A 288358-nucleotide genomic window follows, 5' to 3' on the forward strand; every position below is an offset into this window, starting at 1 on the left:
CTGGTAGACTCTGTACAGGCACATCCAAGGTTCATTTCTGCTGTATCTTTGGTGCTAAAGACTCCCACCTTCTGTCCCATTGGTGCCAACATGGTGGAGGAAAAGAAATTAACTCACAGGTACAGGAGCATGAGGCTCTCCAGGAGCGCTAAGAACAGAGTTGGATTCCTGCAGAGCACAACAGGGCCATGCCCAGCGGCCCATGTGATAAACCACAGGCTGCAATTTTTCATGACAGGAAAGAAGGAGGAAACAAAGCCTGTACATTCCTTTAACTGCACTGGCTGATAAGGGATTTTAAAAGGAGTTTCAAATCTGGGTTTCACAATTCGTCCTTGCTGTTACCGCCTGGTTCAGACTCTGCTTGTTTCTTATCTTGACTGTAGCAATAGCTTCCATATCAGTGTCTCATCTTTCAGGATCCTTATTTTCCTCTAGTCCTTCTTTTCTCTGACATGGAAACATGTCAGTCTCCACTCCACCCTCCCTTAAGTCATAAATGTCATGTTTGCTTATAGAATAGAAGTGGAAAGTAAATACTAAAAGCATGCCTCCAGCTACCCACAAAGGGCCTGCATCTATCCTCACTTGCATTTAGGGGCCAGGTCAAGTAACAACTGGGGGAACTGAAGGGTGTAAGACTAGAGAGTAAAGAGGACTTTATGAGAGCCCTTTCCCACAGGCATTCACATTCAAATTTAAAACAAAACAAAATAAAAAACAATAAATAAATCTCCCTGTAGACCAAATTTGTACCTAAGCTGCCACTTTGCCAAATCTGGATCTTTCCAGGGATTTCTAATACGTATATAAATATATTGATATTGTAAATTTAAAAATATTTAGTTATATTGTACACATGTGTTTTTATGCAAGTAGGATTATAATACATGCACTGTTTTGAACCTTGAACCTTGCTTTTTCATGCAAACTGAAAAACTTTACGTTTTTCAGCCTCATAGTCAGCACCTTATAGATGGCTACTTAGATTGTTTTCAGTTAAAAAGATTATTTTTCCAAATAATGCAGCATTGTTCATCCTTGGACACATGTCAGGGAGTATACACATAGAATAAATTTGGCAAAGTGGAATTGCCGGATCGATTTTAATAGCTATTGCCAAAATGCCCTCCAAAAAAGTTGTATCTATTCAATTCTACCAACAGTGTTCCTCTGTTTCATGTTTAACTTCTTTTTTCCTGTATGTATCTCATTAGTTATTCCCATCAGAATAGCTGCTCTCATTTCACTGGTCCAGAGTGAACTACCCACAGAAAGTTTCTTTACTCTGTTTATTGAAGAACGGGAGGAACATAAATATGTTTTGCCTACATATAAAGTTAATGGTCTGTGGTAAAGAATGTAGACTTTTAAGCAGCCTTCCATGTCATTTGGCTTGGGAAACACTGAGTTAGTGTACTAAACACTTGGCATGGGTTTGGCGGAAAAAGGTGGGCCTTCTTGGGCAGGGCCTGCCAAGCTGGATGATGGCCTCAGTCCTTCCTTCCTGCTCACTGCACACAGCACTAAGTCTGTGCCCATCTGTTTCTCCTCTGGTAGGGAAGGGCTGGAGCCTGGGGATGGGAATGTGCTTGCCTTTCCTGGGAAGTGTGTTTTCCTCTTCCCAGGACCTCCTGGAGTTCTGATTATCCCAACTGGATTTGTGGGTGGGGCTGGGGCTTCTCTGGAGTACTGGGTCACCCCATCGCATGCTTCAGTCTCATCTTCTCCCCTCCGCCATACTCTCATGTCATCTGGGTGAAAGTCTTGCTCTTTTGCCAGGTGGCCAAGACCCCAGAGTAAGGAAACGTTAAACTTTAGAGGTTCTAAGAAACAGAGGTTTCAGTAGTAAAAGATCTATCAACAGATAAAATGATTCTGCAGAAGTTAGGTGGTGTTGCTCTGGTTCTAGCAACTAGCTCCCTGCTGGGTGCCATCTTGTTCCCTGCCCCCACTTCCTAATTCCTGGCTGATCCTCAGGCCCCTCCTCCTCTGGGAACTCCCACAGAGCTTTGTTCACAGCTATATTAGTCACTCATCAGCTTATGTATTTGTCTTTACCACTGAATTGGGAACTATTGAAGTTCTTAACAATAGCATGTCCTCTGTGCTAGAAACTCTTCTCTTCAAACATATTAACTTATTAAGACATCATACATCCCTCACGGTATGTTGGTATCCCCATTGCTGGTAAGTTTTTGAACATTGTATGATGACTTGTTCAATTTAGCTTTCTCTCTCTACTCTTATCCAGAAGGAGTTTTGAAAAAAAAAAGTCTACTTATTAATGGTTTACAATCAACAGCCCCTTAGCCAAAAAAAAAAAAACACACACACAACATTCATATAATAAGAATAAATTATACAGAACAATAGCAGAATTGTTTCCTTATTTAGTCTGTTGGTGCTGCTAAGTCGCTTCAGTCGTGTCCGACTCTGTGTGACCCCATAGAAGGCAGCCAACCAGGCTCCTCCGTTCCTGGGATTCTCCAGGCAAGAATACTGGAGTGGGTTGCCATTTCCTTCTCCAATGCATGCATGCTTGCTAAGTCACTTCAGTTGTATCCGTACTCTCTGCGACCCCATGGACAGCAGCCCACCAGACTCCTCTGTCCACAGGATTCTCCGGGCAAGAATACTAGAGTGGGTTGCCACTTCCTTCTCCAACAGCTGCTAAGTTGCTTCAGTCGTGTCCGACTCTGTGCGACCCCACAGACGGCAACCCACCAGGCTCCCCCGTCCCTGGGATTCTCAAGGCAAGAACACTGGAGTGGGTTGCCATTTCCTTCTCCAGACATCAAGGCTATTTATTTGGCCTTCTATAGCATCAGTTTAAATTAGAACACTCTTATTTCCATCTACTAGACTAGGACAGCTGTGTGTTTTTCCTTTAAAAAATTCTGTAAGCATTAATACTTTTAAAAGGTGATCTGTGATTTTTCAAATATCATTTTAATTCTACAAAACTTTTTGATGAATAGATAAACAGGAGCAGACATATCTGGGTTCAAATCCTGGCTCCACAACTTACTAGCTTTGCAACCTTGGGCAAGCACCTTCTTCTTTCAAAGCCTCAATTTTCTCATTCATAAAATTAGGATAATAATAGTCCCTTGACAGCATTATCATCAGAATTAAATAATATAATGTACATAAAGAGTTTAGCATAAGAGTTTGGCACATAGTGATCAACAAATGTTTGTACAAGGGGCAGAGATAGCACTGAGGGAGTAATATATCTATAGGAAGCTTGTGGGGAAGGCTTGTAAGAGGTTGTGACACCAAAGTTGAATTTTAAGGAATGAACTTTTTAGATAGACAAAGTGGGGAATAAAGTATTTGGGGACAGAACATGTGTAAAGGCATGGAGAATAGAAACCACACTGTTTTGTGTGGTTCCCACACAGGGAAGAACTACAATTAGCAACATTTGGTCAGATTATGAAATTTGGGGAGGTAGGTGAGGTAGGGGTGTAAGAGAGAAGATACTAGAGTAAAGGAAAGACCAGATTTTTGAAGTGTTTTCCATGACCAGTGACAGAGCTTGAATTTAGCATTGGAAATAGGAGTTAGTAAAGAGTTTCCAGATGAAGGGAGATGTGATCTGATTTGCATTTTAGAAAGGCCACTTTTGGCAGGTGTGTGAATACTGGATTAGAAAGGTGTGATTGTGGAGACCTGGAAAACCAATTAGGAGGCAGTAGTCCAGGTGAGAGATAATGAAGCCTGAACAAGGGAACTGTTTGTTGCAAATAGAGGGAAGCAAGATGAATTCAAGATACTTTGGAGGTAAGTTGAAGAGAAGGGGGAAGGAAGAAGGAGGAAGCAGGGAACTTGCTCGGATTTGTACCCAAGGCTGCTTGCCTTTTAGTCCCATTCCATCAGGCGACAGGTATTGGAGGAGATTGGAGTGGCTAATGATGCCATTAACAGTGATAGAGAATACAGAAGGTAACACAGGTTCTGGGGAAGGGGGAGGAATCAGTTTGTAGTGTGGGAAGGAGAAGATACATAAAGGGTAAGGAATTTCACTTAGCCCTTGTGGATTATAAGACGTAAGTGGGCCTCTTCATTTATGTGAAGAGGAACAGAAGGCAGTCAAATATATGGATCTAGAGTTTGGGATAGAGGGAAGGGCCGGAGACGTAGATTTGGGAGTCTAATGGCACCCCACTCCAGTACTCTTGCCTGGAAAATCCCATGGACGGAGGAGCCTGGTAGGCTGCAGTCCATGGGGTCGCTAAGAGTCAGACACGACTGAGCGACTTCACTTTCATTTTTCACTTTCCTGCATTGGAGAAGGAAATGGCAATCCACTCCAGTGTTCTTGCCTGGAGAATCCCAGGGACGGGGGAGCCTGGTGGGCTGCCGTCTATGGGGTCGCACAGAGTCGGACACGACTGAAGCGAGTTAGCAGCAGCAGCAGCAGGATAACTATGAAGATAGGGAAATAGTTGAGATATGGAAGGCTCACCAAAGATCTCGGTTAATAACTAATCAAAGTATCACTTCTTGGCCTTCAGTTTTATCACATAAAAGTACGCAAATTGGGCCCTGTAAAAGTTTATTCGTTTATTCAGCCTCTTCTTGTTCGAGGCACAGCCTGCCATTTCATACCCTTCTCAACAGGTGGCGCTGACGCCCGACAGGTAGCAGCACAGGTTGGCTCGGGGGCGATGGGCATGAGCTCGGAGGTGGCGACGCTCTAGCCCTGAGCCGGGTATTCGGTGGCTTGGCTGGGTCTTCCTTGGGACCGGGGTCAGACTGAGGAGTGCTCACCACGGGAGGCGCATGCGCAATCTGGTCCCCCAACCATGGAGTCTTGTAGCCCAAGTCTTAACTAAATCAGCTAGGAGACGGGCAGGGAAGAAATGTCCCGCCACCTTTACCCTCCCAGCCCACCCGATGAGTGGGAATGAGCACACTCGGGGTAAGTGACTAGTGTGCGTGGACCACACCAACCCTGGGGCCAAGCTGTGAGTGATAGTGGCCCGGGAGGCCGTGAGGCCGGCTGAGGCGTGCCGGACTACGCTGGGGTTGGTGGGTGGCCGCACGAGGTGTGAGCACCACTCGAGGGCCACGTGGGCGAGGTCCTCCTCAGTCATCGTATCGTAGAACCTCAGGGTCGGACGAGAACACAAAAGTCCACTAACCCTCGTCCGAATCTCAGCCTGCTTAACCACCCCTTCAGGAAATCGGGTCTCGAGTTGCCGGGAAGCTGCGTCTTCCCGCTGTGGGACATCCTGGGTGGTTGGGAAGGTCCAGCCACACGGGTCTGGACGAATGTCGGGGCTGGGGGGATACGGGGGGCGCACCCGCGCGGCGCTGGGTGGGTGGCTCTCTCTGGGAGTTGGAGCAGCCGAGAGCGGGGTGCGCAGGTTCATGACAAAGCGCTGCGGTAGTAGCGGGGGTGGGGGCACTGGAGGGACTGGTGGAGGAGGACAGCTGAAGGTGTGAGGTGTTGATAGCAATCGAGGAAAAGCAAAACACCTGCTTCTGGTTTGACTCATCCAGGCTGGAGGAATAATCTAATGTGGAATGTAGTTTTAAAAAAAAAAAGCGAGTTCTGTGCTGTAGCCCTTTCTTCCCCAGGCAGCTAGAAAATCGCTTGTCTGACTGGGAAAAAAAAAAACACAAAAAACAAAAAAAAAACACAACTGTTTTCCTTAGAGGACTGTGATGAGCATCAGATGAGATAATATACATGAAAGTGTAAAGAACTATAAAAATGCAAGATAGGATTCATATCGAATTCTTAAACTCATTTATCTCTGTGTGCAAGATGTATTCCAGGTGTGGAACAGCAAAACAGGACCGAATGTGGGATTATGGGATGTGTCCAGTAATGCACAGGGTGTGTAAAGATACTTTAGGGGTGCTCAGTATTACTGTAATCTGTCTCTTAGGTTTATCTTATCTGGTTAATGGGTTATTCAGCTCCCTTGCTTCTCCCCAAAAATGAGCCTGAAGAGGAAAGGAAGACACCAGTGGCTTTTTGGATATATGGGTTAAATTGAATTGAGAGGGAGGTTGACATGACTGTATGGATAATTTCTTCAATTTGTCTTGCCCCCAGCTTGAAGCATCATGTTGTACAAAGTGCTCTGGGCTGAGGAACACCCAGGAAAGATCTTGTTGTGGATCTGACCCATCAGGGAGGGGGTCACCCTGGCCAAGTTCCAGCACCTCTCTGAGCCTTAGTTTCTATCAGATGGGACAAGACCTTAAAGGTCATTCATGCATTCATCCAGAACTTGCATACCTGCCACAGGACTGCCCAGCCCCTAGAGATGGCAAACTTGTCACGTCTCCACATGGCTGAGATACCCAGTCTCTCTAGACAACCCTGACTATTGGAAAATTCTTTATGTTGAATCGACATCTGTTTCTCTACAATTTGCACTCATTGGAGCCATACAGAATAAAACGTCTAAACATCTAATGCTGCTTCCACAAATATTTGAGCACTGCTAACACATTTCCTTCTTCCACTCATTCCACAAGGCTTCTTTTCTTCCAACTAAATATGCCCGGTTATTTTAAACAGGGAGGCAGTGTGGGGTAGTGGAAAGAACGCCAGCTTTGGAGCCAGAACGCATCTGTGTTCAGTTCACAGTCCTTTACATACTAACAGTGCTCTGAGCTGCTGTATCTTTCTCTGAAAAATGTAGATGAAAATACTTATCTAGCGATTTATTATGAGAATTAGGGATAAACTGAGTAAGGATTCATGCTATAGTAGGAGTTTAAAATATGACAGCTTTTATACCTTCAGTGACATAATTTGCAATGCATTTTAGTCTTCTCTGAACAAATTCCTGTTTATGTGTCTCTTAATAATATCTGGTCTGTAGAACAAAATAAAACACTTTCCTTGAGGTCTAACTAGCAAATAAAGCAGGATTAGCTTATTCTGGGTGCTTCTCTAATTACAGTCTACAGTCTGCTATGGGTTTTTTGGAGACATATCACAGACTCACTGTCAACTAAAATCATGAGTCTCTTTATGTGCTGCTGTTCAACCCGGTTTCCCCCATCTTGAACTTCTTTATTTGAATCGATAATTTTGGCTCTTGAAAGTGGCAGTCTCAGTTCTGTCCTGTTGTCTCCATAAATATCTTAGTGTTTGTCATTGTAATGACAAACTAGGGTCTCAAACTGGGGTTCAAAAGATATTCAAATCAGCCCTGCTGATCTTGCACTGCTGTTGCACATCAGCAGGCTAATAAATGTCAAACTTTCTACCCTCATCCTTGCACAAATCTGAGGTCTTACTATGTGAGACTGTCTGAGAATTGGAATGTGACAAGAATGTATGATAAGCTGTGGGTTGAGGGAATGCTGCTATCTGTGATCTCGGTCAAGTGTGGTATTTGTGTCTAAGAGCTGAAAGAGTGCACTGAGAGCCAGCCAGAGGCAGGCTTTGGATTTATGTACGGTTACATGTTTTCTCAGGCACTTAAAATGTTTTATACTTTGGGCCAGATTCTCCCCTGGTGGAGGAAGCTTCTCTCTGTAAGTCGAGCACAGTTAGAAAACTCATTAACTGTTTGGCTCCTGGGGCATTCTCTAGCATTTTCTCCTGGCTTTAGCCAAGCTGATCTCTCCTGGTATCCTCTTCATTTTTCAGACTCCTTGCCTGTGTGCTGGGAGGTTCTTCCAAACAGGAATGCTTCCTTCAGCTAAACGAGTTAGAGATTTGAAGTCCTTTGCAACTTACTTCTAGGAACGTTTTCCTAGCCCTGTGTCCGGGAGGGTTTGTGGAGAGCATTAGAATTTCACTTGTCTTTAAGCACTTCCCTTGTCCCCACCCCTCCCCCACCCCAGCGGTCTCCCCTCCTGTCTGCCCACTTGTTCCATGTGGGTGGACATGTTCCTTGGCTTTCAGAATAAGATCCTTTGTGAGCACACAGTCCATTAAATACAAAATTTCCTTCATCTTGGATGCTGGTGCTTCTGGTGTGGTGAGAATAAAAGTAGGGAATTGCTTGTAGGACTCATAGGTTCCATTGACAATGACTATGAGAAACTATAATGCCGTTTGTTTTATATTGTTCTCTTAGTTAAAATAGGAAAGTCTTTATTTTGTTGAAAGGACTGATTTAAATTTTGCTCAGTAATTAATTCCGTCCTTAAAAGGTGGCGGTTCGTTAAAACAGGTAATCCTCTGCTTGTTAAGGGGAGTAATTGAAATTTCATTAAGTAACCAATTAAGGCCGTAAAGGGTTTAAATCCAGCGGTGGCTCCTCATATTCTTTAAGACAAATTGTAAACTCCTTAAGATGAAATACTCCTTCTAGCCTAATTTTTTGCCTCTCATCTCCGTAGCCCAAAGGGTTTGCAATTTTCCCCAAAGGTCATGCGGTCCTGCACCTCCGGTGCTTCTCGAATGCCGTCCCCTCTGGTTAGAATGCCCTTTGTCTCTGGTAAATGTCTATTCATCATTCGAAACAACCCTTTCCCCCTTCTCCTTAATTACTTCCTCCCCTGTGCGCCCTCAAATTCTTGCACTTATTCATGCAGTATTTATTAGGGGCCTGCTTTGTGGCCAGTGCCTTGGCGGGCTCTTGGGGATACAAAAGGTGAATAATACTTGGGCTCGGCCTTTGAGGGGCTTGTGTGTTGAGGGGAGGGGACCAACCTGTCACAAAACGTTGCCAGGAAATTAAAGGGAAATTTTAAGCCGTTGTCAGTTCTTGGGTGTCATCCCTACCAGATGGTCAGCATCTCGCTTTGGCGGGGGTGGGAGTGGGGTGGGGGGGAGCGGTTCCCGGGGCCATTTCTCCTTGGCCTTTGCACCGTTAGCTCTTAGCGTTCTGGAGGTGCTCCGTTAGCACTGTTTCAGGAACCTCTGAGGCGACATCAGTAGAGGTGAACCCTAGACCGCGCCGCACGTTTTTGGTGACAACGTTCACAGACAGCGGTTTCACCTGTGTCCAACTGGCACCCCTCAGCTCCCTGGCACCCTGTGAGGCGCCCGGTGGCCTCAGCTGGCCGAGCCTTTCAAGCCCGGGATGTCGGGACTCTGGCTCGCCCGCGCTCTGGGCAGCGGAGCGGCCGCGGTGGGCGCGAGTGGAAGGGAGGCCTGCAGCGCCCCCTCTGGAGGGAGCCGGCAGCGCAGCCCGCACGTTTGTCAGGATTTCCATTTACAGCCAAAAAACGGAACACACACTCTGATTCTCTACACTTTTCTCTTCAAAGGTACTTGATAAATGCCTTTTAAAGGATTGTGGATGAAGGGGGAAAAAACCCTTCCCTCTTTTCGGTACCATTGGGGCCCTCACATTGTGATTCAGTCTTACACAAATAAAGGGCGCTTTAGTCTCATGTCCTGTGCCTATCACCCCTCCTGGCTCGGGTCGGGTCGGTGCTGGGAGTGGGTACCGCGGGAGGGCTGCGGCAGGGCTCGGGCGTGCGGACCACGTAGCGCTGCCGCAGAGGACAAGCCCGCGGCCATGGCCGCGCGCGAAAAAGAGCCTTGCTTTTCCGCAAGTTTTGCCATCCCACCCACCCCTTTTTCTTTTGCTTCTGAGCGGCCGTCCCATGAATCCGCCGAATAGCTCAGAGGTAGGCCCAGCTCAGCTTAAATCCCTGCAGTTAGGGACCTAGGAGGTGCTGGGAGTTTACGGACCGCTGCTTTGCCGCGGGCGCTTGTGCCGTGCCCCCCTGCCTCCGCGAGGATCGCCAGGCAAAAGCAGCAGCCCACAACCCTGGGTCTTACTGCATTTGAGGTGGAGCGGCCACCTTTGGGGCTTTGGGGGGGGCTTATGGGTGGTCTGGGGGTGGTGTTGGGGGGGTCTCAGGAATTTGTGGTCTCTACCTCCATTGTTAATTCGCCGGAGGAGGGTTTTTGTTTGTAGAACCTGTGGTTCAGGGTAGGGGGCCGTGAAGGAGCAGTGGGGTGCTGGTGGGGTCAACACCCCTGAAAGTGCCCCCCCCCCGCCCCCCGGAGCTGCACTAGGAGGGGCGCCAGCAGCAGGGCTGCGAGGAGGGGAGGTGGCTTCAGCGGGAGGGGCACTGCGGCGCGGTGGGCGGGCCAGGGGCGGGGCGCGGGTGGGCTCTAAAAGTCGGTGCCCACTCGCTCGGCGCTGCCGCGGCCACGAGCACCTCCTGGTGCATCCCGGCGGGTGGCGCCTCCTCTGCGGCAACCGCGCCTTCGCGCATTGCCGCAGCGCCCACCCCGGTGGCCGCCTGCCGCGGCCGCGCCGCCCTCCTGGGCCGTGGGCTGCGCCCTGCTGCCGGCCAGCCCTGCACGGCTGCGGGCGCTGCAGCGCGCCCTTTGCTCTGGGCCGGCGTGCAGGCGGCATGGGCTAAGACACCACCATGGTGCGCCGAGATCGTCTCCGCAGGTGGGTGCGTGGCGGGCGCCAGGGGTGGGGTGGCGGTGGCAATGTGTGCCTGGCTTGGAGCCTCTGTCCCCAAATAGGGTGCGGGCTAGCAGGTAAGACGTTGCCGGTCGGAGCTGGGGCTACCGGACCGGCACTCGTGCACTGGAGGGGAAAATCTCGGGAGGTCGGGGGTGGGGGGGGGGCATGTGTTCTTGTCCCCTGAGCCCGCTCTACCTGCTTGGGAGGAGATGTCTCGCCCGAATGCTGTAGAATGTTCAAAAGAATGCTGGAGTGTCCTAAATTAGGATTTCTAGACCCCGGTATCGCTCTGATGCAATTTAGAATTTCTGGACCCTGGGCGTCGCCCTGTGCGATTTAGGGTTTCTAGACCCTGGTATGCCCTAGGGTTAAGATTTTTAGACCCTGGTACTACTCTGATGTAATTTAGAATGTTTAGACCTCAGTATCACCCTGACATGATTGAGAATTTTTAGACCCCGGCATCGCCATGGTGCGATAGAAGATTTTTAGATCCTCTCGTCACCCCTGCACAAACGACGATTTTTAGACCCCAATACCGTCTTGGTATAATTGAGTGTTTCTAGACCTGGGTTTCACTTGACGCGACTTAAGATGTTTAGACTCTGGCATCACCTTGGCGCGATGTAGGGTTTCTAGACCTGGGTTTTGCTTTGGCGTGATTTAGGGTTTGAAGACCCTGCGGTCGTTGTGGCATGAGTTACCGCATAGGTGTGACTAGAACTGGCAGTGTGTTATCACCAAGGCGTAAGTATTTTTTAGATTTAAGTAACAGGAAGCCAAGTGAGAGTGATGTGACCAAACTGTCATAATATTACACATGAATTATTTGCACTGGTTTACAAAGTATTGGGCTTCCCAAATGGCGCAGTGGTAAAGAATCCTCCATTTGATGCAGGAGACGCAAGAGACGCAGGTTCCATCCTTGGGTTGGGAAGATCCCCTGGAGAAGGAAAGATCCCCACTCCAGTGTTCTTGCTTGAAAAATCCCATGAACAGAGGAGACTGGTGGGCTACAGTCTATGGGGTTACAAAGAGTCGGACACGATTGAGCGTCTTAGCACACACACACACACGCACAAAGTAGCTCATAGTCTCACCTCGATGCTCTAAAGTGGGCAGGTTTGGTGGTATTAAATGTGTGCATTTTTCCTATTTACAAGATAAAGGCTCGTAAATGTTCATTAATTTCTGGAAGGTTTGTTACTGGCATTTGCTGAATTTATATTCTTAATTCTTGGCTCATCAAATAATGGAGATTTTAGTCAAAAAATGTTTAATCCATTTTACCTACTGACTGCCTGACTGCTTTCATACTAACAATCCTAAAATATTGTTAGGGGCATTTTTACTGAAGTAATTAAATTTATGGCTTCGTGAGGGGTTGCCTCTTTGCATTCTTAGAGTAAAAGAGAAGGAAGAGGTGGCGGATGGTGGTGTCCAGAAACAGCGTCTGTTCATTCCTGGGGCTACCACTGCCCCCCCGCCACCACCACTTCAACCCCAGGAATGGAGGGGGGAGCTGCCTCCTGCTCCCCTCCTCTAGTATCCCCTCCCTGACTCTCTGCTGAGTCACTGCAGATACACAGCTGCTGGAACCTGTAAATGAATGAGAAGTATTGGGAGATCAGGAAGGATGAAATGCGCAGGTGAAAATGTATGTCCAGGACAGGTAGCACGGAGAAATGATAACCTAAACCTAATAATACCTTTTGTCACCTCACCTTTTAAGGAGATAATGGGATGCAGCCTATTACTGTTACGGGGTGAATACTGTGATATAATGATCATGTTCAGGGTACTTTTTCTAATCATTTCTTAATCTTTCTACCTTAAAAGAACCAAGTCACTGACTATTTTATGGACATATACTTCGGGGAGGCGGGGGGTGGGGAGACTGCCTTGGTATGCCTTAAAATAGGCAAAGGAGCTGAGGTTCTCTGTGGACATAAAACCACAAGTTATTAAAAAAAAAAAAAAAGCTCTAAAATAAATATTAGTTTGTTAGGGATTGTGACCAGATTATAGGTAATATGATGGAAGGGTGTGTGTCCAGACAAAGCCATTTCCACCAGGGCTTTCACAATGAATTCCGCTTATTTATAGTTCTGTGTTCTTTGTAATTCTTAGTTTTAGGAGGTATTTCCTTCCATTCTGGCTACTTTTAAGAGAACATCCATTCAACTGATAATTCTTTCTTTGGTGACCCTCAGGAGTTATAAACTAGAAACTGAGGGGACTGTTTCTAATTCCTGTTTAGCACTTGTTATTGTGGATAAACTGACCTGGACCTTCAAAGTCATGGGCATGAAAAAGTTGGGTGTGTAAATCACTGCCCTCCTCCCCAAAACAAAATCAGTTCTCAGATTCTCTGCCTCCTTTTGGGTGTGGGGGGAGATGGGGAGTAAGGAGCATGCTAATAAATAAATAGGGGTGCTTCCTTAAGAGTGCTAAAAAAAGCAGAAATAAAATCTGCTGCTCCACTGCCTTAAGAGATTAGATATTCAGGGTCATGACAAAGCTGCTTATGTTGGAATGTACAAAGCACCTATCTTCTTACTTTCACACTCTTTACCCCTACCAGTTTCTCGGCCCAAATCTATATAGTAGTATCAAACTGGGCTTCACTGGAGTCAGAGGGTTGATAAACACTAGAAAATCAAGAGCAGCTCTCTGCTTAAGGACATGTGATGTTATTACGTATTTTTTTAAATGAGTTAAAAAAATATATATTTAAAACATTTTACTGGGGCGGGGGCCAGTGGGTAGGTTGTAGAGCTTTTAAAGTAAATATGAGGGAAATACCCCCATCCCCCCAGGAATGCCTTGATAAAAGCCAATGTAGTTACTTAAGTAACTTGTCTTCCTTTTACTTTATATAAAAACCTCTACAGCACAAGGGGAGGGGCTGCAGAGTTAAAGTGGGGAGAAGTTGAGGGGGAAAGTTACATATGAAAATAATCTATTTTCCCTTAAAATTAGAACGACGACCAAATACGGCAATGGCCGTAGGAGGCAGAGTACATTTTCTGCCATGGTTGACATGGAGGACAAGGCAGTCACCACACAGCGCAGAAATCCACCCCCTACTTGACCGGTTTGGGGCTTGCAGATCGTGCGCATTGTCACCTGACCGCTCACAACAGGTTTCTGATTTTCCTACAGGATGCGGGAGTGGTGGGTACAGGTGGGGCTGTTGGCGGTGCCCCTGCTTGCGGCCTATCTGCACATCCCGCCCCCGCAGCTTTCCCCCGCTCTTCACTCATGGAAGTCGTCAGGCAAATTTTTCACCTACAAGGGACTGCGCATCTTCTACCAAGGTAAGAACAGGGCTCTTCGGAACACTGCATGTAAAAGGTCCCATGGGTCCCACCGAGGTAGTTATTTTGCATCCATTGGTCTCTGTCGCCCCTCCGCGATGAAGGCAAAAACCCTTTTTTTTCCTGTGCAGTGTTCATTTGGAGGAATGGACTAATTTCTCTCATTACCTTGACAGCAGGGAAGCTCACAGAAAACTGCTGGGAGGGAGAGAGAGTGGTGGAATTGAGATTCCTGTCTGCAGACTGACTTGTTCATTTACTTTGCGGTCTGGTTTGTGTTGATAGACAGTACTGGCTTTTCTCTTGTGAGCGCCCCTAGTGTCAGGTAATATAAACAGCATTCATAGACACAGCTACCAGTGGTTCTGTTCCTCCCCTACCCTGGAGTTTTATTTTTCTATAAAGATTATTTCTTACATGCATAACTGAATGTGATTTAAATATTATACCTTTGTATAAATTAACTTGCTAATAATTATTGTCATTACTGCTACTTATCGACTGCTTATTACCTTATGGTAGACATTGAATTATGTTTTCAACCGTCATTATTTCATTTAATCTTTACAACAGTACTTGGAGGTAGGTGCTGTTCTTCTCATTTTATAGGTAGAGAAAATGAGAAATGAGATCGGAAAAGATTACTTTTGGGCGGGGGTCAAGAGCAATAACGAAAAATGTTTGTCATAAACCGTTTTTCATTATTGCTCCTGACCTCCTCTCATTTGCTGTACTCAATAAAAAGTAAGTATATAATTTTCTTTATGTTGGTCACTTAGATTGTTTCCAGTTTTTCAGTGCTTTAAATAGTTAATGTTGAGGGGAAATCTTCATGTATGTGTTAATTTTTTCCTTATTTTTTTTCAAACAGTACTACTTGTAAATGAAATGATTTATTTGTGTGGATTCTCAAGACTAAGATGTCTAGGCTAAAGTATATAAAATTTTTAATTGCTTTTAACAAATTATTTTTATAAACCTCATTATCAAATTCTCATGCCAATGGTGGTATATGAATCTATCAGTTTTAATCTAATACTATTAGCAAGGCTCCTTACTCTTTAAATGCTTGGCTAATATAAAAGATGTTTATAAATTTAAAAATGTTCATGATTATGTTGATTAACCTTTTTTATAGTTGTTAGAATTTTGCAGTAGTCGAGCATTACGCTTTTAATATTTGACTGAGTCTCCAATGCGGGAAATGATAGTGTTGGGCAAACAGCATAAACTGAGCTCAGTGAGTGGAAAAGAGTTACTATATTTTAGGGAATTTTTGTGAGGCTGTTCATTGGTGCACAGAACTTGTAGTTTGTAAATTGTGAGTGTACTTTTAATAACTGTGAAACTTTACTGTGGAAAAGCAATTTATATAACAATAATACAGAATAAAGGGAGAAATAGGGAAATATTTTAAAAACCTAGGTGAAAGTAAGCAGTCTGCCATCAAGTATTTTCATATAAAGTGAGCTATTTACATTAAAATGAAGTATAGTTGATTTACAATTAGTTTCTGTGTAGAACATTAGTGATTCAGTATTTTTATAGACTATGCTCCACTTAAAGTTTGTATAAAGTATTAGCTGTATTTACAATTTTTAAGTATACTGGATAAAAGGAAATAGTTATCAAATGCCTGTTCTTACCTAAAGCAATAAGCTTGCATTTTAAAAAGAAATGTATTAATGTCATTAATTTGGTGAGTGTTTCTTGACCTTTATACCAGATTACTTAGATTTTTTTTACATCTTCAAAGTTATTTTCTTAGAGTTGGCCTAACTGTTCTCTCTCCTTCCCAGACTCTGTGGGTGTGGTTGGAAGTCCGGAGATTGTCGTGCTTTTACACGGCTTTCCAACATCCAGCTATGATTGGTACAAGGTAATAAAATCAGACTTCTGGGTCCTACTATGCCTTTAAAATCCAAAATCAAGGATTTTCTTGCAACAGCAGAAGGCTTTTACGTATCTGAGTTGCTTAATAAAATAGGATTAAATGTAGAACAGTTTCTCATTTACTGTAAGGGAGTTAAAAAAAAAAAGTCTTTGGCAATCTGGGAGGGATCATTGCCAAGTTAAAAAGTGCTCGAGTTCCTCCATCAATGGAGATTAATTATTAGGAATAAAGCACTTTCCGAGAGGATCATTTGTGGGCCTGTGGTGGTTTCATGAGACTTTCCCTTTATCAAAGGCTGTCTGTTAAGCTGAGATAGGGATGAAACTCCTTTATTCCTGTAGGTTGGAGACGAGGAGAAGGATTAGGACCAAACTATCCCTTTCTCTTTTGTAGATTTGGGAAGGTCTGACCCTCAGGTTTCATCGAGTGATTGCCCTTGATTTCCTAGGCTTTGGCTTCAGTGACAAACCGGTAAGCGGCATCTAGATGGTACAGCGTTGAGGGGTGGGGGTAGGTGAGGATGAAGGGATCGGCCTGGCAGACAGACCTGCAGCCTCAACTTCATCCTGTGTGTCTGGGCTCTCCTTTCTCTAGAGGCCACATCACTATTCCATATTTGAGCAGGCCAGCATCGTGGAGGCACTGCTGCGACATTTGGGGCTCCAGAGCCGCAGGATCAACCTGTTGTCTCACGACTACGGGGACACCGTGGCTCAGGAGCTGCTCTACAGGTCAGTGAGGCGCTGACGTTCCTACAGGTCGCACTCGTCTAAGATGGTAGAAGTACATTCTTTCTGGGCCTTTTCCCTCTTGGGAGTTCATCTTCACTGGCTCAGTTAGCTGTGTTTCCCTCCCATCTCTAGATTCAAGCAGAATCGATCTGGTCGGCTTACAATCAAGAGTCTGTGTCTGTCAAATGGAGGTAATTGCATGGAGGAGGGTGGGAAGCGAGGTGTAGCCTAGAAGGGCCACGTTTAGAAACGGCAGTGACGTCTAAATGGTCGTCTGATGGTACTGCAAACAGACCCACAGAAAGGAGTGGATCTTTACCTCTCCTGTGCCATGACCACTTTTGTAGTCTGAAGAGATTTACTGACCCTTTCTCAGAACAATGTTTTTTAATATAGAAAATAAGATTACAAAGGAAACTGATTATCTTGATATAAGTTAATAAAAAGATGTGTTACCGTAAGATAGGGTATAGTAAGATTTTTAAATGTGTTTAATGCATATTCCAGCAAGATCTCACGGTGGGTCTGGTAACAGCTGTAATTAGAAGCAGTGGGGAGTGCAGATGATGCTTCACCATCTCTGCGACAACTGCAGTGGGTTCTGCAGACTGAAGATGAAGCCACACGTGCTTCCAACACTGTCGTGGTTTGTGTCGGAAACTCTCAATTCACAGCAGTGCCAAGTTTCAGTTGCAAGTTAGAGAACCCTTAATTAGACCTTTTGGAGATGTTTCCTGTTCTTTGCCTGCCATTGAGCCTGGCTTGTAAATCCATGAATATATCCAGGTGTCCCTCAAATACCTTAGACTACCTTAAGGGCAGATGGGGAGAGGAATCTTTTTATCAGTCATGCTCATAGCTTTCTCCCACAGACTCTGGGGGGAAAAAAAAAAGGAAATGGAAAAACTAGGTTTAAGGACCTACACTTCCTAAAAAATCTCTGGTTTCCTTTGCAGCCCCAAACAGTAACAACACTATGCATTCCAAGGAATGGGTGGAATCACTAAGGGGAGCAAGTCTAGTCATTGCCAGTGTGGATGACTGAGACATATTTTTCCCTTTTCTCTGCAGTGGGGAAAGTAATTCCAGTGGGATAGAATCTGACCTGGTAAACACAATGCCCTGGAGAATTAATAAATGACAGTACTAAGTTTTTATTTGTAATTCTGTTTTTGGCAGTAATAGCCACTAAGGTGATTAATAGGGTGACTAGCCTTTGATGATGAGTCTCTGTTTGGCCTAAAATTGTTGGTAAATGACTAACTTAAGTCTCTTCTCCTACAGGTATATTTCCTGAGACTCACCGTCCTCTCCTTCTACAAAAGGTTGGTTACTCCATCGACCAGCTCTTTAATAGTTTTTCAAATTTATACTGATCTCTGTAATGCTGGAACCTTTACAAGGGCCCATACCTGCTGCCACAGGCTGTAGTTAAAAAATCTATTTCTTCCTGAACTTACATGTTAATAAAGTTAATTTTTTCCTTAATAAAGGAAAAGCAAAGCAGTAGAAGTAACCCTATATAAACAAAGCTTTATTTCTGAAATTGAGATCAATAACTATTTTTGGAGAAATACAGCTATCTAAAGACTTAGGATATTAGCATGATGTTTCAACAAAATGGGATCCTAAAATCAAATATATCAGTGTAGAATGTAATCTTAAAGGAAATTAGAAGTAGCTTTGTCATCTATGAGAAAAGAATGTGGGTAAGCAAATCAAGAAACTGAAATCCAGTGGATTTAGTTAAAGTCCTTTTTTAGTTCCTAGTATAAAACTTTATATCCTGGCTAGTTGTCTTCTTTCCTTGGAATCCTGATTTTTACTTTTATACCTATAGCTTCTCAAAGATGGAGGCATGCTGTCACCCATCCTCACACGGTTGATGAACTTCTTCGTATTCTCTCGAGGGTAAGTTATTGTTAAAGATGGACTTACTTCAGCCCAGGAACAGCGTAGTGAAAAGTTGCTGCATTAAAGCTCTGGGCCAGATCTTAGGGCTTGATACTTTAAAGGTGTTGACCACTTGCCAGGCAAGTAGTAGGAGGAATTCATAAAAACCAGTCAAGGGCTGGACATAGGTGACCTGAAGTGCCAATCATACTTGATGTACTGAGCTCTTCTCACACTTAGCCTTTCTGCTTTTTTGGACTTATTCAGTCTCACCCCCGTCTTTGGGCCATACACCCGACCTTCTGAGAGTGAGCTGTGGGACATGTGGGCAGGGATACGCAACAATGATGGGAACTTGGTTATTGACAGGTAAGAAATAACCTTTGTTTTGGTTTCCAGAGACACTTATTTGGGGAAGTAGGGAAAAGATGTGGGATTGTGTTCTGTTCTTTGCTTTCATAACTTCCAAGAAGAGTGCTTATGACGTATGAGGCAAACCAAGAAGTCCTGCTCTGTACTTTCTAAGAAAGAAAGAAATTGAGAATAGTAGCCACTGAGCCTAAGCCATTTGGTACAAAAAGTTTGGGTAAACAACTGCAAATTCCAGTGCTAATTCAGTTTGTAACTGGCTGATTGACTGGTAAATTGTCTTTGGACTTTTTGGCAATAGTAAGTACTTCAAAATGTATAATTCTGAAAGGTGCCTAATTCCTCTCTCAAAGTACAGGTTTCTTACTTTTTTGCATCCTTTCTATAGCAACAGGGACTGAGAAGGGAGGATTCTCTGTCTTGTACAAAGAATTCCCATCCTTTGGTTCAAATGAGAATGTAGCTGCTTTCACAGAGGGACCTTGAGATAGGATATCCGGAACTGCTTGGGATACGGCCTCTTTGCCAGCTGGGTCAGTGTAGCTTCCAGTGTTTTAACTGGTGGCTCTGCTGGAAATTGTGAGGTCAAAGGAGTCATTCCTCCTCCTCACCTCAAACTCACCTGGGATCCTTGAAGATTCATTTTAATATAAAAAAAATTGGAAAACAAAGCCCTCTTTTAAAATTCCCTTGTATTTTCAAGAAAGTTCTACAAGGTGATGTTTTAAGTTCACAAAAACAGTTGCCAGGCACAGTTATTAGAGCACACGAGTTTGAGTTCTGACATCTTACACTGTGGGGAAAGGGCTCCTCCTCCATTTTATCTGTGGATAATGCAGGAGATGAAGCTTTGTGCTCATGAACTTCTTCTACCCTGAGAATTTTAGAAGCAGATGTCAATTTACAGATCTTGTAGTTGAGTCCTCTTAAAGATGAGAAAACTGAGGTGAAAGGTTACTAACAACTTTTGAGTCACAGAGCTAGTTAGTGGTGGAGCCAAAATCAGAACTTTAGACTCAGACTTTAGTCACTTTTAATCCAAAGTAATTTCCAGCCTTCCTAGATCTCAGTCCCTGCTTCATAAACACAGAGAACCATTAATTCTGACATTGATAGTAGGCATGATCACTGCCATAGCTACGTAGTAGTGAACTCCAGAGGTTAAGAGAAATGAGTAAGTTAAGCGGGCCATTCCCAGGAATAGCAAGGTGCTTCTGGATTAAGAAAACATAGATGGTGTTCCTTGTGGTTCCTGTCAGGCCTTTGCATCCACAGAACAATAGAAGTTTCCTGTTTTACTCTTGCTGACTTGTCTGTCCTACAGTCTCTTGCAGTACATCAATCAGAGGAAGAAGTTTAGAAGACGCTGGGTGGGAGCCCTTGCCTCTGTATCTATTCCCAGTGAGTATTTCTGTGTTACTTCCTGGCAGGAAAACTGAGGGACCATGGGCTTAAATAATTGCCAGACCTAGCAAATCAAGATACAAGATACCCAGCTAAATTTGAAAATAAATTTCAGATAAACAACAGATATGTATTTAGGATAAGTATATGCTGTGCAGTATTTGAGACATACTAAAAAAAATTCATTATTTGAAGTTCAGATATAACTGGCCCCCCGTATTTAATCTGGAAACCAGGGACATGTGTTGTAGAGAAGTATATAAAATATTGCGTTCCTATCACAGAAGGCGCTGGTGTCTGTCAGTGCGATTAGACCACTTTCTGTGCTGTGCACTGTCGGTAGTCGCCACGTTCAGTGCTGAACTGCTGGGACGACAGACTGTTTAGATTACTAATCAAGAGGCTTATAGGTGGTTTCTGCTCATTTGTCTTTTCATTCCTATGGACTGAAAAACAGTGCATGGTCTCACATAGAATAATTAGTGTTCAGGATATCATTGGTTGATTTCAAATGTCAAGGGTCAATTACAAGTGAAGAGAGACTTAAAAGAATGACAGTCTCCTGGATTTATAAAATGGAAATGTTGGAAGTGGGGCTTATACCTTTTGGTCCAGGGCAAAGAAGAGAGGAAGAGAATGAATGGGTGTTTATAGGTGAAAAGGTCTCAAATGGACTAATTTTTAGGCTTATTCTCATATGTTCCTTGTAAACTACTTATTGAAAGAAGCTACGTTTTCTATTATTAAAAAATTATTTAAAGAAAAAAATTTTGAGGGGTAATTTTATGGTGTGAGAGCTGTTAATAATTCATTCCTCTCCCTTCTCCTAGTTCATTTTATCTATGGGCCATTGGATCCGGTGAACCCCTATCCTGAGTTTTTGGAGCTGTACAGGTGAGTCTCCCTCAGGGGTCTTTGTTTTCCTGACAGTGGTGAACAGGACTGCCCGTTGAGGGCTGTTGCGCTAGCCTGTCTCTGACTTCACTGGATGAACTGAGGAAATCTTAATTCTCACATAGTGTAAAGATCAAGAAATTCAGTTATACATTCTCTTGGTTTATACAGCCTGTTTTCACTATCATGGTTATCAGTCTACATGTGTCACTCTACATGTTCCACGGTGTACAGGTAAGAAAAAGCTATTGTGTGAACCAAGGAATGGAAGTGGATATATTTTAACTGTTTGCTTTAAGTTTGATTGTAAAGCCACTCATTGGCCTCAGCTGCGGAGACTGTGCGGGAAGAGAGAGCTGTGCAAAAGTGCCTTCTCAGGTTGTTCTGCTCTCTAGGTACTTAGTGGGAAGGTGTCGGAATATGAGTGCTTGATTGACAATGTCACATAAAAATGTTCCATACCTTCACATGGCCTAGTAGAAAGAACCCAGTAGTAAATAGCTTGCATTTAATTTTAAACAGACTGCCCTCTCATCTCCTCAGGGTAAGCAAGGTCTTTTGTCTTCACTCACAGTGAGTTGCTGAGTGGCCACTTACCTAAGGAGCTGGGAGTCATCCTGCTCTGACCCATGTTGCACGTGTGTTGCATTTTCACATTGTGGTCTGTTGGAATATTTAAAAACTAGTCTGTATACATTATAAATGGAATTGGCGTGTTTATCTGCCTAAAGATACAATTCCAAAGTAGAAGGTGAATGAGCTCTTTGTTGGTTCTTTCCAGTGTGGTATGTCCACAGGGGCATTTACTAGGGCTGCCCACTGGCTTACACCCCTCTCCCTCCCTCCAGCCTCAAGTTCACCTCCATGCTGTTCTCTTCCACTAGGAAAACGCTGCCGCGGTCCACAGTGTCGATTCTGGATGACCACATTAGCCACTATCCACAGCTAGAGGATCCCATGGGCTTCTTGAATGCATATATGGGCTTCATCAACTCCTTCTGAGCTGGAAAGAGTAGCTCCCCTGTATTCCCTCCCCTGTTCCCTTATCTGTCGTGTAATCCACTTAGGAAGAAATGCCCAAAAGAGGTCCTGGCCACCAGACACTATTCTCTCACTAAAGTCCACCTGACTCACACTGGTGAACAGCACATAGTAAAAAGCCAGCAGAAGCTGTAAGGTGACCGGATGGTCCACCTCCCATTCCTTTGACATCTGATCAAGTGTATGGACTTGCCTTTGTCTTTGTGTTACACAGGAAATTATGATGGGCACTACCACTCACTGATGCAGAAAGATAGATATTCTTTTGCATAAAAGTCTTTGAAACACTTCTGTGGACTTTTCTGAAGTATTTGGAAATGCTGATTTCTGGCCTGGTTTGGAATTATCTAAAGGTGCTGCCTTCACCTTGCCTCGAATGGCTTTGAGTTCTCTAAGTGGTACAGCTTCAAGTGAGAGTGAGTTTCCCTTGTCATAACTTTGGATTTAGTTTCATTAGCTGCTTCTAGTTGTAGATATTTTGTTAGACTTTGGTTTAAATAATGCAGTATTCTAAGTATACTTCAAGACTATGATTTCCCTACACTTATTATATATATAAAGATACTAAACCAGCAGATACTCTAGCAGACCTTAAACATTTCATTTGAGTAAACTGAACTAAATCCAAGCTATTTACAGAATTTCCTAAAATCACAGGACATTAAAGACAGTAGCCTTTGTGCCAGAGATTTACTGTTATTTTGCTGTTAGAACTCATCCTTCCAGCTTATAACAGTCAGACTCTTCATACCTCAGTGCATAGAAGCATTGTCCCTCCTGAGCTAGTGGAGAGGAGGGGAACGTTGTACAGTCCAAGTCACCGGGCTGAATGTATACTGACTGCTTAACTTCTCGTTGGTTGTCCCAGAGAGGGTTCCTCATGTAGCTCAGCAGTTCCTGTACTTTACAGACAGGAAAGTTCCAGAAACTTAAAGAACACAGTCTGAAAGGCCTATGAGCAAATGGTGCTGAATATTTTTTTTTAAGCCGCAGTTTCATTGTCTTAGTAGTTAAAGCAGGATCATTAAGTGGTGATTTATATTTTTTTTATTAGCAACTTCAAGTATAACAACTGGAATAAGTGTTTCTTTTCTATTAATAAAAATGAATTTTGACAAAAGTGGACTCTGGCTCCCCTCCCCAACCACCCCTCTGGGATAAAAGCTTTCCAACACTGCCAGGAGCCTTCAGACACACATTAAAGAGTTCAATGAAGCTAAGCAGCTGGGGTAGAGGATAGTATTTGATTTTCAAGCTCACCAAAAGCTGTACTATCATACCAAAGCTGACCAAGTGTATTAAAAAGGAACAACAACAGAAAGACATGCACAAAGACAGATGTTTGCTTGATCTGCTGGCTCAGGGCCAAATATTTAATTTGCTTTTTTTTGAAATCATTAATTTTTAAAAGTATGATTCTGGGAAATTCATGCCAATAGCCTGAAAGCCCACCGACAGTGAAGGGTACATCAATTTCAACTCGCCCAGTAAAACCTTATCCAACAGAAGCCAAGATAACATCTACAGGTGTTCCCTCTTTGCTTCTGACAGTCACCTGCATGGTCACCCCATCTGCTAAGGCCAGCCTGGACCTCACCAATAAATCATAGCCACCTCTGTATACACCTGAGAGGAAAAGAAGTGAGGAAACCATGTTAAGAACTCAAAACAAGCTCTGAATAATGAAACTTCTCATGCTCTGCCTGCATTTCCTTTCTATTACTTTAGCTTTTCTAGAGATTTATGCCTATGGTGGGAATTGAATCCTACATACAGATTCTAAATACTCTTTTATATTCCAATAATACCAGGCACATAGAAGGTATTCAGTAATACTGATATGGAGTACTTAAGGTGGGGGCATTGGTAGCTATAGGAGAGATTTAAGTGCTTTGGGCCAAATATGCATCTTAAGAGAACAACTTAAGGACAGCACGCAAATTAAACAGCTACAACATTATTCAGTTTGATGGGGCTTCAAGCTGTAACTCTGCTAACAGTGGGACAGTAGCAGGGCATGAGATGCCCATGCACATCCCTTCCTATCAAATTCTGCAACAAAATAAAGAAGAAATCTGATAAAGGTTCTTACCTGCCAGATAGAGGGAATGGGAATTCTTGTTCTCAGGTACTTTGTCTGACCTCTCACATGGCTGCATGCCCAGAAATGTGATGATGTTGTTGACAGCTTCTGTGTTGAGAAGATGGATGCAGCAGTATCAGAAAAGGTCAGCATAGGGGTTTGGCTCTGTACTAGTTTGGGGCGGGGGGGTGGGCGATAGAGGTGGGGACTGGTGGTGGTTTGTGCAGGGAGATGACTGGACTGGAAGTGGGCTGACTCAGATGATGAAGACAGGGTTCTGGCCTCTTAAGTGAAACAGTTGGTGAAGTATTTAAGAAAAGGGAGTCCTTCTAGAATAACAAATGTGCCTATTAGGTGTTAGACTGTTATCAGGCAATACACTATTAAAGAAAATTGTTCTTACCTTCAAGAGTTTTGGTAGAACTGAGGGCAAAGGTCTCCTCTTTCTCAAAGGTGTTGCCAACCTCCTCCCAGGCAGCAGCAAAGTTAGGCTTCATTACCTTCTGAATGTGGTCAGACACAGTCACTTCAAGATCTTCTAGCTAGTAGGTTAACAAGCAGGGGTCAGAAAATGAACACCCTCTCAATTCAGAACAAACACAGTAGAAACTAGTTCATTTGGTTTTATCATCCTGCATTATATCCTTTGCACGAACCTAGGAAAAACTACTAAACTCAACTAAAACTTCAGACTAGTTTGAAGTTCTGTAGTCTGGATAAGTCAAACAGCATAGGGGATAAGTCAAACAGCATAGGCCCTGACAAAGGAAAGCAAAAAACCAGGTTGTTTGGCAAGACCTGTATTCAGATCAGCATCTGTAGCACTGGGGTAGGTACAGAGCAGTCACGTTCCCACATATCACCACAGAGTTCAAGCTGTATGCCTTCTGAACTCTGCATTCTCTAACAGGTAGATTTTTCCATAATAAAACTTTCCCTGAATTCTTTGAAGCCTTTGCCATCCATGATGTGGCTACAAGTAAATTAAAAGTTGCCGAACAAAACAAAAAAATCGCAATTCTCAATACTTTAAATAAAACTGATCTCAATGAAGATCATGTAATTATTTTCATCTCTGAATTATCCCTATTAACAAAGACATTAGAAACGGTGAGTTTTGCATTAACCAGTCATGGGGTAAATCCCATGACAGATTAACCCAGGTCCTCCTCAGCTGTAGCGTGTATGAGAAGAATATAGTCCCATAAGTTCATGTCAGATGTTCCTATAAAAATGTTCTCTCTGGACAGAAGTCACTCAGTGGAGCAAGGGGTCAGAGTGAGTCCCTCTGTGCAGGGGAGACTCACCACGTACTCGTCGTCATACCCCTCCTCGGTGGGAACCCCCGTGTCAGGGTCGCAGTCCCGGACAGTGAACTTCATGGTGCAGCTAAAGGTGCCTGCAGCTGAGGAGACAGAGCAGGCAAGCCTGTGTCAGGGCCGCACAGGCACATGGTCTCCAGCAGTCACCTGGGAGGCACGGTCTGCCCTTGGCTCTGTGTTCTGAATTATCAAGTGAAACATATGTAGGCTGTTCTCTAGGGTCATAGTTCTCACAAGGCGCCTGTAGGCTGGACTTTGAAATCTGGTTCCTGCTGCAAGTCAGAATAGTACAGAAAACAAGACCTGAGCAAAATTCTGTTTTTATATTCAGATAAGGAAAGCAGGGGGTCGAGCTCAGTGGTAAAGCATCTGACTATGGATCAGGAAAGCAGCAGGGGAGACACTTTCCAAGGAACTTTCCACCACACCGGGCAAAACATTAAAAGCCACTGGTTTACGAGCTGACAAAGCATAAAATATGGATAGTTACAAGCACACAGATCATTAATCCTGACAAAGTATATCAGAGTCTCAGTATCTTTTACAAATAATCATATCTAGAGATTGTGGACCAACAGTGGATTTACAGATCACCAGAATGAACTTGCAGTATGTCAACTTTCAACCTGTAGTGAGTAGGTCAGCAATGAAGTTCTAATATTGGCAAAGTCAGTGTCGTACAATGGAAGAGCAAGTGGGCAATGATATGTTTTGAGATAATCAGCAGAAACAGTAAGAAAAGAAGGACAGTGAAGTCTTCATGAAGAAGAGAGGATTTTCTAAATTGTTTGAAGGAGGGTATTTATTAATCATGGATGAAGAAAAGGCACAAAGGGTCTAGTCCATGGACTGGAAAAGGATTAACAGTTTAAACAGTTTCGTGTGTGTGTATGAAACTGGAGTTAGAAAGCTGGGGGACAGTGTGTGTGTGTGTGTGAGAGAGAGAGAGAGAGAGAGAGAGAAACTATGGAGTTAGAAGGCTGGGGGACAGTGTGTGTGTGTGAAACTGTGGAGTTAGAAAGCTGGGGGACAGGCTAGGAAAGGAAAGAACAGGCTCAGATGTAAAGACCATGTGTGACAGGTTGGAGAGTGGGACTTTCATTTGCTCAATCTTAACTTTAGTAAACTCCCTCCATTCAAAAATATAGAAAATGTCAATATATTTATAATGTAAAGGTGCAAATAAATGTGCCAGGCCCTTAGGTAAAAAGATGACTAAGACATGACCTCTCTCCCCACAGCTGATTGTCTAGGAGTTGAATAAGCATGTGTGAGAGGTCTACCTCTACACACCTGTTGGCATTACAATTCAATGCTATAGACTCTTTAATGTAAGCTTTAACAGAGTGCTATGTGGGAGTTCAGGATTAACAGCCTGGGGAAATTACAACAAATTTGAAAGGATGTACAGTTTAATCGGATTCTCAAAAGATGCAAAAGAGCTTCAGCAAGCAGAGGAAGGTACACAAGCCAAAGGAAAGAGGCCAGAAAGGCATGGTATAAATGGAAGCAGTAAGGAGATGCTAGTACATAGGTGCTGAGAAGAGAATCTGTTTAGGAACAAATCTGAAATACTTTATACTTCCAAGGAAGGAGGAGGAGAATAGATATTTTGCAGTAGGCTCTAGTGAGCTTAAGCAGTCAAGAGATTAAAATGTTAGAGATAATTGAAGCCACTGCTAGGAATCCTATGAATAACAGGCCTGAATTCAGAAAGCAAGTGAATTTACTCAAGTATACTGAAAACAGATGGTGGAAGTGGATTGCCCCACATAGGAAAGGGTGTACCTATCAATTACAGAATCTGTTTCAGTGCAGTAGGGGGTTCATTGATGAATGATCTTGGTTAAACTGAGGTAGGGTTTTCTGCAGGAGGAAGGTGGAAGAAGAAAGTAGAAATTAACAGAAATTTAGAATGGGTCAGTTGAGTTATTTTAAAAAAAAAGGAGAAGATGGGACTATGGTATGGACAAAGGTCAAATAAAAATGGAGAGGCAGAGCAGATGGTGAGTCATAGAAGATTATGGGGTATGGCGAATCCCATGCTGGTTCACCGAGGCCACTGGAAAATGAGGAAGAGCAGTAAAGAGAGATGGGAACAATGGTAGATCGGAGACTGGGCTACCTGGTTAAATTTTATTATGAGTAAAGACACAAGACACTATGTATAAGCAAGGATAAGGAAAAATGGATTAAAAAAGTAAACGGGAGTGGTATTAATACAGATAGTGTTCCTGAAACTTTTGTGGCAAATTTTCAATTAAATGGTTTGGTTGATACAGTGAAGAGTTACATGGACTCTAAGGTGAACTCCAGTAAAACCCACTGGTAGCAATCGCTTATTGTTGTGAGAAAGGATGACTACTAACATGAGCGATGAGGAGAGTGGGTGAGAGAGCCTTTCCATGGCAGGAGGACAAGACTGAGCATATTGCCATAAAAAAGATAAGTGCTTCATGAGCCACACAAGGCAGATAACAAGGGCACAGGGGAGGAATGCCCTGAAGATCTGCATTAAAACTGTTCCCAGAAAGGAGGCTTGTCTTGTGAGGACTGACTGAAAATGGGAGATAACTATTGAGCAAACCTGTACGGAAAAAACCCCAAAACACAGAATTAAAGAAAAGCTGGATGCTGGAAGACAAGAAAGGCAAGAGCTGTGTGACTCAGGCTGGGGAGCAGGACATGCGCTATGACAAATGGCAGGTTGGGAGCGGCCAGGCCTCAGCCACTGGAGGGAAGGAAGACTGCGACTAGGTAAGGGGGATTATGCGGCGATTCCAGAAAGCTTCGCTGGAATGATAGATATTGAGAAGGATGTGGTCAGTGGGGCAGAAGGTAAGAGGATAGGAGGGATGGGCCAGAAACACAAGCTACCTGCAGCATTCCCCACAGGTCTGGACCGAACTGAGAAGAAAGCAGTGCATAGAGAGTGAGGGGAGTCAAGGCAAATGAAAGAAAGCGAGTGGGGCAGTGAGTGCCAAAAATGAGGATATGTGCTCTCCAGGGAAACGCTACACACGTGGCAGGAGGGGTGCTGAAGATAAGGCTGTTCTAGGACAAATATGGGGGGCAAGGAAGAAAGGTACAGAACCGAAAGATTAGACTGCTCCCAGGCAGAGAGGAGCCACTGAGGAATGACAGGGGTCAACAGGAAGGGTAAGACAGCACTCCTGGGCCACAAGTCAGGATGGAATAGGAAAGGAGAGAGAGACTGGAGGCAAAGAAATGGAAATACTGTACAGTGGAAAGCAGAGAAGGCAGAGAGGTGTGGAACAAAGATTTTGAATCAAAAACCCTGCCAGAGCTCAGCAGGGTCTAACGGGACACGTTTTGAACGTAAAGACCGTGTGGGGATGAGAAGTACACAAAGTGTGAGGCCAAAGACTGGAGTGGGAGGGAGGAGCAGATCAGCTCTTGAAGCACCAATTTGGAGGGAAATTGTCAAAGGACTTGGGTGACAGGAAAGTATATAAGGAAGCCGGTTACAATGAATGCAGATAAAAACCCACTGCTGGCATCTTTAGAGATCAAGTTTGACTTATTAGAGGACGTGAATAGGTAGTTTGGCCAGAGGATAGGTTATTGTAGTAGATGGGGAGATGAGTGAAGATTCTGAAGGAAATATACCTGAAGAGAAGTATTTGCATCCATTTCATCTGTAGACAGATGGTAAATGAAAGGGTGATAGACAGCTGAGATATGGTAGATTACTGCAGGGTACCATTAAAATTGGTTACTCTTAGAAGTTACCCTATTATGGCTAAAAGTGACAGACATTTCCTAGGGAGATTTGTGTGGAAAAAATTCTGGAGGAAGAGACAGGTGAGAAGATGGAGGCTAGAAGCATAAAACAGAAGTTAGAGGGTTTAAGTTGGGGTGCTGAATGTAAGGTGTGTGAGAGTAGGGAAGGGCAGTAAAGAGGGCCAGAAGGAGGAACACTGGAAAAGGGCAGAGATGCGTATTAAGTAGAGAGATGGGAGCTAAGCTAGATTACAACCAAAGAGGAGAGAGGATGTGAAGAGGAAGTGGCATATGAGAGCTGGTGTTAATGAGTGAGTGCCTAACAGAATCTGGGAATCTTTGCTCCAGTGATGTTTGAAGCAACAAATATGACCAACTGAGTGATAAAACAAGAGTCTAAAGGTGATGGATCTGAGCCATGGCCAGTGGCAGAAGGTCTGTACTGAACTGAAGAGTGCAAATGTACTCATAATAGTGTGCAGGAAACAAGGAAGATGAAAGAAAAACACTCACTACTCAATCCATGGGGAGTGCTACAAAGGTAGTTGCTGAAAAAACGAGTGATGTAGGTAACATAGTGTTTCTCTAGGGTTAATCAAAGGAAAGAGCAGAGGAGCCTGCAGAAGAGATGGGGTCATGTGAAGACTGGCAGGTACTGCAGGAGGGAGCTGGCACTGTACTTGTACCAGAGATCATGATTAAACAAGAAAGAAGAGAGATGGGAAACTACCCAAGGGAAGAACTACGTGAAGAGTAATTGAGAACAGGTGGAGTGGCATGGGCAGATAAGATGAGGAACAGTTTCCCAGAATGGGAACTCCTGTAAGATCTTATAATAGGTCTAATTGGTCAAATGATGGTTCTTAATGCCAGAGTCTGAAAAGCAGTATATACAATGGGAGAAGAACAGGGCCTAAAAGTAATGGGATGTTTTAGTTAGGAGGATTAAAAACAGGCTAGCAACCTCAACGACACCAAGATAAATCTCTGAGCACTTGGTTCTGTAGCATGGATCATGAGGTAAGCGGCCAGGGATAGTTGTAAACCCAACTGAAAAGTAAAACTTCATTTGTTATTTTCATGTACAGATGGTAAAGGAAATTATGCTATATGTAATTAAGATGTGGGAGGGCAAAAACCAAAGGGAGATACAAACAAATATCATGCAGATACCATGTTAAAGTTATCCTTAGAATTTACTCTGCCATGTGAAGGTTTTCAGAAAGTGAAGAGACAGCTACAGAGGAGAGAACCTGGCTAGGGAGTGCTGTTTCCAAGGAGACTGGATCCACTTGAGTGAAATAGAATGGTAGCTAAAACAAGAAGAGAAGCTAAAGATAAGGTACCACAGTTCTTCAGGGCAAGACAGGTAACAAGAAAACGAATTGGAGAGTGACGTTACAGATGCCCCCAGATTAAAAGAATACCATTTAAAGAATGACAGCTATTGACTGGAGAGAGAAGGTCCCATATGTGGGCCAAAAGACACAGAAGAGGGCACGGGGCGGGGGGAGTTAAAGCCAAGAGGAGTGCTGCACAGACAAGAGGGCGACTCTGAATGGAGGGCAACAAGCAAACCACAGGACCCTCAGGATTCCCAGAGTGGGCAAGCCTGCAGGTGTGAGGACGGGCCAAAGTGCTCAGTGTGCTGGGTGTCAGCCAGACTGCAATGACTAGTCTGTACAATGGGAGAGAAACAGGCTTGAAAAGGAGTGACAGTCAGGAGTAGACTCGCTCCTGATGCCTTCGTTGGAAATTTTAAATTAAAGGGGTTGGTTTTTGTTAGAAAATTCTTCGGCCCCACTAGACCCACTGAATCAGCAATTTCGAGTGGGACTCAGTCGTTTGTATTTTAACAAACTGAAGTTTGAGAGCCACTGCTTTAGATAAAGGCAGATAAGGAGTAATTCTGATTAAAAAATCTTTGCTAGCAAGCAGTCATACTAGGATTAGTTGAAAATAAGCAACTGAGGAGACTTGTAAGAAAAGACAGTAGATAAAGGGAGAATGGTGGCTATAAAAAGGGAAGGGGCTGTGTGACTTAAGACTTGGGTGGGAAGCTTGCAGGAAGTAACATGGCCAACGAGTAGGGGCATTGAAAGAGTGCTAGAGTGAGAAATCCTGGGACGTGGGAGAGGAGGAACCTGAAGACAGTGATTTTTGTTAATCTAGATGACAACCACTCAAAGAGAGGAAGGAGGGAATGTGGCTACATAAGAACTGAGGTGATGGGTGGGGGGAACTGTTCAGGAGACTTTGTAGAAGACAGGCTACAGGGGCTGGAACTATATAATCCAGTCCAGGGTCTGAACCGTGACTGCTGAATGTGACATGTTCCTTTATCTAGATATGGGAATATGTACGTACCCAGTCTCTGAATCAAAGAGGGGTGCTGAATATAAGGTACCATTTTTAATAAGCCAAAAAGGAGTACAATAGTAAAGTTAACATTGCTGCCAGATGAGACGGTATCACTTAATATTGACGAAGAAACTGTCACTGATACCACGTGGAGGCATATGGCACCACACCTGAGCCAGAGACCATGATGAAAAGGAAGAAGACAGCTTAGCAGCTGTCTAGGGGAAAGGCTTGTCTAAAGAGTAGAAAATTGGTTTTGAGTGAGGGATAGAGTGGGAGTGAGGAGAGGAGGAAACCTCAAAAAGAATATGCATTCATTGCTATGAAAGTTGAAGATATATGGGGGAATTCTCCAAAGGAAAATTGACTATATGAGATATACTCAGAAGTTAAAGAAATATATTAGAATTTACAGAAGGTAAGAGAAGCACCTGGGGAGACTTGAATGAAAATATAGCAAAGAAGGAAAGAGCAAAAGAGGTTAGAAGCTAAATAAGGAGAAAGTGTGTGTGAATTAGGGTGAAGAACATGCAGGGCTGAGGAATAAACATGGAAGGGCATGAAGAGCGCTAAATGGGAACATTAGCGAATGGGAACTGGAGATGTGTCAGAGGTGTGTATGAATAAGGAGAGAAAGTGAGGTTAAAAGGTAGCCAAACAAGAGCTGGAGTATGAAGTTCTGCGGTCCAGGATGCTTTTTGGAAAAATACTGGCAGTAATGGGTGTGGTCAATAAGAGTGAAAGGTCAGAAACAAGGCAAGTGGGATGGACACAAAAGGTAGGCCAGTGACAGGAACCCTCTGGAAGTTTCTGTTGAATCAATGGTACAAACAAATGCTGTGGGAAAGAGTGTGGGACACTTAGGGAAGATGGCAGGGGCTGAGCAGTGAGTGCCCAACATGAGGGGATATCTGTCCCGAAGCAACAACTGTATCTGTAAGCATGCGTAAATGTAGGTGGAAGCTGAAAAGAGGGACACAGAAGACCAGGAAGCTTGCTTCTCTAGGGCAACACAGGAACAGAGGGAAAGGAATGAAAGAGCAGTGAAGCTTCCTGCAGATGTGGAGGGTTGATTTAAGAATGGTGTTTATTGACTGGTGGGTCATGATACAGAATTTGGACTAAGTTTATAATGGACTAAGAAGGAAAAGAGAGTTTGTGAAGTGAATAAAGGACTATTGTATGAACTAGAGAAGACTTAAGAATAATGGAGTGGCACCAATACAGATCAGGGATGTAATAATGAGATGCAGAATGGAGATCTTGATATAAGTTTAAATGTTCACATTGGATGGGAAGGCCCAATGGTAATGAGTGGTGTATCTGTTAGGAGAGTTTCAAGGATCTAGATAAAAATGGGAATTAGAGAGTAGACTAGAATGCTTTGAGTAAATTACTCACAGTAAATTAGAATGCTGTGAGTAAAATTTTTTAATTAAAAGCTTGTTTAATAGAGTTTAAAGGGGTTTTATTAAGATGAATTCTCATAAAAAGACACTGTTAGTAACCTTAAAACACATCAGGATTGACCAAATAGGGAGCATGGGCCAGTGGTTCTTCTGTAGAGAAGATGATTTGTATTTCTTGAGGAATGGTTGGGAATCACTAGGGAGGTAAACCTCAGCAGAAAAATACTGTGCCCTTTGCTGTGATATAGGACAGTAGCTGAAACAGTTAAGATATGGTAGAGCATAAAAGAATAGGAAAGAAGAGGGGGTTTTAATCTTAAGTAATGGGAGCATCGCATGAATTAGAATGGGGTTCTCAGTAGAGTAGCAAAAAGGCAAATGAGATATGGAACTGAAGAGACCTGGAATGGAGAAGTCTTTCACATCTCAGAAGGGGTCTGATTGGTTAAAAATGTTTGCTGTTAAAGAGGACAGGGAGTGGTGTGTATAATGAGAGAGAAGTAAAGGCCTGCATATGAATGAGTAGGAGTTAGAAAGTAGACTAGCACTTACAGTCTTCATGGAAAAAAAAATGGGACAATTTATATAAAAAACCCCCAAAGATAGCATTACATATTATTTATGGGTATATAAATATTTATGAAAAGTATAACAAAGTTTATCAAATTATTTAGTGATTCTTCTCTTAGGAAAGAGGTTAGGTGGTACATAAGTCTCAATTATATGTGCACTGTTCTGTTCCTTTAAAAAATATCAATCAAATATAGTATAAAATCAAGATATAAAGAAGTGAGGCAGTAGGTGTATGAATTTGGGGGGAATAAAACATTTTAAAGGGCTGGGTTGATAAGAATGTTTAGAAGGCAAAGTTAGGATGATAAGTCATTGATAGCAACCTGAAAGATACTGGTTTGACTAGAAAGTGCAGGTGAGTGGTTTATCTGGTGAAAGGATGAACTGTATTTGCTAACAAGTAAATGTAAGTATGCCTCAAGGGTACACCTCAAGAGAAGACTTGAGGTGTCCCTCACTATGATTAGAGATGGCAGCCAAAAATATTATAGATGTTCATATATGACAGAGCAAATAATCAATGGAACTCAGGAAGAACTTGTTGAAGTATGATGTTAAACTGCTCAGAAATTAGTCTGTTAGGACTGGCTGAGAGAAACTGCTGAGATACGTATTTTTAAAGAGAGAGAAAGAAAAAGTAGGGAAAAACAGAGGCTGAGGTTTAAGTAAGGAGAAGGGAGTAGATATAGGCTGTGGTGCAGAGCATGCAGTTTCGCAAAATGTTAAACAAACAAGGGCACTAAAGAGGGCCAGAATGAGGAGCATAGGGCCGTCAGAACTGGACGTTCAGTGAAGAACTGTATGGTAAGCCAGACATCAACCAGCTGAGCAAAGAAGTGAGAATATTGCTAAATAAGAGCAAGAGTATGATGTGTTGCTGCCCAGAAAGTTTTGTTGGAAAAAGATTTTTAGTAATCAGCGTAGTCAATAGAATGAGAAGTTAGAGAGTGATTAAATGCAGCTGGACTTAAAATGGGCCAAAGCAGGAATCCTGATTAGATTTCAGTACGGAATGCAGGAAATAAGGAAGATGGATGAAGGTGGAATTGTGGGTGCTGAATATTAGAAGTATACATATCCAGAAAAGATGATTAGATTCATTGGAATGATATAGCTGGAAGAAGAAGGCATGTTGGAGGAAACACAGGGAGTTTTCAGCAAAAGGAGGAGGCAGAAAAGGAACAGAAGAGCAATGTTCAAGTTACTTGCAGATGGAAAGACATTATTTGAATAGTCATAGTGATGAATGAAATGGCTATTACTCCATACTAAGGCCGGAGGTTATGACAGAATAAGAAAAAAATAAGAGGATGGCAAGTAAGTAAAGGGGCACAGTATGAATTATATAGGAGTTCTGAGTAAACAGAATGGCAACAACATAGATCACGTGTGAATGAAAGAAACAGAACCATCAGGTCCCTCAACTGTGTTTAGAATGAAAGAGGATCTGGGGCCTAAAGAAGAACAGGACTTGGGTAGGCTGGCTCTTGAAGTGTTCGTGGGAAATTTATGACTGAAGTGACTACTTGTGAAGAAATGTTAGAAAGACATAGATTAAGATACAACTTGACAAGAAGGCATTGGTGGAAACTTAAAGATATCACCACTGATTGACCTTTTAGGAGGCGTGGATTGGATACTTTTTTCTGATAGAACAAATGAGTGCTATTGACTAAGGAGTGGTCAGAGATCATGAGGAAGCAAACCTCATAGTGCTAAACTCATCCATATATTACAGAATCTGCAGGGAAAGATAAGGAGAATGTTTAAGATGTGGTAGGGCAGATGTTCAAAAGGAGTTATGGAAGACTTGCCTGTAAGTATGAGGTTAGTTTGCCAAGAAGTTAAGGTGTCACATGAGAGCTGGTTGACAGTGAAAGAAGCAACTGCAAACGCTTGTATTAAAAAAGAGGAAAGGGGAAGGGAGAGAAGATGCTGGTTAGAGAGGGATGCATGAAGTAGGTTGGGTATGTAGCATGCAAGGTGCAAAATGGCAAATATTCCTGGGACCAGAATGAAGAATGTGGGTATCTCCAGCTGTTTACTACATTATCAGAATACTTGTTAACATGAAAAGTTTTTAACCTGCATATCATCATGTGCTCCAGCAACCTGGTACAGTCAGTCAGCACTCTTAAGCTGGCAAAAACTGAGTCTGTACTGTTTGGGATAGTGTATGTTTGCTGCAGATATAGTTCCTCCATCTATAAGCTCACTTCCTATGCTCAAGGGTTTTAAATGTGTTGTGCATTATTCCTGTCGTCTTCCCTACAATATGTGTGGATCAACTCCAGCAATTCACCAGTTGGTAAGTAAATGTTTCCCAAAAGTTTCTTACACATTGCATTTAAAAAATGTATCTGCATTTGGTATTTCTCTTGAGAACCTTTCATTATCCATGCAGTGTAAAATGGAGAATGCAATTACAGTCTTATAGTATGGGGTCATTTTGCACTACAAACAAACATGTACACTAGTGAATGAATTTTATGCTAAATAATTATGTAGTTGTTCTTGAAAGTGGTTTATAAGAAATACTTAAGAGTTTTTTATAATAGCATTTTTGTGATGGTTGAGAAGATACATTGGATTTTTTTTTTAATGAAGATGGTTACAGGCCTTTTGAATTTAAGATATTGCAATATAAGCATTTACTAAGAAAAACTGTTATTCAGCATATTTTAAAGAAAAGATAATGAAAATTGCTTGTCCTTATAAAGCAGCTGAGCCAGGAAGAGAACTAGGTGGTGAGGCATTTATTAAAAAAGAAAGGTGGGGAGATAAAGTGATAACTGAAAATGAGACATAAGGACAGGATCTGCGAAAGCATGTCTGCATAAGACAGTGTAGTTGGCAGAAAGGTCAAAGAGAAACTCAGTGAAGTGGCCCTATAACAAGACAAATTGCAGGGCTCCAACCAAGGAATAAATAGAAAACTAAAGCAATTCAGCAAAATATGTAAGAAAGGACAAACATGGAACTGGATTGAGCAATGAATGTAGAACAAAAAGAACCAAAGAGGGAGGTATTAGTGAGTGTGTGAGAATGGAACATACTCAGTATAAAACGGTTAATAAAAGGTAGAATAGGGAAAGAAGAAACAGAAGAGAATGGGTGGAAAAGCAAAATCTAACCTTAGATGGGAAAGATCGCGTGAGCAATGATATGCTGAAAAACAAGGTTTGGTATAATTGTATCTAATGGAGCAAGGAAGAATGTAGGTGATAGAAATCAAGGAAAGAGCACTGTATGGATAAAAACATTTGTGAGAACAAAATTAAACACAGGGGAAAACAGTTTCACAACAAGGAGATCCTTGCTGAGGGCAGAAATGGACACAGGATTAAAGACAGGTCAAAAGTATTAAATAAGTGAAGGCAGATGGAAACAAGTCAGAAGGCAACTGCATACATTAGAGTGGAATATTACAAAAAGGCAAAGTGAAAAAAGAAGACAGAAACAAAGAGGGGTTCAGCTGACATGGGGGAAAGGATGCCATGGAATGAATTAAAAACTGCACATCCGCATGTAGAAAGGATTTATAACTTGGTAAGATGGTACTGGGCAAATTATGAAATGGGGTTGGGTTGAGGTATGCAGGCTTGGAATATGGCAGAGAAGAGAAAGGGGAACAAAACAGATAAGCAAAACTAGAGTTACACCTAGAAATTAAGGAGTCCATGAGAAGAAACAAGAATGAGACGAAAATGTCCTTATTCAGTAATAATGGAAATAGAGGAAGAACAAAGGAAAGGAAAACTGCATGGATTACATAGCGACAATGACAAAACTAGAGTCTAGTAACACCCGATGCGTGAGGAGGAGAATAGCAAAGACTGGGTAAAGTAAGGAGGGAGAACACAGAATCCTGCCCAGCTCGTTACAGCATATAAACTTAAAACATGTGAAGTGTTAATGAAAGAAGAAAATATTAAATGAGAATGTGAGTGAAATCAGGTTAAGAACAGGGGTTAAACTCACATACACCTTTTAATACCTGGGTTCAGGAAGATTCAAGTTTTCAACGAGATCTAGAAAGGAGAGAAATTAAGAGTCTGGCAATGAGACTATAGTAGAGGAACAAAGGATGAGAGGAAAGGTTAGAGCGTTTCCTGCAAAATATTAAATACACAAAAGAATGAGAGCTGCAATGAGTAGATTTCCAGGGTCTATAACACAGGGAACAAGAAACACTTTGAAAACTGTAATACTGGAATGAATGAGGGATGGTTTAGGAAGTTTATGAAGAAAGAATTAAAATCCCATTCAACAGTTATTCCTGACCAAGAGGGAAGGCAGACTTAAGAAAATGAAAAGTTTAACTGGGAAAAAAAGGCTGGAGTTTGGGGCATGTAAGATGGACAGGAATGAGGTGGTTCCAGGAGGACCAGGACAGTGCCTGGCCAGTGTCAGGGCAGCAGAGCTGGGATCTTTGAGGAGCTTGCAAGGGGAGAGTGCAGCCCAGGGAGGCAGGCTGGCCCTCCACAGCAGTGATTCTTCCCCGGGGTGGGGGGGGTGGTTTTCACCCGCGGGGGGGCTGGGGCATGGACCCCAAGGGAGGCCTATCAGAACATCGGAGGGCGAGCAGCGCTCTGCTCCAAACAAAAACAAACCCAAAAACATGCAAAAAGAAAACACAAAAACATTCCTCAGAGATGCTGCTGATAGGCCAGCCTTGGGGGTCATGCATCCTCGGGTGAGAATCACTGGGGGGGAGGGCAGGTGGAGAGCTGGGCAGAGAGGTGAAGGGTGAGCAGATGAGCCCATGGGTGGGGCAGAGGGAGGCATCAGAGTCCAGACTGTCAGACTTGGAGAAAGGACCCAGGACCAGGCAGACAGCTAGCAAATGGATGTAGCCGACAAGGCACCTGGAACGGTGGGGGCTGGGGGTGGGACTGGGGAGGTGGTTACTATCAGTTGGTTGGGAGTGGATTGCAAGCATGGTGTCCCTGGGCTTAAGACTTCTGAGTAGGGCTAAGGGAGATGGAAATGGTGACTGAAAGGAAGGAGAGTTGAGTGTATTTGCGTAGAGCACGTGAAGGGACGTCCACACGATGGAAGGGGCAGAGCGGGTGGGAGAGCTCAGAGCATCTGGCCAGAGAGGTGACTGCTAGGAGCGGGGAGGAGGAGGAGGGGGAGACAGCAGGCCCAGGCTCTGTGCAGGTCTGGACAGAGGGTGGAGGTGTCGGGGGCGGGGGCTGGCCAGCAGGTGTGGGGGCAAGAAGGTGAGAAGAAGTGAGAGCGCTGTGGTGAAAGGAAGGGGGAGCAGAATCAGAGGCTGAGGATCCCTGAGAGCTGTGTCAGAGTGTGAGACGAGGGTCTGCATGGAAACATGAAGGGTTACAGGGGCTGTGGGACCTGGGAGGTGAGCTCAGCCGGGCTCTGTAGCATGTGCTGAAGGGTGGAGCCTGTGGGTTCAGCAGAGTGTGTCTGAGGCAGAGACGACTGAACTGGGTTGAGCAGCGGTTGGGGGACTGAGAAGGCAGCACACAGCAGAGGAGACAACTGAGGCCAGCTGGAGGGGTCATAGAGAGTAGCTGAAGTGTTGCTGTGTGCGCCCTGGAGAAACCAGGAGAGACCTAGAAACCGGGCCCAGGATGTGGGAGGTCAGCTGAGCTACCTCGGACAACTGAGAGAGGGTCGTGGAGGAGAGGTCCACCTCTGTCTGACAGGCTGGAGAGTGAGGAACCGCAGGAGACGGCGCCCGGCAGCCAGGACAGGAGAGGCTTGTTGAGAGGATCCGGGAACACACTGTGCCCAGAGGGACGGCAGGGAGCTAGGAGACAGTGGGTGTGGAGAACCTGCCCCCTAAAGTGGGCCAAGGGCATGAGGAAGCCCCTGCAGGAGGAAGAGCACAGCACAGGTCAGGCGAGTGTGGAAGTGGGAGAGGTGGGAAGAGGCCAGCACAGGATGGGCTGCTCGAGGCAGTGGCCCAGTGGAGAAGGGTGAGCAGATGAGCCCCCGGGTCTGAGGGAGCATCAGAGTCCAGACTGTCACACATGGAGGAAAAGGACCCAGGACCAGGCAGACAGCGAGCAAATGGATGTAGGCGACAAGGCACCTGAATGATGGTGTTGTGTTGGAATTGCTGTTAATGGTTCAAGAGTGAATTGCCAACTTGGTGGCCCCAGAGCTGAGGATGCTTGAGATACGAAGCCCAGACATGCAAGTGCAGGCTGAAAGGAAGAGGGGTTGTATGTACGCGGGCAGAGAGCACCAGAGCGGACATCCACACTGATGGAAAGGCCGAAGTGGGTGGGAGAGGTCAGTGCAGGAGAGCGTCTGGGGACAGGTGGCTGCTAGGAGGGAGGGGAGGAGGAGGGCGGCAGCAGGCCCAGGGCTCTGTGCAGAGGGAGGCTGGGGTAGGGAGGGGTGGCAGCCCAGGGCGAGGCTAAAGGTATCAGTACTGTGGTGAAGGGATGAAGGCAGAGAGTCAGGAACGGTTCCCCACGAATGTGTCAGAGGAGTGTGAAACGATCTGAATGGAACAGGAAAGGTTACCCTACAGGGAACGGGAGGATAGGAGCTTTGGAGGCTGGACATGTGGACAGACAGTGTGTTTCAATGTGTGTGAGGCAGAGACGGCTGAACTGGGTTGAGCAGCGGATAGGAGACTGAGAAGGGCACACAGGTAGAGGAGAAAACTGAGGCCAGCTAGAGGGGTCACAGAGAGTAGCTGAAGTGTTGCTGTGTGCGTGCTGGAGAAACCAGGAGAGACGAAGAAACCGGGCCCAGGATGTGGGAGGTCAGGTGAGCTACCTCGGACAACTGAGAGAGGGTCGTGGAGGAGAGGACCACCTCTGTGCGACAGGCCAGAGAGTGAGGAACCGCAGGAGACGGCGCCCGGCAGCCAGGACAGGAGGGGAGGCTTGTTCAGAGGATCCGGGAACCCATTATGCCCAGAGGGACGGCAGGGAGCTAGGAGAGAGTGGGTATGGAGAACCTGCCCCCCAAAGTGGGCCAAGGGCATGAGGAAGCCCCTGCAGGAGGAAGAGCACAGCACAGGTCAGGCGAGTGAGGAAGTGGGAGAGGTGGGAAGAGGCCAGCGCAGGATGGGCTGGTAGAGGCAATGGTGCGGTGGAGATGCTGGAGATGGCGAAAGATGAGTAGAAAGGGCACAAAGAAGCAATGACCTTCCCCAGTGCAGTGGGCACAGAAAGGCATGGGGCCTAGGGTGGAATCCACACAGTAGATGGATTTAGTACAGTGTACTGGGGACAAAGAAATTGACCATCCTGGGAGCATGAGCGTTGGTCAAGGAGAAGAACACTGCATGCTTCTCATGACTGAGTGGTAGGGAGTTGCTCAGAGGATGGAAGGGAAGAGAAACGGGGATGGACATCACAAGAGAAGGGGGAGGGAGAAAGCCTTAGGGATGCGTGAGGGGCTCAGCAGGGAAAGGGGAAGGCAGCCTACAGAGTGCTCAATCTGGAGACTTCAGCAGATTTCAGGGTTCAAGGGGCAGGACGTAGGTGCAGCACAGCGATGAGACCTAACTGTCCAGGCATTTGAAAACCTCAGGTCCTCAGGAGCAGATGGGGTCCTGGAGCTGCAGTGACCGGGCATCACTGCACATTAAGAAGGATCCTACGGAGAACCACCAGTGCATAACCTCAGAGATTTTGGATGGACTTAGATGGTTGGAGTTCAGAGTGTGGGTGGCAAAACTGGCGGGCAGTGAGGGAGAAGCAGGGCTGCGCTGACATTTCCCAGCCATCACCAATTTTGAGCTTTTGCTCTTCGGGGGGGCAGGCACTGGAAAGCGGGGTGCAAGTGCAGCTTGTGGTGGAGAGACTATACACATGGAAGGAGGGGGACCTTCAAAAGCAGTGCGGTGTCAGAGGTCTAGTCTGAGAAGATCATGTGGGCAGCAAAGGAGCAGAGGGAGTGGGCAGTGGGTGGGATACGGAGGGGCTTGGCAGTGAAGGACTCTTGCTTGAGATCCTTAATCCAGGAAACAACAGAGGGGGCAATGCAGAATGGGATGGAAAGAGGAAGATCTTAAAATCTGCACAGGAGGGGATCATGGCCCAGAGGGAAAGAGGGCAAGGAGTAGATCCAGACCATGTCACTGGGGAGTGGGGGGCAAGGCGTGGAGCCCAGGGCCGATGGGAGAGAGAGAAGCAGTGGAGAGGGAAGGAGGAGAGGGGGAGTGGGGGCCTGGTGGAAAGAACTGTGGTCAGTGGTTGATTAAAAGGGAACAGAGAAGAGTAAGGAAGGTGAGATGAGGTGGGTATAAGGATTAGGAAGCCTAAAAAGACAGGCACACTAGACCCAGTGGAAGGACCTGACAAGAGACAGATGGTTTCGGAGCGAACATAGCAGGGTAGGGGAAGAAGAGAGTATGACACAAAAGCAGGTCACAGGGGGAGCACCCCTACAGAGAAGGGATGCCCTGAAGCTACTCAGTAACAGACATGACCGAGCTTGGAGATCGTGGGCCCCTAGAGACAGACTCTTCCTAGAGAAGGAAGGGGCAGAGCAAACGGGAGAGGACAGTGTGGGAGAGCGTCTGGGGCAGATGAGTGCTCTGAGGGAGGAGGAGAAGCTCAGGAGGCTGGACAGCAGCACCCGAGCTCTGAGCAGGGTGAGACTGCGGTTGCTGGGTGTGGGAGCAAGAGGGAAGCCAGAAGGCAACAGTGCTGTGCTGAAGGCATGAAGGGAGGAGAGTATGGAGGAGTTCCCTATGAGCTGAGTCCCTAGAGCAGGGTCAGGAAGGGAGAGGGACGAAATGGGTCACATGAGGAAAGGTCTCAGGAAGCAGTGTTCACATGGGGCCTCAACTGCAGCCCCAAGGGAGAGTCATCTACCAGCAACACACCAGAAGATAGGAGGCACCCGGGGAGCAAGGGCAGGGGAAGGGACACAGACTGGACACCAGCAGGGGGAAGAAGGAGAAGAGGGAGGTGGCAGAGAGGCATTCTGGCAGGCGGAACGACTTAAGAGTTACAAGGCCAGCCAGCTGGGTCAGAGGTCTGTGGAGGGAGGTGTGAAAAGACAGGGGTGGCTAGCGGTGGGGGGGAGCAGTGGCTGCTGCTGCAGCATGGAGTGTTATGGCTAGGGTAGAACTTTTTGGCCAGGCTCTTTACTACTACGGATCCGATCTGCGGGGGATGGGGTGGGAGGGTCTGGGTAGGGGTAGGGTTGGGTTTGACTGGGTTTAGGGGAGGGCAGGGTTGGAACTAATGGGGTAGGGGATTGGGGCGGGAGGACTTGAGCCAATCGTTAGGCACTGGAAACATCTACTTTTAACTGAGTTTCTGGACTGATGGCACATCCAGTGTTGGGCTGATGACTACAGGTTGAGGACCGGGAAGATCAGTGAGTCCACCCAGGGAGGACAAAGGGGAGTTGCTGCAAGAAGGGAGGAAGGAGAAGTAGAAACACTGAGGGACAGGAAGACTGGGGGGCAGTGTCTCCACAGGGACGGTGTCAAAGGTCTGAAATGAAGACGTGTAACTTAGGGTAATGCACAGTGGCAAGTGCCAAGAAGGACAGGTTTGACCAAAGACGTTGTCCCAAACCCTGAAAGTCATAAAGAGTGAAGGGTAGAAGGGGTACATAGGTGTGTGCGAAAGGAAGAGTGTTTAATGCAGACTGGGGTCTGGGGCACGTCAGGTGTCAGGGAGCTAACGTGGAAGGGAATGAGGGAGTTCCAGGGGGATAGTGCTGGGCCAGTGTCAGGGCAGCAGAGCTGGGATCTTTGAGGAGCTGGCAAGGGGAGAGTGCAGCCCAGGGAGGCAGGCTGGCCCTCCACAGCAGTGATTCTTCCCCGGGGTGGGGGGGGTGGTTTTCACCCGCGGGGGGGCTGGGGCATGGACCCCAAGGGAGGCCTATCAGAACATCGGAGGGCGAGCAGCGCTCTGCTCCAAACAAAAACAAACCCAAAAACATGCAAAAAGAAAACACAAAAACATTCCTCAGAGATGCTGCTGATAGGCCAGCCTTGGGGGTCATGCATCCTCGGGTGAGAATCACTGGGGGGGGAGGGCAGGTGGAGAGCTGGGCAGAGAGGTGAAGGGTGAGCAGATGAGCCCCTGGGTGGGGCAGAGGGAGGCATCAGAGTCCAGACTGTCAGACTTGGAGGAAAAGGACCCAGGACCAGGCAGACAGCGAGCAAATGGATGTAGCCGACAAGGCACCTGGAACGGTGGGCGCTGGGGGTGGGACTGGGGAGGTGGTTACTATCAATTGGTTGGGAGTGGATTGCAAGCATGGTGTCCCTGAGCTTAAGACTTCTGAGTAGGGCTAAGGGAGATGGAAACGGTGACTGAAAGGAAGGAGCATTGAGTGTATTTGCGCATAGAGCACGGGAAGGGACGTCCACACGATGGAAGGGGCAGAGCGGGTGGGAGAGGTCAGAGCATCTGGCCAGAGAGGTGACTGCTAGGAGGGGGGAGGAAGAGGTGGTGTGACAGTGGGCCGAGGGCTCTGTGCAGGTCTGGACAGAGGATGGAGGTGTCGGGGGCAGAAGGTGAGAAGTGAGAGCGCTGTGGCGAAAGGAAGGGGGAGAAGAATCAGAGACCGAGGATCCCTGAAAGATGTGTCAGAGTGTGAGACGAGGGTATGCATGGAAACATGAAAGGTTACAGGGGCTGTGGGACCTGGGAGGTGAGCTCAGCCGGGCTCTGTAGCATGTGCTGGAGGGTGGGGCCTGTGAGTTCAGCAGAGTGTGTCCGAGGCAGAGACGACTGAACTGGGTTGAGCAGCAAATGGGGGACTGAGAAGGCAGCACACAGCAGAGGAGACAACTGAGGCCAGCTGGAGGGGTCATAGAGAGTAGCTGAAGTGTTGCTGTGTGTGTGCTGGAGAAACGAGGAGAGACGAAGAAACCGGGCCCAGGATGTGGGAGGTCAGGTGAGCTGCCTCGGACAACTGAGAGAGGGTCGTGGAGGAGAGGTCCACCTCTGTCTGACAGGCCAGAGAGTGAGGAACCGCAGGAGACGGCGCCCGGCAGCCAGGACTGGGGGGAGGCTTGTTTAGAGGATCCGGGAACCCATTGTGCCCAGAGGGATGGCAGGGAGATAGGAGAGAGTGGGTGTGGAGAACCTGCCCCCCAGAGTGGGCCAAGGGCATGAGGAAGCCCCCGCAGGAGGAAGAGCACAGCATAGGTCAGGCGAGTGAAGAAGTGGGAAGAGGCCAGCGCAGGATGGCCTGCTAGAGGCAGTGGGGCTGTGGAGAAGGGTGAGCAGATGAGCCCCCGGGTCTGAGGGAGCATCAGAGTCCAGACTGTCAGACTTGGAGGAAAAGGACCCAGGACCAGGCAGACAGCGAGCAAATGGATGTAGGCGACAAGGCACCTGAATGATGGTGTTGTGCTGCAATTGCTGTTAATGGTTCAAGAGTGAATTGCCAACTTGATGGTCCCAGAGCTCAGGATGCTTGAGATACGAAGCCCAAGGATGCAAGTGGAGAATGAAAGGAAGAGGGGTTGTACGTACGCGGGCAGAGAGCACCAGAGCGGACGTCCACACTTATGTAAAGCTCGAAGTGGGTGGGAGAGGTCAGTGCAGGAGAGCGACTGGGGACAGGTGGCTGCTAGGAGGGAGGGGAGGAGGAGGGCGGCAGCAGGCCCAGGGCTCAGTGCAGAGGGAGGCTGGGGGTAGGGAGGGGTGGCAGCCCAGGGCGAGGCTAAAGGTATCAGGAGTGTGGTGAAGGGATGAAGGCCGATAGTCAGGAACGGTTCCCCTCGAATGTGTCAGAGGAGTGTGAAACGATCTGAATGGAATAGGAAAGGTTACACTGGGGGGAGCTGGGAGGATAGGAGCTTTGGAGGCTGGACATGTGGACAGACAGTGTGTGACAATGTGTCTGAGGCAGAGACGGCTGAACTGGCTTGAGCAGCGGATGGGAGACTGAGAAGGGCGCACACAGCAGAGGAGACAACGCAGGCCGGCTGGAGGGGTCACAGAGAGTAGCAGAAGTGTTGCTGTGTGTGACCTGGAGAAACCAGGAGAGATCTAGAAACCGGGCCCAGGATGTGGGAGGTAAGGTGAGCTACCTCGGACAACTGAGAGAGGGTGGTGGAGGAGAGGTCTAACTCTGTCCGATAGGCCAGAGAGTGAGGAACCGCGGGAGACGGCGCCCGGGAGCCAGGAGAGGAGAGGAGGCTTGTTGAGAGGATCCAGGAACACACTGTGCCCAGAGGGACGGCAGGGAGCTAGGAGACAGTGGGTGCGGAGACCTACCCCTAGGAGTGGGCAAAGGGCATGAGGAAGCCCCTGCAGGAGGAAGAGCACAGCACAGGTCAGGCGAGTGAGGAAGTGGGAGAGGTGGGAAGAGGCCAGCACAGGATGGGCTGCTCGAGGCAGTGTCCCAGTGGAGAAGGGTGAGCAGATGAGCCCCCGGGTCTGAGGGAGCATCAGAGTCCAGACTGTCAGACTTGGAGGAAAAGGACCCAAGACCAGGCAGACAGCGAGCAAATGGATGTAGGCGACAAGGCACCTGAATGATGGTGTTGTGCTGCAATTGCTGTTAATGGTTCAAGAGTGAATTGCCAACTTGATGGTCCCAGAGCTCAGGATGCTTGAGATACGAAGCCCAAGGATGCAAGTGGAGAATGAAAGGAAGAGGGGTTGTATGTACGCGGGCAGAGAGCACCAGAGCGGACGTCCACACTTATGTAAAGCTCGAAGTGGGTGGGAGAGGTCAGTGCAGGAGAGCCTCTGGGGACAGGTGGCTGCTAGAAGGGAGGGGAGGAGGAGGGCGGCAGCAGGCCCAGGGCTCAGTGCAGAGGGAGGCTGGGGGTAGGGAGGGGTGGCAGCCCAGGGCGAGGCTAAAGGTATCAGGAGTGTGGTGAAGGGATGAAGGCAGAGAGTCAGGAAAGGTTCCCCTCGAATGTGTCAGAGGAGTGTGAAACGATCTGAATGGAATAGGAAAGGTTACACTGGGGGAGCTGGGAGGATAGGAGCTTTGGAGGCTGGACATGTGGACAGACAGTGTGTGACAGTATGTCTGAGGCAGAGACGGCTCAACTGGCTTGAGCAGCGGATGGGAGACTGAGAAGGGCGCACACAGCAGAGGAGACAACGCAGGCCGGCTGGAGGGGTCACAGAGAGTAGCAGAACAGTTGCCGTGTGTGACCTGGAGAAACCAGGAGAGATCTAGAAACCGGGCCCAGGATGTGGAGGGTCAGGTGAGCTACCTTGGACAACTGAGAGAGGGTGGTGGAGGAGAGGTCCACCTCTGTCCGATAGGCCAGAGAGTGAGGAACCGCGGGAGACGGCGCCCGGGAGCCAGGAGAGGAGAGGAGGCTTGTTGAGAGGATCCAGGAACACACTGTGCCCAGAGGGACGGCAGGGAGCTAGGAGACAGTGGGTGCGGAGAACCTACCCCTAGGAGTGGGCAAAGGGCATGAGGAAGCCCCTGCAGGAGGAAGAGCACAGCACAGGTCAGGCGAGTGAGGAAGTGGGAGAGGTGGGAAGAGGCCAGCACAGGATGGGCTGCTCGAGGCAGTGTCCCAGTGGAGAAGGGTGAGCAGATGAGCCCCCGGGTCTGAGGGAGCATCAGAGTCCAGACTGTCAGACTTGGAGGAAAAGGACCCAGGACCAGGCAGACAGCGAGCAAATGGATGTAGGGGAGAAGGCACCTGAATGATGGTGTTGTGCTGCAATTGCTGTTAATGGTTCAAGAGTGAATTGCCAACTTGGTGGTCCCAGAGCTGAGGATGCTTGAGCTACGAAGCCCAGACATGCAAGTGCAGACTGAAAGAAAGAGGGGTTGTATGTACGCGGGCAGAGAGCACCAGAGGGGACGTCCACACTGATGGAAAGGCCGAAGTGGGTGGGAGAGGTCAGTGCAGGAGAGCGTCTGGGGAGAGGTGGCTGCTAGGAGGGAGGGGAGGAGGAGGGCGGCAGCAGGCCCAGGGCTCAGTGCAGAGGGAGGCTGGGGTAGGGAGGGGTGGCAGCCCAGGGCGAGGCTAAAGGTATCAGGAGTGTGGTGAAGGGATGAAGGCAGAGAGTCAGGAAAGGTTCCCCTCGAATGTGTCAGAGGAGTGTGAAACGATCTGAATGGAATAGGAAAGGTTACACTGGGGGGAGCTGGCAGGATAGGAGCTCTGGAGGCTGGACATGTGGACGGACAGTGTGTGACACTGTGTCTGAGCCAGAGACGGCTGAACTGGGTTGAGCAGCGGATGGGAGACTGAGAAGGGGGCACACGGCAGAGGAGACAACTGAGGCTGGCTGGAGGGGTCACAGAGAGTAGCGGAAGTGTTGCTGTGCGTGCCCTGGAGAAACCAGGAGAGACCTAGAAACCGGGCCCAGGATGTGGGAGGTCAGGTGAGCTACCTCGGACAACTGAGAGAGGGTGGTGGAGGAGAGGTCCACCTCTGTCCGATAGGCCAGAGAGTGAGGAACGCAGGAGACGGTGCCCGGGAGCCAGGAGAGGAGAGGAGGCTTGTTGAGAGAATCCAGGAACACACTGTGCCCAGAGGGACGGCAGGGAGCTAGGAGACAGTGGGTGAGGAGAACCTACCCCTAGGAGTGGGCAAAGGGCATGAGGAAGCCCCTGCAGGAGGAAGAGCACAGCACAGGTCAGGCGAGTGAGGAAGTGGGAGAGGTGGGAAGAGGCCAGCACAGGACGGGCTGCTCGAGGCAGTGTCCCAGTGGAGAAGGGTGAGCAGATGAGCCCCCGGGTCTGAGGGAGCATCAGATTCCAGACTGTCAGACTTGGAGGAAAAGGACCCAGGACCAGGCAGACAGCGAGCAAATGGATGTAGGGGAGAAGGCACCTGAATGATGGTGTTGTGCTGCAATTGCTGTTAATGGTTCAAGAGTGAATTGCCAACTTGGTGGTCCCAGAGCTGAGGATGCTTGAGCTACGAAGCCCAGACATGCAAGTGCAGACTGAAAGAAAGAGGGGTTGTATGTACGCGGGCAGAGAGCACCAGAGGGGACGTCCACACTGATGGAAAGGCCGAAGTGGGTGGGAGAGGTCAGTGCAGGAGAGCGTCTGGGGAGAGGTGGCTGCTAGGAGGGAGGGGAGGAGGAGGGCGGCAGCAGGCCCAGGGCTCAGTGCAGAGGGAGGCTGGGGTAGGGAGGGGTGGCAGCCCAGGGCGAGGCTAAAGGTATCAGGAGTGTGGTGAAGGGATGAAGGCAGAGAGTCAGGAAAGGTTCCCCTCGAATGTGTCAGAGGAGTGTGAAACGATCTGAATGGAATAGGAAAGGTTACACTGGGGGGAGCTGGCAGGATAGGAGCTCTGGAGGCTGGACATGTGGACGGACAGTGTGTGACACTGTGTCTGAGCCAGAGACGGCTGAACTGGGTTGAGCAGCGGATGGGAGACTGAGAAGGGGGCACACGGCAGAGGAGACAACTGAGGCTGGCTGGAGGGGTCACAGAGAGTAGCGGAAGTGTTGCTGTGCGTGCCCTGGAGAAACCAGGAGAGACCTAGAAACCGGGCCCAGGATGTGGGAGGTAAGGTGAGCTACCTCGGACAACTGAGAGAGGGTGGTGGAGGAGAGGTCCACCTCTGTCCGATAGGCCAGAGAGTGAGGAACCGCAGGAGACGGACCCGGCAGCCAGGAGAGGAGGAGAGGCTTGTTGAGAGGATCCGGGAACACACTGGGAGCAGAGGGACGGCAGGGAGCTAGGAGAGAGTGGGTGTGGAGAACCTGCCCCGCAGAGTGGGCCAAGGGCATGAGGAAGCCCCCGCAGGAGGAAGAGCACAGCATAGGTCAGGCGAGTGAAGAAGTGGGAAGAGGCCAGCGCAGGATGGCCTGCTAGAGGAAGTGGGGCTGTGGAGAAGGGTGAGCAGATGAGCCCCCGGGTCTGAGGGAGCATCAGAGTCCAGACTGTCAGACTTGGAGGAAAAGGACCCAAGACCAGGCAGACAGCGAGCAAATGGATGTAGGCGACAAGGCACCTGAATGATGGTGTTGTGCTGCAATTGCTGTTAATGGTTCAAGAGTGAATTGCCAACTTGATGGTCCCAGAGCTCAGGATGCTTGAGATACGAAGCCCAAGGATGCAAGTGGAGAATGAAAGGAAGAGGGGTTGTATGTACGCGGGCAGAGAGCACCAGAGCGGACGTCCACACTTATGTAAAGCTCGAAGTGGGTGGGAGAGGTCAGTGCAGGAGAGCCTCTGGGGACAGGTGGCTGCTAGAAGGGAGGGGAGGAGGAGGGCGGCAGCAGGCCCAGGGCTCAGTGCAGAGGGAGGCTGGGGGTAGGGAGGGGTGGCAGCCCAGGGCGAGGCTAAAGGTATCAGGAGTGTGGTGAAGGGATGAAGGCAGAGAGTCAGGAAAGGTTCCCCTCGAATGTGTCAGAGGAGTGTGAAACGATCTGAATGGAATAGGAAAGGTTACACTGGGGGGAGCTGGCAGGATAGGAGCTTTGGAGGCTGGACATGTGGACAGACAGTGTGTGACAGTATGTCTGAGGCAGAGACGGCTCAACTGGCTTGAGCAGCGGATGGGAGACTGAGAAGGGCGCACACAGCAGAGGAGACAACGCAGGCCGGCTGGAGGGGTCACAGAGAGTAGCAGAACAGTTGCCGTGTGTGACCTGGAGAAACCAGGAGAGATCTAGAAACCGGGCCCAGGATGTGGAGGGTCAGGTGAGCTACCTCGGACAACTGAGAGAGGGTGGTGGAGGAGAGGTCCACCTCTGTCCGATAGGCCAGAGAGTGAGGAACCGCGGGAGACGGCGCCCGGGAGCCAGGAGAGGAGAGGAGGCTTGTTGAGAGGATCCAGGAACACACTGTGCCCAGAGGGACGGCAGGGAGCTAGGAGACAGTGGGTGCGGAGAACCTACCCCTAGGAGTGGGCAAAGGGCATGAGGAAGCCCCTGCAGGAGGAAGAGCACAGCACAGGTCAGGCGAGTGAGGAAGTGGGAGAGGTGGGAAGAGGCCAGCACAGGATGGGCTGCTCGAGGCAGTGTCCCAGTGGAGAAGGGTGAGCAGATGAGCCCCCGGGTCTGAGGGAGCATCAGAGTCCAGACTGTCAGACTTGGAGGAAAAGGACCCAGGACCAGGCAGACAGCGAGCAAATGGATGTAGGGGAGAAGGCACCTGAATGATGGTGTTGTGCTGCAATTGCTGTTAATGGTTCAAGAGTGAATTGCCAACTTGGTGGTCCCAGAGCTGAGGATGCTTGAGCTACGAAGCCCAGACATGCAAGTGCAGACTGAAAGAAAGAGGGGTTGTATGTACGCGGGCAGAGAGCACCAGAGGGGACGTCCACACTGATGGAAAGGCCGAAGTGGGTGGGAGAGGTCAGTGCAGGAGAGCGTCTGGGGAGAGGTGGCTGCTAGGAGGGAGGGGAGGAGGAGGGCGGCAGCAGGCCCAGGGCTCAGTGCAGAGGGAGGCTGGGGTAGGGAGGGGTGGCAGCCCAGGGCGAGGCTAAAGGTATCAGGAGTGTGGTGAAGGGATGAAGGCAGAGAGTCAGGAAAGGTTCCCCTCGAATGTGTCAGAGGAGTGTGAAACGATCTGAATGGAATAGGAAAGGTTACACTGGGGGGAGCTGGCAGGATAGGAGCTCTGGAGGCTGGACATGTGGACGGACAGTGTGTGACACTGTGTCTGAGCCAGAGACGGCTGAACTGGGTTGAGCAGCGGATGGGAGACTGAGAAGGGGGCACACGGCAGAGGAGACAACTGAGGCTGGCTGGAGGGGTCACAGAGAGTAGCGGAAGTGTTGCTGTGCGTGCCCTGGAGAAACCAGGAGAGACCTAGAAACCGGGCCCAGGATGTGGGAGGTCAGGTGAGCTACCTCGGACAACTGAGAGAGGGTGGTGGAGGAGAGGTCCACCTCTGTCCGATAGGCCAGAGAGTGAGGAACGCAGGAGACGGTGCCCGGGAGCCAGGAGAGGAGAGGAGGCTTGTTGAGAGAATCCAGGAACACACTGTGCCCAGAGGGACGGCAGGGAGCTAGGAGACAGTGGGTGAGGAGAACCTACCCCTAGGAGTGGGCAAAGGGCATGAGGAAGCCCCTGCAGGAGGAAGAGCACAGCACAGGTCAGGCGAGTGAGGAAGTGGGAGAGGTGGGAAGAGGCCAGCACAGGACGGGCTGCTCGAGGCAGTGTCCCAGTGGAGAAGGGTGAGCAGATGAGCCCCCGGGTCTGAGGGAGCATCAGATTCCAGACTGTCAGACTTGGAGGAAAAGGACCCAGGACCAGGCAGACAGCGAGCAAATGGATGTAGGGGAGAAGGCACCTGAATGATGGTGTTGTGCTGCAATTGCTGTTAATGGTTCAAGAGTGAATTGCCAACTTGGTGGTCCCAGAGCTGAGGATGCTTGAGCTACGAAGCCCAGACATGCAAGTGCAGACTGAAAGAAAGAGGGGTTGTATGTACGCGGGCAGAGAGCACCAGAGGGGACGTCCACACTGATGGAAAGGCCGAAGTGGGTGGGAGAGGTCAGTGCAGGAGAGCGTCTGGGGAGAGGTGGCTGCTAGGAGGGAGGGGAGGAGGAGGGCGGCAGCAGGCCCAGGGCTCAGTGCAGAGGGAGGCTGGGGTAGGGAGGGGTGGCAGCCCAGGGCGAGGCTAAAGGTATCAGGAGTGTGGTGAAGGGATGAAGGCAGAGAGTAGGGAAAGGTTCCCCTCGAATGTGTCAGAGGAGTGTGAAACGATCTGAATGGAATAGGAAAGGTTACACTGGGGGGAGCTGGCAGGATAGGAGCTCTGGAGGCTGGACATGTGGACGGACAGTGTGTGACACTGTGTCTGAGCCAGAGACGGCTGAACTGGGTTGAGCAGCGGATGGGAGACTGAGAAGGGGGCACACGGCAGAGGAGACAACTGAGGCTGGCTGGAGGGGTCACAGAGAGTAGCGGAAGTGTTGCTGTGCGTGCCCTGGAGAAACCAGGAGAGACCTAGAAACCGGGCCCAGGATGTGGGAGGTAAGGTGAGCTACCTCGGACAACTGAGAGAGGGTGGTGGAGGAGAGGTCCACCTCTGTCCGATAGGCCAGAGAGTGAGGAACCGCAGGAGACGGACCCGGCAGCCAGGAGAGGAGGAGAGGCTTGTTGAGAGGATCCGGGAACACACTGGGAGCAGAGGGACGGCAGGGAGCTAGGAGAGAGTGGGTGTGGAGAACCTGCCCCGCAGAGTGGGCCAAGGGCATGAGGAAGCCCCCGCAGGAGGAAGAGCACAGCATAGGTCAGGCGAGTGAAGAAGTGGGAAGAGGCCAGCGCAGGATGGCCTGCTAGAGGAAGTGGGGCTGTGGAGAAGGGTGAGCAGATGAGCCCCCGGGTCTGAGGGAGCATCAGAGTCCAGACTGTCAGACTTGGAGGAAAAGGACCCAAGACCAGGCAGACAGCGAGCAAATGGATGTAGGCGACAAGGCACCTGAATGATGGTGTTGTGCTGCAATTGCTGTTAATGGTTCAAGAGTGAATTGCCAACTTGATGGTCCCAGAGCTCAGGATGCTTGAGATACGAAGCCCAAGGATGCAAGTGGAGAATGAAAGGAAGAGGGGTTGTATGTACGCGGGCAGAGAGCACCAGAGCGGACGTCCACACTTATGTAAAGCTCGAAGTGGGTGGGAGAGGTCAGTGCAGGAGAGCCTCTGGGGACAGGTGGCTGCTAGAAGGGAGGGGAGGAGGAGGGCGGCAGCAGGCCCAGGGCTCAGTGCAGAGGGAGGCTGGGGGTAGGGAGGGGTGGCAGCCCAGGGCGAGGCTAAAGGTATCAGGAGTGTGGTGAAGGGATGAAGGCAGAGAGTCAGGAAAGGTTCCCCTCGAATGTGTCAGAGGAGTGTGAAACGATCTGAATGGAATAGGAAAGGTTACACTGGGGGGAGCTGGGAGGATAGGAGCTTTGGAGGCTGGACATGTGGACAGACAGTGTGTGACAGTATGTCTGAGGCAGAGACGGCTCAACTGGCTTGAGCAGCGGATGGGAGACTGAGAAGGGCGCACACAGCAGAGGAGACAACGCAGGCCGGCTGGAGGGGTCACAGAGAGTAGCAGAACTGTTGCCGTGTGTGACCTGGAGAAACCAGGAGAGATCTAGAAACCGGGCCCAGGATGTGGAGGGTCAGGTGAGCTACCTTGGACAACTGAGAGAGGGTGGTGGAGGAGAGGTCCACCTCTGTCCGATAGGCCAGAGAGTGAGGAACCGCGGGAGACGGCGCCCGGGAGCCAGGAGAGGAGAGGAGGCTTGTTGAGAGGATCCAGGAACACACTGTGCCCAGAGGGACGGCAGGGAGCTAGGAGACAGTGGGTGCGGAGAACCTACCCCTAGGAGTGGGCAAAGGGCATGAGGAAGCCCCTGCAGGAGGAAGAGCACAGCACAGGTCAGGCGAGTGAGGAAGTGGGAGAGGTGGGAAGAGGCCAGCACAGGATGGGCTGCTCGAGGCAGTGTCCCAGTGGAGAAGGGTGAGCAGATGAGCCCCCGGGTCTGAGGGAGCATCAGAGTCCAGACTGTCAGACTTGGAGGAAAAGGACCCAGGACCAGGCAGACAGCGAGCAAATGGATGTAGGGGAGAAGGCACCTGAATGATGGTGTTGTGCTGCAATTGCTGTTAATGGTTCAAGAGTGAATTGCCAACTTGGTGGTCCCAGAGCTGAGGATGCTTGAGCTACGAAGCCCAGACATGCAAGTGCAGACTGAAAGAAAGAGGGGTTGTATGTACGCGGGCAGAGAGCACCAGAGGGGACGTCCACACTGATGGAAAGGCCGAAGTGGGTGGGAGAGGTCAGTGCAGGAGAGCGTCTGGGGAGAGGTGGCTGCTAGGAGGGAGGGGAGGAGGAGGGCGGCAGCAGGCCCAGGGCTCAGTGCAGAGGGAGGCTGGGGTAGGGAGGGGTGGCAGCCCAGGGCGAGGCTAAAGGTATCAGGAGTGTGGTGAAGGGATGAAGGCAGAGAGTCAGGAAAGGTTCCCCTCGAATGTGTCAGAGGAGTGTGAAACGATCTGAATGGAATAGGAAAGGTTACACTGGGGGGAGCTGGCAGGATAGGAGCTCTGGAGGCTGGACATGTGGACGGACAGTGTGTGACACTGTGTCTGAGCCAGAGACGGCTGAACTGGGTTGAGCAGCGGATGGGAGACTGAGAAGGGGGCACACGGCAGAGGAGACAACTGAGGCTGGCTGGAGGGGTCACAGAGAGTAGCGGAAGTGTTGCTGTGCGTGCCCTGGAGAAACCAGGAGAGACCTAGAAACCGGGCCCAGGATGTGGGAGGTCAGGTGAGCTACCTCGGACAACTGAGAGAGGGTGGTGGAGGAGAGGTCCACCTCTGTCCGATAGGCCAGAGAGTGAGGAACGCAGGAGACGGTGCCCGGGAGCCAGGAGAGGAGAGGAGGCTTGTTGAGAGGAATCCAGGAACACACTGTGCCCAGAGGGACGGCAGGGAGCTAGGAGACAGTGGGTGAGGAGAACCTACCCCTAGGAGTGGGCAAAGGGCATGAGGAAGCCCCTGCAGGAGGAAGAGCACAGCACAGGTCAGGCGAGTGAGGAAGTGGGAGAGGTGGGAAGAGGCCAGCACAGGACGGGCTGCTCGAGGCAGTGTCCCAGTGGAGAAGGGTGAGCAGATGAGCCCCCGGGTCTGAGGGAGCATCAGATTCCAGACTGTCAGACTTGGAGGAAAAGGACCCAGGACCAGGCAGACAGCGAGCAAATGGATGTAGGGGAGAAGGCACCTGAATGATGGTGTTGTGCTGCAATTGCTGTTAATGGTTCAAGAGTGAATTGCCAACTTGGTGGTCCCAGAGCTGAGGATGCTTGAGCTACGAAGCCCAGACATGCAAGTGCAGACTGAAAGAAAGAGGGGTTGTATGTACGCGGGCAGAGAGCACCAGAGGGGACGTCCACACTGATGGAAAGGCCGAAGTGGGTGGGAGAGGTCAGTGCAGGAGAGCGTCTGGGGAGAGGTGGCTGCTAGGAGGGAGGGGAGGAGGAGGGCGGCAGCAGGCCCAGGGCTCAGTGCAGAGGGAGGCTGGGGTAGGGAGGGGTGGCAGCCCAGGGCGAGGCTAAAGGTATCAGGAGTGTGGTGAAGGGATGAAGGCAGAGAGTCAGGAAAGGTTCCCCTCGAATGTGTCAGAGGAGTGTGAAACGATCTGAATGGAATAGGAAAGGTTACACTGGGGGGAGCTGGCAGGATAGGAGCTCTGGAGGCTGGACATGTGGACGGACAGTGTGTGACACTGTGTCTGAGCCAGAGACGGCTGAACTGGGTTGAGCAGCGGATGGGAGACTGAGAAGGGGGCACACGGCAGAGGAGACAACTGAGGCTGGCTGGAGGGGTCACAGAGAGTAGCGGAAGTGTTGCTGTGCGTGCCCTGGAGAAACCAGGAGAGACCTAGAAACCGGGCCCAGGATGTGGGAGGTAAGGTGAGCTACCTCGGACAACTGAGAGAGGGTGGTGGAGGAGAGGTCCACCTCTGTCCGATAGGCCAGAGAGTGAGGAACCGCAGGAGACGGACCCGGCAGCCAGGAGAGGAGGAGAGGCTTGTTGAGAGGATCCGGGAACACACTGGGAGCAGAGGGACGGCAGGGAGCTAGGAGAGAGTGGGTGTGGAGAACCTGCCCCGCAGAGTGGGCCAAGGGCATGAGGAAGCCCCCGCAGGAGGAAGAGCACAGCATAGGTCAGGCGAGTGAAGAAGTGGGAAGAGGCCAGCGCAGGATGGCCTGCTAGAGGAAGTGGGGCTGTGGAGAAGGGTGAGCAGATGAGCCCCCGGGTCTGAGGGAGCATCAGAGTCCAGACTGTCAGACTTGGAGGAAAAGGACCCAGGACCAGGCAGACAGCGAGCAAATGGATGTAGGCGACAAGGCACCTGAATGATGGTGTTGTGCTGCAATTGCTGTTAATGGTTCAAGAGTGAATTGCCAACTTGATGGTCCCAGAGCTCAGGATGCTTGAGATACGAAGCCCAAGGATGCAAGTGGAGAATGAAAGGAAGAGGGGTTGTATGTACGCGGGCAGAGAGCACCAGAGCGGACGTCCACACTTATGTAAAGCTCGAAGTGGGTGGGAGAGGTCAGTGCAGGAGAGCCTCTGGGGACAGGTGGCTGCTAGAAGGGAGGGGAGGAGGAGGGCGGCAGCAGGCCCAGGGCTCAGTGCAGAGGGAGGCTGGGGGTAGGGAGGGGTGGCAGCCCAGGGCGAGGCTAAAGGTATCAGGAGTGTGGTGAAGGGATGAAGGCAGAGAGTCAGGAAAGGTTCCCCTCGAATGTGTCAGAGGAGTGTGAAACGATCTGAATGGAATAGGAAAGGTTACACTGGGGGGAGCTGGGAGGATAGGAGCTTTGGAGGCTGGACATGTGGACAGACAGTGTGTGACAGTATGTCTGAGGCAGAGACGGCTCAACTGGCTTGAGCAGCGGATGGGAGACTGAGAAGGGCGCACACAGCAGAGGAGACAACGCAGGCCGGCTGGAGGGGTCACAGAGAGTAGCAGAACTGTTGCCGTGTGTGACCTGGAGAAACCAGGAGAGATCTAGAAACCGGGCCCAGGATGTGGAGGGTCAGGTGAGCTACCTCGGACAACTGAGAGAGGGTGGTGGAGGAGAGGTCCACCTCTGTCCGATAGGCCAGAGAGTGAGGAACCGCGGGAGACGGCGCCCGGGAGCCAGGAGAGGAGAGGAGGCTTGTTGAGAGGATCCAGGAACACACTGTGCCCAGAGGGACGGCAGGGAGCTAGGAGACAGTGGGTGCGGAGAACCTACCCCTAGGAGTGGGCAAAGGGCATGAGGAAGCCCCTGCAGGAGGAAGAGCACAGCACAGGTCAGGCGAGTGAGGAAGTGGGAGAGGTGGGAAGAGGCCAGCACAGGATGGGCTGCTCGAGGCAGTGTCCCAGTGGAGAAGGGTGAGCAGATGAGCCCCCGGGTCTGAGGGAGCATCAGAGTCCAGACTGTCAGACTTGGAGGAAAAGGACCCAGGACCAGGCAGACAGCGAGCAAATGGATGTAGGGGAGAAGGCACCTGAATGATGGTGTTGTGTTGGAATTGCTGTTAATGGTTCAAGAGTGAATTGCTAACTTGGTGGCCTCAGAGCTGAGGATGCTTGAGATACGAAGCTCAGACATGCAAGTGCAGACTGAAAGGAAGAGGGGTTGTATGTACGCGGGCAGAGAGCACCAGAGGGGACGTCCACACTGATGGAAAGGCCGAAGTGGGTGGGAGAGGTCAGTGCAGGAGAGCGTCTGGGGAGAGGTGGCTGCTAGGAGGGAGGGGAGGAGGAGGGCGGCAGCAGGCCCAGGGCTCAGTGCAGAGGGAGGCTGGGGTAGGGAGGGGTGGCAGCCCAGGGCGAGGCTAAAGGTATCAGGAGTGTGGTGAAGGGTTGAAGGCAGAGAGTAGGGAAAGGTTCCCCTCGAATGTGTCAGAGGAGTGTGAAACGATCTGAATGGAATAGGAAAGGTTACACTGGGGGGAGCTGGGAGGATAGGAGCTTTGGAGGCTGGACATGTGGACGGACAGTGTGTGACACTGTGTCTGAGCCAGAGACGGCTGAACTGGGTTGAGCAGCGGATGGGAGACTGAGAAGGGGGCACACGGCAGAGGAGACAACTGAGGCTGGCTGGAGGGGTCACAGAGAGTAGCGGAAGTGTTGCTGTGCGTGCCCTGGAGAAACCAGGAGAGACCTAGAAACCGGGCCCAGGATGTGGGAGGTCAGGTGAGCTACCTCGGACAACTGAGAGAGGGTGGTGGAGGAGAGGTCCACCTCTGTCCGATAGGCCAGAGAGTGAGGAACGCAGGAGACGGTGCCCGGGAGCCAGGAGAGGAGAGGAGGCTTGTTGAGAGGATCCAGGAACACACTGTGCCCAGAGGGACGGCAGGGAGCTAGGAGACAGTGGGTGCGGAGAACCTACCCCTAGGAGTGGGCAAAGGGCATGAGGAAGCCCCTGCAGGAGGAAGAGCACAGCACAGGTCAGGCGAGTGAGGAAGTGGGAGAGGTGGGAAGAGGCCAGCACAGGACGGGCTGCTCGAGGCAGTGTCCCAGTGGAGAAGGGTGAGCAGATGAGCCCCCGGGTCTGAGGGAGCATCAGATTCCAGACTGTCAGACTTGGAGGAAAAGGATCCAGGACCAGGCAGACAGCGAGCAAATGGATGTAGGCGACAAGGCACCTGAATGATGGTGTTGTGTTGGAATTGCTGTTAATGGTTCAAGAGTGAATTGCCAGCTTGGTGGCCCCAGAGTTGAGGATGCTTGAGATACGAAGCCCAGACATGCAAGTGGGGAATGAAAGGAAGAGGGGTTGTATGTACGCGGGCAGAGAGCACCCGAGGGACGTCCACACTGATGTAAAGCTCGAAGTGGGTGGGAGAGGTCAGTGCAGGAGAGCGTCTGGCGAGAGGTGGCTGCTAGGAGGGAGGGGAGGAGGAGGGCGGCAGCAGGCCCAGGGCTCTGTGCAGAGGGAGGCTGGGGTAGGGAGTGGTGGCAGCCCAGGGTCAGGCTAAAGGTATCAGTATTGTGGTGAAGGCATGAAGGCAGAGAGTCAGGAACGGTTCCCCACGAATGTGTCAGAGGAGTGTGAAACGATCTGAATGGAACAGGAAAGGTTACACTGGGGGGAGCTGGGAGGATAGGAGCTTTGGAGGCTGGACATGTGGACGGAGAGTGTGTGACAATGTGTCTGAGGCAGAGACGGCTGAACTGGGTTGAGCAGCGGATGGGAGACTGAGAAGGGCGCACAGAGCAGAGGAGACAACTCAGGCCGCCTGGAGGGGTCACAGAGAGTAGCGGAAGTGTTGCTGTGTGTGTCCTGGAGAAAGCAGGAGAGACCTAGAAACTGGGCCCAGGATGTGGGAGGTCAGGTGAGCTACCTCGGACAAGTGAGAGAGGGTGGTGGAGGAGAGGTCCACCTCTGTCCGATAGGCCAGAGAATGAGGAACCGCAGGACACGGCGCCCGGCAGCCAGGAGAAGAGAGGAGGCGTGTTGAGAGGATCCGGGAACACACTGGGCCCAGAGGGACAGCAGGGAGCTAGGAGACAGTGGGCGTGGAGAACCTGCCGCTCAAAGTGGGCAAAGAGCATGAGCAAGCCCCTGCAGGAGGAAGAGCACAGCACAGGTCAGGCGAGTGAGGAAGTGGGAGAGGTGGGAAGAGGCCAGCGCAGGATGGCCTGCTAGAGGCAGTGGGGCTGTGGAGAAGGGTGAGCAGATGAGCCCCCGGGTCTGAGGGAGCATCAGAGTCCAGACTGTCAGACTTGGAGGAAAAGGACCCAGGACCAGGCAGACAGCGAGCAAATGGATGTAGGCGACAAGGCACCTGAATGATGGTGTTGTGCTGCAATTGCTGTTAATGGTTCAAGAGTGAATTGCCAACTTGATGGTCCCAGAGCTCAGGATGCTTGAGATACGAAGCCCAAGGATGCAAGTGGAGAATGAAAGGAAGAGGGGTTGTATGTACGCGGGCAGAGAGCACCAGAGCGGACGTCCACACTTATGTAAAGCTCGAAGTGGGTGGGAGAGGTCAGTGCAGGAGAGCCTCTGGGGACAGGTGGCTGCTAGAAGGGAGGGGAGGAGGAGGGCGGCAGCAGGCCCAGGGCTCAGTGCAGAGGGAGGCTGGGGGTAGGGAGGGGTGGCAGCCCAGGGCGAGGCTAAAGGTATCAGGAGTGTGGTGAAGGGATGAAGGCAGAGAGTCAGGAAAGGTTCCCCTCGAATGTGTCAGAGGAGTGTGAAACGATCTGAATGGAATAGGAAAGGTTACACTGGGGGGAGCTGGGAGGATAGGAGCTTTGGAGGCTGGACATGTGGACAGACAGTGTGTGACAGTATGTCTGAGGCAGAGACGGCTCAACTGGCTTGAGCAGCGGATGGGAGACTGAGAAGGGCGCACACAGCAGAGGAGACAACGCAGGCCGGCTGGAGGGGTCACAGAGAGTAGCAGAACTGTTGCTGTGTGTGACCTGGAGAAACCAGGAGAGATCTAGAAACCGGGCCCAGGATGTGGAGGGTCAGGTGAGCTACCTCGGACAACTGAGAGAGGGTGGTGGAGGAGAGGTCCACCTCTGTCCGATAGGCCAGAGAGTGAGGAACCGCGGGAGACGGAGCCCGGGAGCCGGGAGAGGAGAGGAGGCTTGTTGAGAGGATCCAGGAACACACTGTGCCCAGAGGGACGGCAGGGAGCTAGGAGACAGTGGGTGCGGAGAACCTACCCCTAGGAGTGGGCAAAGGGCATGAGGAAGCCCCTGCAGGAGGAAGAGCACAGCACAGGTCAGGCGAGTGAGGAAGTGGGAGAGGTGGGAAGAGGCCAGCACAGGATGGGCTGCTCGAGGCAGTGTCCCAGTGGAGAAGGGTGAGCAGATGAGCCCCCGGGTCTGAGGGAGCATCAGAGTCCAGACTGTCAGACTTGGAGGAAAAGGACCCAGGACCAGGCAGACAGCGAGCAAATGGATGTAGGGGAGAAGGCACCTGAATGATGGTGTTGTGTTGGAATTGCTGTTAATGGTTCAAGAGTGAATTGCCAACTTGGTGGCCTCAGAGCTGAGGATGCTTGAGATACGAAGCTCAGACATGCAAGTGCAGACTGAAAGGAAGAGGGGTTGTATGTACGCGGGCAGAGAGCACCAGAGGGGACGTCCACACTGATGGAAAGGCCGAAGTGGGTGGGAGAGGTCAGTGCAGGAGAGCGTCTGGGGAGAGGTGGCTGCTAGGAGGGAGGGGAGGAGGAGGGCGGCAGCAGGCCCAGGGCTCAGTGCAGAGGGAGGCTGGGGTAGGGAGGGGTGGCAGCCCAGGGCGAGGCTAAAGGTATCAGGAGTGTGGTGAAGGGTTGAAGGCAGAGAGTCAGGAAAGGTTCCCCTCGAATGTGTCAGAGGAGTGTGAAACGATCTGAATGGAATAGGAAAGGTTACACTGGGGGGAGCTGGGAGGATAGGAGCTTTGGAGGCTGGACATGTGGACGGACAGTGTGTGACACTGTGTCTGAGCCAGAGACGGCTGAACTGGGTTGAGCAGCGGATGGGAGACTGAGAAGGGGGCACACGGCAGAGGAGACAACTGAGGCTGGCTGGAGGGGTCACAGAGAGTAGCGGAAGTGTTGCTGTGCGTGCCCTGGAGAAACCAGGAGAGACCTAGAAACCGGGCCCAGGATGTGGGAGGTAAGGTGAGCTACCTCGGACAACTGAGAGAGGGTGGTGGAGGAGAGGACCACCTCTGTCCGATAGGCCAGAGAGTGAGGAACCGCAGGAGACGGACCCGGCAGCCAGGAGAGGAGGAGAGGCTTGTTGAGAGGATCCGGGAACACACTGGGCCCAGAGGGACGGCAGGGAGCTAGGAGAGAGTGGGTGTGGAGAACCTGCCCCGCAGAGTGGGCCAAGGGCATGAGGAAGCCCCCGCAGGAGGAAGAGCACAGCATAGGTCAGGCGAGTGAAGAAGTGGGAAGAGGCCAGCGCAGGATGGCCTGCTAGAGGCAGTGGGGCTGTGGAGAAGGGTGAGCAGATGAGCCCCCGGGTCTGAGGGAGCATCAGAGTCCAGACTGTCAGACTTGGAGGAAAAGGACCCAGGACCAGGCAGACAGCGAGCAAATGGATGTAGGCGACAAGGCACCTGAATGATGGTGTTGTGCTGCAATTGCTGTTAATGGTTCAAGAGTGAATTGCCAACTTGATGGTCCCAGAGCTCAGGATGCTTGAGATACGAAGCCCAAGGATGCAAGTGGAGAATGAAAGGAAGAGGGGTTGTATGTACGCGGGCAGAGAGCACCAGAGCGGACGTCCACACTTATGTAAAGCTCGAAGTGGGTGGGAGAGGTCAGTGCAGGAGAGCCTCTGGGGACAGGTGGCTGCTAGAAGGGAGGGGAGGAGGAGGGCGGCAGCAGGCCCAGGGCTCAGTGCAGAGGGAGGCTGGGGGTAGGGAGGGGTGGCAGCCCAGGGCGAGGCTAAAGGTATCAGGAGTGTGGTGAAGGGATGAAGGCAGAGAGTCAGGAAAGGTTCCCCTCGAATGTGTCAGAGGAGTGTGAAACGATCTGAATGGAATAGGAAAGGTTACACTGGGGGGAGCTGGGAGGATAGGAGCTTTGGAGGCTGGACATGTGGACAGACAGTGTGTGACAATGTGTCTGAGGCAGAGACGGCTGAACTGGCTTGAGCAGCGGATGGGAGACTGAGAAGGGCGCACACAGCAGAGGAGACAACGCAGGCCGGCTGGAGGGGTCACAGAGAGTAGCGGAAGTGTTGCTGTGTGTGTCCTGGAGAAACCAGGAGAGACCTAGAAACTGGGCCCAGGATGTGGGAGGTCAGGTGAGCTACCTCGGACAAGTGAGAGAGGGTGGTGGAGGAGAGGTCCACCTCTGTCCGATAGGCCAGAGAATGAGGAACCGCAGGAGACGGCGCCCGGCAGCCCGGAGAAGAGAGGAGGCGTGTTGAGAGGATCCGGGAACACACTGTGCCCATCGGGACAGCAGGGAGCTAGGAGACAGTGGGTGTGGAGAACCTGCCCCTCAAAGTGGGCAAAGGGCATGAGCAAGCCCCTGCAGGAGGAAGAGCACAGCACAGGTCAGGCGAGTGAGGAAGTGGGAGAGGTGGGAAGAGGCCAGCACAGGATGGGCTGCTCGAGGCAGTGGCGCAGTGGAGAAGGGTGAGCAGAGAACCCCCAGGTCTCAGGGAGCATCAGAGTCCAGACTGTCAGACTTGGAGGAAAGGGACCCAGGAGCAGGCAGACAGCGAGCAAATGGATGTAGGCGACAAGGCACCTGAATGATGGCGTTGTGTTGGAATTGCTGTTAATGGTTCAAGAGTGAATTGCCAACTTGGTGGCCCCAGAGCTGAGGATGCTTGAGATACGAAGCCCAGACATGCAAGTGGGGAATGAAAGGAAGAGGGGTTGTATGTATGCGGGCAGAGAGCACCAGAGGGACGTCCACACTGATGTAAAGCTCGAAGTGGGTGGGAGAGGTCAGTGCAGGAGAGCGTCTGGGGAGAGGTGGCTGCTAGGAAGGAGGGGAGGAGGAGGGCGGCAGCAGGCCCAGAGCTCTGTGCAGAGGGAGGCTGGGGTAGGGAGGGGTGGCAGCCCAGGGTCAGGCTAAAGGTATCAGGAGTGTGGTGAAGGGATGAAGGCAGAGAGTCAGGAATGGTTCCCCACGAATGTGTCAGAGGAGTGTGAAACGATCTGAATGGAACAGGAAAGGTTACACTGGGGGGAGCTGGGAGGATAGGAGCTTTGGAGGCTGGACATGTGGACGGAGAGTGTGTGACAATGTGTCTGAGGCAGAGACGGCTGAACTGGGTTGAGCAGCGGATGGGAGACTGAGAAGGGCGCACAGAGCAGAGGAGACAACTCAGGCCGGCTGGAGGGGTCACAGAGAGTAGCGGAAGTGTTGCTGTGTGTGACCTGGAGAAACCAGGAGAGACCTAGAAACCGGGCCCAGGATGTGGGAGGTCAGGTGAGCTACCTCGGACAAGTGAGGGAGGGTGGTGGAGGAGAGGTCCCCCTCTGTCCGATAGGCCAGAAAATGAGGAACCGCAGGAGATGGCGCCCGGCAGCCAGGAGAAGAGAGGAGGCGTGTTGAGAGGATCCGGGAACACACTGTGCCCAGAGGGACAGCAGGGAGCTAGGAGACAGTGGGTGTGGAGAACCTGCCCCTCAAAGTGGACAAAGGGCATGAGCAAGCCCCTGCAGGAGGAAGAGCACAGCACAGGTCAGGCGAGTGAGGAAGTGGGAGAGGTGGGAAGAGGCCAGCACAGGATGGGCTGCTCGAGGCAGTGGCGCAGTGAAGAAGGGTGAGCAGAGAGCCCCCAGGTCTGAGGGAGCATCAGAGTCCAGACTGTCAGACTTGGAGGAAAGGGACCCAGGAGCAGGCAGACAGCGAGCAAATGGATGTAGGCGACAAGGTTCCTGAATGATGGTGTTGTGTTGGAATTGCTGTTAATGGTTCAAGAGTGAATTGCCAACTTGGTGGCCCCAGAGCTGAGGATGCTTGAGATACGAAGCCCAGACATGCAAGTGCAGAATGAAAGGAAGAGGGGTTGTATGTATGCGGGCAGAGAGCACCAGAGGGGACGTCGACACTGATGGAAAGGCCGAAGTGGGTGGGAGAGGTCAGTGCAGGAGAGCGTCTGGGGAGAGGTGGCTTCTAGGAGAGAGGGGAGGAGGAGGGCTGCAGCAGGCCCAGGGCTCTGTGCAGAGGGAGGCTGGGGTAGGGACGGGTGGCAGCCCAGGGCGAGGCTAAAGGTATCAGTACTGTGGTGAAGGGATGAGGCAGAGAGTCAGGAAGGGTTCCCCACGAATGTGTCAGAGGAGTGTGAAAGGATCTGAATGGAACAGGAAAGGTTACAGTGGGAGTAGCTGGGAGGAACGGAGCTTTGGAGGTTGGACATGTGGACGGACAGTGTGTGACACTGTGTCTGAGCCAGAGACGGCTGAACTGGGTTGAGAAGAGGATGGGAGTCTGAGAAGGGCGCACACAGCAGAGGAGACAACTGAGGCTGGCTGGAGGGTTCACAGAGAGTAACGGAAGTGTTGCTGTGTGTGCCCTGGAGAAACCAGGAGAGACCTAGAAACCGGGCCCAGGATGTGGGAGGTAAGTTGAGCTACCTCGGACAACTGAGAGAGGGTGGTGGAGGAGAGGACCACCTCTGTCCGATAGGCCAGAGAGTGAGGAACCGCGGGAGACGGCGCCCGGCAGCCAGGAGAGGAGGGGAGGCTTGTTGAGAGGATCCGGGAACACAGTGTGCCCAGAGGGACGGCAGGGAGCTAGGAGAGAGTGGGTGTGGAGAACCTGCCCCCCAGAGTGGGCCAAGGGCATGAGGAAGCCCCCGCAGGAGGAAGAGCACAGCATAGGTCAGGCGAGTGAAGAAGTGGGAAGAGGCCAGAGCAGGATGGGCTGCTAGAGGCAGTGGGGCTGTGGAGAAGGGTGAGCAGATGAGCCCCCGGGTCTGAGGGAGCATCAGAGTCCAAACTGTCACACATGGAGGGAAAGGACCCAGGACCAGGCAGACAGCGAGCAAATGGATGTAGGCGACAAGGCACCTGAATGACGGTGTTGTGTTGGAATTGCTGTTAATGGTTCAAGAGTGAATTGCCAACTTGGTGGTCCCAGAGCTGAGGATGCTTGAGCTACGAAGCCCAGACATGCAAGTGCAGACTGAAAGGAAGAGGGCTTGTATGTACGCGGGCAGAGAGCACCAGAGGGGACGTCCACACTGATGCAATGCCCGAAGTGGGTGGGAGAGGTCAGTGCTGGAGAGCGTCTGGGGAGAGGTGGCTGCTAGGAGGGAGGGGAGGAGGAGGGCGGCAGCAGACCCAGGGCTCTGTGCAGAGGGAGGCTGGGGTAGGGAGGGGTGGCAGCCCAGGGCGAGGCTAAAGGTATCAGGAGTGTGGTGAAGGGATGAAGGCAGAGAGTCAGGAAAGGTTCCCCTCGAATGTGTCAGAGGAGTGTTAAAGGATCTGAATGGAACAGGAAAGGTTACACTGGGGGGAGCTGGGAGGATAGGAGCTTTGGAGGCTGGACATGTGGACGGAGAGTGTGTGACAATGTGTCTGAGGCAGAGACGGCTGAACTGGGTTGAGCAGTGGATGGGAGACTGAGAAGGGCGCACAGAGCAGAGGAGACAACTCAGGCCGGCTGGAGGGGTCACAGAGAGTAGCGGAAGTGTTGCTGTGTGTGTCCTGGAGAAACCAGGAGAGACCTAGAAACTGGGCCCAGGATGTGGGAGGTCAGGTGAGCTACCTCGGACAAGTGAGAGAGGGTGGTGGAGGAGAGGTCCACCTCTGTCCGATAGGCCAGAGAATGAGGAACCGCAGGAGACGGCGCCCGGCAGCCCGGAGAAGAGAGGAGGCGTGTTGAGAGGATCCGGGAACACACTGTGCCCAGAGGGACAGCAGGGAGCTAGGAGACAGTGGGTGTGGAGAACCTGCCCCTCAAAGTGGGCAAAGGGCATGAGCAAGCCCCTGCAGGAGGAAGAGCACAGCACAGGTCAGGCGAGTGAGGAAGTGGGAGAGGTGGGAAGAGGCCAGCACAGGATGGGCTGCTCGAGGCAGTGGCGCAGTGGAGAAGGGTGAGCAGAGAGCCCCCAGGTCTGAGGGAGCATCAGAGTCCAGACTGTCAGACTTGGAGGAAAGGGACCCAGGAGCAGGGAGACAGCGAGCAAATGGATGTAGGCGACAAGGCACCTGAATGATGGTGTTGTGTTGGAATTGCTGTTAATGGTTCAAGAGTGAATTGCCAACTTGGTGGCCCCAGAGCTGAGGATGCTTGAGATACGAAGCCCAGACATGCAAGTGGGGAATGAAAGGAAGAGGGGTTGTATGTACGCGGGCAGAGAGCACCAGAGGGACGTCCACACTGATGTAAAGCTCGAAGTGGGTGGGAGAGGTCAGTGCAGGAGAGCGTCTGGGGAAAGGTGGCTGCTAGGAAGGAGGGGAGGAGGAGGGCGGCAGCAGGCCCAGAGCTCTGTGCAGAGGGAGGCTGGGGTAGGGAGGGGTGGCAGCCCAGGGTCAGGCTAAAGGTATCAGGAGTGTGGTGAAGGGATGAAGGCAGAGAGTCAGGAACGGTTCCCCACGAATGTGTCAGAGGAGTGTGAAACGATCTGAATGGAACAGGAAAGGTTACACTGGGGGGAGCTGGGAGGATAGGAGCTTTGGAGGCTGGACATGTGGACGGAGAGTGTGTGACAATGTGTCTGAGGCAGAGACGGCTGAACTGGGTTGAGCAGCGGATGGGAGACTGAGAAGGGCGCACAGAGCAGAGGAGACAACTCAGGCCGGCTGGAGGGGTCACAGAGAGTAGCGGAAGTGTTGCTGTGTGTGTCCTGGAGAAACCAGGAGAGACCTAGAAACTGGGCCCAGGATGTGGGAGGTCAGGTGAGCTACCTCGGACAAGTGAGGGAGGGTGGTGGAGGAGAGGTCCACCTCTGTCCGATAGGCCAGAAAATGAGGAACCGCAGGAGACGGCGCCCGGCAGCCAGGAGAAGAGAGGAGGCGTGTTGAGAGGATCCGGGAACACACTGTGCCCAGAGGGACAGCAGGGAGCTAGGAGACAGTGGGTGTGGAGAACCTGCCCCTCAAAGTGGGCAAAGAGCATGAGCAAGCCCCTGCAGGAGGAAGAGCACAGCACAGGTCAGGCGAGTGAGGAAGTGGGAGAGGTGGGAAGAGGCCAGCACAGGATGGGCTGCTCGAGGCAGTGGCGCAGTGGAGAAGGGTGAGCAGAGAGCCCCCAGGTCTGAGGGAGCATCAGAGTCCAGACTGTCAGACTTGGAGGAAAGGGACCCAGGAGCAGGCAGACAGCGAGCAAATGGATGTAGGCGACAAGGTTCCTGAATGATGGTGTTGTGTTGGAATTGCTGTTAATGGTTCAAGAGTGAATTGCCAACTTGGTGGCCCCAGAGCTGAGGAGCTTGAGATACGAAGCCCAGACATGCAAGTGCAGAATGAAAGGAAGAGGGGTTGTATGTATGCGGGCAGAGAGCACCAGAGGGGACGTCGACACTGATGGAAAGGCCGAAGTGGGTGGGAGAGGTCAGTGCAGGAGAGCGTCTGGGGAGAGGTGGCTTCTAGGAGAGAGGGGAGGAGGAGGGCGGCAGCAGGCCCAGAGCTCTGTGCAGAGGGAGGCTGGGGTAGGGACGGGTGGCAGCCCAGGGCGAGGCTAAAGGTATCAGTACTGTGGTGAAGGGATGAGGCAGAGAGTCAGGAAGGGTTCCCCACGAATGTGTCAGAGGAGTGTGAAAGGATCTGAATGGAACAGGAAAGGTTACAGTGGGAGTAGCTGGGAGGAACGGAGCTTTGGAGGTTGGACATGTGGACGGACAGTGTGTGACACTGTGTCTGAGCCAGAGACGGCTGAACTGGGTTGAGAAGAGGATGGGAGTCTGAGAAGGGCGCACACAGCAGAGGAGACAACTGAGGCTGGCTGGAGGGTTCACAGAGAGTAACGGAAGTGTTGCTGTGCGTGCCCTGGAGAAACCAGGAGAGACCTAGAAACCGGGCCCAGGATGTGGGAGGTAAGGTGAGCTACCTCGGACAACTGAGAGAGGGTGGTGGAGGAGAGGACCACCTCTGTCCGATAGGCCAGAGAGTGAGGAACCGCGGGAGACGGCGCCCGGCAGCCAGGAGAGGAGGGGAGGCTTGTTGAGAGGATCCGGGAACACAGTGTGCCCAGAGGGACGGCAGGGAGCTAGGAGAGAGTGGGTGTGGAGAACCTGCCCCCCAGAGTGGGCCAAGGGCATGAGGAAGCCCCCGCAGGAGGAAGAGCACAGCATAGGTCAGGCGAGTGAAGAAGTGGGAAGAGGCCAGAGCAGGATGGGCTGCTAGAGGCAGTGGGGCTGTGGAGAAGGGTGAGCAGATGAGCCCCCGGGTCTGAGGGAGCATCAGAGTCCAAACTGTCACACATGGAGGGAAAGGACCCAGGACCAGGCAGACAGCGAGCAAATGGATGTAGGCGACAAGGCACCTGAATGACGGTGTTGTGTTGGAATTGCTGTTAATGGTTCAAGAGTGAATTGCCAACTTGGTGGTCCCAGAGCTGAGGATGCTTGAGCTACGAAGCCCAGACATGCAAGTGCAGACTGAAAGGAAGAGGGCTTGTATGTACGCGGGCAGAGAGCACCAGAGGGGACGTCCACACTGATGCAATGCCCGAAGTGGGTGGGAGAGGTCAGTGCTGGAGAGCGTCTGGGGAGAGGTGGCTGCTAGGAGGGAGGGGAGGAGGAGGGCGGCAGCAGACCCAGGGCTCTGTGCAGAGGGAGGCTGGGGTAGGGAGGGGTGGCAGCCCAGGGCGAGGCTAAAGGTATCAGGAGTGTGGTGAAGGGATGAAGGCAGAGATTCAGGAAAGGTTCCCCTCGAATGTGTCAGAGGAGTGTGAAAGGATCTGAATGGAACAGGAAAGGTTACACTGGGGGGAGCTGGGAGGATAGGAGCTTTGGAGGCTGGACATGTGGAAGGACAGTGTGTGACACTGTGTCTGAGCCAGAGACGGCTGAACTGGTTTGAGCAGTGGATGGGAGACTGAGAAGGGCGCACAGGCAGAGGAGAGAACTGAGGCCAGCTGGAGGGGTCACAGAGAGTAGCGCAAGTGTTGCTGTGTGAGCCCTGGAAAAAGCAGGATAGACCTAGAAACAGGGCCCAGGATGTGGGAGGTCAGGTGAGCTGCTCGGACAACTGAGACAGGGTGGTGGTGGAGTGGGGGTCCGAGAGGAGTAGTGGAAGGTCCTGGACCCTTGCAGCTAAGGAATGTGAAATTATGAGAGGATCATGGAATCCACCACCTCAGGAGAGGGATTGCAAAGAGTCTGAAGGAGTTGTTGTGGAAAATCATATACTCTGCCTCCCACAGTTGGGCAAGTGTACGAGAGACCCCATGCAGGATGTAGAGCAGTGTGGGTGCGGCCAGCAGGGCGCCTAGGAGATCATGATGGGACGGTGGACCGCCAGAGAGGAGCCCAGAGAGGTGGTCTGTCTCCAAGATGGTGGCCCCAATAGGACAAGGGTTCGGCGCAAAGCAGGACAGCAGATGGCCAGGGCGTTACTCGTGGCACCGGAGGGAGCATTAGGGCAGGTCCAGAAGTGAGTGGGCGTCAAGGAAAGACCATCGGCTCTGTGGCATGCTGGCCAGAGGTAAGAGGTTCAGGAAGACTCAAAGATAAGAGAGAAAGAAAAGGCAGAGGTGGGCCCGGTAAGGCTCCATCCACACTCATTGTGGGAAAAGGGACAGTGGAGTCTGGGCGCAGCTGTGAGCTGGCAGTCCCTGAAACTCACTGGGGCGTCAAGGGAAGAGAAAGGGGCAGCAGAGGGGAGAACAGCTCATGGGGGTGCTAGGGGCTTGGACACAGTAAAGGGGGCACTGTGGACAAGGTGAAGGCCATGTGAACAGTGCCTAGTGTGGGGATGTTGGCAGATCTTGGGGGTAAGAGTACTAGAAATCTGTGGTATTGAGTGGAGACAGTAGGACCAGAGCTGGGAACCTGTGGCCCTCAGGAGCAAACAGCGGAAGGGGCCCAGCGACAGGCGTGGAACTGAGGAAACAGGCCGGCGCTGCACAGCGAGACAGGCTCTGTACAGAGCGCTGGCAGGCATTCTTAGGGCCTTCAGAGTGGGCACACGTGGGCGAGTGCAGTGTGGGGTAGCAGGTGTGCCGAGAAATGGTGGATGAGGGAGCAGGAGCCAAGGAGGGGACACTCACAACCATGGCTGGATCCATGCACCTGCTCATGGGGCAGGGGGGCGGCACTGCAAAGGGTGGGAGTCTAAAGTAGTAGAGAGATTCCACCCAGAGAAGCTGGGGGAGAGGAGGCACCATGAGAACCTGTGTGGCGTCAGAGCTGTAGCCTGAAAAGATCACGTGGGCAGCAAAGGGGTGCAGAGGGAGGGCAAGGGGTGGGGTGATGGGGGTTAGGTCAGGGTCTCCTGTTTGAGAGGCTGAGAGCTGATGGACAGGAGAGGGAACAAGGCAGATGGGATGGATGGAGAGTGGGGTGGGGGGTGGTGGTCACAGAAATCTGCACACAGGTGGGGTGAATGGAATGTGGCCAAGAGGGAAAGAGGGCCAGGGGGACCTGGAATATTTTAGGGGGGAACGTGAGGTCAAGGACAGCTTGCAGGGGTGCAGCATGGGAACTGATGGAGAAGAAATGGAAGCAGTGGTGGCCAGGGAAGGAAGGAAGAGGAGGAGGAAGCGGCAGCTTGGGGTAAAGAACTGTGGGCAATGGCTTGACCAAGAGGGAAGAAAGGAGAAGGAAGTTGAGACAGGAAAAGGGAGTCTAAAGGTATACTGTGGCCCGAGCCACGGAGGGACTGAATGAGAGACGGGGTGGTTCTGGAGAGAAGGGGGCAGGGCAGGGGATGGAAGGAGTGTGAGCTGGGAGAGCAGGTCCCAGGAGGGAGCACCCCCTATGGAGAAGGGATGACCCAGAGCAGTGATGACAGGCATCAGGGAGCACGGAGAGGAGAGGCTGATGCTCTCCCTGGGCCAGGGAGGGGAAGGCGAGGAGTGGATCACGTGAGGAAAGGTGACAGGAAGGAACTTCCACACGGGGTCTGGATGTGGCAGGACAGGAGGGTCACCTGGCAGAGACAGACCAGGTGATGGGAGGCACCCGGGGAGGATGGAGAGCAGAGGGCAGGGGAAGGGACACAGGCCGGACAGCAGCAGGGGGAAGGAGAAGAGGGAGTGGCAGAGAGGCATTCTGGCAGACGGGCCACCCAGAAGGACTTGGAGTTACAGGGCCAGCCAGTGGGGGCTGAGGCTTGTGGAGGGAGGCGTGAAAAGAAAGGGGTGGCTAGCGGTGGGTGGGAGCAGTGGCTGCTGCTGCAGCCTGGAATGTCGTGGCTGGGGTAGAACTTTCGGCCAGGCTCTTCAGTACTACGGATCCGATCTGCTGGGGATGGGGTCGGGAGACAGAGTGGGAGGTGGGTTTCAGGAGTGGGTAGGGAATGGCTTTGGGTTGGGGTTCAGGTCAGGTTTGACAGAGCTGGACATGGGAGGGGGATGTTTGGGATCAAGGTTGGGGGGGGCGGTTATGAGCCAACTTCAGATACTGGGAACATCATGTGCTTTAACTGAGCTTCTGGACTGATGGCATGCCCAGTGTTGGGGTGGTGACTACAGGTTGAGGACTGGGAGGACCAGTGAGTCCACAGAGAGGACAAAGGGGAGTCACTGCAGGAAGGGAGGAAGGGGAAGGTCTGTTCAGTGGAAACACAGAGAGACAGGGAGACTGGGGGGGAGGGCAAGGCTCCCCAGGAGGATGGTGTCACAGGTCTGAAATGAAGAGGGGTAACCTGGGGTAATGGACAGAGCAAGTGCCAAGAAGGACAGGTTTGCACCAAAGATATTGTCCCAATGCCTGAGAGTCATAAAGGGTGAGGGGTGGGGAGAGGAGTGTTGGCAGGGGGTGTGGCTTAACAAGAGAAGTGCTCTAATGCAGACTGGGGTCTGGGGCACGTCAGGTGTCAGGAAGCTAACGTGGAAGGGAATGAGGGGGTTCCAGGGGGACAGTGCTGGGCCAGTGTCAGGGCAGCAGAGCTGGGATCTTTGAGGAGCTTGCAAGGGGAGAGTGCAGCCCAGGGAGGCAGGCTGGCCCTCCACAGCAGTGATTCTTCCCCGGGGTGGGGGGGGTGGTTTTCACCCGCGGGGGGGCTGGGGCATGGACCCCAAGGGAGGCCTATCAGAACATCGGAGGGCGAGCAGCGCTCTGCTCCAAACAAAAACAAACCCAAAAACATGCAAAAAGAAAACACAAAAACATTCCTCAGAGATGCTGCTGATAGGCCAGCCTTGGGGGTCATGCATCCTCGGGTGAGAATCACTGGGGGGGAGGGCAGGTGGAGAGCTGGGCAGAGAGGTGAAGGGTGAGCAGATGAGTCCCCGGATGGGGCAGAGGGAGGCATCAGAGTCCAGACTGTCAGACTTGGAGGAAAAGGACCCAGGACCAGGCAGACAGCAAGCAAATGGATGTAACGGACAAGGCACCTGAATCAAGGGGGTGGGGTGGGGTGGAATTACTGTTAATTCGTCAGAAAAGAATTGCCAATGTGGTGGTCCCAGAGCTGAGGATGCCTGAGGGCTCTTAGGGCTGATAGAGATGGGAGGACAGCTTGAACAGATGGTGGGTCGTGTGTATGTGAGCAGAGAGAGCGCACCAGAAAGGAGGGGAGATTCACGCTGAAGGAAGGGGCAGAGGGGATGGGAGAGCACAGTCCAGGAGAGTGTCTGGGGGAGAGATGACTGCACAGGAGGGAGGGAGGAGAAGGAGACAAGGAGGCTGGAAGGCACACCCATGACTGTGTAGGGTGAGACTGAGCTGTGGTGTGAATCTGGCATCAGCAAGTGCAGAGTGAGAGAAGACCAGAAAGTGCCAATGTGGGAGGAAGAAGGAGAATCAGGAGAAAAGGCTCCCTGAGAGCTGTGTCAAAAAAAATACGCAACAGAGGAGTCTGAATAGAGATATGTAAGGTTATGGGCAGCGACATGTTGGGAGCCTGGAAGGAAACCACATGCTTCACAGGGAGTGAGCAGGGGTTGGTGCACAGGGCATGTGGATTTAGTACAGTGTTTCTGAACAAAGACAAAGACGGCTGTATCGGGGTGAACAGAAGGTAGTGCATGGAGAAGGGAGCATAGGGCAAAGGAGACAACTGACTCCAGCCAGAAGGTTCGCAGTGGCACCTGAAGGATATCACATGGCTCGAGAGGGCTGCTCCTTTGCTATGTAGGCAGTAACTGAAGAGCAGCAGAGACCTGGAAATGCGACCCAGCAGTCTCCTAAGCAAGGGAGAATGTGGTCAAGAGAGGTACTAAGAGTGAGGACGGGCTCGCTGTGGAGCCTGGTGGCTAAGGCAGGAGAGGCTTGTTGGAAAGGTCAGGAAAGCCCTGCACCAAGTGCGGGGTAGGATAGAGTGTGTACGTGGGAGTGGACGTGGAGAATCCAGGAACTTTTGCCCCTAGTAACGGACTGAAGGCATGAGGAAGTCCGTGCAGGAGGCAAAGCAAAGCATACATGAGGCCCGCGGGGGAAATAGGAGTGGCGAGAGAAGGCCGGGGGAGGATGAGGTGGTGGTCAGAGGTGCTGGCCCCTGAAGCCCGTGGGAGACAACTGTGTCCGTGTAGGGCATGGGCAGACACACCAGGCCAGAGAAGCCCACAGAAGCACCAACCTTCTCCAAGAAGGTAGACCAGAAAAGGTGGGGGAGAGCAGGACTCCTTCCCCGTATTAAAGAGGAAGAGGCTGACAATAGGTGGAGCATCGCGGCAGGAGGAGCAGAGATCAAGGAGAAGACCCATGAATTGCCCCAGAACTGGCAGGTGGAAGGGGCTGCTGAAAGTGAAGTAGAGGTTCTTGTGGGAGAAAAGGAGGACAGGGGCTGTCAGTTTAGTGCGTAACCAGTGTGCAGAGGGAGACGCACGCTGCAGTCTGGCAGCCACACAAGGCGATCTGTGGGACTCCAGTGGTTCAGGGGAGTGGATGGGAGGAGAAAGGACTGGCGGCAGGCAACGGGCGTCAGGAAGGAGGAAGCTCACCGCCGTGTGAGGGACTCAGGGGCAGCATCAGGTGGAGGTGACCCTGGGCGGTGGTCTCTGATCTGAGCTTCTGCTCTTCCTGGGGGCTGGAGAGGGTGGAGGTCCAGCATGTACTCTGCCCAGGAGGAGGAGGAACCTTGGCTAGTACGGGGGTTGTAGTCCAAGAAGGTAATGTTGGAAGCAAAGGGCCACAGAGGGGGGAGAGCAGGGGGTGGGGTGATGGGGGTTAGGAGGTCAGGGTCTCCTGTTTGAGAGGCTGAGAGCTGATGGACAAGAGAGGGAACAAGGCAGATGGGATGGATGGAGAATGGTGGGGGGTGGTGGTCATAGAAATCTGCACACAGGTTGGGTGAATGGAATGTGGCCAAGAGGGAAAGAGGGCCAGGGGGACCTGGAATATTTTAGGGGGGAACGTGAGGTCAAGGACAGCTGGCAGGGGTGCAGCATGGGAGCTGATGGAGAAGAAATGGAAGCAGTGGTGGCCAGGGAAGGAAGGAAGAGGAGGAGGAAGTGGCAGCTTGGGGTAAAGAACTGTGGGCAATGGCTTGACCAAGAGGGAAGAGAGGAGAAGGAAGTTGAGACAGGAAAAGGGAGCCTAAAGACCATAGCCTGGTCTTGGAGAAGACCCAAGGCTCCTAGGAGCAGCTGGAGACAGGGGCCATGATGACTGGTGACGTGGAGGAAACGGGCAGCTCTGCATAGGGAGAGACAAGGGAGCTGCACAGAAACAGTGCAGGGAGCCTCGGGGGCTTGAGGAGGGACTCAAGGGGATGGAGTCCAGAGTGGGGAGCAGACAGAATTGGCAGAGGAGTGGCCGGGAATTAAAGTGGCATCAACACTGCTTCTGTTATTTACAAGGGACCTCTAAAGGACGGAGGAGGCCTAGAACGTGGCAGAGAGATTCCACACAAGGAACCAGGGGGGAAAAACAGGGACCTTCAAACCACAGGTCTAGTCAGAGAAGAAAATGGGGGAGGCAGGGAGGCACAGGAAGAGAGAGCGGAGGGCAGGATGGTGGAGACTGGGGTTGGGGGCTCAGATCAGGAGGCTGGATGTGGGGAACAGAGGGGCAGGCAGAATGGGATGGAGAACCAGAGTCTTAAAGCACAGCTGAGAGGGAGAGAGGGCAAAGGGGAGATCCGAATCATGTCATCAGGGAGCAGGAGAGCAAGGCAACGGGCAGGAGTGCATTCCAGGGTCTGAGGAGGAGAGGGGGGAGCAATGGAGGAGGAGGAGGGAGGAGGTGGGGAGGCAGGGGCCTGGTGTAAATCCTGTGAGCAGTGGCTTGATTAAAAGGGAAGTGAGAAAAGAAGAGAGTGCCAGGCTAAGGAAAGGGAGCCTAAAGGGAAACCATGGCCCGAGCCTCGGAAGGACTGAATGAGAGACAGTGGGTGGTTCTGGAGAGAAGGGGGCAGGGCAGGGGATGGAAAGAGTGTGAGCTGGGAGAGCAGGTCCCAGGAGGGAGCACCCCCTATGGAGAAGGGATGACCCAGGGCAGTGATGACAGGCATCAGGGAGCATGGAGAGGAGATGATGGGCCTAGAGGAGAGACTGACGCTCTCCCTGGGCCAGGGAGGGGAAGGCAAGGAGTGGATCACGTGAGGAAAGGTGACAGGAAGGAACGTCCACATGGGGTCTTGATGTGGCAGGACAGGAGGGTCACCTGCCAGAGACAGACCAGGTGATGGGAGGCACCCGGGGAGGATGGAGAGCAGAGGGCAGGGGAAGGAACACAGGCTGGACAGCAGCAGGGGGAGCAAAGGGAAGAGGGAGGTGGGCAGGTCGGAATCCAGGCAGATCTCGAGGTGCCAACCAGAAGGACTTAAGAGTTACAGGGCCAGCCAGTGGGGGCAGAGGCTTGGGGAGGGAGGCGAGGAAAGGGGTGGCTAGCAGTGGATGGGAGCAGCGGCTGCTGCTACAGCCTTGAATGTTGTGACTGGGGTAGAACTTCTTTGCCAGGCTCTTTACTACTACGGATCCGCTGGGGGAGGGGGGGAGGGAATAGGATGGGGTGGGAGGTGGGGGTAGGGAGTGGGATGGGGTTTTGGGAAGGGATTGGGATCAATGGGTATGTGGGAAGGGTGGAGGGTGGGGTGGGAGGTGGGGATGGGGTGGGAGGTTGTATGAGGTGGGAGGGACTGGGTTAGGGTGGGGGTGGGGTGGGGTTTGACTGGGTTGGGGGGAGGGCAGGGTTGGGATTATTGGGGTGGGAGATTGCCAGGGGAACTTGAGCCAAACTCTAGGCACTGGGAACATCATGTGCTTTAACTGAGCTTCTGGACTGATAGAACGTCCAGTGTTGGGGTGATGACTACAGGTTGAGGACCAGGAAGACCAGTGAGTCCACACAGAGAGGACAAAGGCGAGTCTCTGCAGGAAGGCAGGAAGGGGAAGGTCTGCTTGGTGGAATCCCAGAGGGACAGGGGGACTGGGGGGACGTGAGCACAACAGGGGCAAGGCTCCCCAGGGGGACAGTGTCACGGGTCTGAGAATGCAGAGTGGCAAGCTGGGGTAATGGACAGTGGCAGGCACCAAGGAGGACAGGTTTATACCAGAGATGTTGCCCCAAAGCTTGAGAGGCACAAAGATTATATAAGGGTGTGTGAAAAGAATAGTGTTTAATGGAGATGGGGATCTGGGGAAAGTCAGGTGTCAATGAGTTCATACAGAAGGGAACGAGCTGGTTCTAAGAGGACAGTGCCAGGCCAATGCTGGGATCTTTGAGGAACTGACAGCTGATGGGAGGCCGGAGTCAGGCAAGGGGAGAGTGCAGCCCAGGGAGGCAGGCTGGCCCTCCACAGCAGTGATTCTTCCCCGGGGTGGGGGGGGTGGTTTTCACCCGCGGGGGGGCTGGGGCATGGACCCCAAAGGAGGCCTATCAGAACATCGGAGGGCGAGCAGCGCTCTGCTCCAAACAAAAACAAACCCAAAAACATGCAAAAAGAAAACACAAAAACATTCCTCAGAGATGCTGCTGATAGGCCAGCCTTGGGGGTCATGCATCCTCGGGTGAGAATCACTGGGGGGGAGGGCAGATGGAGAGCTGGGCAGAGAGGTGAAGGGTGAGCAGATGAGCCCATGGGTGGGGCAGAGGGAGGCATCAGAGTCCAGACTGTCAGACTTGGAGGAAAAGGACCCAGGACCAGGCAGACAGCGAGCAAATGGATGTAGCCGACAAGGCACCTGGAACGGTGGGGGCTGGGGGTGGGACTGGGGAGGTGGTTACTATCAGTTGGTTGGGAGTGGATTGCAAGCATGGTGTCCCTGAGCTTAAGACTTCTGAGTAGGGCTAAGGGAGATGGAAATGGTGACTGAAAGGAAGGAGCGTTGAGTGTATTTGCGCATAGAGCACGGGAAGGGACGTCCACACGATGGAAGGGGCAGAGTGGGTGGGAGAGGTCAGAGCATCTGGCGAGAGAGGTGACTGCTAGGAGGGGGGAAGAGGAGGAGGGGGGTACAGCGGGCCGAGGGCTCTGTGCAGGTCTGGACAGAGGGTGGAGGTGTCGGGGGCAGAAGGTGAGAAGTGAGAGCACTGTGGCGAAAGGAAGGGGGAGACGAATCAGAGACCGAGGATCCCTGAAAGATGTGTCAGGGTGCGAGACGAGGGTATGCGTGGAAACATGAAAGGTTACAGGGGCTGTGGGACCTGGAGGTGAGCTCAGCCGGGCTCTGTAGCATGTGCTGGAGGGTGGAGCCTGTGAGTTCAGCAGAGTGTGTCTGAGGCAGAGACGACTGAACTGGGTTGAGCAGCGGATGGGAGACTGACAAGGCAGCACACAGCAGAGGAGACAACTGAGGCCAGCTGAAGGGGTCACAGAGAGTAGCTGAAGTGTTGTGTGTGTGTGCTGGAGAAACCAGGAGAGACGAAGAAACCGGGCCCAGGACGTGGGACGTCAGGTGAGCTGTCTCGGAAAACTGAGAGAGGGTGGTGGAGGAGAGGTCCACCTCTGTGCGATAGGCCGGAGAGTGAGGAACCGCACGAGACGGCGCCCGGGAGCCAGGACAGGAGGGGAGGCTTGTTCAGAGGATCCGGGAACCCATTGTGCCCAGAGGGACGGCAGGGAGTTAGGAGAGAGTGGGTGTAGAGAACCTGCCCCCCAAAGTGTGCCAGGGCATGAGCAAGCCCCTGCAGGAGGAAGAGCACAGCACAGGTCAGGCGAGTGAAGAAGTGGGAGAGGTGGGAAGAGGCCAGCACAGGATGGGCTGCTCGAGGCAGTGGCGCAGTGGAGAAGGGTGAGCAGATGAGCCCCTGGGTCTGAGGGAGGCATCAGAGTCCAGACTGTCACACATGGAGGAAAAGGACCCAGGACCAGGCAGACAGCGAGCAAATGGATGTAGCCGACAAGGCACCTGGAACGGTGGGGGCTGGGGGTGGGACTGGGGAGGTGGTTACTATCAGTTGGTTGGGAGTGGATTGCAAGCATGGTGTCCCTGAGCTTAAGACATCTGAGTAGGGCTAAGGGAGATGGAAATGGTGACTGAAAGGAAGGACCGATGAGTGTATTTGCGCATAGAGCACGGGAAGGGACGTCCACACGATGGAAGGGGCAGAGTGGGTGGGAGAGGTCAGAGCATCTGGCGAGAGAGGTGACTGCTAGGAGTGGGGAGGAGGAGGAGGGGGGTACAGCGGGCCGAGGGCTCTGTGCAGGTCTGGACAGAGGGTGGAGGTGTCGGGGGCAGAAGGTGAGAAGTGAGAGCACTGTGGCGAAAGGAAGGGGGAGAAAAATCAGAGACCGAGGATCCCTGAAAGATGTGTCAGAGTGCGAGACGAGGGTATGCATGGAAACATGAAAGGTTACAGAGGCTGTGGGACCTGGAGGTGAACTCAGCCGGGCTCTGTAGCATGTGCTGGAGGGTGGAGCCTGTGAGTTCAGCAGAGTGTGTCTGAGGCAGAGACGACTGAACTGGGTTGAGCAGTGGATGGGAGACTTAGAAGGGCGCACAGGCAGAGGAGACAACTGAGGCCAGCTGGAGGGGTCACAGAGACTAGCTGAAGTGTTGCTGTGTGCGTGCTGGAAAAACCAGGACAGACGAAGAAACCCGGCCCAGGATGTGGGAGGTCAGGTGAGCTACCTCGGACAACTGAGAGAGGGTCGTGGAGGAGAGGTCCACCTCTGTCCTATACGCCGGAGAGGGAGGAACGGCAGGAGACGGCGCCCGCCAGCCAGGACACGGCGCCCGCCAGCCAGGAGAGGAGGGGAGGCTTGTTGAGAGGATCCGGGAATACACTGTTCCAGAGGGACGGCAGGGAGCTAGGAGAGAGTGGGTGTGGAGAACCTGCCCCCAGGAGTGGGCAAAGGGCATGAGGAAGCCCCTGCAGGAGGAAGAGCACAGCATAGGTCCGGCGAGTGAGGACGTGGGAGAGGTGGGAAGAGGCCAGCGCAGGATGGGCTGCTAGAGGCAGTGGCGCAGTGGAGAAGGGTGAGCAGATGAGCCCCCGGGTCTGAGGGAGCATCAGAGTCCAGACTGTCAGACTTGGAGGAAAAGGACCCAGGACCAGGCAGACAGTGAGCAAATGGATGTAGGCGACAAGGCACCTGAATGATGGCGTTGTGTTGGAATTGCTGTTAATGGTTCAAGAGTGAATTGCCAACTTGGTGGTCCCAGAGCTCAGGATGCTTGAGATATGAAGCCCAGAGATGCAAGTGCAGACTGAAAGGAAGAGGGGTTGTATGTACGCGGGCAGAGAGCACCAGAGGGGACGTCCACACTGATGGAAAGGCCGGAGTGGGTGGGAGAGGTCAGTGCTGGAGAGCGTCTGGGGAGAGGTGGCTGCTAGGAGGGAGGGGAGGAGGAGGGCGGCAGCAGGCCCAGGGCTCTGTGCAGAGGGAGGCTGGGGTAGGGAGGGGTGGCAGCCCAGGGCGAGGCTAAACGTATCAGCACTGTGGTGAAGGGATGAAAACAGAGAGTCAGGAACGGTTCCCCACGAATGTGTCAGAGGAGTGTGAAACGATCTGAATGGAACAGGAAAGGTTACACTGGGGGGAGCTGGGAGGATAGGAGCTTTGGAGGCTGGACATGTGGACAGACAGTGTGCGACAATGTGTCTGAGGCAGAGACGGCTGAACTGGTTTGAGCAGCGGATGGGAGACTGAGAAGGGTGCACACAGCAGAGGAGACAACTCAGGCCGGCTGGAGGGGTCACAGAGAGTAGCGGAAGTGTTGCTGTGTGTGACCTGGAGAAACCAGGAGAGACCTAGAAACCGGGCCCAGGATGTGGGAGGTCAGGTGAGCTACCTCGGACAACTGAGAGAGGGTGGTGGAGGAGAGGTCCACCTCTGTCCGATAGGCCAGAGAGTGAGGAACCGCGGGAGACGGCGCCCGGCAGCCAGGAGAGGAGAGGAGGCTTGTTGAGAGGATCCGGGAACACACTGTGCCCAGAGGGATGGCAGGGAGCTAGGAGAGAGTGGGTGTGGAGAACCTGCCCCCAGGAGTGGGCAAAGGGCATGAGGAAGCCCCTGCAGGAGGAAGAGCACAGCATAGGTCCGGCGAGTGAGGACGTGGGAGAGGTGGGAAGAGGCCAGCGCAGGATGGGCTGCTAGAGGCAGTGGCGCAGTGGAGAAGGGTGAGCAGATGAGCCCCCGGGTCTGAGGGAGCATCAGAGTCCAGACTGTCAGACTTGGAGGAAAAGGACCCAGGACCAGGCAGACAGCGAGCAAATGGATGTAGGCGACAAGGCACCTGAATGATGGCGTTGTGTTGGAATTGCTGTTAATGGTTCAAGAGTGAATTGCCAACTTGGTGGTCCCAGAGCTCAGGATGCTTGAGATATGAAGCCCAGAGATGCAAGTGCAGACTGAAAGGAAGAGGGGTTGTATGTACGCGGGCAGAGAGCACCAGAGGGGACGTCCACACTCATGGAAAGGCCAGAGTGGGTGGGAGAGGTCAGTGCTGGAGAGCGTCTGGGGAGAGGTGGCTGCTAGGAGGGAGGGGAGGAGGAGGGCGGCAGCAGGCCCAGGGCTCTGTGCAGAGGGAGGCTGGGGTAGGGAGGGGTGGCAGCCCAGGGCGAGGCTAAACGTATCAGCACTGTGGTGAAGGGATGAAGGCAGAGAGTCAGGAACGGTTCCCCACGAATGTGTCAGAGGAGTGTGAAACGATCTGAATGGAACAGGAAAGGTTACACTGGGGGGAGCTGGGAGGATAGGAGCTTTGGAGGCTGGACATGTGGACAGACAGTGTGCGACAATGTGTCTGAGGCAGAGACGGCTGAACTGGTTTGAGCAGCGGATGGGAGACTGAGAAGGGTGCACACAGCAGAGGAGACAACTCAGGCCGGCTGGAGGGGTCACAGAGAGTAGCGGAAGTGTTGCTGTGTGTGACCTGGAGAAACCAGGAGAGACCTAGAAACCGGGCCCAGGATGTGGGAGGTCAGGTGAGCTACCTCGGACAACTGAGAGAGGGTGGTGGAGGAGAGGTCCACCTCTGTCCGATAGGCCAGAGAGTGAGGAACCGCGGGAGACGGCGCCCGGCAGCCAGGAGAGGAGAGGAGGCTTGTTGAGAGGATCCGGGAACACACTGTGCCCAGAGGGACGGCAGGGAGCTAGGAGAGAGTGGGTGTGGAGAACCTGCCCCCAGGAGTGGGCAAAGGGCATGAGGAAGCCCCTGCAGGAGGAAGAGCACAGCATAGGTCCGGCGAGTGAGGACGTGGGAGAGGTGGGAAGAGGCCAGCGCAGGATGGGCTGCTAGAGGCAGTGGCGCAGTGGAGAAGGGTGAGCAGATGAGCCCCCGGGTCTGAGGGAGCATCAGAGTCCAGACTGTCAGACTTGGAGGAAAAGGACCCAGGACCAGGCAGACAGCGAGCAAATGGATGTAGGCGACAAGGCACCTGAATGATGGCGTTGTGTTGGAATTGCTGTTAATGGTTCAAGAGTGAATTGCCAACTTGGTGGTCCCAGAGCTCAGGATGCTTGAGATATGAAGCCCAGAGATGCAAGTGCAGACTGAAAGGAAGAGGGGTTGTATGTACGCGGGCAGAGAGCACCAGAGGGGACGTCCACACTCATGGAAAGGCCGGAGTGGGTGGGAGAGGTCAGTGCTGGAGAGCGTCTGGGGAGAGGTGGCTGCTAGGAGGGAGGGGAGGAGGAGGGCGGCAGCAGGCCCAGGGCTCTGTGCAGAGGGAGGCTGGGGTAGGGAGGGGTGGCAGCCCAGGGCGAGGCTAAACGTATCAGCACTGTGGTGAAGGGATGAAGGCAGAGAGTCAGGAACGGTTCCCCACGAATGTGACAGAGGAGTGTGAAAGGATCTGAATGGAACAGGAAAGGTTACACTACGGGGAGCGGGAGGACAGGAGCTTTGGAGGTTGGACACGTGGACGGACAGTGTGTGACAATGTGTCTGAGGCAGAGACGGCTGAACTGGGTTGAGCAGCGGATGGGAGACTGAGAAGGGCGCACAGGCAGAGGAGACAACTGAGGCCAGCTGGAGGGGTCACAGAGAGTAGCGGAAGTGTGGCTGTGTGCGTGCTGGAGAAACCAGGACAGACGAAGAAACCAGGCCCAGGATGTGGGAGGTCAGGTGAGCTGTCTCGGACAACTGAGAGAGGGTGGTGGTGGAGAAGTCCACCTCTGTCCGATAGGCCAGAGACTGAGGAACCACAGGAGACGGCGCCCGGCAGCCAGGGCAGGAGGGGAGGCTTGTTCAGAGGATCCGGGAACCCATTGTGCCCAGAGGGACGGCAGGGACCTAAGAGAGAGTGGGTGTGGAGAACCTGCCCCCCAAAGTGGGCCAGGGCATGAGGAAGCCCCTGCAGGGGGAAGAGCACAGCACAGGTCAGGCGAGTGAGGAAGTGGGAAGAGGTGGGAAGAGGCCAGCACAGGATGGGCTGCTCGAGGCAGTGGCGCAGTGGAGAAGGGTGAGCAGATGAGCCCCTGGGTCTGAGGGAGGCATCAGAGTCCAGACTGTCACACATGGAGGAAAAGGACCCAGGACCAGGCAGACAGCGAGCAAATGGATGTAGCCGACAAGGCACCTGGAACGGTGGGGGCTGGGGGTGGGACTGGGGAGGTGGTTACTATCAGTTGGTTGGGAGTGGATTGCAAGCATGGTGTCCCTGAGCTTAAGACATCTGAGTAGGGCTAAGGGAGATGGAAATGGTGACTGAAAGGAAGGACCGATGAGTGTATTTGCGCATAGAGCACGGGAAGGGACGTCCACACGATGGAAGGGGCAGAGTGGGTGGGAGAGGTCAGAGCATCTGGCGAGAGAGGTGACTGCTAGGAGTGGGGAGGAGGAGGAGGGGGGTACAGCGGGCCGAGGGCTCTGTGCAGGTCTGGACAGAGGGTGGAGGTGTCGGGGGCAGAAGGTGAGAAGTGAGAGCACTGTGGCGAAAGGAAGGGGGAGAAAAATCAGAGACCGAGGATCCCTGAAAGATGTGTCAGAGTGCGAGACGAGGGTATGCATGGAAACATGAAAGGTTACAGAGGCTGTGGGACCTGGAGGTGAGCTCAGCCGGGCTCTGTAGCATGTGCTGGAGGGTGGAGCCTGTGAGTTCAGCAGAGTGTGTCTGAGGCAGAGACGACTGAACTGGGTTGAGCAGTGGATGGGAGACTTAGAAGGGCGCACAGGCAGAGGAGACAACTGAGGCCAGCTGGAGGGGTCACAGAGACTAGCTGAAGTGTTGCTGTGTGCGTGCTGGAAAAACCAGGACAGACGAAGAAACCCGGCCCAGGATGTGGAAGGTCAGGTGAGCTACCTCGGACAACTGAGAGAGGGTCGTGGAGGAGAGGTCCACCTCTGTCCTATACGCCGGAGAGGGAGGAACGGCAGGAGACGGCGCCCGCCAGCCAGGACACGGCGCCCGCCAGCCAGGAGAGGAGGGGAGGCTTGTTGAGAGGATCCGGGAATACACTGTTCCAGAGGGACGGCAGGGAGCTAGGAGAGAGTGGGTGTGGAGAACCTGCCCCCAGGAGTGGGCAAAGGGCATGAGGAAGCCCCTGCAGGAGGAAGAGCACAGCATAGGTCCGGCGAGTGAGGACGTGGGAGAGGTGGGAAGAGGCCAGCGCAGGATGGGCTGCTAGAGGCAGTGGGGCTGTGGAGAAGGGTGAGCAGATGAGCCCCCGGGTCTGAGGGAGCATCAGAGTCCAGACTGTCAGACTTGGAGGAAAAGGACCCAGGACCAGGCAGACAGCGAGCAAATGGATGTAGGCGACAAGGCACCTGAATGATGGCGTTGTGTTGGAATTGCTGTTAATGGTTCAAGAGTGAATTGCCAACTTGGTGGTCCAGAGCTCAGGATGCTTGAGATATGAAGCCCAGAGATGCAAGTGCAGACTGAAAGGAAGAGGGGTTGTATGTACGCGGGCAGAGAGCACCAGAGGGGACGTCCACACTGATGGAAAGGCCGGAGTGGGTGGGAGAGGTCAGTGCTGGAGAGCGTCTGGGGAGAGGTGGCTGCTAGGAGGGAGGGGAGGAGGAGGGCGGCAGCAGGCCCAGGGCTCTGTGCAGAGGGAGGCTGGGGTAGGGAGGGGTGGCAGCCCAGGGCGAGGCTAAACGTATCAGCACTGTGGTGAAGGGATGAAGGCAGAGAGTCAGGAACGGTTCCCCACGAATGTGACAGAGGAGTGTGAAAGGATCTGAATGGAACAGGAAAGGTTACACTACGGGGAGCGGGAGGACAGGAGCTTTGGAGGTTGGACACGTGGACGGACAGTGTGTGACAATGTGTCTGAGGCAGAGACGGCTGAACTGGGTTGAGCAGCGGATGGGAGACTGAGAAGGGCGCACAGGCAGAGGAGACAACTGAGGCCAGCTGGAGGGGTCACAGAGAGTAGCGGAAGTGTGGCTGTGTGCGTGCTGGAGAAACCAGGACAGACGAAGAAACCAGGCCCAGGATGTGGGAGGTCAGGTGAGCTGTCTCGGACAACTGAGAGAGGGTGGTGGTGGAGAAGTCCACCTCTGTCCGATAGGCCAGAGACTGAGGAACCACAGGAGACGGCGCCCGGCAGCCAGGGCAGGAGGGGAGGCTTGTTCAGAGGATCCGGGAACCCATTGTGCCCAGAGGGACGGCAGGGACCTAAGAGAGAGTGGGTGTGGAGAACCTGCCCCCCAAAGTGGGCCAGGGCATGAGGAAGCCCCTGCAGGGGGAAGAGCACAGCACAGGTCAGGCGAGTGAGGAAGTGGGAAGAGGTGGGAAGAGGCCAGCACAGGATGGGCTGCTCGAGGCAGTGGCGCAGTGGAGAAGGGTGAGCAGATGAGCCCCTGGGTCTGAGGGAGGCATCAGAGTCCAGACTGTCACACATGGAGGAAAAGGACCCAGGACCAGGCAGACAGCGAGCAAATGGATGTAGCCGACAAGGCACCTGGAACGGTGGGGGCTGGGGGTGGGACTGGGGAGGTGGTTACTATCAGTTGGTTGGGAGTGGATTGCAAGCATGGTGTCCCTGAGCTTAAGACATCTGAGTAGGGCTAAGGGAGATGGAAATGGTGACTGAAAGGAAGGACCGATGAGTGTATTTGCGCATAGAGCACGGGAAGGGACGTCCACACGATGGAAGGGGCAGAGTGGGTGGGAGAGGTCAGAGCATCTGGCGAGAGAGGTGACTGCTAGGAGTGGGGAGGAGGAGGAGGGGGGTACAGCGGGCCGAGGGCTCTGTGCAGGTCTGGACAGAGGGTGGAGGTGTCGGGGGCAGAAGGTGAGAAGTGAGAGCACTGTGGCGAAAGGAAGGGGGAGAAAAATCAGAGACCGAGGATCCCTGAAAGATGTGTCAGAGTGCGAGACGAGGGTATGCATGGAAACATGAAAGGTTACAGAGGCTGTGGGACCTGGAGGTGAGCTCAGCCGGGCTCTGTAGCATGTGCTGGAGGGTGGAGCCTGTGAGTTCAGCAGAGTGTGTCTGAGGCAGAGACGACTGAACTGGGTTGAGCAGTGGATGGGAGACTTAGAAGGGCGCACAGGCAGAGGAGACAACTGAGGCCAGCTGGAGGGGTCACAGAGACTAGCTGAAGTGTTGCTGTGTGCGTGCTGGAAAAACCAGGACAGACGAAGAAACCCGGCCCAGGATGTGGAAGGTCAGGTGAGCTACCTCGGACAACTGAGAGAGGGTCGTGGAGGAGAGGTCCACCTCTGTCCTATACGCCGGAGAGGGAGGAACGGCAGGAGACGGCGCCCGCCAGCCAGGACACGGCGCCCGCCAGCCAGGAGAGGAGGGGAGGCTTGTTGAGAGGATCCGGGAATACACTGTTCCAGAGGGACGGCAGGGAGCTAGGAGAGAGTGGGTGTGGAGAACCTGCCCCCAGGAGTGGGCAAAGGGCATGAGGAAGCCCCTGCAGGAGGAAGAGCACAGCATAGGTCCGGCGAGTGAGGACGTGGGAGAGGTGGGAAGAGGCCAGCGCAGGATGGGCTGCTAGAGGCAGTGGCGCAGTGGAGAAGGGTGAGCAGATGAGCCCCCGGGTCTGAGGGAGCATCAGAGTCCAGACTGTCAGACTTGGAGGAAAAGGACCCAGGACCAGGCAGACAGCGAGCAAATGGATGTAGGCGACAAGGCACCTGAATGATGGCGTTGTGTTGGAATTGCTGTTAATGGTTCAAGAGTGAATTGCCAACTTGGTGGTCCCAGAGCTCAGGATGCTTGAGATATGAAGCCCAGAGATGCAAGTGCAGACTGAAAGGAAGAGGGGTTGTATGTACGCGGGCAGAGAGCACCAGAGGGGACGTCCACACTGATGGAAAGGCCGGAGTGGGTGGGAGAGGTCAGTGCTGGAGAGCGTCTGGGGAGAGGTGGCTGCTAGGAGGGAGGGGAGGAGGAGGGCGGCAGCAGGCCCAGGGCTCTGTGCAGAGGGAGGCTGGGGTAGGGAGGGGTGGCAGCCCAGGGCGAGGCTAAACGTATCAGCACTGTGGTGAAGGGATGAAGGCAGAGAGTCAGGAACGGTTCCCCACGAATGTGACAGAGGAGTGTGAAAGGATCTGAATGGAACAGGAAAGGTTACACTACGGGGAGCGGGAGGACAGGAGCTTTGGAGGTTGGACACGTGGACGGACAGTGTGTGACAATGTGTCTGAGGCAGAGACGGCTGAACTGGGTTGAGCAGCGGATGGGAGACTGAGAAGGGCGCACAGGCAGAGGAGACAACTGAGGCCAGCTGGAGGGGTCACAGAGAGTAGCGGAAGTGTGGCTGTGTGCGTGCTGGAGAAACCAGGACAGACGAAGAAACCAGGCCCAGGATGTGGGAGGTCAGGTGAGCTGTCTCGGACAACTGAGAGAGGGTGGTGGTGGAGAAGTCCACCTCTGTCCGATAGGCCAGAGACTGAGGAACCACAGGAGACGGCGCCCGGCAGCCAGGGCAGGAGGGGAGGCTTGTTCAGAGGATCCGGGAACCCATTGTGCCCAGAGGGACGGCAGGGACCTAAGAGAGAGTGGGTGTGGAGAACCTGCCCCCCAAAGTGGGCCAGGGCATGAGGAAGCCCCTGCAGGGGGAAGAGCACAGCACAGGTCAGGCGAGTGAGGAAGTGGGAAGAGGTGGGAAGAGGCCAGCACAGGATGGGCTGCTCGAGGCAGTGGCGCAGTGGAGAAGGGTGAGCAGATGAGCCCCTGGGTCTGAGGGAGGCATCAGAGTCCAGACTGTCACACATGGAGGAAAAGGACCCAGGACCAGGCAGACAGCGAGCAAATGGATGTAGCCGACAAGGCACCTGGAACGGTGGGGGCTGGGGGTGGGACTGGGGAGGTGGTTACTATCAGTTGGTTGGGAGTGGATTGCAAGCATGGTGTCCCTGAGCTTAAGACATCTGAGTAGGGCTAAGGGAGATGGAAATGGTGACTGAAAGGAAGGACCGATGAGTGTATTTGCGCATAGAGCACGGGAAGGGACGTCCACACGATGGAAGGGGCAGAGTGGGTGGGAGAGGTCAGAGCATCTGGCGAGAGAGGTGACTGCTAGGAGTGGGGAGGAGGAGGAGGGGGGTACAGCGGGCCGAGGGCTCTGTGCAGGTCTGGACAGAGGGTGGAGGTGTCGGGGGCAGAAGGTGAGAAGTGAGAGCACTGTGGCGAAAGGAAGGGGGAGAAAAATCAGAGACCGAGGATCCCTGAAAGATGTGTCAGAGTGCGAGACGAGGGTATGCATGGAAACATGAAAGGTTACAGAGGCTGTGGGACCTGGAGGTGAGCTCAGCCGGGCTCTGTAGCATGTGCTGGAGGGTGGAGCCTGTGAGTTCAGCAGAGTGTGTCTGAGGCAGAGACGACTGAACTGGGTTGAGCAGTGGATGGGAGACTTAGAAGGGCGCACAGGCAGAGGAGACAACTGAGGCCAGCTGGAGGGGTCACAGAGACTAGCTGAAGTGTTGCTGTGTGCGTGCTGGAAAAACCAGGACAGACGAAGAAACCCGGCCCAGGATGTGGAAGGTCAGGTGAGCTACCTCGGACAACTGAGAGAGGGTCGTGGAGGAGAGGTCCACCTCTGTCCTATACGCCGGAGAGGGAGGAACGGCAGGAGACGGCGCCCGCCAGCCAGGACACGGCGCCCGCCAGCCAGGAGAGGAGGGGAGGCTTGTTGAGAGGATCCGGGAATACACTGTTCCAGAGGGACGGCAGGGAGCTAGGAGAGAGTGGGTGTGGAGAACCTGCCCCCAGGAGTGGGCAAAGGGCATGAGGAAGCCCCTGCAGGAGGAAGAGCACAGCATAGGTCCGGCGAGTGAGGACGTGGGAGAGGTGGGAAGAGGCCAGCGCAGGATGGGCTGCTAGAGGCAGTGGCGCAGTGGAGAAGGGTGAGCAGATGAGCCCCCGGGTCTGAGGGAGCATCAGAGTCCAGACTGTCAGACTTGGAGGAAAAGGACCCAGGACCAGGCAGACAGCGAGCAAATGGATGTAGGCGACAAGGCACCTGAATGATGGCGTTGTGTTGGAATTGCTGTTAATGGTTCAAGAGTGAATTGCCAACTTGGTGGTCCCAGAGCTCAGGATGCTTGAGATATGAAGCCCAGAGATGCAAGTGCAGACTGAAAGGAAGAGGGGTTGTATGTACGCGGGCAGAGAGCACCAGAGGGGACGTCCACACTGATGGAAAGGCCGGAGTGGGTGGGAGAGGTCAGTGCTGGAGAGCGTCTGGGGAGAGGTGGCTGCTAGGAGGGAGGGGAGGAGGAGGGCGGCAGCAGGCCCAGGGCTCTGTGCAGAGGGAGGCTGGGGTAGGGAGGGGTGGCAGCCCAGGGCGAGGCTAAACGTATCAGCACTGTGGTGAAGGGATGAAGGCAGAGAGTCAGGAACGGTTCCCCACGAATGTGACAGAGGAGTGTGAAAGGATCTGAATGGAACAGGAAAGGTTACACTACGGGGAGCGGGAGGACAGGAGCTTTGGAGGTTGGACACGTGGACGGACAGTGTGTGACAATGTGTCTGAGGCAGAGACGGCTGAACTGGGTTGAGCAGCGGATGGGAGACTGAGAAGGGCGCACAGGCAGAGGAGACAACTGAGGCCAGCTGGAGGGGTCACAGAGAGTAGCGGAAGTGTGGCTGTGTGCGTGCTGGAGAAACCAGGACAGACGAAGAAACCAGGCCCAGGATGTGGGAGGTCAGGTGAGCTGTCTCGGACAACTGAGAGAGGGTGGTGGTGGAGAAGTCCACCTCTGTCCGATAGGCCAGAGACTGAGGAACCACAGGAGACGGCGCCCGGCAGCCAGGGCAGGAGGGGAGGCTTGTTCAGAGGATCCGGGAACCCATTGTGCCCAGAGGGACGGCAGGGACCTAAGAGAGAGTGGGTGTGGAGAACCTGCCCCCCAAAGTGGGCCAGGGCATGAGGAAGCCCCTGCAGGGGGAAGAGCACAGCACAGGTCAGGCGAGTGAGGAAGTGGGAAGAGGTGGGAAGAGGCCAGCACAGGATGGGCTGCTCGAGGCAGTGGCGCAGTGGAGAAGGGTGAGCAGATGAGCCCCTGGGTCTGAGGGAGGCATCAGAGTCCAGACTGTCACACATGGAGGAAAAGGACCCAGGACCAGGCAGACAGCGAGCAAATGGATGTAGCCGACAAGGCACCTGGAACGGTGGGGGCTGGGGGTGGGACTGGGGAGGTGGTTACTATCAGTTGGTTGGGAGTGGATTGCAAGCATGGTGTCCCTGAGCTTAAGACATCTGAGTAGGGCTAAGGGAGATGGAAATGGTGACTGAAAGGAAGGACCGATGAGTGTATTTGCGCATAGAGCACGGGAAGGGACGTCCACACGATGGAAGGGGCAGAGTGGGTGGGAGAGGTCAGAGCATCTGGCGAGAGAGGTGACTGCTAGGAGTGGGGAGGAGGAGGAGGGGGGTACAGCGGGCCGAGGGCTCTGTGCAGGTCTGGACAGAGGGTGGAGGTGTCGGGGGCAGAAGGTGAGAAGTGAGAGCACTGTGGCGAAAGGAAGGGGGAGAAAAATCAGAGACCGAGGATCCCTGAAAGATGTGTCAGAGTGCGAGACGAGGGTATGCATGGAAACATGAAAGGTTACAGAGGCTGTGGGACCTGGAGGTGAGCTCAGCCGGGCTCTGTAGCATGTGCTGGAGGGTGGAGCCTGTGAGTTCAGCAGAGTGTGTCTGAGGCAGAGACGACTGAACTGGGTTGAGCAGTGGATGGGAGACTTAGAAGGGCGCACAGGCAGAGGAGACAACTGAGGCCAGCTGGAGGGGTCACAGAGACTAGCTGAAGTGTTGCTGTGTGCGTGCTGGAAAAACCAGGACAGACGAAGAAACCCGGCCCAGGATGTGGAAGGTCAGGTGAGCTACCTCGGACAACTGAGAGAGGGTCGTGGAGGAGAGGTCCACCTCTGTCCTATACGCCGGAGAGGGAGGAACGGCAGGAGACGGCGCCCGCCAGCCAGGACACGGCGCCCGCCAGCCAGGAGAGGAGGGGAGGCTTGTTGAGAGGATCCGGGAATACACTGTTCCAGAGGGACGGCAGGGAGCTAGGAGAGAGTGGGTGTGGAGAACCTGCCCCCAGGAGTGGGCAAAGGGCATGAGGAAGCCCCTGCAGGAGGAAGAGCACAGCATAGGTCCGGCGAGTGAGGACGTGGGAGAGGTGGGAAGAGGCCAGCGCAGGATGGGCTGCTAGAGGCAGTGGCGCAGTGGAGAAGGGTGAGCAGATGAGCCCCCGGGTCTGAGGGAGCATCAGAGTCCAGACTGTCAGACTTGGAGGAAAAGGACCCAGGACCAGGCAGACAGCGAGCAAATGGATGTAGGCGACAAGGCACCTGAATGATGGCGTTGTGTTGGAATTGCTGTTAATGGTTCAAGAGTGAATTGCCAACTTGGTGGTCCCAGAGCTCAGGATGCTTGAGATATGAAGCCCAGAGATGCAAGTGCAGACTGAAAGGAAGAGGGGTTGTATGTACGCGGGCAGAGAGCACCAGAGGGGACGTCCACACTGATGGAAAGGCCGGAGTGGGTGGGAGAGGTCAGTGCTGGAGAGCGTCTGGGGAGAGGTGGCTGCTAGGAGGGAGGGGAGGAGGAGGGCGGCAGCAGGCCCAGGGCTCTGTGCAGAGGGAGGCTGGGGTAGGGAGGGGTGGCAGCCCAGGGCGAGGCTAAACGTATCAGCACTGTGGTGAAGGGATGAAGGCAGAGAGTCAGGAACGGTTCCCCACGAATGTGACAGAGGAGTGTGAAAGGATCTGAATGGAACAGGAAAGGTTACACTACGGGGAGCGGGAGGACAGGAGCTTTGGAGGTTGGACACGTGGACGGACAGTGTGTGACAATGTGTCTGAGGCAGAGACGGCTGAACTGGGTTGAGCAGCGGATGGGAGACTGAGAAGGGCGCACAGGCAGAGGAGACAACTGAGGCCAGCTGGAGGGGTCACAGAGAGTAGCGGAAGTGTGGCTGTGTGCGTGCTGGAGAAACCAGGACAGACGAAGAAACCAGGCCCAGGATGTGGGAGGTCAGGTGAGCTGTCTCGGACAACTGAGAGAGGGTGGTGGTGGAGAAGTCCACCTCTGTCCGATAGGCCAGAGACTGAGGAACCACAGGAGACGGCGCCCGGCAGCCAGGGCAGGAGGGGAGGCTTGTTCAGAGGATCCGGGAACCCATTGTGCCCAGAGGGACGGCAGGGACCTAAGAGAGAGTGGGTGTGGAGAACCTGCCCCCCAAAGTGGGCCAGGGCATGAGGAAGCCCCTGCAGGGGGAAGAGCACAGCACAGGTCAGGCGAGTGAGGAAGTGGGAAGAGGTGGGAAGAGGCCAGCACAGGATGGGCTGCTCGAGGCAGTGGCGCAGTGGAGAAGGGTGAGCAGATGAGCCCCTGGGTCTGAGGGAGGCATCAGAGTCCAGACTGTCACACATGGAGGAAAAGGACCCAGGACCAGGCAGACAGCGAGCAAATGGATGTAGCCGACAAGGCACCTGGAACGGTGGGGGCTGGGGGTGGGACTGGGGAGGTGGTTACTATCAGTTGGTTGGGAGTGGATTGCAAGCATGGTGTCCCTGAGCTTAAGACATCTGAGTAGGGCTAAGGGAGATGGAAATGGTGACTGAAAGGAAGGACCGATGAGTGTATTTGCGCATAGAGCACGGGAAGGGACGTCCACACGATGGAAGGGGCAGAGTGGGTGGGAGAGGTCAGAGCATCTGGCGAGAGAGGTGACTGCTAGGAGTGGGGAGGAGGAGGAGGGGGGTACAGCGGGCCGAGGGCTCTGTGCAGGTCTGGACAGAGGGTGGAGGTGTCGGGGGCAGAAGGTGAGAAGTGAGAGCACTGTGGCGAAAGGAAGGGGGAGAAAAATCAGAGACCGAGGATCCCTGAAAGATGTGTCAGAGTGCGAGACGAGGGTATGCATGGAAACATGAAAGGTTACAGAGGCTGTGGGACCTGGAGGTGAGCTCAGCCGGGCTCTGTAGCATGTGCTGGAGGGTGGAGCCTGTGAGTTCAGCAGAGTGTGTCTGAGGCAGAGACGACTGAACTGGGTTGAGCAGTGGATGGGAGACTTAGAAGGGCGCACAGGCAGAGGAGACAACTGAGGCCAGCTGGAGGGGTCACAGAGACTAGCTGAAGTGTTGCTGTGTGCGTGCTGGAAAAACCAGGACAGACGAAGAAACCCGGCCCAGGATGTGGAAGGTCAGGTGAGCTACCTCGGACAACTGAGAGAGGGTCGTGGAGGAGAGGTCCACCTCTGTCCTATACGCCGGAGAGGGAGGAACGGCAGGAGACGGCGCCCGCCAGCCAGGACACGGCGCCCGCCAGCCAGGAGAGGAGGGGAGGCTTGTTGAGAGGATCCGGGAATACACTGTTCCAGAGGGACGGCAGGGAGCTAGGAGAGAGTGGGTGTGGAGAACCTGCCCCCAGGAGTGGGCAAAGGGCATGAGGAAGCCCCTGCAGGAGGAAGAGCACAGCATAGGTCCGGCGAGTGAGGACGTGGGAGAGGTGGGAAGAGGCCAGCGCAGGATGGGCTGCTAGAGGCAGTGGCGCAGTGGAGAAGGGTGAGCAGATGAGCCCCCGGGTCTGAGGGAGCATCAGAGTCCAGACTGTCAGACTTGGAGGAAAAGGACCCAGGACCAGGCAGACAGCGAGCAAATGGATGTAGGCGACAAGGCACCTGAATGATGGCGTTGTGTTGGAATTGCTGTTAATGGTTCAAGAGTGAATTGCCAACTTGGTGGTCCCAGAGCTCAGGATGCTTGAGATATGAAGCCCAGAGATGCAAGTGCAGACTGAAAGGAAGAGGGGTTGTATGTACGCGGGCAGAGAGCACCAGAGGGGACGTCCACACTCATGGAAAGGCCGGAGTGGGTGGGAGAGGTCAGTGCTGGAGAGCGTCTGGGGAGAGGTGGCTGCTAGGAGGGAGGGGAGGAGGAGGGCGGCAGCAGGCCCAGGGCTCTGTGCAGAGGGAGGCTGGGGTAGGGAGGGGTGGCAGCCCAGGGCGAGGCTAAACGTATCAGCACTGTGGTGAAGGGATGAAGGCAGAGAGTCAGGAACGGTTCCCCACGAATGTGACAGAGGAGTGTGAAAGGATCTGAATGGAACAGGAAAGGTTACACTACGGGGAGCGGGAGGACAGGAGCTTTGGAGGTTGGACACGTGGACGGACAGTGTGTGACAATGTGTCTGAGGCAGAGACGGCTGAACTGGGTTGAGCAGCGGATGGGAGACTGAGAAGGGCGCACAGGCAGAGGAGACAACTGAGGCCAGCTGGAGGGGTCACAGAGAGTAGCGGAAGTGTGGCTGTGTGCGTGCTGGAGAAACCAGGACAGACGAAGAAACCAGGCCCAGGATGTGGGAGGTCAGGTGAGCTGTCTCGGACAACTGAGAGAGGGTGGTGGTGGAGAAGTCCACCTCTGTCCGATAGGCCAGAGACTGAGGAACCACAGGAGACGGCGCCCGGCAGCCAGGGCAGGAGGGGAGGCTTGTTCAGAGGATCCGGGAACCCATTGTGCCCAGAGGGACGGCAGGGACCTAAGAGAGAGTGGGTGTGGAGAACCTGCCCCCCAAAGTGGGCCAGGGCATGAGGAAGCCCCTGCAGGGGGAAGAGCACAGCACAGGTCAGGCGAGTGAGGAAGTGGGAAGAGGTGGGAAGAGGCCAGCACAGGATGGGCTGCTCGAGGCAGTGGCGCAGTGGAGAAGGGTGAGCAGATGAGCCCCTGGGTCTGAGGGAGGCATCAGAGTCCAGACTGTCACACATGGAGGAAAAGGACCCAGGACCAGGCAGACAGCGAGCAAATGGATGTAGCCGACAAGGCACCTGGAACGGTGGGGGCTGGGGGTGGGACTGGGGAGGTGGTTACTATCAGTTGGTTGGGAGTGGATTGCAAGCATGGTGTCCCTGAGCTTAAGACATCTGAGTAGGGCTAAGGGAGATGGAAATGGTGACTGAAAGGAAGGACCGATGAGTGTATTTGCGCATAGAGCACGGGAAGGGACGTCCACACGATGGAAGGGGCAGAGTGGGTGGGAGAGGTCAGAGCATCTGGCGAGAGAGGTGACTGCTAGGAGTGGGGAGGAGGAGGAGGGGGGTACAGCGGGCCGAGGGCTCTGTGCAGGTCTGGACAGAGGGTGGAGGTGTCGGGGGCAGAAGGTGAGAAGTGAGAGCACTGTGGCGAAAGGAAGGGGGAGAAAAATCAGAGACCGAGGATCCCTGAAAGATGTGTCAGAGTGCGAGACGAGGGTATGCATGGAAACATGAAAGGTTACAGAGGCTGTGGGACCTGGAGGTGAGCTCAGCCGGGCTCTGTAGCATGTGCTGGAGGGTGGAGCCTGTGAGTTCAGCAGAGTGTGTCTGAGGCAGAGACGACTGAACTGGGTTGAGCAGTGGATGGGAGACTTAGAAGGGCGCACAGGCAGAGGAGACAACTGAGGCCAGCTGGAGGGGTCACAGAGACTAGCTGAAGTGTTGCTGTGTGCGTGCTGGAAAAACCAGGACAGACGAAGAAACCCGGCCCAGGATGTGGAAGGTCAGGTGAGCTACCTCGGACAACTGAGAGAGGGTCGTGGAGGAGAGGTCCACCTCTGTCCTATACGCCGGAGAGGGAGGAACGGCAGGAGACGGCGCCCGCCAGCCAGGACACGGCGCCCGCCAGCCAGGAGAGGAGGGGAGGCTTGTTGAGAGGATCCGGGAATACACTGTTCCAGAGGGACGGCAGGGAGCTAGGAGAGAGTGGGTGTGGAGAACCTGCCCCCAGGAGTGGGCAAAGGGCATGAGGAAGCCCCTGCAGGAGGAAGAGCACAGCATAGGTCCGGCGAGTGAGGACGTGGGAGAGGTGGGAAGAGGCCAGCGCAGGATGGGCTGCTAGAGGCAGTGGCGCAGTGGAGAAGGGTGAGCAGATGAGCCCCCGGGTCTGAGGGAGCATCAGAGTCCAGACTGTCAGACTTGGAGGAAAAGGACCCAGGACCAGGCAGACAGTGAGCAAATGGATGTAGGCGACAAGGCACCTGAATGATGGCGTTGTGTTGGAATTGCTGTTAATGGTTCAAGAGTGAATTGCCAACTTGGTGGTCCCAGAGCTCAGGATGCTTGAGATATGAAGCCCAGAGATGCAAGTGCAGACTGAAAGGAAGAGGGGTTGTATGTACGCGGGCAGAGAGCACCAGAGGGGACGTCCACACTCATGGAAAGGCCGGAGTGGGTGGGAGAGGTCAGTGCTGGAGAGCGTCTGGGGAGAGGTGGCTGCTAGGAGGGAGGGGAGGAGGAGGGCGGCAGCAGGCCCAGGGCTCTGTGCAGAGGGAGGATGGGGTAGGGACGGGTGGCAGCCCAGGGCGAGGCTAAACGTATCAGCACTGTGGTGAAGGGATGAAGGCAGAGAGTCAGGAACGGTTCCCCACGAATGTGTCAGAGGAGTGTGAAACGATCTGAATGGAACAGGAAAGGTTACACTGGGGGGAGCTGGGAGGATAGGAGCTTTGGAGGCTGGACATGTGGACAGACAGTGTGCGACAATGTGTCTGAGGCAGAGACGGCTGAACTGGTTTGAGCAGCGGATGGGAGACTGAGAAGGGTGCACACAGCAGAGGAGACAACTCAGGCCGGCTGGAGGGGTCACAGAGAGTAGCGGAAGTGTTGCTGTGTGTGACCTGGAGAAACCAGGAGAGACCTAGAAACCGGGCCCAGGATGTGGGAGGTCAGGTGAGCTACCTCGGACAACTGAGAGAGGGTGGTGGAGGAGAGGTCCACCTCTGTCCGATAGGCCAGAGAGTGAGGAACCGCGGGAGACGGCGCCCGGCAGCCAGGAGAGGAGAGGAGGCTTGTTGAGAGGATCCGGGAACACACTGTGCCCAGAGGGACGGCAGGGAGCTAGGAGAGAGTGGGTGTGGAGAACCTGCCCCCAGGAGTGGGCAAAGGGCATGAGGAAGCCCCTGCAGGAGGAAGAGCACAGCATAGGTCCGGCGAGTGAGGACGTGGGAGAGGTGGGAAGAGGCCAGCGCAGGATGGGCTGCTAGAGGCAGTGGCGCAGTGGAGAAGGGTGAGCACATGAGCCCCCGGGTCTGAGGGAGCATCAGAGTCCAGACTGTCAGACTTGGAGGAAAAGGACCCAGGACCAGGCAGACAGCGAGCAAATGGATGTAGGCGACAAGGCACCTGAATGATGGCGTTGTGTTGGAATTGCTGTTAATGGTTCAAGAGTGAATTGCCAACTTGGTGGTCCCAGAGCTCAGGATGCTTGAGATATGAAGCCCAGAGATGCAAGTGCAGACTGAAAGGAAGAGGGGTTGTATGTACGCGGGCAGAGAGCACCAGAGGGGACGTCCACACTCATGGAAAGGCCAGAGTGGGTGGGAGAGGTCAGTGCTGGAGAGCGTCTGGGGAGAGGTGGCTGCTAGGAGGGAGGGGAGGAGGAGGGCGGCAGCAGGCCCAGGGCTCTGTGCAGAGGGAGGCTGGGGTAGGGAGGGGTGGCAGCCCAGGGCGAGGCTAAACGTATCAGCACTGTGGTGAAGGGATGAAGGCAGAGAGTCAGGAACGGTTCCCCACGAATGTGTCAGAGGAGTGTGAAACGATCTGAATGGAACAGGAAAGGTTACACTGGGGGGAGCTGGGAGGATAGGAGCTTTGGAGGCTGGACATGTGGACAGACAGTGTGCGACAATGTGTCTGAGGCAGAGACGGCTGAACTGGTTTGAGCAGCGGATGGGAGACTGAGAAGGGTGCACACAGCAGAGGAGACAACTCAGGCCGGCTGGAGGGGTCACAGAGAGTAGCGGAAGTGTTGCTGTGTGTGGCCTGGAGAAACCAGGAGAGACCTAGAAACCGGGCCCAGGATGTGGGAGGTCAGGTGAGCTACCTCGGACAACTGAGAGAGGGTGGTGGAGGAGAGGTCCACCTCTGTCCGATAGGCCAGAGAGTGAGGAACCGCGGGAGACGGCGCCCGGCAGCCAGGAGAGGAGAGGAGGCTTGTTGAGAGGATCCGGGAACACACTGTGCCCAGAGGGACGGCAGGGAGCTAGGAGAGAGTGGGTGTGGAGAACCTGCCCCCAGGAGTGGGCAAAGGGCATGAGGAAGCCCCTGCAGGAAGAAGAGCACAGCATAGGTCCGGCGAGGAGGACGTGGGAGAGGTGGGAAGAGGCCAGCGCAGGATGGGCTGCTAGAGGCAGTGGCGCAGTGGAGAAGGGTGAGCAGATGAGCCCCCGGGTCTGAGGGAGCATCAGAGTCCAGACTGTCAGACTTGGAGGAAAAGGACCCAGGACCAGGCAGACAGCGAGCAAATGGATGTAGGCGACAAGGCACCTGAATGATGGCGTTGTGTTGGAATTGCTGTTAATGGTTCAAGAGTGAATTGCCAACTTGGTGGTCCCAGAGCTCAGGATGCTTGAGATATGAAGCCCAGAGATGCAAGTGCAGACTGAAAGGAAGAGGGGTTGTATGTACGCGGGCAGAGAGCACCAGAGGGGACGTCCACACTCATGGAAAGGCCAGAGTGGGTGGGAGAGGTCAGTGCTGGAGAGCGTCTGGGGAGAGGTGGCTGCTAGGAGGGAGGGGAGGAGGAGGGCGGCAGCAGGCCCAGGGCTCTGTGCAGGGGGAGGCTGCGGTAGGGAGGGGTGGCAGCCCAGGGCGAGGCTAAACGTATCAGCACTGTGGTGAAGGGATGAAGGCAGAGAGTCAGGAACGGTTCCCCACGAATGTGTCAGAGGAGTGTGAAACGATCTGAATGGAACAGGAAAGGTTACACTGGGGGGAGCTGGGAGGATAGGAGCTTTGGAGGCTGGACATGTGGACAGACAGTGTGCGACAATGTGTCTGAGGCAGAGACGGCTGAACTGGTTTGAGCAGCGGATGGGAGACTGAGAAGGGTGCACACAGCAGAGGAGACAACTCAGGCCGGCTGGAGGGGTCACAGAGAGTAGCGGAAGTGTTGCTGTGTGTGGCCTGGAGAAACCAGGAGAGACCTAGAAACCGGGCCCAGGATGTGGGAGGTCAGGTGAGCTACCTCGGACAACTGAGAGAGGGTGGTGGAGGAGAGGTCCACCTCTGTCCGATAGGCCAGAGAGTGAGGAACCGCGGGAGACGGCGCCCGGCAGCCAGGAGAGGAGAGGAGGCTTGTTGAGAGGATCCGGGAACACACTGTGCCCAGAGGGACGGCAGGGAGCTAGGAGAGAGTGGGTGTGGAGAACCTGCCCCCAGGAGTGGGCAAAGGGCATGAGGAAGCCCCTGCAGGAGGAAGAGCACAGCATAGGTCCGGCGAGTGAGGACGTGGGAGAGGTGGGAAGAGGCCAGCGCAGGATGGGCTGCTAGAGGCAGTGGCGCAGTGGAGAAGGGTGAGCACATGAGCCCCCGGGTCTGAGGGAGCATCAGAGTCCAGACTGTCAGACTTGGAGGAAAAGGACCCAGGACCAGGCAGACAGCGAGCAAATGGATGTAGGCGACAAGGCACCTGAATGATGGCGTTGTGTTGGAATTGCTGTTAATGGTTCAAGAGTGAATTGCCAACTTGGTGGTCCCAGAGCTCAGGATGCTTGAGATATGAAGCCCAGAGATGCAAGTGCAGACTGAAAGGAAGAGGGGTTGTATGTACGCGGGCAGAGAGCACCAGAGGGGACGTCCACACTCATGGAAAGGCCAGAGTGGGTGGGAGAGGTCAGTGCTGGAGAGCGTCTGGGGAGAGGTGGCTGCTAGGAGGGAGGGGAGGAGGAGGGCGGCAGCAGGCCCAGGGCTCTGTGCAGAGGGAGGCTGGGGTAGGGAGGGGTGGCAGCCCAGGGCGAGGCTAAACGTATCAGCACTGTGGTGAAGGGATGAAGGCAGAGAGTCAGGAACGGTTCCCCACGAATGTGTCAGAGGAGTGTGAAACGATCTGAATGGAACAGGAAAGGTTACACTGAGGGGAGCTGGGAGGACAGGAGCTTTGGAGGCTGGACATGTGGACAGACTGTGTGTGACAATGTGTCTGAGGCAGAGACGGCTGAACTGGTTTGAGTAGCGGATGGGAGACTGAGAAGGGTGCACACAGCAGAGGAGACACTGAGGCCGGCTGGAGGGGTCACAGAGAGTAGCGGAAGTGTTGCTGTGTTTGACCTGGAGAAACCAGGAGAGACCTAGAAACCGCGTCCAGGATGTGGGAGGTCAGGTGAGCTACCTCGGACAACTGAGGGAGGGTGGTGGAGGAGAGGTCCACCTCTGTCCGATAGGCCAGAGAGTGAGGAACCGCGGGAGACGGCGCCCGGCAGCCAGGAGAGGAGAGGAGGCTTGTTGAGAGGATCCGGGAACACACTGTGCCCAGAGGGACGGCAGGGAGCTAGGAGAGAGTGGGTGTGGAGAACCTGCCCCCAGGAGTGGGCCAAGGGCATGAGGAAGCCCCGCAGGAGGAAGAGCACAGCACAGGTCAGGCGAGTGAGGAAGTGGGAGAGGTGGGAAGAGGCCAGCACAGGATGGGCTGCTCGAGGCAGTGGCACAGTGGAAAAGGGTGAGCAGATGAGCCACCGGGTCTGAGGGAGGCATCAGAGTCCAGACTGTCACACATGCAGGAAAAGGACCCAGGACCAGGCAGACAGCGAGCAAATGGATGTAGCCGACAAAGGACTTGAGCGGGGGTGGCTTAGGTTTCACCTTCTGTCGTGGAGAGTGGGGCACCATGGTTGTGTTCCCTGGGGTCAGGAAGCCTGAGGAGCAGGGCTGAGAATGGGAGTGGCAAGCAGAAGGAAGCTGGGTTGTATGTCTCTGAGCAGAGAGCTCCGGGTGGGACGTCCACACGAAGAAAAGTGCAGACGGGGGATGGGATGCAGCGTGGAGGACAGCGTCTGGGGGAGAGCTACCAGGGGGTCAAGTGCTGGTCTGGATGGAGTGCGCATTTGTAGGAGCGCGGCTGGCAGACACAGGGGTAAGAAGGTGAGAAAAAGGTGAGAGTGTGGTAGTGAAAGGACAAGCAGGAGAATCAGAGGCCGAGACGCCCCAAGTGTTGTGGCAGAAGAGTGCTTGATGAGAGCCTGGATGGGAACGTGCAAGTTTATGGGGAGCGATTTTCTGAGGTCCTGGAGGAGAAATACAGTGTCGGTCCACATGGCTGAGAATGGGATGGTGGGCAGAGCCTGTGGATTCAGGTGTGTCTGCCACAAAGAGGGTTGAAGTGTGGTGAGCAGTGGGTGAGGATGAAGAAGGGAGCACACAGCAGAGCAGATGATGGAATCCAGTCTGAAGGCTCAGAGTGTAGCTGAAAGAATCTCACACGTCAGGTAGGACAGGTTTGTCTGTGTTGTTTTTTTTTTTTCACTATGTTGCAGTAGAGAATCAAAGCAGGAGAGACCTTGAAACCAGGAGGATGGGTGGGCGGTCTATGGGAAGTGGAGAGCATGGAGTGGAAAGGGGGTCCAGCGGGCCAGGAAAGTGAGGGACTGCACGTGATGGTACCTGGCAGCCAGGGCAGGAGAGACTTGTTGAGAGGAACACGAATGCAGTGCACCAAGAGATGGATGACAAAGGGCTAGAAGGAGAGATGTGAAGAATGTAGGAACTGTGCTCCTGGAAGTGGGTCAAGGCCATGAGGAAGCTTGTGCAGGAGAAGAGCGGCACGAGGGCCAGCAAGTGAGAAGTCAGGAGAGGTGGGTGAGACCAGTGGGTGAGATGCTAGAGGTAGTGGTGGTTTGAAAATATGGAGACAGCCTTGTCCACGTAACATCTGGTGAGATGGTGAAATGTCAGAGGGCACCTGGAAGCAATGACTTTCTCCAAAATGGTAACCCCAAAAGTAGCATGTGTTGCTGTGAATTCAGATAGCCTGGGTTCACTCCAGCATGCTGGGGACCAAGAAGCTGGCGTTTGGGGAGCATAAAGTCAGGTCCAAAAAGAAGTTGAGGGAAAGATTGGGGAATGTGTCCCAAGACTGGCAGCTGGGAGAAGGAGTAGGATGAGATGTTGAAGAGGAAGCAAAGGGGCTCCTGAAGACAACAGCAGGAGGAAGAGTGGGTGAGGGGCCGAGCCAGTCCAGTGGCAATCAGCCTGGAGAGAGAGACACTGGAGTCTTGGGCAGCTGTGGAAGGTATCTTCAGGATACGAGCTGGGTCGGGGGAATCAATGGAAAAAGAAAGGAACAGGTGGCACCGAAGAGGGGAAAGAATGTCATGAACTTGCTGGGGCTCCAAGGAGGTAAAGGGGATGCTGCCAAGAAGAGCAGGGCAGCCTGAGGGGCTCCCAGTCCAGGGCTCTGACAGATCTCATGAGGCAGGAGGCTTTTGTGCAGTACTGATGCCAGACAGCAGGAACAGAGCAGAGCTGAGATACCATCACCGGGGCCTTTGAAGACCCAAGGCCCTCAGAGCAAAGCGCAAAGGGCCACAATTGACAAAGAGGACAGAGCAGGGTTATGCCATCAGACAGACGCTGGCAGAGAACCTCAGGGACGCTGGCAAGGACCAGGTGGAACCCAGTGTGTGGGTAGCAAACTTGTTCAGTAATGGCATAGGGATGGGTGGGAACTAAGGTGGCACCAACATGGCCGTCCATCACCGAATCGGGGTCCTTGCTATCCCTTGGCTGTTGAAGAGTGGACATTAGCAAGTGGCAGAGAGACTGCACAGAGAATCAGGGGAAAGCAGGGATTAATGTGGGCAGGAAAGGGCCATAAGAGGAGAGAGCAATGGGTGGGATGCTTGACGGGTGAGGGACTCCTCTTTGGGTGGTTGCAGCCAAACAGCAGAGTAGGCAAGGCCGAACGGGGAAGCAATTGGAGGGTCGTAAGATCTGTACACGGGTGCTGTGAGGGAATGGTGGCCTACAGGGAAAGAGGGGGGTCTGAACCTGTCATCAGGGAGACCAAGGCAATGGGCAGGGATGCACCCTGGTTGCAGTGGAGGAGAGATGAAGCAGCGGAGGCAGGGGAGGGACAAGATGGGGAAGTGGGGGCCTGGTATAAAGTCCTGTGGGCAATGGCTTGATTAAAAGGGAGGAGAGAGGAGGCAGAGAGTGCAAGACTGAGGTAAAGGGAGCCTAAAGGGAAATGGTGGCTGGGGCCAGTGGGAGGATCAGGTCAGTGACAGTCCAGGATTTAGGAAGGAGGAGGAGGCATAGAGGGGAAGGAAAGAGCTAGGAGAGTGGGTCACAAGAGGGAGCACCCTTTGTGGAGAAGGGATGACCAGTGCAACTTGATGGGCATCAGGAACACTGAGATGAAACCATGGCCCTTAGAGAAGGGCCAGAGAGGGAAAGGGAAGGAATGGATCACATGAGGAACAGTCACAGGAGGGAGTGTCCATGTGGCAGTCTCAATGTACCACCAAGGGAGGGTCACCTGCCAGCGACAGATGATGGAAGGTGATGGGAGGTGCATGAGGCGGATGGGGAGGGGAGAGAGGAAGAAGGAGACAGGCAGGTTATCACCAAGAGAGCAATGAGAAGAGGGTGGTGGCAGGTAGGAATTCAGATAGATGTCAGAGGTGCCGTCTGGAAGGAAGTTCACAGCATTGGGGCCAGCCAGTGGGGGCAGAGCCGTGGAAGAGGAGTGGAGAGGGAGGGGTGGCTAGCAGTGGGCGGGGAGCAGTGGCTACTCTTAGAGCCTCAAATGTTGTAGCAAGGGTGGAACTTTTCGGCCAGGCTCTTTATTACGGATCCAGCTGGGACAGGGTGGGAGCTGGGGGGATGGGGTTTGGGGTTTGGGGTAGGGGTGTGGATAGAAGTTGACTGGGTCAGACAGGAGAGCAGAGACGAGATCAGTGGGTGGGTGGGTGGTGGGGGATGGGAGTTGGGACACACGAGCCAAGTTCCAGGCACTAGGAATGTCATCTACTTTAACTGAGCTTGTGGGCTGATCACAAGTCCAGTGTTAGGGGTGATGCCTACATTAGGAAGAGGGAGGGTAAGAACGCTGAGTCTACCCAGAAAGGACAAAAGGAGAGTTGCTGCAGGCAAGGTGGAAGGGAAGCACCTGGAGGGCAGGAAAGACAGATGGACAAGATAACCGTAAGGCCAGGGGTTCACAGATCTGAAATGAGGAGGGATGAACTATTGAAAGGGACAAATGGCAAGCACTGAGAAAGAGGAGAAGTGGACCAAAGATACTGTCAAAGTCTTGAGAGTCGTGAAATGTGGGCGGCAGGAGGGGTGTGTGGAGTGTGGCACGAAGAGATGGGCGAGCCCAGTGCAGGGGAGCGTGTGGGGGAGAGGTGACTGCCCGCAGGGAGGAGGAGGAGGGCCGGACGGCAGGACCAGGGCTCTGTGCAGGTCCAGACTGAGTGTGGAGCTGTTGGGAGAGGGGCTGGCAGGAATGGGGGCAGGAGCATGTCAAGAAGGTCAGAGAGCCATGATGAAAGGAAGAGGAGGAGAGTCAGAGGCCGAAGGGCCTCGAGGGCTGTCAGGAGAGGGCGCGATGAGGGTCTGGATGGAAACGTGGAAGGTTAGGACAGGCAGCGACGATGTGGGGTCGTGGGGCCCGAGAGGTGAGCTCAGCCTGGCTCCTGAGCGTGGGCTGGTGGGCGGAGCATGTGGATGCAGCAGTGTGTCACAGTGTGAGTGAGGCAGTGACGGCTGAACCAGGCCGAGCAGCGGAGAGGGGACTGAGAAGGGTGCGCAGAGCAGAGGAGACGACTGAGTCCAGCTGGAGGGGTCACAGTGGCAGCTGAGAGACTGTCACAGGTTCAGGGAAGACTGCTCCTTTGCTACGTGTGCAGTAACTGCAGAGCAGCAGAGGCCTGGAAATGGGGCCCAGGAGGAAGGAGGTTTGGTGAGTCGTCTCCAGCTGGCGGGCGAGTGTGGTGGAGGAGAGGGTCTGACAGATCAGAGAGTGAGGAAGGTGAGGCAATGGCGCCAGCAGGAGAGGCTTGTTGAGAGGATCCGGGAACACACTGTGCCCAGAGGGACGGCAGGGAGCCAGGAGAGAGTGGGTGTGGAGAACCTGCCCCCCAAAGTGGGCCAAGGGCATGAGGAAGCCCCTGCAGGACGAAGCGCACAGCACACAGCAAGTGAGGAAGTGGGAGAGGTGGGAAGAGGCCAGTGCAGGATGGGCTGCTAGAGGCAGTGGTGCAGTGGAGATGGGCAAGGTGAGAACAAACAGAGAGGGCCCAGAAGCAGCCACCTGTTCCAAAATGGCAGACCTGAAATGGAGGCTCCTTCTGGCTGTTTTCAGAGAGCATGGATCCAGTGGAGCAGGATCCATGGTCCGTGTGGACCAGGAAATGGCAGTCAGGAGCAGGGGCATGCCTCGGGAGGAGGGGCAGACAGGGAAGACCTCACGGGACTGGCAGGTGGTAGCGGATAGGGTGGATGCTGTGGATGAAGGGGAGTATTTCTCAGAGAGCGGAAGAAAAGGCAGAGGATGGGGCAAGGAATGTCCAATCCCTACCCAGTCTGGACAGCAGGAGCCCGGCATCCTAGGCTGTGATGAGCAGGGAGCAGACTGGGCAGGCAGCATACGGGACAAGGGACAGTACGCACAGGACAGGGAGGAAACCTCGTGCCTGCGGGGGCAGCTGCTACCTCACAGCTCCTAGAGAGTGGTCTGTGCGGTACTAAGGCCCATGGTGGGAGCAGAGCAGAGAGGACCAGCTGAGATGACATGGCCTGGTCTTGGAGAAGACCCAAGGCTCCTAGGAGCAGCTGGAGACAGGGGCCGTGATGACTGGTGACGTGGAGGAAATGGGCAGCTCTGCACAGGGAGAGACAAGGGAGCTGCACAGAAACAGCGCAGGGAGCCTCGGGGGCTTGAGGAGGGACTCAAGGGGATGGAGTGCAGAGTGGGGAGCAGACAGAATTGGCAGAGGAGTGGTGGGGAATTAGAGTGGCATCAGCAGTGCTTCTGTTATTTACAAGGGACCTCTAAAGGACGGAGGAGGCCTAGAACGTGGCAGAGAGATTCCACACAAGGAACCAGGGGGGAAAAACAGGGACCTTCAAACCATATGTCTAGTCAGAGAAGAAAATGGGGGAGGCAGGGAGGCACAGGAAGAGAGAGCGGAGGGCAGGATGGTGGAGACTGGGGTTGGGGGCTCAGATCAGGAGGCTGGATGTGGGGAACAGAGGGGCAGGCAGAATGGGATGGAGAACCAGAGTCTTGAAGCACAGCTGAGAGGGAGAGAGGGCAAAGGGGAGATCCGAATCATGTCATCAGGGAGCAGGAGAGCAAGGCAGGGGTGCATTCCAGGGTCTGAGGAGGAGAGGGGGGAGCAATGGAGGAGGAGGAGGGAGGAGGTGGGGAGGCAGGGGCCTGGTGTAAATCCTGTGAGCAGTGGCTTGATTAAAAGGGAAGTGAGAAAAGAAGAGAGTGCCAGGCTAAGGAAAGGGAGCCTAAAGGGAAACCATGGCCCGAGCCTCGGAAGGACTGAATGAGAGACAGTGGGTGGTTCTGGAGAGAAGGGGGCAGGGCAGGGGATGGAAAGAGTGTGAGCTGGGAGAGCAGGTCCCAGGAGGGAGCACCCCCTATGGAGAAGGGATGACCCAGGGCAGTGATGACAGGCATCGGGGAGCACGGAGAGGAGAGGCTGATGCTCTCCCTGGGCCAGGGAGGGGAAGGCGAGGAGTGGATCACGTGAGGAAAGGTGACAGGAAGGAACTTCCACACGGGGTCTTGATGTGGCAGGACAGGAGGGTCACCTGGCAGAGACAGACCAGGTGATGGGAGGCACCCGGGGAGGATGGAGAGCAGAGGGCAGGGGAAGGGACACAGGCCGGACAGCAGCAGGGGGAAGGAGAAGAGGGAGTGGCAGAGAGGCATTCTGGCAGACGGGCCACCCAGAAGGACTTGGAGTTACAGGGCCAGCCAGTGGGGGCTGAGGCTTGTGGAGGGAGGCGTGAAAAGAAAGGGGTGGCTAGCGGTGGGTGGGAGCAGTGGCTGCTGCTGCAGCCTGGAATGTCGTGGCTGGGGTAGAACTTTCGGCCAGGCTCTTCAGTACTACGGATCCGATCTGCTGGGGATGGGGTCGGGAGACAGAGTGGGAGGTAGGTATCAAGAGTGGGTAGGGAATGGCTTTGGGTTGGGGTTCAGGTCAGGTTTGACAGAGCTGGACATGGGAGGGGGATGTTTGGGATCAAGGTTGGGGGGGGTGGTTATGAGCCAACTTCAGATACTGGGAACATCATGTGCTTTAACTGAGCTTCTGGACTGATGGCATGCCCAGTGTTGGGGTGGTGACTACAGGTTGAGGACTGGGAGGACCAGTGAGTCCACAGAGAGGACAAAGGGGAGTCACTGCAGGAAGGGAGGAAGGGGAAGGTCTGTTCAGTGGAAACACAGAGAGACAGGGAGACTGGGGGGGAGGGCAAGGCTCCCCAGGAGGATGGTGTCACAGGTCTGAAATGAAGAGGGGTAACCTGGGGTAATGGACAGAGCAAGTGCCAAGAAGGACAGGTTTGCACCAAAGATATTGTCCCAATGCCTGAGAGTCATAAAGGGTGAGGGGTGGGGAGAGGAGTGTTGGCAGGGGGTGTGGCTTAACAAGAGAAGTGCTCTAATGCAGACTTCTGGTCTGGTCTGGGGCACGTCAGGTGTCAGGGAGCTAACGTGGAAGGGAATGAGGGGGTTCCAGGGGGACAGTGCCTGGCCAGTGTCAGGGCAGCAGAGCTGGGATCTTTGAGGAGCTTGCAAGGGGAGAGTGCAGCCCAGGGAGGCAGGCTGGCCCTCCACAGCAGTGATTCTTCCCCGGGGTGGGGGGGGTGGTTTTCACCCGCGGGGGGGCTGGGGCATGGACCCCAAGGGAGGCCTATCAGAACATCGGAGGGCGAGCAGCGCTCTGCTCCAAACAAAAACAAACCCAAAAACATGCAAAAAGAAAACACAAAAACATTCCTCAGAGATGCTGCTGATAGGCCAGCCTTGGGGGTCATGCATCCTCGGGTGAGAATCACTGGGGGGGAGGGCAGGTGGAGAGCTGGGCAGAGAGGTGAAGGGTGAGCAGATGAGCCCCTGGGTGGGGCAGAGGGAGGCATCAGAGTCCAGACTGTCAGACTTGGAGGAAAAGGACCCAGGACCAGGCAGACAGCGAATAAATGAATGTAGCCGACAAGGCACCTGAATGAAGGGGGGTGGGGGGTAGGATGGGGGGTGGTTTACTGTCAATAAATGGGGAGTAGATTGCAAGCATGGTGTCCCTGAGCTTAAGATTTAAAACTCTTTAGTAGGGCCAAGGGAGATGGAAGTAATGACTGAAAGGAAGGAGCGTTGTATGTATTTGTGCAGAGAACACCAGAGGGGATGTCCACACAATGGAAGGCCTTGGCAGAGGGGGTGGGAGAGGTAGTGCAGAAGAGCGTCTGGGGGAGAGATGACTGCTAGGAGGGAGGAGGGCAGGAGGGCAGACAGCAGGCCCAGCAGGTTGTGTACACTTGTGCAGAGAACACCAGAGGGGACGCCCACACGATGGAAGGGGCGGCGGGGGTGGGAGAGGTCGGGGCGTCTGGTAGAGGTGACTGCCAGGAGGGAGGAGGAGGGGGAGGAGGAGGGCGGACAGCAGGCCCAGGGCTCTGTGCAGGTCTGGACGGAGTGTGGAGGTGTCAGGAAGGGGGCTGGCAGGTGTGGGGCAAGAGGGTGAGAAGAAGGTAAGAGTGCTGTGCTGAAAGGAAAAGTAGGAGAATCGAAGGCTGAGGCTCCCCGAGACCTGATCAGAAGACTGTGAGACAAGGGTGTGGATGGAAACGAAAGGTTACAGGGAGGGGCAACATGGGGTCATGGCGCCCAGGAGGTGAGCTCAGCCTGGTACGTGAGGGTGGGTTGGAAGATACAGCGTGTGGATTCAGCAGTGTATCAGTGCTGAAGCAGAGAGTCCTGAACTGGTTTGAGCAGATGGTGAGGATCAAGAAGGATGCACAGGACAGAGAAGAATGAGCTGGAAGATTCAGACAGTAGCCTCTTTAAAGAATGTCACATGACTAAGGTTGCATAGTTTCTTTTGCATTTGTGCAGTAGAGAAGAAGTCAGGAGAGATGATGAAATCAGGCCCCAGGGGTAGGAGGGATCAGGTGAGCATTCTGAAACAGGTGGTAGAGGAGAGGACGTCTAATGGGTAAGAAGAGTGAGGAAGGTGAGGCGATGGCACCCGTTATCTAGTGTGGGAGAGGGTAGTTGAGAGGGTCAGGGAACACAGTGCATGAAGTGTGACAGCAAAGTGGCAAAAGGATGGAGCCGATGTCCATCCAGGAGCTCTGCCCCCATGAGTGGGTCAAGGCAGTGAGCAAGCCCGCACAGGAGACAGAGGACAGCACAGTTGAGGCCATGGTGGAACATGGGAGAAGTGGATGAGGCAGAGGAGGATGAGCTGGTAGAGGCAGTGGGCTGTAGAAAGTGTCTGAAACAAGGCTGTCAGTGCAGAGCATGACTAGATGAAATGATAGAAGGTCTGACAGAAGCCTGAGGGACCTGACAAGACAGGTACTTAGGGATGACTGGGAACAGCATACAGAGTCACTGCAGTATGTTGCAGACCAAGAGCTGGCTACAGGGGAGCATGAGGGAGGCTCAATGAGAGAGCAGATATCAAGGAAAAGCCCACTGTCCCTGTGGGCAGGTGGTCGGGGAAGCAGGATGGCGTACTGAGGACAAAGCAGAGGGGCTGGAACACAAGAGTGGAGAAAAGGCAGAGGATGGTTGAGCAAGGCTCACTCGCACTCAGCGTGCAGAGACAGAGACTTCGGGTTCTGGAGTGGCTGTGAAGGTGGTGGGCCAGTGTTGAGATGGGTGAGGAGAGTCAATGGGAAAAGAAAGGGACAGGCAGCATGGAGGGCAGGGAGGACCTCATGGCTGTGTAAAGGGTCAGGGTAGTTAAAGGGGGCTCCACAGAAAAGGGGAAGACAGCTTCAAGAGCTCCCAATCTGGAATCCAGCAGATCTCATGGGCAGGAGGGGTACCGTATGTGGTATGGAGGCCAGACAGTAGGTGCAGACTAGTGACTATAAGAAAGCAGAGGTGCCGTCTGTCACGACCAGGAGCAAGCACTGTTTTATGGGAAGAGAGACAATGCAGAATGCTTATGGAGGGAGAGGCTACAACATGGTCAAGTACAAAACAAAAGTGGTACGGTGCAATCAACAGGATTTTTAAAGAACTGTATTTAGCACTGAGAAAATATGCCTCCTACACAAACCTGATAAAGTGTTCTTATGTTTGTTGTTTTTCTAATGAAAGTGAGCAAAGGAAAAATGGAAAGAAGTGGTTAAAGTGGGAACTTAGTTGACAGTATACATATAAATCATTCTTGCGATTATTAAGGAACATTATTACAGTTATGATGCAGAGTGCTACCTGTTCAACTTGATCACAATTAATGAAATAAGGAAAAATGGGAGAAAACATAAAAAGAAATCGTCACAAGGAAACTGGTGGCTGCCTGAAAAAAATCTATCAGGTAATTATGTCAGAGTGGGTGGATTCAAGAGAATAAATGGTCATATAGAGAGAAAGTCAAAAAACAAAATCTGAAGGGGGAGCATGAGCAGCAGTCCTCGTGCCATTAGTACTCTGGACGTCAGAGATGATAACGCATGCCAGAGGATGGGAGTGTTTGAACAATAAAGAGTAGGTTCACATTTTCACATACTGAAGGCATTTAAAGGCCAGACTGAACCAAACCTGGGGGGTACCAACCAGCAGAGGCTTTTTCTAAGGCTACAAGAGAGGGAAGAAGAAATGAGTGGATGTCCCATGGTTACACTGCACTCTGGAGAGGGGTTATCATTCAAGAAAGGCAGCAATAAAGATGACAGCTATCAGTGATGATGGCGAACATGAAATAGGACAGGAAGAAAGGTTCAAAGCCAGCACAGAGGAAACGTTAAAAACTTCAGTGTTTGGAGAAGGGGAAATTGGTTATGAGATGAATGAACAAGTGAATGAGTGTCTCAGGCTTGAACCTTGGCCAGTCTCTTTAACAGGTCAAACTTGGAGGAATATGGACTCTCTAGCTAGACTCATACAAATTCTGGTGATAAAGGGAATGGATATATTGTGGCTAAATAGTAATGTTCAACTTATCCTGCCTGCTTTTTTTAGTGTTTGAACAAAGATTGCAGATTATGTGCTTAGCTTGGAAGAATGCAAGGTTTCATTAAGGATCAGTAATATGAATCCCAGTGAGTGGTTGGAGGTGAGTCAGAGTAAAAAGAAACTGAGATAAATTTTGAAATTGTGGATTTAATTCGGAATGTCAGGAGTTAATATGATCAATACTGAACAGCAAATAATGGAATGGAAACAGCAGCTTCAGAGAAGAGTTTGGAGTCCATCAGAATCCTGGGGTAGCTCCAGTTAATATAAAGGTTTAAGGAGGTGTGGGCAGAAAGTCGAGAACTACAGTATGAATGTAGGTATGTGTCATGTGAAAGAGTTGTGAGCTGTTAAGTGGGAGGCAGCATCCCTAGCGAAAACCAGAAAAAGATTCAGACATGTACTGTTAAATATGACCTTGGTATGGACACTTTCTGTTGAGGGCCATTTAAATTTGCTCAGATGGTTTGAGTTAAGAAATATGATTCTATAAGAACTGAGAGTTCAATAATAAAAGCAATATAGGGATTAGAATGATTCTGAGTAAGTAATAAAACGAAAGGGTATGGTCATTACAGAGGTCCCAAGGAGGGAAAAAATTCATAGAATGTTGCATATATGTGTTGTTACTGGTGTAATAAACATGCAGAGGAAAGAAAGTTGCTGTGTGAGAAAGGACACTAGGAAAGTATGCTCCCTTGAAGGCTTTTCTGACATTTTTTAAGTAAAGGGTAGTTGCTGGAGGACAGATCAGTAGGACTAATTGAGACTTAAGATGTTGATTACCCTTTTTATAATTTCCCAATATTTCAAGGAAGGAGTTATGGTAATACTTGATGTTGAGTTTAAATTTTTTTCAGATGGCACAGATTTTTTTGTACACTTTCACAGTAAGGAAAAATGGGAAGGTTTAAAGATAAAGAAAAGATAAGAACAACTGACAGAATAACTTTCTGAGGAAATTGGTGGGTCTCTATCTTTTGAACTGTGAACGGCTTGATTTCTAAAGAGTTAGGTAAAGGGAGAAAGTGGATAGTTTCAGAATACCTTCTATCTATTAAGTATTTACTATGTGTCTGGCACCATACTCATCACTTAATTTCATTTTATCCTTACAATAATTCTAAAAGGCGTACAGAGATCAAAACATTTGCCTACAATTAAGCACTCAGTCTGTAGCAGAGTCAGAATTCAAATCCTAATTTATCTGTCTCCAAAACCTATTTTCCTTCCTATTCTGTATAGTTTTCAGGTTGAAGGAAGGAAATCACAATCTATAGAATTTCTATTTTTTTTCCTGTAACTATGTGGAAAATATCTTTTCTGAGATGAGACAGGCAGAGGTGATATATAGATCTTTATGTAATTGGCTAAGATTCAGAATATCTGCAACAGGAAAATGCTGAAAGGAAGGAATAGGGAAAAAAGACTTGTATTACCACCTGTGCCCTGGTATTTCTCTTCTATTCATTGCACAGCAAAGACTTGGGATTGGCCATAGGCTCAAAATTTCATAATTTCTAACATAGACTAAAGAATAGAAAGGAGTTTTTTTTTGTTGTTGTTGTTTTTTTTCCTAAGCAGGTAACTGATGGGTAAAATCATTGGTAAAATCAGTAAGTCAACCTACTAATTTTTTAAAACTTTCAAAGTTTTAAAAGTCCAAATGTTGAGACTAAATTTCATTTCTTTTATCCAAGATACAATCACCAGAGTTTATAACTGAGTTTGAACACCAATCAGCAAACCCTTTTGAATTTAGAAAATTCTCCAAATGCCAAATTTTTATAAACAAAATACTAACAACCAAAAAAAAAACCCCAATAACAACCATCAACCAAAAGAGTCCATAGCCAGCAGACCAAAAGCTGAAACCTCTGGGCTAATTTGTAAGATATATGTTTTAAAAAGAAATTAACTCCTTAGTAAGGAGGAATAAAACCTCCCTTATGCTTTCTGTGTTGGTAGAAATGTTTTCTGTTGTTGTTGTTTTCTCCTATACTGTATGTAACTTCTGTAATTTCAATATTGTTGTTTTATGTATTTTTGATATTGTAAAACTGTTATTTATTGTATTCTGTTAGAACCACTCCCTGGGATGTGAGGCACCTGAGTTATCAGTTATCCAAGTGAACCTGGGGAAATGGGAGGAGCTAGTATTCTCAATTGGGAAGAGCTTGATTCTTCAATGAGTTTAGCATTTTGGTTCCCTCTAAAATTAAGTGACAAAGTAATGGCATTCCTTAAAAGACAGAAAGTTTGTGGGAAGTAAAAATGGGGTTAGAATTTTGAAATATGGAGAGGTGGCTACTAGAAAAAGGACAGAGTATCCCAGGATGGTGGCAAAAGCCACAGGGTGACATTAAGACTGGGCCCAGATATTGGTTTAGAATAAGGTTAAATGAAACTAGCTACATAAGACTACAGCCAGCTTAATTACTGGGCTGGTGGACATTAGACAAATCTAACCAGAAGGAAACAGACCAGGAAAGAAAGTGAAGTTAAAAGGGAATGGAATAAGAGAAACCTCATAAAAAGGGGTAAAGGAGATAATTAAAGGTTAAAGTGGATGGCCTAATGTTCAAAGGAGAAATAGTGGAGGCCAGATAGAAAGTGCCTTCCTACCCAGGGGGTTATGGATCCAGGGTGGCTGCAACTGCAGGTCCACCCAGGGCCAGAGGGAACAACCTGGGGTTCAGACCCAGCAATGGTGCCAACTTGAATCTACCTCGTGCTAGAGTTGAGTAGCCTGGTCTATCATCCAACACAGATGAGATTGGGCAGGCGCTCCCGGAACCAGTATCTAAAAAGGGAGTTGGGAAAGGGGCTAAAGGAAGACAGGTTAAGCCCCAAATGTAACTGAATGATGACCAGGGATAACTATTTACTAGTACTTTTACGATTTCTTGTAACTCTGTAATTTTCCCAATATTTGTTAGCTATATGTTTTTTCCTGTATTAGTAGTAAAAATTGTTTTTTCCTGTACCAGTAATAAAAACTGTTCAAAATCTAAGTGCAATGTGTGTGCTTATTTCGGTACAAACTGGGTAACAGTTGTGAATACTCTGCAGCAAATATGGGAAGAAAACAACTCAGGTGGGAAAACGGAGAAAAGAAATCAAGTACTTGACATTCACAGGAGGTAGGTCATAATATCTCAGAATCCAAATCTGTAACCACTGTTGACGCTAGCAGTTGGCTCTCCTTCCAACACGCGCTGCCCCCTCCCCCCAACCATGCTCCCAACCCAATCCCCAGGTGCACAACAGGTCAAGCGGATCACAGAGCCTTTTTCAACTGTGGATATACAAATGTTGGTTAAACCAGTCACTAGGCTGAGACATACTCTCAGACACTTGCCTTGTGTTATAGGACCCTTAAAAAAAATATTTTACGATGCCATGGGTCTACTAACTAAAAAGCCCTGAGGCTGCCCTAAGAAACATCGGGGAGGCCCTGATCCTTCACAGGGGACGTCAGGTATGTGCACCCTCACTAGTGGTGATGCTGTTTCAACAGGAAGTCTCAGTTCTGTTTTGGGCTACCACTGTATACATTCAGTTTCTCTTTTAAGATTAAATGCCCAGCATATTTTACTCAGAAACTTGGTTATAAAATTAGTATTTCTGTAGCAGTAACTAACTTTATAAATTTACCGTTCATTATCACTACATTTATTAATCCCAGAAAAGAAACAAATTCTTGGACCCCAAGTATCTGTCCAGACACTTCAGAGTTCAAGTGGTAATGCACTCTTAATCACATCTCCTGTATTCTGTGTATTAGTACCTGCTATTGAGTCATCTTCGGGTAAACGAACCAGAGTATAGCATACTCCCGGTTGATTGTAAGGCAGGCTGGGGGCTGGGACACAACACAGCACTTCATAGGCCTCCGACGGCTCCACCTGCACTGTCACTTTCTCCAGGAGCTGGTCGTTGAGAGTATTGGTACAGTCAAACTGAAAAGTCATCAAATGGGAAAGTTATGAAAAAAAACGGTTTTCAAGTAAATTGTTTCTTCCTCCCCATAACCCCCGAGTCACTTCTGGAATCCATTAAACCTTCTCTCTCTAAACACCATGCATGTCTCCCCCTAAGATTTTTCTTGAGACAACAAGGATACGCTTATTCTTGAGGTCTTTCTTGTTTATGTTATTCACCAGTGTTTTCCTCTTTCCTGAGGTTGAGTTCTACCAAACAAGATGGTAGAAGTCTGACAGCTGGCTGAGAATCGAATTGAAATCCAAGTTTTTGGAACAACACACTTAATTTACCCTGATATTAAGTGATGATCATTTTTTCACAGGTTATACTTTATGCTGGCCAACTTTTTCAGACATTTCAGTTTTATGTCCTTTTAAGTTTAAATCATCAAAAGTTTCCCATCACACAAAGGCATCTCTCTAGCAATGGAGTTAGGAAAGAAAACCAGAAAAATGCTGGCAAGCTGGTTCTCTATAAAAGGAACCAGAATCAAAGACTAAAGGAGTTCAGTCACTCTTTGCAACCCATGAACTGTAGCACGCTAGTCCTCCCTGTCCTTCACCAACTCCTGGAGTTTACCCAAACTCATGTCCATTGAGTCGGTGATGCCATCCAACCATCTCATCCTTTGTCGTCCCCTTCTCCTCCTTCAATCTTTCCCAGCATCAGGGTCTTTTCCAATGAGTCAGTTCTTCGTATCAGGTGGCCAAAGTATTGGGGTTTCAGCTTTAACATCAGTCCTTCCAATGAATATTCAGGACTGATCTCCTTCAGGATGGACTGGCTGGATCTCCTTGCAGTCCAGGGGACTCTCAAGGGCCTTCTCCAACACCACAGTTCAAAAGCATCAATTCTTTGGCATTCAGCTTTCTTTATAGTCCAATTCTCACATCTATACATGACCACTGAAAAAACCATAGCCTTGACTAGACGGACCTTTGTTGGCAAAGTAATGTCTCTGCTTTTTAATATGCTGTCTAGGTTGATCATAACTTTCCTTCCAAGGAGCAAACATCTTTTAATTTCATGGCTGCAGTTATTTACTTAAATAAAATTTAATTTCACCAGCTGCAGTGATTTTGGAGCCCCAAAATATAAAGTCAGCCACTGTTTCCCCATCTATTTGCCATGGAGTGATGGGACCAGATGCCATGATCTTAGTTTTCTGAATGTTGAGCTTCAAGCCAACTTTTTCACTCTCCTCTTTCACTTTCATCAAGAGGCTCTTTAGTTCTTTTTCACTTTGTGCCATAAGGTTGATGTCATCTGCATATCTGAGGTTATTGATATTTCTCCTGGCAATCTTGATTCCAGCTTGTGCTTCATCCAGCCCAGTGTTTCTCATGATGTACTCTGCATATAAGTTAAATAAGCAGGGTGACCATTTATAGCCTTGACATACTCCTTTTCCCATTTGGAACCAGTCTGTTGTTCCATGTCCAGTTCTAACTGTTGCTTCCTGACCTGCATACAGGTTTCTCAAGAGGCAGGTCAGGTGCTCTGGTATTCCCATCTCTTTCAGAATTTTCCACAGTTTATTGTGATCCACAGAGTCAAAGGCTTTGGCACAGACAATAAAGCAGATGTTTTTCTGGAACTCTCTTGCTTTTTATGATCCCAGCGGATGTTGGCAGTTTGATCTCTGGTTCCTCTGCCTTTTCTAAAACCAGCTTGAACATCTGGAAGTTCATGGTTCACATATTGCTGAAGCCTGGCTTGGAGAATTTTGAGCATTACTTTGCTAGCGTGTGAGATGAGTGCAATTATGTGGTAGTTTGAGCATTCTTTGGCATTCATTGCCTTTCTTAGGTACTGGAATGAAAACTGACCTTTTCCAGTCCTGTGGCCACTGCTGAGTTTTCCAAATTTGCTGGTATATTGAGTGCAGGACTTTCACAGCATCATCTTTCAGGATTTGAAATAGCTCAACTGGAATTCCATCACCTCCACTAGCTTTGTTCATAGTGATGCTTTCTAAGGCCCACTTGACTTCACATTCCAGGATGTCTGGCTCTAGGTGAGTGATCACACCATCGTGATTAACTGGGTCAGGAAGATCTTTTTTGTACAGTTCTTCTGTGTATTCTAAACTAAAGGAGAATTAATACTAAATCCCTTACCAGAGCCAGTTATGACACTTCTCTCACCTGGAACACAATGTGATTGGTAAACATGTGCTTGACACAACGAACAAAATATTCTGTCTCTGCTTCTGTAAGTTGAACAGGCTCAGAAGACTTGAACAAGGGTCCTAGATTCATAAACTCAGGAATGGCAGCCAGTTGCTCTATCAAGAAAAAAGGAAAGAAAAGAAGGAAGCAAAATAAGACAAGGGAAGATATTACTCTGGGTAGCTAAAATGTTTTAAGAACACTCAATTAATAATGTGTCCCCAAGCTTTAGTGAAGTAATCTTTTAAGTAAGAGTTTATACTGTTAATTGGGCTTCCCTGGTGGCTCAGCTGTGCTAAAGAATCTGCCTGCAATTTGGAAGACATGGGTTCAATCCCTGGGTTGGGACGATCCCCTGAAGAAGGGAAAGGCCATCCACTCCAGTATCCTGGCCTGGAAAATACCATGGACTGTATAGTCCAGGGGGTCGCAAAGAGTCAGACACAACTGAGCGACTCTCACTTCACTTCACAGTTAATTACTAAAAGCAAAAAATAAAAAAGAAACTCAATTCCTAATTTCATCTGATTTGAGTCCCGTTAACCAAGATACAGGGTAAGAACAACATTCTCAGTAAGCTGACAACTGGAAATTGCCAACTCCCACAGATTCCAGTAGTCCTAACAACAGGAAGCTATGACAATAAATTATATTCAGTCATATAAAGATTTCCCATACTGAGAACTAATAAAATTGAATAAAAAGTGGGGGCCTTCATTATAGTTACAATGCCTAGGGAGCTGGGCTACTTCCTCTACACATCAAATCATCATACCTTGGAAAATGTCTTGCCTGGAAGGAGCCAGCTTCTCGGGCTTAGTGGACACCAGTGTGATTTCTACAGAGACAGGGATGAGCAGTTAAGTGAGCTTTCCCTCCCACTATCAAGTCAAACATGCATACAGGAGATGACGACAAAACTTGCAGCAGATATATAAGAGCTATTGCTAAATCATACCAGGAGGTTCTTTGTCACCCTTTTTGGAGAGACACTCAAAGTATATTTAGTGAACGTACTTCATGAAATAAAGCAAGTTCTAAAAATACAGAATTTGCTTTTATGGACCAGAATATTTTTAAAAATTACTCTTAAAAGAAGGAACGGTTTATAAAAACAAATCTCGTTATTCAGATAGGAAAAACTACTTATGTAGTATCAACAACAACAAACTGAAAATGTTGAGGGTGTAAGATCTTTCATTTTTGGTTCGAACCACTATACGCTTTGTCCATTTATTTTTTAAGCCTCCAAAAGAAAAATTAACTAAGAAGTTAATCAAGATCACAAAACAAAAATAGGAGGTGACAACACCACTACAGCTCTGAAACACTGACAACTAACTTCAAAAGCTCTAACACTCAGCATTAGAAGAATCTTTCATTCTATGTCACACTTCATATTCTTGCTTTCATGGGAAAATACGGAAAAAATTTTAAAACCCTAACTTTAAAAATATCATTCATCTTAGTTCTATAAGATTTAGAAGGAGTGACCATTAAAAGAATATTAGAAAAAATATGCCAACAGTGTATTTTCTTGGTGTGAAACTATGAACAGTTTAAAAACAAAGTGTTCTCATTACCTGCTTTCTGTTCAAAGACAGGAGCCGTAGCAAGAGGAATAGATTTCATATCAAAGGGCTTTTCTGAAGGCTCCAGCGTGTACTGGTGTAAGGCTTTTTCCATCCCTGGTACAGAGACTGTTAGACCTATGAAATAGAAAACTCTCAGCACTAGAATTTCTTGCCAATCCTAGGACCCAGACAGGCCCAGATTTGTAATATTTATTTAAGCTTTCTAAATAAAACTATAACCACAGGTTTATAAGCTAAATTATTAAAGAATATAGGCACTTATAATTCCATCTGAGGAAGCACAGGAGCTGAGCATACATATTTGCAACAAAATGGAAGTATCTTCCAGAAAACAAAGCAACAGAGCCATGTGGAAACAAAGATAGCATAAGAAAAGGGAAAAAGGTAAACCCATCCAAGAGGGAGCTCAGAGAGAACCAGGAACAAGCAATATTCTTCGGACTTTTACATACTTTTAGGTTTCTCTAGAAATGGAAGTGCATTCTGAGACAGAAACCAAGCATTCTGCCTAGTGAAGCCAGCTCATATGCAAATCATGAGATATGCTTCCAAGACACCACTTGTAGAACAAAAGTATATTTGTCTCCATTCTTGGCTCTCACTGACCATTGAAGATATATGTAGCATTCAGAGCCATCTGCCTCTGCTGCAGCACATTCAGATAGAAGGTAGCTCTATCCCGTACCTCATCATCAGTATCCATCATACACCTGTCCAGGGGATACAGAATAGGCATGTCATAGCACTCTAAAAGATATCCAGAGCTTTACCACTATGCCTGACAGACACGATCCAGGCCATCTGATACTACCGTAATACAAGAGCTCAACCACAGCCAACAGTGGCTCCTAAAATCTCCATACATCCTGGGTATTCTGAATTGGTAAAGAAATGGTATCATTATGAATCAGAAGCACTACATAAGTAGGCATTAAAATGATGAAGAACACAGTAGATAAGATAGCAGTTTGGAGTCTGTTCTTTGATCTGCAACCACATGACCTTGGTAAAGATTTAGACTTCTACAAACTAAAAACTGGCAATATTAGACTTTCCAAGGATACTAAAAAGGATTCCAAACCCAGGCACTGATATTACTCAAATGGCAATTTGTTTTATTTAAACCAGCCAGCTTTTGGCTTATAATTTTTCTGCTTCAATTGCAAGATGTAATCACGGAGTGTTTGCTAAAGCAAGTCTTTTCCTCATCAACTAGGGAGTTAAGGAGACCGTGAAAAGCTGGTATTTTCAACTCTACACAGTGAAGTTCTTTGAAGTTGGCCTCTGCTATACTAATTGAGGCACATGTATTTAAGTCACTTTCTCAAAATCATGCATGAGAAATTAGAAGTCAAATTTTGTATGCACTTAGCACACGCAAAATTACCAAAAGTACAGAAAACACCATTTGCCCCTGACTTACTCCATCAGTTCTACTCTTAGGCCCTATAGGCATTTGATATGGTACAATGAGGAATTATCTATTCAGTCACATGGCATTCTGTTGTTTTTTTTTTTTTTAATTCTTTTAGTTACCTTTGTAGGAGTACTAGGATGCTTGGGAGAAGATTTTCATTCTGAGCCCCAAATTTTGCCAAAGCACTCACAGCAGCTATAATGGAGCATAAAATGAAACAACATGAATATTGACTTCACAGAGATAAGCAATAATTATTAAGAAAAAAATTAGAGAAGTTTCCCCATGTTCGGTTGAAATAAACTCTGTTTAATCGTGAACTTCTTGTTCTTATTTCCTTGATCCATTGAAGCATAAATAGAAATAGAAAGTGGGTCCAAGAGAGCTCTGAATAAGAAAACTCTCTATGCATTGAGGATAAAGGATCATATGTATTTTTTATATGAGCTATTCTTCAGTCTGACTCCTTACAAGGAGCCTGGTGGATTACAGCCCATGGGGTCGCAAAAGAGTGGGACACAACTTAGTGACTAAAGAACAAAACAAACCTCAAACAACCAGCCCCACACATAGGGGAAAAACACCCAAAACTCTATTATTAAAATTCACTGTATCAACAAAGATTTATTCCTTACTTAACTTTTGTCAGGAGTTGTGCTAAGTGCTGAAGGTATAAAGATAAAAGATGTAGCCCCTGACCTCAAGGAGTTGTAGTTTAGTGGGAAAGACAGGTGTAAATAGATAGTTACAACATATTAAATCCATAGTAGAACCATATCCTGGATACTATATGAGCAGAGAAAGGAACATTAAGTCAAAAATGGAGAAGACAGACAAAGAGCTCACACTTACTACCTGCACTAAAGCTTGCAGAACAAGTAGAATTAGCCAGAGGAAAAGGCAGGAAAAGAGTATTTGAGGGAAAGAGAAGTAAAAAGTAGCAAGGCTCTCAGGACAGAGAATGAAGTGTGGAATGATTCTGGGACTGGATGCAGCTGAGTAAGGCTGAAGCACCGGACCTGCACTGGAGAGCAGGAGGAGACAAGTGAGAGATTAGACACAAAACAAAAATAGGTTCCAGTGTAACCTCAAAATTATTATTAACAGGAGTTAAATGCAGGATGAATCTGTGTATCTGCAGCAGGGTGTGCTACACTAAATTTGTGAGCAGATTTTGTATGCAACGTCCATTCTGGTAGCAGAGTGGAGAATATACTGGATGTGGGTGAGCGTACAAGCAGCTGGACTAACCAGACATCTGAAATGGATGGGAGCCTAGCAAAGCCCTCAGAAAAACTGAGAATAAAAGAGAATGAAGAAATACATATTGAGGGGACAGAACGGACAGAACTTTGCCAGAAGGTAGATGAGAGTTAAAAAACAATGGAATAAGGTTCTAGTCTTGCAACTGAGTGGACAGTATAGATAAGGATTTCTTTTGGGATAGTTTGAATTTCAAGGTGAATTTGAAGTGCCTGGGACAGCTAAACATACAAGTTCAGGAGAGAGACATGACTACAATGCCACAGCATATCAGCAGAACTCTGAAAATGATCACAAGAATGTGGATGTTGAGAAGACAACCCCCTAAAGAAAACTAACATTTTAAGGAATGGAAGAGAAGCTCTGTAAAGAAGACTGAGGAATGGTAGAAAGATGCAGGCTATTTGTGGAAACCAAGGGAAGAGAGTTTCATGAAGTATTTAGTCAACAGCCCATCAGATTGACTGAGGTGAATAAGGATAAGAACATTAAAGTGTCTAACTTGATTTTCTAGCTAGCTTTTAAGGATTTAAAAAAAAAATTGCTTCAGAAGATTTTTAAGGGAGAGAGCAAGATTATAGGGAACTGAATAGAAAATGGAAAGTAAGTTCAGAGAGGCAGCTGGTAATGGCTGCTTCAAGGTTCTGTAACAGGAAATATGGTCAGTACCTAGTGAGAGACAATGAATCAAATGAAGGCCTGTAGTTTTAACAGGAGAGATTTGGACCAGTTCACATGCTAAGGAGAAGGAACAATTAGAGAGAAGGAAGTAAAAAAATTCCTAAGATCTGTTCAAAAAGCCACTTACAAGCTACAGTGGGAGACAAATTTCAAAGACATTCATACTTGAGGCCTTAGCTGAAAAAAAGGATGACACCATCAAAGTCTTCTGTCAATTTGAAGGTCAAGGGTTATTTGTCTCTGATACAAGGCTGAAATCAGGATAGAAATTGGAATACAAAGAGAAAGCTGTATATCTGAGGCCTAAGTATGCTCCAAGATCCCACCACCAAACAGACATTGCAATGTCATTTTCCAATTTCATTACCACCCCCTTGAGTTAAGTATTTCCCAAGACTACCAGTTATGCTCATCATCAGTGCTCCAATTACTCACCAGCTCTGACGGCCTCATTCTCCAGGACAACCCTATTAAAAATAAAGCGGATATACTTGGAGGGGACAGGTGTTCTGGGGCCCTCTTTGCCCAACAAGTGTAGGATCTTTGTAGCCAGAACAGTGTGTTCACAGTCCTCGATGAATTCACAGAGGTGGGCTAGACCTGCCTCTTTACTTTCAGGGTTCTCTTCTACAATGTGGATTATGCAGTCCACGATGGCCCGCTTATATTCAAAGCCTCCCTGGCAAAAGAAGAAAAACTGCCATTCACTCTGAGGGCACTTTTTGGAAAAATTATTTTACTCCAAGGCTTATGATGTAACATTCAAATTTCATTTCCCTTCCCTTCTGAAAGAAACAAAAATGTTTTTTCCCTCCAAGTGGGAAAGTCAAAAGCAATAATATGTTTAGCAATAAAACAGAAGCTAGAATTGAGAATATTATTTGATAGGCATGCTGAGATGATAAGGAAAGCCGCTTTAAACACTAGGGTATAAGAACTGAAGCGAGCAACTTCCCACAATTACAAAGCAGTCCACCTACATCGTCTCGGAGCATGTTGGAGAGGAAAGTCATCATGACGCTGTGCTTTCGAGGGTATTTCTGGCAGAGAGCACTAATTGCCTGTACAACCACGACCTGTAGAAAAACAAACAAAAAGGACATGCCCCTTGTATAATGGCTGTACAGCTACCACCTAGAGAAAAACACAGAAAGGGCGTTCGTCTTCAGAACTTTAGCTACTTAAGCATACATTCCCTCTTATTTACCACAAGCCAAGAAGGCACCATAATTAACTAAAATGACAATAATGGTTCTTTGTGAAAGAAAGTCAAAGAGGAAAGGAAAATAGAAAGAAGAGTAAAAGTGAGGTGCATTCAAGAGATCCCTCCCTTTGCTCCAAAGCAAAATAAGCTTCGAGCATATTTTAACATTTTACATTTAAAATTTTCACATAAAAATTTTAAAGTGAACAGTAAAGATAAAAAAAAACTTAGACTGCTTTCCAGAGAAGAAACAAAGAAAGTCACCAAGGAACTACTTCACAAAATGGTTTCTAGGAAATTTTTACCACAATTTTAAAGACCAGTGTCAAGAAGTAAAAAGGATGTGAGACTTTTATTCTACTTGCAAACTGTATAGACTACCATAATTTCATGGATTCTGGAAGAGAACACAAGGATCCCGAATGAGAGATGAAAGACAGTTATTTACTCACAGCAAAAGCAGTAGCGAGTGTATCAGCATTTGGGGCTCAGTTTTCTGAGCCCCAATACCCACAGGATGAGGCAAAAAGGACCAGATAACACTTGAGCCCACAGTAGGCAGCATTACAGGAGAATCTGAGATATGGAACTTGAATATTTGACAGTGGGCAGTAAGCATGCCAGTCATTTATTCAGAAGGGAAACATCATCTTTATTACACTGGGCAATAAGCATGTTTGCTTTTTGCTCTATAGGGAGGACTGACTGTCTCTTCTAGGGCTATATGGAAATCTGCCCTTAACTACTTAAGGGAGATGCTTACATCTTTTGAGATTGGAAGAAACTTTGTACTATACAAAGGGAACAAAACTGATAAAGTAGGAAACAAAGGGCAGTTAGTGTGTAATTTGCTGGGTGTGCAGAAATGCAAGAAATGTATGGAGACTGGAGAATTGTATGGAGACTGGAGAATAACCAGACAGTCCCAAATCTATGTATGTTGTTTCAGAGCATAGAATATGAAGGGAAATAACTACAATTGTTATGAAGCAATGACATATAAACCTAATAAAGACAGTATATGTGCTAAAAGAAAAATTATAGATGGAAATCATTTGTGAATATTGATACAAAAATTCCAAGTGATAATTGGCTAACAGACTCCAATCCTACGGTAAGAAAATAATATCCCATGATGAAATGGAATGTATACCAAGCATGCAAGAATGGTTTGACATTAGAAAATTAAAATAATTCATCAATATTAATGAGTCTAAGAAGAAGAAGAATATGACAGAATATAACTACATCCACAGATGCTGAAAAGCCTTTGATAAAATCCAACACTTATTTCTAATAAAAATTCTTTTTTTTCTTTATTTTTGGCTGTGCTGGGTCTTTGTTGTGGCACACGGGCTCTTCATTGCTGTGTGTGGGCTTCCTCTAGGTGTGGCAAGTGTGGGCTAGTTGCAGTGAGCAGGCTTCTTGTGGCGGTGGCTTCTCTTACTGCAAAGCACAGGCTCTAGAATACATGGGCATCAGTATTTTTGGTACATGGGCTTAGCTGTTCCATGGCACATGGGATCTTAGTTCCTGGACCAGGGAACTGGATGTCCCCTGCATTGGCAGGTGGATTCTTAACCACTGGACCAGGAAAGTCCCTTAAAAATTCTTTAAAACATAAGATAGGAATGGATGGAAACTTTCATGTTACGCACATACACACACATACTCCCTCAATCCTGTTGGCAGCATATTACTTAACAGAGAACCCCAAGAGTCATTTGCTTTAAGATCAGAAACTAGAAAACGGTGCTACTATCTTGACTATTATTTGACATTATTCTGGCACTAATTAGCCAATGTGAGTAGACAGGAGAAAACAATTGAGGAATAAAAATTAGAAAATAAAAGACAAAATCATCTTTATAGATGATATAACAAAATAATGTGGAAAACTTCAGAGAATTGATGATAAAACTAACTCAATAAAATAATTCAGCAAGGTAGCAGGTTGTAAAGTTAACATGCAAAAATAATACTACTCATACACATGAATAATAACTACTTTAGAAGATATAATGAATAAAAGAAGATTTATAATAGAAACAACAATAAAGTACATAAGAAAAGAATTTTTAAAACATTCAAATCTAATATAAAAATACCATAAAATATTCATGAAAGCACAAAAGTAGATTTAAATTTTAAAATATCCTTTGTTCTTGGTTAGGATAGCTCAACATTATTATTTATTCTCCCCTAAGAAAACTTATAAATTTAATGTGATCTCAATAAAAATGCCAATAAGATTTTTTAAACGAAGCCACTAGATGAGCTAATACTAAAGTTCAAAAGAAATATAAGCATGTAAAAACAGCTAAGGAAAATAAAGAGCTATGAGAGGAGACTCAGTTCAGTTCAGTCACTCAGTCGTGTCCGACTCTTTGCAACCCTATGAACTGCAGCACACCAGGCCTCCCTGTCCATCACCAACTCCCGGAGTTCACTCAAACTCACGTCCATCGAGTCGGTGATGCCATCCAGCCATCTCATCCTCTGTCGTCCCCTTCTCCTCCTGCCCCCAATCCCTCCCAGAATCAGGGTCTTTTCCAATAAGTCAACTCTTCGCATGAGGTAGCCAAAGTACTGGAGTTTCAGCTTTAGCATCATTCCTTCCAAAGAAATCCCAGGGCTGATCTCCTTCAGAATGGACTGGTTGGATCTCCTTGCAGTCCAAGGGACTCTCAAGAGTCTTCTCCAACACCACAGTTCAAAAGCATCAATTCTTCAGTGCTCAGCTTTCTTCACAGTCCAACTCTCACATCCATACATGACCACTGGAAAAACCATAGCCTTGTCTAGACGGACCTTTGTTGGCAAAGTAATGTCTCTGCTTTTGAATATGCTATCTAGGTTGGTCATAACTTTCCTTCCAAGGAGTAAGTGTCTTTTAATTTCATGGCTGCAATCACCATCTGCAGTTATTTTGGAGCCCCCCAAAATAAAGTCTGACACTGTTTCCACTGTTTCCCCACTTAGTTTTCTGAATGTTGAGCTTTAAGCCAACTTTTTCACTCTCCTCTTTCACTTTCATCAAGAGAGAAGACTAATAGATATTAAAACATCCTTACAAATTTTTTAAATATTTAATACAAATTTTTAAAATATTTAGTTAAAATATTTAATACAAATATTTAAAACAGTGTGTGGTACTAATGTATGAATAGATAAAGAGAACAACAGAATAGAACAGAAAACCTCCAAACAGACACAAGTATTAATACATATGGAACTTTAGTATATGGTAAAAGTGATATCTCAGATACAGGGCAAAGACAGCCCTTTAAATAAAATTGGGGGGTGGTGGACAACTGGATAGTCATTGGAAAACTGTAAGATCCATTTCTCACATGTATACCTGTGATGGATTCATTTTGATATTTGGCAAAACTAATACAATTATGTAAAGTTTAAAAATAAAATAAAATTTAAAAAAAAAACCTAATAGATCATATATTTAATATGAAATTATATATATACTAGAAGAAAACATGGGTGAATTCTTCCCCCTCTCCACGGGTGAATTGTTATTACTCAAAAGCCCAATGCAGTAAAAGAAAAGATTAACAAATTTGCATAAAAATTAAAAACTTGTGCATGACCAAAGTATCATGAGAAAAATCAAAGGACAAATGACAAATTGGGATAAAACATCATAACACATTTCACAGTTAAAGACCCAATATCCCTAATATACAAAAAACTTTAATAAAGGAAACAAAAGACCAAAAACCCTACAGAAAATTAGAAAAAGACATGAGCAGACAATATTCAAAAAGAAATTAAATGATCTTTAAAAATATGAAAGGATGTTTACGTTCCCTCATAATAAGAGAAATTCAAGTTAAAACTACACTGAGATACCCTTTCTAGTCCATCTGGTTGGAAAAACTTCAAAATACAATATATGTACTCTACTGGTGAGGGTATGGGGAAACAGGCTGGTAGAATTTAACATTCTCTAAAACTACATACTTACCTACTCTTCAGCCTAGCATATGAACTTCTAGAAATTTACCCTCAGGACACACCACCAAATTTCAAGAAAACATAGATATAAGGTTGTCCACTGCAGCATTATCTGTAATCACAGAATACTGCAAAGTATCCAAACGTTCACACATAGGAGATGCATTCAATAAACTACAGTACAAAAGGAACTTCATAACCTCCCAGTTTCCCAAAGATTCAAAATGTCTACTTGAATACACAGGCTAAGTTGGTTTTTTAAAAGTAGGTAAATACGAGAAGAGAGTAAATAGGGTCAGTTATACCTCTTGACTGAGAATTAAATAAAAATGAAGGAATAAAATCTTTTAACTTTAATTCATCTAACTAAAATTTATTGCTTCTTTGATTTTCTTTGACACATTCTCACCAGTTCTACTCAACACTGTATTGGAAGTCCTAGCCATTTTAATAGGACAAGGAAAAAAAGGAAAGGTACTTGAATTGGAAATGAAGTATCTATTCACAATAACATGATTATTTACATAAAACAATCCTAAGGGATGTATATAACTACTAGAACTAATAAGGGAACTCAAAAAAAAGGGAACTTAGCAAGAATATTGAGTTATGGGAAAGTTAAAAAAAAAGTATTATTAATATAATAGTAGTAGAAACAATGAAATAGAAATGTTAATAAAATGGATTTTTAAAAGCATAAAATATTTAGATATTAACTTAACAAAAGATGTGCAATACCTCTAGAGTAAATGCTATGAAACATTGCTCAGATAAATTAAAGAAGACCTAAATAAAGGGAGCGATTTGCCATATTCATGAACTGAAGAATAATTATTAAGCTGTTAGCTTTCCCCAAATTGATTATAGATTTAACACAACTCCAATCATAATCCTAGAAGGCTTTGTTTTACAGAAATTATAATCTGATTGTAAATTTTATATGGAAAGCAAAGGAATAAAATATTACAAAAAATGAAAAAGTTGGTAGACCACACATTTAAGAGGTACCATGAAGCTACATTAATTGATATAGTCTGATACTGGCATAGGACCAACAAATAGTTCCACAGAATGTGATAAGCATCCCAGAAACATACCTGCAGTTATATGTGTATCTGCTTTGTAGACAAAGATGTCAAGCACTCCAGTGGGGAAAGAGAAATGTTTTAAATTATGCTGGAATAACTGGAAATCACAATGGAAAAAAACCTGAACTTACACACAAATATTAATTCAAGTTGGATCACAGACCAAAATGTAAAAGCTAAAACTGTAAAACATTCACAATAAAACATGGCAAAGTATCTTGAAGACTTAGAAAAACGTTTTTGAGGACACAGAAAGCAATAACTGGGAAAGAAAAAAATTAATAAATTAGACTTCATGAAACTTAAAACTTTTGTTCATCAAAAGACACTATTAAGAACAGAAATGTTATGGTAAGCCAGAGACTGGGAGAAAACATGGTCATATTTAAACTCCTACCTTGAACTCATCTGAGATTTCAGACACAAAGGATGATATCTGCTTCATGAGCCTGTCCACACTGCTCTCACTTCCTGTTTTGAGAAGCGTAGTAATGGCCAGGGTAGCAATGCTTCTGTTTGAGTCCGTGATCAAGTTTTCTAGGTCCAGATTGCAGGCAGTAACAGCAGAGGGGTGCTTCATTGCCACCTTGTCGAAGGGCAAGAAAAAAATTAAGCAAACTGCTACTAACAAAGACCAGAATTTTAAAAAATAAAAGGAAAATATGAATTTTATTTAATGTAAATGGCTTTAAAAAATCTAAATGAAACAGCATAAGTTAAAAAATAAGTATTTCAAGATGAATGCTTCGGATTAATAAAGTATGCTATATTATTTGATAAATGATTAACTGCTAGTTAAAGTACTGCATAGAACTTTATCTTCACAGGTTTCTATAACCTTTATAACAATATCATAGTCTATCTTTTACTACAGTTGGACTGTTTCTCCTCGTAGTACATGTGTTCATAGTTATCTATTCTACTAGATGTTAGGATCTCTGAGAGTAGGAACTAGAATGATAAACATTGCTCAAACATATTTAAACTTAGTATCACTTACAACACTTGTGGTATTTAAGCAAGCAAACTCCAGCCAAATTGGATTGGACATGGCCACTAAAACATGTCTGTCATTGACCTGATTCTTTGCTTTTATTGATGATGTTCAGCTCTCTGCCTAACCCAGTACTGGTATAGAATCCTTTACCATACAATGCTAAAATTTTGAAAACTCAGCAAAGTACTGGCATCAAAATTCACTTCACAGCATAACATGACCCAAACTAATGTAAGACTAACCTAGATAGCATATTCAAAAGCAGAGACATTACTTTGCCAACAAAGGTACGTCTAGTCAAGGCTATGGTTTTTCCAGCGGTCATGTATGGATGTGAGAGTTGGACTGTGAAGAAGGCTGAGTGCCAAAGAATTGATGCTTTTGAACTGTGGTGTTGGAGAAGACTCTTGAGAGTCCCTTGGACTGCAAGGAGATCCAACCAGTCCATTCTAAAGGAGATCAGTCCTGGGTGTTCTTTGGAAGGAATGATGCTAAAGCTGAAACTCCAGTATTTTGGCCACCTCATGCGAAGAGTTGACTCATTGGAAAAGACTCTGATTCTGGGAGGGATTGGGGGCAGGAGGAGAAGGGGATGACAGAGGATGAGATGGCTGGATGGCATCACCAACTCGATGGACGTGAGTTTGAGTGAACTCCGGGAGTTGGTGATGGACAGGGAGGCCTGGCGTGCTGCAGTTCATGGGGTCGCAAAGAGTCGGACACGACTGAGCAACTGAACTGAACTGAAGTATTAATTTATTCCAGTTAGTGAGGACAGTCATATATATAAAGCAGAAATATTAACGTGTCTGTGTCTAATTGCTCCAGGCACAAAGGGGTTAGTTAGTACTAATTTAAGAGATGGCATGATATTACCTCTCTAAAATTCAAAAATTGGTGAGTTCTCAGATACATTTGGCTGCAAGATTATAGATGAAGAAATGTACACCTATATCAACTCTTCAAAATACAATTCATATTGTTCTATAAAAGCTTCTTCCTTGGCTGCTCTAATTTCTCTCTTCTCCAACTGTTCATACAATTAATTTATAATCTACTGTAATCTAGTGTAATAATGTATGTAACTACATTAGATCAGTCTTCTATAATATTAAACTTTCATTTAAAATTTTTATAGTTATTTAATTCATTCTGTGCTTTGCACTGTATCCTCCAGATTTACACTGTCCAATATGGTAGCCAATAACCACAGATGACTACTAAGCATTTGAAATATGACTATTCCAAATTGAGGTATGCTGTAAATACAAAATAAACTAAATATCAAAGACTTAGTATGAAAAGCTAGAAGGTAAAAACGTATCAATACACAATCAGTATAAAATTATATTTTTTAAACATGATGGTAAATAAGATGTATTATTAAAATCAATCTCATCATAAAAAAACTTAATGTGGCTACAATAAAATGTAAAATTACACAAGTGACTTATGTAAGTGTTTCTACTGGATAGTGTTGCTATAGACCAGTCTTGTCCAAGAGAACTTTCTGCAGTGATGGAAATATTTTATATATGCAGTGTCTAATATGATAGTCAATAACAACACATGGGTATTGAGCACATGATGTGTGACTACAATGACTGAGGAACTGAATTTTTAAATTTTTATTTAATTATAATTAACTTAAATGGAAACAGCCACTTATGGCTAATGTCTGTCATATTGGATAGTATGGCTCTTGAATGTAAAATGCTTAAAGTCAGAAATGAATTATAATCCTTAATTGAATAATACTACCTATGGCCATATGTAAGGCCACAAATGCAAGTGAGGTACTACGAAGTGAAGCCCATAAATCATATCTACTAACTTTGGACAGAAAGCCAAATGCTTCAATTTAATGTTTCTGAATCAAACACTGATACAAAACAATAGTTAGAAAAGGAACCCCTACCTTGTTCAAGGTCCTCACAGCTGCATATCTCAAAGCTGGCTTAGGAGAACTACAGAAAAGCTGAAGAACTAGGAAAGAAAAAGGGTCACTGTTAATATAGCTCATTTCAACATTTAGCATATTTCTGAAAATATAGCACATGAAGAATCATATTAAAAATACACATAAGGAAATTAGATCATAGCATCAAAAATTCACAGAAAAATATACCATCAAAACTAGAAAAAGTACTTTTTGTTGAGTTATAAAAACTTTAAATATAGGAAACAAAGTTTATTCTTTTTCCTAAAAAATTAATATACCCATTAATATCTGAACTTAAAGAATAGGAATATTTATAGTTATAAGAGAAAATGGGCTTTTTAAACATGAAAGAAAACTTAATTTACTTGTTTTTTACTTTTTTCTAAGTAAAATCTTAAATGTTCTGAATATTAGGAAATAACTTCAGAAAGAGAAGTATAGTCACCCTTCCACATCTGCTGGGACCCCTGGCAGATACCCAAATCTGGGGATGCTAAAGAACCTTATAGGAAATCGTGTAGTACATTCAGCCCTTGGTATCTGCAGGTCCCACATCTAAGGATTCAATCAACCATGAATCAATCTGGTTGAATCAATAGGATGTAGAACCAAGGATATGAAAGTACAACTATAATTAAAGTACCAAAATAATCTGCATATCAAAATGGAAAGGCTATATATATATATACAGAGCTAAGGTTCAAAAATACCTATTCTGCAGACCTATGGAACTTAAAAAAAATAAGACTATAAACTAAAGCCAGTTATCAAATATACAACCAACCTGAAACAGCAGGTGCCAACTCCCTTGCAGTACAGTTAGGAAGATGGATGATAGCTGAAGCAGCTTCATAAATGACCATTTCATGTTTATTTCGCAAGCAGCTCTCAATGAAATCAAAGACTGGACTTTCATGGCTAACAGTAAATAGACATGGGGCATAATTAGACATCATAAAGAACAGAGGCAATGTGCACAGTGGTTAAAAGCACAGACAGAATGAGAAGCACTTTGGAAATATGAACGAAGGACCTCTAAAAATCCACCACTCCATAAAACCAATGAGAATACTAGTGTAAATTTCAAAATCAACTTTTTCAGTACTTTAGAAAATAGCCAAAGGCTTGCAACAATCCTAGAAATATTTATTCAAGATGAATTGCTGGATTTTCATGAGACCAGTAAGCTTTCTGGTATTTTGTTTGCTATCTGTGCTAAGTCACTTCAGTCGTGGCCAACTCTTTGCCACCCTATGGACCGCAGCCTGCCAGGCTCCTCTGTCCATGCAATTCTCCAGGCAAGAATACTGGAGTGGGTAGTCATGTCCTCCTCCAGGGGATCTTCCCAAACCAGGGATTGAATCTGCATCTCTTATGTCTTGCATCTCTTATGCATTGGCAGGACAGTTCTTTAGCACTAGCGCCACCTGGGAGGCCCTTGTATTCTGGTATTTTAACTTGCTCTACTTCATGCCCTCTTCCCAGCTTCATGGTAGCCTTGAAAACCAGGGCCTCAGAACCATACTAGCTCTGAAAGCCAGCAGCCCAATAGCCACTGAATGGGGCAGATGAATCTGGAGCACCATCAAAAGCCCTGTCCCTAGACCACAGTCACAACTTGACCTGATGCTCCCTAAAATAGCCCCATTCATGAAGCTAACCTTTTTTTTTTTTTTTTTCCCCTAGTGGGGGAACATGCCACACAGCATTGGGATCTCAGTTCACTAAACAGGGACTGAACCCATGTCATCTGTAGTAGTAGCATGGAGTCCTAACCACTCGACTGCCAAGGAACTCCCCAAAGCTAATTTTTATCTCATCTCACTCAGATGTCATTCAGTGAGGGAGGTCCTATCCCCAGGAGATGTGTCTCCCCAAAATCAGCAGCAATTGTTGAACACTGCAGTGCCAGAGGCAGTGACTCTAGTTGGGGCAAACAAGAAACTGGCCCAAAAAACATTAAAAAGAAAATGTAAGAAATGAGACACCCGCTTCTGACATACTCCTAGGATCTAGAAGGCTGTGCACATACCCAGGAAATTCTGAGAGAGCTTGAGCCTCTCACTCATACTTGACTTTGAGTTTCTGCACAATTAGGAAGGGAAGGCTAAGACAGAGTTATGAACTGCCAGATCATAGAAGGCATGCTCCAACACACAAAGTGCCCACTGATAAAAAGATGGGAGATATGTTGGTCGAAAGCATTAAAAAAAACAATCTGTGAAATTATTATCCTAACACTCAGTTAATCAAGTAGAGACTTCAGTAGGGATAAAGAATGACAGAGAGTAAGGACCACAGAATTACTTCTGGAAAGTCACTAAACAACAACAACAAGCAAACCCCAAGGACGGAGAAGGGGGAAGTAAGATTGCCAGTTACCACAGTATATTAAATATCCAGTTTTTGACAAAAATGTTATGACACACACAAAGAAATAGTGAGATATGGCCCATATATACAGGAAAAAAGCAGTAGAAATTACTCAAGGGAGCCCAGATGTTGGATTTACTAGGCAAAAACCCTAAGTCAACTAATATAAATATGTTCAAAGAAGCAAAGGAAACCATATCTAAAGAATTAAAAGGAATTTAACAACTACAGGCATGACAGTCATGCTTCACCCAAAGGAGATTATCAAAAAAGAAAAACAAAAGGCGCCAAATAGAAACTCTGGATTTAGAACAGTAGTGTATAACTAGAATAAAAAATTCAAATCTGCTTGGATAAAAAAATAAGAACCTACAACATACTGCCTATAAGACATTCACTTTAGGATGAAAGACACACACAGACTGAAAGTGAGGCATGAAAAAAGATTTCATGCAAATGGAAACAACAGGAAAGTAGGGGTTGGTTAGTTTAGTTGCTCAGTCGTGTCCGACTCTTTGCGCCCCATGAATCGCAGCACGCCAGGCCTCCCTGTCTATCACCAACTCCCGGAGTTCACTCAGACTCACGTCCATCGAGTTGGTGATGCCATCCAGCCATCTCATCCTCTCGTCCCCTTCTCCTCCTGCCCCCAATCCCTCCCAGCATCAGAGTCTTTTCCAATGTGTCAACTCTTTGCATGAGGTGGCCAAAGTACAGGAGTTTCAGCTTTAGCATCATTCCTTCCAAAGAAATCCCAGGGCTGATCTTCTTCAGAATGGACTGGTTGGATCTCCTTGCAGTCCAAGGGACTCTCAAGAGTCTTCTCCAACACCACAGTTCAAAAGCATCAAAAGTAGGGGTAGCAATATTCATATCAGACAAAATGGACTTTAAAACAAACTCTATAAAGGAAGACAAAGGAGGACACTATAAAATGGTGAAGGGATTAATACAACAGACATAAAGGGAGAAATTAACAGGAATACAGTAAGAGCAGGAGACTTTACCATCCCACTGACATCAATTAACAGATTTTTCAAGACAGAAAAGTAATAAGGCAAGAGAGATCCTAAATGGCACAAGAGAATGGATGTACTTAATTGATATCTACAGGATATTTCATCCCCCTTCAAAAAAGAAAAAACAAAGAAATACACACTCTTTTCAAGTGGTCATGGAACATTCTCTAGGATAGACTATATACTAGAACAGAAAACAAGTCTCAACTTATTTAAGACAACATAAATTATTTTAAGCATCTTTTCTGCCCACAACAGGATGAAACTAGAAATCAACCACAGAAAGAAAGATGGGGAAAAAAGAACAATTACATGAAGACTAAACAGCATCCTACTAGAAAAACCAGTAAGTCAACGAGGAAATCAGAAAATATTTCAAGACAAATGACAGTGAAAAACACAACCTTACAAAAATCTACAGGATGCAGCAAAAGTAGTTCAAAGAGGGAAATTCATGATACAGGCCTTTCTCAAGAAATAAGTAAAACCTCAAATAATCTACCCTACCACCTAAAAGAACTTGGGGAAAAAAGAATAAACAAAACCCAAAGTCATCAGAAGGAAGGAAATAATAAAGATTAGAGAGGAAATAAATAAAACAGAGATCAAAACAATAATAGAAAATATTGATTAAACCAAGAGCCGGTTTTTTGAAAAGACAAACAAAATAAATAAGCCTCTAGCCAAGATGACCAAGAAAAAGAGAGGATCCAAATAAACAAAATAAGAAATGAGCAGTAACAACCAATATCACAGATATGCAAAAAAACATAAGAAAATACTATGAACAAACCAACAGTTTGAACAACCAAGATGAAATAGGTTTTAGAAACACACAGTCAGCCAAAATTGAATCAAGAAGAAACATAATTTGAACAGACCAATCATTAGAAGTGAAATCAAATCTGTAATAAAAAAACAAACCAAAAAACTCCCTGCAAAAAAAAGTCCAGAACTGGATGGCTTCACTGGGGAATTCTACCAAACATACAAAGAGGAATTTATCTATCCTTCTCAAATTATTCCAAAAGATTTAAGAGGAGGGAACATTCCCAAAGTCATTCTGTGATGATTCACCCTCATATCAAAAACAAACAAAAACAGTACAAAAAAGAAAATTACAAGCCAACATCTTTGACAAATAAAGATGGAAAAATCCTCAATAAAATTTAAGCAACCCAATAATACATATAAAAGAGCATATACCATAGTCAAGTTGGATTCATTCCAGAGTCACAAAGATGGTTCAACACATGCAAATCAATGTGATATACCACATCAACAAAGAAAAAGACAAAAACCACATGATCATCTCAACAGAAGTAAAAAAGGCATTTGATAAAATTCAGCATCAATCCACGATAAAAACTCTCACTAAAGTGGGTAGAGAGGGGATACATTTCAACATAATAAAAATCATTTATGACAAACCCACAGCCAACATAATACTCAACAGTGAAAAGCTGAAAGTCTTCCTGCTAAATTCTAAAACAAGATAAGGATGCCCACTCTCACCACTGCTATTCAACATAATATTGGAAATCCTAGCCACAGCAATCAAACAAGAAAAAGAAAAAGTAACCAAATTTGAAAGAGGTAAAACTGTCATTCTATGCAGATGACATGATATTCAATATAAAAAACCCTAAAGACTCCACACAAAAACCATTAGAATAAATGAATTCATCAAGGTAGCAGAGTACAAGATTAATACACAGAAAACTGCTGCATTTCTTTACAGTAACAATGAAATATCAGAAAGTTAAAAAAAAATTGTTTAAAATCACATTAAAGAAAGAAACACCTGGGAATAAACCTAACCCAGGAGGTAAAAGAACTATGTGCTGATAACTCTGAACACTGACAAAGAAAACTGAAGATGACCCACAGAATCGGAAAGATATTCCATACTGTTGGACTGGAAGGATTAATATTATTAAAATGACCATACTACCCAAAGCAATCTACAGATTTAAGGCAATCTCTATCAAATTCTCCATGACATTTTTCACAGAACTAGAACAAGAATCCTAAAATTTATAAGGCACCACAAAAGGTCCAGAATTGGCAAAGCAATTCTGAAAAAAAAGAACAAAGTTGGAGGTAGCTACAGTAATCAAAATAGTATGGGATCTGCATAAAAACAGACACACAGATCAAGAGAACAGAATAGAGAGAACAGAAATAAACCCATACAATTAATCTTCAGCAAGGGAGGCAAGAATATACAATGGAGAAAAGACAGTCTCTTCAGCAAGTGGTGCTGGGACAGCTGGACAGCTACATGTAAATCAATGAAATCAGAACACTCTTTCACACAACATACAAAAATAAACTCAAAATGGTTTAAAGACACATAAGAATACCATAAAGCTCCCAGAAGATAAGAAAACATTCTCTGACATGTAGCGTAGCAATATTTTCTTAGACCTGTCTCCCAAGGTAAAAGAAATAAAAGCAAAAACAAACAAATGGGACCTAATCAAACTTAACAGATTCTGCACAGCAAAGAAGCCCACAAAATGAAAAGACAACCTATGGGGGTCTTCCCTGGCTGTCCAGTGGTTAAGAATATACCTTCCAATGCAGGAGACACAGGTTCAAACTCTGGTCAGGGAACTAAGAACCCACACGCCACAGGACAACTAAGCCTACAATGCCACAGCTAGAGAGCCCATGGACCACAACTAGAGAGCCCATGCACTGAAATGAAGACCCAGCACAGTCCAAAAAAAAAAAAAAGCTATTAAAACAAACAAAAGGACAACTTACAGAATGTGAGAAAATATTTGCAAACAACGTGACTGACAACAGGTTAATTTCCAAAATACACAAAGAGCTCATACAACTCAATATCAAAAAAATAGAAAAATTTAAAAATGGACATAAGACCTAAATAAACATTTCTCTAAAGAAAACATACAGATGAACAACATGCATATGAAAAGATGGTCAAAATCAGTAATTAGAGAAATGCAAATAAAAATCACAGTGAGGGGGACTTCCCTGGTGGTCCAGTGGTTTTAAGAATCCACCCTGCACTGCAGAGGATGCAGGCTTGATCCTGGTTAGGGAACTAAGATCCCACATGCCTTTCAGGGCAACTAAGCTTATGCACTGCAGCTACTGAGCCTGTGCACTCCAGAGCCTGAGCACCACAGCTAGAGAGCCCATGTGCTGCAACTACTGAGCCTGTGCACTCCAGAGCCCACGTGCCCCAACTAGAGAGCCTGCAGACCACAACTAGACGGTCCTTGCACCGCAACGAAACATCTCACATGACACAACACAGATCCCATGTGCTGCAACTAAGACTGGATGTGACCAAATAAATATTTTTATTAAAAAAACACAATGAGGTATCGACTTACACCAAAGATCTACACAGACACACCACAGTCAAAGTGCGAAAGGCGTTAAGACAGAAGAATGACAGAAGCAAGATAAAAGCTACTCAACACCTTGCAGAGTTGCGGTACAATATAATTATTGGCTTTTCATCTTAAACAATGGAATAGAGAATCCATATTCAAAGTGCTGAAATTAAAAAAAATCAGAATGGCTATCATCAAGAAGTCTATAAATAGTAAGTGCTGGAGAGAATGTGGAGAAAAGGGAACCCTCTAACACTGTTGGTGAGAATGTAAACTGGTGCAATCTCTAGGGAAAACAGTACGGAGGATCCTTAAGAACTAAAAATAGAGCTACCAATTGATTCAGCAATCTTACTTTTGGGCACACAACCAGAAAAGACAAAAACTCTAACTTGAAAAGACACATGCAGCCCAGTGTTCACAGCAGCACAATACAACAACCAAAACACGGGAGCAACCTGAATGTTCAACAACAGATGATGGATAAAGAATGTGTATATATACATACATATATATTAATACACACACACAATGGACTACACACACACACACACACACAATGAACTATATAACTCAGCCATAAAAAAAGAATGAATAATGTTGCTGTACACCTGAAACTAACACAGTATTGTAAATCAACAATACTCAATTTAAAAAAAGAGTTCAGAAACAATTTTTAAAAAATTAAAATCTGCACTCCAACAGCTGATTTGTACCAACAGTAGAAAAAGTAAACTTGAAGACAGGTTAAACTGAGATAATCCAGCTAAGGAAAATAAAGAATGAAGGAACAAAAAACAAACAAACAAAAAAAAAACAGAGCCTTAGAAACCTGTGGAGTATGATCACGTGTATCAACATTTTCATGATAGAAATGCCAGAAGGAAAGGGGAGAGACAAAGGGGCAAAAGGAATATCCTGAGAAATAATGACCAAAAACACCCAATATTTGTTTAAAATATTAATGTACACACTTGAGAAGCTCAACAAATCCCAAGTAGGAAAAATACAAAAAGATCTACACACAGACACACAACAGTCAAAGTGCCAAAGACATAAGACAAAATAAGGACAGCAGCAAGATAAAAGCTACTCATCACACTGTAGAGAAGAGCTACAATATAATTATTGGCTTTTCACCTTAAACAATGGAATAGAAAATCCATATTCAAAGTGCTGAAGTAAAAAAATAAAAATTCTCTATCCAGCAGAACTATGATCTAAAAATGAAGATTAAAAAAGGACATTCTCAGATAAATCATGCCTAAGACAATGCATTGCTAACATACCTGATGTTATAAAAAATACTAAATGAAGTCTGTTAAACTGAAAGACTGACTCCAAACAATGACATGAATAATCAAGGAGATATAAACAGCACTAGAAATGATAGATATGTGAGTTAATATAAATGATTCTGTAAATTTTTTTTTAATTTGTCTTAACTAAAGGACATAAAATTGTATAAAACAATTGTAACAGTGTAGTTGGATTTATAATGTATATACAAGCAATATACATGACAATAATAGCAAATAGGAGCAAGGAGAGAACAGAACTACACTGGAGCAAAGATTCTATATCTTACCAAAATTAAATTAGTCCTAATCTGAAGTAGATTGTGGAAAATTAAAATGCATATTTTAATTCCAAGAGAAACAACTTTTAAAAAAGTAAAAATACTGACAGAGGAATTAAAGTATACTGAAAATGTTAACACAAAAGAAGGAAAAGAAGAAGAGAGGAACAGAAAAGGAGACTTCTATAGAACAAACAGCAAAATAGCAAAGCTTAAATACAATCATATCAATAATTATATTAAATGTGAATGGTCTAAACATTCCAAGACAAAGATTGCCAGATATGATGAAAAGAAGCAGACTCAAACTATGTGTTGCTTACAAGAGACATGCATCAGGTTCAAAGACACAAATGAGATGAAAGTAAAATGATGGGAAACGATATGCTATGCAAACTAATCATACAAGATCGAGGGTGGCTATATTAAAATTAGACAAGCAGAATTTAAGAAAAAATATTACAAGAGATAAAAAGAGGTATTTCATAATGAGAAACTGCTCATTACAGTAGATTGATAAAACAATGATAAACATATACAAACTTAACAACAGAGCCTCAAAATATATGAAGCAAAGCTTAATACAAAAGGAGAAATATATCATTTAACAATAGCTAGAGATGTCTAGGAGAAGGCAATGGCACCCCACTCCAGTACTCTTGCCTGGAAAATCCCATGGGTGGAGGAGCCTGGTAGGCTGCAGTCCATGGGGTCGCTAGGAGTCGGATACAACTGAGTGACTTCACTTTATTTTTTCACTTTCATGCACTGGAGAAGGAAATGGCAACCCACTCCAGTGTTCTTGCCTGGAGAATCCCAGGGACGGTGGAGCCTGGTGGGGGGCCGTCTATGGGGTCGCACAGAGTCGGACACGACTGAAGTGACTTAGCAGCAGCAGCAGCAGCAGCAGCAGAGATGTCTAAACCTACCTGATAGTTGATAGAACACCTAGATAAAATCATTAAGGATATAAAAGACTTGAACAATTTAATCACTCAACTCAACCCACAACATTCAACCCAGTGACTGTAATATATACATTCTTTTCAAGTGCATATGGACAGTTCTCAAAGACTTTAAATGCCAGTCATAAAACAAGTCTGAATACATTTAAAAGGACGGATATCATCAAAATATATTCCTCCAAAACAACTGAATTAAATACTACATGATCAGAAAATCAATCAAGGAAATACTCAATATTTAGAATTAAAAAACCCATTTCTAACTAACCCATGGGTCAAGAATAAATCAAATGAAAAACAAGAAAACATCTGAAACAGAATGACAACAAAAACACAACAAATCAAAATGTATAAGATGTAGCTAAAACAATGCTTCAAGGGAAATTTATAGCTGCAAACATCTGTACCAGAAAAGAAGAAGCTCTCAAATCAATAACCTAAGTATCTACAATAAAGAAATTAGAAAAAGAAGAGTAAACCAAGTACAGAGTAAGGAGAAAGAAAGTAAAAAGATCAGAGCAGAGATCAATGGACAAGAATGCAAAAATATAGTAATAAAAAATAATCAATGAAACACAAAGTTAGTTCTTTGTAAAAATTCAAAAAAATTGACAAACTTTTAGCTAGACTAAAGAACAAAATAAAACAGAAGGTATACAAATTACCAAAATCAGGAATGAAGTAGAGAACAATACTACTGACCCTAAAGAAATTTAAATGATTGTAAGAGAATATTATGAACAACTATATGCCAACAAACTTAGATGAAATGCCAAAATACCTAAAAGTACCAAACTACAAAACCTGACTTACAAAGAAAATATAGAATCTAAACAGAACTATGAGTTAGTTATTTAAAATCTTCCCTCAAAAAGAGCAGAGGTCACAACAGCTTCACTGGCTAATTCTATCAAATATTTAAAGAAATAATATCAATCTTTCACAAACTCTTTTAGAACATAAATGAGGGTAAAATATTTCCCAACAAATGATGTGATGCCAGTATTACCTGATTAACAAAGCCTGACAAATTCTCGCAAGAAAACAACAGACCAATGTCCCTCCTGACACAGACATATAGCTCTTCAATAAAATATCAGCTAACTGAATCCACCAATATTTTAAAAGAATTATAAACCATAATTAAGAACAAAAATTGATTTAACATCCGAAAATCTAATTTATGTTACATACCAAATTAATAATGAAAGGGACAGAAACCACTGATCATAGATTTAAAAAAAATCAACAAAATCTAATATCCACTCATGATAAATACTCTGAAGAAAACTAAAGATTGAAGAGAATGCCCACAACCTGATAAAAGGCATCTTCAAAAAAGCTATGGTTAACATCATGCTTAATGCTTTCTCCTTAAGATTAGGGACAAGGCAAGCCTACCTGCTTTCACCACTTCTACTCAACATTGTACTGAAGGTTCAAGATGATATAATTAGGAAAAAATTAAAAACATCTAGTTTGGAAAGAAAGAAAACTGTCTTTGTTCTCAGATGACACAATCCTGTACATGAAAATCCCAAGGAATATCACACACACACACACACACAAATACACAAGTGGAATTAATAAATGACCATAGCAAGGTTGCTGCTGCTGCTGCTAAGTCGCTTCAGTCGTGTTCAACTCTGTGTGACCCCATAGATGGCAGCCCACCAGGCTCCACCGTCCCTGGGATTCTCCAGGCAAGAACACTGGAGTGGGCTGCTATTTCCTTCTCCAATGCAGGAAAGTGAAAAGTGAAAGGGAAGTCGCTCAATCGTGTCCGACTCCTTGCGACCCCATGGACTGCAGCCCACCAGGCTCCTCCGTCCATGGGATTCTCCAGGCAAGAATGCTGGAGTGGGGTGCCATAGTAAGGTTACAGGATACAAATTAACATGAAAAAATAAAAAATCAACTGTATTTCTATATATTGGCAATAATTAATTCAAAATAAAATTAATAATACTATTCAAAACATCAGAAAGAATAAAATACCTAGAAATAAATTTAATAAAAGCAATTCAAAACTTTTACACTGAAAACTATAAAACCCTGCTGAGAAATCTAAATAAACAGAGAAAAATTCTGTTCATGGACTGGAAGACTTGCTATCAAAATGGCAATTTTCCTAAATTGGTTTATCCAAAATAGATCTATTCTATTCAATGCAATCCCAATAAAAATACCAGCAGGCTTTTTGTTGTAGAAATTCAAAGCTGGTCCCAAAATTTACATGGAAATATAAAGGACTTCATCTGTAGGGCTTCCCTGGTGGCTCAGCCAGTAAAGAATCTTCTGCAGTGAAGGAGACGCGGGTTTGATCCCTGGGTCAAAAAGATCCCCTGGAGAAGGAAATGGCAAACTACTCCAGTATTCCTGCCTGGAAAATCTCATGGACAGAGGAGCCTGGTGGGCTATAATCCATGGGATCACAAGAGTTGGACACAACTTAGCAACTTAAACCATCATCACCTTACCTGTCTCCTGAGAAGCCTGCATGCAGATCAAGAAGCAACGATAGAACCAGACATAGAACAATGGACTGGTTCAAAATTAAAAAGGGAGTACACTGAGGCTGTATACTGTCACCCTGCTTGTTTAACTTATATGCAGAGTACATCATGTGAAATGCTGAGCTAGCTGATGCACAAGCTGGAATCAAGACTGCAGGAAGAAATATCAATAACCTCAGATATGCATATGACACCACCTTTTATGGCAAAAAGTGAAGAGAAACTAAAGAGCCTCTTGATGAAGGTCTAAGAGGAGAGTAAAAAAGCTGGCTTAAAACTCAACATTCAAAAACTAAGATCATGGTACCCAGTCCCATCACTTCACAGCAAAAGATGTGGAAAAAGTGGAAACAGTCACAGATTTTATTTTCCTGGGCTCCAAAATCACTGCAGATGGTGACTGCAGCCACAAAATGAAAAGATGCTTGCTCCTTGGAAGAAAAGTTATGACAAACCAAGACAGTTTATTAAAAAGCAGAGACATCACTTTGCCAACAAAGGTCCGTCTAGTCAAAGCTATGATTTTCCAGTAGTTATGTATGGAAGTGAGAGCTGGACTATAAAGAAGGCTGAATGCTAAAAAAAACAAAAACAAAAAAAACCAAAAAAACGAAAAACTGATGTTTTCAAATTGTGGTGCTGGAGACGACTCTTGAGAGTCCCTTGGACTGCAAGGAGATCAAACCAGTCAATCCTAAAAAGGAAATCAACCCTGAATATTCACTGGAACGATTGATGCTGAAACTAAAGCTCCAATACTTTGGCCACCTGATGCGAAGAGCCGATTCACTGGAAAAGACCCTGATGCTGGGAAAGATTGAGGGCAGGAAGAGAAGGGGGCAACTGAGGATGAAATGGCTGGATGGCATCATCAACTCAATGGACATGAGTTTGAGCAAACTCTGGGAGATGGTGAAGGACAGGAAAGCCTGGCATGCTGCAGTTCATGGGGTTGCAAGGAGTCAGACACGACTTAGCAACTGAACAACAATAAAGGGCCCAGAAGAGTCAAAACAACTTTCAAAAAGCTAAATACAGCAAACAATGACAGATCTGAAAGTAAAAACAGAAAGCAATTCAATAATATTGATAGGAGAGGACTTCAATACCCCACTTTCAATAGTGGATAGAATATCCAAATAGAAAATCAATAAGGAAGCAGTGGATCGAAACAACGTTGACCTAACAGATATATAAAGAACCTTTCACTCAACAGCAGCAGAATATACATTCTTATCAAGTGCACAGGGAACATGTTAGGCCACACAACAAGTCTTTAAAAATTTAAGAAGGTTAAAGTCATACCAAGTATCTTTTTCAACCACAATGTGATGAAACTAAAAATAATAAAAGAAAAACTGGAAAATTCACAAATGTAAGAAAAATAAAACACATTCCTGAACAACCAATGGGTCAAAGAAGAAATCAATAGAGAAATTAGAAAATACTTTCAGATAAACAAAAACACAGCACTCCAAAATCTATGGGATGCAGTAAAAATATACAAAGAGGAAAGTTTATAGCAAAACCTGAAATTTTTTGAAATGCCATCTATGATAATATAGATACAAAATTAAAAATAATTGCCAGAGAAAATTCTGAAATTAACAAGTGAGTTTAACAGAATATGGGTCATTTTGTCCAAAACTGATCTTCTAGCCACTCAGAAAAGAAGCTAAATTCCTATTAACCTCCATAACAAGTGGACTCAGCTGAATGTGTAATCGATTCTGGACAACCAGAAAGCTTGGACTCAAGCTCCTTCCTATCATGCCAAAGGAGGGGATGATACTTCCCCAACAGTAAAAGGTGGACATGGAGTAGCCCATGGCTACTAGTATGCCATGTCATACATCTGGAAAGGTTTGGATCCCAGTCTTTGATTATGCCAGAGAAGGACTGCTCTCCTCAAAATTTATGCTAAGTCATCAAAATAAGGTCTAGGTTATCCAATTTGTTCACATATAATTGTTAACAGTAATCTGTTTTGACCTTTTTTTATTTCTGTGGCATGAGATGTAATGTCTGCCACTTATTTTTTCTGCATCCCACCCCTGATCACAACAGTGAGTGGTAGGTGCTTTGGTATCTAACGTAGTTTAAAAATCTCACATCTCAAGGGTCATAATCCCTCTCTTGGGATGAGAAAAATGGTCCTGATAGATGTCTGTACATTGTTCTAGAATAAAAGGGCAACGTGGAGCTCAGTGCAACTAGTACTACTCCAGCGCATGAGTTTTGCCCAATAAATTTTACTCCAGTAGGTCAGGTATGAGTTTTGCTTGGAAATTTGTACTCACCTGCATAAAAATTGTTATGGCAAGGTGGGCATCAAGTCAGATATCTACTGTGGCTTTCTGGAAGTGGATCAAAGGATGAGAGGTCAAAGACTCATTTTGGCAGCATGACCAGTCATTGGGATGGCTGGTCTCCCTAGAGAAAAGTCCCAATAAATGAAAAATCTGAGGAATAAGATTGCCCAGGTTAGAACCTGATTGTTATTAATGGTCTTGGTGGGAGTGTTCCAGGAAGAGGAAAACTCAACCGAGGGGAAAGCTAAACAATCCCTGACAAAATTATACACACACACTCACACACAGAAAATATAAATAAGGATACAAAACTAGAGCTGGAAACACTACTGCAAATGAATACGAAAAGGGGATTTGTTCTACCATATACCTACACTATTAGAAAGCTGTGATCATAAGGCAATGTTCGCTGGTACAGGGACACAAATATAGAGCAGTGGAGAACAGGAACCGAGAAACAGACCAATGCATACAAGGATGCCTATTTCATGGCAAAGCTGATATTGCATAGCAGTGAGTATAGACAGGTATTTCAACAAATGGTGCTGGAACTACTGGGTATCTATATGGGGAAAAAAAACTGCTATCTTATACGAGTCAATCCTAAAGGAAATCAATCCTAAATATTCATTAGAAGGTCTGATGCTGAAGCTCCAATACTTTGGCTACTTGATGCAAAGAGCTGAAACTCATTAGAAAAGACCCTGATGCTGGGACAGATTGAAGCAGGAGGAGAAGGGGATGACAGAGGACAAGATGGTTGGATGGCATCACTGACTCAATGGACATGAGTTTAAGCAAGCTCCGGGAGCTGGCGAAGGACAGGGAAGCCTGGCATGCTGCAGTCCATGACTTACTAAACAACAACAATCTCATACCATATCCAAAAAACAATTTCAGGTAGATTACAGACCTAAAATATGAAAGTTAAAACTATAATGCTTATATAAAACAGTACAGATGATACAGTTCAGAACTTGGGGTAGAAAACATTTCTTGATTAAGACACCCAAATTATCACTCCAAAAGTAAAAGAGTGACATTATATTTAAGAACATTCTGTTCATTAAGATATCAAGAAAGGAACAGACAAACTTGAGTGTGAAAAACTATTTCCAACACATAAAACCAACAAAGGATTCACATCTAGAATGCAGAAGACCGAGAAATCAATAAGGATAAAGTAGATAACCCAAATTCCTTCCCCCAAAATTGGGGCAAAATACCAAAAGGTATTTAAATAGAAAGAATATACAAATGGCTAATTAGTACAGAAAAAGGTTTTCAAACTCATTAGTAATCAGGAAATTACAACTTAAAACCACAATGATTTGTCAAGGATGCCAAGACAATTTAATGGAAAAAGAACAGTCTTTCACCAAATGGTGTTGTGTGCTCATGCTCAGTGGTGTCCAGCTGTTTGAAACCCCACGGACAGCAGCCTGCCAGGCTCCTCAGTCCATGGGATTTCCAAGGCAAGAACACTGGCATGGACTGCCACTTCCTTCTCCAAAATGGTGCTGAGACAACTGCAAACTCATACTGCAACTGGATATCCACATGAAAAGGATGAAACTGAGCCCCTACTTCACATCACACAAAAAATATCTCAAAATGGATCAAAGATCAAAATGTGTACAAGATAAAACTCTCAGAAGAAAGAAGCAAAAGTGTAAATCTTTGTGACCTTGGATTAGACAATGGTTTAGGTAAAATAACAAAAGCACAAGCAACCAAAATAAAACACCACACGTATTAGTCTTGGTCAAAGGACACTGTCAGGAAATTGAAAAGACCACAGAATGGGAGGAAACACTTGCAAATTATGTGTGTAATAAAGTTCTAGTATCCAAAATATATTTAACAACTACCACAAATAAAAGATAAATAACCCCATTCTTATAATAAGAAAAGGATTTGAAAAGACCTTTCTCCAGAAAAGATACAGAAATGCCCAAAAAGCACATGAAAAGATGCTCAAACTTGTTAGGGAAATAAAGCCTTTCTTGCCGTCAAACCAAGAATTTCTTCATACAGTTTTTTTCAATAAAACTTTTCCAATGGGGAAAAAAAAATCCCAACTGATATACCTCTTCATACCTACTATGGCATGTATAATTTCAAAAGACAGATGATAATAAGTGTTGGTTAGGATGTGAAGTCAAGAGTCTTCACACATTGCTGTCAAGAATGCAAAATGGTGCAACCACTTTGTAAAACAGTTTGGCATTCCTCAAAAAGTTAAACATAGTTCCATTAAGACCTGGGGATTCTACTCACAGGTAAATGTCCAAAAGAACCAAAAACACGTCCACATAAAAAAATTATGAATAACTGCTAATAGTGGTATTATTCATAAAAGTCAAACAGTGGAAACAACCCAAATGTCCATCAACAGATGAATGAAAATAAAATATGATAGAGCCACCCAGTGGAATACTAGTGAGCCATAAAAAGAATGAAGTACTGATACCTCTATAACATAGATGAACCCTGAAAACATTATTGTGTGTTCAGTCACTCAGTGGTATCCAACTCTTTACAACCCCATGGACTGTATAGCCTTCCAGGCTCCTCTGTCCATGGGATTTTCCAGGCAAGAAAGAATACTGGAGTGGGCTGCCATTTCCTCCAGGGATCTTCTGGGCCCAGGGATCGAACCCACATCTCCCAAATCACCTGAATTGCAAGCGTATTCTTTACTGCTGAGCCAAAGAAACCAACAACTAAAGACCACATACTGTTTGATTGCATTTATATGAAATGTCCAGAACAGGCAAATCCATAGAGATGGGAAGCAGATTAATGTTTTCCAGGGCTTGAGGGGAGGGCAATATAGGGAATGGGTCTGTTAATGGGTTGTGGGTTTCTTTTTAAGGTGGTAAATAAAAGTGTTCTGGAGTTAGTGGTAGTGGTTATACAACTTTGTGAACATACTATAAAGACCACTGAATTATACACTTTAAAAAGGTGAATTTTATGACATGTGAGTTATATGTCAATAAAAAAAATATATAGATTAGTAAAATTATATTAGGAAAATTTTAAAAATTTGACAGTATCAAGCCTCCGGAAATCTCACACTGCTGGCTAGAATGTAAATCGGTACAATCACTTTGAAAAAAGCCCAACTTACCTAGTAAAGAGATGTATACCCAATGATCTAGCAATTCTATTCCTAGATGTATACCCTATAGAAATGCATACTTACATACAAAGAGAGAAAACTATGGTAATGAAACCACAGTGTGGTATTAGGTACAGAGATGCTGTTTATAGCCATTTCATTATTAATAAGTGCTCAAAACAGAAAACATTCCAAATGCCAATTAATAGAAGAATGAATATAAATAAATTGGGAAGTATTCAATCAAGGAAATATAAAATATAATTAAAATGAACAGCACTATTAAGACACTGCTCCACTGCTGCCCTGCATGCAATCCAGCTGAGAGAAACCTGAAGTAAAACTATGGGTCAAATTATCTTTACATAAAATTTAGAACCTTTTCTTTATTCTTGATGCTAAAAAAAATTCAGTTAGAATGTACTTGCCTGTGTTTATCTTTGTCTGTCATTCTACCAACATTTGGTGCTTTTTTTGATTTTGTTTTTTAACTCTAAAGACTACTTCTTTGTACAGGCCTGAGAAATTATCACCCATTTTTAAAAGTTAACTTTGTATTTTATTATAACAAAAATACAGAAAAATACATGAAGTAACTATTGTGGACTGAATGCTTGCGTTCCCCTATCCCTCCCACCAAATTCATATATTGAAGCCCTAACATACAGTGTGACCTATCTGGAGAAGGGGCCTCCAAGAAATAATTAAGGTTAAATTAGGTCGTAAGTGTGGGGTCCTGATCTGGCAGGATTAAAATCTTTAAAGAGACAACAGAGAGCGCTTCAGCTCCCACTCCTGCTCTCTCGCTCGCTGGCTCTCCCCCTCCACAGGCACCAAAGGAAGATCATGTGAGTACACACTGAGAAGGTAGTCAGCCCAACCCAAGTGAAAGCTCCCACTGGACATCAACCCTACTGGTACTGGTATTCTGATCTTTGATTTCCTAGCCCCCAGGGCTGTGAGAAAATAACTTTCTGCTGTGTTAGTCTCCTAGTCTGTGGTATTTTGTTTGGCAGCCCTAGAAAACCAACACAGTGCCCACCTTGAAGATGCCCCAGTGAATGTTTCCTGAGGTTCGATCCCTTGTGTTGTCCCCACTCACACTGAATAGAGCTGACCTTTTTTATCCAACAAAATGCTGCAGAAATGTTGGGATGTGTTTTCAAAGACAAGGTCGTAAAAATGATTGTGACTTCCACTTGGCACTCTCTTGTATCACCTGCTCTGAGGGAAGCAATCCTTAGTATTATGAGGACATTCAAGCAGCAATATGGAGATGTCTACCCAACAAGGAACTGAGGTGTTCTGCCAACAGTCTGCTTGAAGGTACCAGTCATGTGTGTGAGATACCTGAAAGCAGATTTTCCAGCTTCTGTCAAGCCTTCAAATGATTGCAACTCTGGCCAATATCTTAAATGCATCCTCACAAAAGACCTCAAGCAGAAACCACTCAGCTAAAATACTCCCAAATCCCTGGCCTACAGAAATTGTGTGGGGAAAATAATTGTTTCTTATCCTTTTAATTTGATTAAGTTTTACAGTACTCTGTTACACCTGACACATAATTAAATCATAGGTAAATTATTAAAAAACTGTATCTGCAGGTCATAAATGAATTAGAACAAATCTATTAATTTGTTACAATATTTCAAACACTTCAGAAGCCACCTACTTGCCACCTTCCAAGCAGTACTATGCTGATGCCCTAAAGATAAACACTATCTTACCTTGTAATACCATAGATTAGTTGTGCCAGCTAAATCTGAAATTCACTTATATAGAACTCTACAGAATGTATTTGTTTGTATGTGACTTCTTTGAGATTTATCCATGTGGTCACATTTATCAATGGTTGTTGCTGTTGTTCAGTCACTCAGTCATGTCTGACTCTTTGCAACCCCATGGACTGCAGCATGGTAGGCTTCCCTGACTTTCACTATCTCCCAGAGTTTGCTCAAACTCATGTCCACTGAATAACCATGACAATTTTTTCATCTCTATTACTGTACATATACTATTGACTATATGTTGTTTATTGTTCAGTCACTCAGTGATGTCCAACTCTTTGCGACCCCACGGACTGCAGCACACCAGGCTTCCCTGAGCTTTGCCATCTCCTGGAGCCTGCTCAAATTCATGTCCACCAGTTGGTGATGCCATCCAACCATCTCGTCTTCTGTAGTCCCCTTCTCCTCCTGCCTTCGACTTTCCCAGCATCAGGGTTTTTTCCCCAGTGAGCCAGCTCTTCACATCACGTGGCCAAAGTACTGGAGCTTCATCATCAGTCCTTCAAATGAATATTCAGGGTTGATTTCCTTTAGGATTGACTGGTTTGATCTTGCAGTCCAATGGACTCTCAAGAGTCTTCTCCAACACCACAGTTCAAAGCTTCAATTCTTTGGTGCTCAGCCTTTTTTATGGTCCAGCTTTCACATCCGTACATGACTACTGGAAAGACCATAGTTTTGACTAGATGGACCTTCGTTGGCAAAGTAATGTCTCTGCTTTTTAATATGCTGTCTAGGTTGGTCATAGCTTTTCTTCCAAGAAACAAGTGTCTTAATTTCATGGCGGCAATCACCATCTATAGTGATTTTGGAGCCCAAGAAAATAAAGTCTCTCACTGTTTTCATTGTTTCCTCATCTATTTGTCATGAAGTGATAGAATCAGATGTCATGATCTTAGTTTTTTGAATGCTGAGTTTTAAGCCAGCTTCTTCATTCTCCTCTTTCTCCTTCATCAAGAGGCTCTTTAGTTCCTCTTCACTTTCTGCCATAAGGGTGATGTCATCTGCATATCTGAAGTTATTGATATTTTTCCTGACAATCTTGATTCCAGCTTGAGAATTATCCAGCCCAGGATTTTGCATGATGTACTCTGCATATATGTTAAATAAGCAGGGTGACAATATACAGCTTTGATGTACTCCTTTCCCAATCTGGAACCAGTCCAGTTCTAACTGTTCCTTCTTGACCTACATACAGGTTTCTCAGGAGGCAGGTAAGCTTGTATTCCCATCTCTTTAATAATTTTCCACACTGTGTTGTGACCCACACAATCAAAGACTTTAATATAGTCAGTGAAGCAGAACTAGATGTTTTCTAGATTTCCCCAGCTCTCTCTATGATCCAACCAATGCTGACAACTTGATCTCTGGTTCCTCTGCCTTTTCTAAATCCAGCTTGTATATCTGGAGGTTCTCAGTTCATGTACTGCTGAAGTCTAGCTTGGAGAATTTTGAGCATGAACTTGCTAGAATGTGAAGTGAGAGCAATTGTGCAGTAGTTTGAACGTTCTTTGGCATTGCCCTTCTTTGGGATTGGAATGAAAATTGATCTTTTCCAGTCCTGTGGAGACTCCTGAGGTTTCCAAATTTGCTAACATATTGAGTGCAGCACATTAATAGCATCATCTTTTAGGATTTGAAATAGCTCAACTGGAATTCCATCACCTCCACTAGCTTTGTTTGTAGTGATGCTTCCTAAGGCCTACTTGACTTCGCACTCCAGGAAGTCTGTTTCTAGGTGAGTGATCACACCATCGTGGTTATCTGGGCCATAAAGATTATTTTGTATAGTTATTTTGTGTATTTTTGCCATCTTTTCTTAATATCTTCTGCTTCTGTTAGGTTAATATAATTTCTGTCCTTTACTGTGCCCATCTTTGCATGAAATGTTCCCTTGGTACCTCTAATTTTCTTGAAGAGATCTCTAGTCTTTTCTGTTCTATTGTTTTCCTCTATTTCTCTGCATTGTTCACTTTGGAAGGCTTTCTTATCTCTCCATGCTATTCTCTGAAACTCTGCATTCAGCTGGGTATCACTTTCCTTTTCTCCTTTGCCTTTTGCTTCTCTTCCTTTCTTAGATATTTGCAAGGACCTCTCAGACAACCATTTTGCTTTTTTGCATTTCTTTTTCTTGGGGATGATTTTATAAATATACCAAATTTTATTTTTTGATTAAAGCATTAATGGATGTTTGACTTGCTTTCATTTGGGGGCTATTATGAAAAAGCACATTTGGGATGTCCTTTGATACAAAAATGCATGCATTTCTGTTTGGTATTTAAAAGAAGTCAATTGAAATTCTGATCAAGGATTCAGTGAATCAGTGGATCAAAGAAGATGTGGTATCTTTACAGTATTGAATATTCTAAGAACTTGATATATCCCTCTACTTATTCAAGTCATACTTGTTAAATAACATTTTATATCTTGTGTAGAAATACACAAAGTTTTTGGTAGATTTATTCCTAAGGATCTGATTTTTACTAAAATGATACCTACCATCTTTTCAAAATTGTTTCATATTGACTAGCTGCTGGTATGTAGAAACAAAACTGATTCTGGATATTAGCCTATCCAGTAATTCTGGTAAACTCATATCAATTCTAACAGATAATATATAGATTATTTCACATTTTCTATATACACAATCATGTTGTAAACAAAGATAGTTTCATGTCCCCTTTCAAATCTTTATATATTTTTCTTAACTTATTGTACCAAGTAGGACTTTCCAATAAAATGTTACTTAAAAAACAGGATAAGCAGGCATCCTAGTCTCATCCATAATCTTAAGGGGAAAGTCTTTCATATTTCACCAATAAATATTAGTGTATTGGAGATTTTGGGGGGGGTATGTTTATCATAATAATAATGTTCCTATTATTTGCTTTGAAAAGAGATTTTTTTTTTTTTTTTTTGGCCACACCTTGCGCTGTGCTTAGTCACACAGTCCTATCCGCCTTTTTGCAACCCTATGGACTGCTGCCAGCCAGGCTCCCCTGTCCATAGAATTCTCCAGGCAAGAATACTGGAGTGGGTTGCCATGCCCTCCCCCAGGGGATCTTCCCAACCCAGGGACAGAACGCGCATCTCCTGCATTGCAGGAAGCTTCTTTACAGTCTGAGCCATCAGGGAAGCCCTCAAGACCTCAGTTCCTCCTCCACAGGATCTCAGTTCCCTGATCAGGTATTGAACCCATGCCTCAGCAGTGAAAGTGCCAAGTCTTAACCATGGAACTGTCAGGGAATTCTTGAAAAGAGAGATTTAATTACAAATTGCCATTGAATTTTATCAATTGCTTTTTTAGCATCTGTTAAGATGTTAAGATTTTTACCCTTTATTCTTTAGATGAGGAATATTATGTCAACTATTGACTGTTAGATCAATCTTGCACTTCTAAAAGAAATGCATACTGGCAAATACTTGTTCATTATTTCTTCAAGCATCTGTTTTGCTCCATTCTCTCACATCTCCCTCTAGAATTCCAATTATGTATCAAGTGGTAGGCCACCTGATACTATTCTATTGTTCTCTGAAGCTCTGTTTATTTTTCTTTAATCTGTTTTCTTTCTAGTCTCCAAATTACTTTTTATAGCAATATCTTCCAGTTCACTAACTCTAATACTTTCACTCTTCTCAGTGATCTCTAGCTTTGTGTTAGGCCACCCCGCAAATTATCCCTTTCAGTTACTGTACTTGTAGCGGGCAGAATGGTTTCCCAAAGATGTCCATGCTTTCCTCCATGGAATCTGTGAATATATTACCTTACACAACACAGACCAACCCCTGGCTGACAGCCAGCAAGGAAAGAGAGACCTATAATCTATAACTGCAAAGAAATGAATCTGGCCAACAACCTTAATGAGATTGAAAGTGGATTGTTCAGTAAGCAACAGCACCCTGCCAACATTTTAACTTTAACCCATGAGACTGATGTCTAACCTACAGAACTGTGAAATTATGGATGTTGTGATTATCTGTTATGGCAGCAATAAAACACTAATACAGATTTTGGTATCTGGAAGTGAGGTGCTACAACAACAAATACCTAAAATTGTGGGACTGTTTCTGGAACCAGATAATGGGTAGAGGCTACAAGAATTCTAGTGAACATAATGAAGAAAATCTAAATCCCTTGAACAAACTATTAACAGAAATGTGGTCTTGAAGAAGAGCCAGTGAAGGTTCATAAACTGCTTGTAGAAAGCTGGTCCTGGAGGATCAGAGGAAACTTGTTATTATAAACTAGAGTAAGATGGATCCCTGTTATGTACTTACAGAGAGCTTAGTGAAATTGTGTCCTGCAAGTTCTGTGGAAAGCAGAATTTATAAACAAACTTGGATACTGACTTGAGGAAATTTCCAAGGAAACTGGTGAAGGTATGACCTGGTTTCCTCTTGCTGCTTACAGTAAAATGTGAGATGACCAATTTAACCAGTGAACAGCAGCCTTGACTTGTACCCATGACCTGTAGACTGCCTATGGACTTCCTTTTCTACAATCTATCCTACTGGTTTTTGGACTTGCTTAGCAAGGTCTAAAACTGTTTATGCTGTTTATTCCATGTTAAAAAAAAAAGTGTTTAAAAAAAAAAAAAGGAAAAAAAAACAGAAACCTCTTCATATTTTTAACTCCTATCAGTTCTGCTTCTCTGGTTGAACTCTGATATAGAACTTTTAAGTTCTTAAACATTTTTTTTAGCTTTTTTATTTTCCATGTCCTCTATTCATTCACTGTAATTATTTTGCACTAAAGTCTTTAATAACAAATTTACAATCGACGCTTTAATTTTTTATCTGCTAATTGTAATATCTGGGCCACATCAGGCCCAATTTCTATTGATTGCTTTTTCTCAGCTACTCACATTTTCCAAAATCCTTGCACTTCTAGCAATTTTATTTATTTACTTTCAAATTTATTACTATATACAGACAATTGTGAATGATAAAATGCAAAGACTTTTAATCTAAGATGTTTCTGGAGCAGGCAGTTAACTTGGCTGGGAGAAAACCCTAAACATCATCTCCTCCACAGTGTGTTGCAACTGAATTCTCCATTCAGTTCTTTCAGCTGACAGCTACTGCTTTATGCCAGGTTTACTAGTCTTCTCCTGTACATGCATAATCAGAGGAACTGTACATAGTTCTCCTGTATTTCTCCTATACACAATGATTTGTACAGAGTTGAAAATTTATTTTGAGACTCACTGTATCTATGGCCCTCTTTTCCCCAGGATTTCCACCGTAAATTTCCATCATTCTTCTAATTTCAAACTGTTCTGACCCCACTGTCTACTTAGTAAATAAATACTATGGCTTTCTGGGTTCCCACATATAAAAATTGTGGCATGCCCTCAGAGACCAGCCAGATATATGCAAATTTTACCCTGTATAGTTTCTGTCTTTCAGGCATTCATTTCCCTTCAGTTTTTACCTGCTTTTCACCACTCACCAGTACTTTCAAATAGTGTGGGGTTTTTTGTTTCAGGGAAGCATGCTGCTGCTCCTGTTTAGTCACTAAGTTGAGTCTGTCTCTTTAGTTACAGCCACCAGGCTCCTCCATCCATATTTCCAGGCAAGAATACTGGAGTGGGTTGCCATTTCCTTCTCCATGGGATCTTCCCAATCCAGGGATCAAACCTGCATCTCCTGGTTGACATGCAGGTTCTTTACCATTAAGCCACCTAATGATATAATCATTATTTGCATGAGGGCTAATATAACCAAGCTACTCTACCATTACTGAGAGCAGGAAGCTCAACAGAATATTTTTTCTAACATTCCATTTTATGTTCTCTGTTGACATTTACATCTCCTAGTTTTTTTAGTGATTACTCAAGAGATTACAATACTGATCCTTATATTATCACTATCTACCATCAGATAATATAACACTACTTCATGAACAATATGAGAACCCTGAAGTAAAGTGAAGTGAAGTGGCTCAGTGGTGTCCGAGTCTTTGAGATCCCATGGACAGTAGCCTACCAGGCTCCAACGTCCATGGGATTTTCCAGGCAAGAATACTAGAGTGGGCTGCCATTTCCTTCTCCAGGGGATCTTCCCAACCCAGGGATCGAACCAGGGTCTCCTGCATTGCAGACAGACGCTTTACCATCTGAGCCACCAGGGAAGTCCAATGTGTAATTCTACTAGTCTCCCTCATGTGCTTTAAATGAATAAATTATTTAAATAAATCATTAAATGCAATACTTCAACATTCTCTTTTATAAAAATAAAAAAGAAAAGATTCTTAAGGTCACGTCTAGCTTTCACATTTAATTATTATATAACCTACGGTAAGTATTTTTTTGTTCAATATCAGTTTGTTATTTATTGTATTATTAGTGGTCATACCCTATTAAGTGCATATACTGGAGCACGTGTGTGCTCAGCAACATCCAACTCTTTGTAACCCCATGGACTATCGCCCACCAGGCTCCTCTGCCCATGGGGCTTTTCAGGCAAGACTACTAGAATGAGTTGCCATATCCTCCTCCGGGAGATCTTCCTGACTCAAGGATTGAACCTGCATTGCAGGCAGATTATTTACCACTTAGCCAATAGGGAAGCCCATATCAGAGCATACATTAAGGTAAAAATAAAAGCTGTGTTACTAGGAATTCCATGATTTTTTTTCTTAATTTGGAAAACACCAAATCCCTCTGAAAAGTCAGTACTGCCCAAAAAATATTCATAAAGGAAATAAACTCTGAGGCATGTTAACCAGCAAATGGAAAATTACTTAGGTTTAGATGAAAACACTTACCCCTCTTCATTTTCTTTTAGTAAGCGACTGGCAATTCGGATCAACATGCAGTAAGCAAACTGTGATTTGAGACCAGATTTAGTAAATTTATTCAACATCTTAGAAACAGCAAGGCGATCATTCTTTTTAAGGTGATACAAAACTCCCAATGCATGGTACTAAAGAACAAGAAAAAGAATGTAAGACAGAAAGAAGGCTGAATAGGAAGAGGATAAAACTGACATAAAAATGCAATCATACAGAGCCAGGTTTTTAATAAAAATATACCCAACTCTAACGTATACAAAGGGAATTATCTTTTCCATGCTGAATCAAACAAAGGCATGATTGAAAGGATGAGTTTTTAATTTACCCTGTTAATTCAGATTAGGTAAGTATTAAGGGGATGACATACAATCTGAAGACGGCTCTAGCAGATTCAGCGTTGCCCCATCCATCCTTAGGACAAAGGCTCTCAGGTCCAAGGCTTTAACCAGTGTTACAGGTCTTGCTTAGTGGCTTTAAATCATCTGTGGTTATGTTAGTGGTTAATAGATTCATCTCCTAAAGTAGGTTTAAGGCATGTAATTATCATGGCACTTTGTGTAAAAACACAATGATCAGAGTTAGGAGGGTGAGAATGTTTCCCAAGGGAAAAATTACTACTTTATTTCCTCATAACTGAATATGCTAACATGAGAAGTAAATGCTGAAATGGAATAAATAAGTACTCTCTCAAACACATATGGGGTATTTTATACAAAAATTGCCAGTTAAGAATTTAATCTTGTTCCTTTTAATTAAGAATAGCCTAGTGAATATCAAAAGTAGATCCTTCCAACAAAACAGTTTTATGTCTAATATAATCATGGGTTTTGGGTTTTGGGTCATGGGTTTTGGGCTTCCCGGGTGGCTCAGTGGTAAAGAATCCACCTGCCAATGCAGGAGACGCAGGAGACATGGGTTCGATCCCTGGGTCAGGAAGATTCCCTGGAGGAAGGCATGGCAACATGCTTCAGTATTCTTTCCTGGAAAATCCCATGGACAGAGGAGCCTGGTAGGCTACAGTCCATAGGGTCACAAAGAGTATGACTTGACTAAGCGACTGAGCACGCAACTCAAACAGTATAATCAAGGCCTGAAAAGCTTGGAATTGAACATCCACCTTCACAAATTAATTTTCAAACAAAGGACTAAAATGAATTATGACCTTTGGAATAAGCATCTCAAATATCACTGAATATAAGAATCTTTCTCAAACATTCTGACAGCTACTAAATACTACCAGGGTAAATCATAATTAGGGGATACTTACTTGAGAATATGCACAAACAAGCTACTTAATATTAAATTCTTAATATTAGTCTTTAGCTAATACTCATCTGAAGAATCAATAAACTGCCCCTAAAACGTAGGGTTACAGAAAGCTGATCTAGAGATATAAGCTAAGGTGATTCAGTGACAGTACCTGGACCATAATATTATCACTTGAAGCAGCTTCTTGGGCTTCATTGACCCAGCGCTTAACCACATCATAGCTTATCTTCATCATGTGCTAAATACAGAAAAAATTGAGAACAGATCATGCACAGTCACTAAAAGTTTAGAAACGTTGAGTTAGTTTTCTTGGAAAATCACTAACAGACATTTCCAGGAAAAAAAAAAGAAACAACTTTACAGTGTTACACGTCTATTTCAGTCTCTGAGACAACGAGTAAACCTGACACACTTGTGCAAGACCCTGTGCAAAGGCGGCGTGTGTCTGTGGGCTGGGAGAGGCGCATAAAGGGAAGTGATGAGAGGGAAAGGACGGGAAGGGAATGGATAATTAATAAGATGGTACTTAAATAATGTCAACATCAGAGGTTTTACTTCCAGGAAACTCACCTGGAAGAAAAAACAGAGTGCTGTAAAAAAGTAGAGTACCTGCTGTAAAACTTGACCAATTATACTCCAGAACCAGCAACTCTCGTGATTCAGATGATCTAATCCATTCACACATTAGTACCCAATTTTAATCAAATACAATGTGATAGGCTGTCATGAATAAATTTTGTTTTGGTGAAAAAGAGAAAGAAAAGACATTACTAAAACAAAGAGCACTTCCTGGGAGAAAATTTAGTAGCAGGACAGTCGACTTTGGACTGAAGGACACTTGCAGACACAAGGCACCAACAAAAACAGAGGACGAAGAAACAAGAGGCACAAGGGCAGGTCATAAAGGAAGAGTCAAAGGAAGAGACTGACTCTCAGTTTCTTTCCTGACCTTCATCCCACCCTCATCCCCCATCTGTATTATATGTACAACATACCTTTCTGATGACCAAAACCTTTCAAACACATGAAAATTTCATGCTTTTAACTGCCCATTTTAATTGTTCAATGTTCCTTTGTCAGATAAGGCATTCGTATAAAGTAACAGAAATGTATACATATTTTTTAATGTTTCATTTGTGAGAGAATCATAGTGATATTTTGTTTTTGCAACTAGAAACTGTACCATGCATGAGAATCAGCTACTTGTCCACTTACTAAGGAAGATACCAATGCTGAACTCGATACACTGGAGACTTTATCCACAATGGCCTGCTTCATGTATCTCTCAATGGCCTGCAACATTGTTCCCTAAGAACATTCATAAAGAAAAAGGCTGAAGTAAGACATTTTCATGCAAAATTACCTCTTCAAAATAATCTACAAACACAAGTCACACATCTGTTTCTGCACAAATATTCAGAATGTATTAAAAGGCTTATCATATAATTATCAGATCCCAGAGGACAGGACCCAAACAACCAAGTGGCAGCTTCAAGAAGGAACATTTTAGAGTATACATAAGAAAAGGAATAACTGCTCCACAATGAAATAAATGGTCTCAAAGTGGAGAATCCCAGTTTGGAAATATACAAGTAAAGGCTGAACCTACCAGAGGTATTATAAAAGGAATTCCTAAATGGGGATGCTTTTGAAGTCATTTAGATACCTCTGTGTATAGCACATATATTGGCTGGTCAAAAAGGTCATTTGAGCTTTTGCACATCTTACAGAAAAACCCAAACAAACTTTTTGGCCAACCTAATATTTTTCATATGGATCTCAGAAAGTTCTATAAATGAATTGTAAACTCTGATTATTTCAAATACATAAGAAATTACACGTAGAATATGCTAATTATATTGAGTCCTCAACATGAAATCCTCTGAAAACAAAGTTCTTTTTAACTTACCTGGAAGAAAGTTTAGCCCCAGCAAGGTGGTGTTAAATAAGGATGGTACACACACCAAGCTCAATTACTTAGATGAAGAGAAGCTTATTGCTAGCCCTGGCATGGTCAAGTCTTATGCTATCGATTTAATGGTAAAAACAAAAGCAACCACAACAAAGTAACGCACTGAAAAACATTAAACTATTTCTATTACTCCTTCTAGGATCCAGATTTACCATTTAATCCTGCTCAACCTTTGAAAATTGAATGCAAATGTATACATAAAATATACCCGATCATGAATATAGCCAAGATCTTATTCAATTTGCTTGGCAATGCCCAGTCTGCCCTTTATTTTAACCCTTCCTGCAAAGTTCCAAGAATGGGACAGTCTTACATACTCTGTAACCTCATTCCTTCTAATACAATAGATTAAGTCAAGGTTAAACACCTGACTTAGATCCGGGTGGACACAAGCCACTGGCTAGCTGACAGCTAGTCAGACTTTCTCCTAAATATTTAAATGAGGAGGCTTGAGCCTCATAAATAATGGATCATAATAGTAAATACCTGGAAATCTTGCTGTTGAGATCCTTACAGCTGTCCTATTTCTAGAAAGTTCTGATATCTGGTTGTAAGTTTTACCTCAAATTCTGAGAGATTTGTATTTTGTAATAAAGTTTTTTTTTAAGCTAAATTTGGGACTTCACCAGTGGTCCAGTGGTTGAGACTTCACCTTCCAGTAGGTGGGAGGGTCAATTCTTTGGTCAAGGGGTTGAGATTCCACATGCCTCTTGGCCAAAAAAACCAGAACATAAACAACAGAAGCAATGTTGTAACAAACATAACAGACACTTTGAAAATGGTCCACATCAAAAAATTTTTATAAAAATAAAAAAGCTAAATTCAAATGGCTTTTGTTTCCTATGAGCAACGTGCTCTATGACAAAAATTCATGAGAGTAAATATGGAGAGAAATAGACTAATTTAAATAAACAAAAGAAAAAAAAATCTAGAAGAAAAAAAGCCTGGAGCCACAAAAGCCTTTCTGGTAGTCGTGTTTCTCTGCTGCTGCTGAAACACAAAGTCAGACAAGGAATCCTACTAAATTTACATGGCCACCTGCAGATAAACACAGGTCCCCTTTGATGCCTCAGTAAAGCAAAGAACTTACATCAGTGATTCTGCAGAGAGCCCTGATGGCTGGGCCTCGGTACACATCTTCCTTTCCAGTCATGTCCTTAGTCAGACTGAGAAAAATCAAATTATTACCATAAGATTAAAGTTTTCTCTTTTGTGGAGTCCACCCATACTTAATTCCACTTGTCCCCATAATTATTTTAATGAAACTACTGATTCAACAAATATTTATTGAGTATCTTCTTTGGATAAACATAAAAATTATTGGATAGAAGACCATTTTAAATCTAAAGAACACAGCAGGGAGAAAAACCAAGTCTTTGCCTTTATGGAGCTTACGTTCTAGAGGGAAAAGAGACATTAGTCACATACACTAAGTACATACATAATTTTAGGTCTATCCATGACACTGCAATCTCATTCCTTTTTATGACTAAGTAATATTCCATTGTATACTGATTACCGGCATAAAAAACAGACAATGACAGAGAGCCTCATGCTCAAATCCCAAGTTCCCCAAACCTAACTCTTTAAAAGAAAATGACTGATAGCCAAAAGGCACACGAAAAGATGCTCAACATCACTAATTATTAAAGAACTACAAATCAAAACTCACACCAGTTGGAATGGATATCATCAAAAAAATCAACGAACAATAAATGCTGTAGAGGGTGTGGAGAAAAATGAACTCTTTTACACTGCTGGTGGGAATGTAAATTGATATAGTCACTATAGAGAACAGTACAGAGGTTCTGTGAAAGTGAAAGTGTTATTTGCTCAGTTGTGTCCACCTCTTGACAACCCCACGGACTGTAGCCCGCCAGACTCTTCTGTCCATGGGATTCTCCAAGGCAAGCATACTGCAGTGAGTTGCCATTCCCTTTTCCAGGGGATCTTCCCAACTCAGGAATTGAACCTGGGTCTCCTGCATTGCACATGGGACTCTATAGCATCTGAGCCACCAGGGAAGCCTAAGGAGGTTCCTTAAAAAACTAAAAATAGAACTACCATATGACCCAGCAATCCCCTCCTGGGCATATACTGAGAGAAAACCATAACTCAAAAAGATACACGTACCCCAATGCTCACTGCAGCACTATTTACAATAGCCAGGACACTGAAGCAACCTAGATGGCCATCAACAGAGGAATGAATAAAGAAGATATGATGTAAAGTGAAGTCGCTCAGTCATGTCCAAGTCTTTGCAACCCCATGGACTGTAGCCTACCAGGCTACTCCATCCTTGGGATTTTCCAGGCAAGAGTACTGGAGTGGGTTGCCATTTCCTTCTCCAGAGGATCTTCCCAACCCAGGGATTGAACCCAGGTCTCCCGCATTGCAGGCAGACGCTTTACCATCTGAGCCACCAGGGAAGTCCCAGGGAAGACATGATACATACATACAATGGAACATTACTCAGCCATCAAAAGGAATGAGACTGCAGAGACATGGATAGACCTAGAGACTGTCATTCAGAGATAAGTCAGAAAGAGAAAAACGAATATTGCATATTAATGCACATATGTGGAATCCAGAAAAAATAGTACAGATGAATCTGTTTGCAAAGCATAAACAGAGACACAGATGTAAAGAACATACATATGGACACCAAGGCAGGTAGACTGTGAAGATAAACTGAAAGCTTTGGATTGACATATATACCCTCCTATGTAAAAACAGGTCACTAATGAGAACCTACTGTATAGCACAGGGAAAAATAAAGAAGGTACAATCTTCTTTATTGTAGGACATTTGTTTTTAGGACATTTGTTAAAGTAACCTTACGAATGCATTTCAATATACATTAGGTGCAGACAAATATTGTTTGATTCCAATTATATGAGATACCCAGAATGAGAACAAGACCCAGTTTCCCCCTCAGTCAGTCTATCCCTGCGGGAAGCTCCATAAGCCTCTTATCTTTCTCCATCAGAGGGCAGACAGACTGAAAACCACAATCACAGGAAACTAACCAATCCAATCACATGGACCACAGCCATCTCTTCACTCTTACCATCTCCTGTTTGATCACTTCCAATCTACCTTGATTCATGGACCTAACATTCCCGGTTCCTATGCAATATTGCTCTTTACAGCATCAGATCTTGCTTCCATCACCAGTCACATCCACAACTGGGTGTTGTTTTTGCTTTGGCTCCATCTCTTCATTCTTTCTAGAGTTGTTTCTCCACTGATCTCTAATAGCATACTGGGCACCTACCGACCTGGGGAGTTCATGTTTCAGTGTCCTATCTTTTTGCCTTTTCATACTGTTTATGGGGTTCTCAAGGTAAGAATACTGAAGTGGTTTGTCATTCCCTTCTCCAGCGGACCACAGTTTGTCAGAACTCTCCACCATGACCCGTCCGTCTTGGGTGGCTCTACACGGCATGGCTCATAGTTTCACTGAGTTAGACAAGGCTGTGACCCCACAAGAGACTGTCCCGGACTTGCCTGTGGGTGTCTGGGAGTCTCCAGCAGAGGTGTGGGTTGGTGGTGGCCTGCTGCAGGGTTGGGGGCATTGAGTATAGCAGTACATGCCTGGGATCTTTTGAGGGAGGTCACCATTATCTTCATTAGCTTCACCATATTTTGGACCCAGGTAAAGAGCAGGGAGGGAACACAGCTCCACCCATCAACAGAAAACTGGATTAAAGATTTACTGAGTCAAATTCATAGAGTCCAAAAATACACTGGTATGTGCCAGGGGCTGGAGGTGGTGCTGGAGAGGGGAAATGGGGAGTTAAGAGTTTAATGGGGACAGAGTTGTAGTTTAGGAAGGTGAAAAATTTGGGAGATGGATGATGAGAGTTGCACAACAGTGTGAATGTACGCCGTGCTACTGAACTATACAGTTAAGTACGGTTAAAATAGTATGCTTTATATTTTGTGACTGTGTGCATGCTTGGCTGCTCAGTCATGTCCAATTTTTTACATCTCCATGGACTGTAGCCCACCAAGCTCTTCTGTGCATGGGATTCTCCAGGCAAGAATACTGGAGTCGGTTGACATGCCCTCCCCTCCAGGGAATCTTCCAGACCCAGGGATCGAGCCCACTTATACCTGTGTCTCTTGCACTATAGGCAGATACTTTTCCTGCTGAGTTATGGAGAAAGACTTTTACCACAATAAAAAAAAAAATTTTTTTTCTTCTAAAATAATTACTTCAAGATGTCTCTTTCTCAGGAATGGCTTTCTAAAATGACAAATGTCAATGATTCCAGACCCTTCTATGGAGCTGCAAAAGCAGGCAGGGGAGCGTGGACTGAGGTACAAAATTTCTTGTCCCTAATTTTAAAAGGTTTCTAATCTTTAGACTATTCATTCTTTTGTCTTTCCTTCTCCTGTCTTCTGTGCACTTATAGTACCCTCAAATTGACTCTCCATCTCCTCTCTCACTCAGTTCCCTCACATAATCCAGAATGGCCTCCAACTCACTTCATCAGGGCACCAAGAGGAGAAAGGCTGAATAATTGACAGTCCTTCAGTTTCTTTCATTTTTCAATTATTAAAGTATTTTACTCCTGTAACAATCCATTCTCAATATATTCAGAAAGGTATAAAATATAAAGTCTAAGTCTGTCCTCATACACCCTAGCCTGTAGTGCCACTCAACCAGAAACAGTCATTGTGAATAGTCACTTATGTTTCCTTAAGGAAGCTCTTAAAATACATATTTACAACCACAGGGGTTTATTAAAATGCATGCCAATGGATATCCACTCCTCTGGTACCTTCAAATATACTTAATGATATAATCTGAGAATCTTTCCATACGGGCAGATTTTTTTTAATTTTTATATATTTATGTTTTAAAAAATATATAAATATATATCTAAAATCTTTTTAATGACAGCACAGATTTTCATTGTTTGGATACAAATAATTTATCAACCAGTCTTTTTCACAAATATTTGCATTATTCCAATTAGATGAAAACTGAGGTTTGGCAGGATTAGTTCTTCTAAGGCGTCTTTCCTTTGCCTGTTGATAGCATGGAAGTAGTCATAATAATGTATAAACAAAAAAGCATGTAAAAGAATGAAACCAGAACACTTTCTAACACCATACACAAAAATAAACTCAAAATGGATTAAAGATCTAAATGTAAGACCAGAAACCATTAAACTCTTAGAGGAAAATAGGCAAAACACTCTCCAACATAAACCACAGGAGGATCCTCTATGACCCACTTCCCAAAATATTGGAAATAAAAGCAAAAATAAACAAATGGGACCTAATTAAAATTAAAAGCTTCTGCACAACAAAGGAAACTACAAGCAAGGTGAAAAGACAGCCTTAAGAATGGGAGAAAATAATAGCAAACAAAGCAACGGAAAAAGAATTAATCTCAAAAATATACAAGCAACTCCTGCAGCTCAATTCCAGAAAAATAAAAGACCCAACCAAAAAATGGGCCAAAGAACTAAATAGACATCTCTCCAAAGAAGACATACAGATGGCTAACAAACACATGAAGAGATGCTCAACATCACTCATTATCAGAGAAATGCAAATCAAAACCACAATGAGGTACCATTTCACGCCAGTCAGAATGGCTGCTATCAAAAAGTCTACAAGCAATAAATGCTGCAGAGGGTGTGGAGAAAAGGGAACCCTCTTACACTGTTGGTGGGAATGCAAACTAGTACAGCCACTATGGAGAACAGTGTGGAGATTCCTTAAAAAACTGGAAATAGAACTGCTGTACAACCCAGCAATCACACTGCTGGGCATACACACTGAGGAAACCAGAACTGAAACAGACATGTGTACCCCAATGTTCATCCGAGCACTGTTTATAATAGCCAGGACATGGAAGCAACCTAGATGTCCATCAGCAGATGAATGGATAAGAAAGCTATGGTACATATACACAATGGAATATTACTCAGCCATTAAAAAGAATACATTTGAACCAGTTCTAATGAGGTGGATGAAACTGGAGCCTACTATACAGAGTGAAGTAAGCCAGAAAGAAAAACACCAGTACAGTATACTAATGCATATATATGGAATTTAGAAGGAAGGTAACAATAACCCTGTATGCGAGACAGCAAAAGAGACACAGATGTACTGAACAGTCTTTTGGACTCTGTGGGAGAGGGCGAGGGCGGGATGATATGGGAGAATGGCATTGAAACATGTAATATATCATATGTGAAACGAATTGCCAGTCCAGGTTTGATGCATGATACAGAGTGCTTGGGGCTGGTGCACTGGGATGACCCAGAGGGATGGTATGGGGAGGGAGGTGGGAGGGAGTTTAGGATGGGGAACACATGTACACCCATGGTGGACTCAAGTCAATATATGGCAAAACCAATACAATATTGTAAAGTAAAATAAATTAATTATTTTTTTAAAAAGGCATGGCTACATTCCAAAAAAACTTAACTTACAAAATGGTACAACAGCTTTGGCCACTGGCCACAGTTTGCCAACAGCTGCTCTGAATTTCTGTTTAGCTTAGGCTGCCCTGACAGTAAAGGCTTACCTACAGATAAGTTTATTTGGGAATGTGTTCTGAGGGAGAAGTAAAAGATAAGGAAGTAAACAAAGGAGGAGGGAAAATCAACCCAGACAAGTTTTCTCTAGTGAATCACTGCCACAAGCACCTGGTTATTTAATGAGCAACCTACTGAGGAACCTAATGAAATATATCTCAGCAACCACACACTCAAGGAATGAAAAAGAATTTATCCACAAGCTCTTTGCCCCTGGTAGAGAGTTAACCCCAGAGAGTTAACTCCCCGTTCTCTTAACATTCACATGTTAACTCACAAATATGATTTCAGAGTATGTACAAGAAATCTCAGGGCAGAAAGCAAAACATTCACGACATGCTTCAAGTGAAGCACTATCGATGCAAGTAAGCTGGGCCCTCGTGGAAATGCTGACCACAGCCACAACTGGAACCAAAGACGAGGCTGAAGAAACGTGAGGTGGCTTGAAAGCGGCACCCAGTACGGCTCATCCTTTGTACCCCTCAAGTTGGAACATGTCTTCCATTGAATCTACTCTATCACTGAGTCTTTAGGATGGTACCGTTCACTATTTCTACGAGAGACAGGAAGATGAGTAGAACATGGTAGAATCCTTGCTGCTACAGCTCATTTCAAAGCCATAACCGATACTCATCATCTCCTTCATATAACCATCCATTCTGTATTTCCCTCACTCTTGGCCAGCACCTTCATCTTATCTTGGTTATGCCTCTGGTAGGTGACTCAAACCTTTATCCCAAGGGATCCACACCTTTTGTTGGTTTTACCCTGGTTGGACCATTGGTTGTTCTCTAATCATCACTTTCCCATGCATGAATGCACCAAAATATACTTGAGTGAATACTCTGAATTCTGGATACAGTCCTCTCTGTCACCTTTATATGAACAACCCTAGATCCTGGTCGGAATCAAGGTCAATTACCTCTATAAGTACATCACCGCCTCCCATCGCCTGCTGGTCCACTAGGCATGAAGAACACAAAGTGACCCAGTAATAGTCGTCATTTTGAATGTTTAACTGGTTCACTTGCTGCTCCAGGGCTGTTCTGACTCTGGAGTGTGTGATGCCTTAGGTTTGCCAACCTGTTACTCAGACATGTAGCATCCAGAAGTGTAGGACAACTCTGAGCTGAAGATAATCCATAACCAATGGGAACCAGGGATCAATGGGTTAAGTGCTTCCCTTTTTTCATCCCTTGAAAACATTGTCCCCTGGGAACTGGGACCTCTAATCCATACTTAGAGTGAGAAGTGGAAAAATAAATTCTCCAAGTGGGTCACTGGGAGTGAGGGAGAGGGGCTGGTCCTATTTCTAACTATGGATTTCTGGACCCACCTGGTCTATTTACTGGCGACAGTACCATACACTGGCAACTGATCCAGTGCATACATGGCATCTTGGAGGAGAATTCCCAACCTCACAGGGTCTACCTCCAACCTACTACTTCAGCTGAGTAGTCAACAGGCCATGTCGTCACGGCAGCCGGCTGTCTCCTTCTAGGTGACACACAATGTAGCGGAACTACTGCCTTCCTCCCTTGTCATGAACCCACGTCACTCCATTTTTGCCATAAAATGAGTGGCAGTGTCATGTAGGATACCATGACAATAAATCAAGAATAACTGTTTATACAACAACTTGCACCTACTGCAAACCTCTAGTTTATTCTCTATTTTATGGTGTTTGGGTCATGCAATTTAAAAAAAATTATGGAGTCAAATTTATCAACCCTTTCTTTCACTGCCTCTGGATTTTAGTGGTAATTACAAACCTTTTCCCCACAGCAAGGTTTTCCTCTAGTACTTATATAGCTTCATCTTTTAAAATTTATATTCCTTATCTTTTCAGAGTTTACTTATTTATATGTTGTGAAATACAGATAAAATTTTATCTTTTTATAAGTGGCTACTCAGTTGTCCCAGCATCATGTATAAAAAAAGTACACGTTAAGCTGGAAAGAGAAAAATATTGTATATTAATACAAATATATGAAATCTAGAAAAATGGTACTGACGAACCTATTTGTAGGGCAGGAATAGAGACACAGACGTAGAGAACAGACTTGAGTCCACAGCAGGTGAAGGAAAGGGTGGGACAAACTGAGAAAGCAGCATGGACATGTATACACTGCCATGTACGGAAGAAATAGCTAGTGGGAAGATGCTGTAGAGCACAGGGAGCTCAGCTCTATGCTCTGTGATGACATACCAGGGTGGAATGAGAGGGAGGTCGGGAGGAGGCTCAGGAGGAAGGGGATATATGTATATTTACAGCTGATCTACACTGTTGTATGGCAGAAACTAACACAACATTGTAAAGCAATGTTATACTTCAATTAAAAAATAAATTACAAAAAAAAAAAAAAAGATCCTGCATGCCACAACTAAAACCCGGCACAGCCAAATAAATTACTTTTTTAAAAGTACATGTTTGAAACTGGAGCCTATTATACAGAGTGAAGTAAGCCAGAAAGAAAAACACCAATACAGTATACTAATGCATATATATGGAATTTACAAAGATGGTAACGATAACCCTGTATGTGAGACAGCAAAAGAGACACAGATGTATAGAACAGTCTTTTGGACTCTGTAGGAGAGGGCAAGGGCAGGATGATATGGAAGAATGGCACTGAAACATGTAAATTATCATATGTGAAACAAATTGCCAGTCCAGGTTTGATGCATGATACAGGGTGCTCGGGGCTGGTGCACTGGGATAACCCAGAGGGATGGGATGGGGAGGCAGGTGGGAGGGAGGTTCAGAATGGGGAACACATGTACACTCATGGCAGATTCAAGTCAATGTATGGCAAAACCAATACAATATTGTAAAGAAAAGTAAATAAATAAACAGAAAAAAAAATAAAGTACATGTTTACCCCAGTGATTAGAGATGCCACCTTCATCATATACTAACTTTTCACATATACTTGGGTCTAATTCTGCACTTTCCATTTGTATCAGAGAAGTCCACAAAATGTGGATCAGTACAGCTGAGGTGACGCTTTACTAGCCATAGTGATAGTTTCCACTGGTCTCTTTGTCTATGGTACTAACTCCTACCAGAAGCATATGGGAAATCCAACTCCTCTACATCCTTGGTAATATTTGGTAAAGTGAGTCTATTTAATTTTTAGTTGATTCAAAGATGTATAGTGGTATCTCATTGTGGTTTTAAATGGCACATCTCAGGGTTTCAGGTGTCTGAAATACTGCTGTCACATCACAGTAATGTTCCAGAACTAGGGCTGGCCTCAAGCAAGACCAGAAAGTAAAGAGAAAAACAAGAACAAACAAGGATTCTGCCCCCATGCTCTCCAGCTTGCAGAGGTCTTGTCTTTAACCTGTGCTCAGGATTGAGACAGGCTTCAGTCTTTGTTGACTCCTCCCACCATACAGTTCTTGGATTAGTCCATTCTTGGTCCAAAATAACCATGAAACTCACCATATTGTTATTCATTCAGTTCAGTCACTCAGTCGTGTCTGACTCTTTGCGACCCACTGGATTGCAGCACACCAGGCTTCCCTGTCCATCACCAACTCCTGGAGCTTGCTCAAACTCATGTCCATCAAGTTGGTGATGCCATCCAACCATCTCAATCCTCTGTTGTCCCCTCTCCTCCTGCCTTCAATCTTTCCCAGCATCAGGGTCTTTTCCAGTGAGTTAGTTCTTTGCATCAGGTGGCCAAAGTATTGGAGTTTCAACTTCAGCATCAGTCCTTCCAATGAATATTCAGGACAAATTTCCTTTAGGATGGACTGGTTTGACCTCCTTGCAGTCCAAAGGACTCTCAAGAGTCTTTTTCAACACCACAGTTCAAAAGCAGCAATTCTTTGGCACTCAGCCTTCTTTATGGTCCAACTCTCACATCTATACATGACTACTGGAAAAACCATAGATTTGACTAGACAGACCTTTGTTGGCAAAGTAATGTCTCTGCTTTTTAATGTGCTGTCTAGGTTGGTCATAGCTTTTCTTTCAATGAGCAAGTGTCTTTTAGTTTAATGGCTGCAGTCACCATCTGTAGTAATTTTGGAGCCCAAAATAATTAAGTCTCTCACTGTTTCCACTGTTTCCCCATCTATTTGCCATGAAGTGATGGGACTGGATGCCATGATCTAATTCACTGTTATTATTCAAAGGCCTCAGGTATACCTGTATACCTTTCTATACCTCTGTCCAGAGGTTTTTGTTGTAATTATTGGAATAGATGACCTGTCATGACCTTACTTCATCTTGGCTAAAATTAGAAGTCCCCTGACCTTCCCTTTTACTCGCTGGTGTTCATTAAAGAAGAGAAGGGAATTTTATGACTTGGCATCATTTTCATCATTTTCTCTCAAAAGTCTTCCACAATTTCATTTTAATAGAGAATAAGTATTTAATAGAGAATAAGAATCGAAATAAACTGGGGCAGTGTGTGTGTCAACTGGGCAGGAGAGAGGGAAGAAAAGCAGCATATAGAAAGGTTTCACAACACCCATTAAACCCACTGAGACAGTTAATTTTCTGTGTCAACTTCACTGAGTTAAGGGATGCCCAGATAACTGGTAAAATATTACTTCTGGGTGTGTCTGCTGCTGCTGCTGCTAAGTCGCTTCAGTCATGTCCGACTCTGTGCGACCCCATAGACGGCAGCCCACCAGGCTCCCCGTCCCTGGGATTCTCCAGGCAAGAACACTGGAGTGGGTTGCCATTTCCTTCTCCAATGCATGAAAATGAAAAGTGAAAGTGAAGTCGCTTAGTCGTGTCCGACCCTCAGCGACCCCATGGACTGCAGCCCACCAGGCTCCTCCGTCCATGGGATTTTCCAGGCAAGAGTACTGGAGTGGGGTGCCATTGCCTTCTCTGACTAGGAGAGCTTTTTCCAGAAGAGACTGGCATTTGAATCAGTAAGCTGAATAAAGAACAGAACAGCCACTTCTGTGAAAAAAATAAAATGGAGTAATCAGATATGCAAGAAAATTCAGTCCTATGGTTCTGAAAGCCAAAGATGGTAGAACTTCATGGAGTGTCTAACCATATTAAAGCTAAGAGAGTAGCCAAGTAAAATATGGACTGAAAACTCAGCTTTTGGGATTCTGCAATTAAGAGATTACTAGAAATCTTTGAGAGAGAAGTTTCACTAGAGTGATGGCTAAGTCAAATTAGAATAGTATCTCACTTCCTTTCTTATTCTACACCAAGTCCTGGTAGACATAATGTCAGGGACAGCATTACCATTCAAATCGAAAGGCTGTTTCAGGCTTGAATATTTCTTACCAAGTCTGTGGATGGTCTTGGCTTCTTGCTTCCTTCAGAAACTAAAGTACTATCTTCCTCTTGCCCACATCCTCACATTATTCCCACAACTGATATCAAAACTGCCTGCCAGACAGTCATTCCCATAGCCCTTAGCCCCCTTATTTCTTCCTAAACCACAGTCTCTAAACTGAAACTGTGAAATTTCCTGAGACTAGGGATATAACTAATCACATACTGATATCCACTCCCCCACGATACTTGCCATGTGAGCCATGGGTCAGTCCTCAGGACTCAATCCCAGAATTCTAAGCAATCTTCAGATGCAGACTTTCACTGGTGAGTCTCATTAGACAGGGGTAAAACAGTGTGACCAGACTGTCCATATACTTGACCATCCTTAAGCCACTAACTAAATCTGTGTTTTTTCTTTAAATGAGTTTTAATTTATATACAATTAAAAAATGTCAGCTTAAGTGTTTGGTTAGATGGCATTTGGAGTCACTCATGTAAGCTCTATCCAAAATAAATACTGTATACTTCCTTCATCTCAGAAAGCTCCCTCATTCCCACATCTAGTCAGTTTCCTCCAATCTACCAGACTTTTGGTTTCTATCACCACAGCTGAGTTTTGGCTGGTCTTTGAATTTATATAAAAAGAGTCATCCAAGCATTCTTTTTGTGTGTCCTCTTTTGTTCCAACATACTATTTTAGGGGTGTGTCTGTGTTGTTGCTTGAATCAGTAATTTGTTCTTTTTTATTGCTCAGTAGTGATCCACTATATTAATAAAACACAATTTGTTTAGCCATCCTCCTGTTGATGAACCTTTGGATTGTTTCTAGTTTAGGGCTATCACAAAGCTGCAATCAAATTCTTGTACAGTCTTTTTCTGTGGTCAAAGATTTTCATTTTCTTGGGTAAATATATAGCAGTAAAATCACTGGTCACAGGGTAGGTATATGTTTAACTTCATAAGCAACTGCCAAACCTTTTCTGAGGTTGCTGTACCATTCTACATTCCCATCTACAATCTATTACAGCTTCAACTGCTCCATACACTGGATACTGGAGTAGGGTTGTTGATTTAGTACTGTCAGGCTTTGCTGGTTTAACCATTTTAGTGAATGTGAACGATACCTTACTCAAGTTTTTCATTTCCCTGATGACTAATAATATTGAGAACATTGCCATGTGCTTATTGGCTCTTTATATATATTCTTTAGTGAAGTGTATGCTTTCAGATCTTCTCAATATCCATGCTAACATAATTGCCTATGGATACAGAATGGTCATCTAATACATTTGTTTTCTATTCCTGCTACAACAAATGACCACAATTAGAGGCTTAAAATAATAAAAGTACATTATCTTATAGTTAGTCCTATGGGCTAGAATTCCAACTTGGTCTCACTGGGCTAAAATCATGTCAGCAGGCCTGCATCCATCTCATAGGCAAAATACATTCACCCCATGCCAAGATTCCCCCAAATCAACACATTACAGCATTAGCTCAAAGTCCAAAATCTCACTTAAATCTCACCCAACTCAAAGCACCAATCTTATTATCAAAAATCATAAGGGATGGGTGAGAAAGGGTATAATTTATCCTGAGGCAAAATTCCTCTCTACCCGTGGACATGCTAAACTTTAAAACAAGTTCCCTGCTCTGAAACACAAAGATGGGACCTGGCATCGCAGAACACACACAAACATTCCTATTCAAAAAGAGAAAATGGAAGGCTAAAAAAGAGTTACTGGCCCCAGACGATTCTGAAATCCATCCAGGCAAACAGGAAGAGGGTTCAAGTCCTAAGCAGAATTCACTAGGTTCTCAGCTCTACCCTATGGGCCTGCAGCTCTGCCCTCTGAGCCATCCTTCCTTTTTATAAAGGGCAGCCTGTGTTTAAAGCTGAGGAGTCTTCCCAGCCTGTCTCCTGCCTGCAGAATTTTGGGGCTCTGACAGCCCTCTTTCACTTCGTCTCTGGTCCTTTCAGTCCACGCTGGCAGTGTTTCTGCTGGTGTGAGGTTCTCAAGCGCCTTGTGGGACTACCATATTTGTACAGACTTACTCCACTAGTCAAGAGGTTCCTCCACAGATCTTGCCTAGATAATCCCATCTCTATTTTCAGCTTCTGCTTAGATGCTGAGGGAATCTATGAGTCACACCCTAGATCTCTCAGAGTGGTTTGTGTGAGTGAATATTCTGACCTTTTAATCTGAGGTTTGAGCAAAAGGCTATACAGTAACTGATTTTTTTCCTCTAAAGAATGCTTTCCAAACACACATCTCTTGATTTGAGCATCCTCTGCCATTTTTGTAGGCTGAGAATTTCCAAAATCAGCAACTTCTGCTTTATTTTTGTTGTTTTTGAGGTGTAATTGATCATACAACATTATATTAGTTTCAGGTGTACAACACAACGATTCAGTATTTATCAAGATCTCCTGGTTCACATTTAACAGGTCTCTCCTCAATTTTTACTGTACTCTCAAATTTTACTAAATGACAAAGAGAGAAATCAAGTCACACCTCAACATTCTGCTTAGAAATCTCAGTTAAATATCCAAATTCATGTTTGCAAGCCCCTCTTTCCACCTAGGGCAGGATACAGTGAGACTAAGCTTCCTGCCACACTATAACAAGGATCCCCGTCCCCCAGTTTCTATTAATAATAGAAACTTCTTCCTCATTTTCTCCTGAGCCCTCACCACCAGCACCTTTAATGTCCATGTTTCTGTCAACAGTCTGTTCACAATGATACCTGATAAACGTTTTCTCTATCCTGCTGCTCACTTCCTTCTTAGTCTAGAAGAGGCATTAATGGTCATATTTCTACTAACAGTTTGTTCAAGGCAGTGCAGAATTTTTCTATCATGCTCCCCAAACTCTGCCAGCACATGCTCACTACCCAATTACAAAGCCATTTCCACATTCTTAGGTATTTGTTACAGCAGCCCCCCACTTTCAGGTATCAAAGGCTCTTACTAGTTTTCTTTTTTCCAGTTTTGAGATGTGAGTGACATATAACACTGTCTAACTTTAAAGTGTACAAGGTACTGATCTGATACACTAGTATACTGCAAAATCCAGTAGATTTCAATTGTTGCTGTAACAAATTATCACAAACTTAAGAGGCTTAAGACAACATTCATGTCTTTACCTTGCAGTTCTGTAAGGTGAGGTCCAACACAGGCCTCTGTGGGCTAGGATCAAGGTATGAGCAAGAAGGCATTCCTTTCTGGGGGCTGTCGGGGTTCATTCATTTCCCTGCCTTTTCCAACTTCTGAGGTTACCCATATTTCCTTGGTTTGTGGTCCCCTTCCTCCATCTCCAAATCCAGCAAAAACAGTGCAGCTCTGTGGCCCTGCTTCCACCATCACATCCCTTTACTGAGGCTTTTCTTCAGCCTCTCTCTTCTACGTAAGGGCACTTAGCCTTGTATTGGGCCCACGTGGATAACCCAGGATATACTCCCTATCTGCTGATTAGCAACTGGAATTCCCCTTTGCCATGGACCATACTGACAGGTCCTAGGAATTAGGACAGGGAGGCCTTGTGGGTGGAAGAGTATTATTCTGCCCACAACATCTACTAATCACTTCAAACAAACAAGAAGCAAACCACAATGTAAAGCGGCCTAACAGGACTCAGGTGGAAGTACTACCTACCAGCTACATGAAGGAATGAAAATCCTCAATCAACAGTTGATACTCTATTTTTAACTTTTCCACTATTCAGGGAGACTAGCAATCTCGGTCGGAGAAGGCAATGGCACCCCACTCCAGTACTCTTGCCTGGAAAATCCCATGGACAGAGGAGCCTGGTAGGCTGAAGTCCATGGGGTTGCTAAGAGTCGGACATGACTGAGTGACTTCACTTTCACTCTTCATGCATTGGAGAAGGAAATGGCAACCCACTCCAGTGTTCTTGCCTGGAGAATCCCAGGGACGGGGGAGCCTGGTGGGCTGCCGTCTATGGGGTCGCACAGAGTCGGACACAACTGAAGCAATTTAGCAGCAGCAGCAATCTCAGGGAAGATTTTCTTTGTTTTTGTTTTTTATTTGTGCCACTTGTGGTGAGTTAACTAATCTTAGTTAACTAAGTACCCATTTTCAATCCCTTCTCTCAAGCTTGCCCCTTGGGCTATAAAAGCTAAATACTCACTTTCCTGGCCTCCTAAGGTTAGTCATTACACAGTTGTGCCAATGAAATCTAAAAATTGCCTTGGGAAAAGCTTTTGCATACCTGATGAAAGAGGCAGATGGTGCTGGCTTTCTCTGGCCCCCTTCCCAGTACCCATCCCATCTTGAATGGTGCATTGCCAATAATTCAGGCATCTATTTTGCAATAATGTGAGGATGTCCCAAAGAATTTAAGACATGTCAGCCCTGACACTGCTGAGCCACTGAAACAACACCAGTTTCTCTGCCTATTTTACGTGTTACTATTTACATCTGGCTCTGTTCTTTTCAGCTGAAAGCTTTACTAATTGAAACTTCAACACAACTGCTGGTTAAGCATAAGTATCCTCCTCCAAAATTTATTTTGCTATACAAATATCAGATTCACTTGAATGAGTTATAATTAATAACTATTAACTATAACTATTAATAACTATTTTTCTAAATAACATTTGTTAAATGTCTTAGGACTCTAAATTACACATTCTTATTCTAGAAAATTTGAAAATTATCAAAAGTTTAAAGAATATAAATAGCTACAATTCTAAACACCCAGAGATAACTTACTGGTAATGAATCAGTGTATTTTCAGCCATAAATTTTTATAAATATACTTAGAATATTTTTAAGACTATAAGGAATATACAGACTTGAATCCAACTCTCATTCAGCACTGTACTGAGGACTTTTTCATATCATTAAAGATGTTTCAAAAATATATCCAAAAAATTAAAATATTTCATCAATAATGAATGCTATCTCTGATTGTTTTCTGAGGATAATTTCATAGATGTGGAATTACTGGATTAAAGGGATAAACCCTTTCAAACATTCAACAAATGCTGCCACACTGCTTTCTAGAAAAACTGAACCAATTCATTATTCTACCTCCTGTTTACGAGAAAATCAATATCCCTTACAAGTACTGACTGACTTTTTTCTTTTTTGCCAATGTGATTGGCAAAAATATTGTAATTTTCCAAAATTTATACAGAACTCATAAACTCACTGCAAAAACAAAAAAAAGATTTAAAATGGGCAGATGTGAATAGACATTTTTCCAAAGAAGACATACAGATGGCCAACAAGTACATGAAAAGATGCTCTACTTCATTAGTTATCAGGAGAATGTAAATCAAAACCACAATAAGATTATCACCTCACACCTATTAGAATGGCTATTAACAAAAACACAGAAATAGCAAGCGTTGAGGACATGAAGAAAAGAGAACCCTCTGCACTGCTGGTGGGAATGTAAACTGGTACAGCCATTAGGGAAAACAGTATGGAGATTCCTCAAAAAGCTGAAAATAGAACTACCATATAGCAATTCTATTTCTGGGTATTCATCTGAAGAAAACAATAACACTAATTCAAATATATATATGCATTCCCATGTTCACTGCAGCATTACTTACAATTGCCAAGATATGGAAACAAGCTAAGTATCCATCAATAGATGAATGGATAAAGAAATTGAGGTATATATATACACTGGAATATTATTCAGCCATTAAAAAGAATGAAATCCTGCCATTTGTGACAATATATATGGACCCTGAGAGCCTTACGTTAAGTGAAATAAGTCAGACAGAGACAAATACCATATAATAGTTCTTATATGTGGAATTTAAATAAGTAAATAAATATACATATATAAAACCAAGCTCATAGATACAGAGAACAGGTTAGTGGATGCCAGAGGCAGGGACTAGGGGTGAAATAGGTGAGCTGCTCGGGTTTTTGGGGTGTTTTTTTTTTTTAGTTTAAATAATTTGAATTTAAAAGCATAAAAAAATATTGTAACTCATTCTTGAATTTTTAATTTACATTTTTTGGTTACTAGAGAATGACTAGTATATTTAGTCATTCTAAATGACTAAATGAGAATGAGTAAAGATATTTAGATTCTTTATATTAGTTATTTTATTAATTATCACATGGAGATAACTTTTGAAATAGAAGAGTTCTTTATATATTATAGATATTAGTCTTTTGATGTACTTATATTTTATTTCATAAAGCAACTATAATATAAAATTTTAAATTTTTAAATAATATTTTATTTCAGTGCATCATTTACTTTTTAGTTTTGTTTGATGACATACTATGATTCTAAATGTAATCAATCTATTAGCATTAGCCTTTGTAACTTCCTTTTTTGCTTTATCAGACAGGGATGGTTTTCATAGGATGACAACCACATTTTAGAAAAGAATGCTCTTTGACATTATATTCTTTTTTAAATTCTTATTGGCTTTCTTACAGTCAAAATGTAAAATTAATAGAAAGAGGACAACAAATACTCCACTAAATATTTAAGTATCCCATCCCAGGTTTTAACTATTCACATACCTGCTTGTAACAATTATCACATCCTCAGAGATGGTAGCCATTTCTTTGATGGTAAGGTAGCACATTCTTCTCAATGTTTGCTAAAAAATTATTTATAAAAGGCAACAGGTTATTCATAAGGAAATTGTTTTTTAAACTGTTTGAAATGAGGACCCCAAATAGATATACTTACAAAACTATTCTTAACAAGATTATCATCTACCCTTTTGATATTTGGCAAAACTAATACAATTTTGTAAAGTTTAAAAATAAAATAAAATTGTAGTTGGAAAAAAAAATAAATAAAAAAATAAAAATGTCTGGATGAGGGGACTTCTGTGGCATTCCAGTGGTTAAAACACCACATTCCCAATGCTGGGGGCCTGGGTTTAATCCCTAGTCAGGTACCTAAGATCCTGCATGCTACAGGGTGTAGCCACAAAAGAGAGAGACAGAGAAATGCCTAGATGAGAAAATGTTCAGAATTCTACTATTTCCTAAACACAAGTAACTGATGCACTAAGAGTGGAAAACATCTAGATGAAAATACAAACATTCAATTCATTATATGGGTCTTTATACAGAAACACCCACACTGTGACTCTGACAGTGAGTCCAAAGAGAGGTTTTTCAGAGAGCTAAAGGCGTGTCCTAAAAAATATTTTTTCATTCTTGAAAAATATATACACAGACATGCAGACTCTGTGTTTTCCTCAGTTTAGCATATTTTTCCTTAGGCATTTGTAGTTGTATAACTAACTTCTATTTTCAATTATCAAGATTTCTACATGGATACCTGGATCCAAAATCAGTGTTAAACTAGCAATAATTAAGTTTTGCCCACCCTGTCTCCTTACCTGGATTTCTAATTTTATTTATAAACATTCATACTCAATGCTAGTAGGAGTGGTTCCTCTCACCTGTCTTGCCTCCTTATTTATCAAGTAACTTCAAATTTCTTATGAGTAGTGAAACTCAAATACCTCAGACCCAGCTTGAGTCTGAGCGGTACAAAGGATCTGCTGGAGACTACTGAGCCCGTGAAGGAACAGACAGAACAGAGTGAGGATCTTCATGGTGATTAAACACAGAAAAAAATCACCCCAGAAAGAGAAAGGCAGCACGTGGCAGATGAATGAGGCATACCACATCCATCTGAAGCTACTATGAGAAGAAAGCAAAAAATGAGAATCAAAATTTCAGAGCAAAAGAAAATTTACACTCCCTTGTAATAAAAATCTACCATGAAGCAGAATAAAACTATAGATATGAAAAAAGTAGCTAAAGCACAAAAAATTGAGGCTTACCACTTTAGTCATTGGGGAAATACAAATTATAGCCACATTTCAGATATCACCTCACACCTACCAAAATGGCTAAAACTTAAAAAGAGTGATAATACAGTGTTGACAAAGATGTGTTTTTAACAAGTAAAATATATGACCTAAACAAATACAAAAATGCTGAATAAAATGGGAACAAAAAGATTTTAATATGAAGCCAAAAGCAAAGTGAAGGGACATTCACAGGTGCCAAAGATGGAAAAATAAGTAACTCACAGCCACAGAAGTACAAGCTCAGGGTCTTGCATAGGATAAAGTATCTATAGTCTACAAAGGTTGGGATTCTAAAAGGTATATTTTTCAGGCACAGGGAAACTATTCTAGGTAATAACTCAGAAATACAGCAAGGAGTGAAGAGTTAAAAAAAAAAAAGTGGTAAACAGTAACAAGACAGTGTGATATTGGCAAAAGAATGGACAAATACATCAATGCAACAGAAGAGACAACCAAGAAATATACTCACATAAATACAGCCAACTCATCTTTGACAAAGAAGCAAAGGCAACACAATGGAGTGAAAACAGTCTCTTCAACAAATGGTGGCAGAACTGGATACCACAAGCCAAGAAGTTGAATCTAGATACAAACCTTACACTCTCCTCACAAAATTATCTCAAAATCAATCACAAACCTAAATGTAAAATGCAGAACAATCAAGTTCCTAGTAGAACACACAGAAGGAAACCTAGATGATGTTTATTTAGTATGGTGATGGTTTGTGAGATACAACCCCAAAGGCAAGATCCATGAAAGAAATAATCGATAGGTCAGCCTTTAATACAATTCAACACTGCTGCTCTGCAAAAGACAGTGTCAAGAGAATGAGAAGATAACACAGACTGGGAAAAATATTTACAGAACACATAACTGAGAAAAGATCCAAAATACACCCAAAAAATCCTCTTTAGAATCAAAATAAGAAAACATAATATTAAAATGGGCCGAAGATTTTAGCAGATAACTACACTTAAGAAGATAAAACAGATGGCAAATAAGTATATGAAAGGATGCTGAATGTTATATTCATCAGGGAAAGTTAAATTATTAATAAGACAAGGTATGACTACACCACTGACAGAATGGTCAAAATCAGGAACACCAACACCACCAAGTGCTGACGAGGATGGGGAGTCACAGGATCTCTCTTCACTGTTGGTGAACAAACACTGTACAGCCTCTTTGGAAGACAGTTTGACAGTTTCTTACAAAAACAAACATACACGTAACATGTGATCCAGCAATTGCTCACTTTGACATTTATTCACAGGAGTTGAAAACTTATGTCCATACAGAAACCTGACTTTATACCAGCTTGATTCATAATTGCCAAAATTGGAAGTAATCAAGATGTCCTTTAGTAGGTGAATGGATAAACTATGGGATATCCAAACAACAGAAAGTGATTCAGTGCTAAAAGGAAGCCATGAAAAAAAACAAAAAGGAACCTTAAAAACGTATTACGAAGTAAAAGAAACCAATATGAAAATGCTACATGCTGTTATGATTCCAATTATATGATAAAATAGCTAAGAAAAGAGAAGTGAAAGGCAAAGGAGAAAGGGAAAGATATACACAACTGAATGTAGAGTTTCAGAGAATAAAAAGGAGAGACAAGGACACCTTCTTAAGTGAACAGTACAAAGAAATAGAAGAAAAACAACAGAATGGGGAAGACTAGAGATCACTTCAAGAAAACTGGAGATACCAAGGGAACATTTCATGCAAAGATGGGCTCAATAGAAGACATAAATGGCAAGGACCTAACAAAAGCAAAAGAGATTAAGAAGAGGTGGCAAGAACACACACAAGAACTATACAAAAAAGGACTTAATGACCTGGATAACCACGATGGTGTGGTCACTCACCTAGAGCCAGATATTCTGGATTGTAAAGTCAAGTGGGCCTTAGAAGTGCTACTATGAACTAAGCTAGTAGACGTGACAGAATTCCAGCTTCAGTTCAGTTCAGTCGCTCAGTCGTATCTGACTCTTTGCGACCGCATGAATCGCAGCACGCCAGGCCTCCCTGTCCATCACCAACACCAGAGTTCACCCAGACTCACGTCCATCGAGTCAGTGATGACATCCAGCCATCTCATCCTCTGTCGTCCCCTTCTCCTCCTGCCCCCAATCCCTCCCAGCATCAGAGTCTTCCAATGAGTCAACTCTTTGCATGAGGTGGCCAAAGTACTGGAGTTTCAGCTTTAGCATCATTCCTTCCAAAGAACACTCAGGACTGATCTCCTTCAGAATGGACTGGTTGGATCTCCTTGCAGTCCAAGGGACTCTCAAAAGAGTCTTCTCCAACACCACAGTTCAAAAACATCGATTCTTCGGCGCTCCGCCTTCTTCACAGTCCAACTCTCACGTCCATACATGACCACAGAAAAAAACCATAGCCTTGACCAGACGGACCTTTTTTGGCAAAGTAATGTCTCTGCTTTTTAATATGCTGTCTAGGTTGGTCATAACTTTCCTTCCAAGGAGTAAGCATCTTTTAATTTCATGGCTGCAGTTACCATCTGCAGTGATTTTGGAGCCCAAAAAAATAAAGTCTGACACTGTTTCCACTGTTTCCCCATCTATTTCCCATGAAGTGATGGGACCAGATGCCATGATCTTCATTTTCTGAATGTTGAGCTTTAAGCCAACTTTTTCACTCTCCACTTTTACTTTCATCAAGAGGCTTTTGAGTTCCTCTTCACTTTCTGCCATAAGGGTGGTGTCATCTGCATATCTAAGGTTATTGATATTTCTCCCAGCAATCTTGATTCCAGCTTGTGCTTCTTCCAGCCCAGTGTTTCTCATGATGTACTCTGCATATAAGTTAAATGAGCAGGGTGACAAAATACAGCCTTGACGTACTCCTTTTCCTATTTGGAACCAGTCAGTTGTTCCATGTCCAGTTCTAACTGTTGCTTCCTGACATGCATACAAATTTCTCAAGAGGCAGATCAGGTGGTCTGGTATTCCCATCTTAGCTATTTTAAATTTTAAAAGATGCTGCTGCTAAAGTGTTGCACACAATATGACAGCAAATATGGAAAATTCAACAATGGCCACGGGACTGGTAAAGGTAGGTTTCATTCCAATACCAAAGAAGGGCAATGCCAAAGAATGTTCAAATTATTACACAATTGTGCTTATTTCACATGTTAGCATGTAATGCTCAAAAATCCTCCAAGCTTGAAAACTATGTGAACTGAGAACTTTCAGTTGTATAAGCTGGATTTAGAAAAGGCAGAGGAACAAGGGATCTAATTGCTAACATCCACTGGATCATAGAAAAAGGAATTCCAGAAAAACATCCACTTCTGCTTCACCTGACTATGCTAAAGCCTTTGACTATGTGCATCACAGCAAACCATGGAAAATCCTTAAAGAGATGGGAATACCAGACCACCTTAGTCTCCTGAGAAACCTGTAGGCGGGTCAAGAACAACAGTTAGAACCAGACATGGAACAACTGACTGGCTCAAAATGGGGAAATGATATGTCAAGGCTGTATTTTGTCACCCTGCTTATTTAACTTATATGCAGAGCTGCTGCTGTTCAGTCACTCAGTCATGTCCAATCTCTGCAACCCCATGGACTGCAGCACACTAGGCTTCCCTATCCCTCACCATCTCCAGAGCTTGCTCAATCTCATGTCCATTGAGTCAGTGACTCCATCCAACCATCTCATCCTCTGTCATCCCCTTCTCCTCCTGCCTTCAAACTTTCTCAGCATCACGGTCTTTTCTAATGAGTTGGCTCTTCCCATCAGGTGGCCAAAGTACTGGAGTTTCAGCTTCAGCATCAGTCCTTCCAATGAATACCCAGGACTGATTTCCTTTAGGATGGACTGGTTGGATCTCCTTGCAGTCTCCTTGCAGAATCCAAGGGACTCTCAAGAGTCTTCTCCAACACCACAGTTTAAAAGCATCAATACTTTGGCGTTCAGCCTTCTTTATGGTCCAACTCTCACATCCGTACATGCCCACTGGAAAAACCATAGCTTTTACCAAGCAGTTGTGTGGCGCAGGAGCGGCACCCTGCCGAGAGAAGACACTCCACGTCCAAGGTCAGAAGCGGCGGCCGTGAGGAGATACCCCAGGACCAAAGCCAGGAGCAGCAGCTGCGCTTCGCTGGACAGGCAGTGTGGAGATACGCCACGTCTAAGGTCAGAGAAATCCCAGTAAGACGGTAGGTGCTGGAGTGGCTATGAGATAACCCCACATCCAAGGGCAAAGGAGAAGGCCCAGCAAGATGGTAGAAGGGGTGAATCTGCATTTAGAATCAAATGTCATTCCCTCCAGAGATGCTCAGAAGTCTCAAACAAACCTTGTGCACACCAGGGCCCAGGAACACAACAGAGACTGAGACAGAACTGTGCTTGAGCGTCTCCTGTGGAAGTACGGGTCGTCGGTGGTCTGCCGCAGGGAGAGGGGCTCTGGGTGCAGCAGACTTGGGTATAGCATAAGCCCTCTTGGAGGAGGTGCAGGTTGCCATTAACCTCACCATAGAGCTGCCAGAACTTACACAGGACTGGGAAATAAACTCTTGGAGGGCACGATAGAACCTTATGCACCAGGACCCAGGAGAAAGGAGCAGTGACCCCACAGGAGACTGTCCAGACTTGCCTGTGGGTGTCTGGGAGTCTGCAGTGGAGGCGTGGGTCGATGGTGGCCTGCTGCAGGGTTGGGGGCACTAAGTGTAGCACTACATGCCTGGGATCTTTCAAGGGAGGTCACCATTATCTTCATTACCACCACCATAGTTTGGCCCCAGGTAAACAGCAGGGAGGGAACACAGCTCCACCCATCAACAGAAAATTGGATTAAAGATTTGCTGAGCATGGCCCCCTCAGTCAGTCTCTCCCATCAGGAAGCTTTCATAAGCCTCTTATCCTTCTCCATCAGAGGGCAGACAGACTGAAAACCACAATCACAGAAAACTAATCTAATCACATGGACCACAGCCTTGTTTAACTCAATGAAACTATGAGCCATGCCACGTAGGGTCACCCAAGACGGATGGGTCATGGTGGAGAGTTCTGACAAAATGTGGTCCACTGGAGAAGGGAATGACAAATAACTTCAGTATTCTTGCCTTGAGAACCCCATGAACAGTATGAAAGGCAAAAAGACAGGACACTAAAAGAGGAACTCCCCTGGTCTGGAGAAATAAGTCCAGAAAAAATGAAGAGATGGAACCAAAGCAAAAACACCACCCAGTTGTGGATATGACTGGTGATGGAAGCAAGGTCCAATGCTGAAAAGAGCAATATTGCATAGGAACCTGGAATGTTAGGTCCATGAATCAAGGCAGATTGGAAGTGGTCAAACAGCAGATGGCAAGAGTTAACGTTGACATTTTAGGACTCAGCGAACTAAAATGAACTGGAATGCGTGAATTTAACTCAGATGACCATTATATCTACTACTATGGGCAAGAATCCCTTAGAAGAAATGGAGTAGCCATCATAGTCAACAAGAGAGTCCGAAATGCAGTATTTGGATGTAATTTCAAAAACGACAGAATGATCTCTCTTTGTTTCCAAGGCAAACCATTCAATATCATGGTAATCCAAGTCCATGTCCCAACCAGTAATGCTGAGGAAGCTGAAGCTGAACAGTTCTAAGAAGACCTACAATACCTTCTAGAACTAACACCCAAAAAAGATGTCCTTTTCATTATAGGGGACTGGAATGCAAAAGTGGGAAGTCAAGAAACACCTGGAGTAACGCAAATTTGGCCTTGGAGTATAGAATGAAGCAGGGCAAAGGTTAACAGTCTTCCCAAGAGAACGCACTGGTCATAGCAAACACTCTCTTCCAACAACACAAGAGAACACTCTACACCTGGACATCACCAGATGGTAAATACCGAAATCAGATTGATTATATTTTTTGCAGCCAAAGATGGAGAAGCTCTATAAAGTCAGCAAAAACAAGACTGGGAGCTGACTGTGCCTCAGATCATGAACTCCTAGTTGCTAAATTCAGACTTAAATTGAAGAAAGTAGGGAAAACTACTAGCCCATTCAGGTGTGACCTAAATCAAATCCCTAACGATTATACAGTGGAAGTGAGAAACAGATTTAAGAGACTAAATCTGAAAGACAGAGTGCCTGATGAACTATGGATCGAAGTTTGTGACACTGTACAGGAAACATGGAGCTAGACCATCCCCAAGAAAAAGAAAAGCAAAAAAGCAAAATGGCTGTCTAAGGAGGCCTTACAAATAGCTGTGAAAAGAAGAGAAGCAAAAAGCAAAGGAGAAAAGGAAAGATATACCCATTTGAACGCAGAGTTCCAAGAATAGCAAAGAGAAACAAGAAAGCCTTCCTCAGTAATCAATGCAAAGAAACAGAGGAAAACAACAGAATGGGAAAGACTAAAGACCTCTTCAAAAAAAATCAGAGATACCAAGGGAACATTTCATGCAAAGATGGGCTCAATAAAGGATAGAAATGGTATGGACCTAACAGAAACAAGATATTAAGAAGAGGTGGCAAGAATACACAGGAGAACTGTACAAAAAGATCTTCATGACCCAGATAATCACGATGGTGTGATCACTCACCTAGAGCCAGACATCCTGGAATGTGAAGTCAAGTGAGCCTTAGGAAGCATCATTACGAACAAAGCTGGTGGAGGTGATGGAATTCCAGCTGAGCTATTTCAAATCCTAAAAGATGCTGCTGTGAAAGTGCTGCACTCAATATGCCAGCAAATTTGGAAACCTCAGCAGTGGCCACCGGACTGGAAAAGGTCAGTTTGTATTCCAAGCCCAAAGAAAGGCAATGCCAAAGAATGCTCAAGCTACTGCACAATTGCACTCACCTCACATGCTAGCAAAATAATGCTCTAAATTCTCCAAGCCAGGCTTCAACAATACGTGAACCGTGAACTTCCAGATGTTCAAGCTGGTTTTAGAAAAGGCAGAGGAACCAGAGATCAAGTTGCCAACATCTGCTGGATTATCAAAAGAGCAAGAGAGTTCCAGAAAAACATCTATTTCTCCTTTATTGACTATGCCAAAGCCTTTGACTGTGTGGATCATAATAAATTGTGGAAAATTCTGAAAGAGATGGGAATACCAGAGCACCTGACCTGCCTCTTGAGAAATCTGTATGCAGGTTTGGAAGCAACAGCTAGAAATGGACATGGAACAACAGACTGGTTCCAAATAGGAAAAGGAGTACATCAAGGCTGTATATTGTCCCCCACTTATTTAACTTATATTCAGAGTACATCATGAGAAATGCTTGGTTGGATGAAGCATAAGCTGGAATCAAGATTTCTGGGAGAAATATCAATAACCTCAGATATGCAGATGATACCACCCTTATGGCAGAAAGCAAGGAAGAACTAAAGAGCCTCTTGATGAAGGTGACAGAAGAGAGTGAAAAAGTTGGCTTAAAGTTCAACATTCTGAAAACAAAAGATCATGGCATCCGGTCCCATCACTTCACAGCAAATAGAAGCAGAAACAGTGGAAACAGTGGCTGACTTTATTTTGGGGGGTTCCAAAATCACTGCAGATGGTGACTGCAGCCATGAAATTAAAAGATGTTTACTTCTTGGAAGAAAAGTTATGACCAACCTAGATAGCATATCAAAAAGCAGAGACATTACTCTGCCAACAAAGGTCCATCTAGTCAAGGCTATGGTTTCTCCAGTGGTCATGTATGGATGTGAGAGTTGGACTCTAAAGCTGAGTGCCAAAGAATTGATGTTTTTGAACTGTGGTGTTGGAGAAGACTCTTGAGAGTCCCTTGGATTGCAAGGAGATCCAACCAGTCAATCCTAAAGGAAATCAGTCCTCAATATTCATTGGAAGGACTGATGTTGAAGCTGCAACTCCAATACTTTGGCCACCTGATGCAAAGAGCTGACTCGTTTGAAAAGACCCTGCTACCATGTGAAATGAGTGCAACTGTGTGGTAGTTTGAGCATTCTCTGGCATTGCCCTTCTTTGGGACTGAAATGTAAACTGATCTTTTCCAGTCCTGTGGCCACTGCTGAGTTTTCCCTATTTGTTGGCATATTGAGTGCAGCACTTTAACAGCAACATCTTTTAGGATTTGAAATAGCTAAGCTGGAATTCCATCACCTCCACTAGCTTTGTTCATAGTGATGTTTCCTAAGGCCCAGTTGACTTCATACTCTAAGATGTCTGGCTTTAGGTGAGTGATCACACCATCATGGTTATCTGGGTTATTAAGATCTATTTTGTATAGTTCTTCTGTGTATTCTGCTGAGTACATCATGTGAAATGCTAGGCTGGATGAATTGTAAGCTGGAATCAAGACTGCTGGGAGAAATATCAACAACTTCGGATATGCAGATGATACCATTTTAATAGTGGAAAGCAAAGAGGAACTAAAGAGCCGCTTGATAAGGGTGAAAGAGGAAAGTGAAAAAGCTGACTTAAAACTCAACATTTGAAAACCTAAGAATATGGCATCTGGTTCTATCACTTCATGGCAAATAGATGGGGAAACCGTGGCAGATTTTATTTTCTTGGTCTCCAGAATCACTGTGGACAGTTACTGTAGCCACAAAATTAAAAAACACTTGTTCCTTGAAAGAAAAGCTATGACAAACTTAGTGTGTTAAAAAAGCAGAGACCTCGCTCTGCCGAAAAAGTATCATATATTCAAAGCTATGGTTTTTCTAGTAGTCATGTATGGATGTGAGAGTAGGACCATAAAGAAGGCTGAGCACCAAAAAACTGATGCTTCCAAACTATGGTGCCGGAAAAGACTCTTCAGAGTCTCTTTGATAGCATGGAGATCAAACAGTCAATCCTAAAGGAAATCAACCCTAAAATTTCATTGGAAGGACTGATGCTGAAGCTGAAGCTCCAATACTTAGGTCACATGATGTAAAGAGCCAACTCACTGGAAAAGACCCTGATGCTATGTAAGATTTAGGACAGGAGCAGAGGGGATGACAGAGGATGATATGGTTGGATGGCATCACTAACTCAATGGACATGGCTTTGAACAAACTCTGGGAGACAGTGAAGCATAGGAAGCCTGGCATGCTGAAGTCCATGGGGTTGCAGAGTTGGAGATGACTGAGCTGCTGAACAACTAACAACCCCTAATCTGAGACCTGTAATCTGCCCCAAGGAAATGAACTAGTACAAGCATTGGTTTTTCTTCATATCATAATCCTGGAATTTTTGTTAATCTAATATCTGGAAAACTACTGTGAGGGATATATATATATATATATATATACACACACACACACACACACACACACACAAACATACACACACACACACACACACACACACACATATATATACCTTTTTCTAGGCATTTTTGGTAGCAGGGAAAATCTAGCCTCTTCATCATGGCTAGAAACAGAACAGACATGTACTTTTTTTTTTTTTTAAAGTCATGTGCCTGACAGGATCTTAGTTCCCCAACCAGGGATTAAACTTGCATCCTCACGCATGAAAACGCAGAGTACTAACCACTGGACCACCAAAGGATTCCCAGAAAAGTGTTATTAATATCAAAAACATATGGTGCATCATCGAGTTACTGTTTTTAAAAACTATGTATTTATTTGGCTGCTCTGGGTCTTCACTGATGCACATGGGCTTTCTCCAGGTCCGGGCAGCAGGGATTACTCTTCGGGTGCAGTGCACCACCTTCTCATTTTGGTGGTTCCTCTTGTTGTGGAGCAGGGGCTCTAAGGCATGCAGGCTTAAGTAGTTGTGGCAAGTGGGCTTAGTTGCCTCGCAGCATGCAGGAACTTCCTGGACCAGGGATCGAACCCATGTCCCCTGCATTCGTAGGTAGATTCTTAACCATTGGACCACCAGGGAAGACCTATCCAGTTACTCTTTTATTATTTATTTCCAACATTAATCCAAGGTAATGAGAATACAAGATACATAATTTCATTCATTTGGAATTTGTTTTGTCTTATTTTATGGCTCAGTGTACAGTCAATTTCTGTAAATGTTCTTTATGTTATTCATTTACATTTAATGCAATAATGATATATTTGGGTCTACATCTACCATCTTATTATATACTTTCTGTTTGTTCTGCTTTACCTATTACAATATCAAAGTGAAAAAAGAAGTATCAACAGATTCTACAAACCCTTAAAAGAATAAGAAAACATTAAGAACATTTTTAGCCAGTGAAGTTCAACAATGTAAACAAAATGGAGAAATTCCTTGAAAGACACAAACTACCAGAGACCACTCAAGAAGACAAATAATCTGAATAATACCATCTGTCTCCTTGTAAAATTATTATCAAAAACCTTACCACAGTGCAGATGCTTTCAATAGTCAATTCCAACAAACATTTCAGGAAAAGTTAATGATGATTCTACAGGACTTCCCTGGTGGTCCAGCCAGTGTTTAGGAGTCCGCCCGCCAACGCAGAGGATGCGGGTTCAGTCTCTGGTCTGGGAGGATTCCACATGCCTTGGGACAACTAAGTCCGTGAGCCACAACTACTGAACCTGAGCACTGCGACTACTGAAGCGTCTTCACCTAGAGCCTGTGCTCTGCAACAAGAGAAGCCACTGCGATGAGAAGCCTGTGTGCTGCAACGAGGAGTAATCCTCGCTTACCACAACTAGAGAAAGCCTGAGCACAGAATGAAGACCCAGCACAACCAAAAATAAATATATATATATAAAAGAATAATAATGATTCTACAAAACTCTGCAAGACAAGAGAAGAAGAAGTAATACTTATCAATTCATTTTATGAAGCCAGCATTACCCAAATACAAAATCCAAACAAAAACATAAGAAAAAATTACAGATAAATATTATTTCATGACCACATACTCAAAATTAATTCCAAATTTTGAGTTTTAACAGAAATCAAAGATTTTACATTTTCCAGGAAAACAAATAAATGCATCTTACCATATTAATAAACTAAAAAAGAAAGACCATAATAATTCAATAGATACAGAAAAAACATTTGACAAAATTCAACACCCATCTACAAAAAAACAAAAAAAACCCTCCTAGCAAACTAAGAAGAGAAAACGACTTCCTCAACCTGATAAAGGTCACCTATGAAAGTTTAGGGGCCTTCTAGGGGGTGCAGTGGTAAAGAACCTGCTGCCAAAGCAGGAGATGCAGGAGATGTGGGTTTGATCCCCTGGTTTGGGAAGGTCTCTTGGAGTAGGAAATGAAAACCTGCTCCAGTGTTCTTGCCTGGAAAATTCCATGGACAGAGGAGCCTGGTGGGTTACAGTCCATGGGGTCGCAAAGAATCAGACAAGACTGAGCAACTAAGCACACACACACATGAAAAGCTAGGAGCTAGCATCACATTTAATGCTGAAAGATGAAATGCCTTCCCTCTAAGATCAGGAACAAAACAAGGATATCTTCTACCACCACTTCCATTTCACACTGTATCATAGTGCAAGAAGACATTAAGGGAAGAAAAACAAAAATCATTCAGACTGAAAAAAGTAAATCCTAAGGAATCTCCCAAAATACTGCTAGAAGTAATAAATTTAACAAAATCACAGGAAACAGATCAATATACAAAAATCTATTTAATTTCTATAGAGTACCTAAAACAATACAAATGCAATAGTATAAAAACATTAACTACTTCGGGGATAAATTTCACAAAATATGTTTAAGACTTATGTGCTAAAAGCTATAATCCTGCTGACAGAAATTAGAGGCTTGTATAAAGGGAAATACATACCATGGCTATGGAATAGAAAACTCAATAATATAATGTGAATTTTCCTCAAACTGATCTTTTTGTAAAATTCTATTGAAATAGTTTAGCAAAGTGATCTTTAGAGTCAATGCAATCACCATCAACATTCTAGCAGGCCTTTTTTTTTTTTTAAACAGAAGTAGATAAGCTGATTTTGGTGACTCAGACGGTAAAGAGTCTGCCTGCAATGCAAGAGACCCAGATTCGACCCCTGAGTCAGGAAGAACCCCTGGAGAAGGAAATGGCTACCCACTCCCGTATTCTTGCCTGGAAAAATCCCATGGACAGAGGAGGCTAGCAGGCTACCATCCATGGGGTCACAAAAAGTTGGACATGACTGAGCGGCTTTCACATACATATACAAAGCTGATTTAAAATGAATATAGAATGCAAAGAACTTACAAGAGCCAAAACAATTCTTTAAAAGAAACTGACTGATGGCCAAGAGGCATATGAAAAGTTACTCAACAGCATTAATTACTAGAGAAATGCAAATCAAAACTACAATGAGGTATCACCTCACATCAATCAGAATGGCCATCATCAAAAAACCTACAAACAATAAATGCTGGAGAAAGTGAAAGTGAAGTCGTGGGACCGCATGGACTGTAGCCTACCAGGCTCCTCTGTCCATGGGATTCTCCAGGCAAGAATACTGAAGCGAGTTGCCATTTCCTTCTCCAGGGGATCCTCCTGCATTGCAGGCAGACGCTTTACCCTCTGAGCCACCAGGGAAGCCCCAAAATACTGAAGAGGATATGGATCAAAGGGAACCTTCTTGCACTGTTGGTGGGAATGTAAATTTATATAGCCACTGTGGACAACAGTATACAGATTCCTTTAAAAACTAAAAATCAGATCAGATCAGTCGCTCAGTCGTGTCTACCATATGACCCAGCAATCCCACTACTGGACATACACCCTAAGAAAACCATAACTGAAAAAGACACATATCCCAATGTTCACAGCTAGGATATGGAAGCAACCTAGATGTCCATCAACAGATGAATGGATAAGAAAGATGTGGTGTATACACACAGACACACACACACACACACACACACACACACACACACACACACACCCCAATGGAATACTACTCAGTCGTAAAAAAGAATGAATTTGAGATCTGAGTAAGTCCCAGTGAGATGAATGAACCCAGAACCTGTTTATACAGAGTGAAGTAAGTCAGAAAAACAAATAACATATATTAATGCATATAATGCTTATAATGCATTAATGCTTTTGAACTGTAGCATTAAAGAAGATTCTTGAGAGTCCCTTGGACTGCAAGGAGATCCAACCAGTCCATCCTAGAGGAGATCAGTCCTGGGTGTTCACTGGAATGAATTAATGCTTTTGAATTGTGGTGTTGGAGAAGATTCTTGAGAGTCCCTTGGACTGCAAAGAGATCCAACCAGTCCATCTTAAAGGAGATCAGTCCTGGGTGTTCACTGGAAGGACTGACATTGAAGCTGAAACTCCAATACTTTGGCCACCTGATGTGAAGAGCTGACTCACTGGAAAGGACCCTGATGCTGGGAAAGATTGAGGGCAGGAGGGGAAGGGGACGACAGAAGATAAGATGGTTGGATGACATCACTGACTCAATGGACATGGGTCTGGGTGGACTCCAGGAGTTGTTGATGGACAGGGAGGCCTGGCGTGCTGCAGTTCATGGGGTTGCAAAGAGTCGGACATGACTGAGCGACTAAACTGACTGAACTAAATGCATATAGATGGAATATAGAAAAATGGTATCAATGAACCTATTTGCAGAGAAGGAATGGAGACACAGATGTAGGAAAGCAGCTTGTGGACACAGTGGGGGAGGGGAAGGTGGGACAAATGGAGAAAGTAGCACAGATATATACACATCACATGCGTAAAATAGATAGCTGGTAAGAAGCTGCTCTATAACACACGGAGTCCAGCCAAGCATTCTGTGGCGATCTAGAGGGGTAAAATGGAAGGAGGGGAGGGAGGCTCAAGAGGGAGGTGATATATATGTAAATTATAGCTCATCTGCACTGTTGTATGGCAGAAACCATCACAACATCATAAAGCAATTTTCCTCCAATTAAAAAAAAAAAAAATTTAAGTTAAAATATTTTGAAAAAGAAAAAAATAATAAAATAGGAAAACATGCACTACCTGATTTAAGACGAACTATAAAGCTACAGTAGGACTTCCCTGGTGGCTCAGCGGATTAGAATCTGCCTGCCAAAGCAGGGCACACAGGTTTGATCCCTGGTCCAGGAAGATTCCACATGCCTCGGAGAAACTAAGCTCATGAGCCACAACTACTGAAGCCCATGCTCTAGAGCCCAAGAGCCACAACTACTGAGCCCACATGCCACAACTACCGAAGCTGTGCACTCTAGGGTCCACGAGCCACCACTACTGAAGCCGCGTGTCCTAGAGCTGTATTCCACAAGAGGAAGCCACCGCAATAAGAAGCCCGTGCACCACAATGAAGAGCAGCCTCCGCCTGCCACAACTAGAGAAAGTTCACACAAAGCAATAAAGACCCAGTGCAGCCAAAAATAAATAAATAAATAAAATTATTTTTTTTTAAAAGTTACAGTAACAGTGTGATTCTGGAATAAGAATAGACATATAGAAAAAAGAAAAAAAAGGAATATGCCAGTGTAACATAATCATTATTATTCTTCCTCATCCTTCTCCCTCCATATTGATAAGCAATTATTCCAGTAGAATTTGTTGAGAAAAAGAGAGGAGGAGGAAATGGAGGAAGGGGTGAAGGAAGAGGAAGGAGATGAAAAGAAATTCAACCCTCACTTCGTATCATGTGCAAAAATTAACTTACAATGATCAAACAGCAATTTTAAGACACAAAAACTACATAATACCTAAGAAAAAAGCATAGCAGAAAATCTCTGTGACTTTGACTTAGACAAAGATTTCTACAATACACAGGAAGAAGAAAAACCTGATAAATTGGACTTCACCAAAATTTAAAACTTCTGTTCTTTTAAAGATTATGAAAATGAAAAATAAGATATAGGCTGGGAGAAAATATTTGGAAAACATATGATAAAGGACTTGTATCCAGAATACAGAAAGACCTTTCAAAATTCAGTAGAAGGAAAATATACAACCAAATTATTAAAAATGGGCAAAAAATATGATCAGATCCTTCATCATAGAAGATATATGAAAGTCAAAGTGAAGTTGCTCAGTCGTGTCCGACTCTTTGTGACCCCCATGGACTGTAGCCTGCCAGGCTCCTCTGTCTACGTGATTTTCTGGGCAAGAATACTGGAGTGGGTAGCCAACCACCCCCTTCTCCAGGGGATCTTCCCCACCCAAGGATCAAACACCCATCTACTGCATTGCAGGCAGATTCTTTACTATCTGAGCCACCAGGGAAGCCTCTACACCTACCATATGACCCAGTAATTCCACTCCTAGGTATTTACCCAAGAGAAATAAAAACTATATTTAAAAACTTATACATGAATGTTTATAGCAATATTATTCCTAGCCATCAAAAAATGGTGACAAACCAAATATTCTATAGCTGGTGAAAAAATAAACAAACTGAGGTACATCTATACAACAAATATCCACAATGGAATAAAAAGGAATCAACAAACAAAAACATGGACAAATCTTAAATGAGTTATGCTAAGTGCCTGAAAAGGAGACTCAAAAAGCTTCATACGTATGATGAAGTATGATATTCAAAGTATAATATCATTCTTATGACTTCCTGGAAAGCAAAACTATAAGGAAAGAAAAGAGATTACTGGTTTCCTAGGCCTGAGGATGGTAGGAATAAATCATATAATAGAAAACCTTTTGGAGTGATGGAAATATTCTAAATCTTGATTAATACTACTGTATAAATTTGTCAAAACTCATAAAACTATACCTTAAAAAGGGTGGATTTTACTATTTGTAAAGTATATTTTTAAAAAATACACTAGTGAGTAAATGAGAAGTCAAGCCACAGGCTGGGAGGAAATATTTACAAAATACCTATCTGATGAAGGTCTTGTATTCAGAAAATACAAAGAGCACCTACAACTCAATAAGCAGAAGATAAACAACCTGATTTAAAGAAAAAAAAAAAAAAAACAGGTAAAAGATGTAAACAGAAGATGGCAAATCAGCATGTATTTTGCTTAATACATGATTAACATATTCATTATTCAGGAAATGCAAACCCAAGAATGCCACTTCTAGATATTAACCAAAGAAAATGAAAACATATTAATAGGTCCACACAAAGACTTGTACTTGAGTAGTTTTAGCAGCTTTGTTTATATTTATAAACTAGAAATAAGCCAAATATCCATTAACTTGTTAATGGATAAATAAATTAAGATTTCCTACCTCCATACAATGGAATACTACTCAGCAATAAAAATGAATAAACTACTAATACACACAAGAACTTGGATCAATCTCAAAAGCCATAAGTAAAAGAAACAAGACAGAAAAGTCATAAAAGACTATATACTCTATGCTTAAATTTAAATAAAATTCTTTCTGATTTGATAAAAGGCATTACTGATTCTGTCTCCAGTGATAAAGAGGACCCTAGCTGTCCTTGGCATGCAGTGGCAAAACACTTAAATCATCAATGCAGACAAGTATGATCAAGGACCTCCAGAAGACAAAGCTCTGGGTCATCAACTAGCTGCCACCACAGAAGACTGCTGTAAAAATGAGCTGGATAGTGGGCTAGTTCCTTCTAAGTACACTGGTGAACTTGGTAAAGAAAATGCTAAGCTCAGAACATTAAAATCACCCTAGACCATAGACATAGCCTAAGGTCTACGTCAGGGACTAGAAAACGTCCATAATGCCTTAACAGAAAGCCTCATGTCATGTGGGCACAGGCCTGAGATTTCTAAAAAGCATATCCTGCAGGTGACTGAATAACAATGCAAATTCAATTCACCTTCTGTGGGACATTTTATGTTAAAGTTAGCATCCTAACTGAGAAAGAAGGAGAGGGGCCCTGAAAACTGGAATGGGGACACACGGGCGGATTCTGATGAATCTGACCACCCTGAACCTCTAAATTCCTCCAGGCTTCCATGGCAAGTGAAAGCAGTCCTCCATACTCTGTCTGAGGAAATCAGACTCCTTTGCCTGAAGAATGTACAGCGACTTCCCCTGAGACACTTGCCTTAAAAGGGACTGCTGATGTTCCTGAGGACCTAATCCCCAAGCTGCTCATTATCTACACACATAACCAGACTCAAATCCCATGAAGTCCTAGACACAAATGTGGCTTGTGTTGATATGCAAAACATACCAAAAGGACTGCACAGTTTGACCAATCTATGTTAACAAGAAACAGAAATACAGATCCCATAATCCCCTTCTCTGGATGGGTTTGAGTCAGAGCTGGGCAAAAAGGAAATATGTGCTGCAATGGAGGATGGAAATGAAGCACAGCTGTTAGGCCTGAAAGTTAGGGTGGTCGAAAGGAATGAGAGACAGACGCAGCGGTGCTGGCAGCCTGTCTGTCCTCGCTCTTCTTTTCCCTACTCCTCATCCTCTTCCCCACTCTGCATCTAACTCTTCCCAACTGCCAACAGAAACCCCAGGCCCACCAGAAACTTGACTGAGAATTTAAGAGATGAGATAGCTATGTCCACTGATTTCTATACCAGTCCATCTGTGCAGTGTCATGCAAGAGGCTGGATATTAGCAGTTTTCATGACTGCATGGCAGATCTGTGAGTGAGCAGCTTTAAACAATATACTTTCATTCTTTCATTTTCTTGTGTTCTTTAATAAGCATTTATAAGTTTTAGGAAGATAAACAATTTTTAAATAGTTTTAAACATTTCAAGCAACCTTCCCTCATTTGGACCACTCTAAGTTCCCCCAAGGAAAACAAATAAAAAGAGCATTTTTAGCCTAAAAGAATTCTTTTCTTAAAAAAAAAAAAAAAAAGACTTACATCATTAGACTGAAACAGTCGAGTCATTGCAAAGAAGGCTTCTGTGGCTTCCGTAGTTCCAAAGTGTTCACCCTAAGTAATTTAAAGTAAATTTAAATTAAAACAATTTCTTAAACAAACAAACAAAAAGGATTTTTCCCATTATTTCTGCAAAGATCTTTTAGAACCCAGAAAAAAAATTCTCTTTATAAACACTGTGCCTCTTTGTTATTATTCTGACTTTTAATTTATAAACCCACATGGCCATTTATCCATTCCTTATTTAAAATAATTTGTTATCATATACTATGCTATAAAAGTTCTAGAACAGTGGTCTCTAACCTTTTAGCAGGAACTGTTTTAAATTCTCTGAACAACTGAGATTTACAAGAGATAGAAAATGAAGTTGAGTTCTTAATCAGAACAAGATGTTATTGTTACACAGCCTAAGAACAGATATCATACCTCCTACATTTTCTATAATCCAATGTCCAGTGCAAAGCCTGACCTATCATAGGAGCATAATAAATATTAAACTGTAATGAACTATAGGAATCACAGAAAACATGGTAAGAAGGGACCAACCAAAAGGGCAGGAATCAGATTATACAAAAAGGCTTATAGGGCTACTAATACAAAAGGCTTGTAGGGCTGCCAATACATCTCAAGATACTGGCTCAAGCCCCTAAAAACATTCTTTGGATCAGAACTTTAATGCGTTTAATAGATCATCTGAGGATCTTTCCAAAATACAGATTTTGATTCACTGACTCTGGTGTGAAACCTAAAATTTTCCATTTCAAATTAGCTCCCAGTGATGTGAATGCTACTGGATCTGAGAACCACATACTTTTCAGTAGTCAGGTGTTAGATAACATATATTATTAATAGTCAAGACACTGCAGACCACAGACCACCTGAGACATTACCATTTCAATATTTAATTTCTTCATTAAAAGCAGTCGTATATAATATGTTTGGCTCCATTATTTTTCAGGGCTTCAGCTTTCACAAAAAATACAACTAGTCTTCAATCTATTTGTCATAGGTGTAAGAATAAACCCAAATTTTGATGAAAAACTTTGAAAGTTTAGGATGAAAGACACCTTAAGTCGCTACTTTCTGACTTGAAACAAAAATATATGGATGTGTCAACTCTGGCAGAAATTTAAAAGTAATTCTCCATAACGAACTACCATGACTTAGGCAAAAGATAAGGTTAAGGTTACGAAATCTGTTCACCTAGTTGTCAGTGTTTATCAGACTATGTGGGTAACTTCCTCATCAAGATAGTTATGTTTCAACATGGGTTGCCCATCAAAGCAGTATTGGTCAACATAAAAATATATGCTACTCCAGGCCAACTTTACTCAAAGCTATGCTTGCTGACTGGAGTTAGCCAACTTGGACACAATGTGTACCATGAAAAGTTAAATCAAACTGACTTTGCCTTAAATGTTTCCAATAATACCACAAGAGGATATATGTTTGCGAATAGATACATGTTATTTAAAAGCATGGACTTGTTGTTCAGCCTTCGTTTGCAAACCACAAAACTTTATCTCTGTGGATGAAGTCATGGGTCATGAAACATAGTCAAGTAAAAATATTCTCACGGAATTCAAGTTGGAAACCACAGTGTTCTTTGCACCATATGTAAACCACCTGAGGTACATATAGGTGTGTGTATGTGTGCATGTACACATGTGTGTGTATATGAATCTAACAAACAAAATCACATTTTCTAAGGTCCTAGACATTTCATGAGATTTTTTAGTCTGAAGCAATAAAAAGCAAAAACAAAAACAAACAACAAAAAACACACACACAAGAAAAAAAAGAAGTAGTAGTAGGATCTATGTTTCATGAGGGCAAATATTTTTGTTGGTTTTGTCTGCTATATCCCCTGTGCACAGGACACAGCAGGTACGTAATAAATATATATGCTGAATGACTGAATGAATACTATTCCTGAAAGCTATGTGTCCAGGACTATTTTCGGTGCTTCACATTTACTGTATCATTTAATCATTACCCTTGTCTAAAACAGCTTTATCATAATCCCCGTTTCGAGAAAGACATAAAGCACAAAACAGTTAAGCCCAGAACAATACTAAGAAAATCATAAATAAATACAGGCATACCTTGCAAATACTGTAGATTCAGTTCCAGACCATGGCAATAAAATAAATATTACAACAAAGCACATCACAGGAATTTTTTGGTTTCCCAGTGCATATAAATGTTACACTATCTATACATATAAATTTATACATTTATACATATAAATGTTGCATATAAATGTTTACACTACATTGTAGTCTATTTTGTGCAATAGCATTATGTCTAAATAAAGACAATGTACAAACCTTAACTTAAAAATACTTTATTGCTAAAAAATGCTAACCATCACTTAATAATACAGGGTTGCCACAAACATTCAATTTGTAAAAAAAAAAAAAAAAAAAGGCAATAAAGTGAAGTACAATAAAACAATATTCCTGCTTATATTCCTTAATTTGAATATTAAAATGAAAGCTTTAAAACATTAATATACCCTCACAAAACGATAAAATACCTATCTAGATTTTTGACTTCCCTCGTGGCTCAGATGGTAAAAGCATCTGCCTACAATGTGGGAGACCTGGGTTTGATCCCTGGGTTGGGAAGATCCCCTGGAGAAGGAAATGGCAGCCCACTCCAGTATTGTTGCCTGGAAAATCCCAAGGACAGAGGAGCCTGGCAGGCTGCAGTCCATGGGGTCGCAAAGAGTCAGACACGACTGAGCGACTTCACTTTCACTTTCTTTCAGAATTTGTCTAAGCTTTTTTAAAATATTTTTGGAGGGACATAAAGACCTCTGAACATACCTAAACATGTTTGAATATTAACTAATACTTGTTAAATTCAAATCAATGTTGAGATTCTACTGTGTGCTTAGTTGACTTGGTACCTCATGAATAAGAAAGAAGTATATGTCATACTCCTTGTCCACAAGAAATTTTACATATTACTACATTTATCAAACACTGCAAATTCTAAAATTAAGTGAATTATTAAAAAATTAATAATTACTTTCTAGAAAAAACTTCACTGCACATTATGTATTTCTATTCTAAGACACATATCTGAGGAAAATCACAGTAATTTACCTGGTTCAGTAAGTAAAGAATCTTTGTAAGAATATGCAAACATCTTCTTGGATTGATGGGTGTTTCATTGAATATACGAGCCTGTGGAAAAAAAAAACACTGCTATATATATTTTCTATCACAGATTATAGACAATCAGCTTGAATAAAATGAAGACTATTTTATATATGTTTTTAGGACTATTACATATTTTAATCATAGTATCCAAATAATGTAGCTTATAGTTTTCAATATACTATGGTATATGATAAATTATTAGATGTGACCCTGATTTTCCATTCTGTACTCACTCCCTTAGGTCTCCCACTTCAACTTGTGGACTTTATCTAAGAATCTCAATATTTACTTACATCATTTGTATACAATGAGCTTAGTATCTATAACTTCCTTCAAAAACCTTGCACTAAACACCTCCTACCTTATTTTACTTAAAATTCTCAACATGTGACACAGTCTACAAATGTATGCATTTCTATAAACCCTCGACTTTCCTATGACAAGTAACCCCTCTTTTTTTTCCCTCCAGTATATATATTCTCTGAACTCAGTTACACTCCTTAATTCTTATTTTGGATCATAGAATTCCAGGTGCTGTCCCCATTCTAAAATGGAACAGTAAAGAAAAAACACTTTATACTTCCAAGCCATACCTCTTGTAAGACAGCACTCTTCTCCAGATGCCGAAAAGGATTGGAGCCACTACCTATATTATGGGGGAAAAAATGTCTTTAATAGCTGGCATACACAGATGTATTTACTTTCTATAGAAGGGTTTTAAATGCTTGAGAAATATCACCTAAGTGAGATGTGCACTTGGATATTACAGTGATAATCATTACTAATATGCATACAAATTGATTAAAATCTTTTTGACTCTGACACTAGCTGTCTGCTATCCTGTAAGATCCTGTACTTCTCTTTTACAGAAATTCTACCTGAAATGAGTGTCTTCTTGGCCTGCCTTCTTTTTATATGAATGTTACAAATACCTGCCATGTCCACACAATTAAGATTTAGACAGTGGTAAGGCCCTTTGGATTTCCCTACAGGAAAGCACTATTTTATGTATTTCTAACATTTTGCTGGGAGGCAGAATTTATCAGAGAATTAGACAGGCTTCAAGCTTTGAAGGGGCCATAGAGGTTTACTAACCCAACCCTTGACCACGCTTTGTGAGAGCAGCTATCAATCACTGAGACTTTTTTTTTTTTTTTTTGAGGGGACTTGGCTATCTGCCTCATTTACTCTGGACCAAAGATGGGTTATCAGGATGCAACTCACTTTTGGATGCTTGAGTATTAAATGAGCTAGGTACCACGGAACAGCCTTGCCCCCAGGGAAGCGGACAGCGCAGAGGTCCCCAGGGAGACTGTAAGGTACAAGCACCACAAAGTTCATACACACACACACAGTCCGGTCGACCCCAGACCCACTCCGGGCCGCACACTACCAGTACCCCGCCCCCACCCCACCCCCCATCCAACCCCCTCCTCTAGCAAGCGCACACTCCCTCCCTCCGCCACCTGCCGTGGGCCCGCCTCTTTGGTGGGCAAGCCCACCCCAGGCGAACCCGCGGAGGAGAAGGCGGCTCCGAGGAGCGGCGGCGCCTGAGGAGGGGGGCTGGGGGCGGGGTCGCTGAGCAGCCTGAGGTAGTGCGCGGGCGGCCGAGCGCTAGCGCGCCGACCTGAAGGGAGGCTCCGGAGCCCGGGGGGAGGGGCTAGGGGCAGGCCCCCGGCTGAAGCGGAGCGGGGTCGGAGGAGGGGCCGGGCTCCAACTCCAGCCCCCTGGCACACCGGCGCCCACGCCCCCAGGTCCGCAGTCCCCGTGAGCAGGTGGCGGCGGGGCGGGAGAAGGGGAAGGGGCCCTCGCGGCTGAGCCCCGGGCGTACCAGACTCCTCGTCCTTCTTGTCGAATTTTTTAATCATCTTGGACGACTTCCCAGCGCCCAGACCCACCGCAACCGTCCCAGGCGCCGCAGCCGGCAAGCGGAAGAGGCTGCAGGAAGGCCGGCCCGGTGCTCTGGCGCCGGTTGGGCCGCGGTCCCGTCACTCGGAAAGAAGGCCCGCCCTCCCAGCCCGGCGCTGGCCGCTCTCACCGCCCCCTCGGGGGCGTGGCCACGCCCTCTCCTCCTTCCCAAGCCGGGCGGAGGCGGGGCCAGCGGTGGGTCCCACCGGAGCGCATCTCCGCCCCTACAGCGACCGGTCGCAGCTGGGGGCTAGCCCCGGCCCGCCGTACAAGCCACCGGCAGCCCACGCCCGGACCGGGCAGAATGAAATTTTATTTGGTTGGCACGCCCGAGGTGGCGACTTCTGCAGGCCCCTCAGTCTTTGGAGAAGAAGCGGGGGCCATGTAGGGTTTGTTTTCACTTAATGACAGTGGCGCTTTTTATAAACCACTGCTGGGCCCTTCCATTGCGGAACTCGCTCTCTCCTGGTGCGGTTCTGGTGGGCTTCTTCTCCAGGAGTGATGAAAGGGTTAATGGTTCCCAAATCATCTGGGAAGTTGGCGAGTCGCTCCCTGACTTCTTGGAGACTGCAACAAAGCACAGGGCACCTTCGTGAAAATGGACTTCCCGAGGGAGGACACATAATGTGAGAAACGAAAAGAGACCTATTTGGAGGGGTGAGAAAGCTGGTCTTTACTCAGAGCAAGAAGGGTAGGTTTTGGACGACTGACCACCATTCCCAACTCTGTTTATAATTCTTCCCTTCATCAAGACACACTTTAAAACACTACCAGTTTAGGATCTTCCCTATCTAATCCCACCCCTTTCAAATGATTCCATCTGTGACCATTTTGACACTTGTGTGTTTATGTGTGTGTTAGTTGCTCAGTCGTGTCCAACTCTTTGCGGCCCCATGAACAATAGCCCACCAGGCTCCTCTGTCCACAGAATTCTCCAGGCAAGAATACTGGAGTGGGTTGCCATTCCCTTCTCCAGGGGGTTGACACTTACATAACTCTTACTAAGTTAGGGTACTTTCACTTGTGCGTTCATATTCCTCTCCTCTTAGCCCTTTCCTAAAATGTATGTTGATTTTCAGTTCTCCTGTCTGAGAGTGTAACTAAGAAGCTGTTTCTACCTTTGGCTTCAGTATCACTTTTTCCAGATTCTCTTTCAATTTCAGCCCTTCTTGGACGCCTCTGTTGTGGGCTTGTCCTGTTCCCATCCCTCCCCTCTATTCTGAAGCATTATGCCATATCCCTTAAATCTGTTTTCTTATTCCTACTGCTATTGCCTTAGTTCAGGTCCTGTCTGTTTTTTGGACAGCCTCCTAACCAGCCTTCATGGCCCCCATCAAAACAGTTTTTTATGTAACCTTTTGTTTGGATGCCTGGTAAACATGGAACATTATGGATGGAAGGAGGGCTTGCTAACTTCTCTTTTGCTTGAAGTAGAGACACTGCATCAACTTCACAATAGATTGTTTAGGAAAAGCACAGTAATGGCCCTTTAGATACCTAGGTAAATAGCCATTCATTTTTCTTGAGGGAAACTGTAAAGTTACCATAATTCTAAGAAATTCTTCAGACTGAGATATTAAGTGTTCTGTTTAGAAGTGTAAATTGAGTTACCTTAACAGAATCATGGCCTTGAAAAATCAGAAAAATCCTAATCCAGATTAGAGTCTAGACCCTGGAGAAATTCTTTCTTCTAATATGGATTTAAGCTAAACTGCTGCTATGCTGCATATGGTATCAATTGAGATTTAACTCCAGTTTTACAAAGTATACTATTATGCTTGCCTTTTCTGGCTCATAAAGCTCAAACCTTGCTTTTCATGTAGAGTTTCCCTTGAAGGAAATAAATGTTCCTACTTATTTATTCTGGGCCTGAAAATAAAAAGGCTTAGGGGAAAGGAGCAACCTCTTCCACTCTCATGGGCCAAAGTATTGGGAGCCTAGGCAGAGAAGGTGAATGTAAACCGAGAGACTCCCAAGAATGGATAATATGCTGGGGGCCTGCTGGTAAGTGTGAAGGAACTTGGAGGATGGAAGGGACGGTTGAGGCTGAGCCTAAGAGTGGCCCTTTTTATTTATTTATTTTTAAATATTTATTTTTTTGGCTGCCCTGGGTCTTAGTTGCAGCATGTAGGATCTAGTTCTCTGACCCGGGATTGAACCTGAGCCCCCTGCATTGGGAGTGTGAAATCTTAGCCACTGGACCACCAGGGAAGTCCCTGAGTGGCCCCTTTTAAAACAAGATAATGACTCTGCCATCTTTGAACTTTTGTCCACATCTATGAAGTGTCTTGGGTTTTAGTTTTGTTTGTTTGTTCTGTTTTGGCTGTTTGCTGCAGCGTGTGGGATCTAGTTCCCTGATCAGGGATCAAACCCACACCCCCTGCATTGGAAGTGCAGAGGCTTAACCACTGGACTGCCAGGGAAGTCTCTATGAAGTGTTATTTAATGCCACAGTTTGGGTTTAGCTGTATATGGGGAGTTAAGAGGGTGCTTCCGTGATGGCTTAAGTGGTAAAGAATCTACCTGCAATGCAGGAGATGTGAGAGACATGGGTTCAATCCCAGGGTCAGGAAGATCTCCTGGAAAGGGAAATGGCAACCCACTCCAATACTCTGGCCTGGAAAATCTTATGGACAGAGGAGCCTGGTGGGCTACAGTCCATAGGGTCACAAAGAGTCAGACACAACTGAACGCTCAAGCACAGGGAGTTAAGAGAGGCAGTAGGTGGATCTTGGGTGAGGTGGTACATAGGTCCAGGAGGAGCAGAGATGCTTGAAGAAGCCAGGTAAGGGATGGTAAAATATGCCCTCACGCCTCTGGAGCTGTGAGTGTTGGAACTGAGGATGGTTGGCTGTCACTAGAATGGCCTTGGAGAACAGGGAAGCATACCTTTGGGAGTTTCAGAAATTGCTCAAGGAGAGAAACCCCGGAGGAGAAATGAACCTTATTTTGGAGCCATAGGCTAGGGAAGTCTGGGGACTCACCGATTAAACTAATACACAAAGGTGACTTCAGTGCTCTGAAATTCTTCAGTGGGTCATAAACACTTGCTGGATAAAACCTAAGCCTTTATTTATACTAATAGACAAAGCTCTTAGTGATCTGGCCATCCATCTATCCTATGTACTGAAAGTGCTATTACTGGTGCTTGATAAATATCCAACACTTAGTAAGTGCCTGATAAATGTTGCTAAATCAATGACAGTTTGTGAGAAGCATTCTTCTTGCACCCCTACCTCATTCCCTACCTTGGAATCTCCAGGCAAGAGTACTGGAGTGGGGTGCCATTTCCTTCTCCAGGGGATCTTCCCAACCCAGAGATCGAACCCAGGTCTCCTGCATTGCAGGCAGACACTTTAACCTCTGAGCCACCAGGGAAGCCATCCCCTACCTTGCACCCCTACCTTATCCCTTATTCCACACTGTCCGGCCTCAGCCCCAAGGAGACTCATGGACCTTTGAGACTCACAGCTTATCCTTTGGCCCTTCTAGAACAGTTTTCCTCAAAGTGTGATAGGCACACCACCGGGTAGTTTTGGGAGATACGTAAACATTTTAAATTTTAATTATTATGAATTTGGTTAAATGTATGCTGTGCTTTGTCCTTCAGTCATTTCCAACTCTTTGCAACCCCATGAACTGTAGCCCACCATGCTCCTCTGTCCATGGTGGCACGAATACTGGAGTGGGTTGCCATGTCCTCCTCCAGGGAATCTTCCCAACCCAGGTCTCCTGCGTTTCAGGCAGATTCTTTACCATCTGAGCCACCAGGGAAACCTCAATTAAATGTATAAGAGGAGAAAAAACCCCATGTGTTAGTATGTCAAACCCATGATGTCAATAACATAGGACATTAGGACATAGGACATAGAATAATAACATAGGACAATAATTAGGATGAAACCAAAAAATAGTAATACTTTTAAAGAAAAAACATTAAGTAAATTATAGGGCAATTAACACATTGACCAAAACTAGTAACGTGGTGGGTGATGTAGTTTGGGAAACACTATGCTGGAACTTTCTTGAAATTTAAGGATTTACACAAGGTCAAAAGCCTAGAACCACTCAGGCCTCTATCTGTTCTTGGCTTCCATGCTACACAGAAAAACAGTCTCTAGAACCTCCAAAAGAGATGTTGATTTGCCCTCATCACTCATCTCTATAGGTTGTCCCTCCTGCCCATGTCGCTGTCTTCTAAAGCATTGCTTTGAAAGAGAGGACCTTACCATCATTCTTCATATATTTTTTACAGACTGAAGCAAAGGTGAGCTGAGGGTACATTTTCTTCTGTTGCCTCAGAGTGTAGACCTTTGAATACTTCCCTTCACTCTTGAAATCATTGTCAGTGGAAAACCTTAACAAAGAAAGTTGACTTAGTAGGTCCTAGTGTGGGGGTGAGGTAGGGGTAGGGGGTTACTGGAACCAGGAACTACATCCTCAGATTCTAGGGAAGAAGAAAGGACACAATTAGAGGGTGTTCATTGGTACAGAGTGGCAGTTTTGTTCAGTGGAAGGGATGCTTCTAGAACCTAGCATTGCAAGTCTATGAAGGAACTCCAGAATCTCCTCTCTCCTCTCCAAACTAGATAGAGGCTGCTCCTATAACCAGTTTCAAATCAGATTGTTCCTATACCACAATCCTTAACATGCACTGAGGGAGATTTTTTGTTGTCGGTTCCTCAAATCATAGACCTTTGACTACATCTCTTGTGAAAAACCTTAGTTTGCATTACTGTTTCTCTGTCGCTAAGGTGGAAATGTGCTTGGGGGTCATGTAGGAAAGCTGTCTTATTGTTATACAGTTTTCCACATTCCCTATAACCAAAAAGTATTTGTTAAATTGTATTGAAGAGAGATAGTGACATGAATAAGGAAAAGGAAAGAAAGACCCAGGACTTCACCTAAACCATTGTTCTCGCTTGGATTTGGTGTCCTCCAACAGCATCAAAGGGAATACTGGTTTCAGTCCAGATCTTAAATTTTTTTTCTGAGGCATCAAGGGTAGGAAGAAGTTCTCAGTGGGCTTGTGCTGATGACTTTCCTGCAGCAATGGGAAGAATAGAAAGTGAGGAAGTAAGCTGAGTCCCCTGGGCTTAAAGGCAGAGCTAGGTTCCTGGACTAAGCTTCAGTTCCCCTAAACTCATGCAACAAGACCTGCCAAAGAGGGAAGTAGGGGTACAGAAACCCAAAGAAGAGAAAAGCAGTTCCCTAAGTGGGCTGACACATATTCATTTCACAGCCAGATGATTTGTCCAAATTTTGGTCAGATTCCAAAGTCATCGATTAAGCTTGCACACGAGCCCTGTGTGTAAGTGGAAGAATTCCCTGGGTTTTGAGGATTCACTTAGTGAAGTGCTTAGGAAACCGAACATTTGGTAATAAATTGGGAAATATTGTTTTGTTTTGTTTTGGGAAATATTGTTGATCCATGGGATGCTACCCACCTTTCTTAGAGATGGCTGTCTCATTCACATCCTATTCTCTGCAGTGAAAAGGCCACAGAATGGGATGTTTTGTGACGTAATAATTTTGTCATTATTAAAGTCATGGAATCAAAGACTTTCAAAGGATCATAAAGGTCATCAAGTCTAACCAATCATCTTATCCCCTCCATATCATTATCAAGTGGTCAATCTTCCTATCTCTAAAAACCTAACCTACTTAATTAATAGCTGATTGCTAACACCCTGTAACTTCTACCCTACAGTCCAAATGGCAACCATGAAATAGAAAGACACTTGCTCATTGGAAGGGAAACTACGACAAACCTAGACAGAGTATTAAAAAGCAGAGACAACACTTTGCTGACAAAGATCCGTATAGTCAAAACTATGGTTTTTCCAATAGTCATGTACAAATGAGAGAGTTGGACTGTAAAGAAGGCTGAGCACCAAAGAATTGATGCTTTTGAACTGTGGTGCTGGAGAAGACTCTTGAGAGTCTTCCTAAGAGGACAGCAAGGAGATCAAACCAGTTAGTCCTAAAGGAAATCAACCTTAAATATTCATTGGAAGGACTGATGCTGAAGTTGAGGGTCCAATACTTTGGCCACCTGATGCAACGAGCTGACTCATTGGAAAAGTCCCTGATGCTTGGAAAGTTGAAAGGCAGGAAGAGAAGCAGGTGACAGAGGATGAGATGGTTGGTTGGTATCATTAACTCAATAGACATGAGTTTGAGCAAACTCCAAGAGATAGTGAAGGATGGGGACGCCTGGCATGCTGCAGTCCATGGGGTCACAAAGAGTCAGACATGACTGAGTGACTGAACAACAGCAACAACTCCAAACAGAACAAATCTAGTGTCTCTTTCATAGATGCCTTAAATAATGTAAAGAAATCTGTCACATTTCCCCTGAGTTCCCTCTCTCTTCCAGGATTAACACTGCCAACATTTTTTCATATGACATGGCTTTGGGTTATTCCCTGTTCTCCTGATTTCTCTCATTTTAACTCATTTGAGAAAGTTACAAACTAGATTTTTCCTAATGTGTGGCAATCTGAAATGGGAACAATTTTCTAGGTGTAGACAGCTGCAGGATATATCTCATTAAAGTCCCTATTCAAATGTCATCACTGCTTCTGAGAACCTTCTCTAGCTACTCTGTCTAAAACCACACCCATCACTCTCCACTCCTTTATCCTACTTTTGAGGGCACTTATTACATTAGGTACTTTCTGTGCAATTGTTGACTTGCTTATTGTCTGTCTGCTCCACTGGAATTAAACTTTGACTTAGTCACTGATAGATCCCTACCACATAACATTGCCTGGCAAATAGTAAGTGCTCAATGAATGTTATTGAACGAATAAAACAATGGCAGAATAAATGAATAACCAAACTAATTAGTTGACCTGTACTGAACCTTTTTGCTCAGAATTTTCAAACCTCTTTTTTAAAAGGCTTGCTGATGAATTAACCATGTCTTTTTTTATATTTGTTATTACATTAATTGGTTATTTTGTTGTATTTATTTGCTATATCTGTTACATTTATTGTTTAATTCTCATAAAAATCTCATAAATTCTTATAAAAATCCTGTGGTTGAACCATGTCCTTTTGATTCTCATGCTCTTGAAACTATTTCATTTTGAGGAACAGGATTCATTGACATTACCTCCATTAATAGGGGTATTCATTTAAGTTACCTCCATTTATGGCTAGGACCTGTCATAGCCAATAATCTGACCACAAAAGAGCAGAAACCTTAGCAGAGCTAGATTTTAGAGCAAAAAAACAAGAATAAAACCATTATTTGGAATCCAAAGCAGCACGAGCTAAGGACCCCAACTGCACGAGCTTGTCTATCTTGTCTCATATCATTTAACATTATCCATTAACATGTTTCCTACTTTCTTTCTGTCTGCTTCCTTCTCGCTCTAGCATTCCTTCCTTACTTTTGCCCTGAATATCATTTTTTTTAACCTACAACTTTTGCTTCAATCTGCCCCTACTTACCTACTACCTTCTTACTCATGGTTTGACTTTTCTCTGTCCCTCCTCTCCATGTCCTTTCAGTTTTTATTCCCACATGCACATGTGTGCTAAGTCACTTCAGTCATACCTGACTCTGCGACCCTATGGACTGTCGCCCACCAGGCTCTTCTATACATGGGATTCTCCAGGCAAGAATACTGGAGTGGGTTACCATGCCCTCCTCCAATCTCAACACTCTCCTCCTCCTCACACACTCTCAATCTTTTCCTTTCCCAATTCAGAGCCCTGGAAGCAAGAATCTGACTAGCCCAAGGATTTTGGTTGTTGGTAGGTTACCAAACTAAGCTCCTGGGAGCTCCTGGGCACGGAAATCTTTCTGTCGCCTATTTCTCATTTATAGGGACTCCAGCCTCCATGACCTTCCCGGATTATCAAACAGTTGCTAATCAAGGGAAGAGTAGTCAAGAAACCACCTGAAGCAAGATTAAAGGAACCAGAGAAGTTCATCAAGACCACCTGAGACAAAATTAAAAGCGTTCAGGCCCTGCACACAGCCTAATTTTATCAGCAACCCCACTCATGAACTATTCCTATAAAACTCATCATCAAATCCTCCTAGGTTGGGACACACAGTTTCTCAGCGTAGGAGCCCACTGTGTGCCCCCTTTGCCTAGCAAAGCAATGTCAGCCACAAATTGTCACTTACCAATTGCATTGCCAGTGACTGAACAACAAGGGCATTTGCCATCTGCTTCTGCAGAGATTGAACACTGCCACAGCAGCTGTTGACTTTCAACACCTCCTGAGGGAATTCAGTTTGGAGTGAAGCACTCTGTGCTCCCAGGAATCTGGTGGGACATGTCTTTGGATAGTTGGGTGTTTTTCAGTCAGTTCATTCACTCAATCATGTCCGACTCTGTATGACCCCGTGGACTGCAGCACGCCAGGCTTCCCTGTCCATAGCCAATTCCCAGAGCTTGCTCAAACCCATGTCCATTTAGTCAGTGATGCCATCCAACCATCTCATCCTCTGTCCTCCCCTTCCCCTCCTGCCTTCAATATTTCCCAGCATCAGGGCCTTTTCTAATGAGTCAGTTCTTTGCATCAGGTGGCCAAAGTATTGGAGTTTCAGCTTCAGTATCAGTCCATCCAATGAATATTCAGGACTGATTTCCTTTAGGATGGACTGGTTGGATCTCCTTGCAGTCCAAGGGACTCTCAAGAGTCTTCTCCAACAGCACAGTCTAACAGCATCAATTCTTTGGTGCACAGTCTTTTTTATGGTGCAACTCTCACACACATATGCAACTACTGGAAAAACCATAGCTTTGACTAGATGGACCTCTGTCAGCAAAGTAATGTCTCTGCTTTTTAATATGCTGTCTAGGTTTCTCATAGCTTTTCTTCCAATGAGCAAGTGTCCTTTAATTTCAAGGCTAGAGTCACCATCTGTGGTGATTTTGGAGCTGAAATAAATTCTGTCACTGTTTCCATTGTTTCCCCATCTATTTGCCAAGAAGTGATGGGACTGAATGCCATGATCTTACTTTTTTGAATGTTGACTTTTAGCCAGCTTTTCACTCTCTCTTTCATTTTAACCAAGAGGCTCTTTAGTTCTTCTTCACTTTCTGCTATAACGGTGGTGTCATCTGCATATCTGAGGTTATTGGTATTTCTCCTGGCAATCTTGATTCCAGCTTGTGATTCATCCAGCCCAGCATTTTTCATGATGTATGTACATCATGTACATACATACGTCTCTGCATGTACGTTAAATAAGCAGGATGACAATATACAGCCTTGATGTATTTCTTTCTGAATTTGGAACCAGTCTATTGTTCCATGTCTGGTTCTAATTGTTGCTTCTTGACCTGCATACAGATTTCTCAGGAGGAAGGTAAGGTGGTCTGATATTCCCATCACTTTAAGAATTTTCCACAGTTTGTTGTGATACACACACTCAAAGGCTTTGGCATGGTCAATAAAGCAAAAGTAGTTGTTTTTCTGGAATTCTTTTGTTTTCTCTATGATCCAACTGATGTTGGCAATTTGATCTCTGATTCCTCTGCCTTTACTAAATCCATCTTGAACATTTGGAAGATCACAGTTCACGTATTGGTGAAGCCTAGCTTGGAGAATTTTGAGCATTACTTTGCTAGGGTGTGAGATGAGTGCAATTGTATAGTAGTTTAAACATTCTTTGGCATTGCCTTTCTTTGGGATTGGAATGAAAACTGACCTTTTCCAGTCCTGTGGCCACTGCTGGGGTTTCCAAATTTGCTGACATATTGACTTCAGCACTTTAACAGCATCATCTTTTAGGATTTGAAATAGCTCAACTGGAATTCTATTACCTCCACTGGCTTTGTTCATAGTCATGCTTTCTAGGGCCCACTTGACTTCACATTCCAGAATGTCTGACTCTAGGTGACTGATCACACCATTGTGGTTATCTGGGTCATTAAGATCTTTTTTGTACAGTTCTTCTGTGTATTCTTGCCACCTCTTCTTAATATCTTCTACTTCTATTAGGTCCATACCGTTTCTGTTCTTTATTGAGCCCATCTTTGCATGAAATGTTCCCTTGGTATCTCTTAATTTTCTTGAAGAGATCTCTAGTCTTTGCCATTCTATTGTTTTCCCCTTTTTCTTTGCAATGATCACTGATATTATCTCCCCTTGCTTTTCTTTGGAACTGTGCATTCAAATGGGTATATCTTTCCTTTTCTCCTTTGCCTTTCACTTCTCTTCTTTTCTCAGCTAAGGCCTCCTCAGACAACCATTTTGCCTTTTTGCATATCTTTTTATTGGGGATGCTTTTGATCACCGCCGCCTCTGCAAGGTCATGGACCTCCATCCATAGTTCTTCACACATTCTATTTGTAGGGATTCCAGCCTGCCTGGAAGCTAATCCCTTGAATCTGTTTGTCACTTCCACTGTATAATCCTAATGGATGTGATTTAGGTCGTACCTCAAAGGTCTAGTGGTTTTCCTTACTTTCTTCAACTTAGTCTGAATTTTGCAATAAGGATTTTATGATGTGAGTCACAGTCACCTCCCAGTGTTTTTTTTGCTGACTGTGTAAAGTGTCTCCATCTTTGGCTGCAAAGAATATAATCAATGTGATTTCATTATAACCATCTGGTGATGTCCATGTGTAGAGTCTTCTCTTGTGTTGTTGAAAGAGGATGTTGCTATGACCAGCGCGTTCTCTTGGCAAACCTCTGTTAGCCTTCGCCCTGCTTCATTTTATACTCCAAGGTCAAACTTGCCTGTTACTCCAGGTATCTGTTTACTTCATACTTTTGTATTCCAGTCCCCTATGATGAAAAGGACATCTTTTTTTTGGTGTTAGTTCTAGAAGGCATAGTAGGTCATCATAGAACTGTTCAGCTTCTTTGGCATTAGTAGTTGGGGCACAGACTTGGATTACTGTTGATACTGAATGGTTTGCCTTGGAAATGAACAGAAATCATTCTGTTGTTTGTGAGACTGCATCCAAGTACTGCATTTAGGGCTCTTTTGTTGACTATGAGGGCTACTTCATTTCTTCTAAGGGATTCTTACCTACAGTAGTAGATATAATGGTCATCTGAATTAAAGTCACCCATTCCAGTCCATTTTAGTTCACTGATTCCTAAAATGTTCAATCTTGCCATCTCCTGTTTGACCACTTCCAATTTACCTTGATTCATGGACCTAACATTCCAGGTTCCTATGCAATATTGTTCTTTATACATCGGACTTCACTTCCATCATCAGTCACATCCACAGCAGGGCATTGTTTTTGCTTTGGCTTCATCTCTTCCTTCTTTCTGGAGTTGTTATTCTATTCTTCTCCAGTAGCATATTGGGCACCTACTGACCTGGGGAGTTCATCTTTCAGTGTCATTGCTTTTTTGCCTTTTCATACTGTTCATGAGGTTCTCAAGGCAAGAATACTTAAGTGGCTTGCCATTCCCCTCTCCAGTGGACCACATCTTGTCAGAACTCTCCACCATGACCCGTCCATCTTGGGTTGTCCTACATGGCGTGACTCACATTTGCACTGAGTTAGACAAGGCTGTGGGTATTTTTAGGAACAGAATTTATGATCTCAATCCTTGTATCTCCTAATATCTAAAAAAGCACTAAATCCCTTCATAGTCATCACCTCTTCATGACTAGCAGAAAACCTTTTGTAAAGCGAGTGCCTGATTGCACTGAACTCCCCCTTCACCAAAATTTTATACATATTGACCTTCCCCTGCTCCTTCTTTGGAGCAGTCTCTCAGATCTATCTGAGATGCTGCCTCCCAGGCTGCAGTCCTCATTTTGCCCCCAGTAAAACTTAACTCACAACTCTCAAGTTGTAATCTTATTTAGTCAAGGGCAATAAATCTATTCTTTTCTATTTCACCCAAAATTCTGTCTCTGAGATTTGCTTCAGTACTGGTGTACTAATGCCAAGCTTTTGGCCTCAGTTGGTTTTGGTTTGGTTTCAGTTTTTTTTTTGGTTGGTTTGGTTTAACAGCACCAACCTATAGCACAGGTCACTAAGCAGCCTATGAGATTGGCTTCCCTGGGTCTGGTGTCCTCCTCTGGCTCTAGGTAGGCATAGAAAACTGAGTCTGAAAGTGAAAATGAAGTTGCTCAGTTGTGTCCAACTCTTTGCAACCCATGGACTGTAGCTCACCAAGCTCCTCCGTCCATGGGATTCTCCAGGCAAGAATACCGGAGTGGATTGCCATTTCCTTCACCAGGGGATCTTCCCGACCCAAGGATCGAACCCAGGTCTCCCACATTGCAGGCAGACGCTTTAACCTCTGCGCCACCAGGGAAGTACTCAGAATATGGCCTTTCTTCACAAACTGTGGTAGGGTCATGTTACTTAGAAACGGCTGTGAGTATAACAACCACTGTGATAGACATGTCTGGTCCATTCTTCCACTTGATTGCTAAAACCCACACTCCTCTTATACACATGTCTGGATGTAGCAAAAGAATGCTTCTTTTGTGTATAATCTTAGGCTCATAAAAGAGTGCCACATTTGTCTAGTAAGACAAGAGGGATGCAGCATGAATATTCAAGAGGCATTCTAGATATTGGGCATTTCCATCTTCTTGGACTTGTTCCAGATAGCCCCATAAAATTACCATGCTGCCAGTCTTCGACAATCAAAGCCTTACCACTGTCTATTAATACAATTTGGCTGTACTGCAATTTACTCATGAATAGGATCAGGTCCCACATGTGACCTGCAAGGCTCACAAAGTGGCAGCTGTTGGAAGGAAGCTCTTCTTGCCCCAAGGTTACATGATAGTCTTGTATTTGCTTCTCTACCTTGAGCAAGGCAACCTTGGCCTGGCATTTGTTTCTCTCTGTGTATATTACCCACTACCAGGAGAACAATCACTGAGCTTATGCTCAAATGGCACAAATTCTGAGACCCAAGAAATCGTAGGCCATGAATCAATTAACTCCTTTGTCAGCATATACTGTTGAGTGTTAGCATTTTATCCTCTGTTTGGAAAAGAATCTTTCACTGCCATCCATCTAGCAATGGAGGAAATACTAACTCTAAATTAACCACATGTTATTAGAATGGTTTATCTTGGGTAATTCCACTCTGGGCATCATATTTCTGTTATAATTAGATTTTTGTGAACTTTTTCACTTATTTAATTTCTTCTAGTTATATTAGCCCACTCTAATGGCTGTCAAGATCTTTTTTACAAGAAAGACATACACACACACACACACACACACACACACACATTTGTGGCCACACCACAAGTCTTGTGGGATCTTGGTTCTCTGACTAGGGATTGAACTAGGGCCCCCAGCAATGAAACCCCGGAGTCTTAACCAATGGATTGCCAGGGAATTCAAGATCTTTTTTAGATCATGATTCCTAGATATATCTTAAATTGGTTTTCTTCATTTTCTCTGCTATTGATTTAGTTCTGTCAACTACAAATTGGCACTGGCCTGTCAAGTGCAAATTGGCACTTGCCAAGAGCATGTGCCAGTGACTGAACAACAACAAGGGAATTTGCATCTGCCTCTGCAGAGACTCGGAGAAGGCAATGGCACCCCACTCCAGTACTCTTGCATGGAAAATCCCATGGATGGAGGAGCCTGGTAGGCTGCAGTCCATGGGGTCACTAAGAGTCAGACATGACTGAGTGAGTTCACTTTCACTTTTCACTTTCATGCATTGGAGAAGGAAATGGCAACCCACTCCAATGTTCTTGCCTGGAGAATCCCAGGGACGGGGGAGACTGGTGGGCTGCCGTCTATGGGGTTGCACAGAGTTGGACACGACTGAAGCGACTTAGCAGCAGCAGCAGTGGCAGAGACTGAATCCTGTGCTACTGCAGCTTCTGATTTTCAACACTCTCCGAAGAGAAATCAGGGTGGAGAGCCACTGTGTGCTCCAGGGAAACTGGTGGAATAGGTCTTTAGATAGATATTTTCAGGAACCGATTTCATTATTCCATTCCTTCAGTTCAGTTCAGTCTATCAATCATGTCTCTGACTCTTTGCGACCCCATGGACTGTAGCATGCCAGGCTTCCCTGCCCATCACCAACTCCTGGAGCTTACTCAAGCTCATGTCCATTGAGTTGGTGATGCCATCCAACTATCTCATCCTCTGTCATCCCCTTCTCCTCCTCCCTTCAATCTTCCCAGCATCAGGGTCTTTTCTAATGAGTCAGTTCTTCAATCCATACATGAGTACTGGAACAACCAAAGCTTTGACTATACATCCCAACCCTTGCCTCTCCTCATATCTAGAAAAGAACTAAATCCCTTCATGGTGACATTAGCCCCTCATGACTAGCAGAAAACCTTTTGTAAAATAAGTGTTTGATTGCACTGAACTCCCCTTTCACCAAAATCTTTTATATTGACCTCCCTCCAAAACCTCTTTGGAGCAGTCTCTCAGAGCTATCTGAGGTGCTGTCTCCTGGGCTGAAGTCCTTATTTTGTCCCAAATAAAACTTAACTCACAACTCTCATGTTGTGTATCTTTTTTAGCTGACAATTAAATTCTTCAGCATGTCTCACCTTGACAATTGTAGCAACAATATAGTTGTTGTTCAGTCATGTCCGACTCTTTGCAGTCCCAGGGACTGCAGCCCACCAGGCTTCTTTGTCCTTCACCATCTCCTGAAGCTTGCTCAAACTCATGTCCATTGAGTCGGTGATGTCATCCAACGTCTCATTCTCTGTCCTCCCCTTCTCCTCCTGCCTTCAATCTTTCCCAGCATCAGGGTATTTTCTAATGAGTTGGCTCTTTGATCAGGTGGCCAAATAATGGAGCCACCTGATGCTGGAGCTTCAGCTTCAGCATCAGTCCTTCCAATGAATATTCAGAGTTGATTTCCTTTAGGATTGACTGGTTTGATCTCCTTGTAGTCCAACAGACTCTCAAGAGTCTTCTCTAGCACCACAGTTCAAAAGCTTCAATTCTTCGGTGCTCAGCCTTTTCTATGGTCCAGCTCTCACATCTGTACATGACTACGGGAAAGATCATAGCTTTGACTAGATGGATCTTTGTTGGCAAAGTAATGTCTCTGCTTTTTAATATACTGTCTAGGTTTGTCATAGCTTTTCTTCCAAGGAGCAAGTGTCTTTTAATTTCATGGCTGCAGTCACCATCTGCAGTGATTTTGGAGCCCAAGAAAATCAAGTCTATCACTGTTTCCATTGTTTCCCCATCTGCTTGCCATGAAATGATGAGACCAGATGGCATAATCTTAGTTTTTGAATGTTGAGTGATAGTTAATCTTTCTGATTTTTATCTCCTCTGCAACTAATATACTTTTTGCTCAACTTCCAAAAAAGGTCTTTCTAAACTGCAGATTTGGTTATACTTTTAAACTCCTGCCATTTACTCTCTTCTTGTTGTTGTTCAGTTGGTAAGTCATGTCTAACTCTTTGCGACCCCATGGACTGCAGCATGCCAGTCTTCCCTATCCTCTACCATCTCCCAGAGTTTGCTCAAACTCATGTCCATTGAGTCCGTAATGCTATCTAACCACCTCATCCTCTGCCGCCCTCTTCTCCTTTGCCTTCAATCTTTCCTAGCATCAGGGTATTTTCCACTGAGTCAGCTCTTTGGTTCACATCAGGTAGCCAAAGTATTGGAGCTTCAGCCTTAGCATCATCAGTCCTTCCAGCAAATATTCAGGCTTGATTTCCTTTAGGATTGACTGGTTTGATCTCCTTGCAGTCCAAGGGACTCTCAAGAGTCTTCTCCACTACCACCATTTACTCTCTTACATTCCCCTAAATGCACCTCACTTTCTCATGAATCTATGCCTTTGCTTTTCCCATTGATTGGAATATCTTCTTTTATTTTTGGTCAGGGTTCACCTCCTTTGCCAAACCTCCCTGATTATCTCCTTTCCTCCAACAAAGATATTGTTCCCTACTTTATATTAGTATATCTTGTATATTCTTTTATTACTCACATATCCTAGTATATTATATTAATAATTACTTTGTATATCTCATTTATTGATTTGTCTCTCCTGTTAGACTCCAAATTCCTTCAACATACAGACTGTCTTGTAATCACCTTTACATTTTAGTTCTTAGCTTAGTATATATCTAGCAATTGTCTTGGGCTTGCTTGGTGGCTCACTGGTAAAGAATCTACCTGCCAATACAGGAGACGTGGGTTCAATACTTGGGTCAGGAAGACTCCCTGAAGAAGGAAATGGCAACCCATTCCAGTATTCTTGCCTGGGAAATCCTATGGACAGAGGCATCTTCAGGCTACAGTCCATGAGGTTACAAAGAGTTAGACTCGACTTAGTGACTAAACAACAACAACAGTTTATAACAGAGTCCCAAATATCTGGCTGCTGTGATAGTAAATTTTCTGTTCCTCTTCCCTCTTGATACTCAAGAGCTATGGGTAGAGAGCATAACTCTTTCCCCTTTAGATTCGTTTCTGTTCCTTACTTGTCATTTCCAGATTTATCTGTTGCTACTTTATACTCAAAGAATCCACCTGCAATGTGGGAGACCTGGGTTCAGTACCTGGGTTGGGAAAATTCCCTGGAGGAGGGCATGGCAACCCTCTCCAGTATTCTTGCGTGGAGAAGCCCATGGATAGAGGAGCCTGGTGGGCTACAGTCCATGGGGTCACAAAGAGTCAGACACAATTGAGCAACTAAGCACAGCACTTTATACTCAATTATAAAGCCAGTGGCTAGTTTACCCTTCGTTAATTACAAATTAAATATCTTTGATCAAGGAAGAATGATTTTTTAATTAAGACCTTCTTTTCTCTGTGCAATGAATGAAGTTTCATGACCCAAGTTTGTACTGCTCTGATTCTGAGTATTTCCCAGACCCTCAGATTCTATTTGGTGAAGCATGTGGCAAAGAATAAGAAGGAAGTGGTTGGTCCTGAGTACCATCTTCCATGTTAAGTTAGCTCCCTTCTTCAAGCTAACTGCTAAATTCCTCAGGATCCTTACTCATGATGCCAGGAAACTTCCCCAGGTGTTCTTACCTTGAGCAGTAACTCATTGGAAAAGTATTTTGGTGTGACGTCCTTTCCTTGATGATCTATCGGGCAGGGAAGTGGGTTGTTGGTCAGAATCAGTAAGGTCTTATCCTGATCATACTCTATTACTTTTAACGTGAAGCTTTGAATTTTCCTGTTTCGAGCCAGGAATTTCTGCAGTGCAGTGGGCTTCAAAGGCTCATAGTACTGGGCCTGAGCAGACAGAAAGGTTTCCAGAGAGACAAAGGGATTAGATCAAGGGCAGATTAACTGGTTAGCTAATCTTTTGCCTCTATGGGTTAGGGACAGAGAAGCTGGACGGGGCCTGGCTAAATTTGCTCAAAAACTTGTTTTACAGAAAATGTCTGAAGCTTTCAGTCCCTTTCTCCTCTCAGAACATTTCCCTGCAAATCCACCAAGGGGCCGAGGAAATGCGATGGGAAAGTTTCCACATAAAAAGGAACAGAGAAGACTTAATTCTTGTGAAAAAGTGTAACATTGTGTCCAACACAATAGGGCCAGCAGAAGTTTCTATGTTAAACCTAAAGGGCCTTCTCTACAACACTGAGGCACAGTGGACCATAAGGTACCAAATCTCTGAGCCCAGGGAGCCCTGAGGAGGCCAACACAGCTCTCATCCACCTCTTCCCACCCACCAACGTTTCTCCAGGCACAACCACATTAAAGGCAGAACAAGCACAATGTCAAAAAGGAAAAACAGTCACAAAAAGAGCATGTCACTTTAGATGTGGTGGGGGAAGGGGGAGGCCCACTAAATTTCCTTTTCCATCAGTAGGGGGAAGGCAGGGGACCAGAGAGGGAGGAAAGGAGGGGGAGAAAACAGAACACTTCCTGATTAGACATATGTTTTCTCAAAGTAAGAAAGAAAAAAATGTCAGCTGCAGGGCCCACTTTCTTCCCAGCCCCACCCTCCTCCCTCTCCACCATTCCCATCAGCGCCCTGAGACAGCTAGCTCTGCTTCCAGGTCCCAGGAGAATGCACAGTCACAGTAGCTGGTGGCACTTGGAAGCACTTGGGTTATTCTCTGCACTGGGCCTCGGCACCACAGCTGAAACTTGCTCTTGGAGATAGTGGGGGAATGCTTTTTATCACCTACCAAATTTGGATGGACTGTGTAATGGTGCAGGTTCTTTAGAACAAATTTTGATTGCCCGACTGCATCAATAATCTAGAGACAATAAACAAAATATTAGTGTTTCAAGTCGCGCCTATCCTAAACAATATTCCATTCCTTACTTCACCTTAATCCAGCTAAAATCTGGTCTCTAACTCAAATTAAGTGAGAAGAACTTCATGTTCTGCACCCTGGGTTGCTGGAATGAGAGCCATAGCATGTAGAGCTAAGTTCTAAGGCATCCTGACAGGGCAGCTTGTACATGGAAACGTGGACCGGCTATGTGAAATGTTAGGGGTCCTTAGGAGGTGAAGTGGTGAAATAGACAAGGACGGCATCAAAGTTTAGACAAATCACCCCAAGGGGTTACACCTCTTTCCTCTGCCTTTTCCATTTCTATAGGAAGGAAATCAGATAAAAAGAAGAAAAAAATGAAGGACAATCTTTAAGGAGAAAAGCAAGTTACAGAAGGCCAATAACTTAAGGGTTTTGAGTGGAAGGAAGTCTTGGGGATAACTGCTTGCTGGGCTGGGGGGGTGGCACACAGGAAGGGAGGAACAGCGGTGCGCTTTGCATTTTTTTAAAAATATTTTTGCAATTTATGATTCTTCTAGAAATGTAGCAAAGAGTAATTGAATTTTGGTAACCCTTCTGTCTGAAAAGTGTGGAAGTGTTAGTTGTTCAGTTGTGTCTGAGTGTTTGCAATCTCATGGACTGTAGCCTGCTAGGCTCCTTTGGCCGTGAAATTCTCCAGGCAAGAATACTGGAGTGGGAAGTCATTCCCTTCTCCAGGGGATCTTCCTGATCCAGGAACCAAACCCAACATCTACCACATTGCAGGCAGATTCTTTACCATCTGAGCCACCAGGGAAGCCCCAACCCTTCTGTCTGCCACTTTGCATTTATCTACCAGTGGTGGTGCTGGTGGATTGTCTGAGTGTCATGCCTAGTGGTAGAGTCGCTGGGCCTGCTCCAACTCCTGCTGACTCCAGGGTTGTTGTCTGGCCCTAGATAATCTAAGAATGGGTCAAAGGGATGTGAGCACAAGGAGATTAAAAAAAGCTCTGAGTTACCTCCTTTGGGCTTGGTCTAATGAGAAATTAGATAAAGAGCACAGTCTTGTGTGTGGATCAGCATTTCTAAAGATCGCCTGTTCTCAAGAAGGTGATAGGGTAAGATGAGATTCAGAAGAAAGGGAACTGCACAGGCGAATAGAGTAAGAAGGTGAATGAAAAAGAGGGAGATAGTAAGGAGCAACAGAACTGTGTGGTGAGGGGAGGTCTTATGCTCCAGGAGGAAAATGCCAGGAGCTGGCAATTTTCAGGTGTTGGAGGAGGACTAGGAGAAGGACTAGCAGAGCCATGCCATGCATTCCTTTAGGGACGGTGGGAATCAATAGGGGACAAATCCAAAGATGTACTGATTTAATTTATACTACTTTTTGTAAAACTGGAGTCCCTGGGTTCAAAACAAAAATACTTTTGAAAATCCTGCTTCGCAGATGTGATATATAATATTTAGAATCATAAACATCTTGGAAAAAATTGGAGGGGGGAGAAGATGCAAAGACTTCTTTTACAGTATATTTAAAATTAATTTTGGGGGGCAAAGCCTCTGGGAATTTTTATGAGGTATTATATATTTTTCCAAATTAGTCTCCAGCAGTTAACTAAGATCCCCTGGAGTAGGAAATGGTACCCCACTCCAGTATTCTTGCGTGGAAAATTCCATGGGCAGAGGAGCCTGGCAGGCTACAGTCCATGGGACTACAGAGTCAATCATGACTGAGCAACTCAGCACACACACACACACACACACACACACACGCGCGCGTAAGAATGTCTAAATTGAAGTATGTTTTTAGTTTTACGTTGAATTGCACTATCTCTGGCTGATGAAATAAAAGTTGACCCAGAAAATTTACCTGAATATGATAAACCTAGGGAAGTAACCAAGCTACCCAATGGAGTTTTGTTTTAAGAAGTGATCACAATATCTAGTTTAAGTCAGGGTTTAATGCTCACTCATGCCCTAACATAGATTTCTGGTCCCTGGGTTTTGAGCCGTGATTCTTTGTTGATATGTCCCTTTCTCTTCCCTTTTCTTTTTCCACTTCCCTGGTGGCTCAGATGGTAAAGCATCTGCCTAAAATGCGGGGGACCCAGGTTCAATCCCTGGGTCAGGAAGATCCCCTGGAGAAGGAAATGGCAACCCACTCCAATATTCTTGCCTGGAAAATCCCATGGACGGGGGAGCCTGGTAGCCTACAGTCCACAAGGTCACAAAGAGTTGGACACGACCGAGCAACTTCACTTTCTTTCTTCCCTTTTCTATGTCTCTGTTTCTCTTTCATTAAATTAGATAAATTAACCTGCTTTCTATATAAATCTTAACTACTTTTTGCTTTTCAACAGGAAGTTTGTGAGACCCAGCTTATAAAGTACTCTAAGCGACTCCAAAGAAAGATTATAAATGAACATTGCTAATATTCTTTCTTACCTCATCACTATCAAAAAATATTTCTTTCTCAAACATAACTGGGCTAGTTCTGAAAGTCCTTGGTTTGGCATGTTGAGACCTAAAAAAGAGGCAGAATACCCAGTTATATTTTCTTACCCAAACGTGTGGTCTTCTACACGTTCTTGACCTCCCTCAATGAAGTTTGGGGACGTGACTTAAAGGAGCCAATTTAGGTGATCATTAATTGCATATGTTTGAAGGTGGGAGGAGAAGGGGATGACAGAGGATGAGATGGTTGGATGGCATCACTGACTCAATGGACATGAGTTTGTGTAATATCTGGGAGTTGGTGATGGACAGGGAGGCCTGGCATGCTGCAGTCCATGGGGCCACAAAGGGTCGGACATGACTGAGTGACCAAACTGAACTGAATTACACATGTATGGGTAGCGAAGAAAAGGATTCATTATTCAGCCTGCATGCTAGGGGAAAACCAAACTTCATTTTGAAGAGTTTAGCAAGCAGGATCTCTTAGAGACATGGTGACAATTGATAAGTTGATTTCTCCTAAAGTAGCAGTTTTAATAAATGAAAATTAAAACCACAATAGGCTATCACCTCACATCTGTCAGAATGGTTATAATAAAAAAGAACACAAATAACAATTACTGGAGAGGATGTGGAAAAAAGGAAGCCCTCATATATTCTTTATGGGGATGTAAATTGGTGCATTTTCAACAGCATGAATGGACTGGGAGGGTATTATGTTAAAGTGAAGTAAGTTAGACAGAGAAAGACAAATATTATATGATATCACTTCTATATGGAATCTAAAAAAAAAAAACAAAACTCTGACTGTAATGAAAAAGAAGCATCCTTACAGGTATGGTGAGCAAACTAGTGGTCACCAGTGGGGAGTGAGGAGGGGGAGGGGCAAGACAGAAGAAGGAGATTAAGAGGTACAAACTGCTACGTGTAAGATAAATAAAATACAGGGATATATTGTACAACGCAGGGAATACAGCCAATATTTTATAATAAGTTTAAATGGGTTATAACATTTAAAAATTGTGAATTACCATGTTGTGCACTGGAAACATATATGATATTGTACATTAACTATACCTCAATAAAAAAATAGAGATTTTAGACCACTCAAGGAACTGGTCTAGTTGACTGTTTAAGCAAATGCTTTTGTGCAACTGGACCATGATAATATCCTTAAATTACAAATACTGTTTTATAGACCTACTTGCCTACTCTTCTCTACATGGAAACAATTCTGTCTTTGCCAATAATTAGCCAATAATTCCACCAGAAGGGATATAGTTAGTGAAACGTCACAATTAAATTTCCAATTCTTAATGACTGCTTGGATTACTGGTTCCCTCATGTACCTAAGCATAGCTAAGTTTCCCTACCTAGAATTAAGATAATAAAAATAATCATCAGTTACAAATATTCTCGTAATCTATGCTTTCACTTACTTTCCCACCTCCCCTCCCCCAGATACCAGTTCCCTCTGGGGAAAAGGGAGGGGGTGCAAAAGTTGCAATATTTAGTAACAAAGTATTTTGGATTCCTTGACTAATTCTTAGGAAGTCCATTTACTGTTCAAATATAGTGAAAGATGCACATCAATAAGATTGGGTTAATGACGAAAATAAATAACCTGGTTTCTGTTTGGAGTTTAAACTAGCTTAAATTAAGTAGGATCCTGGAACTACCTCAACTAAACCTCTCCCCTTTAAAAATGAGGGTGGCAGAGTAAGGACCAAAATAATAAAAGTAGAAAAAGCCAAGCTATATTGTTGCTAGGTCACCTGGCTATAGCATGGTACAAATAATCCTCAGTCCAGGATCAAATCCATCCAAGGATGGCTCATTTCCATCTATTGCTGGCCAGAAGCTGCATCATCAACTCAGGCCAAAGGTCTTAAAAACAGTCCCCAGCAGAGCAGGTGACACACTGTGGACAGACCAAAATAAATTCATCCCCTTATCATTGCAGAGTTGGTACCCTTTTGATGTGTCCTATTGCTTTAAGCTATTAACTTAATTAACCAATAATTAACACTATATTATAAGCTTTGGGGGTGGTGGTGGGAAGGAGGCTTAAGAGAGAGTGGATATATGCATATATGTGTATATATATATATATACACACACTTATGGCTGATTCACATTGTTATACAGCAAAACCAATACAACTTTGTAAGGCAATTATTCTCCAATTAAAACTAAAATTAGAAAAACAAAAATCCCACTATATTATCAGCTTTATTTTAGCACTTTTCAAAATGATTCTTTGGTATCTAAAAGGCAGCAGAAGATCCCAGATGCTCTTGTTCAAGGCCAATTTAAAGCATAGATCAACGTGAAAAATGCTCCTTCAACCCAGCAGTGTCCATCTTTGACAGACCGGTGCTTTCTTTTTTGGTAAAGTTACTCTAGTTGCTGCATGAAGCCCAGCCCAAGATCTGAGAACTGTAAATTTTTCTATTTTTTGACCATGCCACGTAGCATGCAGGATCTTAGTTCTCTGATTAGGGATGAAACTTGTGCTCCCTGCAGTGGAAGCACAGAGTTTTAACCACTGGATCACCAAAGAGGTCTCTAAAATGTTGTTAACTGAGTATCTACTCTGTGACTAGTACTGTTCAAAGTGATATGGGCTACAAAATAGGTCTGTATAAGGAGGTATTTATAACTTAGCTGGGCAAACAAGACTACACACTTGGTCTGTCTCCTTTGGCCCATTGCTGTTCACTGCTAAGTGGACCAGCTAAGGCAAGTAGTCACCCAGAGGCCACACTCAGTGCCTCTAAATCGTCCACGTTCTGCAGGGGGTTCAGTTCAATGCAAACATTCTCTTCTTAGCACATTTTGTGTGCTCAGCCCCTTTCTTGATCCTGGATGGGAAACAAGAGGAGACAGCAGTGCCCTTGTGAGTGCAGAAAATACATGAGATGTGATGATCCTTGTCCTCAAGAACTTAACTTTAGTTGGTAAATGCAGGGAAGGAAGAGGAAGTGATTGTTACATATGAAAAATTAATGACAACTACATGCTAACATATTAGGTAAATCAACTCATTTCTTGGGGCCTCAATTTCCTCATTTGTGAAAAATGGAGTTAACAAAATGATTTAAAGGTGACATTCCAATTCCATGATAGTGGTGAAATTTACCTACATAAAGACCTTAATAAAAAATTCATGTGTCAGTTGTGGGTGAAATTTGGAGGAGTAGCTGTTCTGTACTATATACCTCCCCTCTCAATATGATATTTTTCCAGTTATTAGGCCTGACTGGAAGGTTATTTTGTTTTTGCTCTGTTTTTTTTTTTTTTTGCTATTATTGTTTGAAGTAATAACATATAAAAGTGGAGAGGTAGAATGAGGTCAAATTAAGGAGACCCAGACAATTAAGTTGGAGAAGGAAATGGCAACCCACTCCAGTACTCTTGCCTGGAAAATCCCATGGATGGAGAAACCTGATGGGCTACAGACCAAAGGGTCAAAAAGAGTCAGACACAACTGAGTGGCTTCACTTCCTTCTGACAATTAAGTAGAGGTTTCAGTTCAGTTCAGTTCAGTTGCTCAGTCGTGCCCGACTCTTTGCGGTAAGGCCTATTAGCCAAAGCTCCAATAAAGCCTATGAGTTTGGAGGAAAGATTGTATTAATAGTGTCCATAGGTGATTGTTTGCAGTTTGTCTAGACATAAACACTAAACATACTGTCCAGAGTTGATAACTAAACTGAGCTAAACTGTGCAAATCCCCTTTAAGGAAAACAGACTAGTAAGCTTTTCATCCTTTTCTTGCGTCTAGTTTTTCTGGAATTGTGGGTCTAGCTCATGTTTAGATTGAAACTAAAATAAAGGAAGCCAGCAAATTGGGGGAGGGGAGTGGGGGTGCAAGGCTTGTGCTGCTTGTCTGCAACCCAGGGTGGGGAAAAACATCACACAAACACAAACACTTCATCTAAAATAAGAATAGAAAGATCTAGTGTACAATACCTTGAAGGGTATAGGGAAATCTTAGCTCAGGGCGGAAGCGGGGATTTCTTGACCTGGAAACTGTCCATTCTCAAAATATTCTAGAGGAGACACAGGGTTTTGTGATGAAAAGGCAATCTAGAATGCTGAGGTGTTCTATGTTGGAGTCAGAGAATGGAAAACCCAGAGATTTTAAACAAAATCTGCTACAATCTGCTCCAACTTGTTTTTCTAACCTATGACTCCCCAACATACCACATACTGGTTTTTTCACTGTATCTTTAGAAAAATTTTATTGAAGTATCATAGATTTATAATGTTGTGCTAATTTCTACTGTATAGCAAAGTGATTCAGTTATACACATATATTCTTTTTCATATTCTATTCCATTTTGGAAGATACTGAATATCCTGTGCAATATCCCTGTGCAATACAGTAAGGATATATTTTCACTGTATCTTAATCAGCCTCTGCCTAGCCGATGGTTTTAGCCTATCCCTCAAACACATTTATAAAGTAAGCATTTATTTCTCTCATTCTCCAAACTCCAAACTCTCTTCCCAACCTCTTCAATCCATTTGAGTCTTCCTCTTTATGTTACTTCTCAGATCTTTCTTCTTGGGAGAAAAGTTTTCATATCAATCCAATCTCACACTCTAGCCTGCAGGTTCTGTTTTTTTGTGCATGAAATTACATAGTAAATTGTTGTTTTGTGTGTGCTTTTCTTATATGTAGGGTGTTTGCCCCTTAGGCAGTAAGCTCTGCTTTATACATCAGGCATTCAAAATCAGATTTATTTATTTCAATATACTTATCAAATATCTGTGACATGTTAGGCACTGTCCTAGGTAATGGAAACCAAATATAAATTAGATGTACTCTTCAACCTCAAGGAGCTCACATTTTAACCAAGAAGAAGACAAGGAGAGGGCTGAATGCAACATATTGCAGTGTGTATGTTAGACATAGATTCAGGATGCTAGTGGAGTAGAGGGGAAGAGGACTTAACCTGGATGATAAGAGACAGGAAGAGGTTTGGAATTAATGTCTAAACTGAGTCTGGAAAGATGAATGTATTGACCAGGTGAAAAGAAGAGGGAGGAACACACACAAATCATGAACACAGAACAAGGCACGACTCATTTAGGAGCATTGCCAGTAACCGCAGTGTTCCTGGAAGGTGAGATTTCGTGAAAAGGTAGCAAGAGATGAGACTGGAGAGAAAGCCAGGATCCAAATCCTAGAGTGAAGTCTCTAGAAGAAACTTACAGGTTATTCTCTGAATAATGAAGCACTACAGAAGGATGTTAAGTAGGGATACTTTGAACAAGATATATTTTTAAAATATGAAAATGGCGGTGGTGTGAACTATAGATTGGAAAGATGAAGAGGACTTTAAGAAGGCTGTGACAGTACTGAGGAAGGGTTGAGAAGTTATATGAGTCTATAGTAGTCACGAACTTGTGCCACTCACTTGTGCCTAACCCTGGATGACTTACTCAAAGATGGCCCACCAGGTTTTCTCTACTAGGAATCTGAACATTTGATAAAGACAGAGAGATGAAAGATGATTGCAGCTGAGTTACCCAATGCAGTGTCACAGACAGAAAGTCTGAACTCCACCTGCCAAGGCCCCCAGAGATGCCCCAGATCTATGCTCCATGAAGTGGGGTTATTCAGTTCTCCCTTCAACTCTGTCAGCCTTCCTAATGTCTTTTCAAATAAATCCCTTGTTTTGCTTAATCAGTTCATTTCTGTTGTTTGAAACAAACAAGAAAACCCTGAACTTATATAAGTTCCAAAGGCAGGATTGAAGGCAGGAGGAGAAGGGGACGATAGAGGATAAGATGGTTGGATGGCATCACCGACTCTATGGACATGAGTTTGAGAAAGCTCTGGGAGTTGGTGATAGACAGGGAAGCCTGGCGTGCTGCAGTCCATGGGGTCTCAGAGTTGGACATAACTGAGCGATTGAACTGAAAGGCAGTAGCAGTGAAGAAGGATAAAAGAAGATCTGAAATACATTAGAAAGGTGATATCAATAGGACTTAGTAACCAATTGGATCCATGCTCTCATGAATACTATAGTCACATTGCTAGCCTGAGTGATGTAGGTGTAATTTACCAAAATGTGGAATAAAGGAAATGGAGTCAGTTTGGGGGATAAATGATGAATTTTAGTTTTGGTCAATTGAGTACAAGGTGCAGGTGGGGACAGTGTCTAGTAAATGGCTTAAAGTATGGGTCTGGGGCTCAAAAGAGAGGTTTGGGAAAGAATTACACATTTGGGGATCAGCCTCATGTACATGTGCTAGTTGAAGATATTGGAGTAGACAAGCTCAAGAGAAGAATGGTGGGCTGAAATGATGCTAAGGCACAGGACAGAGCCTCAGACCAAGCAAACACCAAAGGAAGAGCACAACAAGTGGATGGAGTTAAAAAACAAGCAAACAAAAAGGTTGAGCAGGAGTGATTTGCCAACCAGAGGCTGGAGAACCAGGAGAAAGGAACACCAGAAATCAGGGCAAGAGATGAGAAAAGAGAGAAGAGATTCTACCTTAAAATACCTAAACTGCAACTTCTGAAGGTACAGAAAAAGATTAGGAACTCATGAAAAGTATCAAAGCTTAATAAATAAGCCCATGCGGCCAATTACAAGGCAGATCAGTCAGGTCGAAAAAACCTACTAAACTTGAATTCACAGCAAAGCCAGGATGTCCTTGAACGGAGACCATCTGAGAGAAGATAATGTGAGTGCATCCCACACTCCCCACTGACTGTCTTCTTTCCAAACACAGGGACTATGTCAACCAAAACTCAAGTCGGTCATCCCTTTGATTACCCCTTGGCTGTTGCTCTCTGATGAGAACTAAGAATGGTTCCTCCTCAGCCCTCCTGCCTCCACAGCTTTCCATGTCTAGACAGAGACCTCACAGTCCTGGTAAATGCTGGGTGGTGAGGATGGGGTGCTTGGGGGTGGCAAAGTGCATTCTGGGAGATGTCACCTCAGTACAAAGAGGTTTAGGTGAGGGCACCAGGCAGGGAGAACTCTTTGTGGAACCACTTTCTTCCTTTCTTCCTATTTCTAACTGCTTATAAGGGACTTCTCTGGCAGTCTAGTAATTAAGATTCTGCTCTTCCACTGCAGGGGGCACAGGTTTGGTCCCTAATTGGGGAACCAAGATCCCACATGTCTTGCAGCATGGCCAAAAATAAAATAATAAAATAACTGTTATAAAACAGAAACTTCTATGCTTTTGGAAGTATTAGCATGGTAGCACCCTCCCTCCTTTTCTGCAAAGAAAAAGTAGTGGCATCTAGTGCAGAGCAAGGATAGGTATCTCAGTTTTGGCTCTTGCTTTCTCAAACAGCCTGCCGGCAACAGGTGGTAAGTTACCTGGGGACTAGAGGGATGTATTAAAAAGCCGAATTTATATTCAGGTCCCAACCACAGACTCAAAATTAGCCTCCAGCCAAAACAGATACTTTGAACTTATTTGATTCTTGCTCCTACCCCCTGCCCCTCTCCCGCCACCCCCTACCCTGTTGCTTTAGAACCGGTGAAGGGAGGAGATATGTTTGTTACCTTAAATACTTCAACATGCTGGCTTCTGTGAATGCTGAGGATGAGTCTGAACATTCTATATTAGTTCAAATACTAGTGAACAAGGAAATAGGGGTTTCAAGAAATTATCCCCATAGCAAAGCAAAAATGAAAGCCTGCTAGAAACTGGAGCCTGGAAAGAAAGCCTTGCTTAGCAACCTGCCTTCCATTCGTGGGCAGAGTGGGAGCAGGGTTGAAACATTCATTCATGTCATCTGTTGATCAATACCAAATCTGAATAGAACTAGCATTATTCAGTGATGAATGAATGGAAAATGACTTTCAGAGTTAATGAATTCTATGAGGAGGAGAATGTAGCAGGAGGGGGAGAGGAATGTAATAGTCATTGTGAAATAAATACAGAGCTAAGAAAGACTGCCAGAAATAGAGACACATGAATGCGAGCAGGAGACTGGGAACCTGAGAAATTAGAGTCCATAAGATTTGTTTGCAGGTCTGTCTATTTAAAATATGGGGATATCTACTCACAAGACAGAGTGGAAGCTTTTTTTTTTTTTACACAGAGCTTTCACTTAATTGAGCATAGACGTGTCAGGGATATGGGTACCAAAAGAGAAACAAAAGGGGAATTTTTTTTTTAATATACAAGATGAACAGTATGGGACAGAAGATGGTCTCAGGAAAAATCTTGGGACTAAAGCTGCCTGCCATGGCAAGTTTCTAAATGTTTTGATAGGATGCTATTTGGAGAGGCAGAACACATGCTTTCCCATTCATGGCACCTTCCCAACCCCACTGACACACTTCATTTTCTTGTCTCTTTAGAGCCTTTCTCCTGATCTATTTCAATGGCACCAGAAAACAAGGTTGCAGATTCTTAACTTGTCAGTCCCAACATCAAAGACCCAACTGTAAAACAGAACAGTTTAGGAAATAGATGTGATAAATTCAGATGCCTCTTTCCGTGAGAGAAGAGTATTTGATAGTATTCTAGAATTCTGCCCTGATAGAGGAGACATAGGGCTTCCCTGGTAGCTCAGAGAGTAAAGAATCCCCCTGCAATGTGGGAAATAACGTATTCAATCCCTGGTCAGGAAGATTCTCTGGAGAAGGGAATGGTATCCCACTCCAATATTCTTGCCTGGAGAATTCCATGAACAGAGAAGCCTGGCAGGCTATAGACCATGAGATCACAAAGAGTTGGACATGATTGAGCAACTAACACACACACACACACACACACACACACAACAGAGGAGACAGAGTATCACAACAGAGTCAAGATTGAGTTCACCCACAAAAGGTAGACTCTTGGTAATCAGCACTGGTTTATTGGCATCTCAGGAGGCTGAAACTAAGAAGCTTCCCCCTCACACTCTTACTTTTTTATATTCTTGATCCTTCCAGTTATTTCAAATAACACCAGGCTTTTCATAATGCAATAGCTAGCAAGAGTGATATAGGTTGATACATAATCATGCCAAACTATATGTATATATATATACTTCCTCTATAGTACATTTTTCACACCAAACCATGTATCAAATTTCAATACTGGCAAAAGCTTTAAAAACAACAATATTTTATATTGTAGACTTAGGGTGAGGGGGCTGGAAATGGGGAGGGAGTCTCTTCTTTTTCATATTCCCACATTGTTTTCCCTCACGAAGGAAATTAAAATCACTGTTGAGGCTTTCTTTGTTTTTGGAGAGGTCTTACACATTAGAAGATCACATAGCATTTCACTCGTGGTCCAGTGGTAAAGAATCCGCCTGCCAAGGCAGGGGACACAGGTTTGACCCCTGGTCTGGGAAGATCCATATGCTGCAGGGCAGCTGAGCCCGTGTGCCCAGACTCTGGAAGCTTGTTCACACAGCGCTGGTGCTCTGCGACAAGGGAAGCCACTGCAACGAGAGGCTGGCACACCACAACTAGAGACTAGCCCCCACTCGCTGCAACTAGGGAAAGACTGTTTGCAGCAACAAAGACCCACGGCAGCCAAAATTAGATACAATAAAATAATCCTAAAAAAGATCACATAAATGGATTGGCTCACTCTTCTGTGTGGACTCTGGCCCTCCATTCTCCTTGCCTGCCTTTTCTCCATGTGGCAGGCCAATCCAGAAATCTGAATTTGAGTTCAGATAGATGGAAGAGGCCCCTTGGACTTGGCTTTCTCTCACCAATTTAGATATTAATATATGGTATTTGTTGCCACAATTTGCTTTTCATCATTTTGTTCATCAAGGGCTAAAGGTCAGGACTTCAAACTAAAAAGTCTCAGACTCATATTTATTCATTTATTTGTCCAGTCACTCAGCAAATATTTATCAAGCACCTGCTATGTGCCAGGGCCTCATCTAGGTTTCAAGAATATGGTAGTAAACAAAACAGACAAAAATCCCTATTCTCTTGGAGCTTACATTCTGGTTGGGGACCAGATGTAATAGCAGTTTACATCTGCTCTTGGATGCTAACAGGCATTTCAGACTGACAAGTTCAAAATAATCCTTGATCATCCTTCCCTGTCATTCCTCCCTTAGTCTTTTTTTTTTTTCAATTTATATTTTTATTGAAGGATAATTGCTTTACAGAATTTTGTTGTTTTCTGTCAAACCTCAACATGAATCAGCCATAGGTATACATATATCCCCTCCATTTTGAACCTCCTTCCCATCTCCCTCCCCACCCCACCCCTCTAGGTTGATACAGAGCCCCTATTTGAGTTTCCTGAGCCATACAGCAAATTCCCGTTGGCTCTCTACTCCACATATGGTAATGTAAGTTTCCATGTTTCTCTTTCCATACATCTCACCCCCTCCTCCCCTCTCCCCATGTCCATAAGTCTATTCTCTATGTCTGTTTCTCCATTGCTGCCCTGTAAATAAATTCTTCAGTATCATTTTTCTAGATTCTATATATGTGTGTTAAAATATGATATTTATCTTTCTCTTTCTGACTCACTTCACTCTGTATAATAGCTTCTAGGTTCATCCACCTCATTAGAACTGACTCAAATGTGTTCCTTTTTATGGCTGAGTAATATTCCATTGTGTATATGTACCACACTTCTTTATCCATTCATCTGTCGATGGACATCTACATTGCTTCCATGTTCCAGCTATTTTAAATAGTGCTGCAATGAACAATGGGGTTTCCTCAGGGTACATGCCTAGGAGTGGGATTGCTGGGTCATATGGTGGTTTTATTCCTAGTTTTTTAAGGAATCTCCATACCATCTACCATAGTATCTGTATCAATTTACATTCCCACCAACAGTGCAAGAGCATTCCCTTTTCTTCACACCCTCTCCAGCATGTATTGTTTGTAGATTTTTTGATGATGGCCATTCTGACTGGTATGAGGTGATATCTCATTGTGGTTTTGATTTGCATTTCTTTAATAATGAGTGATGTTGAGCATCTTTTCATGAGTTGGTTAGCCATCTGTATGTCTTCTTTGGAGAAATGTCTTTTAGGTCTTTCCCCCACTTTTTGATTGGGTTGTTTGCTTTTCTGGCATTGAATTGTATGAGCTGCTTGTATATTTTGGAAATTAATCCTTTGTCAGTTTTTTCATTTGCTATTATTTTCTCCTATTCTGAGGGTTGTCTTTTCACCTTGCTTATAGTTTCCTTTGCTGTGCAAAAGCATTTAAGTTTAATCAGGTCCCACTTGTTTACTTTTGTTTTTATTTCCATTACTCTAGGAGGTGGGTCATAGAGGATCTTGCTTTGATTTATGTCATGGAATGTTCTGCCTATGTTTTTCTCTAAGAGTTTTATAGTTTCTGGTCTTACATTTAGGTCTTTAATCTATTTTGAGTTTATCTTTGTGTATGGTGTTAGGAAGTGTTCTAATTTCATTCTTTAACATGTAGCTGTTCAGTTTTCCCATCACCATTTATTGAAAAGGCTGCCTTTGCCCCTTTGTATATTCTTGCCTCCTTGGTCAAAAATAAGTTATCCATAGGTGCGTGGGTTTATTTCTGGGCTTTCTATATTGTTCCATTAGTTTATATTTCTGTTTTTGTGCCAGTACCGTAGTGTCTTGATGACTGTAGCTTTGTAGTATAATCTGAAGTCAAAGATTGATTCCTCCAGCTCCATTCTTTTTTCTCAAGACTGCTTTGGTTATTCAGGGTCTTTTGTGTTTCCATATGAATTGCGAAATTTTTTGTTCTAGTTCTGTGAAAAATGCCACTGGTAATTTGATAGGGATCACATCGAATCTGTAGATTGCATTTGGTAGTATAGTCATTTTCACAGTACTGATTCTTCCTACCCAGGAACATGGAATATCTCTCCATCTGTTCATGTCATCTTTGATTTCTTTCATCAGTGTCTTATAATTTTCTATGTACAGTTCTTTTGTCTCCTTAGGTAAATTTATTCCTAGATATTTAATTCTTTTTGTTGCAATGGTGAATGGGATTGATTCCTTTTCTCTTTCTGATTTTTCATTGTTAGTATATAGAAATGCAAGTGATTTCTGTGTATTGATTTTGTATTCTGCAACTTTGCTAAATTCACTGATTCAGTTCAGTTCAGTCGCTCAGTCGTGTCTAATTGTTTGCGACCCCATGAATTGCAGCACGCCAGGCCTCCCTGTCCATCACCAACTCCCAGAGTTCACTCAGACTCACGTCCATCGAGTCAGTGATGCCATCCAGCCACCTCATCCTCTGTCGTCCCCTTCTCCTCCTGCCCCCAATCCCTCCCAGCATCAGAGTCTTTTCCAATGAGTCAACTCTTCACATGAGGTGGCCAAAGTACTGGAGTTTCAGCTTTAGCATCATTCCTTCCAAAGAAATCCCAGGGCTGATCTCCTTCAGAATGGACTGGTTGGATCTCCTTGCAGTTCAAGGGACTCTCAAGAGTCTTCTCCAACATCACAGTTCAAAAGCATCACTTCTTCGGCGCTCAGCCTTCTTCACAGTCCAACTCTCACATCCATATGTGACCACAGGAAAAACCATAGCCTTGACTAGACGGACCTTTGTTGGCAAAGTAATGTCTCTGCTTTTGAATATGCTATCTAAGTTGGTCATAACTTTCTCTAGTAATTTTCTCATACTATCTTTAGGATTTTCTATGTACAGTATCATGTCATCTGCAAACAGTGAGGGCTTTACTTCTTTTCCAATCTATATTCCTTTTATTTCTTTTTCTTCTTTGATTGCTGTAGCTAGGACTTCCAGAACTATGTTGAATAATAGTGGTGAAATTGGACACCCTTGTCTTGTTCCTGATCTTAGGGATAATGCTTTCAGTTTTTAACCAAGGAGAATAATGTTTGCTATACACTTATCATACATGGCCTTTACTATGTTGAGGTAGGTTCCTTCTATGCACATTTTTTGAAGAGTTTTAATCATAAATGGGTGCTGAATTTTGTCAAAGGCTTTTTCTGCATCTATTGAGATTATCAGATGGCTTTTATCTTTCAATTTGTTAATATAGTGTATCACATTGATTGTTTTGCATATCTTGAAGAATCCTTGCATTCCTGGAATAAACTCAACTTGATCATGGTGTATGAGCTTTTTGATGTGTTGCTTAATTCTAAAATTTGCTAAAAATTTTGTTGAGGATTTTTTCATCTATGTTTATTAGTGATATTGGCCTGTAATTTTCCTTTTTTCTGTTGTCTTTGTCTGGTTTTGGTATCAGAGTGATGATGGCCTCCCAGAATGAATTTGGAAATGTTCCTTCCTCTGCAGTTTTTTGAAAGAGTTTTAGAAGGATAGGCATTAGCTCTTCTCTAAATGCTTGATAGAAATCTCCTGTGAAGCCATATGGTCCTGGGATTTTGTTTTTTGGGAGATTTTTGATCACAGCTTCAATTTCAGCTCTTGTAATTGGGTTGTTCATAATTTCTATTTCTTCCTGGTTCAGTTTTGGAAGATTGAACTTTTCTAAGAATCTGTCCATTTCTTCCAGGTTATCTATTTTATTGCCATACAGTTGTTCATAATAGTCTCTTATAATCCTTTGTATTTCTGCATTGTCTGTTATAACCTCTCCTTTTTCATTTCTAATTTTGCTGATTTGATTCTTCTCTCTTTTTTTCTTGATGAGTCTGGCTAAAGGGTTGTCAATTTTGTTTATCTTCTCAAAGAACCAACTTTTAGTTTTATTAATCTTTACTATTCTTTCATTTCTTTTTCATTTATTTCTGCTCAGATCTTTATGATTTCTTTCCTTCTACTAATTTTAGGCTTTTTTTGTTGTTGTTCTTTTTCCAGTTATTTAAGGTGTACAGTTAGGCTGTCTATTCGATGTTTTTCTTGTTTCTTAAGGTAGGATTGTATTGCTATAAACTTCCCTCTTAGGACTGCTTTGGCTGCATCCCATAGGTTTTGAGTTGTCGTATTTTCATTGTCATTTGTTTCTAGAAATTTTTTTATTTCCCTTTTGAATTCTTCAGTAACCTGTTGGTTATTTAGAAATGTGTTGTTCAATCTCCATGTGTTTGTGTTTCTTACAGTTTTTTTCTTGTAATTGATATCTAGTCTCATAGCATTGTGGTCAGAGAAGGTGCTATATATGATTTCAATTTTCTTAAATTTACTGAGGTTTGATTTGTGACCCAAGATGTGGTCTATCCTGGAGAATGTTCCATGTGCACTTGAGAAGGAGTTGCATTCTTCTGCATCTGGATGGAATGTTCTGAAGATATCAATGAGATCCATCTCATCTAATGCATCATTTAAGACTTGTGCTTCCTTATTAATTTTCTGTTTTGATGATCTGTCCATTGGTGTCAATGGAGTGTTAAATTCTCCTACTGTTATTGTGTTACTGTCGATTTCTCCTTTTATGTCTGTTAGTGTTTGTCTTATGTATTGAGGTGCTCCTATGTTGAGTACATAGATATTTACAATTGTAATGTCTTCCTCTTGAATTGATCCTTCGATCATTAGTTAGTGTCCTTCCTTATCTCTTGTAATCTTCTTTGTTTTAAGGTCTATTTGGTCTGATATGAGGATTGCTACTCCTGCTTTCTTTTGCTTCACATTTGCATGGAATATACTTTTCTATCCTCTCACTTTCAGCCTATATGTGTCTTTAGGTCTGAAGTGGGTTTCTTGTAGACAGCATATATATGGGTCTTGTTTTTGTATCCATTCAGCCTGTCTGTGTCTTTTGGTTGGAGCATTTAATCCATTTACATTTAAAGTAATTATTGATATATATGTTCCTATTGCCATTTTCTTAATTGTTTGGGGTTGATTTTGTAGATCTTTTTTCTTCTGTTGTATTTCTTGACTATATAAGTTGGTTTAACATTTGTTGTAAAGCTAGTTTGGTGGTACTGAATTCTCTTAACTTTTGCTTGTCTAAAAATCTTTTTATTTCTCAATTTTAAATGAGATCCTTGTCGGATACGGTAATCTTGGTTATAGATTTTTCCCTTTCAGTACTTTAAATATATCCTGCCATTCCCTTCTGGCCTGCAGAGTTTCTGCTGAAAGATTGGTTGTTAAGAGTATGGGGTTTCCCTTGTATGCTACTTGTTGCTCATCCCTTGCTGCTTTTAATATTCTTTCTTTGTGTTTAGTCTTTATTAGTTTGATTAGTATGTGTCTTTGTGTGTTTCTCCTTTGGTTTATCCTGTATGGGACTCTTTATGCCTCTTGGACTTGATTGACTTTTCCTTTTCCATGTTGGGGAAATTTTCAACTATAATCTCTTCAGAAATTTTCTCAAACCCTTTCTTTCCCTCTTCTTCTGGGATCCCTATTTGAACATTTGAATTCAAATGTTGGTGCATCTGATATTGTTTCAGGGGTCTCTGAGACTATCCTCAGTTCTCTTCAGTCTTTTTACTTTATTCTGCTCTTCAGAAGTTATTTCCACAATTTTATCTTCCAGCTCACTGATTGATTCTTCTGCTTCAGATATTCAGCTATTGATTCCTCCTAGAGTATTTTTAATTTCAGTAATTGTATTGTTTGTCTCTGTATGTTTATTCTTTAGTTCTTCTAGGTCATTGTTAATTGATTCTTGCATTTTATCCATTTTGTTTTCAAGGTTTTTAATCATCTTTACTATTATTATTCTGAATTCTTTTTCAGGTAGGTTGCTTATTTCCTCTTCATTTATTTGGACTTCTGTGTTTCTAGTTTGTTCCTTCATTTGTGTAGTGTTTCTCTGCCTTTTCATTATTTTTTTTTAACCTATTGTGTTTGAGGTCTCCTTTTCCAAGCCTTCAAGATTGAATTCTTTCTTCCTTTTGGTTTCTGCCCTCCTAAGGTTGATCCAGTGGTTTGTGTAAGCTTGTATATGGTGAGATTTGTGCTGATTTTTTTGTTTGTTTGTTTGTTTTCCTCTGATGGGCAAGGCTGAGAGAGGTGGTAATCCTGTCTGGTTGAGAATCTGCCTTGCAATGCAGGGGACATGAGTTCAATCCCTGGTTAGGCAACTAAGATCCCAGATGCTGTGGAGCAACTAAGCCAGTGTGCCCCAACTGCTGAGCCTGCACTCTACAACTAGAGAGTCTGTGTGCCACATCAAAAGATCCCGAGGGCTGCAACTAAGACCCAATGCAGCCAAATAAATTCCCATCTCCAGGGGATCTTCCCAACCCAGGAACTGAACCCAGGTCTCCTGCATTGCAGGTAGATAATTTTAAAATAAATAAATGAAAAAAATAAAGTCCAAACTCTTTACTATGTTATGCAAGATCACCCTTCTCCCTAACTCCATCTCCTGTTAGTCTCTCCATTGCAGCAGCAATTCTTGCCATCTTAGACTTCTTGCTATTCCTTAAACAGGCTAAGGTCATTTCCTTTCAAGGTTTGTTAATTCTAGTCTCTAGAACACTCTTCACCAAAAACTTCCAATGGCTTATACTCTCACTCCATTCATTTTTCTGGGTAAGTGTCACCTCATAAGGCAGGTCTTCCTTCCAAATAGGTACCCTCTTCCACTGAAATTCTATCTCTTTTTTGTGCTTTATTATTCTTCAAAGCCCTTAGATTTACCTGAATCTATATACTTTAAAATTTTTATCCATCTCCTTTAGGAAAACATACACTGTAATGTGGCATGGATTATGCATGCTTAGTTCACTACTATCTCCCCAGTGCCTGGAGCAGTAGTACTTGGTACAAAGCAGACACAAAAATTTATATCAATAGGTTACATGAGTAATTGAATGCCTAGTTGAAAAATCACAAATAGGCTATGTGAGATTTGGAGCTTGATTTATAACTGCTACGCATTGTTGCCATGTTTCATTGTAGCCATGAAATTAAAAGACACTTGCTCCTTGGAAGAAAAGCTATGACAAACCTAGACAGCATATTAAAAAGCAGAGACATTACTCTGCTGACAAAGGTCTATGTAGTCAAAGTATGGATGGATGTGAGAGTTGGACTGTAAAGAAAGCTGAGCGCTGAAGAACTGATGCTTTTGAACTGTGGTGTTAGAGAATACTCTTGAGAGGAGTCCCTTGGACTACAAAGAGATCAAGCCAGTATATCCTAAAGGAAATCAGTCCTGAATAATCATTGGAAGGACTGACGCTGAGGCTGAAGCTCCAATACTTTGGCCACCTAATGGGAAGAGCTGACACATTGGAAAAGACTCTAATGCTGGGAAAGATTGAAGGGAGGAGGAGATGGTTGGATGGCATCACTGACTCAATGGACATGAGTTTGAGCAAGCTCAGGGAGATGGTGAAGGACAGGGAAGCCTGGCGTGCTTCAGTCCATGGGGTTGCAAAGAGCTCGACATGAATCAGCGACTGAACAACAACAACAATGCGGTGTTGGTGGTACAAAATAGCCATCCTCAACCTTTCTTCCTTTTTATCTTGTTCTTAAAGAAGAAGTAGTTACAAGGAAAAACATCATGGAACCAGAATCAAGGGTTTTATGTGGCTTATCCAAGACTCTTGGAGGCATTTACCTCTCTACACACCTCTGTTCTGTGCTCTTAGTTTAGCTCTGATATGTCTATTAGTTTTGAACTGGTCACATTTGTGAATACATAGCAGGATAGCCATGACTGGGCTTCCCTGGTGTCTCAGACAGTAAAGAATCTGCCTGCAATGCGAGAGACCTGGATTTGATCCCTGGGTCAGAAGGATCCCCTAGAGAAGGGAATGGCAACCCATTCCAGTATTCTTGCCTAGAAAACTGCAAGGACAGAGGAGTCTGGCGGGCTACAATCCGTGAGGTCACAAAGAGTCAGACACGACTGATCAACTTTCACATAGCCATGACTAGATGAAGAAGAAGAGGCCTATTCTTACAAGAAGAATGAAACAACAGCATTGAATAGGCTGAGAGTTCACTATAGGGAGCCTGCATCTGCTATGCCTTTACTTAAGGAGACAGGCCGGTCCAGAAACAGTGGGAGATCAGCAGGCAGGGCCAACCTACTGCGTGCTTCAAATGAAGAGAGAACTATGGCTTGAAAATGTTAGTTTTAGATATGATAGAAGGCAAACTAGTGGTATATGGATGGATGAATGAAGAGAGATTGATACTCAGGGGAAGACCTGAGATCTGAAATATCAAAACTAGTCTTATACAGAAGAAAACAAGAGTGTCTCTCTGATTTTATAACTGTAACTGCTTTTACACTTGGGGACTATGTTAGGAAAGGGCTGGAGGGGAAGTTTTTGATGATAATAGGTTTGGGGAAATGACCGTGTTCTAGAGAGATTTAATGGAAGAGTAAAGGAAAGACATCAGGGAGCAATTTAGAATTATACCCCAAGAGGGAGCCTGGATCCAGGAAATTATTGAAAGTCGCCCTCTGATGGTAACAAATGGGAAGTCCTTAGTGAGAACAACTGGGGAACTTTGATGATTCCTGGGAATAGAAATTTTTGGGAAAGAATAATTAGGAATCCATAAGCAGATACAGAGGATCTGGGGCTTTAGGGCCAGTTTAAATATAAGCCAAGGGGAAAAGATATTGGTTTGGATTTGAGAAAACCAATGTAGCTAAATAGTTATCGGAAAGCTGATCAAGTTAATATTTATTACATTGTTACATGCATTTCAGGTATTCAAATTCATAATTTGGAATGTGAGTACAGCCTCTGAGTAGTGACTAAAGCAATGTTTGAACTTTATGTAATTGGACATGCAAGGAATCCAATCTATTTCCCCAGTACCTGCCCTCTCTACTTCTTATATGTCCAGAAATCTTTGAGTGGTTACCAATATGGTGGAGGTCAGAGCAAAGAATAGTCTTCCTTCTTTCTTATTGCATAGTCTAAGGTAACTCTTCAATGCATACAGACTCTAACTTTTACCTAAGCCTTTGCCTTCAGGGGAGAGACACTGATGGGATGCTAGAGTTGGCCAATAGATAACCCTTGCAGGATCTAGAAGATTCTATGTTGGTCTATGAGCACTTTTGGAAATTCTCTTGGGAAGTTTCATGTGTGCATGCTAAGTTGCTTCAGTCGTGTCTGACTCTTCTTAGTCCTGTGGACTGTAGCCTGCCAGGCTCCTCTGTCTATGAGTATTGTCCAGGCAAGAAAATTGAAGTGGGTTGTCATGCCCTCCTCCAGGGGACCTTTCTGACCCAGGGACCGAACCTGCATCTCTTGGGTCTCCTGCATTAGCAGGTGGGTTCTTTACCACTAATGCCACCTCAGAAGCCAGGAAGTTTCATAACTCCATTTATTAAAAAAAAAAACCACACACATAGACATACAATATGAGATTAAAATGTAATCTAATCAAAACCTCAATTAATATAGGGGAAAATATCCACATATAGAAGAGAAACACATTATCCAATTCAAAAACTATTTGGTCCGGTACTTCAATTCACACAATTAAAACATTTAACAACACTACTTTATGAATATTTGGTATATTAAATATGCTTGTATAGCTTTTCATGACTGAATGCCATTAGTCTAACAGGTTCCATAGGAAAAAATATGAAATCTAATTACATAAAGGGCTTACCAGCAAATTAGACACTAAAGAAGAAAATCTTAGTAAATCTGATAACTAACAAGAGAAACTATCCAAACTGAAGCATATAGAGAGCAGATGAAATACATAAGAAAAATAAACAAAGTCACATGACCTAAGCCTTTGCCTTCAGGGAAGAGACGCTATTAAATGGGATGCTGCTGCTGCTAAGTCACTTTAGTCGTGTCCAACTCTGTGCAACCCCATAGATGGGATGCTAGAGTTGGCCAATAGATAACCCTTAGGGGATCTACCACAGTATCAAGTGGTCTAACTTATGTGTACTCGGAGGGCCTGGGAAGTGGGGGAGGGCAAATATTTTAAGACATGATAGCCAAAAAGTTTCAAATTTGAAGAAAAATTTCAATCAGTGGGTTGAAGAAGCTTGGCAAACCTAAAGAATAAACAAAGAGAAAATGACACTGAGGCACCGTGTGCTCAAATTTCTGAAAACCTGTAATAAAGCAAAGGGGGGAAAAGGTACATAATTGTATGGTCTGGGTTAAGGGTATATACCATTCTAACAACTTTTTTTTCTCTAAGTTTAAATTTTTTTTTTAATTCTTATCTTTAAATTTTTTTTCTAATTTTTTAGTTTTTTTATGTTAAAAATTTTTTTAAGTTTTAAATTCTATCAAAATGAATAGTTACCAAGAAAACAAGATATAACAAAAATACTGGTTGCTAGTAGGAAAAGTCGTAGGGAAGAATTCAGAGGTAAGCAGTCTTCCTTTTTAACTTCATCTGTTCAGGAAGATGAAATATTTCTTAAATTTGTAAGTGATGAAAGCGAAGAATCTACCACTAAGAATACCAAGCAAGACTCTCATTCAGATTTGACAGAGAAATCAAAATCTTTCCAGACAAGTAAAAGTTAAGAGAATTTAGCATCACCAAATTGGCTTTACAACAAATGCTAAAGGAACTTCTCTAGGCAGGAAACACAAGAGAAGGAAAAGACCTACAGAAAATAAAGCCAAAACATTTAAGATATTGGTAGGATCATATATATCAATTAATATCTTAAATGTAAATGGATTAAATACACCAACCAAAAGACATAGACTGGCTGGATGGATGGAAACATGTGCATGTATGCATTTCCACTCACCACATCACTCTAACCCCTCAAATTGTATGTAATTATTTTATATTGTTAGGTTAATCATGTTTCCATTATGGCTTGCAATTGTAATTACCTTTAGACCATAAAATTTTTGCACTTTGTTTTATGTCCCTGGATATGTTCCAGTGTCTCCTAGTTTACAGTCTATGGGAATTTGAATAGAATTTGTATCCTACTGATGTGTGAAAAGTGTATAAATCTTAATTATGTTGAATTGGTTGAAGGTGCTTTTCATATCTACTATATCCTCTACTTTTCTGTATATTTATTCTATTGATTTTGAGAGTGTGGTATTGAAACTCCAACTAAAAAAACTCTTAATTTAGCTACTTAAAAATATTGCAATATATAGTGAAACTGTATGTAACTTTGTTCCATATTTTCCAAGTCTCCTGTAAATGTGTTATAATACTTCCATAATTTAAAAATACAAAAGAGAAAAAAAATATTTTCCAACCTAAGAAAAACTTACATTCATTTCATAAAACTCAACACAACTTAAAAATGTCTTTTTATTATTTTTAAGGTGCTGTAATTTATTAATAATGGTCTCTTTTATTTTTTAATTGAAGTATAGTTTATTTACAATATTATATTAGTTTCAGCTATACAGGCTAATGATTCAGTATTTTTACAGATTATATTCCATTAAAAGCTGAGACTTTCCTGGCAGTCCAGTGGTTAGGACTCAGGGCTTTCACTGCCAGTGCCCATGTTAAAGTCCTAGTGAGGGAACTATGACCCTGCAAGGGAACTAAAATCCTGTGCATGGCATTGCCAAAAACAAAAAAGTTCTTACAAGATAAAGAATATAATTTCCTGTGCTATACAATATATCCTTATAGTTTATCAATTTTATATGTAGTAGTTTGTATTTCTTAATGCCCAACCCCTAATGTGTCCCCCTCCCTTCTCCCTCCCCGTTGATAACCACTAATTTGTTTTCTATATTTCTGAATCTATTTTGCATATACATTCATTTGTATTATATTTTAGATTCCACTTATAAGTAATATCATAATATTTCTCTTTCTCTCTGTTTTACTAAGCGTAATAATCTCTAAGTCCATCTACATTGTTGCAAAGAATTCCATTCTTTTCCATAGTTGAGTATTAGTTCATTGTATGTATAAACCACATCTTCTTTATCTATTTATCTACTGATGTACACTCAGGTTGTTTCTGTATCTTAACTATTGTAAATAGTGCTGCTATGAACACTAGGATGCATGTATCTTTTTGAATTAGTGTTTTCCCTTTTTTTTTGGATATATACCCAGGATCATATGGCAAATCTGATTTTAGGTTTTTGATGACCCTCCATAGTGGCTGTACCAATTTACATTCCCACCAACAGTTGTACGAGAGTTCCCTTTTCTCCACATCCTCTCCAACATTTCTTATTTGTAGACGTTTTGATGATAGCCATTCCAACAGATGTGAGGTGGTATCTCATTGTTTTTATTTGTTATTTCTCTGTGATGTTGAGCATCTTTTCATGTGCCTGTTTGCCATCGCTGTGCCTTCTTTGGAAACATATCTATTCAGATATTCTGCCTATTTTTCGATTGGGCTGTTTGTTGCTGCTGAATTATATCAGCTGTTTATATATTTTGGATATTAACCCCTTAACAGTCATGGCATTTGAAAATATTGTCTCCCATTTCATAAGTTGCCTTTTCATTTTGTCACTGGTTTCCTTTACTATGCAAAAGTTTTTATTGATAATTAAGTCCCATTTCTTTATTTTTGTTTTTATTTCTATTGCTTTAGGAGATTTACCCAAAAATAATGCTACAATTTATGTCAAAGAATGTTCTGCCTATGTTCTCTTCTAAGAGTTTTATGGTTTCTGGTCTTACACCTACGTCCTTAATCCATTTTGAGTTTCTTTTTTGTGTATGGTATTAGGAAATGCTCTAATCTCAGTATTTTACATGTAGCTGTCCCGTTTCCCCAGCATCACTTATTCCAGCATCACTTATTGAAGATATTGTCCCATCTCCGTTGTATATTCTTGCCTCCTTTGTTGTAGATTAGTCAGCCGTAAGTGTGTGGGCTTATTTCTGGGTTCTCTGTTCTATTCCATTGATCTATGTGTCTGCTTTTGTGTCAGTTCCAATGCTGTTTGTGATTACCGTAGCCCTGTAGTTTAGTCTGAAGCCTAGGAGGGTGATACCTCTAGCTTTGTTCTTTTTTCTCAATATTACTTTGGTAGTTTTGGGTCTTTTGTGGTTCCAAATGAATTTTAAGATTATTTGTTCTAGTTCTGTGGAAAAGATCATGAATATTTTTATAAGGATTGTATTAAATTTGTAGATTGCTTTGGGTAGTATGGCCATTTGTACAATATTAATTCTTCCAAACCAAGAGCATGGATACCTTCCCATTTCTTTGTATTATGTTCAATTTCCTTCATCAATGTTTTATAGTTTTCAGAGTACAGGTCTTTAACCTCCTTAGTTAACTTTAAAAATATGTGTATTAAAGTTGTATAGTTTTTTCAAAGAAGACATACAGATAGCCAAAAAGCATATGAAAAGATGCTCAATATTGCTATTCAGTTCAGTTCAGTTCAGTCGCTCAGTCGTGTCCTACTCTTTGTGACCCCATGAATTGTAGCACGCCAGGCCTCCCTGTCCATCACCAACTCCCAGAGTTCACTCAGACTCACGTCCATCGAGTTGGTGATGCCATCCAGCCATCTCATCCTCTGTCGTCCCCTTCTCCTCCTGCCCCCAATCCCTGCCAGCATCAGAGTCTTTTCCAATGAGTCAACTCTTTGCATCAGGTGGCCAAAGTACTGGAGTTTCAGCTTTAGCATCATTCCTTCCAAAGAACACCCAGGGCTGATCTCCTTCAGAATGGACTGCTTGGATCTCCTTGCAGTCCAAGGGACTCTCAAGAGTCTTTTCCAACACCACAGTTCAAAAGTATAAATTCTTCGGTGCTCAGCTTTCTTCACAGTCCAACTCTCACATCCATACATGACCACTGGAAAAACCATAGCCTTGACTAGACGGACCTTTGTTGGCAAAGTAATGTCTCTGCTTTTCAATATGCTGTCTAGGTTGGTCATAACTTTTCTTCCAAGGAGTAAGAGTCTTTTAATTTCATGGCTGCAGTCACCATCTGCAGTGATTTTAGAGCCCCAAAAAATAAAGTCTGACACTGTTTCCACTCCTTCCCCATCTATTTCTCATGAAGTGATGGCACCAGATGCCATGATCTTCGTTTTCTGAATGTTCAGTTTTAAGCCAACTTTTTCACTCTCCTCTTTCACCTTCATCAAGAGGCTTTTTAGTTCCTCTTCACTTTCTGCCATAAGGGTGGTGTCATCTGCATATCTGAGGTTATTGATATTTCTCCTGGCAATCTTGATTCCAGCTTGTGCTTCTTCCAGCCCAGTGTTTCTCATGATGTACTCTGCATATAAGTTAAATAAGCAGGGTGACAATTTACAGTCTTGACGTACTCCTTTTCCTATTTGGAACCAGTCTGTTGTTCCATGTCCATTTCTAACTGTTGCTTCCTGACCTGCATACAGATTTCTCAAGAGGCATGTCAGGTGGTCTGGTACTCCCATCTCTTGAAGAATTTTCCACAGTTCATTGTGATCCACACAGTCAAAGGCTTTGGCATAGTCAATAAAGCAGAAATAGATGTTTTTCTGGAACTCTCTTGCTTTTACGATGATCCAGTGGATGTTGGCAACTTGGTCTCTGGTTCTTCTGCCTTTTCTAAAACCAGCTTGAACATCACGGTTCACATATTGCTGAAGCCTGGCTTGGAGAATTTTGAGCGTTACTTTACTAGCATGTGAGATGAGTGCAGTTGTGCAGTCGTTTGAGCATTTTTTGGCATTGCCTTTCTTTGGGATTGCAATGAAAACTGACCTTTTCCAGTCCTGTAGCCACTGCTGAGTTTTCCCAATTTGCTGGCATATTGAGTGAAGCACTTTCACAGCATCATCTTTCAGGATTTGGAATAGCTCAACTGGGATTCCATCACCTCCACTAGCTTTGTTCATAGTGATGCTTTCTAAGGCCCACTTGACTTCACATTCCAGGATGTCTGGCTCTAGGTCAGTGATCACACCATCGTGATTATCTGGGTTGTGAAGATCTTTTTTGTACAGTTCTTCTGTGTATTCTTGCCACCTCTTCTTAATATCTTCTGCTTCTGTTAGGTCCATACCATTTCTGTCCTTTATTGAACCCATCTTTGCATGAAATGTTCCCTTGGTATCTCTAATTTTCTTGAAGAGATCTCTAGTCTTTCCCATTCTGTTGTTTTCCTCTATTTCTTTGCATTGATCACTGAGGAAGGCTTTCTTATCTCTTCCTGCTATTCTTTGGAACTCTGCATTCAGATGCTTATATCTTTCCTTTTCTCCTTTGCTTTTCGCTTCTCTTCTTTTCACAGCTATTTGTAAGGCCTCCCCAGACAGCCATTTTGCTTCAGACAGCCATTTTGCTTTTTTGCATTTCATTTCCATGGGGATGGTCTTGATCCCTGTCTCCTGTATAATGTCACGAACCTCATTCCGTAGTTCATCAGGCACTCTATCTATCAGATCTAGGCCCTTAAATCTATTTCTCACTTGCACTGTGTAATCATAAGGGATTTGGTTAAGGTCATACCTGATGGTCTAGTGGCCTACTTTACAGCTACAGAAGTAAAGTGCACAAGAAATGTCAGGTGCTTGAATCATCCTAGAACCATGGCTCCCCTAACCCTCGATGCACTGAAAAATTGTCTTCCACAAAACCAGTCCCTTTTGCCTCTGTTCTAGTGGATATTAAAAAAATTCTAAAATTACTTCATCTAGGGAATTCCCTGGCAGTCCAGGGCCCAGGATCAATCCCTGGTCAGGGAACTAAGATCCCACAAGCTGCATGACATGGCCAAAATAAAACAAAACTAAACTAAAATTACAGTCTACAAGAAGGTGGAAAAGAGAAAGATGTACAAAAAATAGTGGTAAAAAATAGAGAACAAGCAAGATTGTTTTAAAGACAACTATATAAATTAAATATTTAAATAACCTATCAGACCAACTGAAAGACAGATGTTAAACTGGATTAAAAAGCAAGAACCAGTTATGTGCTATCTCCCACATACTTATCTTATAAAGATACAGATTGGTTAAATAGAAAAGTTTAAATATAACATAGTCATACCAATCACTTTTTATCAGATTAAGTAGATTTCAGAAGGAGAAATATTACCAAGGATAAGGAGGAATATCTCATAAACTAGTCAGTTACAAAGATATAAAGATCCTACTAATATATGCAAAATAAGGTTAAACATGCAGAGAAAATCTAATTGAAGTATAAGGAGAACAAAATAACTCAATTACAGCATCTTCATAATTAGAAAGATAATGACAGAACTTGTGAGGGACACAAGGAAGCAACAACACCCATATAATTATCATGGAATCATATGCAAAATAGCAAAAAAAAAAATCTCAAATGCCCACAGTACATTGATCAAGATCACATTCTGGGTTACAAAATAAGTCTCAATTTCTAAAGTATTAAAAAAATGAGTATGTCTCCTAACCATTTTGAAATTAAATGAGAAATCAATAGAAAGACACAAAGTCACCAAACAGTGGGAAATAACAGTGTACTTCTAAAGGATTCATTGGTCATAAAGGAAATAAAGGAAACATTTTTAAATGTTTTGAAATAAATTAAAATGTATGCATTAAGACTTCTGAGATGCAGGTAAGGCTGTTCTTACAGGAATACTTGTATTATTAGGTGATTGTGTTAGAAAAGAAGAAAGATTCCAAAACAATGATGTAAACTTCAACCCTAAAAAACTAAAATATGCAGAGCAAACTAAACACTAAGTGAACAGAAGGAAATAAATTAAATGGAGGCAACAACCAACAAAATAAAAACAATAATCAATGAAACCAAAAACCATTTCTTTGAAAAGATCAGTATATACAACTATTTTAACAGTAATGAAAAAGCAGATAACCACAAGAGATGCTATAGATATTTAAAAGGTCAGTGAACTATAGCTTCTAGGCCTAATCCAGCCTACTGTTTACCAAAAATCTTACTGGAGCACAGCATGGCCACTTTCATGTCTGAAAGTGAAAGGGAAAGTTAACTCCCTCAGTCGTGTCCGACTCTTTGCCACCCCATGGACTGTAGGCCACCAGGCTCCTCCATCCATGGGATTCTCTAGGCAAGAATACTGGAGTGGGTTGCCATTTCCTTCTCCAGGGGATCTTCCCAACCCAGGGATTGAACCCAGGTCTCTCCCATTGCAAGCAAGCACTTTAACCTCTGAGCCACTAGGGAAGCCCATTGCTTTAAAAAAAATTGTACAACTAATGATTTGATTTACATTTCAAATACGATTAGCAGAATGTCAAAATCCTATGTAGTGACCTTATAAAACACACATATTGACAAAGGAACATGCGTTTCAGATATTGCTGGTACTGAGAAACCAAGTTTTACATCAAATCAACTGCTTTACAATTATATTAATTGCTTCTAATCAGAAGGCAATTTTAAAGTATTTTTCTTCTTAAACTGATGATTTGTTAATGATAGATAGTTGTTTTAGTTATGTTTTAAGACCTGATTGGGAGATTTTTTATTGACATATAATCCATTATAATATTTCCACTTAAAATGATAGGAAATATACTCCTGCTTAACATTTTTATACTGAACATCCGATTTTCAGGAAAGGATTATTCACTTAAGTAGGAGATGTCTGAAAACAAATTTATAATCTTCAGATGAATGGAAGGGAATAAAGGAAAACCAATGCAATATAAATCAGGAAAAGAAAAATAATAAAAGCAAAAAGAATAAAAGCAAAGACAAATATGGTAAATTGGAAAAACACAAAAAATGTTGACAGAGAACGTGCAAAAGAAGAGATACATGTACATGTGTAACTAAATCACTTTGCTATACACCTGAAACTATCACAAAATTGTTCATCAACTCTACTCCAAAATAAAATTAAAAGTTAAAAAAATGGGTTAGTAGAAATAAGTCCAAATAAATCAATAATCACAATAAACAAAGTGGATTAAGGTTACCTGTGAGATAGACATTTTCAGATTGGATTTTAAAAATCCGGTCATATACTGTTTACCTAGACACATCTAAAATATAGCAACACAGAATGGCTGTAAACAATGGAATGTAGTGTGTGGACAGAATATTCTTCACTGTCTTCTTAGGTCTCCTCCACCTCTATCTACTTTGTCTCCTATGCCATCATATCTCTGTGTCACAGGTGGTGTCCGAGAGTTGCCCCCAGAACAGAACCAATAACGGCAGCTTAGTGACCAATGACAGTAGCCCTGGTGAATAGCTCAGTTAGTAAATAATCCACCTGCAATGCAGGAGAAAGAGCAGGAGAACCCAGGTTCAATTCCTGGGTTGCGAAGATCCACTGGAGAAGGGATAGGCTACCTGCTCCAGTATTCTTGGGCTTCCCTTGTGGCTCAGCTGGTAAAGAATCCGCCTGCAATGCAGGAGACCTGAGTTTGATCCCTGGGTTGGGAAGATCCCCTGGAGAAGGGAAAGGCTACCCACTCCAGTATTCTGGCCTAGAGAATTCCATGGACTGTATAGTCCATGGGTTCGCAAAGAGTCGGACGGGACTGAGCGACTTTCACTGGTGAATTTAGGCAGGTATTGTGTGATCCTGGCTAGGATTAAAAAAAAAAAAACAAAAACAACTGGAAACTGTTTGATTTCATCTGGCAGGGCCAGCAGTACACTCTTACCATCTTGCTATAAGTGTGTCAGACATGTATCTATGATGCTGGGACTGGATTCTACAAATTTCATTTTCCAGATTCCCTTGCAAGCTAGGAGGTACTGTCAACTGGAGACACTTTCAGAAACTGGAAAGTGGAGGAAGGAAGCAGTCTTTTCTAGTTTCCAGTTTGAGTCTACCCTCCAGCTTCTTCAAGAATTTCCAGTAATAACCTCACCATGCCCAATCAAGATACCAGTAGCAGCCAAGTCCACCATTCTCTTTTACCCATTTGGCCATATCTCATTAAGTGATCTGGGCTGTACTCCCTTAGCAGTCTACACTCTGCAGTAGTAAATCCTCTTCTTCCCTAGGTTCTGGTAACATCATATCTTTCATTCTGTTACCCAGCTCTAGGAATTGTAGCTTCTTCCTACAGATATTAATCTCTGAGTTACCCCAACCTCTCTTTCACATGTTTGGTGTTCCAACAACTGTGTAAGCAGTTCCTTTTATTAAACATGCCTCATTTGAAACACTGAAGATAGTTTCCACTGTTTTCACTGGACCCTAACTGAGGTAATAACATCGATCTTCTTATCATCTCAGAGAAAATCATGCTTGCCCAGGAAGTACTCTAAAAGCCTTGGTAATACACATGTATGCCAGGAAGTGGGGAAATATGAGGGCTTTTAACCTGCCTTACACTAAGAAAAAAGCACAATGCTTGGAGGCAAAAAAATAACACATCTGGATGTGTTGCATTGACAAAACAGATGACTCTTGAAAAACTGCCAAATTTGAGTGGAGCAAGAAAAGTTTCTTCAGCTGGCTCATGCCGCAGACAAGCAGTTCTGTCACTTGGCTCTTACGATTCATTAGATCTCAGGATACTAAAAGGTCAGGATGATGAAAGGTGCCTGTGTGACGTGTTGGTAATAAGATCACATTAGTGACTCCTAGGGCTTTGGGGGGAAAAAAAAAGCAGTGTCCTTGTGGACATGTCCAAGTAACTATTCTCCTTATGAACCCAAGTTATAGTTTCTTTAGAATATGTATCCAAAATAAAAACACTGTGTCATATGATACACATATCTATCTAATAATATAGTTTATCTGAGAAAGGCTAGATTGCTCTCCACAATGGCTTCCAGTCTATTTTTCCACCCGTAGTCCTGGAGGTTCTTATATTATCACATCTTACTGCAGACATTTTTTCCTGCAATGCTCAGAAACTCATAGATCCCTTTTTCTTTTTTATGATATTTATTAATATTTATTTGGCTGCATCGGGTCTTAGTTGCAATGAAGATCTGAGTGCTACAGCTAAGACATCAGATCTTCCTTGCATTATGTGGAATCTTTTTGTTGTGGTGCATGGATTCTCTGTGGCTTACAGGCTTTATTGCTCTGAGGCATGGGGGATCTTCCCAGTCCAGGGACCCAATCTGCATCCCCTACATTCCAAGGCAGATTGTTAACCACTAGACCACTAGGGAAGCCCCTCATGGATCCCTTTTTCTACCTCTGTTGGCTCATCTCCCTATGTGATTTACTTCTAGCCAGTCAAAATCTTTAGAGGATTACCCTTGGGCTGTTGGAGCCACTTACTCCAGAGAATAGGAAGTGCCTGGCAGTTTGGGTTACCCCAGGGAATCCTGTAGGCAATGGGTAACTGTAGTATTAAGTATTAAAGTCCAGCTCCTTTGCCATAAAATGGCTCAGACTGAGGGTGTAATTTCCTCTCCAGAACTCTCCCACAGGATTGGGTTGAGGCTAGGACTCTGTCCGATACACATCATTTTTAAGTTTCTTCTGTTTTTCTGTCCTGCATCCCTTATTCCCTTACCAGTTTATCCTGTGATGACTTCTTTAGTAAATCACCAGCAAGTAAATCCATATCTCAAGGTCGGCATTTGAAGAACATGATCTAAGATGTATCTCCCTCCTCTCCACATATATATTTAGTACTATTCAACTTTCTAATTTTTTCCTAATCGATGCAAATTAATATCTCATTGTTGTTTGAATTTGCATTTCTCTGATTATTCACTAGTGTGAACATTTCTTCATCTTTATCAATTTTTGGTTTCTTCTGCCCGTTGTTTTATTGAGATTGCTGTTTTTTATTTTCTTTGTCTAAACCAGGTCTTATCTGTGGCACATGGGATCTTTGATCTTTGTTGCAGCATGTGGGATCTAGTTCCCTCAACAGGGATCAAACCTGGGCCCCCTACACTGGAAACTCAGTCTCAGCCACTGGACCACCAGGGAAGTCCCTGGATTTCTGTCTTTTTCTTGTTCATTTAGAAGATTTTTTTGGTGTATTCTAGATTTCAATCCATTGTCAGTTTTAACGAGTACAAGTAATCTTCCTTAATTCTATTATTTGTCTATTAATTTTTCCCCTGGATAGAAAGCTTTTTTTTTTTTAGTACTTCAACCAAGACTTTTATGAACCATTTTAAAGTGAACAGTGCAGTGCCATGTTCATTCACAATGTTGTGCAACCACCACTTCTGTTTAGTTCTGAAGCATCCCTCCAAAGTAAAACCCTGATGCATTAAGCAGTTTCTCCCAACCCTGCCTCCCCAACAGCCCTGGCAACCACCAATCTGTTCAATCTCTATGAATGTTTCTATTCTTGATAGGTCATGTAAATGGAACCATACAATATGTGATTTTGTGTCTGATTTATTTTGCTTAGCATAATGTTTTGGAGGGTCATAAATGTTACAGCATGTATTATTTTTTCATTTTTTTTAAATGGCTGAATAATATTCCATTGTATGGATAGACCACACTGTGTCTACTCATTCTTCCATTGATAGACATTTGTGCTGTTTCTACCTTTTGGCCATTAAGAAGAGGGCTACTATGAACATTCATGTCCATGTACTTGTCTGAGTACTTGTTTTTAATTCTTTGGAGCATATAGCTAGGAGTAGAACTGTGGGGGCACATGGCAATTCTGTGTTTAACTTTTTGAAGAACCACTATTTTCCATGATGACTGAACCATTTTATATCCTCAACAGCAATGTACCAGAGTTTCAATTTCTTCACCTCTTTGTTTGTTATTTTCCACTTTTTAACATTGCAGTCTTTCTAGTGGATGTGAAACGGTACCTCATCATAGTTTTGGAAAACTTTTATTTTGATGTAATCAACATTTTTGCATCATGGTTTGAGTTTTCTAAATTTTGTTTAAAAGTCTGTCCCTGCTCCTAGGACATAAATGTATTCACTGAATTTTTCTTCTAGGACTCCCCCCATGCTCCCCATCACACATTTGTCTTTAACCCATCTAGAATCTCCCTTTGTATTTGATGTTAGGTAAGTATCCAATTTTTATTTCTCAACATAGTGATGATGTTAAGGAATAATTCAGTTTATATTGCTCCACAGAGGGAGCCAGTTTCCTCAAAATCACCTACGAATCAAGCAAGCAAGCAAGCAAGCGAGCAATCTTCATTTCTCAGTGAGTTTTTTGTGCCTTCTTTACTATACACTTGATTCTGACAAGTATTTGTTTCTAAGTTCTCTATTCTATTTCACATGTCCAAAACTGAGCTCCTAAAATCCACCCAGAGCAAAATACACCAAATTTGGACTTCTTGTAACCTCTATCTCAGTAAATAGCAATTGCTTTTTTTCCCCAGTAACCTAAAACCCTGGAGTCAATCTCCTCCTTTTCTCTTACATGCATATCCAATCCTTCAGCAAATCCTGTTACCTTTGCCATCCACTATGCCTACTACCATCATGATCTAAGCCATCATTGTCCCTTGACTGCATTATTGCAATATCCTCCTATCCTAACTGGCCTCCTGTTCTTTTAGCCTGGATCCAACTCTCCACATCAATCTATCTCAACACAGTAGCCAGAATTGATGACGTAAGCACATGTCAGATCACACTGCTCCTCTGTTCAAAACCCTCCAATGGTTTCCCATCTCCCTCAGAGTAAAAGCCAAGTTTCTGTCAATATCCTACAAAGCCTTACTGACCTGGTATGGTCTCTACCCTGCTCTCTGATATCGTCTCTTAATACTGTACCCCTCTTGCTCAAGTCTACCTCACCTAGTAGACTTTTCTCTGTTCCTCAGATATGCTGCATACTACTCACATCTCAGAGCCCTTCCACTTGCTATTCCCTATGTATGGTCTGCTTTTCAAGATATCTACGGATTTGAATTCCTGACCTCTTTTGGATTTTCCTTGAAGCCCTCTCTATCACCTTATTTAAGATTGTGATAATCCTCCCCAGCCATTATTCTGTATATCCTTTCTTTGCTTTATTTTCTCATTATTACTTGTGCATATTTTATATACTACATATATTTATGTATGTACTTTATGAGCTCCATGAGTTAAGAGCTTTTTTGACATTCTATTCCCAACATCTGGAATAACACTTGGCACATAATAGGTGACCTTGATAAATAATTTTTGAACTGATGTGTGCTGGATATCTCCTGTGTACCTTTCTAGATCCACTCTTCACTCTTTTCCACCTCTCTGCCTAGTTCTTATTCTCTGACCTAGGAGGCTGACCTGTTTGGTCTACATCCTTTGACTTCTGGCTTCTGGTTAGGTTCGGTAAACAGGAACCCTAGCAGAGTTGAAAGGGAGGGTCATTTAAATCAAATGATATGACTCTCTGCCTACTGGATTATCACAAACAAATGTCCCAGCTTTCCTTCAGGTAGACCTCTCTGTATGACTTCTGGGTTTTCCTTTTTCCCTTGGCTTTTGGGTCTAAGGAAATGGCAACCCACTCCAGTGTTCTTGCCTGGAGAATCCCAGGGATGGCGGAGCCTGGTGGGCTGCTGTCTGTGGGGTCGCACAGAGTCGGACACGACTGAAGCGACTTAGCAGCAGCAGTGGTAATGGCACTAGGGCACTATGCTATTCTTTGTGCTACATGCTGCCTAAGCATTTGTAAACAACCCTCGTTACCTCCTTCAAATACCTTAATTTGCATGTACCCTTTGTTCCTACTGGGACCCTGAGTTATAGAGAATGAATGAAAGAACAGCTCAGAATGAACTCAGAGTGTTCAGTTCAGTTCAGTCGCTCAGTCATGTCCGACTCTGCAACTCCATGGACTGCAGTACGCCAGGCTTCTCTGTCCATCATCAACCCCTGGAGCTTGCTCAAACACATGTCCATTGAGTTAATGATGCCATCCAACCATCTCATCCTCTGTCGTTCCCTTCTCCTCCTACGTTCATCTTTCCTAGCATCAGGGACTTTTCCAATGAGTCAGTTTTTCACATCAGGTGGCCAAAGTATTGGAGCTTCAGCTTCAGCATCAGTCTTTCCAATGAATACTCAGGACTGATTTCCTTTAGGATGGACTGGTTGGATTTCCTTGCCAGTCCAAGGGACTCTCAAGAGTCTTCTCCAACACCACAGTTCAAAAGCACCAATTCTTCGGCCTTCAGCTTTCTTTATAGTCCAACTCTCACATCCATACATGACTACTGAAAAAACCATAGCTTTGACTAGATGGACCTTTGTTGGCAAAGTAACGTCTCTGCTTTTTAATATGCTGTCTAGGTTGCTCATAACTTTTGTTCCAAGGAGCATCTTTTAATTTCATGGCTGCAGTCACCATCTGCAGTGATTTTGGAGCCCCCCAAAATAAAGTCTGTCACTGTTTCCATTGTTTCCCTGTCTATTTGCCCATAAGTGAAGGAACCAGATGCCATGATCTTAGTTTTCTGAATGTTGAGCTTTAAGCCAACTTTTTCACTCTTCTCTTTCACTTTCATCAAGAGGCTCTTTAGTTCTTCTTTGCTTTCTGCCACAAGTGTGGTATCATCTACATATCTGAGGTTATTGATATCTCTCTCAGCAATCTTGATTCCAGCTTGTGCTTCATCCAGTCCAGCATTTCTCATGATGTACTCTGCATATAAGTTAAATAAGCAGGGTGACAATATACAGCCTTGATGTACTCCTTTCCCGATTTGGAATCAGTCTGTTGTTCCATGTCCAGTTCTAACTGTTGCTTCTTCACTTGCATACAGATTTCTTTGGAGGCAGGTCAGGTAGTCTGGAATTCTCACCTCTTTAAGAATTTTCCACAGTTTGTTGTGATCCACACAGTCAAAGGCTTTGGCATAGTCAACGAAAGACTTACTGCAGAGAAGGTTGAATTATCAGATAGATAAAATGACCTCCTGTAGATATCAATCAGTTTCTTTACAGCTCATGAAAAGAGTGAAATAGTGGCAGATTTCAAGTTTTTACATAGACTCAATAACTTGATTACTTCTTTCTTTTCGGGTTATCAACCTGTGAACAGTAATGATCCCTGAAACTTCACACTCAAGGTAGTGGTGATGAATAAGTTACACTGAATTCCTTCAGTCATGGAAGGGACTTTCTCTTTCCCTGTATCGAAATAATCACTCATTCTGGATAAGAATTCTGTTTTCCACGCCTGCCCTTTCCCTCTCATGAGCATCATTTTTGGACTTAGTGTTGATTTGCTAACACAATATTTTGTATCACTTTGTTTTGGACCAAGAAATTCACTCTTTCATCAAAGTAATAGAGCAAAAGTTTGATTATGCCCCTGGGATCTCCTGGTTTTACCATCATCATGAGTCACTGGGTGGAAAGGCTTTTGGAGATTCGTTTTTGTTATCAGCAGGGAGAACGTATAAAACTGGGTGCACTTATAGGATCGGGATGCTTGTCAGGGCATATATTCAGAGCCAGGACTATATATGGGGCTGTTTCTCCCAAGCACAGAACACATGGATCAGGCCAAATGTTGGAGTAGGATTCTCATATCACTTACAAGGTTTTTATTTCCCTTCTCCACTGCTTTGGGCTTTGCTTGCTTAAAGCTCCTAATACCAAGGGTCTCAGAATGGTCCCATTGAGTTAGAAACTGAGGCTACCTCTTGACCATCTGGGGCTCTTCATTTCACTGGGAAAATAGATTAAAAGGAAGGTTATGATGTTGGTTACTGTGCCTCTGATCCTTGATGAGATTGCTGCTGTCATAAGAGGGCAAATATGAGTGAGGAGTATGGTAGAATCTAGGGGTCATAGGAGAGGGAGAGTGTAGTGTCTGAATGCTTAATGGAGCTGTCTTAGAGAAAAACCTCAACTGTTGGGTATAGAATTAATTTTCCTCCTGGCAGGCGCTATAATCACTTTTCAGAAACTTCCTTTTCCTATTGATTCCCAGCTATTCATTTTTAGAACAGTCATTTCCAGTTCTTATGACTCCTTGCTGTTCATTTCATAACTTCAACCTTCTATGTGATTTTAAGGTCTCCTCTAAACCCCTTATTCACCCTACTTTCTAACGGCTTAGATTGGAGGGAGGTGTGACCCTCACCCCTCTCTCCCTGGCACATGTCCTTCTGATGATGGAGTGGGCAGTAAGGATAACAAAGGTGGGTTGCCCACGAAGAAGTTGTTTATGTCTCTCTTTGGCTGACTGTCTGTGGGTACAGTATGGACAAGGCTGTAGTTTCAACAGGCTGCACTGAGAGAAGATTTGTTCTCAAGCTCTCCCCTTGGCTACCTTCCAACTGGAGTCCTTCCATTACATTCACTTTATACGTGTGAATCTTTGTCCCATTGAAAAGTGTAGCAGCCAATCTCACTCACCCTCTGCAGCTAACTCTTGGGCCCACAGGCATTTGGGGGATTCAGGTGCTGTTCTTTTTAGGAATTGAGAACTTGGTGAGGGAGTAGTCCTGGATTTCTCTTTTCCTTGTTAATCCTTTTATACCATCTGTCCTCCATTTTTCCCTCCTGATCTCAAAAAATAGGGCTGGACCCTTGACAGTCCTTTGCCTAAGAAGACATTCACCTGTACTACCAATTGCCAGCCTCCCTTACAGGACTCTGGCAGGTATCCTCGGGAAAGTCACTCTGCAAGGAATTACTATGTTTAAATCATCTTTTTCTTTTTTGGTCAAGAAACAGCCTCCTAAATTAGTTGAAACTTGTATTGGTTTACAAGGAAAACAAAGCAATTTCTTTTCTAAATCACGGTAAAGTCTGGGACCAGATAGGAAGGTGCTGCTCCTTGATAAGCCTAAGTTGGACACTCTTGGCTCCTGTCAACTGACGTCCAGTTCAGTGCTGTTCTGACATTCTGGGCTTTGACCCTGTTGCTAAGTTTCCTGCTGTTTGGTTTTTAGAAGGCTGGACCATCTGATATCCTCAACTGTATACCTCAGGGGAATAGACTCAAGTCTAGAAAACAACCCAGGAAGGCGTTTTAGCATCTGGAGCTGTTTTATGCCAATTCTCAAGGTGATGTGCTATGCTGGGAAAAAATTATTTCACCAAGTCCCAACATATTATCCTGCTTAAATAAGCACCTGAACGGAAACAGAAGGTAATTTCTCTTCTTTCCTGAGTGGTTCCACTGTTGGGGAGGTTGTTTATGTCCTGGCAGAAATGACTGATTTCTCTGTCTTCTATACTAAACGTTTAAACTGGACACCTGGAACTGACTTCTCCACAATGATATGTTTCACCCTAAATGAGATGGAATGCCATCAACCAGATTGTTGGAACTGAAGCATCATTTGCCTGACTGTCCATGATCTAGCTCAAAGGTGACTTTCTCAGGTCCCTCTCTGAGCCCTCTAATATTTCTTGGGTTTACTGATTTAGAGTCTCAGCCCCATAAGTAGGGTCATGGCTGGGTATCTGTCACACAGGACCCTTTACAGCCTGGCCCCAGAGTATTTACAAATGTCTGAGGGTGTTCAATTACTGGATAAGTCTATTCTGATCTGATGGAAATTCCTTGATAAGGTTCTGCTACCATTATTATTCTTTTATTTAATTTTGAGGATTTCCCCTTATACTTGGGGATACTGATGGTTTAGAGGTTATTGGCATAACTTGCCTCTGTTAGATTTTACATTTGATTACTATCAAATAATCAGGAAAAAATGTATGTGTGTATAAACTATATATATATATATATATATATATATTATATGCACACACACACACAGAAAGAGAGATGAATGAAGCAAATGTGGTTAAAAGTTAACATTTAAATAATCACTGTGAAGGGTATGGCACCCCATTCCAGTACTCTTGCCTGGAAAATGCCATGGACAAAGGAGCCTGGTAGGCTGCAGTCCATGGGGGCGCTAAGAGTCAGGCACGACTGAGCGACTTCCCTTTCACTTTTCACTTTCATGCATTGGAGAAGGAAATGGCAACCCACTCCAGTGTTCTTGCCTGGAGAATCCCAGGGACGGGGGAGCCTGGTGGGCTGCCGTCTATGGGGTCGCACAGAGTCGGACACAATTGAAGCGACTTAGCAGCAGCAGCAGTGAAGGGTATATGACAATTTTATGTATTGTTACTGCAACTTCTTTGTCTAAAATTATGTCAATGTAAAATGTACATACATAGCTGATTCACTTTATTGTACAGCAGAAACTAACACTGCTTGTAAAGCAACCATATCTCAATTAAAAATAAAACATAAAAGAGCTAAAAAATTTGCAAACATATATGCAAGGTATGATTAAGAAACTTAAAAAACATATCCAATAATGTTAGCAGCAGCTGCTGCTGCTGCTAAGTCACTTCAGTCGTGTCCGACTCTGCTCGACCCCATAGACGGAAGCCCACCAGGCTCCCCCGTCCCTGGGATTCTCCAGGCAAGAACACTGGAGTGGGTTGCCATTTCCTTTTCCAATGCAGGAAAGTGAAAAGTGAAAGTGAAGTTTCTCAGTCGTGCCCAACTCATAGCAACCCCACGGACCACAGCCCACCAGGCTCCTCCGTCCATGGGATTTTCCAGGCAAGAGTACTGGGGTGGGGTGCCATTGCCTTCTCCGGATTCTCTCATATAGCCTCTTAAAAGATTGGCCACAGACGAGTCATAGAATTGTTGCATGGGTCTTTAGCTTGACTCAGATATAACATCTACCACAATTATTTGTTGCCATTGATACAGACCATGCTTTTCTTTAGATCTCTATCCACTCCAACCAGCAGCATTCCCTTCACTTGTGATATTCAGTGACACACTCTCAGCATATTTAACTATGGTTCCATTAGTTCTCTTGACTGGTTTTACTCTATGGTGTGGCAATACCATTTTCTTAGTGTTCACTTCTCCCTATGAATTTTTTGACAGGATTTAATCAATGATGTCCTTATCTAGAGTCCATTTAGAGATATATGCACATATCCAAGCTCCAAAGCCATCTTAAAGAAAAAGAAATGCAAGAAGGCACAATGATTGTCTGAGAAACAGCTGAGAAAGAAGAGAAGCAAAAGGCAAAGGAGAAAGGGAAAGATATAGCCAACTGAATGCAGAGTTCCAAAGAATAGCAAAGAGAGATAAGAGACCCTTCTTAAATGAACAATGCAAAGAAATAGAGGAAAACAATAGAATGGGAAAGACTAGAGATCTTTTCAAAATAATTGGAGATACCAAGGGAATATTTCATGCAAAGATGGGCACAATAAAGGACAGAAACAGTATGGACATAACAGAAGCAGAAGAGATTAAGAGAAGGTGGCAAGCATACACAGAAGAATTATACAAATAAGGTTTTAATGACCTGGATAACCATGACGGTGTGGTCACTCACCCAGAGTGGGATTTCTTGGAGTGTGAACTCAAGTGGGCCTTAGGAAGCATTACTGCAAACAAAGCTAGTGGAGGTGACAGAATTCCAGCTGAGCTATTTCAAATTGTGAAAGATGATTACAGCTATTAAAGTGCTGTAATCAACATGTCAGCAAATTCAGAAACCTCAGCAGTGGCCACAGGATTGGAAAAGGTCAGTTTTCATTCTAATCCCAAAGAAGGGCAATGCCAAAGGATGTTCAAACTACCATAGAATTGCACTAATTTCACATGCTAGTAAGGTAACGTTCAAAATCCTTCAAGCTAGGCTTCAACAGTACATGAGCTGAGAACTTTGAGACGTACAGGTTGGATTTAGAAAAGGCAAAGGAACCAAAGACCAAATTGCCAACATCCGTTGAATCATAGAGAAAGCAATGGAATTCCAGAAAAACATCTACTTCCGGTTCATTGGGGGCTTCCCTTGTGCCTCAGCAATAAAGAATCTGCCTGCAATGCAGGAGACCTGGGTTCAATCCCTAGGTCGGAAGATCCCCTGGAGGAGGGCATGGAAACCAACTAGTACTCTTGCCTAGAGAATCCCATGGACAGAGGAGCCTGGCAGGCTGCAGTCCAGAGGGTCGCACAGAGTCGGACATGACTGAAGCGACTTAGTAGCAGCAGCAGCTTCTTCATTGACTATGCTAAAACCTTTGACTGCATGGATCACAACAAACTGGAAAATTCTTAAAGAGATGGGAACACCAGACCGCCTTACTTTTTCCTTCTGAGAAATCTGTATGCAGGTGAAGAAGCAACAGTTAGAACCAGACATGGAAAAATGGACTAGTTCAAAATTGGGAAAGGAGTATAACAAGGCTGTATATTATCACTCTGCTTATTTAACTTATGTGTAGTGTACATCATGTAAAATGCTGGGCTGGTTGACTCACAAGCTGGAATCAGGATTGTTGGGAGAAATAACCTCACTGAAGAGGAACTAAAGGGCCTCTTGATGAAGGTGAAAGACAAGAGTGTAAAACCTGGCTTAAAACTCAACATTCAAGAAACTAAGATCATAGCATCTGGTCCCATCACTTCACAGCAAATAGGAGACAAAATGGAAACAGTAGCAGATTTTATTTTCTTGGGCTCCAAAAGCATTGTTGAGAGTGACTTTAAATTAAAAGAAGCTTGCTCCCTGGAAGAAAAGCTATGACAAACCTAAGACAGTGTGTAAAAATCAGAGACATCACTTTGCCAACAAAGGTCCGTATAGTCAAAGCTATGATTTTTCCAGTAGTTCTGTACAGATATGAGGGTTGGATGTAAAGAAGGCAGAGTGCCAAAGAACTGATGCTTTTGAATTGTTGTGCTGGAGAAGACTCTTTAGAGTCCCTTGGACTGCCAGGAGATGCAACCAGGTCATCCTAAAGGAAATCAGTCCAAATATTCATTGGAAGGACTGATTCTGAAGTTGAAGATTCAATACTTTGGCCAGCCACCGGATGCCAAGAGCTGACTCATTGGAAAAGACCCTGATGCTGGGAAAGATGGAGGGCAGGAAGAGAAGGGGGAGATAGAGGATGAGATGGCTGATAGCATCAATGAACATGAATTTGAACAAACTCCGGGAGATAGTGTAGGACAGGGAAGCCTATTGTGCTGTGGTCCGTGGGGGCTGCCAAGAGTCAGACCTGACTTAGTGACTAAACAACAACAAGGTCTAGAATGTCAGTGCCTGACTTCTGAGCATTAAAAGTCTGTTGTCACATATTTTCCCCCGAAGGTGTCTTTTTCCAAGGAGACTCGGTGTCTTGTCAACTTGTCTAGTGACCTGCGTCTTATTCCAATTTATGTACAGAGTCACCTATTAGTCTTTTACCCCAGGGCTCTCTTGAATGGAAAACCCAAGAAGCAGGAGGGGTTCAAATCAGTACACAGGAGAGGACAGTCATTCTGGCCTTGAGGTCTCTGTTACTCTAATTGGAGTGACTGTTACTTTTTCTTGAGGCTTCCTCGTTGGATGATGTGCCTCCAAGAACTCTAGCAGAATGTGGAGTCTTGAAAAAGAGTCTCTGAACTTCTGGACATACATATTGCCACCACCAGTTCCTATTAAAGCCCTGGAGAAAAGCAACTTTGGGTTCTTTTAAATTGAATTTGATATTTTAGGCAATATAAGGAAGGTGACATACCATTCCCTACTCAACAAAGTGCCTTATATCTCTACCTAAGTTTTAAGAGTGGATCCTAAGACTCTTTAATCCTAGACCTGAAACACCCACAGTGAGGGACTAGGGAAAATCTTATATAACAGGAGAATACCACTGTGACATTGTCTATGACTACAAATCCATTAAGCTGCTGGTTGTCTGAGAAAAGTGTTTTGTATTAGCTATGCAAATACCTGTGAAGATGGGAATGTAGGTCTATTAATATTTTCTAGGACTCCAGAACAAGAAATACCTCTTTCCCGTAGGAACTACATCAGGATAGGCCAGATGCTGAGCACAATCACGGTGGTCCTCTGAATGGGATTGAATACATGTTCAGGGCCTCCTGGACAATAACGCAAGATTCCCTACTGCAAAAACATTAATATATTTGGTTGGCCAAAAAGTTCATTCAGGTTTTTCCATACCATCTTATTGAAAAGCCTGAGTGAACTTCTTGGCTAACCCAATAATAGCTAATGGCCAACATGTCACAAAAATGGACTAGAAGACCTCATCTATCTCAGTCATTCTAGTTATAGAGATCAATATGCCCCCATCAGCCTTAAAAATGGTGCTGAGATAAAAAAATTATGAGATATTAGCAATCTAAGCGAAAAGGTATGTATGATTTTAAACTAAGAATTTAATACCTCGTAACTCTAGGTGGATCCTTTTCTTTTGCTGTGCAACCTGACAATTCATCAGGGAAGCAAATGCCTCATCATGGGTTTTGTACCAGTAATTGAGTAATTAAAGGGTCACTATAATGTGGATCATGCCTGACTAGGGAAGAGATCTGAATATCCAACTACTTCACAGATGACATATTCATGTTCCTAGCTAAAATCAGTGCCTCTACTTGTGCACTAAATCCCACTGCCCTTGCCTCCTCAAGGATATCACTCCGGCAATTCTCCCCAACCTCTGTCTTGCATTAACAATTTTTCATTCCTTCTTGGATCATTTTTATTAGCATATAAATGACTAGGTCCCCCCCTCCCCCATCCTTAAAAAAAATCAATTCTCTTGAGCTCATTTTTCCCTACCAACTTCCACTCCATTTCTTCACTTCCAGTTACACAAAAATGTCTCAAGTAGTGCCCTGTACTCATAGTCTCCAGGTTCTTTCCTCCTGTTCTTGCCTAAATCCATGGCAATCTGGCATTGACTCCTACCACTCTATAATGACTGCTCTTATCAAGATCATCAATGACTGCTGAATGGTGAGAGCCAAGGTCCAGCTCCCCAGTCTTCATTCTACTTGACTTAGCACAATCGTCTGATAAAGTGGACCACTCCCTTTCTGGATACTTTATTTATTAGGCTTCATGCTATTTATTAGAACATCATGCTGTTGACTTTTTTCCTACTCACTGGTCACACCTTTTCAGCTCCTTTTCTGGTTCCTCCTCAAGTCCCTCAGTTCTTCACATAGGTCCCAGGAATCACTCTTAGCCTTTCCTCTCTTCTCCCTGTACACTCACTCTCATTGATCTGATTCAGATTATGAGCTTAAAATATGCTATTAACTCCTAAATTTTTAACCTCCAGTCCAAGACCTTTCTCCCAAACTCCAGACTTCTTTCATTGCCTATGCACAATTTCCACTGTTTTTATAACATACAACTCAAACTCAACTTGTCCAAAACTGAACACTTGTTCTTCCCCTACACATGTGCCTCGACTTGTTGTTGTTATGTTCAGTTGCTAACTTGCATCTGACTTTTTGTGACCCCATGGGATATAGCACACCAGGCTCCTCTGTCCTCCACTGTCTCCTGGAGTTTGCTCCAATTCATGCCCACTGAGTTGGTGATGCTATCTAACCATCTCATCCTCTGCTACCCACTTCTCTTCCTGCTCTCAATCTTTCCTAGCTTCAGAGTCTTTTCAAATGAGTCAGCTCTTCACATCAGGTGGCCAAATTATTGGAGTTTCAGCATCAGTCCTTTCAATGAATATTCAGGGTTGATTTCCTTTAGGATTGACTGGTTTAATCTCCTTGTTGTCCAAGGGACTCTCAAGAGTCTTCTCCAGCACAACAGTTCAAAAGCATCAATTCTTCAGCACTCAGAGTTCTTTATGGTTCAATTCTCACATCTGTATATGATTACTGGAAGAACCACAGCTTTGACTATATGGACCTTTGTTGGAAAAGGGATGTCTCTGTTTTTTAATATACTGCCTAGGTTTGTCATAGCTTTCCTTCCAGGGAGCAAGCGTCATTTAATATCATGGCTGCAGTCACAGTCCTTAGTGATTTTGGAGCCCAAGAAATCTGTCAATGTTTCCATTTTTTCCCCTTCTTTTTGCCATAAAGTGATGGGACTGGATGCCATGATCTCAGTTTTTTGAATGTTGAGTTTTAAGCCAGCTTTTTCACTCTCCTCTTTCAGTTTAACCAAGAGACTCTTTAGTTTCTCTTCACTTTCTGCCATTAGAGTGGCATCATCTGCATATCTGAGGTTGTTATTTCTCCCTGCAATCTTGATTCCAGCTTGTGATTCATCCAGCCCGGCATTTTGCATGATATAATAAGCATGGTGATAATATACAGCCTTGATGAACTCCTTTCCCAATTCTGAACCAGTCAGTTGTTCCATGTCCGGTTCTAACTGTTGCTTCTTGACCTGCGTATAGGTTTCTCAGGAGACTAAAGTGTTTGGGTAGTCCCATATCTTTAAGAATTTTCCACAGTTTGTTGTGATCCATACAGTCAAAGGCTTTAGTGTAGTCAATGAAGCAGATGTTTTTCTGGAATTCCTTTGCTTTCTCTACGATCCAACGGATGTTGGCAATTTGATCTCTGATTCCTCTGCCTTTTCTATATCCACCTTGCACATCTGGAAGTTTTCTGTTCAAATACTTTTGAAGCTTAGCTTGAAGGATTTTGTGCATTGGATTTTGTGAAGGATTTATGCTAGCAATCACAAGATTGCTAGCATGTGAAATGAGTGTAACTGTGTGGCAGTTTGAACATTCTTTGGTATTGCCCTTCTTTGGGATTGGAATGTAAACTGACTTTTTCCTGTCCTGTGGTGACTCCTGAGGTTTCCAAATTTGCTGGCATATTGAGTGTAGCACTTTAACACCACCATCTTTAAGAATTTGAAATAGCTCAGCTGGAATTCTGTCACCTCTACTAGCTTTGTTCATAGTCCTGGTTCCTAAGGCCCACTTGACTTCACACTCCAGGAAATCCTGATCTGGGTGAGTGACCACACCATCATGGTTATTTGGTTCATTAAGACTTTTTTTTGGGGGGGGGGTACAATTCTTCTGTGATTTCTTGACACCTCTTCTTAATCTCTTCTTCTGTTAGGTCCTTACCGTTTCTGTCCTTAATTGTGCCCATCTTTGCATGAAATGTTTCCTTGGTATCTCTAATTTTCTTGAAGAGCACCCTAATCTTTCTCATTCTATTGTTTTCCTCTATTTCTTTGCATTGTTTGCTTAAGAAGACTTTCTTATCTTTCCTTGCTATTCTCTGGAACTCTGCATTCAGTTGGGTATATATTTCCCTTTCTCCCTTGCCTTTTGCTTCTCTTCTCTCCTCAGCTATTTGTAAGGCCTCCTCAGACTAGCATTTTGCCTTCTTGGATTTCTTTTTCTTGGGGATGGTTTTGGTCACTGCCTCTTGTACAATGTTGTGAAACTCCATCCTTAGTTCTTCAGGCAGTGTCTACCAGATCTAATCCCTTGAATCTATTCATAACCTCTACTGCATAATCATAAGGGATTTGATTTAGGTCATACCTGAATGGCCTAGCGGTTTTCTCTACTTTCTTCAACTTTTCTGAATTTTGCAATATGGGGCTGAGCCACAATCAGCTTCGGGTCTTGCTTTTATTGACTGTATAGAGCTTCTCCATCTTTGGTTGCAAAGAGCATAATCAATCTGATTTTAGTATTGACGATCTGGTGATATCTATGTGTACAGCTGTCTCTTGGGTTGTTGCAAAAGGGTGTTTTCTATGAATAGCATGTTCTCTTGACAAAACTCTGTCAAGAGTTTGCTTTTGCTCTGCTTCATTTTGAAGGACAAACTTGCCTGTTATTCTGGCTATCTTTTGACTTCCTACTTTTGTATTTCTGTCCCCTATGATGAAAAGAACATCCTTTTTTTTTTTTTTGGTGTTAGTTCTAGAAGGTTTTGTAGGTCTTCATAGAACTGGTCAACTTCAGCTTCTTTGGCATCAGTGGTTGGGGCACAGACTTGGATTACTCTAGTACTGAATGGTTCGTCTTAGAAATGAACCAAGTTCACTATCATTTTTGAGACTGCACCCAAGTACTGTACTTCAGACTCTTGTTGATTACGAGGGCTACTCCATTTCTTCTAAGGGATTCTTGCCTACAGTAGTAGATATAAAGGTCATCTGAGTTAAATTTACCCATTCCCATCCATTTTAGTTCACTGACTCCTCAGATGTTGATGTTCAATCTTGTCATCTCCTGCTTGACCACATCCAATTTACCTTGATTCATGGATCTGACATTCCAGGTTCCTATGCAACATTGTTCTTTATAGCATCTGACTTTACTTTCAGCACCAGGCATATCAACAACTGAGTGTAGTTTCTGCTTTGGCCCAGTTGCTTCATTCTTTCTGGAACTATCAGTAATTGCTCTCCATTCTTCCCCACACTTTCTGACCTGGGGGAATTCATCTTTCAGTGTCATATCTTTATGCCATTTCATAATGTCTATGGGGTTCTTTAATTAAGAGTACTGAAGTGGGTTGCCATTTCCTTTTCCAGACCCTACTTCTAGACTTCCTCAACTTAATTGATGACGACTCCATCCTCCCAGCTGCTCAGGCCTACGCACTTTGAATCATTCTGACTCTTCTCATTCTCTCACTTACTATAACCAATCTTTAGTAAAGTCTATTGGTTTTTCCTCTAAAATGTATTAGAATCCGATCACTTCTCACTACCTCCTCCACCATCACTCTGGTCCAAGCCATCATCATCTAGATTAATGAGACTGCCTCCTGACATATCATCTTATTTAAGTCCCTTTAACTAACAGTCTTCCTGGTGGCTTCCCTGGTGGCTCAGATGGTAAAGAATCTGCCTACAGTGTCAAAGACCTGGGTTTGATCCCTGGGTTGGGAAGATCCCCAGGAGGAGGGCATGGCAATCTACTCTAGTATTCTTGCCTGGAGAATCTCCCTGAACAGAGGAGCCTGAAGGGCTACAGTCCACGGGATTGCAATGAGTCAGACATGACTGAGCTACTAAGCACAGCACAACATACTAGAATGATCTAAGCAACAGAATGGGATAAACTAGAGATCTCTTCAAGAAAATTAGAGATACCAAGGGAACATTTCATGCAAAGATGGGCTCGATAAAGGACAGAAATGGTATGGACCTAACAGAAGCAGAAGATATTAAGAAGAGGTGGCAAGAATACACAGAAGAACTGTACAAAAAAGATCCTCACAACCAAGATAATCACGATGGTGTGATCACTCACCTAGAGCCAGATATCCTGGAATGTGAAGTCAAGTGGGCCTTAGAAAGCATCACTATGAACAAAGCTAGTGGAGGTGATGGAATTCCAGTTGAGCTATTTCAAATCCTGAAAGATGATGCTGTGAAAGTGCTTCACTCAATATGTCAGCAAATTGGGAAAACTCAGCAGTGGCCACAGGACTGGGAAAGGTATTTTCATTTCAATCCCAAGGAAAGGCAATGCCAAAGAATGCTCAAACTACCACACAATTGCACTCATCTCACACGCTAGTAAAGTAATGCTCAAAATTCTCCAAGCCAGGCTTCAGCAATACATGAACCGTGAACTTCCAGATGTTCAAGCTGGTTTTAGAAAAGGCAGAAGAACCAGAGATCCAATTGCCAACATCTGCTGGATCATGGAAAAAGCAAGAGAGTTCCAGAAAAACATCTATTTCTGCTTTATTGACTATGCCGAAGCCTTTGACTGTGTGATCACAATAAACTGTGGGAAAATTGTGAAAGAGATGGGAACACCAGAGCACCTGACCTGCCTCTTGAGAAACCTATATGCAGGTCAGGAAGCAACAGTTAGAACTGGACATGGAACAACAGACTGGTTCCAAATAGGAAAAGGAGTACGTCAAGACTGTATATTGTCACCCTGCTTATTTAACTTATATGCAGAGTACATCATGAGAAACGCTGGGCTGGAAGAAGCACAAGCTGGACTCAAGATTGCTGGGAGAAATATCAATAACCTCAGATATGCAGATGACACCACCCTTATGGCAGAAAGTGAAGAGGAACTCAAAAGCCTCTTGATGAAAGTGAAAGAGGAGAGTGAACAAGTTGGCTTAAAGCTCAACATTCAGAAAACGAAGATTATGGCATCTGGCCCATCACTTCATGGGAAATAGATGGGGAAACAGTGGAAACAGTGTCAGACTTTATTTTTCTAGGCTCCAAAATCACTGCAGATGGTGACTGCAGCCATGAAATTAAAAGACGCTTACTCCTTGGAAGGAAAGTTATGACCAACCTAGATAGCATATTCAAAAGCAGAGACATTACTTTGCCAACAAAGGTTCGTCTAGTCAAGGCTATGGTTTTTCCAGCGGTCATGTATGGATGTGAGAATTGGACTGTGAAGAAAGCTGAGCACCAAAGAATTGATGCTTTTGAACTGTGGTGTTGGAGAAGACTCTTGAGAGTCCCCTGGACTGCAAGGAGATCCAATCAGTGCATTCTACAGGAGATCAGTCCTGGGTGTTCTTTGGAAGGAATGATGCTAAAGCTGAAACTCCAGTACTTTGGCCACCTCATGTGAAGAGTTGACTCACTGGAAAAGACTCTGATGCTGGGAGGGATTGGGGGCAGGAGGAGAAGGGGACAACAGAGGATGAGATGGCTGGATGGCATCACCGACTCGATGGACGTGAGTCTGAGTGAACTCCGGGAGTTGGTGATGGACAGGGAGGCCTGGCGTGCTACGATTCATGGGGTCACAAAGAGTAGGACACGATTGAGCGACTGAACTGAATTGAACTGAACTGAAGCATAAGGCAGATCATATCATGCTTCTGCTCAAGGTCCTCAGTAGCTCAACATTTTATCCAGAGAAAAAGCTAAATTGTAGGCTATAAGACCCATATGATATGGCATCTCCTCTTCCTTCTAATCAAATTTCTCCAGCCACCCTGGTCTCCTTTCTCTTTCTTGATCTTATCCTCTATGGTTGTTTGTATAACTGTTCCCTCTGCCTGAACATATCTTGCCAGGTAGTTCCTGGCTAATTCTTTCACCTCCTTCAAGTCTTTGCTCATATTTTAATGTACAATGAAGCCTATCCAGATCACCCTGTTTATAACCTCAGTCTAACCTGTATTCCCACCCAGCACTCCTAATCTCACTTAGCCTGCTGTACTTTTTATTAACTCATTATCTTTTATTACTTAAAATACTACATACTTAATTGCTTTCTTTTCTCTTTCTGGCCATACCACACAGCATGTGGGATCTTAGTTCCTCCACCAGGGATCGAACCCGCGCCCCCTGAATTGGAAGCACAGAGTCTTAACCACTGGACCACCAGAGAAGTCACTGTGTGCTCTATCCCTTCCTCTAAAATATGAGAGCATAAGGGCAGGAATCTGTTTTAGTCACTTTGTATCCTAAGGGCCTGTAACAGTACCGGACACATTCTAAGTGCTCAATAAATATTTGTTGACATGTATGTCCCAGTCCATGAAAGCCTGGTTCTTTTAGGTAAAAGCCACACACAGCCCCAGAAGGAAAGCCTCTGGCACTGTCTCTGGGGCTGCTAGATGCATTCTAGTCTATTGCTGACCCCTGCTGGAACCCACTGAGCAAGTTGCTATCCTACCCTTGACTGCAGGAATGGACCCAAAATTTCATGGGTCACAGGATGCTGCGGATACTCTTTTCTGCCACCTACTGTGTTTACACAAACATTCAGAGCAGTAATAACTATAATCTTTCCTTTCCCTTGGACTTTTCCTGATTCTAGGGGTCCGCAGAAGATAGACTTAAAGTTTGCTTTTGTTTTATTTATATTTGATGTTTGTTCTTTAGTAAGGACTCCATTAGTTGGGGATGGGGAGGCTGCTCTTAGTTTTACCTTCAGAACTAGTAACTTAATCCTTTTTTTCTTTCTCTTCTTTTGGCTGTGCCTGAGGGCTTGTGGGATCTTGGTCCCCAACCAGAGATTGAACTCAGGTCCTTGGCCGTGTAAGTGCAGAGTCCTAACCACTGAACTGCTAGGGAATTCCCAAGAACTAATAACTTTATCTTTAACCAGACTAAAAATTGGTGGGAGGGAGATATGCTTTTCTTCCATGTGACCATTACCTTTGTAACCAAAGGCATCTATTTGCCTCAAAAAAAAAAAAAAAAAAAGATAATTATAGCAGGAATGAAAAGGTAAATAATGACTCTAGTTCAGCTTTTGAAGCCTATAACTAAATACTAATCTTTAAAGCTTTGTTGGGAAAGTAAAAGAAGCTCCAAATTTCAGACACCCTTAAATACTGAGCAAAGTGCAAAGCCTGGACAAAAAGTCTTACTATAAATCAGAAGGCAAAGTAAACTTGGAGAATGACAGTAGGAAGTTGTCACCTACTGAGGGGGAAGTGCAGTGTTCTTCCAGCCAAAAGAGCCTAGGCTAAGTGGAGGGTCAGTGGGGTTGAGACGAAACTTACCTGGTGCTTAGATCCCTGAGAGGGAACCCATCAACCCCCTCATCACCTGGGTGTTGGCCCAGAAAAAGGAAGGAGGACATGCCGTCAGGAATTCAAATAAGATGAGGTAGAATCTGGTCTTCTGGGCTAGCCTTTTACTTCCACTGCAAGTTCAATGTGGTGCAATGAGAACATGGTGCTGTCAAGAAGTAATTCTGCAGTGGCTGAGATATCTAGACAGATGGACCTGTACCCCAGTTTCCTATTCCCTTGGTGTGATGTGGTGTGACATTTTTCATGTCTTGGCAAGAGGGTGCCAAAATGCTGAGAGAACTCAACACCCAGAAGTCTCCCAACTGGGATGAGAAAGTTACATTCCACAGAGACCTTGTCAATAAATGCTACAGCAGGACCATTAGCTCCAGCAGAGAAATGAGAAATGGGTCAAGCTCTGAATCATCAAGAGTTTTTGTAAAAAATAAAATGAGAGGGACAACGAGTATTCTAGAGAAGGAGAAAGGAAGGAAGACCTAGGAAGGAGGAGAGATTTTCCTGAGGGAACTTAGATTGGGCTCAGTTTCTATGTGATTTAACTTTTGTTGGCACTCCCCCCTTTATGTGCCTACTCCTGCAATGAGCTTAGAAAATGGGAAAGAGTCTCTGAGTTTCTAGAAAAGGATGAATGAACAAAGAAAGCCCTGTTCAAATTCTAGAATAAACATTAGCACTTCTGAGCTGACATCTCTAACATTAATATATGGGCAAAAAGGATGTTGATTCCTTTAGATTCTTGAAGTACTATACTTTCCCAGTATAAAATGATCTATTTTTGCCCCACTAATGTTTTATACTTTGAATTTTATTTTGACTCTGATATTAATCTTGTCATACCTGCTTGCTTGTATTAACATTTGCCTGGTATATCCTATCCTACCTTACCATCTGCTTTTGTTTTTTAATCAATAGCATTTTTCCCCTCCTTTAAAATATTTTTCAATTTTTCAAAAATGCATGCAAGCAATACATGGAGATATTCACATTTTAAAAGAGCAAAAACATTATATTATTGTCTCTCAATCCTGGTTCTTTCTTTAACTGCCTGCTACTATCCTTTGACCACTTTTTTTTGGTCTGTATATCTTAAATTGTGGATTCTTTATATTTTCTGGATATTAATATTGTGCCTGTTAATTTTTTTTCAGAGTGTAGCATGCTATTTAATTTTGATTATGTTTTCAGAAGAAGGCAGAGTGCTAAGAATTGATGCTTTCAAATGGTGCTGGAGAAGACTCGAGAGTCCCTCGGACAGCAAGGAGATCAATCCAGTGAATCCTAAAGGAAAACAACTCTGAATACTCATTGAAGGACTGATGCTGAAGCTAAAGTTCCAATACTTTGGCTACCTGTTGTGAACAGCCAACACACTGGAAAAGACCCTGATGCTTGGAAAGAATGAAGGCAGGAGAAGAGGGTGACAGAGGGTGAGATGGTTGGATGGCATCAGCAACTCAATGGACATGAACTTGGGCAAACTCTGGAAAATGGTGAGGGACAGGGAGGCCTGGCCTGCTGCAGTCCATGGGGTCGCAAAGAGCTGGACACAACTTGGCAACTGAACAACATGTTTTCAGATGTAAATCATTTTAGAATTTGGATGCAGTCAAACCTGTCATTTCCTTCTTTAAATTTTTGTTTTTAAAATTTTTGTTCATTTTGATATTTGGCAAAACTAATACAATTATGTAAAGTTTAAAAATAAAATAAAAAAAAAATAAAATAAAAATTTTGTATCCTTAACTAGAAGGTCTTTAACCCAATGATGATATCTTCAAGTTTTAAAATAAATTTTATGGCTTAAAAATGTTTAGATCTTTACCATCTAACATCTGGGATTTATTTTTCTGAAAGATTTGGGATAGAATGTAATGTTACGTTTTGTTGTTTTATTTTCTCATGAATAGCCAGTTTCTCAATGAAATTTATTTAGTTTGTCTTTTCCACACTGATGTGCAGTAATACATCTGCTATATGCCAAATTCTATAGTCACAATGAGTTCTTTATTCAGCCCACTAATTTGTCTATTCCTGTACTATACCACACTGTTTTAATGACCATAGCTTTGTAATATTTTGATATCTGATAAATCAACTCTCCCTCTCACCTCCCATGTTCTTCTGTAATATTTCCTTGAAAAAGCTTCATGAAAAATCTATTGGGGGTTTTGACTGAAATTGCATTAAACATATAAATTTGAGGAAAGGGCAGATATCTTTATAGTATTGAATTTTAGGAACATTATCCCTATTTAGTCATATTTTCTTTTACATCATTCAGTAAAAGTTTTATAGTCTTGTCTACACAAGATTTTTTATGTTATTCATTGCTACTGCATATGGAATCAATTAGTTTATTGTATTTTCTGATTAATGATTGTTGACATATAGAAAAGTCAATGGTTTTCTCTTTTATTCAATTAATGTAGTAAATTATATCAATGTTGTTATTGTTGTTTAGCCACTAAGTCTTGTCTGACTCTTTTGTAGCCCCATGAACTGTAGCCCACCAGGCTCCTCTGTCCATGGGATTTCCCAGCAAGAATACTGAAATGGGTTGCCATTTCCTTCTCCAGGGCATCTTCCTGACCAAGGGACTGAATCCATGTCTGTTGTGTCTACTGCATTGGCAGGCAGATTCTTTACCACTGAGCCACCTGGGAAGCCCTAAAATTTGTTTATATAAATTATTATCAATAGAGCTCAATTAGTGAATTCATCTTGCATTTCTGAGATAAATTTAACATTATCATGTTGCATTATTATTTTCACTGCTGCTGAAAAACAATTTATGATATTTTATTTGGGATTTTTGCATAATCTTTACAAATCAATAGTGGTGTACTTTTTTCCCTCATCTTTTATATATCTTGTTTTGGCATCAAGGTCAGCTTAACTATATAACACGAAATAAACTGGATAACTTTCTCTTCCTATGATTTAAAATGATTTATAAAATATGGAAGTTATCTGCTTCTTGAAGGTTTAGAGAACTTGCCTATATAACCGCCTAGGCCAAGTGCCTTTTTTGGAAATAAATCTTTTACTACTATTTTGGTTTCAGATTTTCTACATTTTCTTCAACTATTTTGAAATTTTATATTTTCCTGTAAAATGATCCATATATTTTTCAACTCTATTGATATAAAGTTATTTGTATTATCTTATAATTTAAAAATCTGCTCATGTATTATGATTTTATATCCTTTGTTATACCTGATAATTTTTTATGCCTTCTCATCTCTGTCTTAATATTTGCCAAAGAAATCTGTTTTTATTGGGCTCTTAAAAACAGAGTTTTGGACAACTCTATTCTCATTTTTTTTCTTGTTTCACTAATTTCTGCTTTTATCTATTGCAGTGTTTTTTCAACTTTTTTTCATTACTACCCCACTAGGGAACTTTTGGGACCTTTTTTCCCCTTAATCACTACTTTCTTCATACTCCCAATATTAAACCACACATACAGTATATATGTGTCTCTATAGTATAGTCTTGTGAAAAGCCACAATCACTGCAATATCTAATATTTTTTTCAGCCCTCAAGAACTAATTTTTACTTCCTAAGTGGCAATATTTTCCCTATTGAGAATGCATTACCCATTGTAATGTCTTTTTCTATTTTCTTTGGGTTTATTTTCCTTTTCTTCTGGAGTTAAAAGCTTAGTTCATCTACTTCCATTTTTTTAAAATAAGAAATTTAAGGCTATAAGCTGTACTTTTTCCCCCAGTGCTGTTTGCTTACATTACTGAAGTTTTGCTATTTTGTATTTTTTGTTTCCATTCAGATCTAAATTTTTGTAATTGCCACTATGTAGAAGCTTGCTTTTACATTTCCCAATATGTGGATTTGGGGTTAGGTTTATATCATATTTTTATGTGACTCCCTATCTGGAGTTTGTTGAGACATGCTATCTTACCATATGGTCAACTAAAATTCCTGCAATCTTTCAAAGCTTGATGTTTTCTGTAGACTTTTTGTAGATACTTTTCATCGATTTAAAATTTATTTTTGTTACTAGTTTGCTAAGGTGTTTTTACTTTTTATTTAAAAATTTTTGTTTTTAAAATTGAAGTATAGTTATTAACAATATTGTGTTAATTACTGCTACATAGCATGCTAAGGTGTTTTTATATTAAATTACAAATTGGTGTTGAGTTTCTTTTGTCTGTTTTTTGTTTTTATTTTTTTTGACAGTGCCATGTGGCATGTAGGATCTTTCCTAACCAAGGATCCGACCCATGCCCGCTACATTGGAAGCACAGGATCTTAACTACTGAACCACCAGAGAAATCCTGGTATTGAGTTTTAACAAATATTTACATTGGAACCAGAGATGATTTTGCTTTTTCCTTCTTAATTTCTATTAACTTAACTACTTTAATACATTTCATGTGTCTCATCTACCCTATGCTTTCCCTTAAAGGCCTAACTCTGTACATTCTCCATACAGAGAATGGAGAATGTACACGTTTGTGATCCTATTTACAATGGTAATATCACTAAGACTAAGCTAAAAATGTTGAAGGTACATCTATATTTTCTGTAAGCTTCTAATATACTTGTCTCAGTGTTAATGGGATGATTTCCTATTGCTTCCTCTGCAGATTCAGGTAGGTACCTCTCAGTATTTCCCTGGATCTGAGATCCCTGGTGGAAATGCACATTTCTGTTTCCTCTCTGAGAACTTACTTCCATTCTTCTGTTATATCTCTTTGGCCTCCAATTACCTCCTCTACTTTGGTAATGAATAAATTACCACCCTCTTCTATAGTCTCATCTTAAGACCATTTGGCTCTTTGCCATTTTTATTTTCCAATTTGTATTATCAATGTTTTTGTGTCCTTTAAGAACACAACATTTGTTTTAAAGAAATCCTTTTCTTTCTCCAGATCAATTGGTCTCTCTTCCTTTATTCACTTTTCACCCTCCCAGTGCTTCCATTTTGACTTCCAGGCCTGAACATATACTTGAAACAAATATAGTTCCTACTTGATATCCTAAATAGACCTGCTTCCTAGGGAGAGAAGAATCCAGGCACAACCCTTTTTAACACTCTTCCTAGCCTTTGGAATTAAATAGCATTGCTTCTCTCTACGTTAAATCCCCATATAACAAACATATGCATTTCTTTTTATATTTATGATTAAAATCCACCATTCCTCTGTGATTGAACATACAACTTGAGTCCTTGAAATTCCCATCAGGGCTCATATAGTCAACACATGAGGCACCAACTTGGGACATAAATGGAAGGTGGCTCTGAATACCCATATGACAAAGAACTTTACCCCTTCCAGGAGTCTCTCCATAGACCCTATAAAAGGATGCAATGCAAATCAAGATTAGCTCAAATTGGGTGAAACTATTCTAATGCCACCTGTTAATCCCCAGTAAAACTGAAGGGCTAGACTCTCCCAAGTTTGTTTGGAGTACACATGGAACTTCTGCCATTAAGTTTCTTAAATTCCTCATCTGGAATTCTGGCAGAGAATAAAAAGCAGCACAGATTTTTCTATTTAGTAGTGCCTCTCTCTTCTGTAGCAAGCCTATTCTTGTGAATATCTATGTGAAGCCTCAACTATATCTATGTGAATCAAGATCAGACACAGTGACCTGTACAGCCTACTTTTGCAAAGCCCTACATCTAGTACCTCTAAAAAAATAATGACTTGCCTGTGGACACTAGCTACCATAAGCTGCTAGAACTTGAAAAGGTCAAAGAACTAAAAGGCCCCAAATCACTACAGCACTAAAGTCTGTGCCCTGGCAAACCAGATGTTCCATTTCCATCTTATTTTGGTCCCCTAGTTCCAGTCAGATTGCCTATTTCTCACGACTTAGTAGCCAATGCATATTTGCATGTGTTAGGGCTTAGGAGAACAATTGCACCCATTTCCTTTCTAAGTTCTCAACCAACTAGGTAATAGATATAAGAATCAGACCAATGAAGATCAAAATATCAGTATTTTGTTGACAAGGCTGTACCTATAGCCAAATTGGGCTTTCCAAAGCCACCCCTCCACTGCCTTTCACACCCTTCCTGATTCCTCTACTGGGATTATTCACCCATAGAATATACAAAGGAAACACTTACCTGGGAATTGCAAGGGGGCATGGCTGTTCCAAAAGTGGAGACAGAGAGAAGTACTCTTCAGACTTGCCTCTGGAAGGCAGGGCTGGGCCTCAGCAGGTGTGCTTACCATATGAAAGCTGGGATTTGAGTGGTGTGGGTACAGATAGCAGGCAAAGAAGTACAAGAGGCAGGCCTGGCCCACAGAAGGTGTGCTTACCATATGAAAGCTGGAATCTGAGTGGTGTGGGTACATATAGCAAGCCAAGAAGTTCAAAAAAGAGAAGAGAGCTTAGAGTGAGTGAGTGAGTGTGTGTTCATGATGATCCTCTTCTTTATGTCTCGATCAGAGAATACAATCTTCCTTTGGAGACAAGTGAGTAAGAGGTGCAGACAGGGGCCAAGAGTGAATTCCAACACAATGGTCTACTTGGAGGAGAATAGGAAAATAAGGACAAATAAAGATTCCTGTCCCCATAGGTGGGACAAAGCCTGTACTCTTCATTCCCTTCCAGCAGGGACAGGGGATCCCATTCCCTCATGCCCAAGGGCTGACATGGAATTCACACCCAGCCCCCAACCTATATTTCAGAAAGAATTTGATAAATAGATTCTGTTACTAGGTCATTCCTATATCAAAACTCAGGATGGTGGGAGTAGGGCAAGGGCCAGAGATTCAGATTGACTCCACCAAACTCCAGACATATTCACTTGCTAAGGTCCATCTGACTAGCAAAAAGAAGCAAAAGAAACACTAATAAAACTAGGAAGGCCCTTCCTTTCAAGGCATTTCACTAATAAAGTCCTCAAGAGCTCTCTGGCTGCTAGAGTGAAAAGGGTAAAACAATACCCAAGGCCAAGAAAGACCAGCCTACAAATATTGCTCCCATTATCTGTCTCCCTTCCCACCACCCCAAGTCCTTGGAGAAGTCAGTGAAAGACACGCCGCATTTAGACTGTCAGAAGCCAATCCCAGACAAAAGTCCCCAAAGTACAAGAACTCAAATAAGGACACTACTGGGGAGATTGAAAATCAAACATTATTTATCAGATGGTGATAGGAAACATCACGCTTTCTTGAGCTCAATTCCAGAATGGTCAGTGGGAGTTTCTTTCACATTAACTTCATTGGTCCACCTACCCAATGGCAGCTCTTCTACTGAAGGGGACAAAGGAGAAATCATAGTCCTCAAGGGGCCCCCAGAGTGCCCTTCTTATCAAGTCCCAGCTGAGGAGACAAAACAAGCAAACGAAGAACTTCCCACCACCAAAACCGCCTTCACAACTGGGGGCCTCCTCTTCCCACATGTAACTCAAGGAGAGCTCCACTCACCCTGCTTAGTCCTCAACAGGGAAACATTGTACTTCTTTATACCCTTTGGGTCCTTCCTAAATACCTTTCCTTCACTTAGTGTAGTGAGCACTTAATAGAGTCCCTGCGTTCATATCACTTACTCTCTCAAGGAAGCTAGAGTGCCCCGGACTAGAAACCAGCATTGAAAAATAATCTACCAGATTAAAAGATAAAGGCATTCCCACTTTAAGTCCATATTGTATGGAAGGAGGGAATGTACTCAACCTGCTTAGAAAACAGCTTTCGGGTTAAACACAACAGGCAAAGGGTTTAGCGGGAACTGGACGGCTGAAGGAACATGGAAATGATAGTGAATAGGGAAGAAGGGGATCCTGGTGGCAGTAAGTAAGAGTGGTGCCCTTTGACTAAGAGCCCAGATTGGGTAACTAAGCATGACGGAAAGAGTCAGATAGAAGGCCAGATAACCAAATTTTAGTTAGGACTTTTGCCAGCAACTCAGCATGTGACTTTGAGCTTATCTAGCCTTCAGTATCTTCATCTGCAAAATAGAGGAAAGCAATCTAACTAGATGCCTTTTATGGTCCTTTGATAGTATGGCATCCTTCACAGGTATGATTGATGGACTATTACAAGATATTCAGGAGCGGGGGCCAAAGGGGACTTTACCAGAGCAGGAAATGCCTTTCAGCCTCATCTCTAATGAAAGGGTCACATTCACACATACATAAGCAGAGCGGCCGACAATTCATCATAGCAGCAGAAACACAGAGAAAAATACATACTGGTGAAGCTCAATTCCTGCACTAAGGGAGCAACACGGAGGGGCTCCAAGGTCAGAGGAGAAGGGTCCTTCCATATGACAATAACTTGCACCTTTCTGTCCCTTCCCCAAATCCAGAGCAGCTGACTTTTTGAAAGAAGCCACTCCCACTTCCCTTCCTTAAAATCACCAACTCACCTATTGCAGAAACAAAAATGCACAGATCCCAAGGGAAATAACCCACTAGCCAGCTAGAAATGAATAGAATCTACCACACCTAAGGTTACCTGGGAGTGGCAGCTGGGACCAAAAGCCCTTATTTCCCTGAACGTTAACAATGACTCTGAAAGGTCTTCATTTGGACCTGTCCCAACCACAGTCACTTGGGTTTGCCCTCTTGGTGAAGTGGGAACTCACCTGGGCCACCCTTTTATTTCTGGTGCATTTATGATTGTTTCCAAATTTTTAGACCAACCTCATTGTGAGTGAGCCAGGAAGTTACCTCCCCAAGTAGGACTCCAAATGACAGGAAAAGCTAGGACAACGACGCAAGTGCAGGGTTTCAGCCCTTGCAACAGGACCTGCAAACAGACGCGTGCCACTCCCCAAACACCAAGAAGCATCTCCCAGCCATCCATCCACATGGATTCTTACATGGCCTCTCCTAGCAGAGGTAGCTGGGGCAACTGGGGTGCGGAGGACATCGACCTCCTATCAACCTGGGATCCCTGTTTAAAAGATACTAAAAATACATTAGTAAACATCACTGTTTACAGAAATAGAAATCATTTCTGTTTCCAAAGGCCTCTCACCATCCCAGTCCTGGACATTCCCAAGACTGCCACCCCTGACACCCTCTCCAAGGTCCGCCCTGGAGGGTGGGTAAGACACCAGAGTCTTTTGAGACTGAGAGCTCCTCAGGCACCTGAGAATTCCAGTTTCACATCTCTGGTTCCCATGGAAGGGAGAATCTTCAGGACTCTGGAGAGTACGGGGGTTCATCCCTTCTTATCAGTTCCGGGGGTCTGTCTTGAGGCAATCCCCCACTTTTGGATGATATACGTATTGTAAGAATTCCTGCTATTTTCGGGCCCCCAGTCCCTCCCCAGAGTCCAACATGCCTGCCTTGACCCCCTCCAACCGCCACCCGCCAGAGCGGAGAAGCCAGTCTGTGCCTTGGTATCATCACTCAGGGAAAGAGGGATGGGCAGAGAAAAAGCAAGGACAGTGGCCTGGGGAATCATCCTTGAGGGAACGACTAACAGCAGTGACTGTCAGACAAGCTGGTGGTGAAGCTGGGCACCTGCCCGGGGACGGAGCCGGAGCTGTCCACCAGGTTGGCGGGTTGCGGGTCGACGCGGGGCGTGCGACGGCGCCCCCTGTACTCGATCATATCAGGATGGTAGGATGGGTGGCGGCGGGCGTGCTTGGTCAGGTGGTCGCTCCGAGAGAACTGCTTGGGGCAGAGTGGGCAGGAGAAGCGTTTCTCGCCCGTGTGCGTCCTGTAGTGGCGGGCCAGCTCGTCGGAGCGCGTAAACTTCTTGTCGCAGTCGAGCCAGTCGCAGGAGAACGGGCGCTCACCCGTGTGGGTGCGCTGGTGGGACTTCAGATGTGATGACTTGTAATAGGCTTTGTTGCAGCCCGGGAAGGGGCAGCGATGGCGCTTGGCAGCAGGTGTTACTGGCCTCCGACGGGGGCCTGGACCCGTGGCGGGGGCGGGGCCGGCCCCAGGGGCCACGCCAGACACCGCGCCAGGGTGGGCAGACGCTCCCGGGACGGCTGGCGCGCCAGGGACCTCGAGCGCGCCGGAGGAGTGCATGGGTCCCGAGACCTCGGCTGCGCTGGAGGCCGGGGCTGGCTGGGAGCCCAGGGTCGGGCCGGAGCACGGGGTCGGGTCGGAGGAGCCGGACGAGTCGCGCAGAACTTCCCCGGAGTACTCTCCGAAGCCCCCACCAGAGCCGCCGCGCAAGTCAGCCAAGACGCTTGCAGCCAGCAGGTGGGGCGCGGCGCCGCCCGCGCCGGGGCTAGGGGCGGGGACCTGGGGGAGCGGGGGGACAGACGCGGGCCCCGGTGGCCCCGGACCCGGCAGAGAGGACTCCGGCGGCGCCGCACCCACCTCCGAGCTGGCCGCTCCGCCCGCGCCCTCGGGGTCCGGCGGGCGGCGGTGAACCACAGCACCCGCGGACATGGACACCAAGCACTCGGCGGCGAAGTAGTCCAGGCACGCCACGGCAGCCGACATGCTGGCACCGCCGGGCCGCCGGCGCGCGCCGTCCGAGCGCGGCCGGCCGCGGGCGAGAGAGTTCTCGGGAGCGTCCGTCCCCGCTGCCTCGGAGCGAGAAGCAGGAGGCCCGGTGCGCGCCGCCCGCCACCCGCCGCCGCCGCCGCTGCCGCCGCCGCCGCCGCCGCCGCCGCCGCAGCAGCAGCAGCCGCCGCGGCCGCCCGCGCGGAGCCCGCCCCGCCTGACGCGCCCCTGACGCACCGGAGCCCGCGGGGGTGGCGGGACCCGCCCCGGCCGGCAGGACACCCCTCGGAACGCGCGACCCACCGGGGCTAAGTCATTCCTAACAGCCTAAGAAATTATCTTGTCTTCGCATTCTTGCCTCTGCCGGCGAGCCAGGTAATTTTAATAAAGAGAAAACTCCCCGATCGTAACTTCTGGGCAGCCTGCCGGCTTCGCCCCCCCTTCGCCCGCTGGTCCTCCGCCAGCTGGGTGTCCGGCGGAGTCCGCGAAACTTTTTTTTTAAGGGGAAAAAATGCTTATACCTGACATGTCTTTCGATTCATAATTACGATTGTTAGTAAAGCGGGCTGGGATTACGTTTCACTTCTGTTACCGCTCTCCGATCAGATTTAAAATATCCCCGAGTCTTCACCAAAAAAAAAAAAGTTTTCTCATCTAACAGTCCCGCTGTCAACCCAGGGTCCGTACCAATTCCCTAAATAGAGCCGCTACGTAGCCATTAATTAATTTTCGAACCAGAAACATTTTTAACCTTGAAAAAAGCAAAGAATCCTCTCATGGTTGAAATTGAAACTTAAAATCCTTTGAGTAACGATTTAACCATTCAGCCAACGAAAGAAAAATGCATGTTTAAACTGCATTAACCTGTCACAGGCATACAAACAAATTTCCACGCTGAAATATAAATTATAGACTAGCAGCGAGATAAACACATTAAAATGGACTCCCACAATTTTAATAATAGAAAGTCACGTTTCCAATTAGGCAGCGTCTTTTATTTTTCTCTTGACAAAAATTAAAAATAAGAAAACGCAGCAAATTATATAGAATTGCTCATATGGTGTTTTGTGATTGTAGAGCTTTTTCTTTTTATATAGTCAGATATATGTGTGTGTGTATGTTTACATTTCTTCGCTGCTTTCATTTTTTTCCTCCTTTGACTTAAAAAAAAATTAAAAACACACAGAAAAGCAAACAGGATAATTTCTAAAAATAGCCATAGCGTGGTTTTTGATGTATACAAGCTTTACTTATATATATTTGAATTATGTGCAGTTTATTTGCAGTTCTTTAATACTTTTCTTTTTCTTTTGAAAATTAAAAATGCAGATACCTCAAGAATAACAAACATTAATGTATATACTTCCTAAGGATAATCAAACGTGAAATATTTGTCACATTTGCTTCAGGCTTTTTATTTAGATTAAAGATTCCAGATAGAGCTGACTGTCACCTTATTTCCCTCCCCAGTTTCATTCACCTTTCTCTCTTCTTACTTGCCTAGGTAATCAGTGTCATAAAGTGTGTATGCTTGCAGTACTGTTATTATTCTTTATTACCTAATTATCTCTATATATCTACATGTAAATATATATGTCTATGCTTATATGTTTTAAGTTTTCTTTATAAATGGCACAGCAAAATGTACATATTATTTTGCAACTTACTTTTCCTCCTCAATATGATTTTGAAAACTATCCATGTTGACACTTACAGAATCTACTTTATTCATTTCAGTAGTTTTATGATCCTGTCAGCTTTATTATTTTTATGGAGATTCTGTTCTAAAACAGATAATTATTATAAAGCTGCTTGCTTTAAAATTTTAGACAATTAACTCTCACTCTACACATATTAAGATTGTATCAGAGAATTCTTCACTAGCTGTTTTTAAAAAAATATTATTATTTAGAAAAAAATCTAAAACATTTTTAAAATGCAGAGAGATATTACAGGCACCCATGTACCTGTCTCATATAACTAGTATATGTCAGCATTTTGCCATACCTGCTTCAGGTCTGTTTTTAATTGAGCTGTTCATCATTTCTGATAAAATTGAAGTCCCTTTGTACTCTTCCCCAAAACCATTCTACACCCTTTTCTCCAAGGCAAGTACTACCATGAATTTGGTAACTTTCCTCTAGGTTTATACTTTCACTATATATGAACCCATACAAGCACAGAGTATTGCTTTGATTTTTAAAATGCACATGTGTGGTGTTAGAGTGTACATATTCTGTGACTTGTTTTGTTTTTCCTTCGTGGTATGTTTTCATCCTTTCTCACCATGTTGATAAATATAAATCCTGTTAATTCATTTTAGTTGCTATATTATAGATCCATGTATATGAATATGTTGGGTTTATTCATTCCCCTATTAATGAATATTGAAACTGCTGCAAATATTTTGGTATTAACAGCAATGCTCTTATGAACATATGTTCCTGTGTCCCTTGCATACCTGCGAGAATTTCTGTGTCTTTCTAATGGGGAATTGCTAGGTTACACACACATTTTCAGTTTATTAGAGACTGCCAAATATTTTTTCAATTTACACAAGTATCAGCAGTCTATGAGAGTTCCTGTTTCCCTCACATGACCTTCAACACTTTTTAAATTCAGACTTTTCTTATTTCTGACAATTAGATATTTTTTTTAAAACTCAGAATCTTATTGTTAATTTAAATTTCCCTCACTGCCAATGAGGTTGAGTATTTTTTCAGATATTTACTGGCTATTAAGGTTTCTGAGTGTGTGGTTTGTTTTTTCACAGTCCTCATCTATTTATCCAATGGGCTGTGAATGTTTTCATCTTCCCGGCTCTTGGTTTGTAGCAGTTCACATATACAACATTATATTGCCTCATTCTGTGACTCATTTAACATTTGATAACTTTTGAACTATAGAAAATTTAAAATGTGGTCATAGTCACTGATCTTTAGAGTTTGTGTCATTTGTGTCGTGTTAAAGACACCTCTCCACAGGTGATGCTACAAAGATACCCTCCTAAGTTTTTTCCCTTAATGTTTTAAGTTTTGTTTTCCACACTTGTAAAATGGATCCATCAGGGATTTATTTTTTGAATGGTGTAAAGTAGGAATTTAATTTTCTTCTCCCTGTTTCCATATGGAAAACTGTTATCATGACTTGATTTACTAAACAGTCTTTCATTCCTTCCCTAATGGGTAATGCCACTGTGATTATAAATTAAATTTCTGTATATTCATGGATAGATTTCTACTTTGTCCTTTTCTATTGGCCAAACCAATTCTGAGCCAGTACCACATATTTTTAATTATTATGGTTTTATAATAAATCTTCACCTGTAGAAGTGCATTTACCTATTTGTTCATTAAAAAAAGCTGTAACAGGTATTTTTGGACCTCTGCTTTCCTATACTAACTTTAGTATCAGTTGATCAATTTCTGTTGACAAACCTTTCTGGTATTTTGGTCAGTTAAATTTTCAGGTTAAATTTTGAGAGATATGACATTTTTATAAAATTGAGTCATCCAGTATATTAATATTATTCTGATTTCCTCATATCCTTCTGTAACATTTTATACTTTTGTGTTTAAAACTCTTGTACTTATTAGATTTATTCCTAGGTATCTTACTATTTTGTTGCTTTTAGAAGTGGGATCCTTTAAAATTTTTTTTAATGGGTTACTGCTGCTACTGGGAATTGTTACTGATTTTAGAATAATCCTCTTTTTTTTTTTTTTTTTGCCATGCTGCGTGGCTGGTGGGATCTTAATTCTCCAACCAGGGATTGAACCCCAGCCCTTGGCAGTGAGAGGGTGGCATCCTAATCTCTGGATTGTTTCAGCAAATATGCTTAACTTTCTTATTAAAGTTTATTTGCAAATTCTCTTTTATTTTTATGTAGATAATATTATCTCTGAATAATACTCATAATACTTTCTCCTTTTCTTATCTCACTGAATGGACGGGGACCTCCAATATAATATCAAATAGTAAGCAGGATTTTCCTATTTCTATCTCATTGAGAATGTTTCTAGTGTGTCATCATTATTTATGATAGTTGCTGTAAGTTTTGAATAGAAACTCTTTATCAGGTTAGGGAGTCCTTTTCTCTCCCAGCTGAGTTTAAAGAAGGAATATTTTTAAACAATGAAATGAATATTGAATATTATTAAGTGCTTTTTCTAAAACTTTTGAGATGATAATTGGTTTTGTCTGATATATTAAAGTAATGGATAACTTTGATAGGTTTTTCTACCATGGATTTATCCTTGCATTCATTGACATAAATCTTGCTTTGCCATGATGTACTGTTATTTTTTAATATACTACTTATGCAGTTTGCAAGTGCTTTTTTATTTTAGCATCTATGTTCATAACTGATGCTGGCTTATAATTTTCTTTTCCTGTGCTACCTTTGTCCGTGTTTATACTACTCTCATGAAATGCATTTAGATGTTTTTCTGTTATCTGTAACAATTTGTATATAATAGGTTCTATTTGTTTCTTGAATGTTTGGTACATCTCATCTGTGAAACCATCATATTTTGAAAATTTAGTTAAGTTTCTCTCATGATTATTAGTTTATTTGGATTTTCAGTATCTTCTTGAGTCAACTTTGGAAATTCACATCTTTCCTTTAAAAATTAGATATTACAATCAAGCCTCTAAAATTTTGGTATGTGATTCATA

General features: G+C 44.7%; 4 protein-coding genes and 1 non-coding gene across 11 annotated transcripts; 2 read left to right on the forward strand and 3 right to left on the reverse strand.

Moving 5' to 3' along the window:
* The first annotated feature begins 10087 nt into the window (after positions 1 to 10087).
* On the forward strand, positions 10088 to 23033 carry MEST (mesoderm specific transcript). 2 transcript variants are annotated; one of them, XM_024990506.2, is made up of 12 exons: positions 10088 to 10349; positions 13533 to 13687; positions 15487 to 15566; positions 15975 to 16052; positions 16206 to 16312; positions 16445 to 16503; positions 17597 to 17637; positions 18153 to 18223; positions 18473 to 18574; positions 19899 to 19975; positions 20809 to 20872; positions 21757 to 22200. In XM_024990506.2, the coding sequence occupies exons 1-12, from the start codon at positions 10324 to 10326 to the stop codon at positions 21872 to 21874; spliced, it is 978 nt and encodes a 325-aa protein (XP_024846274.1). In that variant the 5' UTR covers positions 10088 to 10323; the 3' UTR covers positions 21875 to 22200.
* On the forward strand, positions 14333 to 14424 carry MIR335 (microRNA mir-335). The gene has a single exon (NR_031203.1). It is a non-coding gene; the product is annotated as a microRNA mir-335 (primary transcript).
* On the reverse strand, positions 22943 to 202846 carry COPG2 (COPI coat complex subunit gamma 2). Of its 4 annotated transcripts, none has more exons than XM_059885667.1 (24): positions 202136 to 202834; positions 201505 to 201557; positions 200855 to 200935; positions 197724 to 197795; positions 178733 to 178812; positions 161477 to 161552; positions 159630 to 159722; positions 158566 to 158652; positions 157119 to 157276; positions 132082 to 132215; positions 131274 to 131341; positions 128756 to 128944; positions 123075 to 123170; positions 122530 to 122773; positions 120270 to 120345; positions 119340 to 119443; positions 118722 to 118847; positions 117914 to 117976; positions 117115 to 117254; positions 114771 to 114942; positions 25304 to 25401; positions 24400 to 24538; positions 24006 to 24104; positions 22943 to 23539 (listed from the first exon to the last, which is right to left on the reverse strand). In XM_059885667.1, the coding sequence occupies exons 4-24, from the start codon at positions 197748 to 197750 to the stop codon at positions 23409 to 23411; spliced, it is 2400 nt and encodes a 799-aa protein (XP_059741650.1). In that variant the 5' UTR covers positions 197751 to 197795; positions 200855 to 200935; positions 201505 to 201557; positions 202136 to 202834; the 3' UTR covers positions 22943 to 23408.
* A 266-nt stretch (positions 202847 to 203112) lies between these two features.
* Positions 203113 to 227510, reverse strand: TSGA13 (testis specific 13). 3 transcript variants are annotated; one of them, XM_059885753.1, is made up of 9 exons: positions 227385 to 227510; positions 226102 to 226276; positions 225188 to 225333; positions 223404 to 223482; positions 220887 to 220958; positions 219775 to 219981; positions 207724 to 207863; positions 207049 to 207176; positions 203113 to 203386 (listed from the first exon to the last, which is right to left on the reverse strand). In XM_059885753.1, exons 4-9 carry the CDS (start codon positions 223437 to 223439, stop codon positions 203217 to 203219), a joined length of 753 nt encoding a protein of 250 aa, XP_059741736.1. In that variant the 5' UTR covers positions 223440 to 223482; positions 225188 to 225333; positions 226102 to 226276; positions 227385 to 227510; the 3' UTR covers positions 203113 to 203216.
* A 51971-nt stretch (positions 227511 to 279481) lies between these two features.
* Positions 279482 to 283701, reverse strand: KLF14 (KLF transcription factor 14). Its single transcript, XM_002686951.6, has one exon. It carries the CDS (start codon positions 283676 to 283678, stop codon positions 282695 to 282697), a length of 984 nt encoding a protein of 327 aa, XP_002686997.2. The 5' UTR covers positions 283679 to 283701; the 3' UTR covers positions 279482 to 282694.
* Between the last annotated feature and the right edge of the window lie 4657 nt (positions 283702 to 288358).

This window comes from Bos taurus, chromosome 4 (genome assembly GCF_002263795.3).
Source record: "Bos taurus isolate L1 Dominette 01449 registration number 42190680 breed Hereford chromosome 4, ARS-UCD2.0, whole genome shotgun sequence".
Taxonomy (NCBI): domain Eukaryota; kingdom Metazoa; phylum Chordata; class Mammalia; order Artiodactyla; family Bovidae; genus Bos; species Bos taurus.

Excerpts from the sequence above, each read along its gene's own strand:
- MEST (XM_024990506.2), top strand. The coding sequence starts at position 10,324 with ATGGTGCGCCGAGATCGTCTCCGCAG. Across the intron at positions 16,504-17,596 it reads TCTGTGTCTGTCAAATGGAG|GTATATTTCCTGAGACTCAC; the intron begins GTAATTGCATGG and ends CTTCTCCTACAG. Across the intron at positions 18,575-19,898 it reads GGGAACTTGGTTATTGACAG|TCTCTTGCAGTACATCAATC; the intron begins GTAAGAAATAAC and ends TCTGTCCTACAG.
- COPG2 (XM_059885667.1), bottom strand. The coding sequence starts at position 197,750 with ATGACTCGACTGTTTCAGTCTAATGAT. Across the intron at positions 24,539-25,303 it reads GGTATGACGACGAGTACGTG|CTAGAAGATCTTGAAGTGAC; the intron begins GTGAGTCTCCCC and ends TTAACCTACTAG. Across the intron at positions 24,105-24,399 it reads TTCTACCAAAACTCTTGAAG|AAGCTGTCAACAACATCATC; the intron begins GTAAGAACAATT and ends TTCTCAACACAG.
- TSGA13 (XM_059885753.1), bottom strand. The coding sequence starts at position 223,439 with ATGTTTGAGAAAGAAATATTTTTTGATAGTGATGAG. Across the intron at positions 219,982-220,886 it reads ACACAGTCCATCCAAATTTG|GCCCAGTACTATGAGCCTTT; the intron begins GTAGGTGATAAA and ends CTGTCTGCTCAG. Across the intron at positions 207,864-219,774 it reads CCAATGAGTTACTGCTCAAG|GAAAGTCATCAGCACAAGCC; the intron begins GTAAGAACACCT and ends CCATTGCTGCAG.
- KLF14 (XM_002686951.6), bottom strand. The coding sequence starts at position 283,678 with ATGTCGGCTGCCGTGGCGTGCCTGGACTACTTCGCCGCCGAGTGCTTG.